General features: G+C 47.8%; 9 protein-coding genes and 1 long non-coding RNA gene across 47 annotated transcripts; 6 read left to right on the top strand and 4 right to left on the bottom strand.

The window, feature by feature from the left end:
* Positions 1 to 2,841: 2,841 nt before the first annotated feature.
* CYB561 (cytochrome b561) lies at positions 2,842 to 17,121 on the bottom strand. 7 transcript variants are annotated; one of them, XM_070227125.1, is made up of 6 exons: positions 16,970 to 17,121; positions 7,378 to 7,595; positions 6,175 to 6,273; positions 5,802 to 5,905; positions 5,163 to 5,320; positions 2,842 to 4,943 (listed from the first exon to the last, which is right to left on the bottom strand). In XM_070227125.1, exons 2-6 carry the CDS (start codon positions 7,580 to 7,582, stop codon positions 4,751 to 4,753), a joined length of 759 nt encoding a protein of 252 aa, XP_070083226.1. In that variant the 5' UTR covers positions 7,583 to 7,595; positions 16,970 to 17,121; the 3' UTR covers positions 2,842 to 4,750. The 7 variants fall into 7 exon arrangements, with proteins under 7 accessions (XP_070083226.1, XP_070083227.1, XP_023508016.1 ...); XM_070227126.1 differs by lacking the exon at positions 16,970 to 17,121 and adding an exon at positions 16,643 to 16,800; XM_023652248.2 differs by lacking the exon at positions 16,970 to 17,121 and adding an exon at positions 16,005 to 16,248.
* Positions 17,122 to 38,319: 21,198 nt separating this feature from the next.
* On the top strand, positions 38,320 to 59,804 carry ACE (angiotensin I converting enzyme). Of its 7 annotated transcripts, XM_070227095.1 has the most exons (26): positions 38,320 to 38,792; positions 39,412 to 39,579; positions 40,193 to 40,286; positions 40,973 to 41,116; positions 41,581 to 41,772; positions 42,350 to 42,447; positions 42,847 to 43,019; positions 43,351 to 43,574; positions 43,920 to 44,064; positions 44,367 to 44,465; positions 44,756 to 44,878; positions 45,243 to 45,454; positions 46,114 to 46,250; positions 47,334 to 47,492; positions 47,771 to 47,858; positions 49,955 to 50,098; positions 50,248 to 50,439; positions 52,154 to 52,251; positions 52,453 to 52,625; positions 54,564 to 54,787; positions 55,099 to 55,243; positions 55,578 to 55,676; positions 57,616 to 57,738; positions 58,099 to 58,286; positions 58,462 to 58,724; positions 58,937 to 59,804. In XM_070227095.1, exons 1-25 carry the CDS (start codon positions 38,523 to 38,525, stop codon positions 58,689 to 58,691), a joined length of 3,942 nt encoding a protein of 1,313 aa, XP_070083196.1. In that variant the 5' UTR covers positions 38,320 to 38,522; the 3' UTR covers positions 58,692 to 58,724; positions 58,937 to 59,804. The 7 variants fall into 7 exon arrangements, with proteins under 7 accessions (XP_070083196.1, XP_023508013.1, XP_070083197.1 ...); XM_023652245.2 differs by lacking the exon at positions 55,578 to 55,676 and having other exon boundaries at positions 38,353 to 38,792; positions 58,462 to 59,804; XM_070227096.1 differs by lacking the exon at positions 43,351 to 43,574 and having other exon boundaries at positions 38,461 to 38,792; positions 58,462 to 59,804.
* Positions 59,805 to 66,087: 6,283 nt separating this feature from the next.
* On the top strand, positions 66,088 to 78,245 carry LOC100064777 (angiotensin-converting enzyme-like protein Ace3). The gene is given in 17 exon segments (XM_014736698.3): positions 66,088 to 66,236; positions 66,335 to 66,471; positions 66,867 to 67,025; positions 67,285 to 67,320; positions 67,322 to 67,373; positions 67,558 to 67,701; positions 68,503 to 68,694; positions 68,815 to 68,912; positions 68,974 to 69,146; positions 69,471 to 69,694; positions 69,805 to 69,949; positions 71,822 to 71,920; positions 72,407 to 72,529; positions 75,360 to 75,544; positions 76,078 to 76,329; positions 76,332 to 76,468; positions 78,106 to 78,245. Coding segments are annotated over 16 exon segments (2,229 nt in total). The 5' UTR covers positions 66,088 to 66,148; the 3' UTR covers positions 76,454 to 76,468; positions 78,106 to 78,245.
* A 1,263-nt stretch (positions 78,246 to 79,508) lies between these two features.
* Positions 79,509 to 100,810, top strand: KCNH6 (potassium voltage-gated channel subfamily H member 6). 2 transcript variants are annotated; one of them, XM_070227076.1, is made up of 14 exons: positions 79,509 to 79,640; positions 80,426 to 80,656; positions 85,583 to 85,744; positions 85,847 to 86,052; positions 88,985 to 89,410; positions 90,875 to 91,274; positions 92,289 to 92,488; positions 92,669 to 92,921; positions 96,018 to 96,211; positions 97,980 to 98,064; positions 98,252 to 98,485; positions 98,602 to 98,770; positions 99,462 to 99,648; positions 99,971 to 100,810. In XM_070227076.1, the coding sequence occupies exons 1-14, from the start codon at positions 79,565 to 79,567 to the stop codon at positions 100,253 to 100,255; spliced, it is 3,108 nt and encodes a 1,035-aa protein (XP_070083177.1). In that variant the 5' UTR covers positions 79,509 to 79,564; the 3' UTR covers positions 100,256 to 100,810. The 2 variants fall into 2 exon arrangements, with proteins under 2 accessions (XP_070083177.1, XP_070083179.1); XM_070227078.1 differs by lacking the exon at positions 98,252 to 98,485.
* On the bottom strand, positions 91,950 to 102,695 carry LOC111775615 (uncharacterized). The gene is made up of 3 exons (XR_002811394.2): positions 102,274 to 102,695; positions 100,829 to 100,973; positions 91,950 to 93,291 (listed from the first exon to the last, which is right to left on the bottom strand). It is a non-coding gene; the product is annotated as an uncharacterized lncRNA (long non-coding RNA).
* A 155-nt stretch (positions 102,696 to 102,850) lies between these two features.
* DCAF7 (DDB1 and CUL4 associated factor 7) lies at positions 102,851 to 131,240 on the top strand. Of its 3 annotated transcripts, none has more exons than XM_023652242.2 (8): positions 103,053 to 103,461; positions 118,207 to 118,365; positions 119,108 to 119,219; positions 119,623 to 119,741; positions 122,621 to 122,830; positions 123,782 to 123,899; positions 126,219 to 126,421; positions 131,177 to 131,240. In XM_023652242.2, the coding sequence occupies exons 1-7, from the start codon at positions 103,324 to 103,326 to the stop codon at positions 126,389 to 126,391; spliced, it is 1,029 nt and encodes a 342-aa protein (XP_023508010.1). In that variant the 5' UTR covers positions 103,053 to 103,323; the 3' UTR covers positions 126,392 to 126,421; positions 131,177 to 131,240. The 3 variants fall into 3 exon arrangements, 2 of the variants coding, with proteins under 2 accessions (XP_023508009.2, XP_023508010.1); XR_002811393.2 differs by having other exon boundaries at positions 103,066 to 103,461; positions 126,219 to 126,456; XM_023652241.2 differs by having other exon boundaries at positions 102,851 to 103,461; positions 126,219 to 131,240.
* Positions 131,241 to 136,353: 5,113 nt separating this feature from the next.
* Positions 136,354 to 146,480, top strand: TACO1 (translational activator of cytochrome c oxidase I). 2 transcript variants are annotated; one of them, XM_001501153.5, is made up of 5 exons: positions 136,354 to 137,298; positions 138,800 to 138,906; positions 140,276 to 140,403; positions 141,433 to 141,610; positions 142,212 to 146,480. In XM_001501153.5, exons 1-5 carry the CDS (start codon positions 137,019 to 137,021, stop codon positions 142,410 to 142,412), a joined length of 894 nt encoding a protein of 297 aa, XP_001501203.1. In that variant the 5' UTR covers positions 136,354 to 137,018; the 3' UTR covers positions 142,413 to 146,480. The 2 variants fall into 2 exon arrangements, with proteins under 2 accessions (XP_001501203.1, XP_005597343.1); XM_005597286.4 differs by having other exon boundaries at positions 136,774 to 137,298; positions 138,803 to 138,906.
* Positions 146,481 to 151,427: 4,947 nt separating this feature from the next.
* On the top strand, positions 151,428 to 215,856 carry MAP3K3 (mitogen-activated protein kinase kinase kinase 3). Of its 6 annotated transcripts, none has more exons than XM_070227063.1 (17): positions 151,428 to 151,805; positions 160,220 to 160,341; positions 161,968 to 162,060; positions 171,677 to 171,717; positions 176,958 to 177,057; positions 185,697 to 185,810; positions 193,247 to 193,367; positions 202,724 to 202,857; positions 206,285 to 206,346; positions 208,191 to 208,258; positions 208,463 to 208,555; positions 209,174 to 209,365; positions 209,883 to 210,031; positions 210,690 to 210,821; positions 211,313 to 211,442; positions 211,794 to 211,930; positions 213,104 to 215,856. In XM_070227063.1, the coding sequence occupies exons 1-17, from the start codon at positions 151,802 to 151,804 to the stop codon at positions 213,161 to 213,163; spliced, it is 1,752 nt and encodes a 583-aa protein (XP_070083164.1). In that variant the 5' UTR covers positions 151,428 to 151,801; the 3' UTR covers positions 213,164 to 215,856. The 6 variants fall into 6 exon arrangements, with proteins under 6 accessions (XP_070083164.1, XP_023507996.2, XP_023507999.2 ...); XM_023652228.2 differs by having other exon boundaries at positions 211,794 to 211,971; XM_023652231.2 differs by having other exon boundaries at positions 206,285 to 206,358.
* Positions 215,857 to 217,273: 1,417 nt separating this feature from the next.
* LIMD2 (LIM domain containing 2) lies at positions 217,274 to 221,510 on the bottom strand. Of its 4 annotated transcripts, XM_070227074.1 has the most exons (7): positions 220,910 to 221,037; positions 220,429 to 220,496; positions 219,888 to 220,047; positions 218,717 to 218,811; positions 218,479 to 218,523; positions 218,257 to 218,396; positions 217,274 to 218,181 (listed from the first exon to the last, which is right to left on the bottom strand). In XM_070227074.1, exons 3-7 carry the CDS (start codon positions 219,922 to 219,924, stop codon positions 218,022 to 218,024), a joined length of 477 nt encoding a protein of 158 aa, XP_070083175.1. In that variant the 5' UTR covers positions 219,925 to 220,047; positions 220,429 to 220,496; positions 220,910 to 221,037; the 3' UTR covers positions 217,274 to 218,021. The 4 variants fall into 4 exon arrangements, with proteins under 4 accessions (XP_070083175.1, XP_070083176.1, XP_001501112.1 ...); XM_070227075.1 differs by lacking the exon at positions 219,888 to 220,047 and having other exon boundaries at positions 220,910 to 221,510; XM_001501062.6 differs by lacking the exons at positions 219,888 to 220,047; positions 220,910 to 221,037 and having other exon boundaries at positions 220,429 to 220,828.
* Positions 221,511 to 221,776: 266 nt separating this feature from the next.
* Positions 221,777 to 250,178, bottom strand: STRADA (STE20 related adaptor alpha). Of its 14 annotated transcripts, none has more exons than XM_023652232.2 (13): positions 249,823 to 250,139; positions 241,617 to 241,696; positions 239,914 to 239,971; positions 237,429 to 237,457; positions 231,352 to 231,454; positions 230,804 to 230,925; positions 229,209 to 229,317; positions 228,969 to 229,092; positions 227,155 to 227,326; positions 226,315 to 226,419; positions 223,993 to 224,234; positions 223,648 to 223,690; positions 221,777 to 223,514 (listed from the first exon to the last, which is right to left on the bottom strand). In XM_023652232.2, the coding sequence occupies exons 2-13, from the start codon at positions 241,650 to 241,652 to the stop codon at positions 223,245 to 223,247; spliced, it is 1,413 nt and encodes a 470-aa protein (XP_023508000.1). In that variant the 5' UTR covers positions 241,653 to 241,696; positions 249,823 to 250,139; the 3' UTR covers positions 221,777 to 223,244. The 14 variants fall into 14 exon arrangements, with proteins under 14 accessions (XP_023508000.1, XP_023508004.1, XP_070083168.1 ...); XM_023652236.2 differs by having other exon boundaries at positions 221,777 to 223,404; XM_070227067.1 differs by having other exon boundaries at positions 221,777 to 223,404; positions 241,641 to 241,696; positions 249,823 to 250,124.
* Between the last annotated feature and the right edge of the window lie 6,393 nt (positions 250,179 to 256,571).

Genomic DNA, 256,571 nt, shown 5'->3' with positions numbered 1-256,571 from the left:
AGGCTTTTTCTTCAGCGTCAGAGGTTTTCTCCAGCCGTAGCAAGGGAGCACAGAGCCCTGCTCCTTGTTTCATTTTAACAGTTGAGGCCACACCCCAATCCAGCTCCATACCAAAAGCCCAGGCTGACGGGGGCTGCCAGTTAGAGCTCTTCCGTTCAGAGACGGCATGCCGGAGGATGAGGGGACAGCCCTAGCTCTAGTTCCCGAGGCTAACTTGGTGAAAGCTTGAAGCCCACTGCTTCCAGTGACTTTGTTTTTCTTCAGAATTCTGGCTAGAAGTTTGAATCTTGGCCATATAGAGACCTAGGCAGCTGCATTGTGAATGGAGAGGTTGCAGATTTCCCGAAACTGGCGAGAGACTCGATACCTTTTTCTAAAAGTGGCCGGCACTGAGTCCGGCAGCCTTTCCTGCCTAGCTGCTACTTCCGTCTACTTGAGGGACAGGCAAGGAAGGAGACCACTTCCTCTAGACGCCAGATTGTGTTGAACAAACATCCCTGCTGTGTAACTACATCAGTTTCCCCCAAACAACCCAAGATGAGGAAGCAGGAAAACTCGAGGCATGCACCAGCACCCCGGCCTGGACACCAGAATTGCCTTTGAAGAGGAGAGGAGAGAACTCTGTAAGGAACCACCTGTTCGATCTGAAAAACATTCCTGGGCTGTTCCAGTTATTTCATTAAAACTCAAAAGTGGTGGGGCCGGCCCCATGGCCGAGTGGTTAAGTTCGTGTGCTCCGCTTCAGCGGCTCAGGGTTTCCCGGGTTCCAATCCTGGGCGCAGACATGGCACCGCTCATCAGGCCACGCTGAGGCGGCGTCCCACATGCCACAAGTAGAAGGACCCACAACTAGAATATACAACTATGTACTAGGGGGACTTGGGGAGAAAAAGCAGGAAAAAAAAAAAAAAGATTGGCAACAGTTGTTAGCTCAGGTGCCGATCTAAAAAAAACCAAAAAATCAAAAGTGGGTAAGTGGTTAGTTTCAGCTTTTTAAGGATTCCTGGGGCATTGGAAGAAAGGTGAAAGGTCGTGATTCCTAAAAAGCTAATTCTTAAAAGGAATTTGCCCTTAACCTGACTAAAAAGCCACTCAGAGCAGCAGCAAACAGTGAACCTATCAAGTTCTTTGTAGATTCTCAGAAGTCCAGAATCAAACTGCCTTCCCGTTGCTATTCTCAGGCCCTAACAGGCGCCCTTCAGCAGCTCTTTATAGCTTGATGCACCACGGTGCGCACGTGCACATGGTAAACTGGACCCCCCTTCAGTAGGCCAGGATGGGTAGGCAGAGATGGGGAGGGGAACACAGTGTCACCCTCTTTCAGCTTTAAAACAGAAGCTGGAGGAGCTTGGAGAAACTTGGAAACTGAGTCCTCCCATTCTCAGGAATAAAGATAGCACGTTCATAAGGGTGTCATGTCTGGAAGGCCCTATGGCAAAAAGAGAGGTAGTGCAGAGTCCATTGTAATGGGCCATTCTCTTGAGGTGCCCGTTATGTCCCAGATACTGTGATAGGGACTTTACGTGTGTTCTCTATTCCTCACACAGCCTCTGACAGACAACAGTGCTGTCTCCAAAACATAAGTGAGGAAGCAGATCCTGAGAGTTTAAATTGCTCAAGGTCATGGAGGCAGGGACAGGACTTGGAATCGGGTCTGCCCGGAAGCTTTTTCCTCTGTACCGTGCTGCCCCCTTCCTCAGGCGATCTAAGAAAACAAAGCAATCTGAATGACACCAGAAGCACAGGTAGCGGGTCAAGAAGGAAGCTTGGAGAAAGCTACTTTGTACTCCTTTGGAGAAAAAACTTTACGCCAAGGTCAAAAGGAATAACTTTGGGACTTCTAGGAGTTCCAAACCCAGTAAGAGGGTGAGGTCCCTCCTGAGGAGGTAAAGGAGTAACGCTCTGGAGGGAGAGGCATCATTTTCCTGGCTGGAACCATTTGAATATTCACAAGCACAGAGACCCTTCAAGTCCAGAAGCTAGCACAAAAACCGGAAGCGAGATGGCACATTAATGGGGTCAAAAGGCCTCTGCTCACCCAAGAGCTGGCCCTGATCTTGACTGAGCGATCAGCTTGTGCCATGTCTCAAGCCATGTGCTTTGCATGCTTTTAAGCAAATTAAGGTTCACATAGAAGGCTTGATGTAGGAGACACTACAGATGATGCATAAAGCAGAGACCTCTTGAGCTCTGGCTCACACACATTAGAAACCAGATACAACACGGAAAATAAAATAAATGTTACGAAGTAAGAATTCATGTTACCGAAGGATTTTTACCTTTGCAGAGGATTCGCTGTAGGGTCCCTTTAAATAGTGAGCCCCCTCAGTAAGTTCTGAAGTTGTTTTCAGTGATGGTGCTTTTCAGGACACACAGTACGTCCCAGGGGAGCCCCCACCCAACTTCACTATAACACATCTCCAGCCTGAGCCTTAGGAATCGATCTAAAGTGGAATCTCAGCTTGTTCTCAAAGCTTTGCTCCTCTTCTTATGGAACGAAGAGACACTTTTTAAAAGGAAAAAAGTTAATTGAATACTGAGGGGATTTTCTTGCCAAGGCCCTTATCAGGCTCTCTCAGCTCCACTCTCCAGGCCACTCTGGGTTGAGAAAAGGGTTTCTCTAACCACGCGGAAGAGCCTCCCCCTGGGTCCAGAGACTGGACAGCCACTGGGCCATTTCAGAGCCTGCGCCATGATAAATATCATTAATCACTTTCCCTTGTGTGCCCAGCCTGGAAAGTTCACTTTCTTCTCAACCCTAATAGAACTAACTTTATCTGACTCTGCTGGAAGCACTGGCTCCTTTTACTGCCACAGTAAATGAAGACAACAGGCGAGAGATCTGCTGTAGACATTTATTGAATCATCTGTTGCACCAACACTACATTGTACTTCACAGAAGACTGGCCACAGGCAAAACAAAATAAACTGCCACTGGTCAGCTTTCAGGGGGCTTTTTGGATCCTTAGTCATCCAACATACACTTTGGCAAACAGAACAGTTTACAGACTTTTATTGTAAATCTAAGGTTCCATTTCTGTACATGGCATTCTGTCAAGAGAGAGACACAATTGTCCTGTGGGAGTTGGTCTAAGGTGGAGTTTTCCCACATGTAAACATTTGACTATACAAGTGTGTGCCAGGTGATGAAAGAATTGATGGAGCCCCTGCCCTTGGAGAGCATACAGTCTAAATGGGGGGCGGGGCAGTGGAGGGACCCTGCAGCCCTGATGGGGAAGGCTCGCCAGGAGCCTGGCCTGCTGGGGAGGGCGCTGGGCCAGAGCCACCTACTCTGAGAAGCGGCACCACATGAGGCAGGACCCAAGGTGAAAGCTGAGCATCAGGAATCTGAGCAGTAATGGAAACTAGCCACTTTCTCCTAGGCAGCAGTTAGGTGTGAAAAAGGCAACCGTTAAAAGAACAGTAGTCTGATTTGGAAATTTTATTAATTTCTCCATTTAAGTAAACTGCATCCATCTCAAACAATGTCATGCTCCTCAAAGCCCAGAAAACAAGGAGAGAGCATTTGCCAAGTCCAGGAAACACAAGATCCATGCTCTAATCACATCATTCCTAGACCAAAGCCCAACAGTGACTCATCCAACAGCATAACACAGTTAGGGGGTTGGGGGAATTAATCAGATTCTGACTCAGTCCCAATTTCCTGCAAAGATGGGCCCCAGGTAAGAGAGGATGGGACTCTCCTCCCGAACAGAAGCAAGCAGCCTCTGCCTTCCCCATCAAAAGGGAAAGGGGGCAACAGCAGCAGCTTTTCATTTAAAAAAAAAAAGGCTTGTGCCCTCGGCCTCCGGTCAGAGCAGTGCCTGAGCTAGCTCATGAGGGTGGGGACAATGGGAGCTCGCTGGCGGAGGCGCAGGCCACTGTGGGGAGTGGAGCCCCTAGAGGAGTGAGCTGCAAGATAACCCACCACCCACAACAGCCTATGCAGGGGGCCATCTCCTTCCTTTTTCAACTGCTGTCAGCTGCCAATGGCAGGTTTGTCTGAAGTCCTGTGCCCCATCTCCTCTTCTAGCAAAGCCATCCTGGGGCTAAGGGTTAAAGAAAGGGAAGCCTCAAGACTCAGCTGGGCCAAAGCCACATCTCCAGAACTTCCCAGGGGCCAGTCCCTCCCGTCTCCTGGGGAGCCTTGCTCTGAACACCAACATATTTTACACATAATATCACTTGCTCCACTGCCAAAGACTGGGCCCATTCATACCACGTGTTATTCAGGCTAGCAAGACTCCTGGTTTGAATTCAGTGTTACACAAAGCAGGTCTTGGCTTTGCCAGCCCTGTCGCTGAGGCCCCGCAGTTTCTCCCACAGCCTTTTGCTCTCTGTAGCCACTGGACTCGGCCCAGCATCCGCTGCCTCGAGCGGGGAGCTGCTCTCCATCTCCTTCAGGGATCTGAGCTTCTGCGACCAGGACTAACCACCCAAAAGCCTACCCAAAGCTTCTCCATTTGAGGGGCTGACAGGGAAAACAAGGGCAGGGGGCTGTGCGTGACTAACAGGATGCTAAAGCAGCAGCAAGGAGGGGAAGCACAGGAGGCCAAGCCCTGAACCCCAGAAATCAGCGCCCAAAGAGGCACTCTGCCCATACTCCCCACCCACTAGGCCGAGCCCCTCCCGGGAGCCACTGATTCTGAAGACAGCCTCAGCGGGGCGTGGGAAAGACACCTAGCGGAAACCCCAGACCTGAGGAGGCCGGCCACAGCCAGGCCCCTCCCCGCAGGACAAGAGCAGGCTGTCACTGGGAGCTGGGGCTGTCACCCTCTGTCAGCGTCTTGAAGTCCATGGAGAGAGCTTGTTCCTCCGCCTGGGGTGGCCGCTTCCAGTCACCGCGAGTCAGAATGTAGAGCACAGCCACGCCGAAGCTGGCCAGCAGCAAGCCCAAAACATTGGCCAGCACCCCCTCTGGCTCAAACGTGCTGTACTTGGTCCTGCAGAGTTAGGGTGGAAGGGAGACACCACCCAAGGGGTCACTGTTACTCCAAATGCCATTCGCACCTGGGCCAGAAAGATGCCATGTCCGTGCCCCACCCAGAGAGAAAAACCACTGCTTGGCTAACTCCACCAAAAGCTGGCTCAGAAGGCAGATGTCCAGGGGAGCAGAGGACAGGGGTCATTCTCTGTAGGCAATCGTGGCACAGGACACTCACCCAAGTTTAAACAGCAGCGCCTCCTTCAGGCCCAGCAGGGCTGTGCCTAGAGACAGGAGGAAGATGGTGGCACCAAAGAAGATGTGCTGGGGGCGGTAGCGGCTCCGCAGAGAAAACGAAGCTCCAGGGAACAGGAAGAAGCTAAAGCCCACGAGCCACTAGAAGGAAAGGCAAGGCGGGCCAGAGACTGAGCTGGCCATCAGCCTAACCAACCCGAGGTGTCCCAAGCAGGCTGCTTCCACACAAGGACTGCGAACCCCTCCATCCGCCCATTTGGTTTCCTCCATCTTAAGAGTAGTGAGGGGAGCACTCAGCACTTATGGGAAAGGTCCGGGCCTCTGACTCTTGAGACCTGGTCTTGGTTCATCACACTTTACACTTAGAAGATGGGGCCTATGGCCAAACACATGTACCACGTCAGCTGGAAGGGTGCCTGGATCTAGGCACCCTCACCTGTAAAATCCTGGCTTTGTACCCATTTCAGAATCTGAAAGCAGCATCCAGTTGGACTAAAGCAACTCTTTCACCTTTGGGCACACACCCTGGAAAATGGAGCCTTGTATGGCACACACACTGCTTTAGGCCTGGTTCCCCTCCTTGCGTCCCCTCCCCCATGGCTGTGGGGCTGAAAGGACTCACCTGCACAAAGTAGAGGACAAAGACCAGGATGCCACACCAGCTGTGTAGGCTATACAGGTCAGCATAGCCATTCTTCCTGTGGTAGTCGAACACGGCCACCAGGCCTGGACCAAAGACAGGGGGTCATGTGAGGACAGGCGACGGGGAAGGGAGGGGTGAGGTGACCCAAGGGAAACTCGAGTAACCGGGACTTCTGGGCTCTAGTCCCAGCTCAATGGCTGCCAGCACCCAATGTCCCTGCCTGGGATGCTTAGAAGGAGGAGGAGGGAGGGGGGTGGACCATAACAGAACTGGAGTGGGAACTAGACACACAAAGCAGCTACTCCCCCAAGTCAGAAGATGGGAGGGAGGGAAGCTGTGCCCAGGAACTCACCCACCAGGGCGATGATGAAGGCGAAGACGTGGAGCAGCCCGTGCAAGACTTTGGTTGTACGTTTGGCCTCGTTCCTGAAGACCCGGTAAACCAGCAGGGCTTCCAGGAGTGAGATAGGGGAAGTCAGCACACTGACCAGAGCTCAAGGCCTCCTGCCCCGGGCAGCAAGGAGCTACACCTTGGCTGGAGAGGTTATCTGAGTGAAGGGCTTGTCGAGGTACCCCAGCACAGGAAATGGAAGAGAAAACAAGGCTCAATGGGGCCCAGCAGGGGCCCTGGGATAGGGCACCCTCAGGCTGCTCTGCCCTAACCCCCACCTCCTCCGGCCCACACTCCCCCCTCCCCCCACCCCACCACCTTCTTCTCAAGTGCCCTATATATTCCAGGCTGTTGTTTTAGGCTCATGGTGCAGTCACACCAAGGCGTCACCAAGCTTCTGAGTTCACCTTTTTAGCTATGATGATCCTCAAACAGTCCAATACTGAAGCCTGGTCAGATATTCACTACTTTTAGCAAGCAGGCTCCCCTGTTGGGAAACCTCTGGTTCCCAAAGCAGAAGCTGGTGATCCCAAGCCAATCCCCCCTCACCAGGCTGAGGCGGGCAGGGCCAGGCGGGGAATGCTTCCTAGGTTCTGCTGCTGAGGGAGTGGCTGTCACCAGGACCACCTCTAGGAAGACTGGGTCAAGCAGATATAGATCTGGCTTTCTTGTTACCAGAAGGAGAAGGCCACGGACCCCTGACCTCAAGGCAGAGTGGGGGCCAAGCACTACCTGGCTCCTACCCCGGAGAGAAGAGCTCTGGCACTGCCAAATCCAGCATCTACCCCCCGCCACACACACACACACACACAGAAGTGTGCGTGCACACACTCAGATTTGTCCCCCAACTTCAAACTGCCCCTGCAGAAGCCAGCCTCAGCTCACGGCCCAGCCCTGGGCCTCCACTCTATGAAGCACACGCATGCTTGCTGAAGCAGGAGGTGAAGGACCTGGGACAAGTGGGAAAGGAGTCACCACCCACCAACCTCAGGGCCTTTGAGTTGGATTCCCAGTGTCCCCAGGCTGTAAGCCAGCTTCCTTCTCTGGCTGTCTTTCCGGGAATCTAAGATTTGTCAAGCTGTGAGAGCCCTCGGGGGTTACAGAGTCCCTGCAAACTGCCTGTCTCAGGAAGAGTGGCTCCGGGGAGCACTGGGCGAGACTCACCGTCTCCCTGCAGGAAGACCAGGCCTATGACCATGCAGAGGGGATGCACATTAAACTGCAGGGCACTCTCCCAGGCGATGCCACCTCGGTAGAGACCCAGCCAAGCGCCAGTTGTGGCTACCACAGTCAGGCCCAGCAGCTGGGAGAAAGCCACGTAGTAAGGCAGTGCTCTGGGGGCGGGTGCCGCGCTGGCACGGCTCTCCATGCTGAGGCAGGCACTGCAGGAAAGATGGCAGAGCTCAGAGGAGCAACCACAACCTCCAGAAGATTCATTCCAGCCTCCCAATGCCAACCCCCTGCCACCTTCCTCTCTGCCCTACTCCCCAGGCCGCTGTGCTAAAGCAGCACTCACAGTGCCCTCTCCAAGACCCTCTACGCCCCCCATCCCAAGGCTCAGAAGAAGCTCGGCAGGAGGGGCACAGCCAGCCCCACCCCAGACCCAACATCGGGCTGTGAGCTGCCCGGAGTTCCACAGGCAACGGGGGCGCAAGTAGAGGGCCTCCAAATGCTGGCAAGAGCAGGAGGGCCCACGCCTGTGCTTTACTTGCTGGTCCTGAGGCCCTGGGGTTCTTCAAGTGGGGTTCACAGTAGAAGACAGAGAAGTGAGCAAGTTCCTCGAAGGGAGAGGATTAGTCACATGTTTCCCTCCAGATGGATCATAAAGTACATGTGGGGTGAGAAATAGAGAGCCTACCTGCCCCATGCCCGGTTTTTAAGCTGAGAAGGAGTCCTGCCCACCCCTGGGCCCGGGCCCAGCCCCCAGGGCAGGCCTCCACCAGGCTTGTGAAGAAACCTGAGCTGACCTGCTTTGCCTGACAGGACGTGGGGCATAGGAGCAGCCCTGTAGCCTGTTTCCCGTCCTGCCTCTCCTTCGTCCTCCACGACCAGGCGGGGTTGGACCTGCACTCCTCCCTCAGGCAAGCTTCCCAAAACCGCAGGCCCCAGAAATGAGACCTACAAGGTGAGCCTCACCTTTCGGAGCTCATGGGGCATTTCATACACAAACTTAACTCACAACCATCCCGTGAGAGGACAGTAAAGCAGGTATGTTACTGTACCCAGTCTAGAGGTAAGAAAAGGACGGCTTGAGGAGGTTTAGGAAAGCCTTGCTCAGGGGGCTGCACGGCGAGCGCATTTCCTGGCGAGCAGTGTTTCCATAGCCTCACCCAGGATGACCTTCATGCCAGCTCTTCACCCTGAGTTGGCGTTCTCCAGACCCCGGGGCCCAGCCCTGGCCCACACACCAGGTGGGAGAGGCAGCCGGGGAATGGGAGGAGAGGAGGCAGACGATGAACAGCATGGCCTCCACTTGTTTGCCTTGTTGCTGTCAGCAGCCTGTGCCCAGAGAAGGGCACTGCCACTGCTCACAGAGGGCAGAGCACTCAATATCCCGCCCCCTCAATGGCTGTCAACTCGCTGCTTCCCCACCGTCCCGGCCTCTCCCAGCAGCAGTGGGAACTCCTGCTTCTCCTTTGCTGTCAGCAGAGAATGACAGCTCAGCAGACATGTTCAACAGACTGACTTTGGGTCACCCTCTAACACCCAGCACATGCCTGCTACCCTGTAAGTGCTCAAGAATTAGTTTCCAGGCCGCCTGGCCTTGTCCCCCTGGCGACCAGGCTATCTTTACCCCCCAGTGCTCTCTGCCACATTTGACAAGTATTGGCAACTCTACCATTAAAAAAAAAAAGCAGAGGGGGTGGTGTTAATACACTCTCCCTCCAATAAAATACAGATAAGCCAAAAGAAAGAAATTACACATGATCAACATTTCATTTATGTCCTTACATGCTTTTCTTCCAGAAACATACATTCTTTTATAGAAACAGGATCATACCAATTTCTAACCTGCTTTAATTTAATGGTAGACCATTCATATCTTTCCAAGTCAATGAATATACATCTGTGTCATGATTTTAATAACCTCACAGTAATGCATTGTGTGGCTGTTCCATGCTTTACCCAATCCCGTTGTTAAGCATTTAGCTAGCTTTCAGTTTTTCACTAAATAAACGATACTATGTGATCATCTTTACACACTTGTCTAATTAATTCCTAAATGGAGAAATGGAATCCTACAGCAAGAACCATGTTCTTTTTTTAGGTTTTTGACACATTCTGTGAATTCGCCTTTCAGAAACACTCCCATGGCAGGTGGGAACACCTGTTTCCAGAAGCCCTGGGCACAGTGAACACTTATTTTGGGAACTCTTGCCTCTCTCCCTATCGGTCACTTCTATACCAGTGATTCCTAAATCTAGCAGTAGTTCTGTCCTCTTTCCCAAATATAAACCCCATTTCTGACTGTCCACTAACATGTCTACCTGGACATCCCTCACACATTTCCAACTGAGCACAGCCAAGTCAAAATCATCTCCCCATCGTCATAACCAGGTCCTCTCCTGACCTCACAGGTAGCTACCATGGCTGCCCTTCTCCTAGTCCCAGCACTGGTGCCTCCAGACAGGCCACCAAATCCTAGGAGCCCTCCCCCAGGGCTCTTGCCATCTTCACTGCCACCACCCAAGCCAGCATGGAGCTTCCGTGTGGTCTCTCTACTCTTCAATCTGCCTGACCCGCTAGGAATAGCGACAAAGCCAGCACCCCAAGTCATGTCACTCCACCCAGCACAAAGGGCTGCCCACTGCCTGCCAGGGAAATGCCAACTCTGTAACATGATCCTAACTCCTTTTCCATCTGGAGCCCCGCACTGTTTTCTTACCAAGTCCACTCAGAGGAGACCCTCCCTATTCACTGGCTCTAACACAACCCGCTGTCACTCCCTCCACCTCACTCCCCGGAGCCACTCCCTGCTCTCTGCAACAGCTGCAGCCTCTACTTCCCCACTCACCCTCTGCCCCTATCGATTTGCTCCAGAGCCCGAAATGGGCATTTTGTTCATCACTCTGTCCCCCTCCTCCGCATCCCCGAGGCTGGCCCGGGGTGTACTCACCCGCCTTGGTGTTCTGCCTCACGTCCAGCTCCTGTGTGCCTCTCTGCTAAAGAACCCTGTGAGCTCCTTGAAGGCAGGGAGTGCGTGCTACTCTTCCTGGGGGATCTAATCCCTTGCCCAACTCTAACACGAAAGATTTTCTGAACAGAGAAATGCAGCCCTCCCCTCCTTTATTAGATTCATCCCCAGAGAGCCCGGGGCACGGTCAGAATCTGATTAGCTCTGAATTAGGAAGAACAGAAGGAACATGCTCTGCTGCGGGTTGACCTGCCATAACTTCTTTCTGCCAAGGAGAATACAAAGGAGAGAGGTGGGAGCTCAGGGCAGCAAAGGAATTGTCACTCCACAATCTTGGAGCTACTGGGTGGTGAGGCTAGCCAGAGCTTGCTTTTTTCCCTCCCAACCAACCTCCTAATGAGACGGGCAGAAATCAGAGTGAGGTTCTCTTCATAGCTGTGATACCATGATTTATAACAAGTATATGGGAAGGAGCTCCTAAAACCATGGAATTTCCCTAGTGAAGAAAGTGATAAGGCGTCATTTGTTAAGTTATGTTAATGAAAGCCCCTAGGTAACCCAAGGATGGACCAGTTGCCAAAGGAACCGACCTTGTGATGAAGGTTGGAACTTTCGGTCGCACCCCTCGACCTCTGGGGATGGGAGAGGGGCTGGAGATTGAGTCCCATCTCCAGTGCCAATTTCATCAAGCATGCCTGTGTCATGAAGCCTCCATAAAAACCCAAAAAGGATGGCATTCGGAGAGCTTCTGGGGCAAGACGGCACACCCCATTTCCCTGGGAACAGATGCTCCCGCATTTGGGACCCTTCTGGACCTTGCCCTATGTACCTCTTCCATCTGGATGTCCTGAGTTATATCCTTTTATAATAAACCAGTAATCTAGTAAATAAAATGTTTCTGTGAGTTCTGTGAGCTGCTCTAGCAAATTAGCGTAACTTGAAGAGGGGGCCGCGGAAACCTCTTAACTACAGCCTGTTGTTAGAAGCACAACGGACAACCTGGATTTGGGATTGGCATCTGAAGAGTGGGGGTGGGCAGTCTTGTGGGACCGTACCCTTAACCTGTGGGATCTGATGCTATCTCCAGGTAGATAGTGTCATAATGGTGTTAAATTACAGGATACCCAGTCAGTGTCTGCTGAGAGATGGAGAAGTACTTAGTGGTGTTGAAAAGAAAACACACATTGGAAAGCACAATGGCAATGACTAAACGTGCGGCTTTAATGTTCTACACTGTAAATTCACATCCTGAGTTCCCTCAGAAGTCATAACCCTAATGCTGTTTGCACCCCACAGTGGTGGAGTGGAGACATGTGCCTGTGTGCATGGGAGGACAGGGGACCTCAGGGCTGGCTGGCGAGCCCCTACTCTGTACCCAGCACTTCCCAAATTCTCCCATTTAATCTTTGCAATAACCGTACGATAGGAGTATTATCCCAATTTGACAGATGAAGAAATTGAGGCCCAAAGAGGATAAATGACTTGCCCAAAATTATCAGCAGCAAACAGCTGCTCCACTCAGTTGTTCATTGAGTTCCCACTCTACGCTGGCCACACTTCTGGATGCTGGAGCTCTACAGAGAAGACACTGCATCTGTGTAATGAAGGTCCCTGCCTTCAAGGGGCTTGCAGACAAGTTGCAGAGCAGATGCAGATTTTTAAGTAAAGGGTAGTAAGAATTCAAGCCACGAGTTAAACTCAGGCCTCCAAGAACACCTTCCACTATACACACTGAAGGCAGTTTCCCCCCTCCTGCACACTGAAGTGGCACACTGAGCAGCTGGTTGTCTGTTGTTGGTATGGCTTTGCCCAGTAACTAGGGTAGAGCTGTCATGCTTTCCAAATATTGACGCCACTCGAGGATCTGAATGGCACTTGCCAAGGAAGCTGACTTGAAGCAGGCTCTCTCGCCCTCCAGTGCCAGTCCTCCTCACCCTTCGGGAGCCATGCTCCTAAGGCAGTTTAAACCCAGCAGAGCATGGAGCACTGACGTCCCCTGTGGGCTCTCCTGGGAGACAAGGCAGCAAGATGGGGCAGGTGGTTAAGAGAGAAGGGGTGACAAGAGGGCGAAGTAGCTCCAAGATCTTTAAGTCAGTTGCTCCAAAGGCAGCTCTCCTGGTCCATACGGCCTCAGTACCTAGGCATCCAGGAGGAAGCCAGAGACAGAGAATGGCCTTTGGAATTATGGAGGCCCAAGCTGTCTCCTCCATGCCCCCTTCCAATCTGAATGTGATTCTAAGTCCAGGTATGAAGGATGACAGGAAAACTCACACCAAGCAAGACTATCCTCCCTCGGGCAGGCCTGTGCCTTGTCTACAGACGACATCTAAGTGTGAAAAATCCAGATTTACCAAAAAGACAAAGTAGTGAGTGGTTTTGTGCTTTACAGAAAACTGAAAGATTCCGTCAGCAACAGCATCCCCCCATTGCTTACTTGGTTCAACATAAGTGACAACCTATCCTTGTGTAAGGAGGGGCTGCTTCCGCTACTGAGGAGAGGACACATTTCCACGACTCTGGCTGGAGTGACCTACCCACAAACACATTTATATCTTCAGACCTCGAAATCAGTGGAGATTCACTCCCTAGCAAGCACATGCCTTTGAATTACGCTCCCTCATTTCCCCATCTGGACATCGAGAACACTCTCGCCCTTCCTTCCTAACTGGGTTGGCCCCCCCAGAATGCCAGCTGTGCTGGGGCCTCCTGGGGTCCCAGGGCAGAAGTGTGGGCAGCAGTGTCAAGGGCCTGGAAGCAGCCACTCTACACCCCAAAGGTTTCCTCTGCCTAGGAGACCAGAGTCTTGGAACCAGAGGGGGCTAATGGGGCCCCTTATACAGCCACCCACCTCCTTCTGTCAGAGCACAGAATAGGGTTGACAGCTCTGGCAGCTTCTGGAACCTAGGGCTGAGACAGTTACCCCTTCCCTCCCACACACACTGGCAGTCAGACTCCACTTAATGCAATCAAACAGGGACAGGAGCTACCCGCAAGGCTCGAACGTGCTAAGCACCACTCTCCCTCCCATGCCCACTGTTTCATTAAAAGGCCACCAGGCCTAATCTCATTATAGGGACCAGACTCTGCACATGTCCTACAGCCTGGAGGCAGGGAGCCTGGCCTGGCCACAGCCCTCCTTATCCACAACAAGGTTTTAATTGGGTTAGAGAAGATTGTGTTGGGGGTGGGGGCTAGATCTTTTCTTGATGCATGAGGGAAGAAACGGCTCAATTGTCCTAGAATGTCCTAGAATGTGATGAAAGAGAAGGCAAAATGAGGGCTGAGCTGTCAAGCAGGGCACTCAAGTAGCTCCCAAGTAGAGCTTGAAGCCAGGCACTGAGCCCAGTTCTCCATTAGGTACAAGGGCTCGGTGCCAGGGTCCCCAATACTTGTGGGACTCACAATAAAATGTTACTATTTCTGCTAAAATCAGAAGAAAAAACAAACTTTTACGGTTGAAGAAAATATTTTAATTTTTAATCCAGCCTGGATTATATTTGTCTTTATAGCAACACAGTTGTAAAATATAATTTTCATTCTTTTTTTATGGAGAAAGGGGCCCACCAAGGCAAAAAGTGCCTAGGGCCCATGAAAGTCACCATGCAGCCCTGGTCAGAGAAGTGATTTTACAGCCAGTCCACTGTTGATGACTGTGTGCCCTTGGGCAAACCAAGTCCCCTCTCTGAGTCTGCTTCCTCATCCACAAGGCAGAGAGATACTGAGACCCACCTTACTGGCCTATAGCAAAGATTAAGTGAGATAAATATGTACCAGTGCCCAGCACAGTGCCTGCCATACTGTAGGCATTCAATCAAATAGCAATCTAACAAAAACTAAATCTGGTCCTAATAGCACCTTAGGAAGTCACACATCAGAAGCTGTTGACATAGGTTTGGGGCCACAGAGAGCCAGATGGCATCAGACAGCACGAACCCTTCTAATAAATCCATACTCCCCTTTGTCCACCACATCCCCCACTGGGCAGAAACCCCTGGATCTGGGGTGGACTCCTCCACCAAGACCTTCTAGTGCTGTGGAACCACTTCCAATTAGCAGAAGCCCAAGCTCTGCTGCAAGGGAAGGTGGCGAGGGCAGGGAAGCAGTGGGACAAGCAGAGTGATTCCACTGCGGGTGCAGGAGGCTGCCGGGCTGTAGCAGCCCTTTCTCTGTACGGGGCTCACCTTGGCATTTACAAATTTCCACCTCAAGCCAATTTCACAAAAGAAATCAAGGTAGGGGCCAGCCAGGTGGCGCAGCGGTTAAGTGCACACGGTCTGCTTCGGTGGCCCAGGGTTTGCCGGTTCGGATCCCAGATGCAGACATGGCACCGAATGGCAAGCCATCCTGTGGCAGGCGTCCCATATATAAAGTAGAGGAAAATGGACATGGATGTTAGCTCAGGGCCAGTCTTCCTCAGCAAAAAGAGGAGGATTGGCAGCAGATGTTAGCTCAGAGCTAATCTTCCTCAAAAAAAAAAAAAAGAAATCAAGGTATCTACGAGAAGGTGGCAAAGCTTTAGGTTTTTTCCATTTGCTATGAAAACGAAGGAACAGAATCCAGTTGTCCTAAGACGGAGCTTCATTTAGTAAGTCTTAGAAAATCCTCAAAGACTGCCAAGGTAGAGTGAATGAGAGGAGAGGTTCCGTGAGAAGGAGAAAGACTCAGGAGGGGCGCCAGCCTCTGAAGATGTGTCTGGAATTCCAGGGTCCCTGGGGGGAAGGGCAGGGAAAGAGAGGAGGTGGCCCTGCCACTACCCAGGTCTCAAAGGCAGCAGCAGATCCCTTCCTCAGCTCAGTTCTGCACCCACAGTTCAGGGCCCACCAAAGCCAACTCAATGAGTAGGGATTTCCCAAACGAGAAAGTCCTACTCTCACAGGGAGAGGCTGGGGAAGTACGAGGAGAAGGAAGGGATCCCAGCTAGACAGGTCAACCCAAGAGGAAAGAGGCAGGCGGAGTCTTGGTTTCAGGTTTCAAAAGAAGAGTCGTGGCAAATGTTGATTGATCCACTTCTACCCTACCTTGTTTCTAGAACATGGCAAAATACTAGCCGTGGGCCCAAGATAAACTTGGGGTCACCTGCCCCTCCATTCTAACTTCTGCAGAGCCGGCACAGAGGCCCAGCTGGGGCCCAAGGCTGACCGCTCCAGGAAGGAGCAGGACACACTCTGTAACCTCGGGCCTTGCTCGAGGGCCCAGAGCCTGGGGAAGCAGGTGAGGTGAGAGCCAGGGGTGGCGGCGGCCGAGGGAAGGAGAAACAGTCGCGGCGGCTCCGGGAGCCCAGCCTGTTCTGGCGCGGGTGCGGTGCCACCCAGTCCCGGCGCTGGGCCCACTGCCCTCACCCCACCCCCGTGACACACGCACCTGTGCCCGCCGTCCCCCACACACACCCCTGGGTGCTCCCCACACACACACACGCACCTGGGCCTGCAGTCCCCACACACCCACACGCGCACCTGGGCCCGCCGTCCCCCTCCCCCACGCACCTGGGCCCGCCGTCCCCCTCCCACGCACCTGGGCCCGCCGTCCCCCTCCCCCACGCACCTGGGCCCGCCGTCCCCCTCCCCCACGCACCTGGGCCCGCCGTCCCCCAACACACACCTAGGCCCCCTTCCCGGCTCCGGGGCTCGGCTTGCAACGCCCGGCCCGGGTCGCCTACCTGGCCAGGCGCCGGGCCCGGAGCTCGAGCCCACAGCGCAGCGCCACCGACCGGCCCGCCAGCTCCCGGCGCCGCGCCCCGGCTGCCCGGCCGGTTCCGCGAGCCGCGCCGGTCACTGCGCGGCGGCGTCGTCATGGCGACCGGGCGGTGGCGGGTTGGCGGCGAGGCGGGCGGGGGCCCGGAAGTAGCCCGGCGTGCCCCCGCTCTGGGGACAAGGCCTGGCCCCCGGTGGCCCCCGGGCTTCGGGACCGGGCCCCGCCAGAGCCCGGACCCGCACTGGACGCCGGCCTGGCGGGGGCTGCGGCGCAGGGCGCTGTGCGGCGAGAACCGCCGCCGCCGTTCACCTGGCCTTCCGGACCCGAGCTCGGGTAACCTTTGAAAGCCGGGCCTCGTGACCTGGCTTCCGGGGTCCCCCAGGTTCCGGGAGCCCGGGGGTGGGGGTGGGGGGCCCGCGGGTCTGCGTGGGTGGGGGTCCCTCCCGCCCCAGGCCTGACTCCGAGGCCGCGGGCGGGGCTGGGGGGATGGGCTGGGGGCTCGCCGGGGCTGGGGGAGGCCGGCCCGAGAACCCCCGCGCTGCCAGGGCCAAGTCTCTGCTTCCTGATCTCCTCCCTCCACGCCCCACCTTTCTTCCCTCCAACCTTCTTTCCTCCACTCCCCGGGCCCCGCCCTGGGCTCAGGTGGCCACTAGGTGTCAGATGCAGCCCGGGCCTTGGCCTACGCTGTAGCTCCTGCAGCCCTGGGGGGATGCGCTCCTCCCTCCCAGCCCCGAGGGAGGAGGTGTCACTACAGGAAAGCTGGACTTATCGCTTCCCCAATTCCACCGTCACGCGCGCGGGCGCGCACACACACACACTCACTCTAGGTGACGTTTTTGCCCCCTTTAACCAAGCCAGGGGGCAAAGCCCGAGACTGACTACCCACCTCCCCCCAAGCAAACCAGCCTAAGGATAAATACCAGTTCTCACCAGCCCCTCTCATGAAGGCCTCGACCTTGCTGTTGGCAACCTCCCCTGCTCCAACCACTAAGACAGGAGAGTGCCAAGGCTGAGGCTGGGGGTCAGCCCCTACTGCAGCCAGGTCCAGGCCCCCTATCCAGGAAATGCTGTGGGTACATAACAAGTCCAGCTCAGACTTCCTACAAGCTCAGAACAAAAGGTTCTTTCCCGTCAGATGCCTGGCAAGATTCACCAATGGCCTGGAGATAGGACGGTTTCCGCCCCTGGGGACATAAATGAGCTTTAGCAGAGGGCCGTCCCTCCCCCACCTGCCCCCCAGCACTGTGGGCTTCCCATGGCCTTGGGGACCCTGTACCCCATTACTAAGAGAACATACTCTCAAGGGCATAGCAAGGCACCCGAGGGTGCCCACTGCCCTGAGCACACCTTCCAACAGGACAAACCCAGCTGGGCCCACCCCGTCAGACTGACCAAACTTAAACCCTCCAGGAACATAAATTCTGTTGGGGTAGCTCTCCACTTGGAGGGAGTTAATGGACATTTTAAATTAAGAAACCTCCCTAGCGTGCCAACAGGCAAACAGCAGGCAACAAATGCCTTGTGAGTTGAATGTGGAACTGAGCCATTTCCCATTGTTTGGCCTGTATATTTGGGCTTGAAGGAGGAGGACTGGGGTGGGCAGTGCATCACAGAGGAGCAGAGCCTTGCTGGGAACCTGCTGTGCATGCTGAGCTTCCTGATGCAGGGCTATCGGCCCTTCCAAAGCCAGGAGAGAGACTCCTGCAGAGGAGCTACGGGACCCTTGAGGTCCTCCCCACCATGGCCCTGCAGCCCTTGGCTGCAGCATTTTCCCCTTAGGAGGGAGAGCCCATCCCAGCAGCGGTGCTCTCAGGGTCTGCTTAGAGGGGATGCAGGTGGCCTTCTGAGTGAGGTAGGGTGACTCCATGGGGACCAGCCTCCTGGGGACTTAGCTTTAAGGGCTCATGGCTCCACCAAACCATTTTAAAGAGCAAGTGATCCCGCCAAGCTGCAGTCCAGCACCAGGGCACCATGGCCTTGCCCCCTGCTGCCAGAATCCCCAACCCAGGATGGGCGGACCCTCACACTCCCTTCCTCCCCCTCCCTGCTGCTGAGACTCCTGCCTTGGAAGCCAAAGAAGTATCCACCCTACAGGTGGGGCCTGGGGGGGGTGGGGGGGGGGCAGGAAAAGAGAGCAGCCTTAAGGCCTTTTCTTGGGGACAGAGAATGTGACTCAGGGCGTTTTCCATGCAAACCTTTCTCTTCCCATGCTCACAAAGCTACATTAGCCTTCATGGTCCTTAGACCCGCCAAGCTCACTCCCACCTCTTCTTTGGAATGTTCTTCCCCATCATCACTTGGCTCATTCAACTCTCAACCTGAACACCTGTCTTCAGAAAGGCCTTCCCTGACCATCCCGTCCAGTGGCTGGGGTTAGGGTGGAGATGTAAGGAGATAACCTGGATTAAGTGTGCTGGTGACAGCTCTGGGAAACCACGCCTTGCGCTCATCCTGTTTTTTGGCCCAAAACATTTAAAGAGCAGGAAGATCAAAGACAGTGAGCAGAATGTACCTCATAAACAGGACCTCAGATCCCCTGATCACCTGGCTGATCACATCTGTTCTTACTAGGGTTACAAGATTTAGGAAAGGGGCAGGGGGAGGCCCTGTGTTTCTTTTTATTTTAAATTCAAAACTTCACGTTAAATTTAAATTTCATATTTTTTAGCATAAGAATGTCTCACATCCTACGTGTAATATACTAAAAATGTATTCTTTGTTTATCTGAAATTCACATCTAACTGGGTCTCCTGTATTTTATCTAGCAATCCTACCCTTGCTAGGAGAGGGGTGTCCTAGCCATTCTGACCCCTCCCAGCAAAGCTGCCCCACCCCCAGCTGGCTGAACACACACTTAACTCCTGTTCAGCACCTACTTCAGGCGGAAGCTGGGGCGGCAGAGGTGCTGAGGCACAGGAGGTCCCCCTGTCCTAATGATGAGGATTTTTAGGCTGCTTAATTTTAAAATGGCTTATGATGAGGATTTTTAGGCTGGTTAGTTTTAAAACTACAGATGAGATTCAGGCTCCAAGGAGTGGAATTTGTTTGCCCCTTTGTTGGGAAACATTTACATTTCTAAGGGAAACCTCTATCTGTGAAGATGCCTCCCTCTCTGTGCCAGGAAGAAGGGGGGATGGTCTTATCTCTAGAAGCTCTTAATCAATGCCAGAGGCAAGAACTTAAGTTGGTTACTGTCTGGCAACCTCATGTAACTGACCCCCACCCCCACCCCCACCCCCACCAATCCTCCTTTGTCTTTAGCCGAGGATAAAATTCAAGCGGTGACTTCTGCCATTTTCTCAATCCGGTTTGATTCTTATCTAAAAGTTGTGGGACCGCCAAATGGCCAGACCATACGGGCACTGATACCATTTTAACTTTTTTACATATTCTTTGTCTTGTAAAGAGATAACTCACATACCTATGCCTTAAATTTAGCCCTAACCCTCAACTCGGGGCAGCAGCAGGAGCTCTGACTGCCCGTGGGTTCTGTCCCCACGCACCAGCTCTGCCTGCCCATGGGTCCTGTCCCCATGCCAGCGGGGGCTGCAGCAGCGGCTCTGCCTGCCCATGGGCTCTGTCCCCATGCCAGTGGGGGCAGCAGCAGCGGCTCTGCCTGCCCATGGGCTCTGTCCCCATGCCAGCGGGGGCAGCAGAAGCTCTGACTGCCCATGGGTCCTGTCCCCATGCTATTCTATACTATTCTCTAAATAAAAGAGCACTACTGCCAGATCTTAAGAGTCTAAGAAATCTTTCTTTCGACTCCTCGGCTCACCGACCCCGCATCACTAACACACTGTAAGATGCAAACACACAAAGTTCATGAACTCTTCACAACAGTTTTTATCAAAGAGAGTCCCTTTGATGTGCCAGGTGCTGCGGACATTGGAGACGCAATGAACACGACAGGCACAACCCTGTTCTCTCAGGTCTTAACGCATAGAAAAGGCACTTCACCCACATGTGAGGCTCAGGGAAGGCTTCTCTGGTGTGTGACATAGACTCATAGAGCTACAGGATGAGCAGGAGTTAACCTGGCAAAAGGACGGCAGGGAGCGGGCAGGAGTGTTCCTGTGGAAGAAAGAGCCAAAGGAGCAAGAGCACTGTGCCAGAAGGTGGAGGAGGTCTAACCAGGACACTGTGGGGCTCCCGGGCCGCTGTCGGAATCCGCCGCTGTCGGAATCCGCATGCCTGAACCAAAGCCTGCGCTAGCCTGGGAGGAAAGCCTTGCCTTGGAAAGGCATTTACACAATGGGAAGACACACGCCCTGACCAGAGGGTGAGAGCAGCCTTCAGCTCAGGGTGGCATCCTTAGGCCCACTCCCTGAGGAACATGTTCCAACTTCCTTGAAAAGAAAACTAGTCTGAATCTGAAAGCACGTGGCTACTTTGGTGAGCTTAAAATGGAGCTATAATCACTCAGGGAGATAAACCTGTCTTCTAGCTTCAGGGACAGCAGAGGTGGCCAGAAAAGCAGCAGCCCCAGTGGGAGCAGCCAGAGCATCCAGCAGAGCAGCAGCGATGGTGGCAGGAGTGGCAGCAAGGCAGGGGAATGGCCGAAAAGCTTCTGCAGCCACCGATGGAGACAGTGAGTCACCTGGGACCTCCAAAATGTTAAGGGATTGGGCTGAGGGACATCACAGGCTGTGGGACCCAGGCTGACCCCAAGGCTGGTCCAGTCTGGGAAAACAAGACTGAGACAAACAAGAGTAACCTGCCCACAAGCCAAGATAACACCCCAGGAGGGATGGAGAAGCCATGAGAATCAGGACAATCAGGCCAGCTTTTACCTCTTCTGGGCCCCAAGGGAACAGGACGTGGGTTGGAAAAGCAGTGGTGGGAACCAGCCTGGTGCAGAAGGTGTGGGAACAAGCATTGTGCAGGAGGTGCCGTAAGTGATGAGGATCAAGGCTGCCCCAGGGGGAAAAGCCCAAGGCATCCTGGCCTACACACTGACCTGCATCATCCTCTGGGAAGCATAGGACGTCCTGACCTGATCCAATTTGATTCTTATCTAAAGTTATAGGACCACCCAATAACCAGACCCCAGCTGCACTGATACCATTTTAACAACGTTTTTACATAACCTTTCCTTTGTCTTGTAAAGAGATAACTCACACACTTATGCCTTATAAATTTAGCCCTACCTTCAACCCATGTTTGCAGCTCTTCACTGCCCGTGGGTCCTGTCTCCATGCTATTCTCTGAATAAAGGAGCACTACTACCAGACCTTGAGAGTCCGAGAAATCTTTCTTTTGACTCCTCGGCTCACTGAGCCTGCATCAATAGCACTAGGCACCCAAGGTGGGAGGCAACGAAAGGGGTAGGCTTTCCCAACCTCCCAGTGCATTTCTTTGCAGCCCTCTGGGGAGGCGGCTGTCAGGAGGAAGTCCGTTTTCTCTTCTCCTTCCTCCCTCTCTGCCTGCCTGCCTGTCTTCCTGCCTTCCTTCCTTTTTTTTTTTTTTTTTTGAGGAAGATCAGCTCTGAGCTAACATCTGCCAATCCTCCTCTTTTTGCTGAGGAAGACTGGCCCTGGCCCTGAGCTAACATCCGTGCCCATCTTCCTCTACTTTATATATGGGACACCTGCCACAGCATGGCTTGCCAAGTGGTGCCATGTCTGCACCCGGGATCCGAACCGGCGAACCGCGGGCCACGGAAGTGGAATGTGTGCGCTTAACTGCTGGGCCAACAGGCCAGCCCCCCTTCCTTCCTTTCTTTTAACAAAGACTTATTGGTGTCAATACGAATAATCCATAACCAATCTATAAATCAAAATTGGGGTGAGTTTATTATGAGCCAGCTCTGAGGACTAGCCCAGAGCCTTTCTTCCCCAAGTAAGAAAGGGTACCAAAGAAGTGGGGTGTATGGAATGGTTATATACAGTCTTGGAATGAAGAGCATATATCACATATGTCAGGAATGTCCCTTTTACAAGAGTCACAAGACTGCCCTGTCAGCACAGCGATTGATGGACACAGCAGGTAGCAGGTCTGTTGTCTTGAGCTGGATGATCATAAGGTGAGCGCAGCAATCAATTCCCAGCCTAGGGAGAGATGCTTATCCTTAAGGAAATGCCAATGCGGGGGAAGTTACATCTTCATCTTAAGGGCATTTGTCCTTCCCTTTGGGACAAGCAAATGCTTAAAGCAGATATACAATGCATGCTCAACAGCCACGTCAGCCCCTTTTGGAAAAACAACACCAAATGTCTTCCTCATATACTCCAGTATATCCTATTGCTTGCCATTTATTTATCATTGGGCAGCTACTTGGTTCAGGCACTGTTCTCGGCCCTGGAGAGAGAGAAATTGGTAAGGCAAAATCCTTGTTTTCCTGTAACTTATGTGAAGTGGGGGAGACGGATCATTAAAAAGTAAACTAACAAACACACAACATATAGACACACATACGTACGTATGTACACACACACGTACACACACACAAACCTAATTGCCTGCAGCAGCCAGTGCTATGAAGAACACAAGCAGGGGAAGGGGTGGGGTGGTTGGGGGGCTGGTGAGGACTGTGCTAGTGCCAGGGAAGGCTCTCCAAAGAGGGGCTGGGGGTGCAGGTCGCGAGAAGATCTAGGGACGGTAATTCCAGGAGTGAAGAGGAGGGAAGGGCAGAGGCCTGGAGGCAGGAATGTGCGTGGCCGCCTCCGTTCCGCCCTGCCCTCTGGCATTCCTCTGCCCCCAACAGAGGAGAAATTAGCTGTGTGTGCAGAGAAGAGAGCAACAGTGTAAACAGGTCATTAGAGAGGGCAGAGGTTGAAGATAAAAGGTCTGTAGCAAGGACCCCCACCCCCACCCCCACCCCCCCCACCCCCCCCACCCCCGCCACCCCGTGATTCTTGCGGCGTCTAAGAAGTGTCTGTAGGCCCGTGGTTGAAGTTGCATCTGGCCACTGACCACATCCATCACACACTTGAGAATCTGGACATTGGGCCACAGTCAGTAGGGCACTGCCAAGCTCCTCTCATCCAGCCCAGAAGATTTGCCCTGTGGCTGATGGCGTGGCCTGAGCAGGAGGCATCAGAACCCAGCCCCAGCATCTCATTTGTCTGGACCACTTTCTCTTTCAGGAAGGAAAGCATGAGGAGGCTTGCATCCCAGTCATGTCCTCAATCCCCACCTCCCTGCCCTGAGTCATCCAGTCAGTCAGTCAGTCAGTCAACAAACATCGAGGACCTGCTATGTAAGTGCTAGGGGCATTATGGAGAGCAAGGAAGACCCAGGGGAGCAAGAGAGTGAGGCCTGGGGTGCAGGGGTGGCCAGAACCTTGGGTGGTGTCAGCAGAGGCATGGAGGGCAGGAGGAGGAGCTGCTGATAATGATAGCCATCTACTCGCCTCCACAAACCCCCGTAAACCGCAGGACTGGGACTCCTGTACTTTGTTCAAAGCCTGTGACAGCTGAGTTCTCATCTTGGCTCCTAAAGTTATTCCAACTCTGGCTCCACGTCCCCTGGTTCTTGGCCAAGCTGCTCATGCCAGGAGTGCGGCAAGGATGTGGTGGCCACTCTGAGCCAAAAGTGCAGGGTGGCTAAGCCATGACCCAGAGGATGCCCTGAGTGGGAGATGGGCAAAGGCACAGGCTGCGTTCCTCAGGTATAGCTTTATGGCAACCCTCTCCCAGAGTGGGACCTCAGCTGCACCTGGAAAAGCAGAAAGAAGGGGGTGGTCTTGGGAGGCACTGTCTCCTATGAGGGCACTAAGCCTGGGTGACTCTTCCAAGGTCACAGCAAGTCAGTAGCACACTTGTCCTGAGTCAGAGGTTTCACTAAGCCCTGCTCCACCCCTCCCCTACCTCCATCCTTTATACTTCTCTTGACCTTGGCCATCTCCTCCTGCCTCCAGTGTGCCTGTCAGGCCAGCTGGTCCTTGTTGAGAGCAGAGGAGATTTGAAGGCACCTTGACCTTAGCTCAGAAACTCCTTCACCCAAGAAGCCACCCTCCTCTGATCCCCCCTGGCCAGTGGGAGATCCTAAGAGGTAGGCTGGTGCCAGAGAGAATCATGCCCCTCAGCTGACTGCCACGTTTGGGATCATCCTTAGTCTCTTGTCTCATTGCCCGCTCCAGGGCAGTCATGCCTCCTGCTCTTGCACAGATCCAAGGGGCCAGTTCCTGGAGCAGAGCCAGTGCTGGGCCCTCCTGCTCTTACAGCAACAGGTAGCTCAGGTCTTCTGAGTAGGCTTAGTTCAGGCCTCACTGCAAAGCTCCAGGGCCCAACAATTTTCCCCAAGGGGTGGCTTGTAGGTTCCAGCGCCTGAGGCTGTTGGAATGCAAGGATCCTACTTGGAGGCTGTAATAAGTCGTTATTCATCCCGACATCTCAACTGTCCCATTTTCCATCGTGAAGTGAGTAGCTCTTCACACCTTCAGGGGTAACGTCAAGTTCAAAGAGCATGACTGAGTGCTCTCATCTATCTTGAGGAGTTTGTCTCCCCTTCCATGGGCCTCTCTTCATCTGATAAAGCCAAGCACCCCGCCCCCACCCCCAGGGCTTATTTTGGCCCAAGGCTCAGTCCTGACTCCTTCACTTCACCACAGAGCCAGGACCCAGCTGCACTTGCTTGCCTGGGCAGCTGCACACCAGCAAATGCCATGGCCGCATACCATGGAGCCCAGCTCCTAAGCTCTATAGTGTCCCAGTGCTCTGTTTGATGGCCCCCAGGACATCCCCACAGTGCCCAGGCAGCCAGCTCAGCATCAGCCACATGCAGCCACCAGCACTAGCCCTCCCCTAGTCAACTGGGCGCGCTGCAGAGGCCGGCCCTATCCAGATTCCTCCATGGAGAGGTCTCTGCCCGGAATCCCCAGTGCCTTTCTTGCCAACTGACCATCAGAGAAGGTCTGCTAAGATGGAAGGTGTCATCTCAGATTCTTTCCTCCTCCTATGCACTCTGGTTGACCCACCCACCCTGCTCTCAAGGGGGGTGACATGAGGTGGCAAGGGCCCTTGGGGAGGGGTAGGGAGGCCAGCCAAGGGGCAGGATGCTACCAGGGCTGACAATGGGGCTGGAGGCCCCCCAGGAGTCCTGGGCATTCAGAGGGCCTTGCCAGGGCCCTAGACATTTAGAGGTAAGGGGTGGGTCCCAAGGATGCGTTTGCCTCCCATGCTCTAGGTCCCACAATAGAGACTATCTTAGAGGCCAACAGGAGGTGCCTCTCCCCCAGCCCAGAGGGAGGCTGGCCAGACCCCCAACTCCAGGCTCCTTACTAACCTAAACCAGACCCCTGCTAAGCAGGCTCCTTACTTTGTGCCTTGATTTCCTCCTCTGTAAAATGGGGACCAAAGAGTACCTGACTCCTAGGGTTGCTAAGAGGTTTAAATTGAGTAAGATATGTAAGGCACTTAAATGCCTGGCTCAATAGACGTTGCATGTATATTGTTATACATTGTCCTACCCAGCACACACAGCACCCAGAGCACAGGAGGGACCGTTAATGCTGGTGAAATGGAGGAAGGAGCCACAATCAGGGCAAATCCCACGAAGGGCCCGGGCTCTGAGCCCACCTTCCCGGGTCTTGGGTGGTATTTCCAGTGCTCCTTGATCGTCTTCAGGCAGCTCTCACCTGCCACGCCCACTCCCACACTCTCCCTGTGGAGATTGAGATGGAAAACTTGGTGAGCTTCTGAATAGGCTGGGCTTGGGGAGTTAAGGGGGGTCTCGACACCTCCTGAAGGTTCTCTGGGGTGGATGCACAGTCCATCAGCATCCTCCCCAGAGGGAGGAGGCAGGCAGACAAAAGGGACAAAGGGTCTTGAGGCTGCAGGATGCGGAATGCACCAGAGGACCCCCAGCGGCGGCGGGAGTGAGAAAAGCTGGCTCCTCAGTCACCTACCTCCTCACAGCGAAGGACCAGCACCCTCCAAAACTGAGTCTTCATCTCTTTGCCCTCCCACCACTCAAACTTGCTTCTAGAATGTTCCCCTTCTAGGAACATGTCTTTCAAGTCATCGTCATCCCCTCAACACCCTCCATCCAATCAGGGGCTGCCTCCTCTTGTCCCACCTCCCTCTGCACAGCCCGGAATCAACCACTCCCCTCAGTCTCTAGGAGAGCCCTAGGCCACTGTCTTCTCCCGAGGACTCTGGGCCTTCTGAGTTTGCTAATCTCTTATCTTCGCTGATCCCTCTGAAATACAAATGCAGTCATGGCACTGCCCAGCCTAAAACCTTACTTAGGAGGAAGTCTGACCGCCCACCTTGGCTTTGGCAGCCTCAGCCGGCTTTCCCAGCTTCCACTCACATCCTAGTGCCGACCAGTGGAAATTTCATTGTTTTCTCTGCTTGAAAAGTGAGTTTTCCAATGACTGGCCGTATCAACTCCTACCCCTCCTTTCAGGGCTCAGCGCAAGTGACACTCCTAGCCGGAGCTCAGGGCCCATCACCTCTTTGGGAATTTCTTGTTAAACATCCGGGGAATCTGTGGTGGTGAGACCATCTCCAGCACAAGCACCATTGTCTCAGGAGAAATGTGCAGAGGAATGAGGAGAGAAGGAAAAGGAGGGGGACCTTTCTAATGAAGACCAGGCAAGATTAGGCAATAGGACACAGAACAGATATAAGCAAAGATTACTCAGACGTTCCTGGCCTGGGCCACGGAGATGGATCAGCCCCGTCCGCAGCCGTGGCAAAGCTGGGCCTCACCTCACTCTGGGCCTGGAGTGAGGACATGCACCTTCCCCTGGGCCCTGCTTCCTGGGAGTTGGGGACCTGACACCCCAAAGGCAGAGCACGATAGATACAGGGTCCAAGAATGTTTAGTAGCCACAGGGCATTGTCCTTGTCAACGTTTTTTAAAAAACAGAATCTTTCTTATTAATTTATCTTTGATGTGAAGCTGGGGGGAGAGCTAAAAGGAGACATGAAAGTTAAGGAAACTTTCTCAAAAGATAGGAGCACTGAATCAAAGCAGTAAGATGAGCTCTGTAGATACTCTGCCTTTAGAGGGGAAATGAGACGCCCAGAAACAAACCGGTGAGGTTTCACATGAAAGAGATCTGAGGGTTTTCATCAACTCCCAGGTTCAGTATGAGCCACAGGGCTGAGGACGCTGCTGGAACAGCCACGACCCTCTTTGGCTGCACCAGTGGGTTCACATTAACTGGATCAGGGCTCCCTCTGCACGGGTTAGACCACCCCTTGGGCTTTCCTCAAACATGGGTGTGCAGTTTGGAGGGATATGGAGAATCTGCAGTTTATTCACAAGAGAATGACCAGGTGCAGAGGGATCTGGAAACTCTCTCTCCCCAGAAATCACTGAAGGTGATGTGTTTCTCCTGGAGAGAGGGAGACATGGATAGACGTGGATGCCACCTCTCATGTTGGAGGGTGTTCGTGTCAGACAAAAGACTCGCAAGTGTTTCTTTAGAGAGCAGAGCAAAGGACAATAAGCATAAATTATGAGGCAGGATCTCATCTCTCTGCCTCTCTCAGTTAGCACAGGAAAGCAGTTTCTAACAACTAGAGCGGTCCAGCCCACCAAGACAGTGAGCTTGCTGTCCCTGGAAATGTTCAGATGGAGGCAGAGTGATGTCAAGGATGTCGTAGACATCACTGGCCAATGAGCAATGGTTCCTAACCCTTTTTCCCCTTCCAAACATCCCATTGTGAAGGAATCTCATGTTTGAAATATTGTATCTCTTTGACAAATGGCACATAGTCAAAGTAAAAATTATCCCATTTTAATAGTTAAAAACTTGTGTATTATCAGTCGTCTGATGCTTAGCCAGGCCTGGGGCCCACTGAACAGAGAAAGAAGCGACTCAGCCTGGGGTCTGGAAATGCTTCGAAGAAAAGGAAGCTGTGCCTTTCAGCCAGGATCTCCATCTTCCAGTAACACCAAAATGACCAACACGAAGGGAAAGAGGAGAGGCACCTGCTTTGTGTTCTCTAGTCCTTTTTGAAAACGTGGAATTGTTCCTTTGACCAAATACATGGAAATCTATAAGAAAGGTGATATTGTCGACATCAAGGGAATGGGCACTATTCAAAAAGGAATGTCCCACAAATGTTCCCTGTAAGAGTCTACAGTGTTCTCCAGCGTGCTGTTGGCATTGTTGTAAACAAACAAGTTCAAGGCAAGATTCTTGCCAAGAGAATTAATGTTCATAGTGAGCACATTAAGCATGCCGAGAGCCAAGATAGCTTCCCGAAACGTGTGAAGGACAATGATCAGAAAAATAAAGAAGCCAAAGAGAAAGGTAGTTGGGTTTGACTGAAGTGCCAGCCTGCTCCATCCAGAGAAGCATACTTTGTGAGAACCAGTGGGTAGGAGCCTGAAGTACTGGAACCCATTCCCTATGAATTCATGGCTTAATGGGTGTAAAAACAATTAAAGACCTCTAGACTGTTAAAAAAAAAAGAGAGCGAGAGAGAGAGAAGAAAGAGGAGAAGAGCTGGGATTTGAAGAATGATCTGGAGTTCTATGAGCAGACAGATGGGGGTCTTTGTAGCAGGGAAGGACTTGGGTAAGAACATAAGCTCCAGAATAAACTACTGAATATACACGTGGGACTGAGATGAGGCTGGAGGCAGGAGGGTGCAGATTCAAAAGGGCTGTCCATGCTCTGCTCTGGAGCTTGTCAGTTCAATAGGGGCCAGGCAGGGCTCTGACCAGGAAAATAGCATGATCTGCAAGGAGGAAAAAGGAGCTAGCCAAAAAAGGAAAGAATAGATAAAATCCAACTACTTTAAAGGAAGACCTTCTGTTATCAAGAAACACCCCAAGAAAATTCAGACAAGTTGCGTACTGGGAATGATGGCTGCAACACAGTTAAATGACAAGGGATTAACATCCAGAATATATAAAGAACTGTCATGAATCAATAAGAAAAAGAAAAAAATAGGCAAAGGAAACAAACAGGAATAGCACAGAAGAGGAAGCACAAATGCCCCATAAATATATGAAAAAATGTTTGGCCTCATTAGCAACAAAGGAATGAAAATATGTCATACCCCCAAAATTGGCACAAATTTTAAAATTGGACAACGCTAAGTGTTGGTGAAGATGTCGAGCAGAGTGGGAACTCTTATCCCCTGCTGGCAGGAATGCAAATCAATACAACTATTTTAGAAAGCAGCTTGACATTTGGACACCCTTGAACTTCCACATACCTTTGAACAACTGCATACCCTTGACCCAGCAATTTTACTCTCAGTGTATTCCCTAGTGCAATATTTCTCAAACTGTGATGAGGGTCAGTTTTGTTTTTGTCTTAATTTTCAATCTGTTGTGGGAATAATAATTTTGTAAAATATAATAAAAACGAATTCCTAAAAAATGAAGTGAAAAAAAGACGTACAGTGTACAAGCCCTGATATTTTTCTACAAGATTCAACAGACATAAAGTTACTTATGTATGCCAAGGAGACATGGACAAGAATGCTACTGGCAAACTGTTTTGTAACAGTGAGAAACAAGAAGTAATTCACATGTCCAGTGACAGGATTGGCCATTGGAGAAATAAACTGTGGTGTGATCACACGATAGATTATGGACTGTTATGGAGTTGTGAAAATAAATGAACTCAGCTCTGTGCAACAACACCCATAAAGTCTCAGAAACATAATTGTCAGAGAAAAAACAAGGCTCCAAAGACTATAATATGATGCCTTTTTTTAAAAAGCTTCATCAAAGTATAATGTACATTTCCATATTGTAGCATATTCCACCCATTTTAAGTGTACAATTCAATGATTATTAGATCATTTAGAGAATTGTGCAACTATCGCACTACCTAATTTCAGTACATTTCCGCCACCCCCCCCAAAAATAACCCTCATGTCCATTTTCAGTCACTCCACGTCCCCACCCCCAGCCCCAGGCAACCTCTCATCTATATTCTGTCTCTATAGATTTGACTTTTCTGGACATTTCATATAAATGGAATTATACAATATGTAGTCTTTTGTGTCTGGTTTCTTTCACTTAGCATAACGTTTTGGGAGTTCATGTTGTAACATGAATCAGTGCTTCATTCCTTTTTTATTGCCAAATAGTATTCCCTTGTGCGGCTATCCCACATTTTGTTTACCTGCTCACCTGTTGATGGACATTTGGGTTGCTTGCACTTTTCGGCTACTTAAATAACACTGTTCTGCATGCAAGTCTTTGCACAGACATGTGTTTTCATTTCTCTTAAGTACATACCAAGGTGACAATGTTTTTATAAAGCTCTTAAACAAGCAGAACTAAACAGTGTGATGTTTAGAGGTATATACAAAGTATGGAGACTATTCTTTAAAAGAGAAAAGAATGATAAACAGCATTCAAGGGAGCTGGTCGGTCAGGGTACATGTAGGGGCAGGAAATGGAAAAGGGAAGGACAGGACTAAGCTAGACAAGAGTAATGCTGGGTATTGGGTTTATGGGAGTTCATTTTATTACGTTTCATAACTTACATATACATTAGATATCATATATACATACATATTTATATTATATGTATCACATAATAAGAAGACATTTAAAAAGATGAAAGCCTGTCTCTGGGATGGTACTAACAATTCCACTGGGTTTTCATCTCAGGATAACCAGGTCCCTATTCCAGCAACAAGAGTAAACATGCTTTGGGCACATGTCTGCACTCCTCGCTTACCCTGTTCCTGGCTCCCTCTGCTCCAGCCACAGTGGCCCCCTGGCTGTTTCTCAAAGGCAGGGAGCAGCTCCTGCAGGTGCTGGTGCCCCCACTGAAAAACCCCTCCCTGGATGTCCATAGGCTGCTCCCTGGCTCCCTTCAGAGCCGCTCTTCCCTAACTGCCCGAGATGGAATAGCACATCCCTTCACTCTAACCACCTCAGCCTCATTTACTTTTTGACACAGGGTTATCGTCCTCCTGACACATATTTATTTGTTGTGTCTGTTGCTACGCACAGACACGCATGCAGAACGTCAGCTCCATGGGAGCTGGGCTCTGTTTAGCTCACTGCCAAGTCCCCAGCACGTAAAAGTACCTGGCAGTAATGGGGGATCAGTAAATACTTGTTAAGTAAGCAGCCAAGCTTGGGGTCAGGTGGAGAGTACTGGTGTCATCCAACTGAGCTGCTCTCCTGTCAACCGAAACCACAAAGTAGGATGCTGTGGGTAACTATGCAGACTCGTCTCAGGGAAATGTATGATTTCTCTTAGATGGGTTGAGGTATTGAAAATGGTTATCAGACCCCTGCGATCACCTTCAAGGACACCTCAGGCTCCAGGATCCCAATTGGAAGCTACTGGGCTCGGCGAGCCTTACAGTACTTTGCAAAGCTAGGATTCCACATTTCCATGGTGGGGTGGCCTCTGGGGTAAAGAGGTCTTGTCATCAGGACCATGGTGATCCATACCCCAGACGGATACTTCCAGAAGGCAGTTGGCCATGAACCTAGAGCCCAAGGATGTCTGGACGAGGGATGTGGAGTTGTCCCCAGCTCCAGTCGTGCAATCTGCCCACATAATCTTAACTCCCGAGCTGTGCTAACCAACACAGAAACTACTGGCCATGTGCGCCTATTGAACATCTGAAACGTGGCCAGTGCAACTGGATTTTAATTATAATTAATTTTAATTAATTTAAAAATAGAAACAGCATAAGATATTTTTCCATTAAATACAACTTTATTGCTTTGGTAGGACTGCATTTCACTCTGTTGAAAATTTAGCATCCAAATTGAGATGTTAAAACACATACCAGATTTTAAGATTTAGCACACAAAAAACATAAAATATAATAATTATATTGGTTACACGTTGAAATACTATTTTGGATATATTGGTTTAAATAAAATGTTATTAAAATGAATGTTCCCGGGGCTGGCCCCGTGGCCGAGTGGTTAAGTTTGCGCGTTCCGCTGCAGCCGGTCCAGTGTTTCATTGGTTCGAATCCTGGGCGCGGACATGGCACTGCTCATCAAACTACGCTGAGGCAGCGTCCCACATGCCACAACTAGAAGAACCCACAACGAAGAATATACAACTATGTACCGGGGGGCTTTGAGGAGAAAAAGGAAAAAATAAAATCTTAAAAATAAATAAAATGAATGTTCCCTCTTTTTATTTTTTTAAATGTAGCTACTAGAAAACATAAAATTATATATGTGGCTCTCATCATATTTCTGTTGGACAGACATTTCCACCATCACAAGAATATTCCATTGGCTAGTGCTGGTCTAGAGTCTAAACAGACTGTCCTCACCTTGGCCTCCAAGCATCCTTGTCATTCCCACTTCCACGCCTGGCTCAGCTTTCTGCCTGGGGGGCCTGACCTTCTTTGATTCTCTGAGGCTAAACCCTGCCTTCCTCCAGCTGAAGCTGTCTTGCCTAATCCCTCCAGTCTGCAGGAGCCATCTTCCTCCCAACTCCTTAGCATCCACTATTTTACCAGCCTTAACCACTTAGCTTCGGAGAGCTAATTTTCTCCACCCAATTTTTATGTTAAAGGCAATAATGTTGTATTTCTCTCTTGGCCCAGTGCCTTGCATATAAGGAATGTTAGCCAATGATTTTGATAATATTAATAACATCTTGTTTTTGTGTGACAAGTGACAAAGGATCTGTCTTCATTTTCCCACAACTCTGAGGAGGAGGATGGGTAAAAATGTTTGCAGCCATTTTACACATGAGGAAACAGAGGCTCAAAGAAGTTATTTTGCTCAGGTCATAAGGCTTGTAAGTGTGGCCCAGATTTTTCTGACTCCTGATCCAGCCCTATTTCTCCTGCACCTTGCTTTTGGCGCCCACGTGAGTTAATCCTGAATAAATAGAGAAAAGAGAGATTCGCATGGGTTGAGGAAGCTAGAGCTGTTTATGTTAGAGGCAGGACTTGAGCTGGGCTTTGAGAGATGGGTAGGTTTGGCTAAGAAAAGAGAGTACTCAGTGAGAGAACCACAGCTCCTCTGAAAACCAATCAATAATCAGATTCTTTGATCAATGTAGAATGATGGAAGTAAACATTTGCGCATATTTTTAATAGTTTTATTGAGATTTAATTCATACTATAAAATTCCCCCTTTTTTTTAAACAATGTTTTATTTTTTCTGCTTTTTCTCCCCAAATCCCTCGGTACATAGTTGTATATTTTAGTTGTGGGTCCTTCCAGTTGTGGCATGTGGGATGCCACCTCAGCATGGCCTGATGAACGGCGCCATGTCCGCGCCCAGGATCCGAACTGTTGAATCCCCAGGCGGCGGAAGCGGAGGGTGCAAACATAACCACTTGGCCACGGGGCCGACCCCCATAAAATTCCCCCTTTTAAAGTATGAAATTCAGTGGTTTCTAGAGTTGTGCAATCATCACGAACAATTTCGTCAACCTATACAGAAACTTCATACCATTGGCAATCACTCCCATTCCCCCTCCCCCTGGCCCTGTCAACCACTGATCCACTTTCTGTCTCTTTGAATTTGCCTACTCTAGACATTTTGTATAAATGGATTTATACAGTACGTGGCTTTTTGTGACTGGCTTCTTTCACGTAGCGTAATGTTTTTAAGGTTCAGCCATGTTGTAACATATAATCACTACTTCATTTCTTTTTGTGGCTGAATAATATTCCCTTGTATGGATATACCACATTTTGCTTATTCATTCATCTGTTGATGGACATTTGGGTTGTTTCCAATTGGGGGCTATTATGAATAATATTCTGTTGCTTTGAACATTTGTGTAAAAGTTTTTGTGTGGACATGTTTTCAGTTCTCTTGGATGTATACCTAGGAATGGAGTTGCAAGATTACATAGTAACTCTATGTTTAACCTTTTGAGGAATGGAATTGCAAGATTACATAGTAACTCTGTGTTTAAACTGACAATCTGTTTTCCAAAGCGGCTATACTATTGTACAATCCCACTGGCAAGGTATAAGGGTTCCAATTTCTCCATATCCTTGACAGCATTTGTTATTGTCTGTCTTTTTTATTTTAGGCATCTTGATGTGTGTAAAGTGGTTTGATTTATATTTCCCTGATGAATAATGAAGTTGATCATCTTATCATGTGCTTATTGGTCATTTGTGTGTTTCTTTGGAGAATGTCTATTCAAATCCTCTGCCCGTTTTTTAATTGAGTTATTTGTCTTTTTATTGTTGAGTCATAAAAGTTCTTCATATATTTGGGACACAAGTCCCTTATCACACACATGCTGTGCAAATATTTTCTCCTGTTCCACAGGTTCTCCTTTCATCTTCTTGATGGTCTCCTTTGAAGCACAAAAGATTTTGGTTTCAATGAAGACCAATTTATCTAATTTTCCTTTTATCACTTGTGCTTTTGGTGTCACATCTAAGAAACCATTGCCTAATCCAAGGTCACAAAGATTTATACCTATGTTTCTTCTAAGATTTTTATGGTTTTAGCTCTTACATTAAGCCTATGAACTATTTTGGGTTAATTTTTGTAAATGGTATGAGGTAGGGATCCAACTTTATTCTTTTGCATGTGGAAATCCAGTTGTCCCAGCACCGGTTGTTAAAAAGACTTTCTTCCCTTTCCCCTACCCCATTTAATTGTCCTAGGACCCTTGTCAAAAATCAATTGGAAATAATTGTAGATGTTTATTTCTGGACTCTCAATTCTACTCCATTGTTGGGCATATTTTCTAAGGGATATTTTTCTCAAACTGTGGTACCTGGTGAGCCGTCCTTCCTTGGAAGAGAGATGGAGAGATGGAGCGATCTCCCAAGCAGACTGCACTTCCTCAGGTGGGTCAGGCCTCAAGGGCTCTTTGCACTGGCTCATGGTAATTACATCCTCCTGCAAGATTCAGAACCCCCTCCATTGTTTGGATGGCAGCTGGGAGGTAGCTGAACGAACAAAGGACCTTAACTCTCTCCTATCTCTCAAGGTTATTGTAAAGAACAAATTAGGGGCAGGCCCAGTTGCACAGTGGATAAATGCGCACATTCCACTTCGGCGGCCCGGGGTTCACTGGTTCGGATCCCGGGTGCGGGCATGGCACCACTTGGCATGCCATGCTGTGGTAGGCGTCCCACATATAAAGTAGAGGAAGATGGGCATGGATGTTAGCTCAGGGCCAGTCTTCCTCAGCAAAAAGGGGAGGATTGGCAGCAGTTAGTTCAGAGCTATTCTTCCTCAAAAAAAGATAACAAATTAGATAATTTACACGAAAGAATTTAGGAAGGTCTAACGTGCTATCCAAATGTAAGGTGTATTCTTATTATTTTCCCTCTCCCTTATGAATAAGACCTAAAAATAGAGAGAAGTTTTCTTTTTTTTTTTTTTTTTTGAGCAAAACCAGCCCTGAGCTAACATCTGCTGCCAATCCTCCTCTTTTTGCTGAGGAAGGCTGGCCCCAAGCTAACATCTATGCCCATCTTCCTCTACTCTATCTGTGAGATGCCTACGACAGCATGGTTAGCCAAGCGGTGTCACGTCAGCACCCGGGATCTGAACCGGTGAACCCCAGGCCGCCGAAGCGGAATGTGCGCACTTAACTGCTGTGCCACTGGCCAGCTCTGAGAAGTTTTCTTAAACTTTTACTCATTGGGTTCAAGGTTGCAGTGTCTGCATTATTGCAAAGTCCAAGTTAGTGAGGTTTGGCTCTTCACATTATCCTTGCAGGAGGCTGTGAACTTAACACGGGGAGAGTGAATATGAATGCTCATCATTCCTTGCGTCCACATGCCCTTCCTTGAATGAGGGCCTACTTTGGGCCAGGCACTGTGCTAAGCTCTGGGAAAACCAGGGAATAAGGTAGATACAGTCTTGGCCCTCCTGGAACTCACAGTTTAGAGGGGAAGTTGTATAATTCAACCAGCCATTATAGTAAAATATGACTGTGAGGGCGCTGCAGGATGACGCCTCCAACCAGCCTTGGTATCAGTTTGCTCCATGTAAACCAGAGGGATTAGACTATCTTCCAACCCCATTTAGCCTTTGCTTCTATGATTTTTCAATGAGGCAGAGGCTGTTCTATGCTGAACTGAGCCCCTAACCCAGGTGTTCTAGAGACTTTGTCACAATGCCACACAGTTAGACCTGAGAATGGACCAGCAGAGTGGACGCCTGCTCTGCCTCCTCCTAGCCACACGTCTCAGGAGCTCTTCAGAGGGAAGGCCCAGCTGAAACCTGCCTCCATCCTGCTGTCCATGTGGTTTCTTTCCTGATACGAGAGAAGGGCTCCCTGGTTACAAGCAAAGAGTCAGGCTCTTCTTCTCTACCCATCCTCCTCCACCAGGACCGCTCCTTCAGGGCCTGAAGGGGTGTCACTCTCAAAATCCCACGCCCCCTCCAAGCCTCCACCAGTGGAGAGACTGCTCCCTCGCAGAAGACAGCAGCTCACTTGCTCAAGGCCCATTGTTCTCAAAGCCTGGAAAACCAAGCTGACGGGACTACCTAAGAGCCGGGTGGCTCTGAGGAGGAGAGCCCAGGGCCACCGCATCAGCCTCAGCCTGGCCCCTTGCCCTCGCTAGGGCTGCTCTGGTCACAGGCATCCAGCTAGCCAGCCCTGCAGTGCACCGGTGTCCCTTGGTGTGAGGGAAAGCCACAGGGCCCCTACCTCTCCTCTCACCTCCCTCCTCTCCCCCCTCCACCATGCTTTTTTTTTTTTTTTATTGAGTTAATGATAGGTTACAATCTTGTGAAATTTCAGTTGTACATTAATGTTTGTCATTCGTGTTGTAGGTGCACCACTTCACCCTTTGTGCCCACCCCCCACCCCACCTTTCCCCTGGTATCCACTAAACTGTTCTTAGTCCATAATTTTAAATTCCTCATATAAGTGGAGTCATACACAGATTATCCTTCTCTAACTGGCTTATTTCACTTAACATAATTCCCTCAAGGTCCATCCATGTTATTGCAAATGGAATGATTTTGTTCTGTTTCACAGCTGAGTAGTATTCCATTGTATATATATATATCACATCTTCTTTATCCATTCGTCTGTTGATGGGCACTTAGGTTGCTTCCATGTCTTGGCTACTGTAAATAATGCTGCAATGAACATTCCCCCTCCACCAGGCTTAATGACAATACTGACAATGCCCGGCCTCCCCCTGCTCCTAGGGCTGAGGCAGCCACCTTTGTCCCCACCTCTACCCCCATCCTCCTCCACACTGCTCCCTGGCAGCATGTCATCTGACAACTCAGCACAATCACTGGGGTACTAAGCTCACACAGCCTCCTGCACACACTCCATACAGCAGGTGAGCCTGTGTGTCTCTCAGCTGCAGGCACCATCCCATGCACAGATACCCAAGAGTCCACTTGATTCCCAACTGGCCCCAAGCAGCTGAATGTGGGGGGGACTCCCTAGCAACTGTCACTGGCTCCTGCCCTGCTTCTTCTGCCCAGCTTCTTCCATCTGCTTCCTCCACTTCTTCCATTGTCCCCTTCCATACCCTTGTCAGGGTGTCTGCTAGGGTGTAGGGTTCTCCCACCTCTGGGGACAGACACCGTGGTGCTGAGGAGTTATGGGAGGACCCTCAGCCTCCACAACTACCTCAAGAGGATGCCACTCTCCTCCCTCCCCCGTGCTTGTCATTTGGAGGGACACACGGATGAGACAGGAAAAGACTGATGGAGAGTGTGGAGTCCTGCGGTGACTTGGGGCAAGCCTGTCTGAGTCTTTAATTTCATCTGTCAAATGAGGGGGCTGTTCTCCTCTCTAGGCTCATCTTTGTAGCTTTCAAAGGCTGCAAGCCCGTGTGGTTGTTTCTGCATGAGCGACTGACAGTTTGTGTCCCCAGTGGGAAGAGGGCAGGTGTGCCAGCGCTCCAGTGCCTCTATGCTCGCCCTCAACAGCCCCTCCATTCTTTCCCCCTTTCCTGGTAGCCCCCTACCCAGTCCTGAGGTGAGCCGAGGGCTCTGAGCATCTCTGCAGCACCTCCCCTGGGCGCCTGCCTGCCGAAGCCTAAACTCTGCCCCAACCCGCTGCCCCATCCCGCGCGCAGGCCACACTCCTCCCCCAAGGCCTAGTGAAGAAGCGGGACGGGTGACTGATCATTAACCCTATCCCAGCTGCACCAGCGGTGCTGTGGACAGCTCCCCACCTTGCCGCTCAGGAGTCGAGAGAGGCCTGGGGCGGTGAGGCCGGAAGACTGAGCGTCTGAGACTGCTGGGCTTCCAGATCCCTGCGCCGAGGCCGTGTGACAGCGAGGAGAGGGCACGATGGGCAGGCGTGGGTGTTCCAGAAAACTGTTGGGTCCCTCAGCTTCGGAGGTGGGTGTGTGTGTGGGGGGGGGGTCCCCCTTTCTAGCTTCCTCTGTGAGAGCCTGACCTAAGCCCCATCCGCCACCCCTGGGCTGCATGTCGCAGGGGGACACCTCAGCTCCTCCCCGGGCGGGCCGGGAAGCGTCGGTCCCCGCCCCGCTCCGTTAGGCCCGCGCTGCCGGGGGACTTTGCAGCCGAGAAGGAAGCGCGGCGGGGCGGGGAGGTGGGGGTGTGTCGGAAGGCGGCGGCGGCCGCCGGGTTTTATAATCCGCAGGGCGGACGCGGCGCGGGAGAAGGGGCAGCACCGCGCGCCGCGCACCGCGCCATGGGGGCCGCGTCGGGCCGCCGGGGGCCGGAGCCACCGCCGCCACCGCTGCCGCCGCTGCTGCTGCTGCTGCCGCTGCTGCTGCCACCGCCGCCGCCCACCCTGGCACTCGACCCCGCGCTGCAGCCCGGAAACTTTACCGCGGACGAGGCCGGGGCGCAGCTCTTCGCGCAGAGCTTCAACTCGAGCGCCGAGCAGGTGCTGTTCCAGAGCTCGGCCGCCAGCTGGGCGTACGTCACCAACATCACCCAGGAGAACGCGCGGCGCCAGGTGGGCGCGCGGGCCCGGGGCAGGGGCGGGGGCGGGGCCCGGGCGCCCAATCACAGGCCCGTGGCCGGGTGCTGGGGGGCGGGTAGTCACCGCTGGCCGCACGCCCCGGGCCCCTGAGCCGTGGGGACCCGGTGGAGCCAACGGGACTCCCCCCATCCCGCCCCATCAGACCGGCAGTAGGTGCCTTAGCACGGTGCTGGGCTCATGGTCTGTGCCCAATATAGGAACCGAAGGGATGAGGCTGGCTCCTCTGACACCGAGTGCCCCCAGGTGGCAGCGCCCAGGGATGACATCGGGCTAGGTCAGCGGCAGTCTTCGCTGAGGGTGCCCGGTCTGCTCTGGGCCCTCGTCCTCTCTGGCCGCTACCTACCCCTCTCTCACTGTTCCGGTCACCATTCATCACTATCTTTCCACTCTCTCCTCCCCCTGTCTCTTCTGGCTGCAGTTTCTGCTCCACCGCCCCCTGAGACAGATTCCCCCAGTTCCTGACCCCCAGTTCCCAGGAGGAGGGAGCAATTCTCCCACAATCCCCAGTTTCCAGGAGCCCTTGGCCTTTCTCCTCTCCCCCAGCGTCGTGACCCCCCCTACACACCCTCCCCTGCCCTCCTGGTGCCCACAGGAGGACGCAGCCTTGCTCAACCAGGAGTTTGCCGAGGTCTGGGGCCAGAAGTGCAAGGAGCTGTACGACCCAATCTGGCAGAACTTCACCGACCCGATATTGCGGAGGGTCATCAGTGGTGTGCGCATCCTGGGCCCTGCCAACCTGCCCCTGAAGAAGCGGCAGCAGGTGGGCCCGGTAGACCTGAGGGGTGGAGGCAGAAGTGGCCGGGGTGCCTCCTAGTACCCCACTGTGATGACGGTGGAGCCTGCCAGGGAGGGACCCTGGGATCTGTAGGGGTCCTGACTGTTGGGCAGGCATAGAATGGCTTCCTGAGCATTGATTTTGCTTGGAGATGGGGTGGGATGTTACTTTATATTAAAGCAAGTATTACGGAGTACAAAGAAAATTCAAGTAAACGGTAAAAGATGAAACAGGGGTTTTCAAAATTTCTCCATAGGCCAGTTTTGTTTGTGGGCTTCCTTAGAAAAATTGAGAAGGACTGAGAAGCCATCAAGGCCAGGGAATAAGAGGGATTTACCCTCACTGCCAGGTGGTGGCTGGGCTCAGACTTGAACCCTCATCCCTGACTCTCAGGACACTTGTTTCCATCTCCACTGGCTGCCTCCATCAGAGTGGAATCAGTGCATTAGTGATCAGAAGTGCTCTGAGTGCCACTGAGTGGCCTTGTCCAAGCCACATCCTCTCTCCTGGCCTCATTTTCCGCTCAGCAAAAAGAGGAGGGTGGCCAGATTCCCTCTGGGGGTTCATCGCTAACATTTTCTCGACTGTAACTCCCCAGTACAACTCTCTGCTAAGCAACATGAACAGGATCTACTCCACTGCCAAGGTCTGCTACCCCAACAAGACTGCCACCTGCTGGTCCCTGGACCCAGGTACTGCCCTGTCGCTACTGTCTGCTCGGGCTTCCTACCCTTCCCCATCGTGTTGCTGCACCCAGGAGGATGACATGTTTATCAGGAGGGACTGTGGAGGCAGTGGCAAAGCACTGACCTCCCACTGGGGCTGGACTATCAGATGCCCCCACGGCCCTGCTTCTCCTAGCAAACTGATTTCCAGAATCTCCAGCCCCTAGCCTCAGCCCCATGTGTGCTTTGGCCTCTCCCCTCACCACTAGCCTTTCTCCTGGCTGCTTAGTCTTCTGTTTCATGGGTCCTCATTCTCCCCAAGAGGCCTCCACAGGCCTTAGACCCCTCGTGGCTTCCCTTATACTTTCTTCCTCTCCCCCCACATCCCAAGCCCCATTTACCAGGCAGCCTTGAGGTCAGGCACTCCATCCAATGAGCCATGAAGGGTCAGTCTGGGTTTTGGTCTCTGGATGTCTTGTGTCGACCACCTTAGATCATCAGTCTCCTGGGGACAAGGACCCTGCCTGGGTGCTGGCTTTATATAGCTCTCCCAGCCCATCCTACCCAGCTTAAAGGTTGCCCTTGACTTTGGGGGTATCATGATGTTGAAGAAGCAGGTGGAGATGGTGAGGACCAGTGTGGGAGCTCTGGTGAAGGCTGTTATAACTTCAACAGAGAAGTCTCCTAACTGACCTTGCTCACCCGTGTCTCAGAGCTCACCAACATCCTGGCTGTCTCTCGAAGCTATGCCTTGCTGCTCTATGCCTGGGAAGGCTGGCACAACACTGTGGGCATCCCGCTGAAACCCCTGTACCAGGACTTCACTGCCCTCAGCAATGAGGCCTACAAGCTGGATGGTGAGCATGCCCTGCTCCTTCCCTTGTCTGGGTGCCGCCCTCACCAGCTACCAAGATGCTCTCCCATCCACTGTCTCCCCTGAGCCCCAACCCCTGAGGCTGACAGGGCAGCTGTTATGATGATCTCATACACTGGCCCAACGTCGCACAGTAGTGGATGGTGGAACTGGGCTTGAGCCCATCTGCCTTCCACCAGGCTACTGTCTTGCCCTCATACTGCCCCTCGTGGCACTCCTCCCAGCCCTAGCACTCATCTTTGCCTCTCGTGCTCTCCAGGATCTATTTAGCTGGAGATGGAGCAACCCTTAGTTAGAAAACTGTAGAGTGACAACCCCCAAGCCATCCTTTCCAGCTAGCTGGCATATCCACACACGCCGAGCCAGGAGAATGGCAAAGTAGCAGCCGGGAGGTGGAGGTGCCAGCGCCTTGGGCCTGAGCTGCACCCCAACACCACCCCCTGCTAGGCTTCTCAGACACAGGGGCCTACTGGCGCTCCTGGTATGAGTCGCCCACCTTCATGGAGGATCTGGAGCACCTCTACCATCAATTAGAGCCCCTCTACCTCAACCTGCATGCCTACGTCCGCCGCGCACTGCACCGCCGGTACGGGGACAGATACATCAACCTCAGGGGACCCATCCCTGCTCACTTGCTGGGTAAGGACCTGGCCTTGCCTCTGCATGTTTCCCAGGGATTGTCCTCACCATGTCGCACATTTCAGAGCCCTGCACTGTTCGCTTCCACACACATGAGCCCATGTAGCTCATCCACCACCACCATAAAACAGGCGATCCATCTCATCGTCATTGTTCCTATTCTTCAGATGGGTACCCTAAGGCTTAGGGAGTGGAATTGACTTGACAGAGAGCAAAGAACTAGTAAAAGGCGGAGCTAGAAGTCACGCTGAAGGACACATTGGAGGAGGAGTAATAATCCTCTCTTATGCCCCCAGGAAGCAAGCCCTGTCACCCAGCCTCAGGGTTGAGAGGCAGGGACCCCAGCACCATCCGAAAGGAGCCCTTGGGCTCACACTGGCCTCTGCCAGCCCTCGGGAACACAGAGCACTCAAGGGTGTGGATGGGACTGATGTGTGAGATTCCTGGTATCAGCCAGCCCAGCAGGCTGCTGCCCTAGAGTGCCTTGGGGCCAAAGGTGCTGTTCAGTGACAGGCATGGGGAACCAGGTGCTGGCTGGGCAGGGAGCCAAGCTGTCTGGCTCCCCTCCTCTGTCTAGGGGACATGTGGGCTCAGAGCTGGGACAACATCTACGACATGGTGGTGCCTTTCCCTGACAAGCCCAATCTCGACGTTACCAGTGCTATGGTGCAGAAGGTAAGCTCAGGATCAGGCCAAGGTGGGAGCAACAGGAGGGAGTCAGGCACGGGAGACGGGTGGGAAGAAGTCACGTAAGGGAGATGAGTCGGGTAGGGATCTCGGCCCCTCCCATTCTATAGAGCAGCAGCCTGGAGTGCATGTACAAGCAGTGAGCTGGGGTCTGAGTCCTTGGTGAGGTGTCAACCCCTCCCTTTAGGACCCCCTGGTGGGATGTGAGCAGCAGTCAACTTCTGTGGTCAGTAGGGGCCCTACCTCTGGGAAGGGAGGCCACAGAGCAGAGATGCCCTTCACAGGCAGGGAGCTAACCTGGGTGGGGGACCCCAAACCTGCCCCCAGGGCAGCCACAGTGAGCTCCCAGCAACTGGCCCCTGACCTGTACTCGCACCCCACCACCAGGGCTGGAATGCTACGCACATGTTCTGGGTGGCCGAGGAATTCTTCACTTCCCTGGGGCTCTTGCCCATGCCTCCTGAGTTTTGGGCAGAGTCTATGCTGGAGAAACCAAGCGACGGGCGTGAAGTGGTTTGCCACGCTTCTGCCTGGGACTTCTACAACAGAAAAGACTTCAGGTCTAGACACGGGAGGAGGAGGGTTCTGAGGCTCTGGGAAGAGTGGGCAGCCAGAGAGGCCAGTTCCCAGGCCTACCTCTACCCCAGCCCCGACACTGGCTGGGGGGCTGGGTCTATGCCAGGCCTGCCATTAGGTTGCCTTCCCTCGGGAACTTTGACAGGTAGTCAACTCCACCCGGGGAATGGAGCCTGAGTGTGGGCTGGGGCAGGGTAAAGGATTTATATGTTTCTTCCAGCTCCTTGCCCCTTTCCCTCAGGCACCAGCCTCCCCATGCTCTGGTCCCTGGCCTGCCTGTCCTTTACTCTCACCCTCACCCTCTACCCACCCCAGGATCAAGCAGTGCACACGGGTCACTCTAGAGCAGCTGTCCACGGTGCACCACGAGATGGGCCACGTGCAGTACTACTTGCAGTACAAGGACCAGCCCGTCTCCCTGCGCCAAGGCGCCAATCCTGGCTTCCACGAGGCCATCGGAGATGTGCTAGCACTGTCTGTCTCCACCCCTACACATCTGTACAAAATTGGCTTGCTGGACCGTGTCACCAATGACACGGGTATGGGATGTGGAGAGGACCCAGCCCAGTACCACCCAAACCCCACTCGATCCCACAGCAGGACTCCACTTACCTCTACTCCAATCTGCCTTTCTTGTTTCTGCCTCACTGCCCCAGGTCAGGCAGACTTGGGGACCCACCCGGATCCCAACAGCCCACCCTGAGTCCCAACTCAGCACTGCCCAAGGGCCCTGTTCCAACCAGGGCCCCATGGTCTCGAAGGCCAGCCTACCCTTCTCTGCATCTGCCCAGCCTCACCTCCTGCTGGATCCTCCCCAGGCCCACCCTATCCTAGCTGGACTCCCTTCTCCTTCTGACCTCTCTTCTCATCTCGTCTCCTGACAGAAAGCGACATCAATTACTTGTTAAAGATGGCACTGGAAAAAATTGCCTTCCTGCCGTTTGGCTACTTGGTGGACCAATGGCGTTGGGGGGTCTTTAGTGGGCGTACCCCCCCTTCCCGCTACAACTTTGACTGGTGGTATCTTCGGTGAGCAAAGAGGGATCAGGAAGGACCTAACCCCAATGACCCTCCCACCCTCCTGGGCAACCAGGAGCCTCCTGCCTCAATCAGTCCCAGTCCCCTCCTCTTTAATAATGCCTCCATCCTTTTACCCATCACATTCTTCTTTCTTGCCTAAAACTCCCTCCTCCAGGAAGTCTTCCCCAATTCACCAGCATGGAAAAGGGATGGCTGGGTGGGAATGCCTGCTTAGCAGCTTTTTCTGCAAAAGCTAAATCAGCCTGTGTGCAACCCTTAGGTCCTAAGACAATTTAACCATCCTCTTCTAGAACCAAATATCAGGGGATCTGTCCTCCAGTTCTCCGAAACGAAACCCACTTTGATGCTGGAGCAAAGTTTCATGTCCCAAATGTGACACCGTACATCAGGTACTATTGCTTCCTTCCTGCCCCTCAGTTCTGTCACACCTTTAGTCCCCTGCACCCTACTCTGATTGTGGTCCTCCCATTCCCAGGGCTTGTCTCCATACTCTTCTCGATGCCCCACCCCCCACCCACCCAGGGCCTGGAATTCCAGCGGGCCTCTCTCCTGAGCCGGGCTTGGTTCTCCCTTCTCTGCCGAGGCAGCCCCTGGTTGGGCTTCTGTCCCATGGGAAGCTGCATGGTGCCTGGGCAAGGGACCCCCACTATCCCCTCTAATGTCTGCTCTGTGCCTGCAGGTACTTTGTGAGTTTTATCCTGCAGTTCCAGTTCCATCAAGCCCTGTGCAAGGAGGCAGGCCACCAGGGCCCACTGCACCAGTGTGACATCTACCAGTCCACCCAGGCGGGGGCCAAGCTCCGGTGTGTGGGGGGAAGGGAGGGCAAGTGGAGGGTGAGGGGAAAGGCTGGAGAAGGCCATGTCTGGAAGACACCTGGCTGCTCCAGTGGGAGCACATGGGGCCAGATGGGGGAGAGTGATTTTCTTCCCTCCCGTCCTTTCTTTCTCTCATCAAATATTTATGGAATGGGACTTCTGGCTGTCATGGGGCAAGACAAATGTCCCCTGGCCCCTTCACAGGGATCCTAGGCCCCAGAGTCTTAATGCTGCTGCTCTTGCGTCCAGTGGGGGGAAGAAATGGCTGGAGGTAGGGCAAGTGGGCCGGGGGGCCAGTAGTGAACTCCAGCCTGAGACTCCTGTGCCCACAGTGACCACTCTGCCTGACAGGGAGTTGCTGCAGGCAGGCTCCTCACGGCCCTGGCAAGAGGTGCTGAAGGATATGATTGGCTCAGATGCCCTGGACGCTCAGCCACTGCTCAACTACTTCCAGCCGGTCAGCCAGTGGCTACAGGAGCAGAACCAGCAGAATGACGAGGTCCTAGGCTGGCCAGAGTATCAGTGGTACCCACCGATGCCCGACAATTACCCAGAGAGCATTGGTAAAGCCCTGAGGGAGGGTGGGTTGGGGCACTAAGGCGAGTTCTCAATTCTGGGCTCTGGACCCAGGTTCCCCATCAGCTCCTCCCAGCTGGGCCCTGGTACCCTGCCCTGGAGGGCCAGGCAGCCCTCTGAGCTCATCAGCAGGGCCCTGGGGGAGAGACGGGAATGTCTTTTCCCCAGCGTCCTAGAGAGGGTATGCCCAGATCTGAGGGCCCCAGGGACAGGCTGTCTGGCCACACTGCTTTATGAGGTCACACTGCAGGCTCCTCTTTTATTGGCCAGGGTGTGGTGGCTGCAGGGCTCTGCTCTCCTGCGGCCATGGGCCAAGGTCGGGCTGCTCCAGGACTGCCCAGCCTCCTCTTCCTCATGCTTTGCTGTGGGTACCCACTACTGGTCCCCAGCCAGGAGGCCACCAGCCAGGTGACGATCAACCAGGGAACAACCAGCCAGGCAACAATCAGCAGCCAGACAACAACCCATCAGACAACCACCAGCCAGGGAACAGCCAGTCGCCAGACAACCCAGAGCCCAAGTGGGACCAGCAGGGGCACGGCAGGGCCATAAGGGGGTGGGGAGGCAGGGGTGGCAGTGGGATTTGGGCCAAACCACAGGAGGGGGCAAGGGGGACCTGTCTGTTTCCCTCCTCTCTGTCCCACAGAGCTGGTGAGTGATGAGGCTGAGGCCAGCAAGTTTGTGGAGGAATATGACCGGAGATCCCAAGTGGTGTGGAACGAATATGCCGAGGCCAACTGGAACTACAACGTTAACATCACCACAGAGGCCAGCAAGATCCTGGTAGGGGCCCTCTCTGTACTCCACACCCGTGCACATGCACAAGCACACACCCAGCTCACACACGTGCTCCGCCCAGCAACCAGTCCTCCAAAACCCGAGGCAGAGCAGGCTGCCCCCCTCTTTCCCTCCTTCCCTTGGGGTTACCTCCGTGGGGGGAGGCTGTCGGAATTTGTGAAAAATCCAAATGGAATACTTAAAACAATATCTATTTCAGATTTGAGTGGGCATATACTCAATGCCTGAACAAGTTGTCTTTCATTAATAATCAATCTATTGTTAATAACGGAATAAATGGTACATAAATAAGTGATGCAGGGGCCGGCTCAAGGGTGCAGCGGTTGAGTGTGCACGTTCCGCTTCAGCGGCCCAGAGTTCACTGGTTCGGATCCCAGGTGCAGACATAGCACCGCTTGGCACACCATGCTGTGGTAGGCGTCCCACGTATAAAGTAGAGGAAGATCGGCACAGATGTTAGCTCAGGGCCAGTCTTCCTCAAAAAAAAAAAAAAAAGGGGATGCTAAAGTTGGTTTTGAAAAGGTTGAAAGCCCCCATTTGCCACCATAGCGAGAGTATACTTCCCCTTCAACCCCATTCCCCACCTGTGAGTGCAGATTATATCAAGAGGAGCCACAGAGAACTAACATTTCTTAAAGAGCACTGTGTGCTGGCCCCTGTTCCTTGGCCCTTTACATCTGTTGCCTCATTTATTCCTCAACAGCCTTGCAAAACTGGTGGTCTTACTCTCATTTACAGAGTGGACCATGAGGCTCAAAGAGGCACAGAGCTAATACCAAGATGCCTCCACCCTAACAGCCTTTAAGATACGGGATGGGCTTCCTGCTCTCTGTCCCTGCCAGGATATGACTTACTCTGCTGTGGGCATCTGTTGAGGGCCCTGTACTGCATTCAGAACATTACAGACATTTCAGGTTGAACAGGGTCTTTACAGGCAAAGACGGCAACTTGATAAATCTGCCCCCTGCACCACCACCCCTAGTCCCCTCAGCTCCCCATGGCACCTCCTCCTCAGAGGCCTCTCCAAAGCTCCTGGGCCTCATGACATGGTTTCCCCTGTGCCTTCAGCTGCAGCAGAACATACAGATGGCAAACCACACTGTCAAGTATGGCACCTGGGCCAGGCAGTTTGATGTGACCAACTTCCAGAATACCACCATGAAGCGGATGATAAAGAAGATTCAGGACCTAGAGCGGGCAGCGCTGCCTGTCAAGGAGCTGCAGGAGGTGTGTGGTTTGAGGGGAACAGGGAGTGGAGGATCCAAAATCAGGACCAGGTTGTAGCTCGAGTGAGCCCCGTATAGGGTCCGGCCTTCATGCTGCTTCCTCTTCCTCGATTTGTCAAGTCATGACATCTGCCATGCTGATATACACCTCCAGAATTACTGAGAAGGCAGCAGCTTTGGGAACATGCTCCCCCAAATCCACAGCCCTGCTCTGCAATGGTGCCTGGGTAGCAGGTGGCAAAGGGGTGCAGCCTGCTGCCTCTCTTCTTCCTCCTGCAGTACAACAAGATCCTGCTGGACATGGAAACTACTTACAGCGTGGCCTCTGTGTGCCTCGCCAATGGTACTTGTCTACAGCTAGAGCCTGGTGAGCGCACGAGGGCAATGAGAGGAGGGGCTGGGGTTGCCCAGCGTCAGGGGGGCTGGCCCATGCAAGGGGGGTCAGGCGGTCTTCACTCGTTCGGTCGGCATGCCCAGGAAACTCACTTCCCTGTTTTCCACCGGTGGGGCTTCTCTGCCACCACTTAGAAGCAGCCCCTGCTTCGTCGCTGCCCTAATCCACTGCCCCTCCTTTGGACCCGCCCATCTGCTCCCTCTCCGTGGCCTCTAGGCTCTCCCCTTCTCTTTTCCTCCCTGTGCCATACCCTGCAGAGCAGCAGGTATCTCAAATTTGTCTCTCAGATTTGTCTTTCAAGGGCTTGGAGTCCCAAATAAAGCTAGTAACTCTAGGCACCTCCCTTCCATGCTCCCTCCAATCCTGTCTTTCCCACCTTCTCTGGCCCCTTCATACCCCACCATAAATTGAAGCCACAGCCTACAGAAGCCACATCCATGCCATTCAGCTTCACTCCCTCCACCACCACTTCCTGCTGGAAGGAGGGACTGGCTCCTGCTTGTCCTCTCTCTCCCCACTGGCTGGGCCTTCTTACCTTCTCCCCTTTGAGAGAGCTCACCCTCAACACTCAAGTCCCTGCACACAGATACAGCCCCTCCTCCCTCCTGACCTGCCCTTCCCAGGCTTGGAGAGCCAGAGGCATAAACATTCTCCCTGAGGGATCTCTATCCAGAAACAGTCTCTTCCTGGCCCTGGGCCCAACTCCCACATTAGGACAATGACAAATAGAAGGGAAATGGAAAATAAACAGGAGAGAGAAAGTTTTCCTGGGACAGGGTTTGGCCTACGGGTTGTGGATGTGGGTAGGCACGCAAAGTGTTGGGGGGGCATTTGCTTGTGTATGTGTGTGTCTCTGCATGTGTGTGCCTGTGTGCAAGTGGTGTGCACATGCATGTGTGTGCGTATGTGTGTTAATGGATTAAGAGCATTAAAGGGAGTGTGGCTTTCAGCGCCCCTCAGTCAGTCCCTTAATCCAGGGCTGGGCCATCAGGTCACTTCCATTAGTGAAAATAAGAAGCACCCAGAAAAACAGAACACTCACATCAGCAAAGGACAGATACGAAATTCTCAAACTACATTGTTTTCTAAACAAAATTAATTTGAATGTACTTTCTCTATGAAAAGTAGATATTACGTGGCATGTTCCGAAATAAGGAGAGTGAGCACAGGTCACTGAGGTGTGCAGGGCCCAAAGCCATCAACAGTCTTCCTTCTCAGGCCGGGGCCAGACAGGAAGGAACGCCACCATTGGTCTGTGTGGAGCTTCAGAATCAAAACACGAGCTCACATCATCCTTATCCCAGCTCTGTGAGGTGGATGTCAGCTCCATACAGTCCATAATCGAGGAGGCCACTCACGTAGGCAGTGGCTCCTACAGGACGCAGACCCGGGCTTGCTGGCTCCCTGGCAATGCGTGGATGGTTCTCTGTACTTGGTTTTCACAGCTATTGTTTTATTCAGTCGGTTCGGTTGCAGGTTGTGAAAGATGCCCTGGGCCCTGTGGGAACACAGAGATGAACAAGGCACACTCCCCGCTCAGGCGCTTCATGCTCCTGTTCAATCTTCACCCCACTGTGAGGGTGGCATTTTCCCATTTTATAGACAGGGAAAGAGAAGTCCATGACTTGCAAGGTGATTTTGGTGTCAGTGGGAGACTAGAACAGGAACTCAGATCTTTTGCACTTCAGGCCCTTTCTCCCAGGGACGGGGCGAGGAGGGAATGAGTAGGGAGCAGCAGCTTTGGGGTCTGGCCTTTGGTTTGTGATCCAGTTCAGCCACTTCGTGGGGGACCCAGCCATGTCACCAAACTGCTCACAGGGAAACAATCACATCCCTCACAGGGCTGTTAAAATCCCATGATCGCCTGAGGTCACGTGCGTGCAGTGCTGAGCCCCCACCTGGCCTCCGGGCGCCCCTGTAGAAAGGGTCCCACCCTTTCTCCTATTTCAGCAGACTTGCTACCTGTACTGTCCCTTTTACGTGATCTCACCAGTTTTATTCCATCTCTGAAGGAGGTGGGAGGTGAGCCAAGGGCTGGCGGCTTAAGCCATTCAACCTCTGCCCCCCAGATCTGACGAATCTGATGGCCACATCCCGGAAATATGAAGAACTGTTGTGGGCATGGCAGGGCTGGCGAGACAATGTGGGGAGGTCCATCCTCCCTTTTTTTCCAAAATACGTGGAGCTCTTCAACAAGGCTGCCCGGCTCAATGGTGAGTCCCTCGGCTGGCATCACTGGCTCTGTGGTCCTAGCCCCACTGGGGCCCTCAGAGAGGTCCTTAGAGACCCTAAGCCTGGTGAGAGGGAGGTCCCTGAAGGAGGCAGAGGGTGTTCAGAGAGCCTGCTGTGTCCCCCTCTGCAGGCTATGTAGACGCAGGGGACTCGTGGAGATCTATGTACGAGATGCCGTCCCTGGAGCAAGACCTGGAGCAGCTCTACCAGGAGCTGCAGCCGCTCTACCTGAACCTGCACGCCTACGTGCGCCGGGCCCTGCACCGCCACTACGGGCCACAACACGTCAACCTGGAGGGCCCCATTCCAGCTCATCTCCTGGGTGAGGACAAGTGCTGGGCCTTGAGGAAGGGATGAAGGCAGACCCCAATATGAGGAGGATGGGGCCAGGGCTAGCCAGAGGGTGGAGAACAGGCTGGGAAGGCTCTGCGGATGGCACTTCCAGCTGGAATGCTGAGAAGACTTGAGCCTGGAGAGAATGTTGCCAAAGCTGGAGTGGGGTGGGGGATGGATGCTGGGAGATGAGCCTCCTGTTTGCATCTGGTGCCTCTTTTGCTACAGATCCACATTGTGCAAGTCATCATGGCTGGGGCAATGTGGGGGAAGTTCATAATCTTGTCACAGGGAGACCACATCATTCATCACAGCTCAAGGCAGCATGGTATAGGAGCGTGAGGAAGGGGCTGTGCATAGGAGGTGAGGCCTCCCCAAGAGGTGGCATGTAATCAGAGCCTTGAAAGATGAGAGGTTCTGACAGATGGAAAAAGTAGTGGCAGGGAAGCAGGGAATGGCAGACAGAATGTTCAGGCTATGGGAGTTAGGAGAACAGAGAATAGTCCTGAGAGTGTAGGTGCATCTCACCTTTTGGACCCTCGCTTTGCAGAAATTGTGAACTCCGGTGCCTTGAATACATGGAGTGGGCAGTGGAAGACAATAAGGGATGTAGGGGCTGGAGCAAAGTAGAGGCTACCAGGTCTCTGTCCCTGTCAGGCCATTGGGAACATATTCCTGGGGGGCTTGTCACTGTGAGCCGAGAGCCCAGATGGGGCCACAGAGCATTTACAAATCACTAGGGAGACCCCAGAAGCTGGTGCAGATTTGGGTCTAGTTCTCACACAGCCTGGAGGGTCTTTGCAGCCCAATTGACGAACCATCCTTGCTCCCTCTCTGGTGAGACTAAAGAACATCAGAGTGGCATCAGCTTGATGACTGAGAAACACAGACCCCAGGAGGGGAAGCAATGTGCCCAGGTGGCCCTGGAGCTGGGCCAGAGCTAGGCCTTAGAACTCAGCTGCTGGCGATGGGTGTGGCCAGGCACTGGCTCACTCATGCTTTCTTGCTCATTCATTCTTAACTCTCACTGGTTTCTACTTTAGACTGCACCTGATGTCAGCTCAAGCTTAATCTCCTTTGGCTATAAAAGACTCTCTACTCCAAATCTATTTCTAGACTTTTCCACTCACTCAGAATATCTTCTTTTTCTCCACTCCTGGGGAACTGGGCTCTCTTCTCTTACCCTAAATGGAGAAGCATCAACCTCTCCTGAAGGAGGGTAGTTCTTGCCAGGTGACCACATAAACCACTCTCAGGGATGTGGAGGGGACACAGTGGTAGCTGGTCAGGAGTGCAGCCTGCCTGCCTGCATTCAAACAACAGCCTCCTTGCTTAGGAGCCGTGGGCCCCCAGGTGGGTTACTTAATTCTCAATAAGTTGTGGCCATGTGTGCATAGATGTTCCAGGGACCTGAGGCTTACACAGATGCGAGTCATTTCAGTCTTCAATGCTCATGGACAGTGAGGACCACCTTGACTCCCTGATGGCCAGCAAAGTTCTCACCTGTGAGTCAGGACAGTAATGACCTTGTGGGCTGGATGTGCAGACTGATGACAGTGTATGTCAAATGCCCAGCACAATTTGCAAATAGTAGGTGCTCAAAAGACGCCATTGTGATTAGCAAGACTGGGATCTGGTTCCCTCACCCTGTGTTGTGGTGCTGAGCCTAAGTAGTAACATCTGTCTCTTCTACACACCTCCAGGGAACATGTGGGCGCAGACCTGGTCCAACATCTATGACTTGGTGGTGCCTTTCCCTTCAGCCCCCAAGATGGATGCCACAGAAGCCATGATAAAGCAGGTCCGTACCAGCCTCCTTGAACTCCTGCTCCTCCAGAGCGGCCCCAGGGCACAGGGGAGGAGAGGCCCCCGCCCTGGTGGCAGAGGGCCCTCTGATTCAGGAGTCCCTTCTAGCTTGGCCCTCTCCCAGTACTCTCCCCAGCTGTGCCGCACAATCTGTCCCCATTGTCCTCAGTTTTGGCAGACCTCCCTCTACTTGCAGGGCTGGACACCCAGAAGGATGTTTGAGGAAGCGGACAATTTCTTCACCTCCCTGGGACTGCTGCCTGTGCCCCCTGAGTTCTGGAACAAGTCCATGCTAGAGAAGCCAACTGATGGACGGGAGGTGGTATGCCATGCCTCTGCCTGGGACTTCTACAATGGCAAAGACTTCAGGTGTGTCCAGACTACAGCTAGGGGGTCTTATCCTGAGCCCAGTGGACAAGGAGATGAACCAAGTAGAGGCTCCACTGCCATCCCCTCAGCCAGAGTGAGCAGAAACAGGTGCAGGGGCCAGAGCTTGGGATGGAAGATCAAGAATGTTGGGCCTGGTCTCAGCTTGCCCATTGGATTCTCGCAGGGGAACTCCATCCACTAGGTGAGGGTTTCCTCGAGTGCTGACCAGCTCTGCCAGCTTGGTCAGTTGGTCAGCGCCCAAGGTCCCAGTCCTGGGTATGAGCTGCCCAGCCTTCCCTCACTCCAGGGTGCCTCCTGCATACAGCTGGTCCTCTCCCCACGTGCATGTGCCTTGACATAGGGAGGCATATGAGCATGTGGCGGGGGGTGCTTCACACAGATCCACCCTCACCAGTAACAGAGGCTCAGAAGCTGTCTTCATTGGAGGACTGTGTCAGTTATCTATTGCTGCATGACAAACCAGCCCCAAACTTAATGGTATAGAACAACCATTGATTATGCTCATGAGTGTAGGGGTCAGGAATTCAGGAATTACAGTGGAAAAGGCTTGTTCCTGCTCTGCATGTTGGAGACCTGAGCTGGGGTAGCTCTCCTGGCTGGAGATGGCTGAAACGGCTCAATGGGGCCATCCATCCGGGGCCTTGGTTCTGGCAACTGGTTGGGTTCTTCAGTTTTTCTCCATGTGGCATGCTGGGGTGGGAATGTTCAAGTTGACTTCTTCACTCACATGTTGGCTCCCTGGGCTGGGATGGCTGGAGCAGCTGGGGGTTGGTAGGACATCTCTTTCTCCAAGCTAGCTTGGGCTTCCTCACAGTATGGCAGTCAAGCAGTCAGATTTCTTACCTGGAAGTTGGCATCCCCCCTGGTGAAAGCAGAAGCAGCCAGTCTCTTAAAGGCTAAGTCTAAAACTGGCACAGAGTCACTTCTGCCACATTTTATTGGCTGAAGCAGGTCACGAGGCCAAGCTAGATTCAAGAGAAGGGAAAGGACACCCCAGCTCTTGGGAGAAGTGGCAAAGATGATCTGCCACAGCTGAGGAAATGTCTTTTTTGAGAAGAGTAGACACAGAAAGCCTGGAACAAACCAGACAGGGTTCACTGGATCACCTGGCCTTGGGCCCTTCCTTCAAAGGCATGGGACTGACTGCAGCTGTAGGGCTGGGCATTGACAGAATCCAGGGGTGAGAGCTCTTGTGGGCATCCTCCTTTGTATGTGGAGTCATAGGAGAAGGTGAACAGACCCCAATCTCATTGTAACCAGGATGCTGGGCCGCTCTTCCCCCTCCTAATAGAATGACAGAAAAATGGGGTCAACTGAACTAAAGGGCTCTGTTTAGATCCAAGGGAGAATTTCACTGGCTCACAAAAGAGAATGAAGAAATATGGAGAGGGAGGTAGACCCTCTGGCTTGGACAGCTCTGCAGATGTCATTTCAGTCCTGACCCTAAGAAATCCTGCAGTGAATATGCATGCTGGTGGTGGGCACATTGGATGCAGAATAGCTCAGTTGTTTCCTTCAGGAGGCCTAAGTTTGGGGAGAAACAAAATGTGTACACAAGAAACCATAGGACTCACGTCCTAGAAAGTCCTGCGCTGACCAAAAGTGAGTATCCCAATGCCTCGAGAGCAAGTACTTTGCAGTCAGAAAGCAACATGGCAGTGTGGGCTGGAGTTATTTAGGGAAGTTGGAGGCAGAAGAATGGCCTGAATGACCATACTTTAGGGGCTTCCAACCCCCAGATTCCCTCTTTCTCAGGCTCATTCCATTTCTCCTTTTGGGTTTCTTCCCATAATGCTGTGTTCCCTGCATATAGCAGTGATGGGGGTCTGCTCTTTATGCAGTAAGGACAGCAGTTCCCTTTGCCCAGGGCTGCTCACTGCCCTCTTCAACACCCTCTCCCTACCCCCATGTTCCCAGGATCAAGCAGTGCACTGCTGTGAATATGGAGGACCTGGTGGTGGCTCACCACGAAATAGGCCACATACAGTATTTCATGCAGTACAAGGACTTGCCTGTGACCTTCCGGGAGGGTGCCAACCCTGGCTTTCATGAGGCCATTGGGGACGTGCTGGCACTCTCAGTGTCTACCCCCAAGCACCTATACAACATCAACCTGCTGAGTAGCGAGGGTGGTGGCTACGGTGAGAGAAGAACGGGAAATCCTGCTGGGTGGAGGGATAAAGAAGGGGCAGTGATCTTGGGAGATGGGGAGAGGGGTCTTAATGGTGACCGGCAGAGGCTGGTACAGAGCAATGGTGAATAATGGGGCCACCAGCAGGGTGAGCTGGGAGGATGGAACCCACAGACCATCCTGAGAGGCAGGTCACAGGACCCAAAGGGGTTGAGCCCACTCCTCCCTTCCCCACCCTTCACACACCCATCATGGCCAAGCTGCTAGGACATGGCAGGAGGCAGGCGTAGATCTGACAACTGGGCTCCTTTCCCTTGACAGAGCAAGATATCAACTTTCTGATGAAGATGGCACTCGACAAGATTGCCTTTATCCCGTTCAGCTACCTTGTTGACCAGTGGCGCTGGAGAGTGTTTGACAAAAGCATTACTAAGGAGAATTACAACCAGGAATGGTGGAGCCTCAGGTTCTAGAATGCCCCTGTGGGGGTGTGGGTGGGGGAGTCTCTGTGGGTGTCTGTGTGAGTGTGCAGGTGCCTGTGTCTTTGTGCACGTGGTAGGTGTGTCTGTGTATATGACATCTAAATGTGTGTGTGTGTACATGCACATGGGTCTTAATGTGTGTGCATGTAAGTGACAGAGTATGTAGGGGGTGACTGTGCACAGAGGCACAGCACGCAGGGATCTGGAGTACCCAGTGTAGCCCCAGATGCAGGGACCATCCTTCAAGTCAAAAACACCAACTCTTCTTGGCTTGATTCTCCCCAAACCCTCCCTCCAATGTATCTTCCCCCTTGACAGGCTGAAGTACCAGGGCCTCTGCCCTCCAGTAGCCAGGTCTCAAGGTGACTTTGACCCAGGGGCCAAATTCCACATTCCTTCAAGTGTGCCTTATATCAGGTAACAACGGGAAAGGGAGGAGGATGCACCATGAGGGGCAGTGCCTGCTACTTAGTGTTCAAACTGCCATCGCTGTCCTGTCGGGAGCTCCCCGTCAGGGCGACCTGCAGGGCCCAGCTGCATGGCGCACTGTGCCTGGGCCAGTTGCCTGCAACCAAGGCTGACCATTGCTTCACTCTTTTGACATGACAAGAGCCTCCACCCTCCAGACAATTGAAAACAAAAACTCCACTATAATTGGCCAATGGTTACAAGGCTAATGGTTTGTTAACATTAACCATGTCCATGGCTAGGTCATGACCTGAGCACTGTTTGGTTTGGTTTTGTTTTTTAAACAATGTTGTGATTCCTGTACTACATATTGAACATATTGCCTGTGCTATAATTTGAGTTGTACCTGGAAGACCTTCTATACATCAAAACTAGGATTAGAGACCCAGCTGGACAGGGAGGCTGTGTTGTCAGGGGCATGAGGTCACAGAGAACTGGGCTCAAATCTGATCTCCACTACTTTGTTTCCTTGAGCAAATTCTTCAGTGTCTGTGAGCTTCAGTTTCCTCACCTGTGAAATCTCATTTCACAGGATTGTTGCAAGAGTTAACTTCTTAGCGTAGTTAGCGTACACAGTGTGCTTGGGAAATGGTGGCCATAACCCACCATTACTAAATTACTCTCTTAAATGGAATGTGTAAACACACTGATGCTGTGAGTCATGCAGCCATAGCATGAATGTACCCAGCCCAGTCCCTTTCCTTCTGTGTGCTGCAGGAGAGCACTTGCTGAGGGCTAGGAAGGGTAACTGTAGGATCTGGAGCCCTCCTAGGAGGTATGGGTCGGGGGAGACCTCAGGGTGGGGTTCCCATTGCTCCCAGGCTACAAATAGCCCAGGCCCTCTGTGACGAAGGCACAGAGGGCAGTGAGGGCTGCTCCAAGAGCTCGGTGGCCACCTCTAGCCCTTGTCTCGTGTGGTCCCTGGAAGCTCAGTGAGGGAGGGCTCATGCCCACCGTGGCCACCTTTCCACCCAGGCACCTGGCACAATGTCAGCACCTGGTCAAAATCTAATCAATAAGTGTGAGGTGGGTGAACTCTGTCCCCTAGAGTCCAGGAAGAGAGAGAAAGCCTGCTCAGATGCTCCAGAAAGCAGTAGTGGGCAGGGGACCAAGGAGACTCAAAGGCACCTTGGAACAGACCTGATTGGACAGTGCGCCAAGATGACCTGTAGGAAGGGCCTCCACCTGCCTTCTCGACTGGTTTCTGGGCTTCCAAGCTGACACTCACTTTCACACAGAAGCCAGGCCCATGTGATGGTTAGCTTCCAAGCTTAGCATAGATAATTCCCCAGGAAGGTGGGCAAAGGAGACACATTCCAAATTCTGACCAGCAGCCTTGGCAAAGCACTTTTAGGAAAAGCCAGGAAAGTCAGTGGCACTTGGCTTGTGCCCAACATTCAAAGTGGGACGCCTGTGCTGCTGGTTTGGGACATTCAAAATTTTCCAGACTTGGAGAGGTTGCTTTGGGCTTGACCGCCAGATTTCTACCAGAGAACTCCTGCTGCTTTGGGATGAAGGAGATCGTTTGGGCTGGCTTCCTTGCCCAGATCACCCTGCCACATACATGTGACTTTTTGGGCCTCTACTTGCATATACCCCAGGGACAGAGACCTCACTGCCTCCAAAGCAGCCTGCCAAATCTTTGAAGGGCTCTGCCCTGACCCTCCTCACCCACGAGTGACCCCCAGAGCTCCTCAGAGCAGGCCCTTCCAAGATGTGGAGGCAGCCTCGCAAGTGGGAGGCGTGGAAGGGACCTTGATGACTCTGAGGGCCAAGGGGGGCTCACCTTGACCTCCTGACTGTGGTAGGAGTTGAGGGGTGGCTGGGGCTCATTGGTACGGGCCCTCCAACCACCCCACTCTCATGCCACACCTTCCCACCACTGCAGGTACTTTGTCAGCTTTGTCATCCAGTTCCAATTCCACGAGGCACTGTGTCAGGCAGCTGGCCACAAGGGCCCCCTACACAAGTGTGACATCTACCAGTCCAAGGAGGCAGGGAAGCGCCTGGCGTGAGTCTTCTCTGGCCTTCCTTTGACCGTTTTCCACGCTCTGACCTACTCCCCTTAGCCTTGAGGAGCCCAATGGGTCTCTTCTGGGAACACCTGCCATTTGGGCGCTTAGGCTGGGAACTCCCAGGTGGAGCTTATGCTGCACCTTGATGTGCCATCTCCAGTGGGGAACTAGAGCCCTCTGGACCTGGGTCATCCCTCCCCCACCCCTACCCCCACCCCCAGACCCTTCCAATCCCAAAGGGAAGTTCAGGCTGGGAGACGGGGTGTGGAGGGTGGGTATTAGGTTGGGGCAGCAGAGACAGTAAGCTTCCTCGCCTGTCCTTCTGACTTGGTTTCCCTTCTCTGGTGCTCCCCCAGGGACGCCATGAAGCTGGGCTTCAGTAAGCCATGGCCCGAAGCCATGAAGCTAATCACGGGCCAGCCCAACATGTCAGCCTCAGCCATGATGAACTACTTCAAGCCGCTGCTGGACTGGCTCCTCACTGAGAACGGGCGGCACGGGGAGAAGCTGGGATGGCCACAGTACAACTGGACACCAAACTCTGGTACCATCACCCATCCCACCTCAGCCCCAGGCTGGTCCCCAGAGCCCACTCCCTCCCCAGTTCAGGCATGTTCAAGTCTGACCTCAGAGCAAGGAGAGGGAAGCTGGTCTAAATGACCCCCAGCCCTGCCCACCGCCCTGCCCACCACCCTGCTCTCCTTGCTTCCCCTGCCCAGCTCGCTCGGAAGCCTCCTTCCTGGGCACCGGCCGTGTCAACTTCCTGGGCTTGAACCTGGAGGAGCAGCAGGCCCGTGTGGGCCAGTGGATGCTGCTCTTCCTGGGCGTCGCCCTGCTGGTGGCCACCTTGGGTCTCACCCAGCGGCTCTTCAGCATCCGCCAGTACAGCCTCCGCCAGCCTCACCGTGGGCCCCAGTTCTGCTCCGAGGTGGAGCTGAGACGCTCCTGAGATGACCGGGCTGGGCCAGGCCTGCCGGGAAATGTCCACCACCGAGAGACTGGGATGGGGGCATGGGGTGGGCCGAGAACCCGGTGCTCCTCTCAGCTCACTCCCAGCCCTCCTGCCTCCTCCTCCTGCCCCGCCCCTCCTCCCCACTCCACCTCCAGTCCTGTGCTGCGAGTCCATCCTCCAGACCATGAGCCATGGCAGCTCCTGCTCACCAGTCCCTGGGCACCAGGCCACCTACTATGGAGCCCCCACCCAGTCTCTCTGTGAATACAATTAAAGGTCCTGTCCTCCCCATCTGAGTCTGTGTCCCTCACGGAGAAGCCAGGGACAGGGACAGGAACACTCTCCCACCTCCTGGCAGTCAAGTGGGTCACTTTACTGGGCATCTTTATCCTCCTTCAAGAAGAACCTGGGAAAATGCCCCAGAGCTCTGGCCCCAGCACCACCGAGCGCCTGCTCCTGTCTTCCCTCTAGGCCAGGCAGCCCGCCAGTGTCCTGCCACGGCTGGCAACCCCTGCCCTGCCTGGGCACCAACCCAGGAGGATTCTGGGAAGCAAAGTGGGAGCTGACCTTCTGGGCTTCCGGTCTTGCATTTCCATGTGCTTTGGGAGCCCTGCCCCATGCTGGCACCCTGCCCCATCTGTTCCCATAAATGGCCGGGTCCCCCAGATGGAAGGCTCCTGGCTGTCCTCTGGTTCCCTGCACAAGAGCACCTTGCAAGTGCCTGACTCACTGAGAGTGCAGAACCCACCCCATGGTCACCTGGGCTCCTGCCTCACCAGCTCTGCGTCCACTTGTGAAAGTGGACAGAGGCACTTGAATATTGCCCATGGGGCCCAGGGCCAGGTCCCTTCGCCCTAGCTGAAGAAGGGCCCTAAATGCTGGAGCATGACAGTAGCCAGTGCCCATGCAGGAATTAACTGCCAGAGGCCACCCCGCCCGTCCCTCAGCACATGCCCTCACCCTGAGTCTTCCCTCGGAAGGCCAATATAGGTTCGAGGGAGTATCATTTTGAGGGACATTTTTATAACTTTTATCTACATGTTTCTTGTAGAAAATTTGTAAAAAACTATAAATAAAATAAAAGTCCTTTATATCAACAACAAGAGATAAGCACTGTTGACATTCTGGTATCTATCTTTCCAGTCTTTTTTTTCTCTGCTCTTATTTTAAATGGGATCACACTGTATTTACAGAGGTGTATCCTTTTTCCAGTTAATATGACTAGATCTATTTTCCAGATATTTAAATGCCAAACCTAGAATCTGGCCAAACAGGAGTCAGTCAGTTTTCCAGGGCCAGAGGCTTCCACTGCCAGCCTGGCCCCCTCTGTCAGGACCCTGAGCCTCTTTCCGGCCTTGCTGGTACCTTCACCCCAGGCAGGCCCAGCCCCCAATCTGTGTCCCCCAATATCCTTTAGTCCACAGTTTTTGCCCCCCTAATCTCCAGCTGCTATGTGTGTCTGTGTCTCTATGTGTGTGTGCATGTGCCAGTGTCTGTCCATCTGTATGTCTGTGTATTTGTGTCTGTCTGTATCTGTGTGTGTGTGTGTATGCATGCGTGTGTCTGTGTGTACGTCTGCGTGTACGTGTGTTGCACGTAGACTTGGATGTACGGGCCTGTTCCATGGGGCAGGATGTGGAGTTGAGGTATTTGAGATATGCAAGAGGGTGGAAGTTTACAATTACTTAGGACAATGGAATTTATAAACATATTGTCTACATAGTTCCAAGCCTTCTACCACCAAAGACTTTTTTACTTACTCCCTCCGCAGCCTGATGTTTTGAAAGCTCTCTGTCTGCCAGACAAAGGTCATTGTCACATCACGCTCTTTCCTAGCCTTGTGAACTGGAAAGGTTCATGCTGCCGGTCAGAGCTTACGGGCAGCATGAGGGCACCAGCATTCAACACCCAGAGGTCAGAGCTGCAGAATGAGGGTGAAGAAACTTCACACTGTGGTCAGCCTGACCAGCCTTATCCAGTAGGCCTTTGGAAATATTAAAATTGTTCAGACTCCTGTTTCTGCCTCATTGGCTGAGCAGGGAGTGGCCTGGTCTACCTGGAAGATAGCAGAGGGAGAGGAGGTGGTGACAGTGGGAAGAGGGGCCATTCCAGCATTTTGTACCAGTGCCCCAAGGTCTGAGCCCTTCCCCAAGCTGTACCTGCCAGGCATCGGCTCCTGGCTGACCAGCTCTTACCTATGTGGGCCAAAGGTGGTTATGGTTGCTGGACAGCTTCTCTGCTGTCTCCACCTCCTCCTAAACACAACCGTTCCTCCAACTGCCCACCCTCCACCCCAGCCCACCCCCTCAAACATGAGTGAATTCAGTGGCTTTGGATTAGGCCTGAGTCACACCCCACCTCTGCACTTACTATCTATGTGACCTCGAGCAATTTACTTCCATTTTCTGAGCCTCCATTTTCACACCTATGAAATGGTTCTTATAAATCCTCTCATGATTGCTGAGAAGATTAAATGAGATAATATAGAAATTCCTAATAGTTTCCTCTCTTTATAATGAATGCATCATCTCCTGATAAAGATTGTTTTATATCTGTCTCACATTTCAAACATCCCCAGTCACAGACTGTGGGAGCTGGAAGGTCAAGCCGAGATCAGCCCCTCACTAGACAGATAGAGAAAGAGGTCCAGAGCAGTTCACTGAGAGTTGAATTGAACGCTCACCTCTCCTGACGTGCCTTCCAGAAACTTTCTCATGGTTCCTGCACCATCAACTGTTTTCTTCCTAGGAGTGCAATGAAGTTGTTCACCCCAGAGACTCCGCCTTCTCCAGTTCTGGAAACACTCAGCCATCGTCTCCTTGAATGTCACCTTTCCTCATCCTCTCCATCTCCTCTTCAGGGACTCATACAGACTATGCTTGGAGCTTTCTATTTTGTCTTCTGTGTCTCCTAATTCTTGCTCGTATTTCTCATCTCTTTCTGTGCTCTGTGCGCCAGGCAATTTCCCCAGCTGTGTCTTCTCAGGCTCTAATTCTGCCTTTCACCCTACTGCTTAACCCATCCATCGAGATTTTTGTTTTACCAATTTAATAACTGTAGTTTTCATTTCCATATCTCAATTTCTTTCAAACCTCCTGTGTTTTCAGAAAAGCCTATTCTTGCTTCACAATTTCTTGTTCCTTCTTTTATCACGCTAAAGACCTGTATTTTTTAAAAATTTTGGATAAAATATACATAACATAAAATGGACTATTTTAACCATTTTAAGTGTACAGTTCAGTGGTATTGAGTACTTTCATATTGCTGTGCAACCATCACCATCATATGTGTTCGAGTCCCTGCTTTCAATTCTTTTGAGTATATGCCCCAAATTGAAATTTCTGGATCACACGGTAATTCTATAGTTTTCTGAGGAACCACCATACTATTTTCCGCAGTGACTGCACCATTTTATATCCCCACCAGCAATGCACAAGGGTTTCAACTTCTCTACGTGTTGGCCAACGCTTGATGTTTTCTGGGGTTTTTTTTTATAATAGTCATCCAGTGGTATCTCATGGTTTTGATTTGCATTTCTCTATTAGTGATATCGAGTATCCTTCAAGTGCTTATTATTCATTTATATAACATCTTTAAAGAGATGTCTATTCAAATCCTTTGCCCATCTTTGAATTGGCTTGTTTGTTTTTTCATTGTTGAGTTTGGGGATTTCTTTATATAGTCTAGATATTAATCACTTATCAGATATATGATTTGCAAATATTTACTCCCATTCTGTGGGTTGCCTTTTTACTCTGTTGTTAGCATCCTTTGATGCACAAAAGTTTTTAATTTTGATTAAATCTAATTTGTCTAGTTTTTCTTTTGTTGTCTGTGTTTTTGGTGTCACATCTAAGAAATCATTGCCAAATCCAGTCTTAAAGCTTTTACACTCTGTTTTCTTTGAAGAATTTTATAGTCTTAGCTCTTAGGTTTAGGTCTTTAATGCATTTTGAGTTAATTTTTGTATATGGTATAAAGACCTGTATTTTAAGTCTCTTTCCAATTTCTCTAAGACCGCTCCCTCCTCAGGTGTGGTCTACTCCATTCATTGTGTCTGTAATTAGCACAGGCTCTGGAGCCAAACCGTGTGGATTTGAGTCCCACCTTCACTATTTTCTAGCTACATGACTGTGAGCAAGTTCCTTAACCTCTCTGTGCCTCCATTTCCTCATCTGCAAGGTGGGGGTGTCAATCACAGTACCTACCTCATGGGTTTGCTGTGAGGATTCATACACTGAAAACCCTCAAAGGGTCTCTAGCACCTGGAAGTGCTCAGTGGGGGCTAGTGATCATTGTTGATCCTCATGGCGTTGGACTTTCTCTTCTACTTGGTAACCTTGGTCAATGAGCCATCTTCAGTGGGAACAGCCTTCTGCATGGTCCCATACAAACCAGGTTGTGGAGATGTCCCTAAGGTAAGTTTCATGGTTGCTTCTTGCAGGCCCTCTTAGAAAGGAAACCATCCGCTGGCTCCTGGTTTGATGGAGCCATTACTTCCACCATGATCAGCTATCCCTACACAGGCACCAGTGCTGCATCCTTTTGGGCACGGATGCACTGTGATTTCCCACGAGGGCCCCCACTCACTGCTGCATCAGCCCTCTTTCTCTCTCCAGGATCTGAAGGGTCCCCTTTCCTACTTTCCAACTCAGCCTGTATTTTGCCTTTTAAAAAATACTACATTTGGACCCAAAATAGCCAAAGCAATCTTGAGAAAGAAGAACAAAGCTGGAGGCACCACACTCCCTGATTTCAAACTATGTTACAAAGTTGTAATAATCAGAATGGCATTGGCGGGGCTGGCCCCGTGGCCGAGTGGTTAAGTTCACGCGCTCCGCTGCAGATGGCCCAGTGTTTCGTTGGTTCGAATCCTGGGTGCGGACATGGCACTGCTCATCAGACCACGCTGAGGCAGTGTCCCACATGCCACAACTAGAAGGACCCACAACAAAGAATATACAACCATGTACCGGGGGGCTTTGGGGAGAATAAAGGAAAAAAAATAAAATCTTTAAAAAAAAAAAAAGAATGGCATTGGCATAAAAACAGACACATGGATCAATGGAACAGAATAGAAAGCCCAGAAATAAACCTATGCACATAAGGTCAATATATTTATGATAAAGGAGCCAAGAATATACAATGGGGGAAAGAACAGTCTCTTCAACAAAGGGTGTTGGGAAAGCTGGACAACCACAAGCAAAATAATGACACTAGACCCCTACATTACAGCATATACAAAAATCACCTCCAAATGGATTAAGGACTTGAACATAAGGCCTGAAACCATAAAACTTTTAAAAGAAAACATAGGGGTAAGCTCCTAGACATCAATCTTGGCAATGATCTTTTGGATTTGACACCAAAAGCAAAAGCTACAAAAGCAAAAATAAACAAGTGGGGGTACATCAAACTAAAAAGCGTCTGTACAGCAGAGGAAACCATCAACAAAGTTAAAAGACAACCTATGGAATTAGAGAAAACATTTGCAAATCATATATCAGATATCCAAAATATATAAAGAACTCATACAGCTCAATAACAAAAAAATAAACATTCCAATTTAAAAATGGACAGAGGATTTGAGTAGACATTTTTCCAAAGAAGACGTACAGATGGCAATTCCACTTCTGGATATTTACCTGAAGAAAATGAAATCAGTATCTTGAAAAGATATCTGCACCTCCATGTTCATTGTAGCATTATTTACGACAGCCAAGACATGGAAGCAACCTAAATGTCCATCGATGGATGGACGGATAAAAAAAAATGTGGTATATGTATACAGTGGAATACTATTCAGCCATAAAAAAGAAGGAAATCCTGACATTTGCAACAGCATGGATGGAGTTTGAGGGCATTATGCTAAGTGAATTGATAAATCAGAGAAAGACAAATACTATATGATATCACTTACATATGAATCTAAAAAACAAACAAACAAACTCCCAGAAACACAGAACAGATTGGTGGTTGCCAGAGGCGGGATGTTGGGTGGGTAAAATGGGTGAAGGTGGTTAGAAGGTACAAACTTCCAGTTATAAGTCCTTGGGATGTAATGTACAGGTGACCATAATTTAAAGAAAAGAAAAATACTACGTTTATCAAGTATGTCTATATGTTTGAAGCAGAAGGAAAGCCTTCCCTGAGAGTTCAGTGGGCCAGCTTAACCAGAAGTGTCACTGATTTTTTTTCTTTCCTCATGCTTTAAATAAATTGTGATCATAAGAGATCATATTTGGAGGGATATTTGGTCAGTTTCTCTGGTCATGACGTCAGCCCGTGTGAAGGGGTGGGGCATGTGTGAAGACGTGGGTACACCTGGGCTGAGGAGGGTGAGTGAAGGGGACACAGAGTGGAGGGAGTTTGGGTGTAGAGGAAAGTGAGTCTAGGAAAGAATCCCAAAGTGAGATCGATGGGCTAGTGTCCTCAGACTACATGTGTCAGGCTACTGGGGAATCACCAAAGACTAGCAGAGAGCTGGGGTCCTGCCATCTGGTGCCCAAACCAGATTCAGGTACTCAGGGACATGCACCCTGAATGGAAGGCACCAGCTACACCTCCCCACCCCCCTCGCAGCCCTTATCTTCTGTCTCTTGTCTTGACTGCAAACTCATAGACCAGGCTCTCCTGAAACAGGGAGGAAAGGCCCTGCACAGCCTTGGGGATGATCATACATCCCAAGGGCAAAAAGGTGAACATAGGAACTCAAATCAGAAGAACACAGAGAGGGGTCAGCCCAGTGGCGCAGAGGTTAAGGGCACATGTTCCATTTTGGCAGCCCGGGGTTCTCCGGTTCTGATCCCGGGTGCAGACATGGCACCACTTGGCAAGCCATGCTGTGGTAGGCGTCCCACATATAAAGTAGAGGAAGATGGGCACAGATGTTAGCTCAGGGCTAGTCTTCCTCAGAAAAAAGAGGAGGATTGGCAGCAGTTAGCTCAGGGCTAATGTTCCTCAAAAAAAAAAAAAGAAGAACACGGAGAGACAACCGTGCTCCTAGAGTCCAGAGACCCAGAGATGTCACTTCTACCCATCTATCCATCCATCCGTCCATCCATTCATCATCCCACCCACCTGCTCAGAGGTGATCCCAGCCTGTGGAGGGAGAGGTCTCATCAATCCCTGGCCAAGGCCCAAGCATGGCTACAATGCCAAGGAGAAATGACCAAGTAGAGTGGAACGAGTTCTAGCCTAAAAGTCAAGAACCCTCGTTTTCCTCTTGACTCTGCCACTAACTAGCCGGGTGAACCAGGTCGTATGATTTGACTGTTCCAGATCTCAGTCTCTTCACCTGTAAAATGGGGACAGTTGGACCAGAAGATGGGGGGCTTTCCAGTTGTGGCATTCCATGGCTGACCCTTTAGCCCGTGATGTCACAATATGGAACTGGATCGTGATTGGCCCATAGACTCACCCAGCTCTGCTGTTCTCTTGGTCATGGGTACAAGATGGACTTGCCCTGGACCTTCCCTACTTGTGCTCTTCTATATGGGCATCTTTTGCCATGGCTAAGGACCGAGGGTGATCAGAGCTCAGGTGGGGCTGAGACCTGAAGGAGCGTGGGATCAGACAAGGGGACCAGGCAAGGGTAGGCCCCTTGCAGGACAGCATGATGCCCACCTCCCTCTCCGCAGATGACTTCTACAATGAGACCATGGCAAAGATCTTCCTGCAGTATTATGAGAATACAACCAGGGTTGTGTGGAACCGGTTCATGGAGGCCTCCTGGAACTATGTCACCAATATCAACCAGCAAAATCTGGAGGAGATGGTGTGGTACCACCTCCGCTGCAGCCCCTTCCCACCTTGCTCTTCTCAGGGGTCTCGAGGGGATGGGGGAACCACACCTTCTGTTGTGTGTCCTCAGCTCGAGGAAAGAGGGAAGCCCCAAAGTACATGTCAAAGCAGGCTGCAAGCTCTGGGCTTCTTGGTGGCCCTAAACGCTCTCTGGGCAAGAATCTTTTACTTCTTTCCCCTTGTAAACATCACCTCCTTGCTTTTAGGGAACCAGGGTCCCTCCTTTCTCCCTCTTAGCAAATCTTCAGTGATTCTGAACGCTTAAAGTGGGCTTTAGGAGGAGGTTGGGGCCATGGTCCTGAAGTTCAATGTGGAGCCCTTATCCCCTCCCCCAATCTCCCACAACAAACATGGTGACCCTCCTTCCAGCTGCTCAAGGACATGGAGAGGTCCCAGCACATGCTGTTCTTTGGCACCCAAGCCCGCCTGTTTAAGATTGCCAGGTTCCAGGACCCGGTCGTGAAGCATATGCTGAGTAAGCTGCAGAACATAGACAAGGCGGCCCTCCCCAAGGACGAGCTCCAGGAGGTGATGGAGGGAGCCCCCAGGTCTCCAGGCACATGCTCCCCAGCCAGGGGTGGGTGGGTGAGCTGCTGGATGGGGAGCCGGAGTGTCTGGGGCAGGAGGGAGGTTGCTGGGGCAGGGCCAGAGCTTTCTCTGGGGGAGGGGGAAAGCGGAGACTGGTGGGAAGATGCCTCAGCCAGGCCCACCTCTCCCAGCTGGTGGGGCTGGCGCTGGGGGTGGGCCGATGGGCATGGGCCTGCCCTGGGTGACACCTGTCCCCCAGTACAACAAGCTTCTGGCCTACATTGAGACGATGTACAAGCACGGCCCAGGTGTGCATGAATGAGGGGCCATGCCTGCCCCTGCAACCTGGTGAGTACCCAAGCCTGCCCCCTGCCTGACTGGTCTCCAGCACCAGCCCCTTCCAGGAGTCTCCTAACTCCCATCCTCCTCCCTACCCCAACTGTGCTCTCATGTTGGAGGAGTGGGAGCAGCCTAGGGTTGTGAGGCCAGGTGGGAGTTGGGGGTCCCACCTTGGCTCCTTTTCTGGGCACAGACATCGAAGAGGTCATGGCCACCTCCCGGGACCAGAAGGAGCTACTATGGGCCTGGCAGGGCTGGCGGGATGCTGTGGGTCCCCAGGTCCGCATGACCTTCGAGCGCTATGTGCAGCTCAGCAACAAGGCTGCAAAGCTCAACGGTGAGACCCCCAACCCTAACCAGCCTGAGCATACGGCACACAGCAGCAATGTCTGAGAAGGGTGAAGCCAAGTCTGCAGAGGGAAGGGCAGGGGCAGGGCCTGGAGATGGGCACCTGAGCCCTGCAGCCAGTGAGGGTGAAAGTGGTCCATTCACTATGTTGTTCCACAAACACTGACTGAGCACCTATTATGCGCGGGTGCTGGGGAAGTTCTCAGGATGAATAGGTAAAGACAGAGCAGGTGCCTGCCCTCTTGGACTCACAGCCCTCTGGGAGACAGAAAGTATTCATGCACGCACACATCTCCAGCTACCACCCAGGATAAAGGCTGAGAAGGAAGGGGTTGCTGAGAGAGAAAAATCAGGAGAGACCTGCTTTGGATAAGTGGTCTGGGAAGGCCAGAAAGATGGGAAGGAGCCAAGCAAGCAGGAAGTGGAAAAGCATTCCAGGCTCAGCAATGGGGGTAGCCGGTGTTTGGGAGGATTTGGAAGAAGTCTGTGCAGTGAGGGCTTGGATGGGTGGGGCTCCAGGCAGGTGAGAGAGGACACAGGGCCTTATCCATGTCATTTCTAACCAGGCTCAGTGAAGAGCATGGATCAGGTACTTTGCTAAATGCTTTTCCACCCTGATCCCATCCTGTACTGACAGTGGCCTTAGGAGGTACTTTTCCCCTTTGGCAGATGAAGATCCTGAGGATCAGGGAGATCAAGTGGCTTCCCTAGATCGTGCCTGGGTCTCCCGCCTGCCAGACCAGGGCTGAAGGGTGGGGTGAGTGTTTCTGAGCCCCCTCTCCTGTCTTAGGTTACGAAGACATGGGGGCCTTGTGGCAGTCCATGTACGAGTCCGATACACTGGAGCAAGACCTGGAGCATCTCTACCAGGAGCTGCAGCCGCTCTACCTCAATCTGCATGCCTACGTGCGCCGGGCCCTGCACCGCCACTACGGGCCTGAGCTCATCGACCTGAGGGGGCCCATCCCTGCCCATCTTCTGGGTAAAGTGCCTGCTGGTCTGGCAGCAGAGGTGGGGCAGGCAGAGAAGGCCTCCAAGCAGATGCCCAGGAAAGGGAGAGGTGGTCTCCCGCTTCTTCTTAGCCCCTCCGCTCCCCTTGCAGGGAACATGTGGGCTCAATCCTGGGTCAACATCTTAGACTTGGTCCTGCCCTTCCCGAAGAAGCCCCTCGATGACATCACGAGGAACATGAAAGTCCAGGTCAGTGCCACTGCCTGCTCTTCCCCCTGAGCAGGGCCCAAGCACCCTCTCTTCCCCGCAGCACTGGAAGCCCGAGAAAATGTTCATAGAGGCTGAAAATTTCTACACGTCCCTGGGGCTGCTTTCCACTCCACCGGATTTCTGGAGAAAGTCAATGATGGAAAGGCCGGCCGATGGGAGGGAGGTGGAGTGCCACGCCTCTGCCTGGGACTTCTACAATGGCCAGGACTTCAGGTGCTCACCCTACACCCAGCACTGTTCTCCCGCCCCCTCTCGCTCTTCCTCTGCTCCTTCCGCTCTCCACCAGTCTGTCTGTCTGAGGAGGTGTGCACAAGGGGTGGGGAGGGCAGGAGCCAGGGCAACTTGGGAGAGGTGGGTGTTAGAGCAAGGGGCTTGGCCACTGGTTGGGCTATGGGGCCCAGAGTGAGAAAGGACAGCAACCAAGGCCCTGCTGGTCTCTAGCCAACCACCCCAGTCCCTTAACAGAGTCTGAAAGGAGAAATCTCCCCTTCTCCCAGGGCATCCCCATGCTCCTTGACCCCTGCCCTTTAACCCTAGGATAAAGAAGTGCACCGAGGTGACCATAGAAGACCTGCTCTCCATCTTCCACCAGATGGGCCATATCCAGTACTTCCTGCAGTACAAGAACCTCTCTGTGATCTTCTGTGCAGGCACCAACCCAGCCTTTGAAGAGGCCGTGGGGTTGGTGATCATCCTGTCGGTCTTCTCCCACAAACACCTGCTCAATAAAGGCCTGCTCAGCCACCAGCATCAGGACTCAGGTGATGGGGACCAAGGAGACCATAAGAGGGCAGCCCGTGCCTGGGCTTTCCAGGCAACGCTAAGGGAGGGAGAACCAGGAGCCATCTTCTGACTGCCCCACCTTCCCCAGAGGAGGAGGTCAACTTCCTGATGGGCATTGCCCTGGACAAGATTGCCTTCATCCCCTTCGCTTACCTGATGGACCTGTCTCGCTGGAAGGTCTTTGATGGCACCATCCAGAAGGACGTCTACAACCAGGAGTGGTGGAGCCTCAGGTGGGGAGGACCACTGCCCTGGACTCTCTGCCCCTTCCCACCCCGGTGTGGGCAGGGTTTTCAGGTCATCCTCAAGGGTACCACCCACTGCCATAGAGTGCTGCTTGTTCTCCCCTGAGGGCAGAGCTGGGTGTGTAGTGCTGGTGACCTGGGGGCCATGGGAGAGCCCCTGGGTGGTGTGGCAGTTTGCCGCCACCAGACAAAATCACCCCTGGTAAAGTAGATAGGGCCAGCGTGGGTATCATGAGGCCTCGTGTTGAATTGACCCCAGCACTGAGCAGACCTCTGACCTCTCCAGGGATCCCAGCGGTGGCCCTGTCTGACCTCTGGGTGGCTGGGAAGCTAACACAGCAGTTGCATCTGGGCTCCTTTAAGAACAGACCACTGACCACCAGCCAGGCCTCCTGCTCCTCCCCTCCCTTTCTGTTCCCACCAGAAAGGGGGTTGGGGGACCTGAGCTCTTTCCCTCCTGTGGAAACAATCTGCCTGAGAGAGAAGCAAGCCCACTGCTCCCTATCCTGCTGGCCCAACACACACGCCTGCCTCTGGCTTAGCATCCGGGGCACATCCAAGGTCAGAAATGGCTTCTGAAGGAGCCCACCAGCAGTCAGGCAGCATCATCTTGAGTGAGGGACACCCACACAGCATCCCACCACTGACCCCTGGCTGTTTGACTGGATAATAAATGCCTGTGGCCAGGGCTCCATCTCCACCAGGCCTCACACTAACCAACTCTAGTCTACTGGCCACAGAGTGGCTTGGGGTGACTGTGAAGAGCCTGCTAGCTCTGCACCAGGCCCTTACATTTATTTGAACCTTTACAACAACCAGTGGACATTCACAAAAGAAGAATGTGTGACCAGCCCATGGTCACAGAGCAACCCAGGGGTAGCAGAGGGGGACATTCCTCTCTTTGTCCTCTCACCCTCCCACCCACACCCTGAATTCAGGACCAGGTCTCACTGGTGGGACTGGCAGAGTTTTGACCTTGTGTCCCCCCAAGGGCACCCTCCACCAGCCATCTGAAGCACCTGCAGGGATCTTTCTCTTTCTTCTGTCCACCAGACCCACCCCCTCCAAATAATGGAAACCGGGGGCTGAGGGAGAGGGGTGGTGATTCCCTGGGCCTTGAACAGGCCCTGTCCACTGGGAGAGGAAGCTCCTGACTGTCTGTCAACCCAAGAGGACGGTTCAGAGGCTCCAGTGAGCCAGCAACAAAATGATGAGCCTTTTTACAGACTTTGTCTCATCCCAAAGATGGGTCATTTTACGCCCATTTTACAGACATTTTACAACAACAAGGCTCAGTGACAATCAGTAACTTTCCCACAGTCACACAGATCAGAGGGGTAAAACCAGACCTGACCTTGAAAGTTATTTGGCTCTGCCCAGTTCTGCATCCTGCCACCAGCTCCCTGATCTCTAAACCTTGGTTTCCTCATCTGTGAAATGGAATAATCGTGGTACTAGCCACAGGGATGTAACTCTATTTTCTTCTTGGCACTTCTTACTAGATGAAACAACCTTGGGGGTTGGTCTACAGCCATCCCCCACCCTTAGGATGCAAGCAGGGACCTTGCCTAGTTTGTCCCCTCCTGTGTCCCCAGAACCAGGATAGTGTCAAGTGAGCTATGTGAAAAGCTCAGCATGGTCCCCAGCACAGAGGAAGTGCTCAGTCAGTGTCAACAACTATTATTATTTCATTCTGATCCCCAATCCCATGAGTTTTCAACTCGTCTGTTTAATCAATAAAAGTTCAGTGTGTCCCCTGCACTCTGGGTGTGGTTGTGATCGCCGTGCAAATGCTCTGAAAGGAACGACTCTGAGACCCGCCCCGGGCAGCACTATCAAGGCCCCTGTTTTCCCCACCAGGTTGAAGTACCAGGGCCTGTGCCCCCCCATCCCTCGGACAGAGGAAGACTTTGATCCAGCTGCCAAGTTCCACATCTCAGCCAGCATGCCCTATCTACGGTAAAGGTCTGGGCCCTACCAGCAGAACCAGCTCTGGGAGTTGGGGGTTGGGGGTTGGGGGTTGGGAACCAGGCCAAGGATTTCCAGGAAGGCCCTAGATCAGAATGTCCTCCTGCAGGCCTGCCCACCTCTTCCCATTGGTGCACAGCCTTCTGAGGGCCAAGCCCTGGAATCCTTTGGGCCTTTACATCAGATCCCATGTGGAGGGCGGAGCTCATAGGAATATTCTAAAGCATCTCTGCTGTTCCTAAGAGGAGGGCAGGAAAGAAGGAGGCAAGGGTTGGTCCAGAGGCTAAGAAGGAGAGCCCCATAGTATTCTAGGGCCAGCCCATGGCGGGACCTTGCCGAAGGAGCTTCCACCCAGGCTGTGACTGCTGCCATGGGCCCTAGTGGCCCCTGCGTGTCAGAGCTGCCAGCTCCACATGGCTCTGGGCTTCCCATCCCTGACACCCACTCCCTAGCCTGCCCTCACGTTCCTCTACCCAGGTACTTCCTCAGCCTAGTGCTCCAGTTTCAGTTCCACGAAGCACTGTGCAAGGCCACAGGCCACATGGGTCTGCTGCACCGGTGTGACATCTATAACTCTAAGATGGCTGGAAAGCTCCTGGAGTGAGTGCCCTCTTCCCTCATTTGTTCTCAGTTTCCCGTCCTCCCTTGCTGGATGCCCGGCCCCAGGCCCCCTCTCCTCACCTGGCCACCCTCAGCACTCTGACTAGAGCCTCACTGAGCTTATATTCTAGTGGAAGTTCTTCCTTGTGTCAGACTGCAGTCTCTCCTACATTATTTAAAGCCTATGTCCTCTTGTGTAGCCCCTTGTGGTCAGAGAGACTGTTTAGCCCCTCCTGCTAACATATACACTCACACTCGCATACATGCACACATATACATTCATACTCACACACTCAATCTCTCTCACACACTCATTGACACACACCACACACACACTCACACCCACTTTCTTAACAAAGCAACGTAATTTAGTATCCTTTGCAAATTTAATGAGCATAGTATTTGCGATTCCACCATGCAGTTTGTCAGTAACCACTAGGCCAGATGGAGTTGCAGGACTGGTCCTCTAGCTTTGCTCCCAAAGAGGGCTATACCTTCCATACCTATTGTCTCCCGAGTCTACTTGCTTTTCCATCTTTTCAATCCACAGGGGTTTATTCTAGCTGACTGCCCAGGTTTGAGCTTTTCTGAATGTGTGGAACATAAGGAACCTCTCTATTCTCTGCATTCATGTCTCTGGCTGCCCATCATTTATTCATTCAGCAAACATTTACTTGTGCACATGCTGACCATCCAGCAGGGGACAATGGGCCACAGGATAAATCAATAACCGTAAGACAAGAAAGGTGCTGGTGCAGTAAGAAAGGGCAAAGAGGGTGAGGAGGTCCTGCCAGGGAAACAAGGAGGGAGCTCTGAGCCCAAAGGCGGGAGTGTAAGAAAGAGCAGAAGCTGTTTTCTAGATGTCAACTCACTCTGAACTCTGAGCCTTCTTCCCATTTGGTTGGTAGAACATTTGACCTCAGTCGTTCTCACCACTCCCCTCAGGGTGCACAAGGCTCCCAGGGCCTGACTTGGTGCCAAAGCATGGAGAGGCCTTGCACGTCATCACTGGTCATTGCTCACCAGTGCCCACGCATCATCATCCAGACCCCTGGCCAGGGAAGTCCCTGAGTTCCAGGTTTAGGACTTTGAATACCATTTTCTGGGCAGAGGGCAGAAGAGAGGTCTCTGAGAAAGGGGGATGTCATGAGCTCTGGGGAGGGAGATGGCAGCAGAGCAGATTATGAGCTATGGAGCAGAGAGGGATGGCGAGTGCTTGCAGGGGAGAATGGGAAGGGCAAGATTCTTGGCTGCTTTTTTGCCTAATATATCTTAAAGCTTGGTTTTGCTCCCTTTGACTCATCTTCCTAAATGTGATTGCCTGGGCTAGCCTCTGGGATGGTTCTGCTGGGAACGGGGGGCCAAAGTGGACTTGGTCCAAATTCCCAAAGTCCCCCTGTCTCACCCAGCCAGCCATGGTGGGCCTGACCTTGTCCATGGAGCCCGCTGCTGCCACCTTGGAGTTGAGGGCTCCGAGCAGCACCCAACTGTCACATTTGCAAGTCTTGTGTGCTGCCAACATGGACCATCAGCTGGGCTTCAGTCCAACCTCTTGTCCCACTGAGCCTGGGGACTCTTTCTAAATAGGCAGATTCTCAGTGGAGGAAACTTTTCCCCACTAGGTCCTTCCTTTTTCCCAAGACCTGGTATCTGATAAAATCCTCTTCCTAAAATTAGTTGTGGGTTTTTGTTTTTTTCTTTTGATCTTGATGACTTTTCTCCTCCATTTTTCTAGGATCTTAACTACATTCTCCCTCAGTGGTTTCTGCCAAGAATCCACTGACCTTTAGTCTCCTCCGCTCACTCTTTCCCAGTTGTTTGTTGAGTGATGTGTATCAAGTAAGTCTCTGCAGGCTGGAAAGCCCTCTTTTGCCGCCATTACATGACTTAATCCTCGCCGCAATGACAAGCGGGTAGTAACGGGGCCCATTTTACTGATGAGGAAACTGAGGCTAACAGAGGTTAAGTTGATTGCCTGAGGTTATGCAGCCCATAAATAGCACTGCTGGGTCTTGAACCTGGGTCCTGTTAGTGTAGACTCCACACTATGACTTCTGGGTCTCTAGGCCCCACCTCTCTCCTGGTCAGGTGGGGAAAGAGCAGGTGGAGAAGGATTGACATATGCCTACCACTGCCTCTGCAGGGGACTCTGGGGTGGAGGAGCCCAGAGCCCTGGCTTCAGCACACTCTGTCCCCCCACCATGAGTGTGCAGACCAAGCCTGAGGCTCCATCCCCTGCCACCATGCACTGGGTGTGCCTTGAAACAGAGTGATATTTGTGCAGCGCTGCAGGCAGTGACTAGAGCACATCCCACACTCACTCTCTCTAATCCTCCCAAACACTCCCTGTGAGACCAGGAAGGCTGAAGAGCTGCCTCTCCCTACTGACACCGAGCACCGCGTGGGAGACAGCGTCTCAAAACTTGATGCCTGTTTGAGCCCAGGGCATAATCATCGTCACAGTAGTGGTAATAATAATAATAATTAGCAGCTCACATTTATTGTCTGCCTACTATGCTCCCAGCGTTGTGTTTCTTTAATCATCACAACAACCTTGAGAGGTAGGTACTGTTATTATCTCCAGTTTATGAATACGGAAGCTGAGGCTCAGAAAGGTTAAGTTATTTGCCCAAAGCCCCACAGCTACTGAGTGACAGAGTCAGGATTCAAACCCAGGTTGGTCTTATTTCAAAGCTTTTATGTACTATGCTGAGCTCAGTGGGAAGAGTCTGACTAGCAAAGTCCTAGGGTCAGGTTTGGGCATCCTGAAGGGTCTTAGCAGCACCAGCTGATGCCCCCATGCAGCTCACAGCTGTATCCACATTCCCAGGGATGTCCTAAAGCTGGGCTCGAGCAAGCCCTGGCCAGAAGTCCTGGAGAAGATAACTGGGGAGACCAAGGTGCCTGCAAAGGCCATCATGACCTACTCCAAGCTCTTGCTGAACTGGCTGGTCACTGAGAATGTGCAGCAGGGGGAGATCCTGGGCTGGCCAGACTTCAGCTGTTACTTCGAAGGTTTGATAATCTGACCCTGGTCCTAGCTCTGGTCCAGCCCCAAACCCTACGCTAGACTTCCCCGGGCCAACCCCTATCCCAACCCAGCCTTAACTCCTAGCTCATCTATGACCTGCCTTGAACAAGCGCAGCACTGCTTCTGGGTGACCCTGTCTGCACTTGATGCAGCCTTGGCTAAGACTGGAGTCCATGCCCCAGCCGCTGGCTCAGTTGCTTCCTTGCACACTGTCCAGCTAGACTGCCAGGTTGGCATCTGAGCACAAGGTGGTCATCTTGCCTCCTGACCCTTGTACAGAGCCACTGCTGGGCACCATGTGGTGTGTAGCCCTCTCTGTGTCCATTTCCCCTTCTCTTCCTTCTACTCCTCTTTCTCACCCTTCTTCCAGGTAATGCCCTTATCTGTGGCTTGGAAGGTAGGTACCTGAGGCTGAAGGAGAAGGCGAGTGGCAGTCAGACCCTCTCTGATTGCCACAGGACACCCCAGGGTCCCTTCCCCAGTTCACTGCTCTACAAGATTCCCATGTCTTCCACAGAAAAAGAAACAGACAAGGTGACATTCCTGAGTCTGGAGCTGGACCCTAACCAGGTCAACTTTGGGCAGTGGGTGTTGCTGGCCCTGAGTTTTGTCATGTTCCTGGTGGCCCTACTCCTGGCCTGCAGGCTACACTCCCTGGAAAAAAGGTCACCGGCCCAGGACACCAGCGTTCAGGACATCAGCACACTTGAGATACCACCCAAAGCCTACTTTCTGGGCATAGCCATGGAGCCCCGCCAGGCTGTCAAAAGACGGTCCTGCTGGGCCTTTGCCTCATCCTGATGCTGTGCTCAATCGGCTTGACCATTTGGATTTTCACACAGAACAACAGGAAGCCTCTGTGGATGAAAGCTGAATGGTGGAGTTGGGACTAGACACCAGTGTGACTGGTGAGGCTGGGGAGCAGGAGGAGGGCAGTCAAGCCAGAGAGGGTTGGTGGGGGATGCTGAAGAGGGGGAAGCTTGCATGCATAGTGCCCAACTGCAACTGTGGCAGATCCAGGTACAATGTAGTGTTGTAATTGTGTGTTTATGAACTCATGTATGCAAGGTCATGTGCACAGGCAACTGACTCTGTGTGATTCCACATATGCCCTGGGTTCCAGGCCAACCTCCTTCCCCTAGGGACTCAGGAACCACAATTTTAGTGACCCAGTGACTGTGTCCCTCCAAACAGGTCCCCACCCCATTCACACTTAGAACGGGTTCATCACACAGCTCTGTTTTCTTCAGGACCCCAGCTGGGGCTGGTGGGGACTTCAGTGCCCAAGGAGTGTCTGCTCTGGTTAGAAAGAGAACATAGCTTTGTCCCCTTATAAAATGTATTCAAGTAGAACCAGACATTCCTACACAAATCCTTGGTGCCAGTTCATGAGCACTGTGCTCTGTATACTGGCCAGTACATCTTTCTGCTGATCCTCTGGCCTGCCTTATGTTGTTGGGCTGTATAATCCAGTTCCCGAAAGCTGCTCGTTGGCCGCCTGAGATGCAAGGTGCCTCATAAACTGGCCCCCAGCCCTCCCTGCCCCTTTCCAGGCCCTCCCAAATGGAGACAGTGGGTAGCTGGGCACCAAGCCAGGCTTGATTAATGATTGACTTCTTTAATATTTAAACAAAGCTCATCTCCAGCCACTCCGCTCTGGAGATGGCCTTATTCAACACACACACCTGCCGCCTGGTCTGTTGCCCTGGGGATCGAGCACAGGGCAAACCACACCTTTCCGGGCTCAATGGGGGAGGGTAAGATGTGTAGGGAGAGCTGTAGGAAGGACATTTGGGAAATTAGGACTCTAGAGACAAGCCTGAGAAGAGAGAGGGAAGGCTTCTGCTTCTACCCCTTCTAGCCCTTTCTTTCCAGCCTGGGTCTGCCTACCACGGGGCTGCTACACCCCATATACAGGGACTCATTGAGTTTGGACTGAGGCTCCTGGGGCTCCTGGGGAGGCTGAGAATCTGTGCCCATCAGAGATCAGGAGAGAACTGAGAGGAAGTAGCATCACAGCCAGTAACCACAGAGGGAGGCACCAGGGCTGCAATTGAGCCGGTGGGAGGGTGGCCAAAAGATGGGACCAGCTCTCTCTAGATTAAAGATCTGAGCCCAGAAGTCAGAGCTTCAGGGGACAGAGGGACTGGGCTAAGATCTCCGTGGACTCTACCTCTGTCCGGGTTTCAAGAGGTCTTCCTGAGTTCTGGCTGAGCCCAAGCACTTCCTGCTCCATTTGCAGGCTCCACACCACCCTCATTTGATGTCTCTGTCACTGTTCTTACTTTGCTGAGCTGTAATGTCCTTATTTGTCCCCATGGCTAGCTGTCGGTTCTGTAAGGGCAGGACACCCATCAGGAGTGTGCTTCCATGTAGCACCTGTAGCCAGCTAGCCAGCACTGGCCATGGCACACACGGGAACTTGGGAAATGTTTGAATGAGTGAGTATGTGAATGAATGAGTGTCCCACTGCCCAAGTCCCTCCTCAGAGCTCAGCTCCTCGCACACTGAGCCCATGAGAAACAGCCTCAGCTTTCCTCCACAGCCAACCTGCCCACCCAGACACAGGGGCAGCCAGGACAACTCTGCCCCCTCAGGAGGCCACACTTGCAGCCCTCCCATCTCCTAGCCACAGTGGCCAGTGAGGCCCCCATCAGGCATTGTGGCTCTGCGTGGCAAAGGCACACCCAGCCCAGGACTCCAAGTCTTCCTCCTGAACTCCAGCAAAAACCCCACGAGCCTCCTTGGCCATCCCTCTCCCCCCTTGCCATTGTAAAGTTTCTTTCACCAGAATATTTCCTTCATATCTAACTGATTAAGAACTTGGCTGTCTATCAATTAAATTCAGATGTTCAAAATGGCATGTGAGGGTATTTATCAATTCCCTTTTTGTCCAACCTTACCACTACCAACCCCCAGTTCAGCCCCTCTGCACTGATTTCACCATGGGCCTTTGCCTAAGGTGCATGCCCTATTCGAATGCTTGCCCTTCAAGGCCTGGCTCAAAATTGGTCATTGAACCCTCCGAAAAGCTCCAAGCCCACTGAGATGCTCAGTGAACAGTGATTCCCTTCTCTCCCTCTTCTCCAAGAAGCCTCTTTCAATAAACCTCACCCCATTCCCCTCTGCTTCTTCTAGAGTATTCATTTTCAATCAGTACCCTGGCACTTTTATCAGTGGTCAGTAGCTAATATAGGCAGTTTTAAATCCGTTCTCCTCTCAAGCAGCGCCTGAATGCTAAGAGCTCTCAGGCCTCTGACAAAAGCACCTAATTGTACGTTTCTTGTACACCTTCATGTGTACTCCTACTCCATTCTCCCAGGACCTGGATAGGCTTGCCACTAGGAGCTCTGCATGGGCGATGGGGCTCAGCTGGACCACAACTTGGCAAGGGCAGGCAAGAGGACTAACGGTACCATTGCCAGGGTCAGGTCCAGTGGTCAGATCCAGAAAGAAACCTTCAGCAAAAGACTACCTGAGCTCTCTAACGGTCCCTTCTGTCTGCCCCTCCCCTGCCTGTGAGACTCGCCCGGCAATGTCCAGACTGCCCTTCTGTACCAGGAGAGGGTCTGAGAGGAGCTGAGGCCACGGGCCATTTGGGCAAGAGCACAAGCTCCTCGGAGAAGCCTCGCCCGGCTCCTGGCGCGGGACTCCCGCCCAGCTCCGCTTCCTAGGAGTCAGAGCCCGGCCCCTACCCCGTCGGGTCCGGGAGAAGTTGCCCCCGCCCGGCGAACCCCGCCCGCCGCCACCGCGCGGCTTCTTTCAGCACCGCGGCGCGGACAGCTCCCGGGCGGGCGCGGAGGGGAGGAGGCGAGGCGAGCGGCCGGCGAGGGAGGGCCGGAGAGGGCGCCGAGGGTAGACGCAGGCGGCGGGCGGGGCACCGAGGCCAGCGGCCCTCCCCGAGGGCGGCGCCCACCCGGAGCCGGACGCCGCTGAGCCCGAGGAGAGGCGGAGACGCAGGGAGACGGGCACTGGTGGCTCTGGGCAGAGGCTGCGGCTGAAAGATGCCGGTCCGTAGGGGCCACGTCGCGCCCCAAAACACTTACCTGGACACCATCATCCGCAAGTTCGAGGGCCAGAGTGAGTGTGTGCGTTGGGGTGGGGGGACGATCTGGAGTCCTGGTTCGGTGGCAGGAGTGGCAGGACCCCTTCGTTAACTTCGAATGGAGCAGGGTGGGGGGTACCGGATGCTGAATGCAAAATCCTTCGCTTTCACGTCCCTAACACCTTCTCCAGCGGGCCCCACTTACCTCAAATGCCACCCTGTCTTCTGGAGCAAGAGGGGCAGAGCGCAGCCCCTTCTTCCTCCCCTGAGTTATTTTCTTGGGCCCCAAGCCCTGAACTCCCTTCTGTCACTGTCCTACTTCCTCCCCCCCTCCTTCCTCCAGTGGTTTCCTTGACTCCTTCGTTTTCACCACCTGACCCTAGCCACTCTGGTCTTTCTAGGAGCTCTCCCCAGGCCCAGCCCCAATCTGTTCACATCCCTGCTCCTTCTTGACCCCACTTTATAGCCTTCAGGAAGTCTTGGGCCTTCCTCGCACTTCACTGACCCCATTACTACCCTGGTCTTCCCACAATCTCACTGCCTGACTCCCCAGCCCCTACTTCTCTGGTAAAGTCCTGCTGCCCCCTCCTAGCCACCCCCTCAATACTCCCAGGAGTCCCATGAACTTCCCCCATGACTCTGGCCTCCTTGGTCTTCCCACCCTCCCCAGACCTGACCTCCCCCCTCCCTCATTCTGGTCACTGCTCTGCTCCCTCATCTAGTTCCACCCTCACTGCTGCCAGGAGTCCCTATGCTTTTTCCCTCCCTGCCACCCAATCCTGGTTGCCATGGGCTTCCCACCTCCCACCTCCCACCCCAGGTCGTAAGTTCCTGATTGCCAATGCTCAGATGGAGAACTGCGCCATCATTTACTGCAACGATGGCTTCTGTGAACTCTTCGGCTACTCCCGAGTGGAGGTGATGCAGCGACCGTGCACCTGCGACTTCCTCACAGGCCCAAACACCCCGCGCAGTGCCATGTCCCGCCTGGCGCAGGCCCTGCTGGGGGCCGAGGAGTGCAAGGTGGACATCCTCTACTACCGCAAGGATGGTGAGGTGCCCTTGGGCCACTGGTTCTGCAGGGCAGGCTTGGCCCCTCTCTTGTCCAGCTGAGTGGTCATGGGGAGGGCACTGACCCAGGGAACAAAGGGCCTAGATAAATCGTGTCTCCTGTCTGGGCCTCAGTTTCCTCATCTGTAGGGGGAAGTGATGGACATCAGATGCAATGCCTTCTGAGGTCCTTTTTAGAGGCTGGGGACCAGGCTGAGCCATGGATTGGTCCTGGCCCTTGGCAGGCCTCCTGCTCCACCATCCCTCCCCCATGTCCCCTGTCTCCTGGCTGTCCACTCTGTCACTGTCAGCCCCAGCTGTCAGGCAGCTGGGACGGAAATTAACCTTTCCTCATCTCCGTCTGCTATGGGGATTAGGGGAGGAGTCACCCCCTCAAGGCCTCTGTGGCCAGGCAAGGCATGGGGGCTGCTGGCTGGGAAAGAGGGGTGGGCCTGGCTCACCCAGCCCCAGCTTCTTGGGGAGATAGGGTCTGGAGTTTGCCCTGACCTGGAGGCTCATCCAGTTTGGGGTATTACTGCTGGCCCAAGTTTACTGCAAGCAGAACAGAAACATAGGGCAGGGGCTGAGGATAAAGAGTTCTACAGCTCTTTGAGACCCTCCCCGCAGGACCTCAGAGTCTCCACTGGACCTGTCAAGGGGAGGGGAGAGATGGATGGGAACTAGGATCCTAAAAGTCTCTTTGAAAACCCCTGGATCAATGGCCCCCTAATCTGGTTCTGCATCAGAATTACCTGGGGCATGTTTTCCAAAACACACCTTCCCTAGAGAAACTTTGACTCAGAGGTGTGAGGTGAGACCCAAGCAGGTGTATTTGGAAAAATGTCCCTGGCAGTTCCGATGTTCTCCCAAGTTTAGGAACCACTGGCTTAGATACATCCTTTCATTTCATGGTTGAAGAAACCGAGGTCCAAGAAAAAGAAGGGACTTGCTCGAGATCCTACTGCTGGGGTCCAACCTGGGACTGGACCCCAAGTCTCTGGATTCTTCCCTCAGAGATATCTGATCTGAGTAATCCCAAGAGGGGAGAAAGGACCCCAACTGCCCCTGTGCTCGGAGGTTGGATTTGGGGGGAAGGAAGCCCTGGAGGAGGGCCCTCACCAGGGATGACAGGCATGAGGGCCATCTGAGTGCAGATAAAGGGCAGGCACCTTTGGGTTGGGTCTGAGGAGTGCTGAGAGCCCCGGTTCCAGGGGCCTGGTGTGTGCTTGGAGCATGACTGCTAAGTGTGAATGCGAGCATGTGTGTGCGTGTGGGTATGTGTTTAAGGGCTTCCAGGGTGTTTCTTGGGCAGGTCCTGGCTGTCCCTCTGGCTGTTGCCTGCTGCTGCCACCCATGTGAATGTAGGGGTGGTGTTTAGGGAACTAGGGAGAATCTGCCTTAGTTTGACATCACTCACAGGGTTAACGAAGTCAGAATATTTTTAAAACCTGTGACCTCACTTCCTCATGTCATTTCAGGGAGGTGACAGTCAGGGGATTGAGAAGGGTCCTGGGGGAACAGAATGGGACAGCAGGAAATGTCCTTCTCTTTCCCTCTTCTTGACCCCAGAGCTCTACCTGGGCCCCAGAGTGGTGAGGGTTGATTCCAGACTCCTAGAGATATCAGATCACACTTTCAGGTCTCCTCACCACCCTGCATGTACATGGGCAGGGGGCAGAGGTCAAGGTCAGGCCTTGATCCTCTGAAATCAGGACACAGGTCTTCAGAACCCTGATGGAATCCTCTAGTTATCAGAAGGGATCCTAAGGACCTAATCTTGGAGGCCAGCCCTGGGTGAAAATGGAAGATTATCCACTTACCTGGTGCCCCATAAATTCTAGTCTACTACCACCCCTACCCTAAGCTCTTCTCTGTCATATAAGTCCAAGGCTTTTTGACCCCCTGGAGCTGCCTGAAATTGGCCTGAAAAGGGAGCTTCCTGGCCTACATTACCTTAAGGGAAGAATGTGGTACTCAGATAACTTATGTTCACCTTGTGGTCCACTCTGACCACATTATTATTATTTTTTTAATCATATTTACATATGTCTTATAGTCCTGCTGAGAGGCATCCTAATGTGATTTCTTCCCTCCTCAGGTCAATACCTCCTCTTCCCCACTCCCCCTGACTCCAGGGAGGTGGGAATGAGTCCTGAACAGAACTCCAGCTGATTTATAATCCTTTTTCCTCTAAAGGGGTAATCCACTGACTCCAAGTCAAAGTGGAAGGTCTGCGTCCCTGTATCTCCACACTGTGCAGCTGTGGAAAGTTGGGATCAAAGAGGCCAAGACACTTGGCAAAAATTACCCCACGAGTCAGGGCTCACAGATCCTTGAGAAACTGGCTCTTCCTCCATCTGCCTTTATTAGGAGAAATAAGAACCTAAAAGATAGGAGGAATGGTGATGGCCACAAGATTAGAACCAATGAGAGTCTAGAGGGAGGGGTGGAGAGCACTCAGACCTCCCCCACCCTACCACTGAGAACCCACCAGGGGGCCCAGACATGCCTGCCTTTGCTGGCTTCTCCTTTCTGATGACCCCAAACCAGAGAGTCCCCTAATCCTCAAGCCAGACTAGAGGGAGCCTAGGGCTCCTCCAGTCCTTAGCTCCAGATAAGCAGGACAGGGCAAGGGCTGAGGTCAGGGGCCCCATGGTTTTCTGCAAACTCACTCATGAATGCCAGAAACACCAAGCCGGGAGGCGGTATGGAGCAGCCACCCTCTTAGTGGCAGCTTTTTGTAACACCAGCTCCTCCCTGAGGGCTCCCTATGGTGCCTGATGGGGTGTGCATAAAGAGATGGGAGCAATGAGAAACTAAAGGAAGGAGCACATCCCAGAGGCAGAGACCAGCAGAGAGAAGTGTGGTGTCCCAAGGGACAAACCTGCTGGCCTTGGTCAGAGAGGGGGTGCCGGGAGGAGCCCCTGGAAGGGAGCATGAGGCAGAAATTGTGGCTCCCCCTCCAAGGATGGGGCAACGTCACAGGAACACTGCCCCTCCTGGGCATAACCTCAGTGACACACCACCCACTTCCGATCACCCAGACACAATTACTCGTGAGCAAGGACAGCCTGGGGAACCTGTCCAAACCCTCATAGCCTCCCATCTCTACCCACCCCAAAGGCAGCAAGCATGACACACACAGCCCCCCTCCAGCCCTCACTGCTATGATGGGCTGGTCTTCAGTCTGTTCCCAGCCTCAGTTTTCCAGAGACAGCATCAGTGGTTGGGTACAGCCACCTGAAGACTGGGCCTTGGCAGCAGCATAGAGAGCCTGGAGGCCCTGCCCCTCTGCCCAGCTCTGCCCTTTCCCTGCCCCCGCCAGACCAGATCTCTGCAGTGCCAGAGAGAACAAGGAGATGGCCTGGCCTTGGGGACAGTGTCTCAGGCCTCTGGCCCAGGAAGCTTCCCTGCTAGGTCCCAGTGTTCAACCCTTGCCGTGCCACTGACTGGCAAGAGTGCCAGGCTCTGGCCTGGGAGGCAGGCTTATAGCACTGTGGGCCCAGGAGTGGGTCACAGAAGCAGGTGGGTGGCCTCGCCTTGGTGTGGATGTCTCCCCCGGGGCCCAGTGCAGCAGCTGGCAGATGGCTGCCTGGTGCCTGGGAGTCCGGGAATCTGATCCAGGAGATTCCTGTTGGCAGGGAGGAAAGTGGGAGGGAGGATGGGGGTGGCCCAGCTGCACCCCAGTGCTGATGGTGTGAGGAGGTGCAAAGGGAAGTGAACAGTGAATGGAGAGTCAGGGCAAGAGTGACCCCAAAGTAGCAATACCTCTGCCAGCCAGTCTCCCACCATCTCACATTCTTTCATGCATTCAATCAACAAACAACACCCAGGACAGACAAATGAGACAGACACAAACGTGCCCATAGGGAGGGCAGCTCTGCTTCTGATCTGCATGTTTACCTAAAGCCCTGCCCCTTAGGATCCTGCTTTTTGGGCGAACACCAACAGACTGGGCCCTGGGGGGATGCACAGATTTAGCTTGTTTTGTTCCGCCCACAAACAAACATGGTGGGGGCAGGGGGGGCGGCGGTGAGACCCTTGAGCCAGAGAGAGGAACAATGGGCCCAATGGCTAGGTCCAGGCTGCCTGAGAGGTGGGGAGAGTGGCAGGAGGGGCCTGTCCTGCCCCCATACTGCTGTCTCTCTCCCTCTCCAGACCCCAGGCCACTACTTGCCCTCTTCCCAGTCCCAGTACCTCTGCTCAGTACCCTCCCCTTCCAGGCCTGGAGCAGCAGATGGGCCTTCACTCCAGCATCCTCACCCCAGACAAGCACCTTCTCCTTTCCAAGCAGTTGTGCATGGAGAGCCCAAGGACTCCATGTCCCCTCCCAGCCCCAGCAGTCACTTGCTCAGAACCCCAAGCTCTCATCGGCAAAATGGGTCTGTGCCTCCCCATAAGGATCCACTGGGCTCCACCATGGAGCTTGAGGCCTCATGTGCCCACTGGCTCAGTTCTGGGCACTTAGTGTGTTCTCAACAATGAGTTCCTTCCAGCATCAGGGGAGCAGGGCATCTTTGTGGGATGGGAATATGGGAACTGAACCCAAGGCCAACCAGAGCTACAAGGGGGTAGAATGCCCGACCTCACCTCCCACTTAATCCACCCCCATCTGCTCAGCTTTAATTACAGCAGAAGCAAGCCTCAAGGTTAAGCCCTGAGCTGAGGGCCGAGCGTGGACTTGGGCCCGATGCTACATTATCTCCTAATGAGCAGCTTAGCTGCTCTCCCCACCTCTGCCCTGTGGGTGGGGCACCTGCTGGGCAATGTCACCAACCCTCTGCCCAATAGCTCTGGTCACTGTCCAGGCCTCCTCACCCCAGTGACCGCCCTTAACTTGACCTTAACCCAGCCCCCTCCCTAGCTTCCCCTGGCCAGTTTCCTGCAGGAGAGGACTCCTTCAGTGACCTCCCAATGCTGTTTGCAGCCTCCAGCTTCCGCTGCCTGGTGGATGTGGTGCCCATAAAGAATGAGGACGGGGCTGTCATCATGTTCATCCTCAACTTTGAGGACCTGGCCCAGCTCCTGGCCAAGAGAGGGAGCCGCAGCCTGTCCCAGCGCCTGCTGTCCCAGAGCTTCCTGGGCTCTGGTGAGGAGGGGTGCAGATGGTGGTGGAAGGGGCGAGTGGGGGCACCAAATGGAGCAGCTGGTCCCTTGGCCCTGGCTGCTCTGACCCTGGCCCTGGTTTCAGAGGGCTCTCATGGCAGGCCGGGTGCACAGGGGCCTGGTGCGGGCAGGGTCAAGTACAGGACCGTCAGCCAGATCCCGCAGTTCACGCTCAACTTTGTGGAGTTCAACCTGGAGAAGCACCGCTCGGGCTCCACCACGGAGATTGAGATCATCGCACCCCACAAGGTGGTAGAGCGGACCCAGAATGTCACCGAGAAGGTCACCCAGGTGCGGCCTGCAGGGCAGGGCGGATGGGGCTGTGCCGGGCCTTGAGGATCCCTTCTCAGGCCCTGGGCCTGGGCTCCTCTGGGGCCTGGACAAGCAGAGAGAGCCTCCTAGTATCTGGTCTGAGCCCCAGGCCTCCTGTCCTGCTTGAGTCTGATTCTTTAGACCTGAAGACCTACCCTGAGTCCACCACCCTGATGCCCAGCTCCTGGAGCCAGCGGAGATTGGGGTCAACAGAGCCTGTGAATAGTGCCACCTCCTAGGCCTGGGAGTGAGGGAACATGCAGGCCACCAAGGGGGCCTACCCAAGGCTCTGCCAGCCACAGAAAAGGAGAAGCAGAGAGAGGAGGTGTCAGGGCCATATTGAGAAGAGGGATGGCCAGAGGCCCCCAGCCCTGCTCTTGCCCCTTACCATTGAGGTGACAGTTATCCCCCTCTACACAAACATAAACACACAACAGGATCCTCCTGCAATCTAGGCAGAGGGGAGGCAGTGCTGACATCTTCAGCATTGTCTGAGCAGCTTTCTGGGGATCAGGCTCTGAATGCCTTCCTCTCCCTCAGCTCCTTCTCAGCCAGCCCAAAGGAAAGCACCCTGGATCCAAACCATCTCTTCTCATGGGGCCTGATGTCCTGGTCCCCACGTGACCATTCTAGAGGGAAATGCAAACAGCCCTGCGGTGGGAATGGGGAGCAGCTCTTCTTCTTCCCTGCCCCTTTTGCACCTGAAGCACAGTCTGTGCTGGAGCAGATGGGGTGGAAACTCCCTGTGACTCAGCCCCACACGGAGCTCAAGAACCATGGGGAAGGAAGGACCCCAGGCTACAGGGATGGGCCCTCAGAGGTCAGGCAGGTGGCCCAATGGCCTGACTCTGGGAAGCCCACCTAGCTGCTCACCCCAGGGCCCTCAGGTTGGCAGCAGTGGTGATGGGGGCATTGAATTGGAGAGTGGTGGTCCCTACCCATACCCAACCTGCCTTCTCCTGTCCTGCTCCCTGTCCCAGCCCCTCTTGGCTTTATTAGCCCACTCCATGTGGGCCCTAAGGTGATGGAAGTGCCTGACAGGGCTCAGGGGAGGGGCTGGCATGGGCCCAGAGCAGGGAAGTCACACTAGTCTCAACCAGAACTTAAAGGACCTGAAGGTGTGATCCCACCCCTGAGTTCCTACATCCTGAGGGCCCTGCAGCTCCAGGTGACACTAGGAAGGGCTGGCTTTGCCAGGGAAAGGCCCCCATGCTGGCTTTGGAGGTGGTGGGAGACTATAGAGGTTTGTGTGGTGGGGGAGATGGTGCCCCTATCTGGGGCCCTGAGGAAGTAGACACTCTCACCTTACCCTCTCAAATTCCTGCTGCTTCCCTCCCACTCCCCAAGCTTTGCAATTTCATTTTGAGCAGCCCAGGAAGGAGGGGCAGTGGCTGTGACGGCTCCAGTTTTCAGAGCTCATTCGGTCCCCACGGGGACTAAGTGCTGGGCATACAAGATGGGCATGTTGGATGAGGGAGCTGCAGCTTAGAGTTCAGTGGAGAATAACCATGTGATTAGGGGTGTTTACAAGGGGCATGGAGAAAATAAAAAAAGACGGTCCAAGTCTTTGCGGGGTCAGAGGAGGCTTCCTGGGGAGGCAAAATAGGGACTGAGGCCTGAAGGCTGAGCAGGAGGTCACTGCAGGGTGGGGACATTGCAGTCCCTCTTAGGGGTTTGGATGGCAGATCAGGGACCCTATGGTTTACACCAGCCCTTTGGTGGATCTTCCTTATTGTGACCCCGTCTGTTAATGGATCTGGTTTGCAAGGTCAGAACTTTACATTGCAGATTTTCTTAAACTGGGACCATCTGGAGTGGTGGTGTGGTCAATGGGACACCTTTCAGGCTCCATCCTTGTTGGGGCAGTGTCTGATAGAGGATGAGCAGGGAGGAGGAATTATCATGTAGGGCAGAATGTGCCATCAAGATGCACCATCTCATTTAATCACAACAACTCCAGGGAATTTGTCATCCTTTGTGATCCCATTCTGCCAGTGAGGGAACTGAGGCTCATTGGTTACAAAACTTGCCCTGAGACAGACATATAGCAATGTCAGACCTGGGATCAACCTGGGAGGTCTGGCCTCAAAAAGAATGCCTTTCCTGATGCCCTGGCTCTTTCTTGTGTTGGGCAACTGAGCAGAGCCTGGGCATGTTGGGCTGGACCCTGGTGATCCTATGTTGGCCATAGTCTTGGAGGGAGGGGTGGGAGGGGCAGAGTGGAGGGGGCTCAGCTGAATGTAATGATCAAAACCCCCTTGAACATGATTGAAGCAGTCGAGGCTCCCTGGTGCCCAGGACCTTTTGAGGGCCCAGATCAGCTACACACTCCCAAATTTGACTTTTTCCATGGAAGGCTCTGAAAGTTGGCCCCAGGAGGGTCCTCACTGGTCTATGCTCCACAGGGCCCTCCTGAATGAAGAGGCTATTCTGGGGGTAACCTGTTCCCATCAGGAACCTGACCACTGAGAACCTCCCAAACCCACCAGAGAGGATTGACTCGCCCCCCAGCTACCCCATCAATCTGGGCTCTTCCCTGGAACATGCCCACAATGACCCTGAGCCTGGCTTTCCTCTGCCCTCCCCTCTCTCTCAGCCCTGTCTCCACCTACTCCAGGCTGGTCTGTTTCAGAGGGAATTTGTGAGCTTCAAACCGGGGGTCACTGTGGACAGAGCTGCACCCCACCTTCTCTCTGCACTTCCTCCTAATATACCTGTCACCTTGTGAACTTGCCTCCTTACACATGCCTCACCCCATCTTTGCCTCCTGCCCTCTGCCCTCCACAGCCCTTGTCACCCACCCTCTCCCACAGCTCCCTTCCCAAGCTTCACCCCTATGACCTCACCCCACCCAGACCCATCTCACCAGTGGTGGCCGCCCTGCTGACCAGCCTATGGCCCCCACCCCCAGGTCCTGTCCCTTGGTGCAGATGTGCTGCCGGAGTACAAGCTGCAGGCGCCACGCATCCACCGTGGGACCCTCCTGCACTACAGCCCCTTCAAGGCCGTGTGGGACTGGCTCATCCTGCTGCTGGTCATCTACACAGCCGTCTTCACACCCTACTCGGCTGCCTTTCTGCTCAGTGACCAGGACGAGTCTCAGCGTGGGGACTGCGGCTACACCTGCAGTCCACTCACTGTGGTGGATCTCATTGTGGACATCATGTTTGTTGTGGACATTGTCATCAACTTCCGCACCACCTATGTCAATACCAACGACGAAGTGGTCAGCCACCCCCGCCGCATTGCCGTCCACTACTTCAAGGGCTGGTTCCTCATTGACATGGTGGCCGCCATTCCCTTTGACCTGCTCATCTTCCACACTGGCTCTGATGAGGTGAGCAAGCCCCATTCAGGCCAGTTGTTGCGGCCGTCCCCTGTGCCCCACAGCTCTGGGTGCAGAGAGTACTTGGCATTGGGCACCTTTGCCAAAGCAAGTGGAGGTCATCTCCCAGCCCTGGAGAAGGAGCAGCTGAGGCCATGCCCCAGGCCTGGGTGCCCTCTCTGTGCTCCAGAATTCTGCCCCTTCTGGGATGGGCACTTCTGTGGTCTCAGCTCCTCATGCTGATTTCTAAACCACACTTACCCTAGACTTAGAAAGGGAATCTAGGGGCTGGTCCCATGGCCGTGGTTAAGTTCACGCACTGTGCTTTGGCAGCCCAGGATTTTGGTGGTTCGGATCCTGAGCATGGACATGGCACTGCTCATCAGGCCATGCTGAGGTGGAATACCACATGCCACAACTGGAAGGACCCACAACTAAAATATACAACTATGTACTGGGGGTATTTGGGGAGAAAAAGCAATAGTAAAAAAAAAAAAAAAGATTGGCAACAGTTGTTAGCTCAGGTGCCAATCTTTGGGAAAAAAAGAAAGGGAATCTACAAGGGACTCAGTGCAGCCTGTCCCCCTTTCCCCCACCCAGCCCCTCCACTGTGCCCACTCAGCTTCCCATGGCTGATGTGAGGGCATTTTCATGCTCTTCTCATAGCTTCTAGTCCCGCTATGTCCTTTTGTTCCACCCCCTTGGGATCAGCTTTCCACTCAAATCAGCTCTGCCTTCCGTCTTCCAGTCACCCTCAGTCACCCCAGCCTGTACAGCAGGGAGTGTCCATCCTGACTCCCTGCTCCCATGCCCACCCACTCCCAGCAAATCTATCCCCAAGTCCTTTCCCCCTCTCCACTCCCACTGCCCCTGCCTGGGCACTGAGTGGCCTTCTTACCCACCTCTGCCCAAGCCCCACACCTGCCAGCCTCACCCCCTTCACAGAGAACCACTTATCTGCCCCTGTCCTCAGAACCTTCAGTGGCTCCCCAATGGCTTGGAATAAAAGCCAAGCTCTTCATGGTCCCTGCGGCCCACAGGAGCCTGCCTGCCTTCAGGCTCATTTCTCACTGCTCCACTACCTTCTACTCTGTGCCCAGTCTGCAGCACCACAGGTGGTTTCCCTCTCCCTCTTGTCTGCCTGGAGACCCTGCCTTGTCTCTAAAGACTCAGCTCATGTGTCACCTCCTCTATGACGCCTCCTCTGCCCTGTCCCTGCACTCTTGACCTCCCCTTCCTCCATGCTCCCCCTGGACTTCTATGCCAGCAACCATAACACTGTTTTGAGCTTTAAGCTGAGAGCTCCTTAAGGTCCTACACTGCGCCCCACTGCCAAGAGCCTGGCTCAGAGCAGGTTTTCCACAAGTGTCTGTTGAATGACTGTGTGACCATATGCAGAAGTAGATAAATGTGGTCCTGAGCACAGCCTTTCAAGGGCTGACCCCCAGCCCTGTGGCCTCCTCCCTGCTTCTCTAGACGACAACCCTGATCGGGCTGCTGAAGACGGCACGGCTGCTGCGGCTGGTGCGGGTAGCCCGGAAGCTGGACCGCTACTCTGAGTATGGGGCAGCTGTGCTCTTCCTGCTCATGTGCACCTTTGCACTCATCGCGCACTGGCTGGCCTGCATCTGGTACGCCATCGGCAACGTGGAGCGGCCCTACCTGGAGCCCAAGATCGGCTGGCTGGACAGCCTGGGTGTGCAGCTTGGCAAGCGCTACAACGGCAGCGACCCAGCCTCAGGCCCCTCGGTGCAGGACAAGTATGTCACGGCCCTCTACTTCACCTTCAGCAGCCTCACCAGCGTGGGCTTCGGCAATGTCTCACCCAACACCAACTCTGAGAAGGTCTTCTCTATCTGCGTCATGCTCATCGGCTGTGAGTGCCACCTCATGTCTTGGGCCTTACCCAGGGAATTCGATTGTTAGTTTTGTAATGAGACATAACCTACCCAGTAACAATTTGTGTGATAGGAGGATCCTATGCATGCAGCACAAGCCAGTTTTGCATGTGTACACCAACTATACACAGAATTTAACACCGACACAGCCCTGGCTATGTGCCAGGCACCAGGACCAGCTACATCATTTGCATGGCCCAGAGCAAAACAAAAACGTGGAGCCCTTTGTTAAAAACATATTAAGAATTTCAAGATGGTAACAATAGAGCATTAAACCAAGCTCAGGGCCCTTCTTAGCACAAGTCACACACCCATGAAGCCGGCCCTGCCAGACACTTTTCTAAGTGCTTATCAGAGGCCCATATTTCATTTCCATCACTACCCCATAAAGGCCATTCTATGAGCCCAGTTTACAGACTAAGAAACTGAAGGTCCTCACTTGCCGGGGATTACACACAGAGATCCAGTTCCATCCCAGGGGTCTGGCTCCCAGGGCTCTCTGTGCTCTCAGGCCCTGCACTTGCTGCCTGCCTCCCGAGACACCTGTTCTAGGAACATAAGAGGCAGTGTGGATTTTACACGTCGACTGTCATGTTCAGAGTATTTAGAGATGTGAAAGCCCAGAAAAACAAAAACAACAGGAAAAAAATGGGTGAAAACAAGAGACCAAGAGTTTTCCCTTTATTATATTTTCACAACTTGAAGGGGAAAACAAATCTGAACTAAAAAAATCCATTGCCCTAGTTCTTTCTTCTCAGGAGTTTGGCCTCTGGGTCCCGGAGGATGCCAAGAGGCACAGGGCAGAGGGAGGAAGGCAGGAAGCCCAGGGACCTTTTTCTCCCATGTACCCTGGTGCTGTCCTGGGCGCTTCTGACTTTGCCCCAGACAGAGGGGTCCTTGACCAGGGGGCTCCCAGGGAGAGGGAGGCCTGGAGCAGGCCTGGTGAGGATGTGGAGGAGCTCACTCTCCGCACCTCTGCTCCCCCGCCCCAGCCCTCATGTACGCCAGCATCTTCGGCAACGTGTCCGCCATCATCCAGCGCCTGTACTCCGGCACCGCGCGCTACCACACGCAGATGCTGCGTGTCAAGGAATTCATCCGATTCCACCAGATCCCAAACCCGCTGCGACAGCGCCTCGAAGAGTACTTCCAGCACGCCTGGTCCTACACTAATGGCATCGACATGAACGCGGTGAGCCCCCGCCACCCTGCCCGGGGTAGGGTGTGCGACCCAGCTGAAGTCCCAGCTCTGGCTAACGCCCCGGGGAAGGCCAAGGTCCCGCGGGGCAGGGCGTCCCCAGAGCCCTTCCCACTTGCTCCCCCAGCCCCACCTCCGATCGTGCCCCGATGGATGCGGCCGCTTGCCTCGCAGGTGCTGAAGGGCTTCCCTGAGTGCCTGCAGGCCGATATCTGCCTGCACCTGCACCGCGCGTTGCTGCAGCACTGCCCGGCATTCCGCGGCGCCAGCAAGGGCTGCCTGCGCGCGCTCGCCGTCAAGTTCAAGACGACGCACGCTCCTCCAGGGGACACGCTGGTACACCTCGGGGACGTGCTCTCCACGCTCTACTTCATCTCCCGGGGCTCCATCGAGATCTTGCGCGACGACATGGTCGTGGCTATCCTAGGTGGGTCCGCCGGGGAGAGCCAAGCCCGTGTGGGTGGGTGCGGTGGGACTAGAGATGTCCTGCCTGGACCACTCCATTCCTAATGATTGATGGTGGCACCTTTTACTGACCTGCCATGTGCCGCGGACAGCTTCATACCCAGCTCACGCAATCCTTAGAACAAACCTCTGCCATAGGTCCCATTTTCCGGATAGGGAAGTTGAGGCTTACAGAGGTCATGCTGGCAAGTGGCCCAGCAGGGATTCCCGGGCTAGTGTCTGACTCAGAAGTTCAGGCAGGCTCCTAGCTTCTTCCACTCCTGAGGAGCTCAGGGTGAGATTCCGAGGGTTTGTCTCGGGTGGAGGGGGCTTCCGGGTCTCATTCAGTGCAGCTACAGGGACAACTGGACACTTTGGAGAAGGGATGTGAGCGCTGGGCAGGGGACAGATTTGGGGCACACGCAGCCTCTGTCACTTACCAGCCATGTGACCTGGTCACTTCACCTCTCTGAGATGATTCTCATCTTCTTTGCCTTCCCCCTGACTTTAGCCCATCCCAAGTTCCTGACCAGGACGTCAGCGTCGTCTTCCCTTGGTCTCCAAGGCCAGGCTTTCCTCCAACTGCTCTAGACAGGGCCCCTCAGACTCCTCTGCCCTGTCCTCCCCTCTTGCCCGCCCTCAGCCGGTGTCACCAAATGTGGTGCTCTGTTCTCTTCTCCTCACCCTACACCCTCAACTGAGCCAGTTCCTTGCCCCCACGATGTCAGCCTCACTTATGCCACAAGGACCCCCAGAGTGTTGTGCCAACTCCAATCTCTCCTTAGACTGCAATATTCTATTCCTTCCCGGGCATGGCCATCCTTATATTCCATAGCCAGACCAAACAACATATTTCAATCTGAAATCATCTTCCCTCAAAAGCAGCTCCTTTGGCATCCCCATCACTGTGAACCATCCATTGCCCAGGCCAGAGACCTGGAAGTCAACCAAGGGAACATCATTCTCCCTTCCTCTCCCCCTACCACCATCCAGGCAGGCACAGAGCCCTGTCTGTTCCCCTTGTTAATCCCTCTGTCTCCCACACCTGTCTCCTTGTCTCTGCCTTGGTCCAGCCCTCATCGTGTCCTTCCTACGCAGGTGTCAGGAGCTCCTTTCCCATGTCCCTGCGTCTGGCCTACTTCCATACTTCATCTTCCACCTTCTGCCAGTGACCTGAAATTCACATCTGTGCATACTCCTCTTCTCCTCAAAATCCTTTCATGGTTCCCCATGACCCATGAGACAAATGTAAGCCCGTGTGCGTGACATGCACAGTCCTCCTAAGTCTGGCCACCCTAAGTCCTGCCACCCTCCTCCTGGTATTTCATGCTCCAGCCGCACAAACTACTTATAGTTCTCTAAACCTGCTGGTCTCTGCCACACTTCTGTGCCTTTGCACATGCTGCCACTCTGCTTGGAGCACCTACTTTGCACCCCTGCCTGGCAGACCCCTGTCATCTTTCAAGGCTGAGCTCAAGCATAGGCTCCTCTATGAGACCTTCTCTCATTCCCAGCCTATCTTAGAAGTGCCATCCACGTGAGAAGGATAATAATCATTATTAATAATTAAGAAGCCAGTCCAATTTAAGTTTCAGTTAGAGACATGAAATCCTCTCATTTTGTCCTGAGTGGAACTGGACCTTAGATCATAATGCTTCATCTACTAGAAAACCATCACTTTATAATGTTGCCCAGGTTTCGAGCTTCTGGGTTTTATGTGTGATCCTAGCAAGTCTCTTCCCTCTCTAGGCCTCGGTCCCCTCCTCTGTGAATGACATGTGATCCTGTTCTCTTGGGGGACATGTCCTGGCCTCCATCCATCACTCTCTGTGCAAACCATTAGCACCCCTTGTGTGGTATCATTAGGCTGAGGGGGCTGGACTTTCCTGTGGGGAGTAGATGTCAGAACAGTCATGGTCCCTGGCACTCCTGCCCTGGGCTCTCCGCCCCCCAGCCCTGACCTGACCATGTAGCACTGACCACACACTGTTTCTTCTGTCTAGATTGCCTTTCCCCTAGAGGCCCCGTCCTCCTCAACTCTCACCACCTAGCTCCCACTTCACTTCCTCCGTAAGCCCCCCTCCTCCCTGCCCTCAACTCGCCCCTGGTGGAATAAGCCCCTCCCTTCTCCATGGCCCCATAGCTCTTGGTTCTCCCTTGTTCTAAGGCTCTGTAACTCGTTCTGTAAACTAGTTGGTTACGTATGTGCCTGTCTTGCGGGGACTTTGGGGGCTCCTTGTGGGCGGGACAGCATCTTATTCATGTTTACACTCTGTGGCCAGCACAGTGCCTGGCACCAGGAGGGCCCAATACCCTCACCACGTGCCCCGAGTACACAGCCCATGTTCCCCTGTGACATCCACCCCTTCCAATCCCTTGCATCAACCTGTCTGGTGCCTCTTGCTTTTCGAGGCACTTCTTCAAGCATTGTGTCTGCTCCCCTGGACAGCCCAGTGGGGTAAGCAAGGCAGATATGGTTATACCCATTTTAGAGATGGAAACACTGGGGTCCGGAGAAGGAATATGACTTCCCCAGGCTTTCTCTGCCAGGGCCACCCTGGTACCTGGCCCCACAATGGGGAGTTAGAACACAAAGAGACACACCTCAGGCTCTGCCCTGGGGGACCTGGGTGCTCCTGGCCCTGGGTTCCCTGAACTCTTACTCACGCACTGCAGCAGGCTAAGGAGAGAGGAAGAGGCTGAGCTGGGAGCCTTTAGTGTCTCTTACTGCCCACTGTCCCCTGGCGGGGGGTTGGGGAGGTAGGGGCAGTGCCAAAGCACATGGCAAATAGGAGGGGGGATTCTGATAGAGGCTGGTCCTGTGGGGCCATGGAGGACCCACATGCTGGGAGGGAGGGGGGTCTCTGCAGACTCAGAGAACCAGGGAAGGGCAGGTTTCCCACCCCACCCCCTCCCCGCCTCAGCCAGCACATCTAGCCTTGTCCCTGAGCATCAGGCGCCAGCCTGGCAGGATCTCTGAGGTGGTGGGGAGGTCATGCTCAAGGAGCCATCATGGAGGCTCCCCAGAAGAGAGCTTGCAGCCAGACCCTGGAGAGACTCCCACCCCTCTGGCTGGCAGGAAAGAACGACATCTTTGGGGAGCCTGTTAGCCTCCATGCCCGGCCAGGAAAGTCCAGTGCAGACGTGCGGGCCCTGACTTACTGCGACCTGCACAAGATCCAGCGGGCAGACCTGCTGGAGGTGCTGGACATGTACCCCACCTTCGCAGACAGCTTCTGGAGTAAGCTGGAAGTCACCTTCAACCTGCGGGACGTGAGTCTGGGCTGGGTGGGTTAGGGTGGGTGGTGGCCCTTGGCCAGCTGCTGGGGGCTTGGCCTGCCTGACCTGAGGGGACCCGTCTGACCACCTCCCTTCCTTTCAACCCCATCCTGCACCCTTTACTATAATTTCTTCTGTGCCTACCATGGCCAACATAATGCTATGTATGGTGAGAGCTACCTTTTATTAAGCAACAACTCATGCTAAGCACTAGACTTCTTTTACATTATCTCATTTAGTCTTCCCCCTGCAAATGGTGTTATTATCCCCATTTTCCAGATGAGGAAACTGAGGGTCAGAGAAGATAAATTGACCAAAGCCATACAGCCATACAGTAAGCTGTACAGTCAAGGGCAGAGCCAAATGTGGACTGAAGTTTGGGCAAATCCATAGCCCAGGCTTTTCCCACCACATCCTATCAAGCTGAAAGGGAGGGTTCTGCCATCCAGATCTCAGAGGTATAAAGAAGTGATAGAGGTGTCTCTTCTCTCAAGCTTATCACTCAGTGGTGGAGGTTATAGCAACTCAGGAAAAATAAAGAGCCACACAGTTAAATAACCAAGGAAGTCACAAGGGGGTGTGGGGGGACCAAATTTCTGTGGAGCCCAGTGTTGCCAAGGAGTGGGATGGCCAGTACGGACTGGAAGTACCCAGAAGGGGCTGCATGGAGGAGGGGGTCTGGAATCAGCCGGTGGGAAGGAGTGGGCAGGCGCCTGGCAGTGGCAAAGTGGCTAACACCCTGGCCCTGAGTGCCCCCATACCATAACCTTCCCCAAGCCTCAGAAGGAGGGTCTCTGCTGGCCCAGGCCCCACCCCAGCTTCTGGAGGGTGGTGCTGAAGCAGGTTTCCATGCTATGGACAGCCCTCCCCACCCTGTGCCCTCTGCCATTCTCCCTCTCCCTCAGTCTCTTCCCTTCCCACCTCATCTGTCCAGAAGACATCTTGTAAGAAGACTGTCCTGTGGGTCCCAGCTGCTAGGTGCCATCAGGTGCCCTGAGTGCTCAGTGACTGGACACCAGGCCAAGAGGGATATGGTCTCCATGGCCTGGGGCATCTTCAGCCCCCAGGTGCCCCCAAGTCTCATGGTGCCAGGAGGGTGGGCCACCAAGAGCACTGCTGAGGGCACCTCCTTTTTTTTTTCTTTTTGAGGAAGATTAGCCCTGAGCTAACTGCTGCCAATTCTCCTCTTTTTGCTGAGGAAGGCTGGCCCTGAGCTAACATCCATGCCCATCTTCCTCTACTTTATATGTGGGACGCTTACCACAGCATGGCTTGCCAAGTGGTGCCATGTCCGCACCCAGGATCTGAACCAGCAAACCCCAGGCCGCCGAAGCGGAACGTGCACACTTAACCACTGCGCCACTGGGCTGGCCCCTGAGGGATTGGGGTTCCAGATCCAGTCTCCTCAGAGGAAACTCCCCATTGGCCCATGCTGAGGGAGGGACCACCAGGGCTCAGGAAAGGGAGGACTGAAAGAACAGCTCCTCTGCCCCCACCCCCTCAAATCTTGCCTCTCAAGGCAGCCTCTCCCAAGACTCTTGGGCAGTCTGCACATCTCCAAGCCCCTGTTCTGCCCACCCACGCAGGAGAGAGCCTGCAGGAAGCTGCCTGGAGCATCATGGGAGAACCCAGACACCTATTACCACTTTCTCATCTAGTTGTTACAAGGGTCATGGCAGGGGGAGTACGGAGGGCATGGGAGAACAAAGAGGCCCTGTCCAAGCTTTGGTCCCTGTTGCTTGATGCTCTTGTTCCCCACAAGGCAGATGGGGGTCTCCAGTCATCACCCCAACAGGCTCCAGTCAGCCAGGACCACCGAGGCTTCTTCCTCAGTGATAAGCAGACAGGTGAGCAAAGCCAGCCCCCGCCCTGCAGTGTCTGTCCCACCCCAGCCCAAAGCCTCAGCCAGCCTCCTGTCCCTTCTCAGGTCCTTCCCTGGGAGAGGCCTCCCCAGCCCCTGGTTGAGTGGAGAGGGGCTCCCTCCCTAGGCTCCTTGCTAGAGGCCCTTCCCCCTTTTTCCCCCTATGTCCTCAGAGCCTGAGGGCTGCCCCCAGGGGTGGATACCAGCCAGCCCCCTGGGGCTCCACATCAAGGCACCAGGGGACCTGCTGGGCTGCAGCTCTCTGGACAGTGAGGCCAGGGCTGGAGGGCCCCACCCAGCCAGCCCCCCCAGGCTGGGTCCCCAGTCCCCATCTCAGGGCTACAGCCTTCTGGGTCCTGGAAGCCAGACCACACTGGGGGCAGGACCTCGTACTCCAGGTCACCCAGGTAAGGAGATCCCCTCCTCCCGCCCTGTGTTCCCATTGCAGGTATGGGGAGGGGCATGGGCTCAGGCCTGTGGAACCAGCTGAACTGAAGCTCAGGCTTTCCTTTCCCTACTGCAGGCGCAGCCCCGTCCCTGAGCATCTCAGATGCATCTGGCCTCTGGCCTGAGTTGTTGCAGCAAGTGCCCCCAAGGCCAAGGCACAGCCCCCCAAACCCTCAGGGAGACCCAGACTGTTGGCCTCGGGAGCTAGGCTCCAGGCTAGAGCAGCTGCAGGCCCAGATGAACAGGTGAGTGCCCCTGCAGGCTAGGGACAGGCACAGCAGGGTAGGCCCAGCCTTGGGCTAGGCACGGGTGCCCCCTCCTGGTGGCTCAGGGATGGCACTGGATATCCCATGAGTTTTAGAACGGCTGATCTCATTTATCTGCAAACCTTTCCATCCCTGTCACTAAGCACAATTCTTTGGATGGCTTGTCCCAGCAAATCCCAGAATATGCCAAGGAAGTCTTCTCGAGGGAGAGGCATAACCTCTTGCAGAAACAAATTCCTTGGGCCCTTGGGAAGGGAGTATGGCCTGTGGATGGCAGGGCTGTGGTGGCAGAGTGAGGGCTTAGGGGCAGTACAGTCCTGGGTTCAAATTTTGGCTCTGCAACTTACCATCAAGAATGTAGGCAAGTTACTTAACCACTCTGGGCCTCAGTTTGCCCTTTCGTGAAATGGGGATTATCAGAATACCCACGTCAAAGCTTCGTTATGAGGACTGAATGATGTGTGCACTATGCCTGGTCACTGTTATCAGAGACAAATATGTGCTAAGGGGACTTTGGATTGTGGTGGGGAAATAGCTTCAGGTAGGGCCCGGGCTGCCATTCCATCCAGAAGAAACAGCATGAAGGCAAAAAACTGAGAGCTGCCCTCAGGAGCTAAACTGCTCCCACCAATCCCGACCTTGACCCTGACTGTGGGGTTCTGTCTGGCAGGCTGGAGTCCCGCATGTCCTCAGACCTCAGTCGCATCCTTCAGCTCCTTCAGCAGCCACTGCCCCAAGGCCACACTGGCTACATTCTGGGAGCCCCTGCCTCCAATGACCTGGCCTTGTTTCCTGCGGCCTCAGTGACTCAGAGTCCAGAAACTAGGCTGTCCCAGGGCAGTCTGTCCCCTGCACAGGTGAGCAGGTGAGGGGATCCACAGGGGTTTGCCTGGAGGCAGCTGCAGGCCTTCCCCCACCCCCATCTTGGTCTCAGTGTGGCATCAGGCCCAGGGCCTCTGTGGTCTGAGAGCAGCTGAGGCTTCTACTGTTCTCCTTTATGGTCTGAGTCATGACACGGTAGCCTGGATGGGTGGTGGCAAAGCCCAGATTGTGACTGCAGACCCCACAGCTGGGGCAAGGGCAGCAGGACACAGTTCCTTCCACTTCCCATCCCTAAAGTCAGGGTGGCCTAGGGGAGCTCCACACACTGCATGGCTCCCCCTTTCTTGCCCTTCTTAGACCCAAAGCTCTGGTGACTTGGACAAATGTGGGCCGAAGCACAGGAACTCCTCCTCCAGGTTGCCTAACCTCATCACGGCAATGGACAAAACGCTGACACTGTCCTCGGAACAGGAGCAGCCTGAGGAGTTCCTGCCACCCCTGGCCTCTCCTCTCTGTCCCCTGGAGGTACAGGGACTCGTCTGTGGTGCCCGCTTCCCCTCCCTCCCTGAACATCTCAGCTCTGTCCCCAAGCAGCTGGAGTTCCAGAGACATGGCTCCGATCCTGGATTTGCAGGGAGTTAGAGCCACTGAACTGCAAGATAAAAGACACCACGAGGGGATTGAAGGTGGATGAGGTGAGAGTTAAGGATTTGGGGAAAGCAGGCAGCTGCCAAAATGGGCCTCTGAAAACCATTCTGCTAGAGTAGCTATAAAGTGCTAACCCAGGAGACCCAAGATGGCACGGGTGAAGAGGCTCCTCTGTTTAGACAGTGGGCCTGGTGGAGGGTGGGTGAGCCTTGGGAGTGGAGGAGGTAGCTTACAGGACAGAGGGGTCAATGAGGAAAAGAGAAGAAGTTTCTGATCTTTTGTGTGAGAACCTTGCTCTGGGTTGGGAGCAATCACCTCCTGGCTCAGAACTATCCACCACCTCGCAGCCCAGCACCCACGGTTGGTCAGACCTCCTGCCTGGGGCCTGTGACTCAGCTGGAGATGAAAGTGTCCTCTGTAGCGGACACATCAGGGCACAGAGCTCCAGCCCTCAGCTGCTCTGCCCCTGATGGTTCTGTGATGACCTTTGGGACTGTAGCAGGCAGTGGAGTGCCTCGCAGCTAATAAAGTCTGTACATTTCACTTTGAGCTGGGTGTATAACTTACCTGAGTGTTATTAGGTCCTTGATTGTGCCATGACCCCAACATCTGTTGTCTTCTCCAAGCCCCTCTCAAAGGAGCTGTGTGCTGGGGACATGAAGGTGGCTCTGCTGGGCCCAGGAGGCCCTGGACCATGGGGCTCTTAGCCAGGCTGGAGTGAAAGGAAGCAGAGAGGTGTTGACTTGGTGGCCATTGGGAATCACAACAACAGCCAATATTTCCATAGCACTCACCCTGTGCTGGGTACCATGCTGACTGCTCTGCAGATATTAGTTCTTCTAATCCTCACAACAACCTTGTGGTGTCGATATTATTATCCCCATTTTAGAGATGTGGGATTAGAAGCAGAGAGAGACTAAGGAACTCACCTAAGGATGAGGGGGACTTCTGGGTTACTGGTAGTGTTCTGTTTCCTGATGGTACTGGTTACATGAATATGTTTCAGGTTGTGAAAATATGTGCACTTCTATGTGTAAATTATACTTCGATTTAAAAAAACACAATCTTGTCCAACACTATAGGAAAAGGACGGTGTAATTTCAACCCAGATGGTCCGGCTTGAGAACATGTGCAGTTAACTACTCCACTGAAATTGGCTATTGTCCAAAAACTACCTGGTCATTGGTCTTCAGTCCTTTTTGCTCCAGCATGGCCTAAAAAAATTTTGAAAATGTACTTCCCCTCCCCTACATTTTTAAGTTGACATCTGAAGTATTTAACTGATAAGTTTAAATAGTTGCAAAGGATGTAATTTCCAGTGTGTGGTAAATATTGACACTTTATAAATGGTTTCATTTACATTGATCCATTTTGACCCAAATAGCCTAGAGATTTAAGAGCCAACATTATTCATTTTAAAAACACCAGAACAAGCTCTTCTTTAGCATTATTCCTTTTTCTTTTCTCATAATTCCACTCTATTCCTCCCACAGTTTACGCTCCATGTAACTTATTTCCATACTTTAAAGTCTATTATTGATAACCTTATCATATCTGTTTGCAACACAAATATATATATACACAAATTGAAATTTTAAAATCGATTTTTTTGTAAGCTTACTAAGGCTTTAATGGTTACACTTATTAGTACAGAGTTGTTCAAGACAACATAAATATATGTTCAAATTCTTATAAAAACAAATTTTATTGGAAATAGATCTCTTAGAAGAGGGTATTTTCCTCTCAATTCATGTGTGTGGATAAATATCATTTTTTTATTAGAGTAAGACAAGGTTCAGCAACATTTTTCTTTCCTTTTTTAAAAACTTAAGCACAGAGAAAACTTGTTTACATAAGTAAGTAGCTAGAATTCCAAGGGGTTTGTGTCACTCAATTTAAATTCTGAGTTGTCTGTTAACAATCTAACAATTCAATACAATCCTTCTCTCAATACTCCTTTAGTTTTACTGATAGCAAAGAATTGGAAACCATTTAAATTATAGAAATGTTACCTAGATTGGACCCTCCTCCACTTCAGACTCTGGTACAGGTATATTTAGGGCTTGAGTAGCGTTTGCCTTGGGACCCGGCGGGGAAGGGACGGGCAGGGAACTGCCAAAAACTTAGAGCCAAGCTGGTCGGGTCGCTGCCTATTGAATTCCAACCCTAGAATTCCGAGCGTTTCTAGAACGGCCAGGAAAGCGAGGAAAGGCCCGACGGAAGCTGGTTTTCAAACGGCGTGTCTGCGGCCTGCCCTTGGGGCACTGGGAGAACAACTCTCCGGCTTAAACGGGGCGTTGGCACGAGTGGGGAATTAAGGTGGTCGCCGTGTGGCGCGGGCCAGGCTGACAGGCCGCGGGGCTCAGTGCTGCGAAATACAGCAGGCCCTCCGGTAAGGTAGAATTTTAATTTTTTCTCGACAGCGTGGAGAAGCTGCTCGGAATAGCAACTGCAGAGGGAAGTCTGAGCAGGTCACACAAGAGGTTTGCCTCTCAGACCCTCGGCCTAGAACTTGAAGGCCTACTGCTCTGCACACTAGCCTCTCTGCCACCCACGCCCCCATTCACCTGCACTGCGCCGTTATCTGTCTGACTGACATCTTTGTCAGCCAATGATCTTCGGGGCTGCGAAAGCGCCTGCCCCCTGGGGTTGGGCGGGGCAAATAGTTGAAACGACAGACATTTATGCCAATAGCGAGAAGGTTTCAGAAGCTTCAGGTGCAATGGCCAATGAGGGGAAGTAATTGTTCGAAAGGACGTGTCAGGCAGCCAACGGCCGGCGCCGCTGCGGGTGTCGCGTGGCTTCCGTTCGAGAGGGCGGGGCGGCGTCTCAAACGGAAGGTGGTGGTTGTCCGAGCCGAAGGGGGTTTGAAAGTGGGGTCGGGCCCGTTCGTAGTTGTTTGTTGCCGCGGCCCTGCTTCCGGACTAGGCCGTTCCTGCCCGCCCCCGCCCCGCCTCCTTTCCGACCCCTCGGTCCCCGGCCCGGCTCCCCGCTCGACTCGTGCTCCGCCCGCCGCAGCCCGCTGCCGACCGGGCCCGCACTGCGGCCCCGCCGCCGCCACCATGTCCCTGCACGGCAAACGGAAGGAGATCTACAAGTATGAAGCGCCCTGGACCGTCTACGCCATGAACTGGAGTGTGCGGCCCGACAAGCGCTTTCGCCTGGCGCTGGGCAGCTTCGTGGAGGAGTACAACAACAAGGTGGGCCGGGCAAGGGCTCGGAACCCGGCTGGCGGGGAGCGGGCCCTGGGAGCGCCCTTTCCGGGCCGGAGCCCAGATCCCAGGACCCTCCTGTGAACTTGCCTTAGCGCCACGGAGCGGTTCCTCTGTGGCCGGCGCTGTGCAGAGGGTTTCTCATTCGTTGTCTCATTTAATCCTGGTAGCTTTCCTGTGCAGTCAGGAGTGTGGTTACCCCCATTTTACAGATGGGGAAACTGAGGCACAGTGTTGTGACTTAACCCGAGTCAGATGGCTATTTCATGGCGGAAACTGGTCTCAAAGCCGAGTTTACACCCGAAAGCTACGCGGTTTACCACTCCTGTCCCTCTCTTCTCCGGCCGCCTTGCTTCAGTTGGGGGGTGGAGGAGGGAAGACGGAGTGATGGCTGTGAAGGAAAATGCTGGCGCCTCACTTGGTAGTCATTCACTCCTGGCCACACCAGATTTCTGTTATGACTCTTCACTGCGCAGCTCCCCGCCACCACCACCCGTACGACTATTTATGCCCCCAGCCCTTCTGCCAGGATTGCTGTTGCTGCCTGACATCCGTCCTCTTCAGAGTGGTCTCTTTTTGGAAATCTGGCCTATGGCCGTGATCCAGTCATTGTTTTCTGAGTGGAGGAGGATGACACTTGCCGTATCTTTTGGCTTCTTTCATGCTAATACAGTTGTCTCACCTTGAGTAGTTTCTTTCTGGACATCCACAATTTGAGAACCCTTCATAGAAACACGGGTAGTAGGAGGAACTTTTTAAGCTGGCAGTGCAGCATAAATTTATTTTTGAAAGTTGTTGAATAAGTCACTTGGAAGAATTTTCTTTCCTTTACCCCTTTATCTTTTCCTTTTATTGTATTAAACATTGTGATTGATAGTGATCAGAGCAACTGAAAACCTTGGCTAGTAGTGGTTAAAGCCTGTAGTCCTGCTTGACGGCATGAACACCATGACTTAAGAAGAATAAAACTCTATGGACAGTGACAGGCATGGTGCAGGGAGAAAAAGCCAGATGACCTAGGGTTGGGTCTTGTCTGGTCCATTGACTAGCTGTGGGGCATTGCACAGGTCACTCTTATTTCTGACCCACAGTTTATTGTAGGAAAGGGGTTCTTTTTTTTTACACATAAAGGTCCTGTAAAAAACATTTGAACATAGTAAGTTCGTTTACAGTTTTTCAGGAGCACAGCTATTTCTCTAGAGTTAGATCTTGTCTCCTTTGTGATGGGCTTAGGAACTCTGCCTGGCACATAGTAAGCAATTTAGAAATGTTGGCTATTATTATAAAACCTACAATTGAATATAGTGCCTATAATTGAAATAAAATCAAGGAGAGTTATATGGGTGTTAGGTAAATTTGACTTTTGTATTTTCCAGAGAGAAATCAGGACCTTAGGTCAGAAAGCTGCTTCAAAAGGTTATTATGTTCATTCCTCTGCCTTTTAAAGACTCAGGGGAAAAAATTCCCTTGATTCCTTTCAACCAAACCCATTATGTGGTCTAGAAGCTTCTTGTAGTCATATTCCAAATACTATAATGTGCTGGTTTAAGCCCATTTTCTCTTGTTCTACCTGGCTTAGACACTAGCTCTGAGAGAAGAACTCTGGTATTTCTCCTGAGTTTTGGCAATGTCTGTGGTCTTTAGACATGTAGTATTTCCCCTGTTTTGTGGGGAAAGATGGGTGGCTGTTTCTGGGCTTCTGTTCTGCTTAGTTGCATGTTTCAGGGTTGGTTTTGAATAGAATTGGCAGTGTGATGGGATTTATTTTGCCCTAATATTTAACTAGCGGACCATTTGCGCTTTAAGATTTAACATCTAGAAGACATTTTTGAGGTTCTGAGAAGGGAAACTGTAGGTATCTCTGATGCTTTTTGAAGAATACTGGTGGTGAATCCGGGTAAGACCGACCACCTTGTACACATGGGATGAATGTTTCCCTTGGCATCCTGTGCTGATTCCCCTGAGATCTTTAATGCAGTTACTTTATCTGTTTGGCACCTAATGATTTTGACTGTATCATATAATTTTTCATTTCTCAGGATTTGTGGCAACCTTTTAGAATTCTCATTCATTTGCTCATCAATTCAACAAATAGTAGTGAACACATACACATGTGTTTTAGGCACAGTGATGATACCTAGTAACGTTCTGTAGCCTTTGTTAGTAGATGTGAGATTGGCAGCAATAAAGAGAAAGTCTTTTAGTACGCATAAGTATTTTTGATAGATCTTTGGAATTTTGCAGTGCTCCATCAGTCCCTGGCAAGACTGTCAGCAGGGGAATTTAAAATATAAAATTCTTCTGGTTTTAACTTCCTCCTTTCTTTTTTCTAGACAATGAGAGGACTAATTCCTCCATGAGACCACTGGATAAATTGCTGCTGCTTTTTGCTTTTTGCCCTAACCTGGTTCACACAGACTTATTGGAGATGCTGTGATTTGAACAAGGAATGAATCTGTGTTCTGTAGGTAGTCTGGCCTGCCTGAGACCACAATGCCAGAGCTGAGCGGTCAGCCTCTGTGCCAGGAGCCGAAGGGGTGCTATGCCAGAATTCATCTCAAAGTTTGACAAGGCAGGACCTCTCTGCAGACATTGATCAGCAATAATCAGTTAGGAAAAGGCTTGAAGGGAGGACAAATGGAAAAGACCAAGAAAAGCTGGTTTATTCCCTCAGAATTTTGCTTTAGCTGATTTTGGTTATGTTAGCAATTGTGGGAAAATGTTCTACAGAGTAGAGTGGTAAATTCATTTGGATAACTTGGGGGCTTTTTAAAAAATTCTAGATATACACACGCATTCACCTTCATGTTCTGATATTAGCACTGTGTGTAATAAAGTGGAATATACGGTTTCCTCCCTCAAGGAGCATATAATAATAAAGTAGACATGGCACTTTTTAAATTTTTTTAAAGTATAAGAGTAAGGTGAGCAGTAATTTATGTTATTGTTATGAAAGTCATGGAAAGTGAAGATGTGTTCATGCCTCCAAGGAGTAAATATTTTATGTTGCATATCTGCTCCTTAGGAGACATCTGACATAGTAATATCCACAGTTTAAAAATGAGTAAAAATGGGGCTGCCCCCGTGGCTGAGTGGTTAGGTTCATGCCCTCTGCTTTGGCGGGCTAGGGTTTCACTGGTTCGGATCCTGGGTACAGACCTAGCATGGCTCATCAAGCCATGCTGAGGTGGTGTCCCACACAGCAGAGCCAGAAGGACCTACAGTTAGAATATACAACTATGTACTGGGGGGCTTTGGGGAGAAAGGGGAAAAAAAAAAAAAGATTGACAACAGATGTTAGCTCAGGTGCCAATCTTTAAAGATAAAAGTAAAAACAATCTTGCTTCACAGCCTTTTCTTTTTAAGGGCATTTGTTTCACATGTTGAGGTAAGGTGTTGTGAAGCAATAGTTGCAGAAAGGCAGTGGAGGTGAGAGAGAGAAGTTTAGCAGGAGGACGGGGAAGACTATGGAGAAAAAGGCAGCAGGGTAACCTAAGCATTGCCAATGTGATGATTAAAGTCAGATAATTTTTCTTTATGCTCCACCCATAAGTGAGGAAGGATGGCAGTATGATGAAGATCGAATGGGTCTAGGAGATGCTGAGGAAAGATACCTGTGGCTGCAGGTTTCAAACTCAGAAGAGCGCAGTTCTCCACCATAGGATTTTAATGGGCAAAATTGACAGTCTTTTGCTTGGGACATTGAGAATGGTGCACAGGCTGGCAGGAGGAGCTTCTCCAGACCCTGTTTGACACCTTGGGTATGAGGGGAGCTAAGCTATACAAGGAGACACATAGACGTGCCGTCTTCTGTGGATCATTAGATGAGGCAACTCGGAAGAGAGATTGAATTGTGAGCAGCTTAACAGCTCCTCACCTCTGTTGACTGGGGAGCTGCAAAAACTTCAAGTGTTTCTGCTAACTTGGAACATGGCCTTGGCCTCTCTCCCTTAGGAATCTCCTTCAGATCATCTAGGAAGAACTTGCCTGTTCAAAAGGAACCAGCACAGTAGCTATAGAAAGATACTATAAGAAAGGAGGGGAAAAATGGGAAACAAGTGGCAGGTAAAGTACCCACACTAGAAAAATGTTTTTACCTCCATTGAAAACTAATGGCCAGTCCTGCCACCATAAATTCAAAGAACTTAAAATAAAGAACTCCAAGCAGAGATACAGGGGATCAGGTAAACTAAGGCATGGTAACAGGAGAAAATGGAACATCAGCAGGTAAAGCCCAGGAAAATAGTGGAAGAGAAAACAAAAATTATCACAGAATTAGAAGCCTCATTGGAAAGAGAATAAAAATGAAGGCAAACTGCTGAAAACACAGTGAAGGATAGGGAAGACAGACTGAGAAAATGAATAGAAATTAACTATTAGAATATAATAGATGCAGAAAATAAAGATGATCTAACTTAGGTATAATTGGTGTACCTGAAGAAGACCAAAGAAATGAAACAAAAACTCAAATACATAGTTGAAGAAGACTTTATAGAAATGAAGGTTTGAAATAATGAGTTCAAACTGTGTCAAGAAAAATTGATGCAGAACGTTTGGCACTGACATATTTCCTAGGAATGTTTCTACATTTTAAGGGTGAAGAAGGAATCTTCTGGACATCCAACCAAACAATTGAGGCCTCTCGAAGAGGAGAAGGAGGAATTAGGCTAGCCACATTTGATGATAGAAGATAAAGGAATAATGTGCAAATCTGCACCTATTACAGATTGTGCTATTATAAATACCTGAGAATAGACCTAAGAATATATAAATTTATATGGAAAAATAATGCACTTTTTAAAAAGATAATTTAAAAAATCGACCATGTATTTAGAAAAAAATGTTTTAAGTTAAGGGAAATGAACAGATTGGAAAAAATACTACATGTCAAAACTTATGGGAAGATGAGGAAACTAAAGCCCAGATAAGCTAAGTGACTTGCCCAAAGTGACATAGTAGGTAAAAACAGGGCCAGGACTGCAGTACTGTCTCCAGACTTAAATATATACTGATGTGAAAAAAAAATTATGGGAAAAAAAGAAGGCAAGTGTTGAAAAACAGAGGGGAACACTTGCCCTACCAGGTGTGAATAAACATACTGGAACTGGTACAGTTTTAGCCAGAGAGATTGGTGGAACCACGTAGAGTGGTCCAAAGCAGATCTAAGTATATATAAAAATATAATATGTGATAAGATAGAACTTTAATTCACTGAGGAAAAAATAAATTGTATGACATAAATTGGTTGTTCCTCTGGCAGAAAAATTTAGGACCCTGTAATTCACATCATATATGAAAACTAATTCTGGATCAAATATCTAAATGTAAAGAAAAGTCCCACAAACAATAGTAAAAGAAAATTGACCAGGAAATTTGTACTAGGGCAGTGAGGGTAAGCAGAGGAGAAGGCAGTCTTTAAGCCAATCATTAAATCCAGTGTCGACTAAGGAAAAGATGGACAATTTATAATACATACAAACAAAACATTTCTATGTGAAAAGATATCCTATGGACAAAGTCAAAAGGCAAGTAATAAGCCAGGGGAAAGTATTTTCAGAACATGACATGGGCCGGTCCGTGGCTGAGTGGTTAAGTTCGTGCACTCTGCTTCAGTGGCCCAGGGTTTTGCTGGTTCAGTTCCTGGGCACAGACCTGGCACCGCTCGTTAGGCCATGCTGAGGCGGCATCCCACATACCATAACTAGAAGGACCCACAACTAAAATATACAACTATGTACTGGGGGGATTTGGGGAGAAAAAGCAGGAAAAAAAAAAGATTGGCAACAGTTGTTAGCTCAGGTGCCAACCTTAAAAAAAAAACAAAACAAGAAAAACCAAACATGACAGACAGTAGGAGCTAATTTACTTCATGTGATAGAAAAATGGCCAAGAGTAGAAATAGTGAGTTCGTAGGAGAGGAAATGCAAGTGATTGGTAAATAGGAAAAGATACTCAACTTCACAGGTAGTTAAGGGAAATGAGAATTGACCTTGTGATGTTATTTTTCCCTTTCAAGTTTGTAAAAATTAAGTTATTGCTTCTAGTGTTGTTGACGATATAGAGAAATGAACACCTTTACATATTGCTGGTAGGAGTGTGAGTTGCCACAGTCTATTTAGAAAATAGAACAGCATCTATTAAAATTTATAATGCATATACCTTCTTATACAGCAGTCCCATTCTTGGAAGTTTGGTTTCTGGATATAAAGACAGCAGTACAGGGGCTGGCCCTGTGGCTGAGTGGTTAAGTTTGCGCACTCCGCTGCAGGTGGCCCAGTGTTTCGTTGGTTCGAATCCTGGGCGCGGACATGGCATTGCTCATCAGACCACGCTGACGCGGCGCCCCACATGCCACAAATAGAAGGACCCACAACGAAGAATATAATACAGCTGTGTACTGGGGGGGCTTTGGGGAAAAAAGGAAAAAAATAAAATCTTTAAAAAAAAAAGAGAGCAGTACATAAGCACATATGTACAAGACAGTAGTGGCAGAAAGGGGAAACAATGTACACCGTTAGGGGAATCGTTGAGACATATAGTATGGTACATTTATTCTATGAAATATTGTGCATCAATTAAAAGAATGAGTTAGATCTACATACATATTGACCTGAGGGATGCCCATTATTTTGTTTAATAAAAAATGAGGTTTACATTGGGGCCAGCCTGGTGGCGCAGTGGTTAAGTTCGCACATTCCGCTTCAGTGGCCCAGGGTTCGCCAGTTTGGATCCCGGGTGCGGACCTGGCACTCCTTGTCAAGCCATGCTGTGGTAGGCATCCCACATATAAAGTAGAGGAAGATGAGCACAGATGTTAGTTCGGGGCCAGTCTTCCTCAGCAAAAAGAGGAGGATTGGCAGCAGATGTTAGCTCAGGGTTAATCTTCCTCAAAAAAAAAAAAAAAGAAAAAAAGAATAAGGTTTATAGCATTGGATAGGATATAGTATCCCATTTTTCTAAAAGTTAGAGAAAACTTACACTTGTGTATGTATATGTTTGAGCATAGAGAAGAGTGTAAAAGCAATGCACACCAAATTAATAATGTGATATATTGGAGATGGGATGTGGGGAAGTTATTAACTTTTTTTTTTTATATACTTCTGTACTTTGATTTTATACACTGGTCATGCACTTTATAGTTGTCTTACAATTTAAAAGTACATTTAAAAAATAAAATAAACCCAATTGAAAGATCATTAAAGTAGATAAAACTTGTACGTCTGAGCAAGAAAATGGTAGAGAATATAATACTAAGGGGTTCAGGGTAGAATTTTGGTGTCTAAATTCTACCAGTCACCTTCTTTCCCCTTGGGGGCTTCTTATCAAGGAAGTTATATACAAATAGTAGCTAAAGGAGAAATCTAGACCCACTATTAAATGCTGAACAAGCGCCTCCAATGTGGTGCTACTGCCTGGTAAACTGACTTAGAAAAATGCAGCTTATTCTCAGTTTAAATGAGGCTTTCTGTTTTTCCACTTCTAATTCAAGGGCAGACCCAACCTCACCTCCTCCACTCAGTTGAAGGTGCTGAGAAGCTGGAGCAAAGGATAGCTAGACTCATTCTGCGCAGGCCAGTTTGCCTTTGCACAAGGGAGAAGGATGTGCAAGAGCAAGAGAGCTGTCATGCCTGTCTGCCATGGAGTGGTCAGGCCCACTAGTGAGACATGCCCACGTGCCTGACTTGGGCTTTAGCGAATCAGCTTAGCAATTGCTAGTTAAGCGTGAGGATGGAAGAGCAGAACCATCAGCCTCAGTATTCCTCCAAGAGGGAGCGGAGCAGAAATTCATCCTTCCTGTGGGCATGGGTGGACATATGGAATGGGGGAGAGGAGTGTAAAGAATGAGAGTGCTACAGTCAGAAATCTAGATGCAAATAAAAAATCTGTTTTAAGGGGAAACAAAATACCAAACTTTTCTTAAGAAGTAGAAAATCTGAATAAAAATTATGGAAGAATTGAAAATATAATCAAATATCTACCTCCAAAAAGGCACCCTCCCCCCCAGAGTTTTATGGGCTTACCAAAGGAAATGTATAACAAATAAAGGCACAGTCTCCATCTGTAAGAGTTTCTACAAATCAATAAGAAAAAGATATACACAACTTAGTAGAAAACTTGGCAGATGTTTTAAGTTGGTGTTTCTACATAATGGTGAAGAGCTTGGGTTGTAGAATGGGACTACTGATATTTAAAGTGTAAGATAGTTCACCTCTCTTTTACTCAGCATCTTCTGACACCGGGAAGAATAATAGTACCTACATCATGGAGATGTTGAGAGGATTAAGTGAGGTAATCCATGTAAAACTTTAAGTATAGTGCTTAAACTCAGTCCGTCATAAGCAATCAGATGTTAACAGTTGTTATTTAGAAATGAAAGTAGTCAGTAAACAGATATGCTCAGTCTCAATAGTAAAATGATGGCGAAATGCCATTTTTCATCAGATTAAAAAACTGTGAAAGATTGATTATTTTCAGTGTTTTTAAAGGTATGGGGAAATTGGCATTCATATACTGTTAATGAAAGCGTAAATGGAAGCAACCTCTTTGAAGACTGTTTGACAGAATCTATTAACATTTAAAATGTGATGCAACAATTACACTTCTAGCAATCTCTCCAATAAAAGAAAGCATCTGTACATGTGTACAAAGTATTGTTTATAATAGCAAGACAATAGATATAATAACTATGAATTGTTGAATCAGTTATGGTGTGCTTACCACACAGTCTGCTACAGAAGAATGAGGTAGAGCTACCTGTATTGACATGAGAAGATCTTCGAAGATACATTGTTAAAACTAAGTTGCAGAATGAATTTTATGGTCCAAACCTATTTATGTTTTTTTAAAAACCTACCATTTACACATGTATGTAAACGCACAGAGAACCATTTGGAAAGATACACAGCAAACAGTGTTTTGAGTGTCAGTGAGTAGAATTAGGAGTGGAGTTAATGGGAGACTTTACCACTTTCCTCTGTATTATATGAATCTTCACAGAGAACTTATATATTCTTTTCATCATTAAATTTTAAATGTCTGAGTATCTGAACAAAAAATTGAATAGCAGTGAGAGCCAGTTGTTATTCCTCTTGATACCTGGTTGGCAACTTGGAGTAGAAGAGCTCAAGTCAGGCTGAGGATAGAACTCTCGTCTGCAAACCCGAATTCTTTGGGAAGATCAAGAAAGATTAAATCCCAGCTGTTTTTTGACTTCTTCCTTGGGTTAGGTTCTGTTGCGCAGAAGTTGTCAAACCTTGCTGAATCAGGTCACCAGGGAGGTTCTTAAGAATATAGACTCCTGAGGCCCACTTGATGCTTGTTGAATCAGAATCCTGGGCTAGTGTTGGGGAACCCGGGAATGTGAAAGCACTCTGGGTAAATCTGATAGCCAAGTTTGGGAACCATTGCTGTCAGCAGTACAAGCAGAAGTAAGACACGCCCTGTTTTTAAGGCATTTATTAAGTGAAATAGCACAAGGCAGTAATGTAAGTACTTTCTTGAGGCAGGATGGCATAAGTCAACCCAATAGGTGGTATAGATAGGTACTGAAATATCCCTGCACCAGGAAGACTGCAGATGGTTACGAAGGAGGTGAGATGTAAGGATATGAAAAGCTCGTACAGTGAGTAAGGCACTCTCCTAAGCAATTTACATGCATCGGGTGTTACATAGAGCTCTGTGAGGTGGGTACTGTGAACATCCTCACTTGATACATTGGGAAACAGGTTTAGCAAAGTTAAGTAACATGTCCAAGGCCCGAGAGGTAGCAAATAAGGAGCCCTGGAAGCCTGATGCCACTGTGCTGTATTGTGGACAGGATTTGGATTGATGGAAAGGAGGTATGAGGGTTTTACAAGCATAGAGGGCAGTGTAAGGAAAGGGACGGGAAAGGGATGGGAAGCAGTGACTGGATAAATCAAAGTGGAAGATAAGGTAGGCTAGGGCCGGGTGGTGGAAAGCCTTGAATATCTACTTAAAGGGATCCCGAGTGGCAAGTGCTCACAAGAGCTGATATTTTGAGGTTTGGTGAGAAATCTCTGATACTTTGAAAGGCAACTTTTAGAAGTGAGTGTAGCATTTTCTCTTCTAGTTTAACCTCACAGTGTTATTTGCATGGTTAGAGAGAGGGATTGTGTCTTTTATGCCTGCTGCTGTATCCCCAGCACTTAGGTCCTGGGACCTAGTAGTCACTTGGTAAATATTCGTTGAATAAATGCATGAATGAAATATCTGGCTCAATCTGTATGAGAGGTTTATTCTTTATTCTGCCCAATGAGCCCCAAAATTTAGCCTCTTGTCTGTTTTCTCCCCCCACCCCAAGGCTGATGCTAATTTTCTCTGTTCCATCTGGAGTCTTTCTTCTTTACATATTATTTTCAGCAAAGGTCAGAATGTCAACTTTTTAATTTCCTAAGAACAGTTCATTCAGTCAAAATCCCTCTTGTGGCCCTCCCTGGTTATCCCTTGCCATTGTCACCAGCAGTCACCATAAGCCCTTAACCTTTCCCACCTCTTCCCCTGTGGATCTCTGGGCTGAGCTCCCTGCCTCTACCCTTTTCCTGGATCCAGTCAGTCCTGCTGGAAATTACCAGGCCTCATACTCATACCTCCAAGGCCTCATAGTCTTCTCCCTTCTCAGACACCCTCACTGGGAAAGTCCACCTCAATCCTCACTTTGCTTTCAGGGCTCTCCAGCCTGCCCTGGGCACACCTTCCCAGCCTCATCTGCACTGCTGTCTCAGATGGTTCCTCTCGAACAGATTTTCATTTTCTTTTTCTTTTTGAGGAAGATTAGCCCTGAGCTAACTGCTGCCAATCCTCCTTTTTTTCCTGAGGAAGACTGGCCCTGAGCTAACATCCATGCCCATCTTCCTCTACGTTATACATGGGATGCCTACCACAGCATGGCTTGCCAAGCGGTACCATGTCCGCACCTGAGATCCAAACCGGCAAACCGCGGGCCACCGGAGCAGAACGTGCGCACTTAACCGCTGCGCCACCAGGCCAGCCCCTCGAACAGATTTTCCTGCTGCCATCAAGTGGGTCATTAAGTTTGCCATCTTAGTACATTTGTTCCTTCTCTCTCATGTTCCTGGGATGCCTTCCCTTTCTACTTTGTCTCCCCAGAACCTTTCTGTACCCCTTTGTTTGCTCAGATCCTAACTCCGTTTTTCCTCACTTGCCCACTTTGAATGATTGCTCTTTCCTCTAAACTGTTACCAGTTTTTGTCTGTGTTTTAAATAAGCACCTAATTACATGTTACCTTGTGACATCACATTTATTGCTAGGCTAGGCAGTGTTATTGTGATTAGGGCAGTGGATTTTTTCTCCTTTTATATCTTCCTATGTTATCTCCCCCAACACATTATATGATTTTTGAAAGCCTTTAAGGTGCTCCATAAAAATGAATATTTATATTTGGTCATCATACAGATTTTTCAAAGTCAGACATGGATGGCAAGATCTATAAATATACATAGAAAAATCCTTAAGAATTTACAAAAAAAGCTACTAAAACTAATAACTAATTTAGCAGAGTTATAGGATTCAAGATTAATAGGCAAAAATTAATTATATATAGTAGCAATAAACAATTGGAAATGGAATTTTTAAAACTTCCATTTATAGTAGCATAAGAATACTTAGGAATAAAGTTATTAAAAGAAATCCAAGACTTGTACGTTGAAAACTTAAAACCATTGCTGAGAGAAATTAAAGAAAGCCTAAGTAAGTGGAGAAATATGCTGTGTTTATGGGTTGGAAGAGTCAATGTTGTTAAGACAGCAGTTTTTCCAAACTGATTTGTACGTTCAACATAATCCCAGTCAAGATCTTAGCAGGCTTTTTGTAGAATTTTACAAGCTGATTCTAAAATTTACACAGAAAAGCAAACGTATAGATGGCAAAACAATTTTGAAAAAGAACAACCAAGTTGGAGAACTCACTGTCACTTCAGGACTTCACTAGAAAGGTGCCCTCATTGACTGTGGTCCTAGGAAATGGATAGGCATATAGATCAGTGGGACAGAATTAAGAGTCTGGAGATAGATGCATAAATACATGGTCAATTGATTTTCAACGCAGGGGCCAAGGTAGTGCAAAGGAGGGGGGATAGTCTTTTCAACAAATGATGCTGGGACAGTCAGATATTTGTGTGTAAAAAAGTGAACTTTGATTCATACTTTGCATCATATAAAACAATTAATTTGAAGTGGATCATAGACCTACATGTAAAGCCTAAAACTACAAAATTTTAAGAAGAAAACGTAGGAGAAAATATTTGTGACCGGGAGTTGGGCAAAGCTTTCTTAGCTAGGACACAAAAAGCATGAGCTATAAAAGAAAAGAAATGATAAACTGACATTGCCAAAATTTTACAGTTCTGTTTTTCAAAAAACACTGAAAGAGAATGACAGAACAGCTCTTGATTGTGAGAAGTTTGCAAAACACGTAACTAGCGACTTGTATCCAGAATATACAAAGTCTGAAAACTTAATAAATAAGAAAACAACCCAGTGAAAAATGAAGTGAAACTCTTCTGTATGATACTATAATGGTGGATGCATATCATTATAGGTTTGTCAAAGCCTATAGTTTGTACAACACAAAGAGTGAACTCTATTATAAACTATGAACTTTGGGTAATATTGATGTATCACCGTAGATTCATCAGTTGTAACAAATGTACCACTTTGGTACAAGTGTTTTGATAGCAGAAGAGGCTGTGCATCTGTGAGGGCAGGAGATATATGGCTGTTCCCTGTGCTTTCTGCCCAATTTTTCTGTAAATCTAAAAATTAAACTCTATTGTCAAAAGAAAAAGGACAAAAATATTTGAACAGACTTCACCAGAGAGTAAATACAGATAGCAAACAAGCAAATGAAAAGATGCTCAGTATCATTAGTTACTAGGGAAATGCAAATTAAAATACTACTGCACACTTATTAGAATGACTTAGAAAAAAAAAAAGTTGGCAGTACCAAGTGCTGACAAGGATGTGGAACATGTGGAACTCTTGTGTATTGCTAATGGGAATGCAAAATGACACGGCCACTTTAGAAAATGGGGTGGCAGGTTTTTTTTAAATAAAATTAAACATATGCTTACAATATGACCCAGCAATTCCACTCTTAGTTGTCTACCCAAGAAAAATGAAAACTTGTCCAAGGAAAACTTATACATAAATGTTCATAGCAGCAATATTTATAATGGCCCCAAAATAGAAAGAACATAAAGGTTTATCATCTGGTGAATGGATAAATAAATTGCAGTGTTTCCATATAATACAATGTTATTAAAACACTACTGATATACACAACGTGGATGAATCTCCAGAGCAAGTAGCCAGTCACAAAAGACTCAATACTTTGATTCCGTTTATCTGGTATTACAGAAAAGACAAAACTATAGATCAGTGGTTGCTTGGGGCTAGGGGTAAGGGAATGACTGCCCAAGAGAACTTTTTGGGGTAATGGAAATGTTCTATTTCTTAATTATTGTGGGGGTTACACAACTGTATACATTTGCAAACGTGTACATTCCAAATCATTGAACTGTGCGCTTAAAGTGAGTAAATTTTATTGTATGCAACTGTACCTAAATCAAATTGTCACACACACAAAAAAGGAATATACTGGTGTCTAAGACTGAAGTCAGAAAGATAAGAGTAGGGGCTGGCCCGGGGGCGCAGTGGTTAAGTTCGTGTGTTCCGCTTCTTGGCAGCCTGGGGTTCACCAGTTCGGATCCCGGGTGCGGACGTGGTACCGCTTGGCAAACGCCATGCTGTGGTAGGTGTCCCACATGGAAAGTAGAGGAAGATGGGCATGGATGTTAGCTCAGGGCCAGTCTTCCTCAGCAAAAAGAAGAGGATTAGCAGTCGTTAGCTCAGGGCTAATCTTCCTTAAAAAAAAAAAGATGAGTAGAAGGAATTCTGTTTTTCTGCTGTATGGTTAGTCTTATCCTCTCAGTATGGATCTTTACCAAAAATTTCCTATTCTCTCTTGAAGTTCATAAGCAAATCTATACTGAGTGGGCATTTCCCATTGAGCGAAGTTTGACAGCAAAGGTTGGAAGTTAATATTGGTCTAAAATTGACTCTAAGGAAAAGTGGCCAGAACCAGGGAACTTTCTCATCAAGGGCACCCACTCATTTTGCCAGTTATAGTGCTTTGGGTTTTTGAATGCTCATTTGACCCACCCTTATGTCTAAGCATGTTACTAGCCAGTGTGTGTGTGTGGGGGGGCAGTTTGTGCACAATTGCCTTTTTAAGTGAGATGTTACTTTGTTGTATGGGACTGTACAAGAGTGTTTGATATTCCTGGCCCCTGGGCGCTAAATACCCACAGCACTTCCAATCACTGGAGTATCTAAAACCACCTATACATTGTCAAATGCCTCTGGGGTTGTGGGGGATGGTGTAACTGACTGGGAAGATAATGCAGTTCCATGTTGAGTCAAGAGTGCAGGAGTTGGAAGAAAACCTGTATTTAAATTTGTCTTTGCCTTTTACTAGTCTTGCAGGGTTGAATGTAACTCACCCCCTCCCAAGTTTGGGCTTCCTCGTCTGAGTAATGGGATGGTTGGACTAGATGCCCTCTCTCTATAATAGTTCCTGACTCTGCAGTTAAGTGTGATACAGCGTTGGGACTTCTTTCACTGACCAGAGATATGATGTATTTGATACTGCTCCAGAAAAACAAATGTTTATGTGGCTCAGTTCTGTTGTTACAGGTTCAGCTTGTTGGTTTAGATGAAGAGAGTTCGGAGTTTATTTGCCGAAACACCTTTGATCATCCATACCCCACCACAAAGCTCATGTGGATCCCTGACACAAAAGGCGTCTATCCAGACCTACTGGCAACAAGTGGTGACTATCTCCGTGTGTGGAGGGTAAGCAGATGCTTGATTAGCAGCTGGACCAATGGGCTTTCTCCGTGTCAGCTGTTATTAGCATGGAGGCACAGAGAACAGACTGGGGTTGGAGGGAGTGAGTGTCATTGCAGCCTGGGAGAAACAAATGGTAGCGTATCTGCAGTGACCTTGTTTGGCTCAACAGATTTCCTAGTAAATCTAGCCAAAATTCCTTGAAGTCCTGCTGCTGGCTGCCGTCAGCCCTGGAAACCCGAGGCCCAGTTAACCTGATGTAATGATGATCACCTTCTGTGGGGGTGGGCATTCTTGAGGCCTCTTATTTTGTTTACAGCCAAGATATTTTTGAGTAAATTAAACAAAATACCAGGCCATTGAGTCTAGTAAAGTGTGTGAATGGATTATGGAGCCTTACTTCCCCTCTTGGCTGAGCTCATTGTTAGCAGCATCTCCTACAGCCTGGAGGGATAGTGCCCAGCCAGGTGAGGTACAGAGATTTCGGGTTGGGCAAAGTGACCTGGGTACTTTGGGCAAAGACCTCTCCTGTAGAAAAATTTGGGATGAAAATTTGGAAAACAAAGCTGGGCAGCGAGAAAGCTTGGAAAGAGTAGCATTCAGGGAGTTCCTCTGGGTTTTATTGCTCTTTATGATAAAAACCTTCCTCCCCTATGTGTTACATTTCCTAAGATATTGTCTAAACGAGGCTTTAAAGATTTTTTGCGAAAGTAAGTCTGGCTGAGTTTTTAAATTATTGTTCCTTCAGGTTGGTGAAACAGAGACCAGGCTGGAATGTTTGCTAAACAATAACAAGAACTCGGATTTCTGTGCTCCTCTGACCTCCTTTGACTGGAATGAGGTGGATCCTTATCTTTTAGGTAAGGGAGTGAGGGAGTGCGTATTCCAGTTTGAGGAAGCAAAGATACATTTTCTCAGCTACATTATCACACTGGGCCAGTTTTTAACCAGGGACCTGAGGTACATGCATCATCCTGGAACAGGGCCAGGGAGGAAAGAGGCTATATACGGAATGTGGTTATTAATTCCTCATGTGGAGTTGAGCTTCCCATGTGTGTACATCTTGTGTCTGCAGTCAGGGTCTAAGGTACTAGGGTAAGGACTGAATACTTGACTCTCTGGCTCTCCTGCTACCCTCCCTGTGCTCAGGAAGTGTTTCTGGCACGTTGTCTCCTGGGCTGAACAGAGGAGTAGGCACAAGGAGAGAAGCTTGCCTGGAAACCTTATTCCTGTCAGCCACTGACTTGCACTGGTTGTTTCCAGGTACTTCCAGCATTGATACGACTTGTACCATCTGGGGGCTGGAGACTGGGCAGGTGCTGGGGCGAGTGAATCTTGTGTCTGGCCATGTGAAGACTCAACTGATTGCCCATGACAAAGAGGTAATGATGCTGTTCCTCTTCTCTTTTCCTCAGCTGCTTTCTGTGCCCTCAGTGAGAGGTCAGCTTATTCTCTCACTATTTTGCAAGTTACGTGGGTAAATCATGGTATAATGCTGACGTTTTCTTGTCTAAAGAGAAAATAGTAATGTGTCAAAGCAGTGGAGAACAACACTGTTGTAAATGAATGCGTTCTTTGGGTGATATAAACAACTTATTCTATAGTCTATCATTTTTCTTTTCATGCCAGAGATTGCTGTTTGTAATAACAAACTCTCTTATAGGCAACGTTAGACTTGATGTGATTAAAAAAATAATGTTAGAGTAACACTTATCTTGAAATATATTTACTTTTGAGGGGAGGGAAAGGAGGTGGGAGGGAGGCAGGGAGAGGGAAAATTTCCTGGCAGACAAACCTAATTCATCAGTTTTTCTCTAAACTTGTTTTATGAAATTCTAGTATGTTCACTTAATACTTATACTTTTAATACTGTTTGGAATTGGCTATATTTTATTTTGATGGTGATGTTTCTCCTCTGTTGATTGGAAAAGCCAAGGAGAGCTATTTGTGATCATGTTTTAATCAAAGCATTCTTCTGAGTGATTTTGGAAAATAGTCATCAGTCTTCTCCCAGAGCTGCTGCATGCTCCTGGTAGTCTGATTTCCTATGGGTAGTATTTCCTTTTCTTTTCTACCTTACCCTGCACAGCGAGGAGTATTAATGTCTGTACAGATAAAAAGGATGCCTTGACCTTAGGTCAGAAACTTGAGGTTGTCCGCAGAATGGGAAGCTGGTGATCAGTTTATCATTCTTAGTAAGGGGTTGTTCTTTGGCTTTCTGTGCTCCTAAGGGTAAGGTCTGTTACAAGGCTGCTGGACGTGGCTGCTGCTAAACCACGGGGCAAAGGAAGAATTTGTCCTGCAGAGAGGACCAGTAAGGAACTTCTGGAAACCCCTTGGCATCAAGTGGAACAGGTTGCTACATTTTAGTTATGTGACAACTTAGCCTGCTGTTCTCTGTCAGGGTCCAACCCAGAAAACTAGAACTACTCTAAATATTTAAACTGAGGGGATGTAATCCAGGGGATTGCTTACATAGACGATGGTAAACTGAGAAGTCACTAGAGAATAGGAGCAGCAGGAAGCTGCTACTGCCTGTAGGCTGGAGGGGCGAAGGGAGGAGGCAGGGTTCCTGGAGCCCAGGAGCTGCAGCTAGAACCCTGGAGGGAACACAGCCATTGCCAAAGACTCTTCAGGGAACAGAGAGAGGGAGGAGAAATGCCTTAGCTTCCCCCTCCCAGAGGGAAGGGCCAGGAATCGATCTTAACAGCAAACAGGCCCTGGCCCAGCACCCTGGCCCTGAAGAAATGAGCCTGAGGATGGTTGCTCTGAGGCAAACAGTGATCCCTCCTAGCACCTTTCATTTTTCTCAGTCTACATCTCTCTGTCACAGTACAGACTTGTTTGGAGGCTCTCATTGCTGCCTGGTGGATTGGTGTAGAGAAGGGTAGCATATATCTGGGAGTTGTCACCTTCCCTTGGTTCATGATGAAATACACTGGTGGAGCACAGATGAAGGAGCAGTCAGTTAAAGCTGAGAGAGCTTTACATACTCGGCCACCTTGCCCATGGGCATCTTATCACTTAGTGATGCTGCTGTGGTGTCCCTGTTCCTAGGAGTTACTAAGAGCTGGCCCTTGGGGTGCACATATTGATATAAACACGCCCCTGCCCTAGCATAGCTGGACAGAGCCTTGATCTGTCTGGCCTCCTTGTGATGACTGGCCCAGTTCCCTTTTGAATTACTCCTAATTCCTACCATAGAAAGAGAAGTGTAATTTCTTCATAGTCAGCCAGGGGAAAAGGAATTTATGAGGTTGAATAGAAATAGATGCTTGTTTGGCAGTGTACCTTAGTAGGCAGAACCTCAAGAAGGCTGGAGTCATGATATTTAGTGAGAGATTCTACTCATGTCTCCTCAGAAGTCAGCTATTATCCTTAACCCCAGAACATCGGTTTGGTTTGGCATTTGTTTTTCTTTTTCAGTTTTTCTCTCTCTGCTTGTCTGGCTCTGGCTTTGTCTGTCTCTCCATCCTTTTCTTTCTCTGAAGCTCTCCATTGCTCTCTGCCTCTTTTCTTCTCAGAGACGTTAGTGGTGTGCAATGTTTGCAGCAAGTAATAAATGCAGAAAATGATTCAAAACCTAAATGGATTCACTTATAGATACAAACCAACTAGGAGAAGAAACAGAGCATGTCCTAGGACAAAAGAGTGATACTGAACCTCTTTGTGAATATAGGAACATCTGAGCCTCCCATAATTCAACTGCTATTACCTCTTTCTTACAAATAAGTCTCAGGTCCAGGTTTCACAGCAGAACCATGTTGGCTGCTATTAAGTGGCTATAGGAGGGCTGCTTTCACCTTTCAGATCAGTGATCTTGGCCTTAATGTGGTCATAGATCTGCCTCTGATCACACACACATGAAAGCCATCAAGGTTCAGGAAATACATGTCTCAATCCTGGATCGTGGCAGAAGACAGCTACTGACTCTGGCTTCACTGAGTCTGTCCATGCATTCAGAATACCTGATCAGAGCTACTGTGCTCTTTTGGTTAGCAGAGTCTGTGCCCTTTGTTTTATCACAGGGGTTGGAGAAAGAAGACTTGGAAAGCAGGAATGTGGGAAGAAGCCAGCCAATTTTCATGGCAGAAGGATCTTCACTCTTTGGAAAGTCATTGATGTTAGAACTCTCACCTACACTTACCTCCTTCTGTGTCACTAGCAGGGGTTTAGATGCACTAGGGATAGCAAATTTTTCTGCTGCAGAAAAAGGAGGTAACGGATCTGAACCTGACTGGAGCTTCTTATTCACCAACAGGTCTATGATATTGCATTTAGCCGGGCTGGGGGTGGCAGGGACATGTTTGCCTCTGTGGGCGCTGATGGCTCGGTGCGGATGTTTGACCTTCGCCATCTAGAACACAGCACCATCATTTACGAAGACCCACAGCATCACCCACTGCTTCGCCTCTGCTGGAACAAGCAGGACCCTAACTACCTGGCCACTATGGCCATGGATGGAATGGAGGTGAGCATCCCACTTCAGGCTAACATAGGCTCTGCTACCTAACTCTATCTAGCACAGCTCAGTATATCTAGAAGAGTGGTTCTCAACTGGTGGCAGTTTTCTCCCCAGTGGATTTTTGGAACTGTCTAGAGACGTTTTTGGTTGTCCCAGCTCAGGGGAGGGGAGCAGTGCTACTGGTATCTAGTGGGTAGAGCCCAGGGATGCTGCTAAGCATCCTACAATGCACAGGACAGCTCCCACAACAAAGAATTATCTGACCCAAAATGTCAGTAGTGCCAAGATTGAGAAAACCTAATCTAGAATAAGGACTACATGTTAACAACTTTTAATATTTGGAGAGTTGGAGTCGGAGCCAAGAAGAGCAATATTTAAAAAGTAAACTCAATCATGCATGCTTATGGTGCTGTGAATAGAAGGAGTCAGCTTTCCCCTTCTGTCGTCTGGAGAGACTCTCAGCTTCAGCACGCAGATAGGGAAATGGCAGCTCTCTGTAGCCTGTTACGGGATAAAAGCAGTAGTGGAGATGATGCCGTGATTAACTTTGTTTTTGTGCAAACCGCACCTCATATTTCTTACATTCCAAATTCTGCTTTGGGGACAGGGGGTTCTCATTCTATCCAGCTGAGCGTGCACAGAATTCTTAATGCATGCACCTAACAGGACTTGGTGGATTATCCAAACTTATGTTATCTGTTCCTGCATCTCCCCTTCCTTGTCAGTCTGAAGGCCTTGTGTTGCTAAGATTCAGACTATAGATTACCTGTGTTGTCTTTTTTCTTTTTCCTCAATCCTGTAGCAACTTTTGGGACAGAGACCCTCTGTCTCTAATAGTCTTTAAATCCACAAATGAACTAGTTATGCTTGAAAAACATATTTTTTTCTTGTGTAGTGTCTTTTGTTTTTTCTGCCATACTGTGAAATTCCTGTATCTTTTACTTGTCATTTCTACAGGTAGTGATTCTGGACGTCCGAGTTCCCTGCACGCCTGTTGCTAGGTTAAACAACCACCGAGCATGTGTCAATGGCATTGCTTGGGCCCCACATTCATCCTGCCACATCTGTACTGCAGGTAATCCTGGTGGGGGAGGGAAGGCATGGGGAGGAAGAGTAAGGAGATCTTCCTCATGTCTCCTTAGAATTGTAATCCTTACTGTTTTCAAGGATAGCCTGAGAGATTTACACAAAGTAACTCAGTTGAGAACCTCCCACACGTGTGAAATTGGAGTAGTCCAAATTTCCAGATGATCTTGTACTCTCAGTGATATTACAGCATCTTCCATATACTATTTACATCATGCATTATAGGCTTGGGCCTCATACTGTCCCCATCTAAAATCTAGGTTGGCACAGGGGACTCAGATCCAGGAATATGGAGAAGAGGGGCAATCTCTCTTGGATGTAACAGAATTTTTGGGACCGACAAAATTGACATCTCCTTTGGGAGATATAACGAATCTGCAGTGGGCTCTCAGTGTGTTGAGGGACCCTGTGTAGCCTGGCCTGGTCAGTGGTGTGTGACTTATAATTCCCACTTCACCATTTGCCAGACCAAAAAGAGTACCCTTTAAAAATATGCTGGCCGTCAGTGTGCTTTTATTCTGGAAATACTATGTCTCTTATTAAAAATTAAAACACCACAGAAGTATATAAAATAGGAAAATGAAAGTCATTTTTCTCCTTCCTGTCCCATTTCCACCTCAATCCCACTCTCCACAGATGACCTCTAACAACAGTTAGTGTGTCTTCTTCCAGACCTTTGTATGTGGGTACGTATGTACACGTACCCCCCCATTATAAATCTCTAGCCCTTCATTGTACACAGACAGGACTCCTCCAGCCCCAGAGTGCTGTGCTCTTTAGGATCTTTTTCAATGCCTTGGGTTTCTTTCTAACATATTTTTTCTTCTCACTAATCAGTAGCGTCCTCATTTCCTTGTTTATTAAGGAGCAAAGGAGCAATGTAGTTTGCTGGTTTTCTGCCATTTTAGCATTAATTTGAAAGGCTTATGAAGCTATTCCTGTTTTTGGCCCTCTGCTCATGCTGGTATGTCTCACTGAGGAGCAGTTAGGGGCCTTCTGCCTTCCTCTGAACCTCAGGTTGTGATCTGACTTCTTCATGATTGCCCTCTTTTTCCCCAGGGATGTGGATACGGAGGGGTAGGATAAGGAATAAGGAAAGTTCATGGAGAACAATACCAGCCCCCCCAGCCCCAGCAGAAGTCCATCTTCTGCTCTTGGTGGCTGCCTCTGCCTGACTCACTGCTGTTGTATGTGAGACAGCTCACTACTGTCTCACGTCCTTTCAGTTGAAGGAGCTATTGCTGAAGAGTGTGCGGGTTGAGCATTGAGGAAAAGAACTTAGTGCTTTACAAGTGTTGCATGTTTAAAGCAATTCCCCAGATCTCTTGACAAAGATTGTCCCCTCCCACCTTCCCAACTTATGTGGTCTTCTCAAGAGGCCAGTGTTGCCTCCATGAGCCTGGCCTGTTAGGGTTTAGTTTATTCAAATCCCCTGTGTATCAGAGATGGGCTTTCACATCAGGGTGGGCTGATGGGATTGGGGGACACTGTGATATTGAAGGTCGTTGCCTTTTTTTCCTTCTCTTAAATTAAGAACTTATTATTTTGATTATAAAAGTAATATGACCACATTACAGATCACTTGGGAACTAGAAAAAGGTAAACATAACTCATAACCTTGCTATCCTAATAGTATCCCTGTACTCATTTTGATATATTTCCTTCCAGTCATTTGCATGTGTTTATATATTTTTTAAAGTGATTACCTTCTTTCTGGTATTTCCCAGGGCCATTTTCTTGGGGGAATTGTTTTTAATAGCACATGTCCATACAGTACTTTATCTCATTATCTATATAACATCTCAATGAAATATAAACATCCATAAAATGGGGAAAAATCCCATTAAATTGGATTATCATCCCATCATTGATAGGGCTCTTTAATCACTCAAGTACTTTACGTGGCTGAAAATGACATGTTTGCGGATCATTTTCATTCCATCCCATCATCCTTTCCTGATGCCTGCCCAGAGGAGAGGTGCCCATCTCAAGTCCCGCTCTACATCCTGACTCCGCTGCAATGAATGGAGCCTGGAGACACAGAGTTAGAGGCCTCGCTTTGAGTCCCGGCTCTGCCACTCACTAGCTGCACAGCCCTCTGGTTTGGGGCAAGTGCCTTAACATTTCTGAATCTCGGTCTTCTTGTCTATGGAATGAGGGCTTAAAATAAAACCTCCCTTGCTGGGGTTTTGGTGAGCAAATGCTTTGTAAACTGTGACACAACCCCCACCCACTCCCCCACCAAACGCAGGGATCATATCCTATTGCCTGAGTTGTGACCTTGCTTGCTGGCTTTCTCTGTCCCTAGCGGATGACCATCAGGCTCTCATCTGGGACATCCAGCAAATGCCTCGGGCCATCGAGGACCCTATCCTTGCCTACACCGCCGAAGGAGAGATCAACAATGTGCAGTGGGCATCGACTCAGCCTGACTGGATTGCCATCTGCTACAACAACTGCCTGGAGATACTCAGAGTGTAGTGTTGGTGCCGCTGTGCCCCCGAGGCAGAGGTTTGTGTGCTTCCCGCCTCTGCCCCACCCCCAAAGTAAGAAGAAACATGTTTCCGGTGGCCAGTATGTCTTTCATTGCTTTGCACCCACTGTTACCAGAACCTGCTCTAGGAGTTCCTGGCCAGTCACCCCATCGCGCTCTGTGCTGGACTCAATGCTGTGTGGCGCCTCCTCAGCCCAGGGCTGAGTTTTAAGATTTTCTTCCTTTCCTATTTTCCTTTGGTTCCTCAATTAAAATTTTCTGTATATTTGTTTCTCAGCCATTGTGTTAATGAACATTTCAGCCCACTGGCTATGTTTGTAGTCATCTGCCCTAGATGTCTCTGTCTGTCTGCTGCCCAAGGCAGCAATCTGTGTCCATGTCCACGATAGCACTTAAGTGGGAACAAATACCAATTTGAAGTTGTCTCTCCTCCTATTATCAATGTCTTTAACAAATTTCAACTTTGTATATTTTTTATCTATCAGGCTAATTTTTTTATGAAAAGAATTTTACTCTCTGGTTACTTCCTTCGTTTCATAGTCCTCCCTATTAGCACCTTCCTCTCTTCCCTCGGTGCCTGGATCTGGCACTGGGCCTTTGACCCCATGAGCAGTTTGCCTTCTTGAATCACTGCCTGAGCGGAACGTACCTGACCGGGAGTCCCAAACCGCCTTGGTGCTCTGAAGTCCGCCAACTCTCACACCTTTTCTCAGCCTGGCTCTTCTCAGGGGCATTCTGGGCTCCAAGACAGATGTGTGAAGCCTTCTGTTATTCCTTGAAGTACCTCTGTGCAACCCCACTGGGACCCATTGGGAACATGTTAGAGCTGAGATACACAGGCTGATTGGGGTGCCTGACTTGAGGGGAATCGTTTCAGGAAAGCCGAGCTTAGAGCATATTTCCAGTACATAGTTTCAGAGTCTGTTTTTCCCTACAAATATAAGCCCTAGGCCACTTCCTTTCATGTCTTGAATGATAGGCAAGAATGATCTCTAAGCAGAACTTTGGTATCTGTTTAGTTTACTGTGACTGGTGGTATGTTGGCCACTCTTTGGCTTGAGCGCGCTGAGGTTAGAGTCCTGCTTGAGAGGCATACAATCTGTGTGTCTAACCCTGAACAAGATCTCCTGTAGAGTGTGGGAGACCGTCAGCTCTTATAAGGGATGGGCTAATAGGCCGTGATGATCCCAGGCCGTCAAGTAAATAGATAGCTACAAAAGAATCCAAGACTCCAGGGGCAGCCAGTTAAGAGCTCTATGCATACCTGTCAACCGCCCCGCCCCCAGTTTGGGTTCTGAGCAGTATTGGACTTGTAGGCTGCAGATATCTGTTTCCGTTATGTGAATGAGTTCCAGGGAAGGGACTTGTGTGTGATTCTAATGGTAGATGATTCTTTGAGCAGGCAGAGTTTGGGACACACTCAGAATTTGGGGCGGGAGGGTTTGTCTGGTTCGTCATGCTCTGCCAAGTGCCCAAAGGTTTCTGAGACCCTCTGAGTTGTGCATCTGAGAGTAGGAGAGTAGCAGACCTAAAGGCTGATGGTTTTGTCCACTTAGGCTTTTACCTGCTCTTGAGAAACAAAACAGCTAGCTTTGTTCTTCTGGGCCCTTAGACTCTTTTAGTTGAGTCTTCCTTTTCAGAAGCGGATATATTTGTATCCCCAAAGTCATAGCTCTTTGCTTTACTGCACAGGGGCTTGTCCCAAAGGAAAAGGCTCCTTTTTTAGTAAGGGTATTTCTCCTACCTTTTTACTTCCTTATTCTGATTTTGGGACTCTTTGGCTGGCCATCTGCTTGACGTTGACTCTCCTGCATCTACCACCAGATTTCCACTGCATCATTTGGAGATATAAAGAAAGCAGTTGTTCTTGGTCAAAACCCTCCTCTGCTTGTAATTGTGTTTGATGGTTCCAAAGTCCTTCTCTCAAGGGTAGCAAGTCTGAGTTGATGATTGTTTGCTCCAGGAGGTCATCAGGTCCTTCCTGTGGAAAAGGGTCTGAAGTGGAGGTCAGAGTGGTAGGAGGGACTGGTCCTGCTGGGACAGGGCTTAACTACACTAAGTTCTGAGTTAAGATTCCTTTCCTGATCTGCACTTAAACCTGGTCTGAATGGTGAAAAGATTTGTCAATTGGAACTCAAAAACAACCTGAGGAGAAAAAATTGGTCAATAGTAAATAGCATATATTTGCATAAAGTTGCTGTCTACTCTGGAAACCAACAACTTTTGATGCCATTTTTTTTTTCCCTTGCCCTGTGGACTCCCAGCCCTGTCAGCTCTCCTTAGGCCCTGCGGTGTGATCCTTCCTCCTCCTGACATCCCACCTGGGGCCCAGGTGAGACTCCCCAGTCTCCCCAAGCAAACACACACGCACTCATGGTTGCTGGGATTCTAGTATTTTGAAGTCACTGCTCTCTTACCCTCCCTTTATGCCACAGGCCAGATGGCCTCATGGCTGAGGAGGAGATTTCTGTAGTCTCAGGATTTAGAAAGCCTCTTAGCCAGCCATGCTCTGGGAAGCAGAAATCTGTTGTAGTTTTCAAAGCAAGTGTCTGCTTAATTTGTTTAGGTTCTCAAATTGACAGCCAGACAGAATGGGTGGGAGGTTCTGGATCTGCTCTCTTCGAGTCTGAGCGAAGGGCTGCCAGGACGTCACTGGGAAGGCCACAGTGGCGCCTCTGGGCTCTGGCTCTACTGGCAGTGGCCCTTTGATTGCTCTTGGTGCCCTGGGCTGAAGCTGCCTTTGTTTTCCTTGTCTGCTCTGAAGGGCAAGGGAGGTGCTGAATAAATTAGGCCTCGGGTTCCACGTCAGAGAGCTGGTGAATGGGTACAAGTCCTTCAGGAGCTTGAATATTTATACTCAGGAGAGTTGGAACCCTGTCCTTCCAGGGAGGAACCACGCTGCAAGATGAGGACTTGAAGAGGGAAGATATTTGATAACTGGGTAAGAATTTCTTATCAGAACCAGGATTGGCTCTCAGAGAACTGGTTAAGAATTGGGAAGAAAGAAAAAAAAATTGAGACTCCTACAAGGTTTTGATGATAGTTTTGGCTGAAATTTTAGGAGGAGATTTAGGATGTGGGGGAAAATCAATGGTAAGTGTTTCTTTAGATCAAAGGAGAAAATATTAGAGGGCAGTAAAGGTGTGCGGTGGAAAGCATTCAGATTGTCTATTATGTGGCCATGGAGTAAGACTGTGTCCTCGGCCCTTGTCAGCCTTCCTGGACCATTCATCGGGTATCTGTGATGCTTGGTAACTGTGGGCAGAGGACAACAGCTCAGAGCAGAGGAGCCCCTCCCTGCAGCACTGCAACCATAGGTGATACTTTATGGTGGAAATCTGCAGGTGCTGGGAGTCGTATGACCATTCCAGACCTTGGTTGACCATTCCTCTTCTTGGTTGTAGGTTTGTAGAGAGCAGAAGAAGCAGACGTTGTAAACAGTCATGTTGACTTTTCTTCCCTCCCTTTTCTCTTCCTCTTATCTTCCCACTTCCTTTCTAGGATAGAACTTTCTCCCTGGTGCAACCTGGGCCTTGAATTCCTAGGCTGTAAGGACATGCAGGAGCTTCATGGGAGGGCCAGCCCAGTACCATGCCTCCACCTTCCCCAGTTTGCCAATATGGCAGCTCCTTTGACTGCCTGGCTTGGGATAAGGGAGACCATTGAAGTAGAAGCCTCAAAGCAGACTCCTCCCTTTTCTCTCTGCACTCCAGGATGAGGAAGGAGGGTCATGCTTGGCACTTAAATTGGGTCTTCTCTGGGAGGAAAGCTGAGCTGAGCAGTCACTGACCTCTGGGCCAGGCTCTCCAAGAATCACCTTTTCTCTACTGGCTAGGCCAGCTACTGAGAGTGTCTCATGTTGCAGAACCTTGCCCACCTCTCTTACCTGCATCCTCTTCTTCTCCCTCAGTTGTCATTGCTCCTAATGGTCAAAGTCAAATATATGGTCACACAGAATGGGCCAGGTCCTCTTAGGCTACTTTCTGGATGTTATTTTTTAAATATGGAAACATGCAGGTGCCTTCCCAAAGAAGCTTGGACTAGTGTATCAAACCAGAAACAAAATAAGCTAGTGAAAGTATGAACTCAAGAAGAAAGAGGTTGGCAGTCTGTGTAACAGGTGGAAATCTTACAAAGTTTTTGGGACAACCCAGTGAATATGAACTTGCAATATCTACTATTTAAAAGAAATGTTCTCACCTTGGGTTGGTTGTGGTATACAGTGTGTTCTGAAACTTGTTGAGCTAAAGCTTTGACTTGCTTGAGTCAAGTATGAATCATTTGCTTTGGTTCCTGTGTATTTTATGACCCTCTGTCAGTGACTTTCTGTCCCTCCTCCCCTGAGTGTGAATTTGTAGCATGATTGTACAAACCTCTATGTAGAAAATGGAGATTTCTTGTTCTCTGACATATTAAGCTCTAGCCAATTTCTGTCCCCTTTAGCCTAGTGTGTCCAAACTTACTTTCTTGTTATATGTTTAAACTTTTCCTCTATACTATAGGTTTTGTGGCATCCCATGGTCAGGTGGAGAGGAAGCTGCCCCTTGCAGAACTGTACTGTAACCATTTTTCTTTTTAAAATATTATTTTCACAGGACTGATTGTACACAGGGCTTGTAATAAAATTTTAACACTGTGCTGTGAAACCATGATGGTAAACTCCATTGAAGGCTACTTTAAAGGCACCTGAAAGTGGAATGTTATATCTATGACTTTATTTCTTGCTTCCTGAGTATATTAAACCTAATTTTCACCCTTTCATTCTGTTTCAGCCTCCTGTATAAGAAGTACCATATTTTCTGCCCATCATACTTTGTAATAAAACTTGAACATGTATAGATTGACTGAATTTCTTCTTGTGATGAATTCAGTTCTTCCCATTCTGTCAGCGTGGTCATGGCAGAATGGCTGCTATTCTGAGACACTGGCTGGGGGATTAGACTCTGCCCCATCCCATCATGCTATCTGACAGCCTGACTCATCACCTTTAACAAAATAAAGAGCACCTTCTCTATGCCAGGGGCCATGACGCTCAAGTTGCTCACAGTCTACTAGAGAAGACATCCACATAAACAAATATTGGCAGTGTTGTGCAATAATAGGTGTGTTCAGGCTTACTGGTGGCACTGAGGAGTTCGTGATGACCTATGACTGAGTGGGAGCCGGAGCGGGTTAGGGAAAACTTCACAAGATGAAGGATGCTTGAACTGGATTTTAAAGGCTGAGTAGGAGTTCTCTGCGAATAGGGAAAGACATTTAAGGCAGAGAGAACATCCATGTACAGATCTGTAGAGGTAGGAAAGAATGTGGTCCTATTTGGAGAATTATAAGTTGATGTGGGGTTTTGTATAGAGAATTTTGGGAAATGTGGCTAGAGAAATAAGCAGGAGCCAGATCAGGCAGAGTCTTTTGTGCTTTGCAGAAAGTTTAGACCTTACTCCCATTTGAGACTTTGGAAAATTTACATAGAGGGAAGTGATGCTCACAATTGCCTTTTAGGAGGCAATGAAGAAAGTGCTTCTGAGTAGCGGGTGAGACAGGGAGTCACTTCACCTATTAGAATAGTCAAAGTGAGAAAAAAACCAAAGCCTGAATTAAGCAGCAGCAGAGAAGAAGACAGGGCACAAGTGAAGAGACTTAAGAGACAGGATAATCAGGATTCAGTAGTCTATTGACTGTGAAGGATGACGAAGAAATAACTCCCAGATCCCATGGGTTTGGACACCAGGCTCTAATGGCTCTAGAATTTTGAAGTCCAAGCCAGTTCCCAAGCTTGTGCCCCTACGTGGTAGGATGGAGAAGGAGGTCCCATCCCCACTGCTACTCAAATGCTGTGAGTCCTGGATGAATACTCCCCCCAGTTATTTTTATTTTCATTCTTTGCTCATGTTGGGCCATTTCAAGGGAAGAGAAGAAAGGCAAATTGTGATTGGTTCAGTGAGCCAGGACTTAGTGAGTGCCTGCCATTGTGTTAGCAGACAGAGCTGGGGGTGGCAGTGGGTCTGTGAAGAGAAGTTTAAATTTTATGTGGCAAAAAGAGCACCTGCTGGCTCTGTTAGAACTGTTCTATATGCTCTGATGTGGGATATTTTATGGGAAATACATGATTCTTGCTCTTTGGTTTTTAAGGGGAAAGCTGGAGAGTAATACTGACTGTGTTCATCTTGATAAGACTGGGTTATACTGCAGTAACAAACCCCCAAATCTTGGAGACTGAACACAAAAAAAGTTTGGTGTTTTGCTTACATGAAGTCCTTTGGAGGTTGGTCAGCCCTCCTCCATTTGTAGCTATGTCGTCTAGAACATGTGGCTTCCAAGGTCACCTTGGAGGGAGGGAAATATGTTTTTCAGGATAGTCCTGGAAATGGCTTACTCACTTCTGCCCATATCTGCCCAATTTAGTCACATGGTTCCAACCTAACTTCAAGAAGGTCAAGTAATGTAGTCCGTGTGCCTAGGAAAAAGAAATAAATGGTAAATAAATCATAATGTCTCTGCCACACTGTCAAATAAGCAAAGTATCTGGAATAATAACCAGTGTGATCTCATTCATTGAGAGCTGTTAGTACTGGACAACACTTGTTCAAACCTAACAGAAGGATCCCTTCAGCCAGCCTCTAGTGTCCACGGTTCATTGTTAATGATTTCAATGATCTTGACAACGAGGCCTTTAGAGATGGTTCAGTCCCCTGTGAATTTATCATGAGACAGTAAATATTAGCTCAGACTGAGAAAGTAAAAATCCACCCTGCCATTCATCACAAACACACATAAAACCAGCTCCAAAGTTAACAGGAAACAATTTTTCTCCCAAGCACGCACTGCAACTTAAAGTGTCATAACAATTCCCTTCTCTGAGTGACCACAGTTTTTTTTTAATTCACTGGGAAACTTTGTTCTCTAAAATCATAGATATCAGAAAGTTTGCTGTTTGAAATTATATCAGTGAGAATGTAGCTTTACAGTCTTGCTTGGAGAATCTAAGTCACTTTGACAGGGAAGGAGCCTTGATTTCCAGCCCAGGTGTAGAGCTTCAGAGCAGGGGTTTCTGCACACAACATTCCACATTTATCTTAACTCTGTAGTTTCCAAGGAAACTGAACCCTGGGTCCACTTTGCAGTCCAGAGCTGATGTTGATCCTCTTCTTATACAGTTCTGTGTTCCTTTGAGCCTATCAAGCTCTATTTCACTGAAATTTCACCTAAGCTCCACCCTTCCCCATAATCCTGTAAGAACTGTCTTTTCCTTTGTCTGGTGACAACCCCCCCATTCCTCTGGTTTGCAGTCTCCCATGTTGGCAGCAAGTCAGCCTGCCTTCCTTGGACTACAGGTTTGCCCGGTGGACTTAGGCTGATTAGATGAGAGCAGTCTCAAACTTTGTTTTGGCCTCTATGCTTATTTGAAATTATAAGTTCCATTAATTTTATTTTTACTACTCAAAGTAACAAACTATGTTTCTGCAGTTTTATTGAGATATAATTGACATATAACATTGTATTAGTTTAAGGTGTACAATATAGTTTTAAATTACAAAACAATACTACGTATGAATAGCTAGTAAGCACAGGAAAAGATGCTCAACATCGTTAGTCATTAGAGAAATACAGATCTTCGACTTACAATGGGGTTACATCCTGATAAATGCATCATAAGTTGAAAATATTGAAAGTCAAAAATGCGTTTAATATACCTAACCTACTGAATGTCATAGCTTTGCCTAGTTTACCTTAAACATGCTCAGAACACTTATGTTAGCCTACACTTAGGCAAAATCGTCTAACACAAAGCCTATTCTATAATAAAGTGTTGACTATCATGTAATATTGTATTGAAAGTGAAAAACAGAATGGTTGTGGGGCCGGCCCCATGGCCAAGTGGTTAAGTTCGTGTGCTCAGCTTCAGTGGCCCAGGATTTCGCCGGTTCAGATCCTGGGCGCGGACATGGCACCGCTCATCAAGACATGCTGAGGTGGCATCCCATGTAGCACAACCAGAGGCACTCACAACTAGAATATACAACTATGTACCAGGGTGGGGGCTTTGGGGAGAAGCAGAAGAAGAAGAAGAAGACTGGCGACAGATGTTAGCGCAGGTGCCAATCTTTAAAACAAAACAAAACAAAAAAACAACGGTTGTATGGGTACAGAATGGTTGTGAGTGTATCGGTTGTTTACCCTTGTGATTGCGTGACTGACTGAGAGCTGTGGCTTGCTGCCACTGCCCAGCATCACAAGAGAATATCCTATTGCATATTGCCAGCCCAGGAAAAGATCAAATTTCAAAGTACCATTTCTACTGAATGTGCATTGCTTTTGCACCATCATAAAGTCGAAAAACTAAGTTGAACGATCGTAAGTCAGGGACCATCTGTACAAATGAAAACCACAATGACATACCACATCATGCCTACTGGGATGGCAACAACTATAGTCAAGAAGAGATGAAAAGTGTTGCAAGGATGTGGAGAAAATGGAAACCTTTTACATTGCTGATGGGAATGTAAAATGCAACCATTTTGGAAAACAGTCTGGTAGTTCCTCAAAAGTTTAAACATAGAGTTACTATATGACCAATCCATTCTACTACTAGGTATATACTCAGAAATGAAAACATATGTCCACATAAAAACTTGTACATGAATTCATAACAGTATTATTCATAATAGTCAAAAGGTAGAAAGAACTCAAATGTCCATCAACTGATGAATGGATAGATAAAATGTGGTATAATCATACAATGGAATATTATTTGGCAATAAAAAGGAATGAAATACTGATACATGCTAAATATGAATGAACCCGAAAACGTTATGCTAAGTGAAAAAAGCCAGTCATAAAGGACCACGTATTGTATGATTCCATTTACGTGAAATGTCAAGAATAGGCAAACCCATAGAGACAGAAGTAAACTGGTGGTTGCCAGCTGTGGTGATTGTGATGGCTGCACAAATCTGTGAATATACTAAAAATCATTGCATCCTTTAAATTGGTAACTTATATGTGAATTATATGTTAATAAAGTTATTTAAAAAAACGAACTGTGCTGGGCACAGGAATACAGCCCTGCTCTCAAAGAATTTAATATGGCAGAGACAAACATTTTGATATAAAAAAGGTAAGTGCTACGGAACAGACATGCATGAAGGATTATGTGAGCACACAGAGTAGGGCATCTGAGCCTAACTGGACAATTTAGAGATGTTTTCTTCTGGTGGGCAATGATGCCTGAGCTGAATCTGGAAGGAAAAACAAAAACAATCCAGGTGAAGTGAAGTAGAACACAGACCAGCAAGGACACAGGTTTGTGCTTAATACAGGAATTGGGAGAAGTACTAGGAGCAATCTGGGGTTTCTAACCCGCCAAATACAAGGAGGAGAGTGCCAAGCCCAAGTAGCTTGGATAATAAACAATAATAAAGGAACAATTCATAAGTGAACTATTAGTTACAGCTAAAAATTCAAAGGAGGACTTGTAAGAAGTCTTTGCCGAGGTGACAGCTGAGCTGGGTCTTGACACATGATAAAGATCTTACGAGGGAGACAGTGAAGAACCCTCCAAGCAGAGAGAAGCAAAGAAGTGATAAAGAATTTGTATTCAGAGTACAGTGAGTAACTCCCACCAACCAGAGTGTAGTGTCAGGACATAAGACAGGAAAAATGAGTAGATCTATTATGGAAGTTCCTATATAATAATAACTAACATAAAATCTATGCTTATGTAATTTGCATCCATTATCCCATTAAATCCTCGAAAGGCCGTTCTACAGATAGGGAAACTGAAATATAGGAAAATAAAAGAACTTGCCCAAGGTTACACTTGTAAGTGTAATAACCAGGGTTTGAACCCACCCAGTCTAACTCCAGAGGCCACAGGCTTAATTCTCACACAGTCCTGTCCTCTAACACACCAGATCCTTTGGATTTAGTCTCACCAGCATGGGGAGCCACTGAGAAGTTTTTCAGCAATTGCCACTTTGTTTCTTCTCTATCTTCTCCTCCTAACGGCCTTGGTTTGCTCTTTGGGGTAAGCAGAGAGAAAACGGAGAGGGAAATTTGATTCTCTCTCTCTGTGATTGGGCACATCATCTCTGGGCAGCGGTTAAATTATACATTTCTTTGCAACAATAAAACTTTTATCATTCTGGACCTGCTCAGAGTTGGGAAGCAATTCGGAGGCAAAATCAGTTTCATAACTCAGATGTATCTCTATCAGAACATTGTGGGAAATGAATACTGAGCTCCCCACGCAACCGGGAGGGATTGAGTATGGAATCGCTCCACCTCGGCCCCGGTTCTGCGCAGTTGCGGGAGAGGAGCGAGTACCGTGCGACGGCGGAACGGATTTTTCGGGCTCTGCGGACGTATTTTTGGAACGGACCGGGGAAAGGAAGTGTGCTACACTACCGAGAGTACCCACTCCCGGCTTCGGCGGAGACGGTGCGGGGTCGTTGACATTCGGACTACCCGGGGAGGGCCGGGGCCTTTGGGTCTCCGGTAACGGGTGGAAGCGACCGTAGGCTCCAGAACTGCTTGTTTCTGCGGTAGACGCAACGTACTGACCTTGGCCGCTGCTCTTTCGCTGCTCTTGCTGACCTTGGCCCAGGGTCGAAGCCGATGGCAGCTTGGGGCGCCCTCAGCTTGAGCAGGGCCGCTGCCCCTTGCTTGCGGACACGAGTCCCCGGGACCCGGGCGGCTCTTCCGCGCGCCCCACTGGCCTCCTGGCCTGAGACCTCGGGCTGCAGCCCCTCTCAGGGTAGGACGCTGCACCTCACCGCGGCGGTCCCCGCCGGGCATAACAAGTGGTCCAAAGTCCGGCATATCAAGGGTCCCAAGGACACTGAAAGAAGTCGCATCTTCTCCAAGCTCTGTTTGAGCATCCGCCTAGCGGTTAAAGGTAAGAACCTGACGATCACCTGCCCCTGCCGTCTCTGTGCCCAGGGCCTCGCTTGCCTCCCGGAGCTAAGTCAGGGCCTACTCCGATCCTTGGCTCTTCATTTTGTTTTCCTTCCCCAGTTCCCACCGTTGCCCACCTCATAAGCCCTCAAAACACCTACCTACATCCCGTGTCCCCGCTCACCTTTCCAGACGCCAAGCGTCTGTCACCTTGTCACGGAGCTGCTCTTAGGAAGATAAGATGGTAAAAGTGACTTCATCCTAGTCTGTAGCTGGGTTCTTCATAGAAACAGACCCTAAGAGTAAAGTCACGTGTGTATCTCTCCTGAAGAGACAAATCAAGCTGTCTGCAGTCCCCTCTGGTAGCACATAGGTTGTGGCAGGGCATTGAGTAAAGTTATTACTTGCCCAGGCCTCAGTTTGCTTCCTTAGGGTTTCCTGAGATACATTTTCTTGGAAGGTGGGTTTGCAACAATGTCTCTTCTCAGTTGTATAGCCACTGTAACAAGGCTTTTTTGTATTGAATATCAGATATATGTAGGAGTGGACAAGCCCTGTAAAAAGCATGGACTTTGGAGTCAGGAAAACTTGGTTTCTGTAACTTACTAACTGTATGACCTTGAGCAAATGGCTTAACCTCGTTGAATTTCAGTTCCCTTCTGTAAAACAGGATAGTGCTCACCTTGAAGTAGTTTCTGGCACATAATAGGCACTCAGTAAATATTTATTTACCTCTAGAACTCATGCCTGGTATTTCTCTTTGCTTCCTTTTCTTCTAAATTCTTGATGTTGAGTTCAACCAAGACTATTGAGTGTTTGTTATGTGCCATGCATTGATAATACAAGGATACTGACATATAGCTCCTACCTTCAGAGACAGCATGATTTCGATGTCATATGAGTATTTCAGTAATTATGCACAAAATAGTAGAGTCAGAGCAAGGGGTACTAATAAGTCCAGAAAATGTGGTACTATTTACATCCCTTCCCTCTTCATCTGATGCAAGGTGATGTTTGCTGAAACCTAGCAGAAAGATATCCATCCTTAAAGACAGAGTGAATTAGAAACTACTTTTCCAGGGGGCCAGCCCTGTGGCCGAGTGTTAAGTTCACGCACTCTGCTTCAGGGGCCCAGGGTTTCGCCTGTTTGGATCCAGGGCCCAGACATGGCACACTTAACAGGCCATGCTGAGGCAGCATCCCACATGCCACAACTAGAAGGACCCACAATGAAAATATACAACTATCTATTGGGGGAATTGGGGGAGAAAAAGCAAACAAAAAAAAGATTGGCACAGTTGTTAGGTGCTAATCTTTGAAAAAAAAAAAGAAACTACTTTTCCAAAATACTTCTCCTTCATATACCATTCAAACTCTGGATAAACTAACTGAGAGCTAAGTGGTGACATGGTACTCTTTTGGCTTGTGGGGTGGAGGGGGCAGAAATCCCTTTTTATTCCATGCTGTAATGAGATGTCTTTACTCTTTTCTGTCTGTCTCAGAAGGAGGCCCCAACCCTGAGCTCAACAGTAATCTGGCCAGCATCTTAGAGGTGTGTCGCAGCAAACACATGCCCAAGTCAACAATTGAGGCATCGCTGAAAATGGAGGTGTGTCCTCAGTTTGACATTCTTGTTATTGATCACAGCCCCTCTAGGGTCCATGTCTGAAAGGCCACCAAACATTCCTTAAATTATCAGAGAGAAGAGTAGCATTGTGGTTGACATCCTCAACCCAGAGCCTTCTAGTGGCTCTCTGTCCTTGGACATTGGTGATGGGAGCACAATCAGGAATAGGATGGGTAGATAATGTACAGAACCATACAGCCTAGGACTGCTTAGTCAAGTTGTGAGGAGATGGGGTAGAAGGAAAAGGCACAGTGTGGGGAAAGCCCTGGTGTTAAATTGAGGAAAGGTTTGTTTTTCTTTTTCAGATATGCCCTAAAGGAGAAAAGCCAGTAGAAAAGGGAAGACTGTGGGTGATAGTGATGGTGGGACGGCTAGGGATGTAGATCCCGGTGTGGGAATTACCTTTGAGCCAGGTGAGGGGACACCACTTCCTCTGGGGCAAGTAGGAAGGATCTGAAGAAGTCATAATCATCTTAAAAGCTAATAGTTATTGAGTGCTTACTCTAAGCCAAGCACTTTGGTAAGAATTCTGTATGCATTATCTCACTGAATCCTCAAAACAGTCTTAAGTGGAAACTGAGGCACAGAAAGATTAGGCGACCAAGTCACACAGAACATGACAGACTTGAAACCAGACAGTCAGACTGCAGAGCCTGTGCTCTCTCCATTATACATACTGCCTTCGTGAGGATTTTCCCCTGCCTGGTGGTCCTTTATTTCCCTTGTAAAAGAGGAAGAAGTCATCAGTTGAGAGTCGCTGGGAAGGCAGCAGGGCTTGGAGAGAGTGGTGAAGATCGGATGCATGGGCAAGGGATGAGCAGAGGCAACATGGGACATCCAGATGAGATTGGTCACTAAAGTTTTTGATTGATTGTTTAAATTTTGCGGCCACGCTATTGTCAGTTGCGCTTATGATAGGGCCCAGGTCTGTGCAATTTCCCACAGCAGTACTCAGCAGCGCAGGGGTAGGAGCATTGAGACTTCACAGGTGGGTTTAAGGCAGGATGGGGTATAAGAGGATGAGTCTTGGTGGGAGTGACTAGGGGACAGATGTGGGATTTAGCAGGGGGCAGAGGAGGGGAGGAAACAAAACTGGGAGATGGCTGATTGATTGTTCAGGGACCAGAAAAATAGACTCCCTTCCAAGGAAGGGGTGGTACCTCCAATTACCTCAAAAGTTGGTCCCAAGGACCTCCTCTCAGAGGGTGGGGACAAAAATAAAGACTTGAAAGCCTAGGCTCTAGCTGAGAGAGCTCATCCAATAGAGTCAACTTTGTGGTGTCTGTGGTTCTGGGCTGACATGTAGGAGGGAATTGGGAAATGGGAAAATGTGTAATGTTGTTTATTGCAGAAAACCAAGGATGTTTATTTGCTGTATGAGGGTCGAGGCCCTGGTGGCTCTTCTCTGCTCATTGAAGCATTATCTAACAGTGGCTCCAAGTGCCATTCCGACATCAAACATATCCTGAACAAGAATGGGTAGGTGTGTGTCTGGAGAGAGTAGAAGGGGATGGACCCTTGAGATTCCAATTCTTTGCAAGGAAAGTACTGTTGTTCCTGGTAGAGTTTCAAGTTTTAAGCACACTTCATATTTAACAGAATCCAAATGGGATCATTTATTCTTCTTTAATGTGTTCTGTACTAGGCAGGATCCAAAAGACTTGTTCATCAGGTGTAGAAAGGCCTCTTCATCCCATCATCCCATCTACAGCCATATAATGTCCAGGTCTTAAAATGTACCACCAGGACTGGAATTTTTTTTTTTTTTTAAATATTTTTTTTATTTTTTCCTTTTTCTCCCCAAAGCCCCCCGGTACATAGTTGTGTATTCTTCGTTGTGGGTTCCTCTAGTTGTGGCATGTGGGACGCTGCCTCAGCGTGGTCTGACGAGCAGTGCCATGTCCGCGCCCAGGATTCGAACCGACGAAACACTGGGCCGCCTGCAGCGGAGCGCGCGAACTTAACCACTTGGCCATGGGGCCAGCCCCTGGAATTTTTTTTTTGAGTGAGGAAGATTGTCCCTGAGCTAACGTCTTTTACTAATCTTCCTCTTTTTGCTTGAGGAATATTTGCCTTGAGCTAACATCCATGCCAATCTTCTTCTACTTTATATGTGGGATGCCGCCACAGCATGGCTTGATGAGTGGTGTGTAGGTCCTCGCCTGGGATCCGAACCCACAAACTCCGGGCTGCTGAAGCAGAGTGCACAAACTTAACCACTGTGCCACTGGGCCAGCCCACCAGGACTGGAATCTTAATGGCACAGGAACTGATGAGCAAAGTCTTTGCATCCTCTAAACTCCAATCAGGGCAGAAAATAGAGGGTGGGGATATGTTTGGATTGTTCCTTTGCCCAGCAGTAGCTGCATCTTCTCCTTCAGGAAAAGAGCTGCTCCACGTCTGTCTGTACTCCAGAGGCTGGGTGGGAAGTAGAGTGTTAGAACGCAGCGCTTCGTGGTGGCTGAGTGTCTAAAGACATTCACTCTGACTTGTTTCCTTTCCTACCAGGGGAATGATGGCTGAAGGAGCTCGTCACTCCTTTGACAAAAAGGGGGTGATTGTGGTTGGAATGGAGGACAGAGAGAAGAAAGCTGTGAACCTAGAGCGTGCCCTGGAGCTGGCAATCGAAGCAGGAGCTGAGGATGTCAAGGAAACTGAAGACGAAGAGGAAAAGAACATTTTTAAAGTGAGTATGGGGGCCAGCCTGGTGGCGCAGTGGTTAAGTTCACACATTCCGCTTCAGTGGCCCCGGGTTTGCCAGTTTGGATCTCAGGTGCGGACCTACATACCACTTGTCAAGCCGTGCTGTAGCAGGCGTCCCACATAAAATAGAGGAAGATAGGCATGGATGTTAGCTCAGGGCCAGTCTTCCTCAACAAAAAGAGGAGGATTGGCAGCAGATGTTAGCTCAGGGCTAATCCTCCTCAAAAATAAATAAATAAAATAAATAGAGTGAGTATGAAGCCTTAGTGTTTGGTGGACTTCTGAGAGGGTCCTAATAGATGCATTAAGGCATGCCTCTCAGTTTCCTCTTTCCTGCACCTGGGGTGCAGGTGACATAAAGAGTTCACATATTGCACAAACACTTATTAAGTGAATAATGGATAGGGCTCACTCTACTGAGGACTATGGGAAAGATTCAGAACGCTGAAAACTATTTCTCTGCCAGTGAAGAGCTCAGACCCAGTGATACATTATAATAGTTCCATTCAGGTCTTACAAAGTTCTCTCCAGCTTTGTCCTGTTATTTTCTGACTCCTCACCTCCTGACTTTCCTTTGTCCCTAGTTTATTTGTGATGCTTCTTCACTGCATCAAGTGAGGAAGAAGCTGGACTCCCTGGGCTTGTGTTCTGTGTCCTGTACGCTAGAGTTCATCCCCAACACAAAAGTGCGACTGGCTGACCCCGACCTGGAGCAGGCTGCTCATCTCATCCAGGCTCTCGGCAACCACGAGGACGTGATCCAGGTCTATGACAACATTGAGTAACCGGGCTCCTTCCAAGGCAACTGGCAGCCTATTCTGGAGCACAGGCTTCTGTAGCATCCTCTGAGACTGAAGCAGGTGGGGGGCCTAGCAGGTTAGGAGGCATAAGACCAAGACTGCAGCTCTGTGGCCAAGGGAATCACCACATCTCCGTGGGGCCTCTTTATCAGCCCTGCTGCTGTCTCAGAGCCCTCCTGGATGAGTGCCCCCACTCCCTCCTCAATGCGGGGTGGAGCCAGCTAGCTGATCAGACTCTGATCTCAGAAAGTTGGCCTTTGCGGGGATGGTAGGTGCCCGAAGGGCCCATGTACTAGAAACTGCTCGGAAATAATAAGAGTGATTGATCTGGTTTGCTGCATTGCTGTTGTATGACCCTTGAGTTTTCCTGGGTTTGTGTCCAGTTGTTGGGACCCTCTTAACTTCCTTTCAGGTCTATAGGCTTAGTTCCACTGCTTCATTCCTAGGACTGTTTTTTGATTGACCATAGAAATGTAGCTCTCCAGGCACTCTGCTCCACTGCTGGTCTAGTGGCCTAAACCTATCATTCGTTCATGCAACTGATATTTATTGAACACCTACTATGTACCAGAGACTGCACTTATCAGGAGCACAAGCTGTTTAATTGGTACCCTGTGTTAGATCCTGCTCTAGGACATAGGGCCTCAGAGGGAAGACACAGGACTGCTCTCCCCCGAGCTGTCCCAAGGCAATGTAAGCTGCTGCACATGCATCCTTGTTCTCTTCATGTGGCCTCTGTGCCCTGCTTCTGCCAGGGATCTTAAGGCTCTAACCCAGTAGGAAATCAAGTGCCAATGATAAGGGACTCCCAGGCCCTACTTTGCCCAGGCCCCTGTGTGTTCTGAGATTAGTCAGAGTGGACCTGTCAGCAGGTTGGACTGCTCTCAGAAAAGGCAATGCCAAACTAGTTTTGAAAGCTGCTTGGTCCCTAGAACGCCAACTCTAGCTCCTTTTCATCACTGATGCCAAATGATGGAGCACTGGGAACTGGAGAGGAAAGGAGAACAGAAGGAAGGGTGAAGGGCTGAGTCAGAAACCTAGCCAGGTGGGAAATAGGGTCCTTGCTGCCTTTTGCTCCTAAGAATTGCTCCTGGCTTTAGAGAGACCAGGAGTGCCAACCACTGGTGCTGTAGCCCATCAGACATGTTGGGCCTGGAGTAGCTGTTTGATCCTGTTATTCACCTACTTATAAGTTGTTTAAGGCAGTTCTGAGCTCAGAGTCATTTTCCTGAAGGAGTCAGGTAAATGAGGATGGAAAAGAACAAAAGCAAATTGGGTATAAATGATAACTTCAGCTTCTAGGTAAAACAGATTACTAACTCCACAATGACTTCAAAAACTGGAGAGCAAAGGCTGGGGGAAGGAAAATAATCCATGAAATAATCCATGATCATGCCAAAGCGTACGCTCTCATACCTCATTTCAGAATCCTGATACTACCTGAGATTCTTTAGATTTTATAAGACATAACTCATCCAAGGATCTGAATAGCACTTCATTAAAATAGGGCAACTTAAAGTTTAAATGCTGTTTTGTAATTTATAAGATACTTTCATATGTTATTTATTTGTTTTTCATATCAAACCTATAAAATAGACCAAGTATTTTATGCACAGTCTCATACCAAGCAGGTGAGAACAGGTCTAATAGTACATCTTATATTTATAGACCTTGGTTTATAAAATAGCTCTGTTTTGTAAATGTTGAATATAAATTAATTTAAATACTCCGATAATTTCTGATCTGAGAAATCTTCACTAAGGGAGCCTACTCTGGGAGGGAACTTGGCTACTCGTGTGAATAGTCCTCTAATCTAATAGATAGGATTTGTTAATATGGATTCTTGTGTAACCAATTTTCTTACATCAAGGCATCCTAGACGACTCGGTACTGACCCCTGGCGGTGCCCTGCAGTCTTCCCTGCAGTTAATACGGGAAAGGTGGAAATGAAACCTTACTCCAGATCTGGTAAAGAGACCTTTAGCCACATAAGTTAAACAGTTAAATAAGTATATAACTGAATAGTTAAATAGAGAGGGTATGAGTTATTCTGCCACTAAAAATTATTTTTCAAAGAATATGTCAGAGAAAATGTTTACAATATAATGTTAAGTGGAAAACAAAGAGGCAAAACTATGTGTATAGTATGGTCCAAATTTTTAAATATATATCATACTGTATATATGAACTTTTTTTTTTTTGAGGAAGATTAGCCCTGAGCTAACATCCACTGCCAGTCCTCTTTTTGCTGAGGAAGATTGGCTCTGAGCTAACATCTGTGCCCATCTTCCTCCATTTTATATGTGGGACACCTGCCACAGCATGGCTTGATAAGTGGTGCATAGGTCCGCACCTGGGATCCGAACCCATGAACCCAGGGCCACGAAAGCAGAGTGCGTGAACTTAACCACTATGCCACCAGGCTGGCCCCATATATGAACTTTCTGAAAAAGACAAGAAAACTTGTTATCTCTGGGTGGTGATATTATTACTGAGTTTTATTTTCTAAAATCATGTATTATTTTTATCAGGGAAGAAATTTTTAAAGAAAGAAAACATCACATTGTTGTCCAACTAGGGAGACTGCATGTGAGAGGCCAGGAGTCAGGCACACCTTAAAGTCAGAAGAATGGGGTCTGGTCCTGGGTCACCTTTGCCTTATCTTTGGTCATTGTCTTAGCAACACAAAACCATTCAGTGCCTTGCAGCTGGCTGGGACTCACTTTCAAGTGTCCTTTCAGTGGATGGAGGTATCTGTGACAGATTCTGTCCATAGCCTTGACTCTTACAAGAAGTGCTCATGGAGTACATAGCTGCCTGTCCCTGCCCCTCACTCATTGCCACCCTGCCACCCCCACCCCCGCCCCAGCCCTAATTGATTTGAACAGGAACAGTGAAGGCTCTGCCTCCAGCCAACTATGGAAATTCAACCATGTGGTCGAGTTTTTTTTTTCTCTCTGAAATTTAGAACATAGCAGTCAATAAAGCTTCAAACTCTAAGAGACCCCAACTTCTAGATTTTTATTTGAATCCCTGGGGACTCCTCTGGAGACATTCTATGAAGAGAAAATAAATGAGCCAACAGGTCTGGCAAAAGAGAGTGTTAAGATAGATACCACACTAGTCTTAACTGAAATCACTTTCTCTCTTATCTATCCCCAGACAGTGAATAGGATAGCAGTTTTCACTTTTCCTCTTTTTGTCTTTCTTTTGTCTAGGGTAAAAAGGTAACATTTATTGTTTATTTAAAAGTCAAACCTTACAGAAATATGTAACAACAACAAAAAAGTCCCATCTAATCCTATCTCTTAAGATACAACAACCATTAACAATCTACTCTATATTATTCTAGTCATTGGAACCAGTCTGCTGGAGAACAAATTCTGACTGCCAATTGCTAGCAACCTTGGATGAGAACTTAACCTCTGCACCTATTTCTTCATCTATAAAATGGGGATAATAGTACCTATTTCATAGGGCTGTTTTGAGAAAAAAGTTAATATATGTTAAGAATTTAAAACAGCGTCTAGTAATAGTAAGTGTTCAATAAATGTTGGCCTTTTTTCCCACTAAGTATGAATGAACATTTTTAAAAATTGAAATGTGATCACCCTTTACATTTCTGCTTTATAACCTGGGTTTTTTTTCTCACTTCCGAATATATCCTGGACACTTGTTGGTATTAGTATGGAGAAGTCTGCTTCATTCTTTTTGGGAGCTACATAATATTTTATTGTATTAATTAATGTGCCTTAATTTATTTAACTAGTCTCCTATCAATGGACATTTGGATTGCTATCTTACAAAAGATGCTTCAATAAACATTCTTTACCTTTGCCCACTTGCAAAGTATTAAATTTATAGACTAGAATTTCAAAATGAAAGAGATTTTCCTTTAGAATAAATGTCAATAATATATAAAACATCAGGGTTGTAAAAATTTTCCATGAGATGTACATCATTCCTTAACAATGCAGATAAACTAACTGGTTGAATTGGTAATCTGAATATATTCCACTTCACCTCTAAATTAAAAGAATTTTCATCAAATCAGGTGCAAAGTTAGTTGGCTTGTTTTCTTTTTTACACCAAATTCATTGAGAATTCACAAATTTGTATTTATTGTTCCCTATCATGTGTCCAGGTGTCCCTCTGCTCTTGAAATAAAAAAAGGAAAGTGTGGGGGCCAGCCCGGTTGTGCAGCAGTTAAGTTTGCACGTTCCACTTTGGTGGCCTGGGGTTCGCCATTTCAGATCCCTGGTGCAGACCTACGCACTGCTTGGCAAGCCATGCTGTGGCAGGTGTCCCACATATAAAGTAGAGGAAGATGGGCACGGATGTTAGCTCAGGGCCCATCTTCCTCAGCAAAAAGAGGAGGATTGGTAGCAGATTTTAGCTCAGGGCTAATCTTCCTCAAAAAAAAACAAAAAAACAAAGGAAAGTGTGCAGCTGGTGTATGATTGGGCTGCCCAATGGGACCAGCACTTTCTGAGGCCCTGAGCACTAAGGGTAGGTTGTGATTCTTGGGATCAGATATGGCCCAGGTGCTTAACCAGGGGCATCTAATCAGTATAAAACCAGGGCAACAGATTTGAGAAGGCATGGTCCAGCTGGGAGGCTTCACGTGGGGAAAATGAAGAGTGAGGGGAAAAACAACAAAGAAAGAGAAGATAAAATTTATAGCTAAAAGGGCACATTTGTGGAAATTACACTCAATTACTAACATCCCCATTTAAGATTCACTTACTCATTCAACAAATATTTGGTTTTTGAATGCGCTATAAAAGATGCCAGGTATACCAATTTGAATGACACATCTTCTGTCCCTATGTTTACTTTCTTAAAGGCAATCACAATAGACCAGGACAAGTGCTTTGATATGTGCTCTGGTACCCAGATTTGGGAGTATCTGTCTGGAAACATCACTCCTGGAGGGAGTCATGTTTAGGCTTAGTTCTTCCCTGACAGAATGGGGTGGGGACAAGAGTGGGAGAAAAAGAGTGTTTGAAACAGAGAAAATAGCACATGCAGAGATGTAGAGGCAGGAGAGAGTCATAATTGAGGAACTGCCAGTGGTTCTGTGCGGCCAGAACATAGAATTTGAATGACAGGGTCAGGGAGGTGGGAAAATGAAAAACGTGTGGCCAGAGAAGGAAAGGTCTGGGTCCTGAAGGGCCTTGTTGGCTACATTCCCATATTTGACTTATCCTAAGGGAGATGGGAAACTATAAAGTTTTTAAGTAGAGCATGACAGGATCAGGTGTCCATTTTAAAAAGATCACCCTGTGATGTGAGCACACACTGGGAGGCAGTTACACTAAGTAATCCAAGTAAGAGATTTTGGTGGTTTGAAATAGGATGGTGGAACTGGGATGGGAGAGGAGTGGACAGATTGGAGACATGGTCTTAGATTAGCCCTGGGGGAAGGGAAATGAAGAGGAAGCTTTTGTAGTTAGATAACTCGAAGGCATCCAACTTGGGGAACTGAACACAGGCAGAGGAAATACAGAACTATGGAGGAAAATGATTAATTCAGTTTGGACCTGTAGAACCAAGGTGCCTGTGGGATAGATACTCAAGGGGATGATACCTCTGGAATTGAGAAGAAAGTCCAGTATGGTAACTGCGCGTGGGAATGTTTGAGATGGCTGGTTAAGGGACAGACAATGGGATGAAGCCCTCAAAGAAAGTGGTTGCTAGGGGCTGGCCCTGTGGCCGAGTGGTTAAGTTCAGGCGCTCCGCTGCTGGCGGCCCAGTGTTTCCTTGGTTTGAATCCTGGGTGCAGACATGGCACTGCTCATCAACCCACGCTGAGGCAGCATCCCACATGCTACAACTAGAAGGACCCACAACGAAGAGTATATACAACTATGTACCGGGGGCCTTTGGGGAGAAAAAGGGAAAAAAAAAAATCTTTAAAAAAAAAAAAAAGTGGTTGCTAGAACAGTAGAAGGAAAATCAGAAGGCTCTTTTCAGCTAAAGACTTTAGTGGTATTGCAGTTCTCTGCTATGTATGAGGCTCTATTCTAAGTGCTGGTGATAGAGCAGTGAACAGGACAAAGTCCCTGCTCATACACGGCTTATGTTCATTGTAGTTGGAGGAAAGACAAGTAAATATATAATTACAGGCACTGTGAAGAAAAATAAGGCAGAATAGGGGGACACAGAATGATGGAGGAGAGAGAGATTTTGGATGGAGTGGTTAGGAACTCAAGAAGTTGACATTTGAGCAGAGACCTGAAAGAAATGTAGGAATTAGCCATGGGAACATCTTGAGGGAGAGCATTCCAGGCAGAACAAATGGCAAGTGCAAAGGACCTGAGGTGAAATGTCCTGAGCTTGTTAGGTTCAAAGTATGGTAAGAAGGCCAGTGGCAGAGATGAAGTAGGAGAGGATGGCAGGGGCCAGCTCCTGTTGGGCCTGGAAGACCATGACAAAGAGTTTGACTTTTATTCTAAGTGTGATGAGAAGCCTTTGGAGGCTTGACAGCAGGGGAGTGACATGATCTGAATTACATTTTACAAGGATCACTGGTTGCTCTGTGGAGAATCATTTGTTGGGTGGCCACAGAGGAAACGAGACCAAGTAACAGGCTAAGGTGGTCATCCAGGAGAGAGGATGGCGGCTTGGACTAGGGTGGTAGTGGTAACAAGTGGTCGGATTCAGATACATTTTGAAATGAGCTGAAAAGACTTGCTGAATGATTGGATATAGGGGTGTTACGGAAAGAGTGAAATCAAGGAATATTCCTCCTAGGTTTGTATTTTAACAGTTGGGAAAATAGAGGAGCAGGGTATTTTTGGGGGGAGCGGGGGAAAGAATCAAGAGTTCAGTGTAAAATATGTTAAATTAGAGGTGTGTTTTAGACATTCCAAGAGAAGCTGCTGAACATTGACTTTTGGATACAGGCAATGGAGTAGGCGCAAGATTTCCACTGGCATAAATGTGCCTTTTTAAAATATTTTTCTCACAGCTTAATAAAATTAAGGGTCAGATCTGAGCCTCACATTGGCAGACTGTGACCTCCAGCACTGGCCTATTACATGCATTCTCACCAGGGTGATATCCCAAAGGGTGAAAAATGATTCTTAAGGGGTGAAAGAAATCTTAGATAATACAATGGTATGTGGCCTTCAAAGCTCAACCCTACCTGACAAAATCTTATTCCTTAGCATTTAATTTCTCTCATTAGGGAGAATTTAAATTTAATTAAGTCATTTAAAATTTTCTCCTTGGGAGCTGATAATGAAAAAGTGGTCAAGAAACACTAGCCTAGTGCAAGAACATACATAGCCTTTGGGTGTCAGACAGACCTGGTATGAATCCTGGCTCTACCACTTGGACATCATACTTAACTTCTCTGAGCTTCACTTTCATCATTAAATGCCAACAGTATTACTTACGTCCTAGTTATTGCAAAGGTTAAATGAGATAATGTGCCTGGCATATAGTAAGTGACTGATAAGTATTAACTTTCTTTCCCCTTTACTCTATCTCCCCTTCCCAGAAAAGAGAGATTATTATAGTTAAGGAACTACAATAAACTGGGTAGGGATCTAATCAAGTGGGAAAATGATAGACTTAAAAGCTTGTTGGAGAAAAAAACAACCTAACAGGACAAGGGGCCTGATTAAATATTGGGGGACAGGGTGTAAAGAGGGGAGTCTAAGGTATTTCTTAAGAGATTTGACACCCAAGGCAAAGCCAGCACTAAATGTTCTTAGTTGACAGTTGAAAATGGCATCAGAGGAAGATTATTCTGGCATCTAATTTATATTACACTTGAACAGGGACCAGAGGAAGGGAGCCCATATTAATTGTGGTGAACTTGGAATCTGAAGATCTAGGTGTATAAAATGTTGAACAATGGGGGCTGGGGAAATTAATTATGTTCACTCTCTATTTTGAAATATCATGCAGCCAGTACAACTGTTTTGGAACAATAGTCAGTGGCACGGGAAAATACTTATAATAAAATGTAAGCGCACTACAAAACAATATGAAGCGATTTTTGTCAAATGTTGTGTATCCCGGTAGGAAAGAGAAAATTATCTCTGGGGTGGGATTTTTACTTAAGTATCTTTATCAATTTTAGTACAAAGAGCTTGTATTGCTTTTATAACCAGGAAGAAAAAGGCTTTTTCCAACAGAACCCCTCTGATTTTGCCACTTACTGGTTTCGGCCCAAGCCAGCGGCGGAACTCCCAGATTTCCAAGGACCCACATTCCAGCACTACCCCGGCCCCTCGAAGGGTGTGGCCTTCGAGGTATGAGACCCAGGAAAAGGCGGGCAGCGGTGAGGCCTCCCCTGCCTCTGGGCAAGTGCAGCGCCTGGACCGGAGCTCGGACTTGCCAGGGGATCCGGTGGCAGAGGTGGCCTCACGCCGGGAAGCGTTCAGAGCCAGAACCCTCCCCCCTCATTCCGCGCCCGGTGTGGGCACAGGGAGGGGCAGGACGCTAGCCTCAGGGACCGCCGAGAGCCTGGAGGGAGGGAGGCCGGGGGGCCCCTCCAGCCACCTTCCCAAACTCCAGCCCCAAAGTAGCGGGCGCGGAACCGCGCCAGCCCGCGCACCCGCCGAACCTTGGGTGACTGACGGGAGGTGGGAATGTGGGCGGGGCCTCACGCGTGAGCTGTGATTGGAGCAACCGATACCTCCCGGGGAGAGAGGGCGGGCAAGCCAGCGGGGGATGCGCAGAGGCGGGTGCTCAGAGCCCTCTACGTGATTGGCTAGCAGCTGAGTGAACCAGACGCTGTTCCTATGATTGGCAGGCGGTAGACAGCCCTCGGAAACCGCCGTGGCTTCGCCCATTGGCATCCTAAGAGAGTAGGCGGGAATGGTTCATCGTGTGGTGCTGATGATTAGCTGGCGGCTGAGAGTTAGCGAGTTGGGGAGAGAGCGGGGGCAGCGGCTTCCTGCTTGTTATTGGCTGGTGAAGTGAGTAGGGGTGGTACGAAGGTCCGGCGACTGCCTGGGATTGGCGAGCGCTGGGGTGAGTGACAGACAAGGGGGAGAGCTGCGCGACCAGCGGTTTGTTTTTCGGAGCGTTCCTGAGGTGGAGAACGGTGGCCGGACGGAGCGACTGCGGGACTAAGGGACTGGCGGGCGGGCGGGTTGAGCGGCGCCGCCGAAGCCGGGCTGGGCCGAGCCGAGGAGCGCCAGGGATGTAGCGGGCCACCCTGCCCATGCCACAGCGCCCGGCCGCGGGCGGAGCCGGAGCCGGAGCCTGGGGAGGCGGCGGGGGCCCCGAGCACAGCCCGCGCCCCCCGCGCGGAGCCAGGCCCGCTGCCGTCCCCGCCGCCCGGGCCCCCGGCATGCAGCCCCGGCTGCGCAGGTGACACTCGGGCCCAAGCCGCCGCCGCCGCCATCGCCACCATGGGTGAGTGTCGCCACCGCCCCGGCCTGTGCCCGCGCTGCTTCGCGTCGCCCCGCCCCGGGCTGAGGGGAGGAGGACCCTGGGCCGCCGCCTGACAGGCATGGACAGCCCGCCCGGCCGGGGCTGCAGACCGCCGGCGCCCGCCTCCCCGCTCGCGGCTCCGCGGCCCGGGCGGGGGTTCTGGCCCCCCCAGCCCGCCGGGGCGGTCCCGGCCGGCGGAGCCCCCTCGGCAGCCTCCTTCCGGGCCGCGCGGCGGGCGCATCCCGAGGAAGCGGCGGCCGGGTCGAGGGCCCGTGCTCGGCGGGGCAGCCCGCTCCAGCCCGAGCGAGCCGGCCCGCGAGCCCGAGGGCGGGGGAGCGAGAGCGCAGTGTGGGGCCCGGGCTGGAGGCTGGTGCAGGCCCAGCTGCTGTTGTGTCTTTTCCTTGATTTGCTTTTTTTTCCTGCCTGTGTCATTTCCTTCCCTTTGCTCACACTGGCCGGCCTGTGAGAGTTCCCGGGGCTTGCTCTCGAGCCCTCTGCGCGCCGCGGCGCAGGGGGCAGGGCGTGCGGGGAGACAGGCTGCGAGGAGATTAAAACGGCAATCACTGTTATCAACAGCACTGTTGAGAAATTTGAGCTGCACGCAGATTGCTGGAGGTTAGGAATTGGTCGGGGCTGCCACTTATAATTCACATCCTACTTTTTGAAAAATCCGGTTACAGTGTTTTACATCCATTATTTTTATCTTGCGGGATCCCTGAAATTATGTAACTTTTGAAAGGGAGCAGCTTTCGTTACACAAAAGAATCTCATGAAATAATTTCCTTTTTATCAATATTTGCAATTTCTGTTGTGAAGATGTGATCTAAGAAAAGCTTTTAATGTCTTCCACACTCAGCATTTGAACTGAATTGTATTTCGTGTCCTTTTTGGTAACTTAGCAAATGATCTATTTAATCTATTGGACTAGATTAAAAAGCGAATAAGCTTTTAGATGTACTTTGCTTCTCTCGTTGGATCAGTTATTGTGATTCACTTGTCCGCAATCACAAGTTTTGCAGAGTATTTGGTATTGTCCTAAATAATCAAGGGATAAAACTGCAGTGAAAGGATCCTGTGCAAAGCTATTCATCCCATCTGTGAAGTGCCCCATGTGAAGAGGGAACGTTAATGTTTGCTTTGCCCTATAGCAAGGTCAAGTCATTTTTGTAGGAGGTTAAGTGTATGCTGTGTCACATTGGGCAGATATTCTTTTGTGGCCTATGTCTACACTCTGGCTTTGAATGAACTGCCTTGTTCTATTCCATGCTGCCCCTCATTCGGTAAGGGATGGGTTTCTTCCTTTGCTAGGCTTACTATTTCCTTCCCATACTTTACTTCTGAAGTGCTTGCTCTTCTGGGGAAAGTCTCCTGTGACAGTAGGAAAAAAAGGAACCCAGTAAGGCTTTGTACTACATAATTCAACAAATACTTATTGAACATTTACTATAAATGTGGCATGTAATTCTTCTTGCCATCTCTAGGCTTCAAATGTTTATCTTGTGTTCTAGAATTTGATGATTGAACTAAATCTTTGATTTGTGAATCTATATTTGGGAGAGTCTTTCTAACAAGTCTTTCTTCTTTGTGCTGTGGGGGCAGTCTTAAGTCCCAAAGTGGGGGTGTGAAATACTTGAGGGTGTACAGACCTCCCACTCTCCACTTTCTTGACTGCTAAACCAGTTAGATTGCCCAGGTGTGTTGGCTATATTTCATTGTCTAACATGAAAATAGATGTCAGCCTGTTTTCAGATTTCAAGACATTTTCAAAAAATTTAAGTGTTGAGTATATGGAGAGACGGTGATGGGGAGGAAAGGAACTATACAGGTAGGGTTTAGAGCCCCAAAGTAAAAAGGACGAGGACTCAGTGTCTTCTCATTTGTCTTCATGTCAGTTTTGCATGAAGAAATTGAAACAGTGAGGGGAGAATTAACTTGCGTGGTAGCTGCAGTATATTAGGCAAGCTGGTTTAAGAACCACTGCCTGGCTTTCCTCAGCACCCCACCGCCCTATACCATTCTTTCTCTCTCTTTTTTGTAGATGACCTTGACATGCAATTAGAGCTAATACTGAATTCTCCCAGAATCTGGTTCTTTAATTTGTTTTGTGTAGGGCTCGCAAGGATAAATGCCGCCCCCCACCAAGTCTCTCTTAAATACTAGTTTCCATTTTGATGATATGAATGATGAAAATTCAAATTCCCAGGTTAGTTTGTTTTAGTTGCTGTAGTTCTAGATAAACTCAAGAGGTTGATAAGAGAGAAACATAGACTTATTCATATTTTCGTTACACTTGTTAAACTGCAGGCCACGGAGGAAAGAACTAAAGCTAATTTGAGTCCCTGCCCTGCAGGTTTTTTGGTTTAACAGTCAGATTTCCCTGAGTTGTTCTAAGCCCCAGACTCAAGACTGTTTGACAACTTGGGTTGGTAATAAAAACAGGTCAGATTTTATATTGGCTGTTAGCCCCAGTAAATCTCTAGTGGAAACTACACTTATCCTTGTAAATAATAGGAAATGTTCCCTTTTTTGGCTTTGATACCGTGTGGTTATAAAAAAAATAATTGGGATTGACTGGTCATTTTTTCTTGGTCACACTAGAATCCTTTCCTAGTTTTAGTAATTTTAGGCAAATGCTGCTAATAATACCTGAGACTAATTTACTCCTGTTTGTTTGGACTTTTTATAAATGCAATCTGAAAATTAGGGGGAAGTATTACTGAAAAGTATGTAGCAACTTGGAAGTGTTACAGGAAACTATAGTGAACTGAGTACAGGATTAAGGATGGTGTAGTTCTGGTTTATTAGCTTGAAGTCAGAATCATTGTGATTTACAGACTCCTCGTGTGTCTAGGGTTCTAAGGCTATTGGGAGCTCCTAGTTAGATCAGTCTCAATTCAGTTTGTCTAGAATCTGACCACCTGTGTAGACTCTGAATAGTTGGCAGTTGTTTTGATTGGAATTGGGATCACAATTTAATGAGTCAACATGGCTATGTCACAACTAGATTTCTGATATTTTCAAAAATGATAGTTGGATTTTAAAACTGAATTTTAGGCGTTTGTAAAAAGCACATATCTGTCCAACTGAGCGATACTTATGGGAATACAGAAAGGATAAGAAGCAGTTTTCTTGGTTCTACCTATGTAAGCTGTCCATTTATCCTTTACCCATTTACTGAATGTCTTTTATGTGTCAGGCGCAGTGTTAGGCCCTGTACCTGCGTTTATACTGTCCTTAAGCAGTTATAATTAGGTAAGGTGAACCAGAAACATGTAAACAAATAAGTGCAATGAGGTGTTGTAGGTGCTTTGTCAAAACTGTGTAAAGGTACACAGGAAGGAAGGATCAATTCTGTAGTTTGGGGAATGACATACATAACCCTATAGTCTCCAGGCCTTTACGTTAATTTCATTAAACATTAAAGTAAAATATAGTGGTGATATATTGATTCATAGGAGGAAGCAGTGGCTTACTTTGTAACATGTATTTTTATTTATTTATTTATTTGTTTGTTTTAGATTTTTAATTTTTTTTCCTTTTCTCCCCAAAGCCCCCAGGTACATAGTTGTATATTCTTAGTTGTGGGTCCTTCTAGTTGTGGCATGTGGGACGCCGCCTCAGCGTGGCTCGATGAGCTGTGCCATGTCCGTGCCCAGGATCCGAACTGACGAAACCCTGGGCTGCCTGCAGCAGAGCTGGCGAACCCAACCACTCAGCCACGGGGCTGGCCCCATAACGTGTATTTTTAAATTTTGAACCACCATCAATTAATATTGAAGGGCTGTTATATCCCAGAAACAGAAAAATAAACATCAGAATTTGCCTTTCAGATCTAGCAATGGTTCAACCGTGTCCTTGAAGGAAAAAAAGTTTCTTCTGAATTGAGGATTGAGCCTTTTTGCTTATATTTGCTATAAAATGATGTTGCCCAGGTATGGACTAGGTGGAGGCAGTGGGAGTATATGAAATATCTTGAAGAGTAAGATGATAAAATTTGACTCAGAGGCACTCTGAAGCACAGGCTCTCCTGGGTGAGCAGTGTGATCAGACCATCTGGCACAGCTGGGTAGAGCATTGGCAAGATGAAGAAGTAACGTTGTTAGCTAAGTGAAAACAAAGATGAAAATATTTCTTTGGGGATTTGTATATATGGAAAAGAGTGTCTGGCATAGTAAATAGACATCATGTAGGACAACAATGTTTGCTGAAGGATATGGTGCTTTGGAAACTTTTCTCGGTTTTTAGCCAAGGGAGTTCATAAATGGGAGGGCGTTAAGACACTGCTTTTAGATAGAAGTAATAGCTCAATCTGGAAGAGTGACTTCCTGCTGGAGCTAAAGAGAGGAGTGTGGCCTGGCAGCCCCATACCTTAGGTCAGGGTATGAGGAAAAGAAAAAGTACATGCTGCTGGATGATTATAGATAGCTGTCTGCTTAAGACTGTTTAAGAGCTTCTACTTTTTAAGCCTGACCTCTAATCCTTGTTTCATAGATCCCTTCTTTTGTATTTTCTATGAATACTCCTCCCCTCTAGATTCTTAACCTCTTAATCTCTAGATTTAACTTCGTCCTCTGTGCTTCTTCCTAGTAGCTTTTAAGTGGGTCAGACCACCGCCATCCTCAGGAAATCTTTTCAAGGTTATAGCACACTATTACCCCTGCCTCACCTTGTTCATGTGTAAAGTTCACAAATGAATTGTTGATTTCCAGTGCTTCAAATTTTCTTTTAATCTCCAGCTTCTTGATTCCGTTTAAAATTTTGTTTCTGCCTCTACCACTCTGTTGGATCTGCCTGGCCTACGCCTGCCACGGCCCTTCTTTGGTCTTGGTCTGTGATGTCACTCTTTTGTTTTTTCCAATCCTCGTAAAGGCTTCTTTGCCAGTGTACCTTCTTCCTACTTTGCTCAGTAAAGATTATTACTCACTGAGGATCAGTCCTTGACTTTCTTTTCATCCCCTCTACCCCTTGCTTACTTTCATGTCCTTTTTCTCCTCAGTTCATTTTTTAAGCTCTCCTGCATAGCTGGGACAGCTTGCTTTTCTGAAAGAATCTTTATTCTGTTAATTTTTGAAATCATCTGTACAACCTTTTGCTACTCACGTTGTGAAAATTTTTTTTTTTACACATGTGCGTTTATGTACTCTGGTTTGTATATTGTCTAATTAATTCTCTTTATTTGTATAACCTTGTATTGGTGTGCCATTTATCCTTTTACCCCTAGAGTTTGAATACCTTGAAATATCTTTTTTTTTGGGGGGGGGAGGAAGATTAGCCCTGAGCTACCTGATGCCAATCCTCCTCTTTTTGCTGAGGAAGACTGGCCCTGAGCTAACATCCGTGCCCATCTTCCTCTACTTTCTATGTGGGATGCCTACCACAGCATGGCTTTTGCCAAGCGGTGCCATGTCCACACCCAGGATCCAAACCAGTGAACCCTGGGGCACCGAAGTGGAATGTGCACACTTAACCGCTGTGCCACCAGGCCGGCCCCAACCTTAAAATATCTTTCAAAACTATCTAATGTATAATACATGATAGGTACTGAGTAAATGGTTATTGTTAATATTAATAAAAATTCAGGAATAAAATTAAGTATTAGGATAGATTAAGTGGATTCCAGTCTTTTCCTATTGACCTTTTTCCATTGATGATAATGATAGCCAGCATTTTTTTTTTTAGCATTACTAAGTGTTAGGTATCATGAGGAATGATTTGTGAGTTTTTTTTCCTTTTAACGCTTAAAGAAGCTCTGTGAAATGATACTTTTATTCTCTCCACTTTACAGATGAGGAAATGGAGGTTTAGGGAAAATAAGTGATTTATTCAAGGTCTCCTTAAATCCAGGTCTTTCTGACTCCAAAGTCCATATAACTGACTGCTGCACACTAAGAAAGCTGCTATTTGTTTTTTAAAAGTTTTGTTTGTTTGTTTTTATTTTTTAAGGAATGCCATACTGGAGTGCTGATAATTCAGTTAAAAATCTCAATCCAGGAAGAAATGCCTAAAAGAGCCACTTGATTTACTTCCTGTCTTTATCCATGTCCTCAGTTTGAAGTATCAGTTTAAGAACCTGTCTCCCTCTAGCAATGTGTTCGGCGCAAAATCAGATTCTATAACCCTGTTTCACTTGTGTCACTTGTGCCGGATTTCAAGAGATAGTGCCAAACCATTCCTCTAGTGTGTTCTCAGCACTGGAACTACCAAACAAGTTTATCCATTAAGTAATGCCAGGAATTGGTTAGCTTCCTGGAAACAGAATTTGTCAACCTGATAAACCAGCTCTTATAATAGCATCATCGTCTACAGAATTAGAAACGATTTCTCCAGTCATACTTGTTGTAGATTTGACTTGAAAAGTGTGTGTGTGTGTGTTCACATCCATCTTGTTTCAATATCTCAGTTGAGACAACAACTGAAATTCTCAATTCTAAGGGTGGTTACCTTGATACTGAAAACTCCATGCATTCTGCAGTTAGGGATATCGCTAGATGCTTCTCAGTAAACACCTACCTAGTCATAATCCTCCTTAAAATGACCCCAATTTACTGTTATAGTTGCCTAATAATTTCATAATACATATTATATTTAATAATATATAAGCCAATTTAATATGTAAGGCTATATATATTATATATATAAGCCAATCTTCCTAATTTAGATGTAATGCTCTCATTTTTAAACCTTGTTTGGGAGGTTTTGTTTTTGTTTTTGTTTTTTGAGGAAGATCAGCCCTGAGCTAACATCTGCCAATCCTCCTCTTTTTGCTGAGGAAGACTGGCCCTGAGCTAACATCCGTGCCCATCTTCCTCCACTTTATATGTGGGATGCCTACCACAGCATGGCGTGCCAAGCAGTGCCATGTCCGCACCTGGAAGCCAGACAGGCAAACCCCGGGCCACCGAAGCGGAATGTGCACACTTAACCACTGTGCCACTGGGCTGGCCCCTGTTTGGGAGGTTAAAAAACAGAAAACCAAGCAAGTTCCCTTTGTTTAAGGAGCTTATAGGGAAATTGCTAGAAAATATAAAGTAATTGATGGGATGTATATGTTTTAATTTTGACACATGTCTTTCTGTAGATACCTACTTCCTCATTTGTCTTCACCATTTACGTCATTCTTTCAGTACAACTCTCACTCTCACATGTACTTTTGTATATGTTTTGAAATGGAATTAGATGGGAAGCTACTCTACTGATGTTTCTCCTGCAAGTTGTAAGTCTAATTTTACTTTTCTGAGCAGGCAGAAACCTCTTCGTGGGCACCCTTCTTCCTTTCCTGCACCTCCTCAGAGGGCATGTAGGGCACCTGAGCACATTTGGTCTAGGAAGAGGGGAGAGGCAAATAGCACAGTTTTACTTCCTATACTTCATTCTGTTCTTTCCTTTCCACGGGGTTATTAGAATATTTCCAAGGGAGAATGATAAAGGGCAGAAGATAGGTACTCTACTCTTTGGGTAGAGTCTTTTGCACTTGCTTCTGTTAATGTGTGTCCCGAGTGACTCACTTGTCACCAAAGCAAGTGTAACAACTCATCCCTCATGTTCCTCTTTAGACCAAGAGATTTATTTATTTTCAACTCTTAAATGCAGTTTGAGTGGGCAAGGATCTCTGGAAGGACCTGGGGGAATTTTGCAAAACATGGAATTGGGCTGATTTGGGTTCTGGGTTTTGGCCAGTTGTCTTCAATGCATGAGAACTGTAGTACTCTATGCTATTTCAAGAAAAGGGGATTCAAAGTAATGCCATTAAGGTAGAGACAATGCGCTGCTTGGTCAATTAGAGAAGAAAAACAATAGAACTGCCTTTTGACTTCCCTGTGGGAAGCAGAAGGCCTATAAACTTATAAAGAGGTGGGAGGGACACATTCAAAGGCTAGGCTTTTAAAACAACTTCTGTTCAAAGCAGCTACCTGAGGTCCTTGTTTGGTACCTTTTTAAATGTCTTCTCCTACATATGATGCTTTATGAATAAATCTGTGACTGACTCTGTCCCATAATAAACTCTCCATGAATTCATCTTTTCACTCAGTGCCCTCCTATACTGTGCTGTGTTGTTTTTCACTTTACTCCAGCTTTTCATCTGTTTTTGCCTGGTTGAGTTTCTCTGGCACTGGAAGAATTGCGGTGTTTGAGCACCTCACTTGCCCCTGAATTGGTAAATATTACTGCCAGAAATCTGATTCCAGAGCTGTTAAGAATCCATTAAAATTCAAGTTGCCATAGTCTGACCTCAGTTATCTATCTGTTTTTCGAGACATCAAATGCATGTGATTATAGTTACAAGGTCTGTCATTTTATCTGGGCAGAGCTCCCTAAGTATTAGTCATATAATTTGTGAAAATACTTTGCTGGTCTGTATTAAAGTATCTCGGCCCATGTGCTCTCTTTCCTTGCAGACGAACAGGAGGCATTGAACTCAATCATGAAGGATCTGGTGGCCCTGCAGATGAGCCGACGTTCCCGAGCGCCTGGATATGAGACCATGAAGAACAAAGACCCGGGTCACCCAAATAAGCAGGTGTGTGTGGTTCTGGAAGACTTAACTAAATCTGTTGGGGAGGGCTTTTCAAAGGGGGAATATGTGAGAAGCAGAGGATGCTCTAATCCAGGCTTGAATGCTAGCGGCCCCTTCTTTTTAGTCTTAAATGGTAAATGATGTATACCAACCAGGTGTGAGTCATCACCTGAAGTCCCAAAGCCTTGTGCATCTGACCTTGTGCATAGTGTTTCATCTGTGGAGAATAAGAATAATTCTTTTGCTTATTAGGGGGACACTATTTGTGTAATTTTACCTTTACTGATTATTTGGCAAATATTTTATCCAGATTCACAACCCCTAATTCAGAAGGTTTTTAGCTACCTTACCGTATATACTCAGGAGAAATTAATTTTAGTTATTTATGTGAAGTATAATTAGGTAGGGAAACAATAAAATGTCATATAATAGATTCTAAAGGTAACAATGAATGATTTTGGTATTATTGTTGTTTACAGTTGCTTCCCCATATTAACTCAGGTAGTCAAGAATGCCTGTTTTATTGAGAGTTGTGTGCTTCTTTAGGAAGACAGTTCCTATTTTTGTTAACATTTAAACTTGTGTGCTGTTGAGAACCTTCTCACCTCCAGTGTCATTTAACCTCCCTGTTTCCTGGGTACTTTGGCATGCAGAGAGAAGTGAATGATGGGGGGTTTTCCTCCCTAGTGGGTATCTGGGGCTATATTAGATAGTTATAGTGTGTTTGATGAAAATTTGTCCATGACATCCTCCCTTGTTGTTCTCTTCATTGTCAGCTAACCTTCTCTCTCCTCATTTGCACCTTGTCTACCAATTCTTCAGAAGTACCCTTGGCTACTATAGAAAGTAGCCCTAGAACTTTTTCGGTCTAAAGTTTCTGGATGTAGCCTCCCAGAGTATTTCCTGCCTTTAGGAAAAATAGGCACCCTCAGTTCTTTTGTTTTATGTTATAACAGAAGGATTAGTTTAAAAAGCTGCTTTTATTTTTGTGATCACCTTACAGAACTGGGGGAACAACAGAATAGGGCCCATTCTTGTACTATTTTCACACATTATTCTAATTGTGTGGGTTCTCCCTTGCTATAACTCATTTCTATTCAAAGCTGCTTTTGGAAGGAGCATTTTACCAGAAGTGAGTCCCCTCCCCCAGGCTTGAGCCTAATGACCTCACTTTCCTTCCTGTCTTCCTATGTGGAGTGTGCTTGTAACGCTCCAGTCAGCTGATCTTTCTCCAAATGGGACTGTTAGCATGGATATCAGTTAGTAGGTGAAAAGGGGAAACTTTCTAAAGTTAGAAGGCCCAAAGGGACCAGACTGGGAAGAGGATGGGTGGAGTGGTCCCTGATCATTCCTTGAAGGGAGATGACTTTTTAGGAATCCTTCTGCTTAAAGCCTAAAAGCTATTATAAGAAAAATCCTGATCTTTGACTGTGCCTGTTGCTGTGTTATTAGAGTCAAGTGAGTGGTTATGAAGGTAGAAAGTTGTGAAAAGGATTGACTGCCTGTTAGAAAGTAATCTTAACAAGAGGTACTGGTTCTTTGGACCCACAATTTTCTTGAATATCGTCAAATTTTTTCTGTTGCATGGAGGATACAGATTATTAACCTCAGTTTTTTTGTTTTTTAAAGAAAAAACACAACAGCAGCAGCTCAGCCCTTCTGAACAGCCCCACAGTAACAACAGGCTCATGTGCAGGGGCCAGTGAGAAAAAGAAATTTTTGGTAAGGAACCAAATTACCTATTAAAGCTAAAATGTGCTGTTAAATCTGATACTAGTGCTGGAAGAGTGTGGAGTACATTTCCTGGACAAGTCATTTTAGTGGATTTGTAGGGAGCACTGGTTACTCATTACCTATATTCTATGCTTTTAGTCACCATTTCCCATAACAATAGTATTCTTAAGCAGCCTCTATCAGTGCTGTCCAATAAACTTTCTGCGATGATGGAAATGTTCTTTATTTGTGTTGTCCAATGTAGTAGCCACTAGCCACATGTAGCTATTGAGCAACTGAGGAACTGGATTTTAAATTTTACTTAATTTAAATTTAAATAGCCTCATGTGGCTAGCAGCTATTGTCTTGGACAACACAACTTTGTATACTATATAAGGGACTTTTGTTGGGAAAGAAATTAAGTATGTTATATGCTTGGAGATGTTTAGTGATTCACTTGTACATTCAGTCCTTCACACAGGTCATGAGTTTCTATGTATTGTGATAAGCTCATCCGTGGGAATCCTATCTAAGATTCTGTTGCAGCGGGCATGGGGATCTGGGGAGAGTGTGAAGCTACAGAACTAGCATGGCTATTTAGAAATTGAAGCTCAAAGGTATATGCTGATATTGTGTAAAAGGGTGATGAAAATGTCGATAGCTTTTTCCCTTAATAAAGTCAAGGTTATAGTCTCTTCTGGGAAGTGTACAGATGCTCATCTTCTGACCAGGAAAAGTATTCTTCAGCAAAATCATGAAAGCAGAAAGAGAGACTCAGTGAATGCATTTCTAGGAAAGATAGGGTGAGGTGGGAGTGAGGGGAACATTTCAGCGGGGAGGTGTTTACAGCTTAGCATAATGAAGAGAGTCTGGAGATGTTAATAATCTATTAATGTAGGACTTTACAATTTACAGAGTGAATTCACATTATTATTCTTGTTTTTGTTCGCTTGGGCCTGGGATAGGATTAAGCAGTTTTCTTCATTACTGGTTCTGCCAGAAGGTCTTTGCTTAGGAGGAGAGAGGAATGAAAGATCAAAACCTAATTTAAATAGCTAAGAGATGCTAAATTGGGCTAAAGATTCAAATTGCAGGGTCCTGGTTGAAAGTAACTAAGTATTTTGGCCAGCAAGAGAGGTTGTTTATTCAGGGATGGGATGGTACTGGCAGAGGCAAACATCACTTTGGTGTGAGAATGGCAGTGCTGGCTACAGGCAGAGCTGAGATTGACATAGCCTCATGGGGCTCAAGTTTGGCACAGCAAGGAAAGCCAGAGGAGCTGTGGGTTCATTGACACAATTGTTTGGGGGCTGAGGCCTGGAAGAACTGGAAAACCTAATATAATAACTCAGCTTGGCAGGACTTCAAACATCCTCTTCCCTAAGTAAACAAGCTAGGTAACTAATTGAAAAAGAGAATGCATTTGAGAACAGCTAAGCATTCTGAGCAGCTGTGGAAGTACATGGGCAGTGAGGTGCACTGCTATGAACTATTTGTTGGGAGGTAGGATCTGTGTTCTCTGTATTTTCCCTCCTCTACATTAGGTCCTTGAAAGCCTATAGCCTGGCTGGAGCTGGCTGAACATTCTTAGATGTATGGCACATGCTAGGTGTGGCTGGGGCCTGTGGATGGTTTTGCAGGTCCTGATGTGCAACATCCCTTTATCAGTCATCAACCTATTTCTTTATCAATAGGTGCTATTTCTCTGTGAGGCTGAAAAAAAAAAGTTTATGTTCAGTAGCAGCAGAAAGCAAACACTAATCTTCTGACTCCTGGTCAAAGTAATTTTACCATGTGTAAGTCTAATAACTTTTGTAAGCCTCAGTTTTTCCATCTGAAATATAGACATAATACACTCACATGCTGCATAACGATTTTTGGTCAACAACGGGCCACACGTATGATGGTGGTCCCATAAGATTAGTACCATATAGCCTAGGTATATAGTAGGCTATACCATCTAGGTTTCTATAAGTGCACTCCATGATGTTTGCACAGTAACAAATTTGCCTATTGATGCATTTCTCAGAAGGTGTCTCCATTGTTAAGTGACGCATGGCTGTATTAGCTACTGTGTCTACCTCTTAAAGTCGTTTAAGATCATAGAATGTAAAACAAATCTACAAATGTGAAGCAATAGTGATTACATCACTTCTATTATGTTCTGGCATTGTGGGTATGAGCTCTAGTGAAAACTTTAAACTAGAACTATGTATACTGTCATGGAACTGAAAGGGTTCAGGTTTTCTATCTTTATTGGACTGTCATTACTGTTTATCAGATGGTTTACAAACTTCTAAAGCTAGCCTAATTTCTGAAGAAATAGAATCCCTATTTCCACAGATTCCTATTTCCCTTGATTCTTATCAAAATGGTAGGTAGAGTCTTAAACAGAGGCCAGGGTCTAAATATGACCCTGCTGAGGTTCACTAGTGGGTGCTTCAGAATGGAAAAGTTGATTTCTTCATGGCAGGCACTAGCAAGACAGGGCTCTTGGTTATCAGTTCTAGAGGAGGAGAATTCTAGGAGCTGTTTCTCCAGCAGGGTCAATGATTGAGCAGACTGTCTTTTGCTTTTACTTTGATAGATCTGGCTCTTCAGGACTTCCTTTCTCTTTCAAGGATTGTTGATAAGATAGGCTGTCTAGTTTGAAAATAAAACATAAAGCAATATACAAGCCTGGTATTCTATTTTGTAAGAAGGTTGCTGTGTGTGTGTGTGTGTGTATGTGTGGTAGTTCATTAAGCAGCAATAGATAACTAATACAACATTCAATCACTGATTCATTCCAACGCTCACTGAGCCCCCACTGCAAGCCAGGCATAATGCTGGGACTGGGGATACAGAAAGAACTAGGGCAGAGAAGAAGGTTGCTGTATAATTATCTCTTTCACTGATCTCTTAGGGTTTTCCTAAGTCACACAAATAAAATTATTTTTGTTGCCCTTTTCTTTTTCTTCTCATTTATTATTTTGGCAAAATAAGGACTCCAGTGCCAAAGATGTGGGAGCCATCAAAGGTGTATAGCAAATTCAGGGAGAGGGAGCGCTAGAGAATCAGAGAAATTAGTTCACAAACCTTTGTTTAGTAAGCATTGTTTGATTTTTTTGGATTCTTGGGAGCCCTCTTGGGTTACATGTTCAGTTGTTGAGTTCATCCTTTGAAAAGGTCGTTTCTGCTTAAGTTTGGTATCATCGTTGGTTACTCTTGTTGCCCCCACTAAGTTCCCAAATTTGTTGCTCATCCTGGGGGTCTGCACTGTCCTTCTCCTGGGCATGGCTGTCGCTATTTCTTTCACCAGATTGGCTCTGGTGGGCAGGGGACTTGAACCTGCCTAGACCTGAATTTTTGTACTGGAACTTCTTTCTCAGCAGCTGTGGCACCTCTCTATTCAGTTCAACATGTGCCTATGGTCAATCTTCTTGGACCTACAAAAGAAATGTAAGTTAGGTTGCCTATACTCTAGGAATCATGGGGTCTTATTGAGAAATGAGAAAGACGTGAGAAAAAGAAACTAAGGTAGGATGGGACTATGCCTAAATACATGGTTTAGATAGTGAGTGCTATAGAAGGTCAGGAAAGTGAAAGATGAACTTGGGCCGAAGGAGTTATAGCGTCATTTCTGGAGGAGTTGGCACTTGAACTACGCTGTGAAGGATGTGTAAGAGTTTAGTTAGGTGGAAAGGAGGAGTGGTGGCACTCCGAGTGTGAAAACTGAATGATTAAAGGCCTAGGGGAAGGAATGAATATGGCATATTTCAGGAAATAGGGTGGGCATTGATTTGGCTGAAGAGAGGACTCCTGTTGAGAACAGTGTAAGACGGTTAGGTAAACTGAGTGAGCTTAAATTCGAGAGGGCTTTGAATGATAGCTGAGAATTTAGACTTTATTCTATAGGTCATGGGTAGCACTGATTACTTTGTGAACAAGGGAGGGACATGGTGAAAGCGATAGTTAAGATGATTGAAGCTGTAGAGGAATGTAGAATGTGTTGGAAGAGGGGAGCCGAGAAGTACAGAGGCTGCTTTAGGAATCCTGGAGTGAGAGGAAAGGGGCTCACCGAGAGGAAAGATGGAGAGAGTGGCAAGCAGAGTCTTATACTGAGGGCCTTTGAAGGGAGAATTGGAACTTGCTGTTTGGCTGTGAGGAGGGGAAGAGAAGGAAAGAATCCAGCATAACTCAGAGATTCGAGCCTGTAGCCAAGAGAGCAGTAGGACCAATGTTAGAAATGGCAACACTGAGAAGGGAGACTAACTTAGGATAATTGATGCAGACACATGGATAGATTGAGTTTGTGATACAGTGAAAAAACTGTGAGAGTGTGTGCATATATGTGTGTGTGGTTTTTGCAGGTCCACAATCCCTTATCTGCAATTCTGAAATCCAAAGAGTACTACAGACTGAAAGGCTTTCTTTTTACTTTTGTAAGTTTGTGGCAAACTCATTTGGGCAGAAAACCTGACCTGAACAGACACAGGCTATTTATAGTCTTTATTTATTCCACTTATTGTGAGTATTCATACTTTTCACTACAAAAACTAGCTTGTGCTGTGTTAACAGATAAAACCCTAAGTCTTAGAGACTTAACACGTGTCCAGTACAGGGAAGGGGAGGACCCTGACTGAGGGTGGCTCCACTGACCTGAAACATGTGGCTGCCAGGGAAGAGAGTGTAGAACTCAATTCTGTTTCCAGATTTTGGTCAGAACTAGTCACAAAACCCCAAAATAACTTCACAAGAGGCTAAGAAACGCAGAGGAGCACATGGAATACCTGTGAGCATTCTGCCTCTGCCATGGGAGTGTTGCCCCACATACCCTCCCCCTGTGGGGAGGCATCCCATAATATATAGAATGTGTACCATTACCACCTCTCTAAACCCAAAAAGTGCATTCTGAAACACTTTCGGCCCCAAGGGTTTTGGCTAATGGATAATGGGCCTGTATTATCATTTATTGAGCACTTATATGTCGGGTATTGTTCTCATATCTTTACCCAATTATTTCATTTAATTCTTTTGATAACTCCATGAGATAGATGCTATCACTATTCTTACTTTACACATGAGGAGACTGAGTCACAGAGCAATTAGTAACAAGTTCAAGGTCACATAGCTAAGAGATTGTAGAATCAGGATTTGAAGTCAGACTGTTTAACTCTAGCACTACATTCTTAACGACTTATCTACCTCAAATAGGTGGCAGACAGATGAACTTTTGCTTGAGATAGGGGCTGGACACAGAGATTTGGGAATCTTCTATTTAGTGGCTGCCTGATTTTTTATTCCTACTGAGGAAAAGCTGTGAGGAGAAGGGGAGAAATCCAGAGGCCAAAAGTCCAGACGTCAAGGACCAGTCACATGTAGGGGAAGGGGTAGGAGAAGGCATGAGGAACAGGAACCAGCAATGAAGCAGAAGTGGTTAGAGTAGTGGCAGGTTTCCTGGGCTGGAACAGAGTCACAGAAGGCCGGGGAGGAGAAAACCTCGTAGAAGAGGACTTGGCCACCAGTGTGAAATGCCTCAGAGAAGCAAGAAGAATGGTTGGCAGGAAGGAATTGAATCCAGTTATCTTTATCCGAACTTTCCTTATCCATGGCTTATTCTGGTCAGCCTGACACGAAACCCAGATTTAGGAATTTGGCAGATTTGGGCACACGGTGTGGTACATGGAAGCCAGTCCTGGGCCTGCATCCTACCCTAGAAAGGCTGTCACCACATCAGAGAAGGGATTCAGAGTGCTAGGCATCTTTGTTTACAGTGCTTACTAATCACAGGCTTGGTTAGTCTTGAGTAGGAGTGATTTGTGGTTTGAGGCAAAAGTTTAATTCCCTTCTTACTAAATTCACATAGAATAGTGCTCAGATTATGGCCCATCATGAAATAAATTTAGTTCCTTCAGTTGCACATAGAGACAGAGGGGATTCCTTTATAGGTGCATCTAAATATATTGTCCTAATTTAAGAATGAGAGGAGCTGGCCTGGTGGTGCAGCGGTGAAGTTCGCACATTCCGCTTAGGTTCGCTCGTTCGGATCCCGGGTGCGCACATGGCACCGCTTGGCAAAAGCCATGCTGTGGTAGGCGTCCCACATATAAAGTAGAGGAAGATGGGCACAGATGTTAGCTCAGGGCCAGTCTTCCTCAGCAAAAAAGAGGAGGATTGGCAGCAGTTAGCTCAGGGCTAATCTTCGCCCCCCCCCCACCAAAAAAAAGAATGAGAGCTATTGTGTGTTTTTATTACTATAAAAAAAAGATAATCAACATCATCATCATCATAATAATGAAAGCTACACCAGAGTGTGCTGGGCTGTGAGCAGGAGGAGGTGAAAGGATGTGGTAAATCACCTTCAAGGACAGACAGGACTGCAAACTGCGGTGAGCACTTGGGCTACTCCAGAGTCTCTTGGGGAACTAGAGAGTATAGGAAGCTAGAGATGGCGTGTCAGGCACCATGCTTTGGAAGGCCCTTGCCTTGGTAACTGCTTAGTGTTTCTGGGGAAGGAGAAAAAGAAGACAGTGAAAAAACTGCTGTCACTCATATAAACATTGAATCCACATGATAACTTCCTCTGCACCACTCCCCTACCTTTGCTTGCACACACACACCTAGAATGCAGACCAGATGGGGTACTCTGCCTTCCCATTCTACCTCCTCCATCCCCATCCACTCACAACCTCAGCCAAAGCCTCCTCTACTGGTTCCCCAGGCCCCATTAACTTGCTGCGTGATTGGTACCCCTGTCCCCTGGTTCTGACTCCATTCTTATTCCATCTCCTCCATGGGTTCCAAAAGAATCACAAAAGATCCTGTGTAGTTTTCTTCTTTCGGTGCTCCCATTGCAGCCCTGCCTCTGTGAGTAAAATAAACCTCCTTTGCTTGTGTGATGCTTAATTTGTAGCATAGCATGGTGGTTAAGAGCTAGGCTTCCAGAGTTTGAATCCTGGCTCTTCTTTTAAAGCATTGTGACCTTGAGGGAACTTATTTAACTTCATTATAACTCAGTTTCTCCTGTAAAATAGGGATAATAATAGTACCTTTTATGAGGATTAGTTTAATTGGTATATGTAACACGCTTAGAACAAGGCTTAGTACATTGTAAATGCTCAATAAATGTTAGCTATTGTCATATATTATCAATGGATAAACGGGCCCCCATGTTACATGAAAAGGATGAGAGGGCTATATCAGGGCTGTAGTTTGAAGAGTTGTCACATCACAGGCCTCTTTCTTCAGGGGAGCTTTGCTGTCCGCTGTTTAGTATGTGAACTTTTCAGGTACATGAAGCTCTTTGATTCCCAATTTCCTTGACTTTAAAATAATGAGTTAGAGGATGGCGTTCTTATATTTTAATTCAGTGATTCTCAAGGTGTGGTCTAGGGACTCCTAGCAGGTTCCCAAGAAACTTTCAGGGGGTCTATGCGGTCAAAACTGTTTTTGTAATAATACTAAGATATTACTTGCCCTTTTCACCCTCATTCACTTAAGAATATACAGTAGCGTTTTCCAGAGGCTACATGATATATGTTATCACAGCAGATTGAAAGAGGCTGAAATGAGAATCCAGCTGTCTCCTGTTAAGCCATGCATTAAAGAGATTTGCATTCTCTCACTAAACTTTTTTGAAAACAGTTATTTTTCAGGGCCGGCCTCATAGCCGAGTGGTTAAGTTCACGCACTCCAGCTTTGGCAGCCCAGGCTTTCGCTGGTTTGGATCCTGGGTGTGGACCTAGCACCACTCATCAAGCCATGCTGAGGCCGCATCCCACATAGCACAACTAGAAGGACCTGCAACTAACAAATACAACCATGTACTGGGGGGCTTAGGGAAGAAAAAAAAAAAGATTGGCAACAGATGTTAGCTCAGGTGCTAATCCTAAAAAAAAAGTTATTTTTTATAAAAGTGTATTTATTTAAACATATAACACATCAGCTGGGGGTTTTTTGAGTATTTTAGCATGTAATGGTTTAAAAATGAATAAAATAAACCTGAATTTTCTCAGTTTTAATTTTTTTTTTTTAAGATTGGCACCTGAGCTAACAACTGTTGCCAATCTTCTTTTTTATTTTTCTTTTATTTTTTTCCTGCTTTTTTCTCCCCAAATCCTCCCCAGCACATAGTTGTGTATTTTAAGTTGTGGGTCCTTCCAGCCGTGGCATGTGGGATGCCGCCTCAGCGTGGCCTGAGGAGTGGTGCCATGTCCTCGCCCAGGATCCGAGCCAGCAAAACCCTGGGCCGCCGAAGCGGAGCGCGAGAACTTAACCACTCGGCCACGAGGCCAGCCCCTCAGTTTTAATTTCTAATATGGCAGATATCAATAGATGTAATCTACATAAACAAAAGTTCTTGGGGTCATCACTAATTTTTAGAGTGTAAATTAAAACCACTGGTCCAGTACAGTGGACTGGAAGAGAATTCTAGCCTTCTGATCTCTTAGGAAAAGGAAGTCCTTTATGCATCCACTCTACCTTTCAGACACTCTCCCTTTTCTGACATCTTCTCTGTCTGCGTTGTGTTCCTCATCTTCAGATACTCTGAGACCCTCTGTTTTCTTCCAAACCACAGTCTATTGATTTGTCTTTCTCAGTATAATTTTTATTCTCTATGAATTCTTTCTCTCCTCCATCTATTATTTCTTGGTTTCCTGACAATCTTACTTTTCTTTTTCCTCTCTACCTGTTCTTCTGTAATATCTCTTCCCTTTTCCTGTCATATTTAACTCCCTCAAGTTGTTTGTTTGCCCTTTACAGTATCTCTTCCTCCTTGATTTATTCCTTAACATTCTAACACTTCTACTTCCTCTTATTTCTGATATTTACACTCAACTCTGATCTTCAGTAAATTAAACCATTTAACAAATATTATTAAGCAGAAATATTATATAACATTCCCTTTGTTTGTCACTGGGGGTACAGAAACAAGATAGACGTGATTCCTGTCGTCCCTGAGCTTCTAGGTTACCCATGTTGGTCATTTAAGATAAAATAGGGCACAATTATAAGGTAATTTGTCCAGGGTCCCACATTACCCCCACTCGGAGTAGACTTGATAGGATTATGCAAATCACTAGTAGCAGCAGCAAACATTTATTGCATGTCTACTATGTATCAGGTATTTTAATTATATTATCTTGTTTAGTTCTCATAGCAGCTCTGCAAAATAGGTATGATTAGCCCCACTCTACAGATGGAAAAACTAAGACACAGAAAGGATAAGTAACTTGCTTGTGGTCCCATAGGTAGGAAGTATCAGTACCAAAATTTCTTTTTCTGTTCAGTCACATCAGCCAAGAAGGAAGAGTATCCTTACTAGGAGGTAATATGGTAGAGAAACGCCAGAGCCAGTTGTAGAAATAGAGAGTGTATGAACTTAGAAATGACTTGTCAGAGCCTAGTAGCTGAGCTGGGGCAGCCACCTAGGGATCTTGTCCAAGAGTTTTCTTGCCCCTGAGGTTAGAACTGGAAGGCTACAATTCACTGGGAAGGAATGCCTATCCAGGTAGAGAAGCTCCAACAGGAGCAAGCAGGGATGTTTGCCCAGTTTTGCTAAAGGACTGCCTGAGGCTTACCTGGGAATGGCAGGAGTAACATATCAGAGAACCCGCTAACCTGTCTGTCATTCCTTTGGCAGAGTGACGTCAGAATCAAGTTTGAGCACAACGGGGAGAGGCGGTAAGTCTGCCGTCTGATCAGCGGTTGTGTTCATGTGTGCTGCAGTTCTCAGAAAGCATCCAGCTTGTGGAAGCCACTTCCTTGGAGGGATCCCTGTGGGGTCACTGGCTGGGTAATGGGGTTGATTGGGCATAAAGGGGAAAGTTTTGCCCTTGGCTTGTCCTACCAATTGAACCTTGTTTCTAGTCTTAGAATTGGAAGCCATTTCAAATGCTGATGTTTTACTTTTCTGCTCTTTTTCTGCTACTGTGAGGTCTACCATTTTGCTAGGGGAGGAAGTCAGGACTTTAGCTCTACTCAGAGTCATGGCTTTCAGACACACTGACACTGTGCCACCTGTGGGGCATCAGAGGGAGATCAGGATTCTCCTGTAGCATAGTGTCATTCTCATCCCCCTGGCTTTGTCCACATCAGGGGTCAGGTTGGTGAATTGGGAGTTTCTTTATAAGTTTCTAGGTCATGGGAAGCTGCTTCAAGTCCCTCAGTTGTGAAAGATTTCTGATCATTTGAGGACAGAAAGAGGGAGTTTTTCAGTCTATATTCTTTATCTTACCTTGTTAGGGAAGTGAAAGTAATGTTACAAAATCTTTCTGTCCTTTTCTCCGTTGTTGGTGTTTATTTTTTTATAGGAAGTCAAAGTAGAAGTTCTCAGTGGAGAAAAATATGACTCCACTTAATTTCACAAGTTAAGGAAAAAGTTAAAAATCATACAGAACTCTGGTCATACAGAACTTTGGTCATAGGATATTGGAGACGATGTGTGTGCATATGTGTGGTGTGTATGTGCATTAGTGTGCTTTTCAGCATCTGTTTCCCGCTCTTTGCCTTTATCTCCCATTGATACCCCCTTTTTCCTTTGCTTTGAGCATTTGGAGAGGCAAAGAGCATATCCATGAGGATAAGATCCTCCTACTTTACAAGTCCCACCAGAGGACCTTAGTACCTGCAACCATTCTTAGTACTGGTAGTTCTCTGCTACTGGCATCTTTCAGCCCACTTTGGAGCTAGCTCCAGAGAAGACCTATGACTGCAGTTCTCTCTTAAAAAGATACATTCATAGGGGCCAGCCCGGTGGCATAGCAGTTAAGTTTGCACGTTCCGCTTCGGCTGAGGGTTCGCCAATTTAGATCCTGGATATGGACCTACACACTGCTCATCAAGCTATGCTATGGTGGCATCCCACATATAAAACAGAAGAAGACCAGCACAGATGTTAGCTCAGCGACAATCTTCCTCAAGCAGAAAGAGGAAGATTGGCAACAGATGTTGGCTCGGGGCCAATCTTCTTCACACACACACACAAATTCACAAGCTTGCAAGGTTGTCAGAGGTTTCCTGGTGGAAACATTATGCGAAAAGTGGTCTCCAGAGCCAGAGTCCCACTTCTGCCATGTGGGTTCTAGGGTTCTTCCAGGCCTGAAGGGAGGAAGGTCTTCTGAGCCCTGTCACCAGCTGCTTGTCCTGTGTCCTGCCAGTAGCAAGGAAGCTAAATTGTCACTTCATTGTTGCTGCTTTTCACACCTCTGACCTGACTGGGTTTTGGAGGGATTGCCAAACTCAGAGCAGCAGAGAGTTTTCAGAAGTAGATATGAAATCAAAAGCTCAATTGTGTTGGAGTCTAATTATGCAGTTACGCTCTCCTGAATTCCTGTTCCCAAAGTGGTATGCAGTTACAGTGAGCAGACTTACACTGAGAAAGTGTATGTGTTTCGTTTCAGAGAAGCTGCCAGATCGAAACCACAAATATTTAAGGTGGTCAGGCAGGAATGGCCTTTTGAAGCCCTGAGCGGCAGAATGTTGGTATCAAGGTTTTGAAAACTGTGCATTCTCTTTTTACGGAGCTGTTTTCAGGAGCCTTGGCATTTCACTGTTTGTGTACTGTGTGTGGAACGGAGGACTCTGTAAAGTTGGTACATGGAAGCCAAGTTCAAGCTGCTCTCTGCCAGGCAGCTCTGGTTTCATGTATTTCATGTCTTAGAATTTTGTAGAGAATGTTATTGTGGGCTTGCTTTACTTTTTACAGGGAATATGGATAGTATCTGTCTAAATAATGTAAGCCCTTATAGAATTAGAATTTACGGAAAAGAGGAAAGAACAGTGACTCTTCCCATTCACCTATGCCAAGTATCCATTTTGGTGGGCTGACTCTCCCTTTGCTTTGGAAGAGTGGGGACCAGACACCTAACCCTCTTCCCTCTTACTTCCAGGAGGGCAAAAGAAGAGAACTGTAGATTAGAATCTACTTCCCTTTGAAAACCTTCATGTATGGATGCTGGTGGGGATGAGTATCACCCTAAAAATGCCTATGATTCCATATGACGGCAGCAGCTTAGGTCTTACCAACCTGGAGGTCCTGGTTTCTGATCTTGACCAGTCTTTTGGACTGCTTTTGGGGCTTTTGAGTGGCATACCACGAGGCCACATACAGAATTTACTTCTGAGCCTGATCCTTTTCTAACAGTGTGCTAGGGACATCTGAGTGGTTTCCTGGTATTTTATTGAGAAAGGCTGGCCCCTTTTGAACTGTTGCTGAGGTCCTGATGAAGGGGGTATGATTTGCTCTTAGAAATTAATGGAAAGCCATTCTCTCAAAAGGCTCCAGGAAACACCCATATCTGGATATCACCAAACATTATCACTGCTTGGGACAGTTGACTTGAGGGAAAAAATATAGGGATTATAATATGGATGGATTTCCTGGTGGATATAAACTAATATATTTAGCAATATAATTTCCAAAAATAGGGGCTGGCCCCGTGGCCAAGTGGTTAAGTTCGCGCGCTCCGCTGCAGGCAGCCCAGTGTTTTGTTGGTTCGAATCTTGGGCGCGGACATGGCACTGCTCATCAAACCATGCTGAGGTGGCATCCCGCATGCCACAACTAGAAGGACCCACAACAAAGAATATACAACTATGTACCGGGGGACTTTGGAGAGAAAAAGGAAAAAAATAAAATCTTAAAAAAAAACAAAAACAAAAATGAATGATGGTGATGGATGAAGGAAAAATTATGGACAAATTATTTTCCTGAGATGTTAGGCTTTGTGTGAAGAATAGATTATGGTTTATAGTAATATTCTATCAATTTTGTCCAATAGAACTTTCTGCTGTAATGGAAATCTTCTATACCTCTATTGTATAATGCAGTAACTGCTAGCCACATGTGGTTAGTGAGCACTTGCAATGTGGCTAGTAGGACTTAGGAATTAATTTTTAATTTCATTTTATTTGAATTAATTCAAATTTAAATAGCCACGTGTAGCTAGTGGCGACCATATTGAATAGTGCAGTTCTAGATGATGAGTGCTTTTATGCTGCCCACTGATTTGAGCCAGCCTGGCACAGAAGAACATTAAAGAAATTATCTGGTCAGATTCCATTAAAATCCAATGGCTTAGATCCCTCTTTCCTGTGGCTTATTGCTTCTTCCTCTGGTTATACCACTTCCCACTCAAGGAGTAGGGAAGATGTGAAAGACCCACCCACTCTTCCTCTCAGCATGGAGGAGGGCAAGAACTGTAGAGGCTCCATGGCTGAGTGCTGCTACTCCACCACTCACTAGTCAGATTTTGTCCAACCTATCCATACTCAGAGATGAAGGTGGTTTTAATACGCATTTTTCCCCATCACATTAAGCATCTTTTCATGTGTTTATTAGCCATTCATAACCCATCTGTGAATTTTCTTCTATCATATCCTTTGCCTGTGTTGCTATTGAGTTGTCTTTTTCTTATTGATTTTTCCAAGTATTTTCTCCAAGTTTGAGATTTGTTTTTTACTTTGCTGATAGTTTATTTTGCCATCAGAAGTTTAAATTTTTGTTGACAAATTTGTCTTCTTTCTTTTTTGTCTTCTGTATTTTATGTAATGCTTAGGAAGACCTTCCCCAGTCCAATATATATTTTTAAATCCTATATTTTCTTCTGTATATATATATATCCTATATATATATATATATATATATAGGATATATATATGAGTTTCTGATAATCTCTTGTGTTTTGTCTATCTCTTTGCTTATTTTTGTTTTAATTATTTAAGTTGTAGAGTATTGGGTTGGACCCATATGAAATTGCCACTTTTGTACAAAAATTGTTGACTATCAGCAGTAGCATATTGTTCAACTCAATACATTCATTAAAACTTTTTATTATGATAATTTCGCACACACACAAAAGTGGAGAGAATATTATACCCATGGACCTGTCACCCAGCTTCAACATTATCAACATTTTGCCAGTCTTGGTCATCTATCCCCACTTTTGTTTTTTTTATTTTTTAATTTTTTTGAGGAAGATTAGCCCTGAGCTAACATCTGCTGCCAATCCTCCTCTTTTTGCTGAGGAAGACCGGCCCTGAGCTAACATCCATGCCCATCTTCCTCTACTTTTTTTTTTTTTTTTTTATATGTGGGATGCCTACCACAGCATGGCTTGCCAAGCAGTGCTATGTCCACAGCTGGGATCCGAACTGGCGAACCCTGGGCCGCCAAAGCGGAACATGCACACTTAACCGCTGTGCCACCAGGCTGGCCCCATGCCCACTTTTAAATTTTGCCGTGACATTTAATGACAAATCATTTTAGCGCCTCTTTGAATAAGTTCCAACTCTACCCTCTGTAGAAATTGTTCTTTGAACTGACCTAATAAGTCTCGCTAGAAAAGCATCAATATCAACACTGCTTACATGCCCACATCTGTCACTGCTCATGAAAACTGATCAGGCATATAACCAACTCAAGGGGAATTCCTGTGCTTCTCAATTTTGAGGGTAATCAGTATTGAGATTCCTGTGGCATCTCAAAAATGAACAGTGGAAAAGACTTTTCAAGTCCTGGAGTTGAGTCATTTAGGAGTTAAGGCCATGTTTTCAGGACTGCTGCTCTAATCTCTAGGTTTTCTTCCTACAGAGAGTATTTGGAATGTATTTTTTAAATCCAGGTGTTCTGTTAATGGTACTGAACTGTCATTGACAGAAAGATCCGAGATGAAGTGGTAGAACAATGGTTGGGATTGAGCAATGCTTGTGGGTACTGTTAGCAAACCTGAGATATGCTCAAAAGAAAGGTGAAAAGGTAGAGAAGAGAAGAAAAAGAAACAATAGAGAGAAAGGCAAACTATGTGAAAGAGAAAAAGAGAATCCTATGTTGAGAAGAGAAGGAAGATATCACTCAGAAGCCATAGCTTTCTAAACCCTACATTTGAAATATACAATTAACCACACTTCCTATTCCTTTTCAGAATTATAGCGTTCAGCCGGCCTGTGCGATATGAAGATGTGGAGCACAAGGTGACAATAGTGTTTGGGCAGCCTCTTGATCTACATTACATGAACAATGAGGTAAGAAATTAGATGATGTGGAAACAAGGCGGGGACAACTGCCTACCTTTTTTCTCTCTGCTTAACTAAGGATTTCCTAGTTTGTTCTTCTAATGTCATATGCAGGTTTTCATTTTCTGCAGCCTCTTTTCTTAATTCCAATAACTCTGAGATTTCTGTTACTAGGTGGGAGATTACATACTATTTCCCTTCCTCCTGCTCACTCAGTGCTGGTAGCTGTAATAGTCCGTGGTGGAATCAAGTATGGTATCAGGGCCAGGGCTTATATTGTCTCCTTTATATTTTGTAGGTTATCTTTTTCTTTCCAGCATAGCCTTAGCAAGAAGTGTAGGGTTCAGCAGGGGGTGAGGAGGTGTGGAAAACTGGTGGGTAGATCATTTATTGACAATCATAAATGCTGGATTCTCCTCTTAGAGTTTAACTCCTGATTGTACCTTGTTTCAAAAGTTAGCACCTACTTCAATGATTTCTTTTCTTTTCTTTTTTTTTTTTGAGGAAGATTAGCCCTGAGCTAACTGCTGCCAATCCTCCTCTTTTTACTGAGGAAGACTGGCCCTGAGCTAACATCCATGCCCATCTTCCTCTACTCTATATGTGGGATGCCTACCACAGCGTGGCTTGCTAAGCGGTGCCATGTCCACACCCAGGATCCAAACAGGCGAACCTGCGAACCCTGGGCCTCCGAAGCAGAATGTGTGAACTCAACCACTGCACCACCGGGCCACCCCCCCAATGATTTCTTTAACTCTTCCTCCTCCTACCCCCCACCCCAACAGTCCTTATTTATTCATACTTTGAACATCACCCAGGAAGGAATTCGTTTGAATGTCAGTCACTTGGCCACTTTCCCAGCTCCAGGAAAGGTACTAGAGGCTACAGTCTGCTTAGGCTGGTGCTTTGCATTTGTCTGCAAGGCAATGTTTTGGTACTTAGTAAAGAGCGTGTATCATGAGGGAGTGGAGTTGGGGAGCAAAACAAGAGAACTGGGCAGTATCATGGCTCTTTGAGAGTCAGGTCCTTATTGTGTAGTTTAATTTTATTGTTTGAAAAGTTAAGAATTTCGTCCATAGTTTGGAGCTGAAATCTGTAGGGACTGAGATTTATTGGCTAAAAACTGGCTGTCCCCTTCATACAAAATGCACAACTGCAGTTAGATATACTGCCAAATAACTAACAAAAATAAGACCATCTGATCTTTTGTTTTTTGGACAAATTTTAGAAATATAGCAAATTTGGAAAATAAACACTAACTCTATAGTTAATAAATAATACAGATAGAAGTAAAGTATGTTAACTAACACATTTTAAATACAGGGTAGGGGAACCCCCAAAATATAAATGCCAAATCCATAGAACTTTTAAAAATTGCAGCTTAAGCTTTAGTAACTACAGAAGAAAGTGAAGCTAGGGGCCGAGTGGTTAAGTTCACATGCTCTGCTTCAGCGGCCCAGGATTTCACCGGTTCGAATCCGGGGAACAGACATGGCACTGCTCATCAAGCCATGCTGAGGCGGCATGCCACAACTAGAAGGACCCACAACTAAAAACATACAACTATGTACTGGGGAACTTTGGGAGAAAAAGGAAAAAATAAAATCTTAAAAAAAAAAAAAGAAAGTGGAGCTAAAGTCAGCTAGCTAATCAGCATTAAAGAAAAGGTGTTCTTTAGTTACTAAAGACTTTTCTGGGTGATTTAGTACTCATTTCTATTTCCATTAATATTTCCGTTAAGAATTCCAAATGTCCCAAAATCCATTTTCAAGCTCTTCTATCAACAAAATGATTGCCCAGAATGTTGGGCATTCCTTTATGCCAATGTTAGTGCAGATATTAATTCTAAAGCCAAATATGAATAATTTTTATTAATTATTTTAGATCATGCATGTCTTTCCGTACCCTGCTAATGTTGATGCCCAAGAATTGACTAATTTATATTTTATTTAAAATCTCTCAACCCCTTTTTCTTTTCTTTGCCCTCTAAACCCTGCCCTGTCAGGATTTGAAAAACACAAATGAAAAATCTGTTAAGATTTTATTTTATTTATGTTTATATTTTTGTAATAATAGCTTTGTTGAGATGTAATTCACCTACCATAAAATTTACACTTTTAAACTGTACAATTTGTGGTTTTTAGTATATTCACTGAGTTGTGTAACCAACACCACTGTCTAATTCCAGAACTTTTGCATTACCCCAAGGAGAAACCCTGTACCCATTTGCAGTCACTTTTCATCCCACCCTATCCCCAGCCCCTGGCAACTGTTTATCTACTTTCTTTCTCTCTGGATTTGCCTATTCTGAACATTTCATATAAATACAGTCATACAATATGTGGTCTTTTGTGTGTGGCTTCTTTACTAAGCATAATGTTTTCAAGGTTCATTATATTGTAGTATGTATCAGTACTTCTTTCCTTTTTTTTTTTTAATTTTTTATTGAGTTAATGATAGGTTACAATCTTGTGAAATTTCAGTTGTATACTATTGTCTGTCAGTCGTGTTGTAGGTGCAACCCTTTACCCTTTGTGTCCACCCTCCACCCCCCCCCCCCCTTTCCCCTGGTAGCCACTAATCTGTTCTCTTTGTCCACAGGTTTAAATTCCTCATATGAGTGGAGTCATATAGAGATTGTCCTTTTCTATCTGGCTTATTTCACTTAACATAATTCCCTCAAGGTCCATCCATGTTGTTGCAAATGGGACGATTTTGTTCTTTTTTACGGCTGAGTAGTGTTCCCTTGTATATATATACCACATCTTCTTTATCCAGTCATCTGTTGATGGGCACTTAGGTTGCTTCCACATCTTGGCGATTGTAAATAATGCTGCAATAGACATTGGGGTGCATAGGACTTTTGGAATTGCTGACTTCAAGCTCTCTGGATAGATGCCCAGTAGTGGAATAGCTGGATCATATGGTAGTTCTATTTTTAATTTTTTGAGGAATCTCCATACTGTTCTTCATAGTGGCTGCACCAGTTTGCATTCCCACCGGCAGTGTATGAGGGTTCCTTTTTCTCCACAACCTCTCCAACATTTGTTGCTATTTGTTTTAGTTATTTTTGTCATTCTAATGTGTGTAAGGTGATATCTTAGTGTAGTTTTGATTTGTATTTCCCTGATGATCAGCGATGATGAACATCTTTTCATGTGCCTATTGGCCATCCATATATCGTCTTTGGAGAAATGTCCATGTCCCCTGCCCATTTTTTGATCAGGTTGTTTAATTTTTTGTTGTTGAGTTGTGTGAGTTCTTTATATATTATGGATATTAAGCCTTTGTCAGATGTATTACTTGCAAATATTTTTTCCCAGTTAGTGGGTTGTTTTTTGTTTCAATCCTGTTTTCCCTTGCCTTGAAGAAGCTCTGTAGTCTGATGAAATCCCATTTGTTTATTCTTTCTATTGTTTCCTTTGTCTGAGAAGACATGGTGTCCAAAAAGATCCTTTTAATACTGATGTCAAAGAGTGTACTGCCTACATTTTCTTCCAGAAGGCTTATGGTTTCAGGTCTCACCTTTAGGTCTTTGATCCATTTTGAGTTTATTTTGGTGAATGGTGAAAAAGAATGGTCAATTTTCATTCTTTTACATGTGGCTTTCCAGTTTTCCCAGCACCATTTGTTGAAAAGACTTTCTTTTCTCCATTGTATGCCCTCAGCTCCTTTGTCGAAGATTAGCTGTCCATAGATGTGTGGTTTTATTTCTGGGCTTTCAATTCTGTTCCATTGATCTGTGCACCTGTTTTTGTACCAGTACCATGCTGTTTTGATTACTGTAGCTTTGTAGTATGTTTTGAAGTCAGGGATTGTGATGCCTCCAGCTGTGTTCTTTTTTGCTCAGGATTGCTTTAGCAATTTGGGGTCTTTTGTTGGCCCATATGAATTTTAGGATTCTTTGTTCTATTTCTGTAAAGAATGTCATTGGGATTCTGATTGGGATGGCGTTGAATCTGTAGATTGCTTTAGGTAGAATGGACATTTTAACTATGTTTATTCTTCCAATCCATGTGCATGGAATGTCTTTCCATCTCTTTCGTCATCCAATTCTTTCAGAAAAGCCTTGTAATTTTCATTGTATAGGTCTTTCACTTCCTTAGTTAAATTCACCCCAAGGTATTTTATTCTTTTTGTTGCGATTGTAAATGGTATTGTGTTCTTGAGTTCTTTTTCTCTTAGTTCGTTATTAGAGTATAGAAATGCTACTGATTTATGTAAATTGATTTTATATCCTGCAACTTTGCTGTAGTTGTTGATTACTTCTAAAAGTTTTCCAATGGATTCTTTGGGGTTTTCTATATATAAGATCATGTCATCTGCAAACAGCGAGAGTTTCACTTCTTCCCCCGCATTTGGATTCCTTTTATTCCTTTTTCTTGCCTGATTGCTCTGGCCAGGACCTCCAGAACTATGTTGAATAAGAGTGGTGATAGAGGGCATCCTTGTCTCGTTCCTGTTCTTAGGGGGATGACACTCAGTTTTTGCCCATTGAGAATGATGTTGGCTGTGGGTTTGTCATATATGGCCTTTATTATGTTGAGGTAGTTCCCTTCTATCCCCATTTTGTTCAGAGTTTTTATCATAAATGGCTGTTGGATCTTGTCAAATGCTTTCTCTGCATCTATTGAGATGATCATGTGGTTTTTATTCCTCAGTTTGTTGATGTGGTGTATCATGTTGATTGATTTGCGGATGTTGAACCATCCCTGTGTTCCTGGTATGAATCCCACTTGATCATGATGTATGATCCTTTTGATGAATGCTGAATTCTGGTTGCCAAAATTTTGTTGAGAATTTTTGCATCTATGTTCATCAGTGATATTGGCTTGTAGTTCTCCTTTTTCGTGCTGTCCTTGTCAGGTTTTGGTATCAGCGTGATGTTGGCCTCGTAGAATGTGTTAGGAAGTGTTCCATCCTCCCTAATTTTTTGGAATAGCTTGAAAAGGATAGGTATTAAATCCTCTCTGGAAGTTTGGTAGAATTCCCCAGGAAAGCCATCTGGTCCTGGGGTTTTATTCTTTGGAATGCTTTTGATGGCTGTTTCAATCTCTTTCCTTGTGATTGGTCTGTTCAAATGCTCTGCTTCTTCTTGAGTGAGCTTTGGGAGATTGTAGGAGTCCAAGAATTTATCCATTTCCACTAGGTTATCCATTTTGCGGGTGTATAGTTTTTTGTAGTATTCTCGTATAATCCATTGTACTTCTGCGGAGTCTGTTGTTATTTCTCCTCTTCCATTTCTGATTTTGTTTATTTGAGCTTTCTCTCTTTTTTTCTTTTTAAGTCTGGCTAGGGGTTTGTCAATTTTATTTATCTTCTCAAAAAACCAGCTCTTTGTTTCATTGATCCTTTCTATTGCCTTTTTTGTTTCAATAGCATTTATTTCTGCTCTGATTTTTATTATTTCTCTCCTTCTGCTGACTTTGGGCTTTGTTTTTCTTTCTCTAATTCAGTTAGGTGTAGTTTAAGATTGCTGATTTGGGATTTTTCTTGTTTGTTAAGATGTGCCTGAATTGTGATGAATTTTCCTCTTAATACAGCTTTTGCTGCATCCCATATGAGTTGGTATGGCATGTTATAATTTTCATTTGCCTCCAGGTATTTTTTGATTTCTTCCTTAATTTCTTCACTGATCCATTGCTTGTTCAATAGCGTATTGTTTAGTCTCCACATCCTTGTGCCTTTCTCAGCTTTTTTCTTGTAATTAATTTCAAGCTTTACAGCATTATGATCGGAGAAGATGCTTGTTATTATTTCAATTTTTTTAAATTTGTAGAGGCTTGCCTTGTTTCCCAACATATGGTCTATCCTTGAGAATGTCCCATGCGCGCTTGAGAAGAATGTGTGTTCTGCTATTTTTGGATGAAGTGTTCTATATATGTCTATTAAGTCCAACTGTTTAACTTTTTGTTTAGCTCCACTGTTTCTTTGTTGATTTTCTGTCCGGATGATCTGTCCATTGATGTGAGTGGGGTGTTGAGGTCCCCTACTATTATTGTGTTATTTTTGATATCTCCTTTTAGGTTTGTTAATAGTTGCTTTATGAACTTGGGTGCTCCTGTGTTCGGTGCATAGATACTTATAAGCATTATTTCTTCTTGATGTAGTGTCCCTTTGACCATTATATATTGGCCCTCTGGGTCTCTCTTTACCTGCCTTATCTTGAAGTCTGTTTTGTCTGATATAAGTATTGCGACACCTGCTTTCTTTTGTTTGCTATTAGCTTGGAGTATTGTCTTCCACCCCTTCACTCTGAGAGTATTTCTTTCCTTTTTGTGGCTAAATAGTATTCCATTATATGGATATACCACATTTTGTGTATCCATTCATCTATTGATGGACACTTGCATTGTTTTCACTTTTTGGCTATTATGAATAATGCTACTATGAACACTTGTATACAGATTTTTATATAAACATATTTTCAGTTCTCTAGAGTATGTATCTAGGAGTGGAATTGTGGGTCTTATGGTAGGTGTATGTTTAACTTTTTGAGGAACTGCCCAACTTTCCCATACTGGCTGCACCATTTTACATTACTACCAGCAATGTCTGAGGGTTGCAATTTCTCCGCATCCTCAGCAATACTTATTTTCTGGGTTTTTTGTTCGTTTTTTAAATTATAGCCGTCCTAGTAGGTGTGAAATGGTATCTCATTCTGGTTTTGATTTGCATTTCCCTAATGACTAGTCATGTTGAGCATCTTTTCATGTGCTTATTAGCCATTTGTATAGCTTCTTTGGACAAGTGTCTATTCAAATCCTTTGCCCATTTTAAAAATTGGATTATTTGTCCTTTTATTGTTGAACTGTAGTGTTCTTTATATATTCTGGATAGTAGACCCTTATCATACGTATACAAAATTGTAGCTTGTTTTTTTTAAGTTAAAACTTGCTCCAGTAATTTCTTTATCTCCCCCCACCCCCCGCCATCTCACGCAATAGTCCTTATTTATTCCTACTTTAAATGTTACCCAGGGGCCAGCCCCGTTGCTGAGTGGTTAAATTCATGCACTCCACTTCGGTGGCCCAGGGTTTTGCCAGTTTGGATCCTGGGTGTGACCATGGCACCGCTCATCAAGCCATGTTGAGGCGGTGTCCCACATAGCACATCCAGAAGGACCTAAAGCTAGAATATACAGCCACATACTGGGGGGCTTTGGGGCAAAGAAGAAGGAAAAAAAAAAAAGAAGATTGGCAACAGATGTTAACTCAGGAGCCAATCTGTAAAAAAAAAGTGTTACCCAGGAGGGAATTCTTTTACAATATTATATGATTTGCAAAATTTTCTCCCATTCCATGGGTTGTCTTGAAATTTTATTTTAAATACTGTGCTTACTGTTTGTTTTCTCCTGGCCTAGGATTTAGAGTTCTCATCTCCTTGTATTATAAATTGGGAACTGAAGAAATTAATTGTACTTTTGCTTGATTTTGTGTTGGCCACAAATGTATAAGATCTGACATTTGCTAGGTCCTAGGCATAGCATACTTTTGCTTCTTTTAATACTAAGTACTCATACTGTCCTCTGCTTTTAACAGCAAGTGAGACTTATCCATACCCTCAAGGACCTTCTCTTTAATACTTCAGTGGAATGAAAATGGAGGAGGTAGTTTTTGGGTTCTGGTCACTGATTTTTACCTTTAAACGTTAAGATATTAAACCCTATTATGCAGTCTAAATTGGTGTTCTTGAGCCAGCCCCAATGGCCTGGTGGTTAAATTTGGGCACTCTCACTGCTTTGGCGGCCTGGTTTGGCTTCCTGGTCGCAGAACTACACCACCTGTCCATCAGTTGCCATGCTGTGGTGACAGCTCTCATAGAGAAACTAGAAGGACTTACAACTAGGATATACAATCATTCGCTGGGACTTTGGGGAGAAAAAAAAAAAGGAAGATTGGCAACAGATGTTAGCTCAGGGAAAATCTTTCCCTGCAAATAAATAAATAAGTAAATAAATTCGTGTTCTTATTTGAGTAGCAGTTTTCATCTTCTGCCTGCCCCCTTCCTCATTCTGTGCATTTTTCCGCTTCTTCTGTTAATGTCAGCACAGGTGGGACATGATTTTACTTCTTAATTTGGGAAGAAATGTGGGGGCTATAACTGGGATTTGATGCTTTGAGGTAAAGGGTATTTTTAGAGAGGAAGGTCCTCTCAGAAAACGTCTTAACACAAAGTATTGGTATATGCTATAGCATGGATGAACTCAAAAATTTTAAGCTAACTGAAAGAAGCTAGATGCAAGGACTGTGAATTGAATTGAATATGTATTGTATGATTCCTTTTATACGAAATGTCTAGGAAAGGCAAATCTATAGAGACAGTAAGTACATTAGTGTTTGCTGGGGCCTAGAGGTGGGAAGGGGGAATGACTATAAAGGGGCACAAGAGATCTTTTTGGAGCCATGGAAATGTTTTAAAATTGGATTGTGGTGATGGTGGCACAACTCTGTAAATTTACTAAAAATTATTGAATTGTACACTTGAAAGAAAAAGAAAATATCTCTGTGGTTTCAATTAGATCTTTTAAGACCCCGTGGTTTCCATTGGGATTGTTTTCCTGCCACCTTATTTTGATTTTTTATTTTGCTTATTTTTGCAAACTAAAGACTTATATGATTTCCTTTTTTCTGTGTGCTGTGTCACAGCTCTCCATCCTGCTAAAGAACCAAGATGATCTTGATAAAGCAATTGACATTTTGGATAGAAGCTCAAGCATGAAAAGCCTTAGGATATTGTTGCTATCCCAGGACAGAAACCATGTAAGTAGTCCCTGTCATGGCCTGGCAGCTGAAGACAAAGCTTGCTGTTCTTCAGGAGTTCGCCTTGCTTCCTTGACACAGTTTTGTGTTCCTCAGTCACTGCTAAAGCGGGAGCATAATTGCGGCTCAGCCCACTGTGTCAGTGGCCAGCTGGCCTTCTGCATTTGATTTCACTGTGAAGCCAGATCATCAGTGTTAAAGTTGAAAATAAAGGTTACTTGGCTCGTGGTGTGGGAGGAAGGAAAATATTTTATGATAAAGAAGAAAATGCTTTTTCTCTACATTTAGATTTGGACCTGAATGAAAGATTTGATTAGTGTAGAGGTGCTGATTAGCAAAGGCTGTCAAGGATTTGAGACTACCATGCTTTGTAAACCCAGATCCCACAACTCCTCAGCAACTGTGCCCTTCCCTTGGGACACATGTAGGAAACAAACTTTTCCTTCTGTCCAATGGAAAATAGGCCACGGGCTGGAGGGCCTCTTGTAACTTATCAGCTGTTGCCTTTCCAAATAGCAGGCAATCTACCATCAGAAGTGAGGAATTATCCCTTATGCAATTTCCTCTCCTAAAGGGTTCCTGGGGGCCTACATTTCACAAGAATGCTTGTAATCTGGGTCTGTCTTCTAATCACTGATTCCTCTACCACTTTTCTTCAGAAGCATGTTCCTAAAGGTTTCTTGACACTCTTTCCTTTCCTTATGCTTGAGAACAGCCAACTGTGGACAGCTGTCATTGCTGCATGAGAACTATGGACGCACCATACCAGGACAGAGTTTAGATGGAATGGTGCTCATGCTGACCATTTATTTTTAAAGAGACTTATGGCGTTGGGCTGTCCTATTGATCGGGGGAGGCACAGGAGAATGCAGTTAGGAAGCCTTGGAATAACGAAGACATTTTCTAATATTATAGAAATGTCCTGTGCATGAAGATTGGTCTTCTGTTTCCCAAATGTCTTTTTTCTGGATGTGTTTTGGGAAGTAAAGTGTATACTTTGTAAAGTTTTCTGAAGTAAAGTGTATACTTTATTATTTCCTTTCTCTGTTCAAGTTACTCAGCTGCTCCTTATAGTCCTTCTTTATCGCCTATCATATAAGATCTAAATTTAGCCTAGCATCCAGGGTTTTTCACCAACTACCCTTGCTTTCAACTCCCTAGTCTCCTCTTTCCACTTCCTTCAGCATACTCCCCCCATTCTGCAGTTCTTCCTCCTTCCTCTGCCAGAGTATGGTTATCGTCTTTTTTTTTTTTTTTAGGATCTAGCTAGATTTATTTACCTACTACAATTTGGTCAGTATTTTTGACTGAGGCCATTTTGATTATTCCCTATCCCGTTAGTCATTGGATATATTTTGCACACTAGTTTATAGGTTGCTTGGTAATTATCCTGTAGTTGTTGCCTATTTGTAAGTTTTATGCCTAAAGATTAAAAGCTCCTTGAGAGCAGGAGCCGTGTCTTATTGTTTTGGAACCCTTCCCCACCCATCCTCTTAAGAAAACATAGTGAATGCTTCTTAAATTGTTAGCAAGAGTCAAGCACAGATCATAGTCAGCAGACCCCTTCCTTACTGAAGAAGCTAGAACTGGGGTTTGGTTTAATAATATGATTGCTTGACTGAGAGCTAGCATCCCTAATTGTGATCCCTCCACTCCCCTGATGAGAAAGTATAGAAAACTGCTTCTTTACATCTGCTTTCCTATCCATTAAAGGGTGCACGTGGCTGCAGATACTGCTGCAAAACCCAGAGCTGTTTGAAAGGTGTCTGAGCTTTGATATTGATGGTATTGCTTTAGATGTTGCATAAAATAAATGCCACATTGATGCCTCTTTCTAAGGACCTATATATATATATATTTTTTTTTTTTTCTTTTTTTTGGTGAGTAAGATTGGCCCTGAGCTAACATTTGTGCTAGTCTTCCTCCATTTTGTGTGTGGGACACTGCCACAGCATGGCTTGATGAGTGGTGTGTAGGTCTGCACCCGGGATCCAAACCCGTGAACCTCAGGCTGCCAAAGCACAGTATGCGAACTTAACCATTACACCACCAGGCTGGCCTGTCTCAGGACCTATATTTCGAAAAATTGTCCCATGGCCAAGTGGTTAAGTTTGTGTGCTCCTCTTTAACGGCCTGGGGTTTCACTGGTTCAGATCCTGGGCGCGGACATGGCACTGCTCATCAGGCCTCGCTGAAGTGGTGTCCCACATACTACAACTAGAAGGACCCACAACTAAAATATACAGTTATGTACTGGGGGGGTTTCGGGAGAAAAAGCAGGAAAAAAAAAAAAAGATTGCCAACAGTTGTAATAAAGTCAATATAACTTTTTATAAAGTTTTTTAAAAAAAAAAAGGACTACCTTATATAATCTTATCACCATAACACATTTATTGATTGATTTAATTTTTGCATATGTCATTCTAGTCTTTGGCCGTATGAATACAAACTTTAAGTGTTGTTATGGTATTCATACAATTTTCTAATTTATTTTTTCGCTTAACACTGTCATGCACATTTTTCTATGTTATTGTATAATCTTCATAATTGTAATTTATAAGGATGCTTAATTCCCTTGAGTTGGATATACCATAATTAACCATTTTTGCTACTGTTGGGACACAAACTGCTCCTGTTTTTTGCATTTATAAAAATTTACATTTAAGGCTAACATTGGTAATAGCGGTGATGAAATATTTCCTTGGGAACTTCCTCTGTTAGACTTCAGACTTCTTAATAAACAGAAGTATCATGATCCAAAATTGCTATTGTACTTAGGAACACCACCTCTAGAACAGTGCTTCTCTAACTGTCTATGATGAAATATTAGTTTTGTTCTTCTAATTTCCAATCTGTCATGGGCCAATTTTTTTTTTAAACACAAAAACTGAAAAAGAAGTGGAAAAGTAAACTAGGCACATACAAAGTACGAATCCACAGTTTTTATTGTTAGATTCAATAGACCTAAAGTCACTCTGCCAAATTCCTGTAAAAGTTTTTAAAGAGTTACTCTCCATTTCTGTGTTTGCCTTGTTGAGGACTAGTCCACCACAGATTGTGGCCTGGCATCAGCCCACAAATCACACTTTAAGTATACTGCTCCAGGGTACCATATCGCCCTGGTCTTCATCCCCTCCTGCTGATAACTGTCAGCCACTTCGTTTCTCTACTTAGTTGCCTCCATTTTCAGTGACCTATTGCCTGATCCACCTTTTGTTACTACCTATACCTTTATTTCCCTTCTTATTCCTCTTTTTCAATGTGCTATCTCTTTCTTCTCTCTGGATTCCTTTTCTACTGATCCTTCTATGACAGCTTCTGATCTTTCCTCTGTTTCGTCTCTTACCAGGGTATGAAGTCATACCCCTCCAACTTCACCTAGCCACAGCCATGTCTTAGGCCTCAATATTGTTCTTCCCTGAGAAGTCCTGGATTTTGGTAATCACAGTACTTCTTCTTAGTCTGAAGAGCCTGTCTCTAACCTTGCTTTCTACTGCCATTTTAAGACACTTCATTGTCTCCTTCAGTAGTTCTTGCTGCCCTAGGCCTCTGCCTTTGGACCATCAACTCTTAGCTTATTCCTTCTGAAGACCTCCTCTCTAAACAGGTGCGTCTGGCTCTTAAATTTATCTTTCTGCTCTTGACCTTCTTATAACTTTCTAGATCCAGATCTTCCCTTATCATAAAGTAATCTCAAGCTTAACATTCTTTTGTTACTTGTATCTGAATATGATAAAAACTAAATACCCAGCCACCTTAAACTGAGTATGGCATTTTGTTCTACCTCAGATTCTCTCTGACAAAAGTTAACTTCTAATCTTCTCATCCAAGTTGCCTGCTTCCCAAATTTCCCATCAATGAGTTTGACACTATCTTGTGTACTATTTAAGTTAGAAATATCAAGCATAATCTAAAGGATAATTCTTTTCGTTCTTCCTAAAATAATGAGGCAAGTGCAGGAAGATAGAAAAAAACTTTTTGGGCAGAATAGCTTCAGTCTGGCCCCTATTTAAAAATAATACCTTACATGTATAAGTTGCTTTCATCTCTCATTCGATTCTTGCAACTTTGAGGGGTCCAGGGCAAGCATGTGTTATTGCCAGTCTACACTTGAGGAAACCGATACTTAGAATGACTTGCCTAAAATGAGGCAGTAAATTATGACAGAGCTGGTCCAGAATCCAGATGTTCTGACATGTAGTTCAGTACCTATCAGTTACCATTGAGGAAAAGAATCTTTAATTGTTGTAGTCCTTTGAAAACCTCACCCAAGTTCCTCCACAGTTCATTAGAAGCAGAACAGAAAGTATAATGTTGCCCGTGAGGAAAACTTATGAGATGTTGTGTCATTCTGTTTCCCGCAGCTCAGAAGATAACTGAGCTAGGAAAGGTCCAAGAGAAGACTTAGTTTTCAAGGAGTTGGGGTCACTTTTATATGTGAATAACCTAAAAAACCTGGAACTCTTTAGTCAGGAGGGGCAGCCTATCTATATTAAAATCAAAGTCTATGAAGAACTGAAGAGTAGGAATAATGAAAACAGAGATTTATTCACCTAATCTCAATTTGGATGAACCCCATGAATATTGGAGGTTATCTTAAAGGAAAAAGGAAATGAGAATTTGTATAAGTGTTGTAACCGTGGCATCCATTATTCTGAAGTTGTATAGTTTCAAAACAGGGTTTTTTAAAAGTTTTTAAATAACTTCATGGATGTTAAAGCTGTACATTTATTAAATAACCTGGATGCTTTCACAACTATCATAACTATCCTGGTCTTCCTTGCAAATATCTCTTGGTGCCACCATAGAAGCAGAGGACTGGTGAGATCCAGGGTGCCGTTTTATGTTCTCACTTTATGTTCACATGAACCGAACTAAAATAAACACACACACACACACACACCCCTTCTTTTTCCCTACTGCATAGTTGATCCACTTGTTCCTTTTGTCTCATACCACCAAATCTTTTATCAAGATAATTTGTGAGTTGGTTCATAATCTCTTTTTCTGCTGATCTAGCCTCTTCTCTCTTTAGGCACGTAGTTCCCTGATAATTTTTCATGTTTGTGTTGGCCACACACACTGCTGCCCACACAGTCCTTCAGTGAGGTTTTCATTGAATGGTCAACCACCACCTTTCTGCTATCTTTAGAGTATTCTAGTTACACACTTCACACATGTTAGCTCTCCTTTCACTCCATTACAGTCCCTTTTTATTTTTCCTAGTCCTGCCTTCCTCCTTCCTGTCTTTCCTACTTCTAGTCTTGTTCAGGGTTCCCTGAATACTTGCATCAGCCTCATTTTTGTTTACCATTCCATTCTCTTTTATTCCCTTAAATCGGGGTTTTCAAACTTGACTGACTATTATAAACACTTGGGGAGATTTAAAAAAATACCAATCCTTGAGCCCCATCCCCAGAGATTCTGCTGTAGTTGGTTTGAGGTGTCAAAAAGCCCGATAGGCAGTTCTAATAGGGCTGGGGTTGAGAACCATTGCCTTAAATCGAAGCGTAACTCACCTCCTAAGACCTCGCTGCTCAAAGTGTGGTTCATGTACCAGCAGCATCAGTATCACCTGGAAGCTTGTTAGAAATGCAGATTCTCAACCCCATCCCAGAGCTACTGAATTTGAATCTTTGTTTTAACAAGGTCCCAGGTGATTTGTGTGCACATTAAAGTGTGAGAAGCCCTGCTTTGAAACCTTCACTGGTTCCAGAATCTTTGTCTGTTTTCCAACCTGTTGCCACAACTTCAGCTTTTCCTTTTACAAATCTTGTAAACAACAGCTTGTGCTGGCTGTTGAACCTACTTTCCTGTCTCAGCTTTAGATTTTAAAATTGTTAGTTCAGAGCGTGTGTTCTCTTTGGTGCATTTCAAATTCACGTTGCCAAGATTTATTGAATTCCCACTATGTGCAAAGCCCTGTGTCCAAGCGGGTGTGCTTGGCCCCATCTCCTTGCAGTGCTCATCACGCAGCTCTTCTCTTTCTGACTGCAGGGCTGTGGCCTCTCCTTGCCCTTCACTGGCCTGCTCCCCAGTATGTGGCTTTGACTGTTTTTTCCTTTCTGACTCTCAGCAGAAAGCTATTGCACATCGGAGGCTTCAGCAAGAACATTCACTTCCCCTTGGTTCTGACTTCCTGTTAGAGTAAGACAGTTTGTCAAGACGGCTCTGCATATGATAAAGTCTGGCATAGGGAAACTAGAGGAGGCTGCTTGGCAGCTGAACTCACCCCTGAGAGTGGGAAGCCTTTTTCCTGAGGACAGGGTTTAGTTTGTTTAGGCCGGACTTTTTTTTCTTATGGGAGGTAAAAAAGAGAAGCAAGTAGAATCTTTGACCGGAATTATTTACAAATCCCGACCTCCCACTCTCAGTAGTGCTCTGCGTAATTTGTAATCACATCCTGACTTCACTTGCCCACCTCCAAGCTTCAGTTTTCAGCTTTCTCAGTGCAAGGGCCTCCCTTTGTTGCTTTGTTTTCTCTCTAAGGCTCACCTAGTGGCTCGACTGGGTCAGTTGAAAAGTGAGGGTGGATGTGGTAAGGCTGCTAACCCTGTTCTGAGGTCCTAGACCTCTGGCAGAATGGTACCTATAATAGCCTTTCCCAGATAACAGAGCCTTGAGATGGTTCACATGTAAACCCTGGTAATATAAAGCAACTGAGATCCTCTTACCTTAATTTTCAGAGAGTGATTATGGTTGGAGAAGAAGCAGCATGTCAAGCTACTTTTAAAAATACGTTTTGGGGTCGGCCCCGTGGCCAAGTGGTTAAGTTTGCGCACTCATCTTTGGCAGCCCAGGGTTTTGCCGGTTTGAATCCTGGGTGCAGACATGGTACCACTCATCAGGCTGTGCTGAGGTGGCATCCCACATGCCACAACTAGAAGGACCCACAACTAAAAAAATATATACAACTATGTACCAGGGGGCTTTGGGGAGAAAAAGGAAAAATAAAATCTTTAAAAAAAAAAAAAGTTTTTATCAACTAGAATTTTGCTGGGCAGAGTGGTTGCCATCATCCTCTACTCTGACCCCCACTCTGTAGGTGATCTCGCTACTGAAATAATTTCCTCCTTTTCCTGCTATTCTTCCCAAGCTCTCTGGAGAATTTTATGAGAGGGTATTTACAACTCTCTTTTCTGTTTGGCGGATTATTACAGGAATGCCTGTTATTCCTCCATGTCTGGGTCATCACTTATTAAGCTGGGGCAATGGGTCTCAGAGCTCATATGTCAATGAAGCTGTAAAACTACCTCAAGAAAGTAGGGATTTGCCAAGACAGGTTGAGGAGTGAGATTTAGGGGGAAAGCTGGGTAGCTTGTGTATTGAAAGCCTGAAGGCGGCTGAGATCCTGGGGAGTCTTAGGGAAGGATGAGGGTTCCTTTCTCAGCCTGCCTGCTTACGGATAGCTCAGCCTTTTTCCTCTTTTCTTGCAGACCAGTTCCTCTCCCCACTCTGGGGTGTCCAGACAGGTGCGGATCAAAGCTTCCCAGTCTGCAGGAGATATAAACACCATCTACCAGCCCCCTGAGCCCAGAAGCAGGCATCTCTCTGTCAGTGAGTATTTCACTCCTTTTTTCCTCTCATCTAATTTATCTGCCCATGTTTTTTTAAAAAATCAAATAATTATTAATTAAAAAATAATCATCAAAAATTATTGTCTGTCACTCTATGTAGAATAATCCTCTATGACTTTATTTGGGGAAAAGGGGTAAAGAAATGACTGGAATGGTGTCCTGACCGTCAGGGAGCTTACACTACAATGATGTGATGGTGTAATCAGATTCCTCTGAAATATCCCTAAAAGAGTGGTATCCTCAAACATCTGCTTGAAGATCTCCAGCAGCAATCTACCCTCATTTCTGACCATTCTTTCACCAAGGGACCGGGGACTTGTGAAGTTACGAATCAAGTTCAAGTTTGAGTTTTGACCTCAAACTTCTTGGTTATGATTCCTGAGGAGTCCTTATGCTTCAAGGAAGACGCTGACCAGTGAAACTCTTGGAGAGTCAAACCAAGTTGTCTAGGAAGGACAGGAGACTGTTGATATAGTATATACAATTGGCTAACTAGGAAGAAAGCTATGTAGCTGCTGCCAGGCCTCTCCAGGAAGGGAATCTAAATCAGGTCTTTACGTTATACCAGGTAATCCAATATTGCTCTGGATCCCATTTCCCAGAGTCTGAGGTGAAAGCCTATTTCTTGAATTGTGGAACTTGTATCGAGGGAAATCTGACTTTATTAAACATTTGTGATGAGCCTACTGCCCTAATGTTGCTGGATCCCTGCTGCTACTAGGAAGCCAAGTTCTATCCAGACCGGTGGAATTGCATCAAACCAAACTGCTCTCTGAAGATCTTGAGCTGAGCTTGGGGAGGTCTGAGCATCAGTCCTGTTGCTAAGCTTGTCTGTGAGTGATAAACCTCCTGAGGTAGTAGCAGGAAGAGTATGTTGCTGAGGCACTGACTTTGCCTCACTGAGTAATTTCTGGAACCCAAGCAAGCACTGGTAGTAAGTGTTGCCAAGCTGAAAGTCTGTATATGAGTTTTATATTTCTCTAACATTGTGAATAATTGGTGGCTATATTTTCAATAAACTGGTTGAGGAGAGAGAGCCAGCATCCTAGCAAGGAGACCCTGTCCAGAGCATCTCTGGCCCTAGAATCCAGATGCCCTGGAGCCTGGGAAATTCTGCCGGCTTGGCCTCTGTTCCAGAGCCCCGGTAGAGGTTGAAGGCCTGGAGGAGGGCAACATTGTTCATTTGTGTAGTAAGCAGTGAAGATTGATGTGGGGCAGCGATTGGGCCTCCTGCTTCTAAGCAAGTCCCTGTGATTTGTATGTGGATGCAGGGGCTGAATGCTGGGCCATTGTTGTAGAGAGTCATATATGGAATTTCCTTGTCTGAGAATGTTGAGGAGTAAAATTTCTATGAAGTAGTTCCTGTTTACCTAGAGAATGGGCAACACAGCCTCCCAGTACACACCAATCCTGGGTTTCTTCATTTGGCAAACATTATCTACCAGCCATTGGGCTGGGATAAATGCAACAGTGGAGGCATGTGGGAGGCTGAGGGTGGTGTGGGAGTATAGAGAAGGCAATAACCAACTCTGCCCAGGACTTTGGAGAATGGCTTTCACAGAAGAGGGAACATCAGAGCTGACACATAAAGGAAGATTTACTGAACTTAAAGTAGAGACAGATATTCCAGGCACAGGAAAGAGTACCTGCCAGGTGCAATCACAAAAGAAGGTGCTGGGTTCCGAGAACCCTAGGTGGTTTGGAGTGGTGGCTGTGATGAGAGAAATGGGCAGAGCGTGCCTGCCTTTCTATAGAGCCCAGAAATGGCAGCGATTATTTCTAACTGGAATGACCCGGGAAATGCATTCTGGGGAGGGGCTGTTTGAGCTTGATATTTAGAGATAATGCAGGCATTCCATAGGCCAGGGTGAGGGGAGAGAGGTTTTCAACTATTTGCCCCTGAGATCTCACTTATCCTTCTGATTGGCTAATGTATTTGGAGGAGAAATAGGGAAGGCCCAGAAAGGATGCCTGGGCCACTGTCTGAGGAGCCTTGACTGTACTTGAGCTTGTTTGGTAAGCAGTGGGAAGCCACTGAAAATGTTAATTCCTTATGGCCGTCTCTATTGTAATCCTTATCACATTATCTTGTTATTTCTCTCCCTATCAAACTGCATTTTTATTCATTCAAGAAATAATTACCGGGGGCCAGCCCGGTGGCGCAGCGGTTAAGAAATAATTACCAAAGTGTCTACTGTGTGCCAGAAACATGGGAAGCAAAAAGACATGCTTCCTGTCCCTATGGCCCTTATACACCTGTAGGAAGATAGACATTTACTTGTCATGAGGTGATTAATGTATGAGTACAGGCTGTGACTAAAAGGTGTGTGGTGCTGTGAGCATGTATAACAGAGGGATGTGACCTGATTTGGGGGCCAGGAAAGCCTTAGGCAGAGCATGAATGGGAGTTACGCAAAGGGGATACAGGGAAGAGAGTTCCAAGTAGGGAGAGCTACGTGTGCCGAGGCCTGATGGCAGAGGAAGTATGGTGTGTTTGAGAAACAGAAAGAAGCCCTGAGGGCTGGAGAGCTGAGAACAAGCCAAAGGAGGCTAGGCTGAGGCTGGGGAGGGAGACAGAGCCTTGTGGACCTTGATGAAGATTTTGATCCTTATGTTGAAAGCAGTGAAAATCCACTTTAGGATTTTTAAGTAAAGAGGAATGTGTGGCATGATGTATTCAAATTGTATTTTGAAAAGATTGCTCCAGCTACAGTGTGGAGAACAGATTGGAATGGGGCAAGAATGCATCCAAGGGAACCATATTAGACTAATGGAGAGATCCAGGTGAAAGAAGACAGACGCTTCAATTAGGCTAATGACAGTAGTGGAGACAGGAAGGAGCTGGTGGATCTGAGGCATTTAGAAGGTAAAACCAATAGAACATGGCATTGTCGTGGTTCTCAAAGTGTGGTCTGGGGACTTGGGGCAGAGGGTCCCTGAGATCCTTTCAGGGAGTTGGTGAGGTCAAATAATATTTTCATAATAATACTAAGACATGATTTGCCTTTTCACTCATTCTTTCACGAGTATGCAGTGAGTTTTCCAGAAGTTATGTGCCTGAGGTGATGTCATTGCTCTGATGGCTAATGGAATGTATGTCTGTGTATTGTTTTAAAATTTTCTGATCTTTAATTTCTAATACAGTGAACATCAATTGATACAACCCACACAAATAAAAGCTCTTTAGTGTCCTCAATTTTTAAAAAAGCTCTTTAGCGTCCTCAATTTGTAAAGTATAAAGGGGTTCTAAGATCAAAGGTTAGGAACTACTATGGTATTGGATTGACTTTGCAGGTGTTGAGAGAGCAGGAGATAAGTTACTGGTTTATGGATCTAGATAAATGGCACTGCCTTTTGCCAAGACAGGAACGCTAGAAGAAAGACTGATTTCACGTGCTGAGAAGGGCAGGCCTCATGTTTTACACAGGTTGTTGAATTGGAGATGCCTTTGCGACAGCCAAGAGGAGACATCAAATGGGCAGCTAGATAGACGGGTTTGTAGCTCTGAAGGGAGAAAATCAGGGGTAGAGAAATTGTAAATTGTCATGTTGAAGCCATGGGCTCAGCTGAGAGTGCCTAAGCAGACTATAGAGTGAGAAGAGGAGAGGGCCTAGGACTGAGCCTTAGGAACCTAGACACTTAATAGCCAATTAGAAGAGGATGCGCCTTCAAAGGACACAGGAAAGGAGTGACCAGGGAAGTAGGAGGGAAAGTAGGAGAAGCTGGGGAGGAGGTCTTACCTGGTACCAGTCAGGTGGGAAAGGACAGACCAAGGATAAGAGACATATGCTTGTGATTTTCATCCACAAATGTCTGAGTGCTTGCTGTGCATATGCTGGTACACAGAAAGACCTTCTGGAAGTAGAAGAAAATGGGAAGAGAGGAATCAGGGTTGAAGCATGAGGGACTGGGAGAAGTCCTAGCCGTAGAAATGGGGTCAAAGGTGGGGGCCAGCCCCATGCCCTCGTGGTTAAGTTTGGTGCGCTCCACTTCAGCCACCTGGGTTCAGTTCCCAAGCATGGACCACACCACTTGTAGGTGGCTGTGCTGTGGCAGCAACCCACATACAAAATAGAGGAAGATTGGCAACGGTTGTTAGCTCAGGACAAATCCACATCAGCAAAAAAAAAAAAAAAAGAAAGAAATGGGGTCAAAGGAGAAGCCTTAGAGATTCAAACCCCCACCAACAGGAAGAAGAGTTCTTTGCCTTCCTCCCCCACCAACATTAATGTACCTGTGAGTATAGTGAAAGACTGAGCCTGCAGATCATTCAGCTCCCACTGCAACATTTTCAGTGATGGAGAAGTACAAGATAGGCCAATCCAGTTTTAGATAGCTCTGTTTATTTGAAGTTCTTCTTTATTTTGAATTGAAAATCTACCTTCTCTCACTTTACCCATTGACTCCAGTACTGCTTCTTGAGCAATAGAGATAACACAGATAACATGTTTCTTGTGACAGTTTTTCAAATATTTGAAACCAGCTGTCATGTTCACCTTTAGCTTTTTCTATCATAATATACATACTTTGAATTCCAATTTTTTTCAAGCCAGTTAATGTTAAACTAGTTCATGCTAAAAAACAAAAACAAGCAAGCAAGTCAACAAACTACTAGGAAATGAGTTAACCCAAAGGAGAGACCCTTGTGGGGAGATCTCCAGACAAGGCAGATGGAATTTCCCTACGTGAAGATGCCCTTCCTCGCATCTTTATGTATAGAAATTCTACCCACCTTTGAAACTGAGCTCAAACACCATTTCTTCCGTAACATGTGCCCTTAAGCCAAGTAGCCAAACCTCAACTAAAGGACTTGTCCCTGCCACATTTGGACTCCCGTTTGGTCTAGTGCATCTTGATAAATGCCTATGCCTCTGTGCTTACTGCATCTTGTTCCTTGTCTTGCCGCCACACCCCACAGTGAGGCAAGCCAGATTGCAACCCCTAAGGAATGGGTAGCCAATGAGTGGAGGCAATCGGTTCTTTCAAGGAGTTTGATTGTGAAAGAAAAAACGAGGTGGGCTAGTGATTTAAGGGAGTGGCAGAAATAAGGTCAGGATATTTTTAGGCTTGAGATCTGAGCATGTTTATGAAGGAAGGCTCAAAGACAGAGGAGATTGAAGGTGATGAAGAAGGGACCATGGGAGAGCTGACTCCTGCCGGGGATGAACTGGAGAGTCCAGATAGAGGGCTTATAATGCCTTGGCAAGGAGGAGGAGAGCCCTCTTCCTCTGAGAGGAGAGGAGGAAGAATTCAGGCAGAGGGAAAAAAGCAATGTTGAAAAGATGAGATGACTTATAGTGAGTTTGAGAGCTGTGTTCAGTGTAAACCCCCAATCCTGATACAGATTTGGAAGATTGGAAACTGGGACTGCAGCAGTAGTGACCATACACACAGAGACAAAATGCTCAGCTCCCTTCACTGCCACAGGATTTTTCTCCTCCTTGCTGTAAATTCTGTGATACTGGATGAGACCAGAAACTGTTTAATGGGAGTAGCAACTTCAAAATGAAATGGGAATTTTGAAAGTTGAAACACACAGGACGTTTTCAGGGTCTTATGGGATGAGAATGTTGAGAAGGTCTGTTCTGCTCAGCCTAGTCCAGTGTGAACATATTGGGAAATATTGATTAAGATTTTCCTTTGAAGAAGAAAAAGAGATTTGATTCCTCTCCACATCTCATCTGCCCCCTAAGAGAGAACAAGGTTTAGAGAAAATAGTTGATGGCCAAAAAAAGCTATCTCTTTGTACTTGCGATGACCTGCACATTAACAGTGACCCAAAGCCCTAGAGCTCCCTGCGGAGGCAGCTTCCTGACTGCATCAGCTTCCTGACAGGGGTCTCCTGTGAGAAGGGCTACAATCTGAGAGCCTGTCTTTTAGCTTTGAGTCGGAGTACAGAGCAAAAGAATCAACTATATCCCAGGGTAAGAATTTTGCTCTGACTCTGCCATTCTGGGTTAAGGAGGCTAGTAGAGAGCTAACATGCCCCAGGAGGAATGTAGACAGCTGGCAGCTTAAACGCCTGGCTTTCTCCTTATGTATAGAATGCCTTCATGGGAAGTTGTGGGCCACTCTGAACACGGGACTACTACTCTGCTCTTTGGCTTCAGGTGGTACTGAGATGGGGCCCGTTGGCGCAAATGGCTGGATGAGACTAGAGCAAGATCAGGGTAGAATGCCGGGGACGGATGTCCCAGAGAACTTGCCACCTTTGCTGTGCCTGCCTTCTGAGACCTAGAATGAGCTGTGTCTTGGATAGCACTGTGCATTTTGCCGTCTGGCTCACTGCTGTCCCTGCTGGTAAATATGTGAGCATCAGTGAGTCTTACAGTTCAGTGTCCTGTCCTCTTCAGCTCCCTGTCTCACTTGTTCTGAACTGCTGTTGTGCATCTCATTGGCCCCCAGTTTCTGAAATAAAGATAAAAACAAAACTGAAAATGCTCTGGAGCAGTTCTGCCAACTCCTGGTTTTTCCATTCGCTTCCTCTGATAGCCATTGGTTTGGGGAGACTTCCCTTTCCTGCCCCAAGCTGTGGGCCTGTGCACAATAGCCCCTGGCCCATTGCCCATCAGATAACAAGGCTGGCTCTCTGCAGGCAGCAATGTGTATTGGAAAAAGTGAAAGTCTCTGGCTGGAAATAAAAGCTCAGAAAACCTTTGCTATTTTCCCCCAGCCCCTCCTGGTAGTATTGGCCTCATGTGAGCTAGTCCCATCCAACCTGTAGAACCAGGGGAGAGTTCAGTGGCAGCTGGTAAAGGAGAGAATGGGTGGCAAGGGGCCATGGATATTTTATCCCAGGGAGGTCTCACTCTAGACACTCATGCAACAGACTGAGGGAAGTTCATCCTGTCTAGGGATAGTTTGGACCAATGTCTGGGATTTCATCAGTAAGTAAGAGTTTTTCTTACTCTCTAACCAGTCCCTTACAAGAGACATTTTTTGTTTGTTCTAGGTCAAATATGTGATACCTTTTCACTCCAGACTGTATTGGTCAAGGTCTAGTTGCACATAACAGAATCCACTTTACCTAGTTTCAGGAAGAAGAGATTTAGTGCATGTTCTGGCTTATAGAATCATTGGGAAAGTGAGAAATAGATTCTAGGTTAAGACAGACCACAGAGTTCCTCCCTCTTCTATAATCATGAAGCCACCAGATTCAGAAGCTGGGGCCCCTCTGCTCTGGTCCACACCACTTACACAGGGTACCTGCACCTGTGTTTGACATCGGGAAAACTGGAGACCAGATGTGGGGCCTCTGCTAATGCTGTGGCAGAAAAACCAAGGCTTCCGTGACTGCCCAGGAACAGCAGGAAGCCATCTGTACCTCACACAAGCGCATCTGAGTGGCTGAACCTAAAGAGGGTCTTAGAAATAATAACTTTTAGCTGATTAACTTGTGAAATGCAAGAAGGCATACTAGAAGGGTGGAATGGATCTAACCCACAATATATCTGCCACGTAGAGTGAAGGAAATGAATGGAATTCTCCTGAGTTCCTACCATGTAGATGTGTACCTGTGCACATTTATAACTTCCAAAAAGGGTTACGAGTTAGATGTCCTTCCCATTTTTGCCAGTGAGGGAATTTAGACAAGAGTTTAAATCATTCAGCTAATGAAAGGCACAGCCTGATTTGAACCCCTGTTCATCTGATTCCCATGCTTAAGCTTTTCTCACTACAGCTTGCTGGCCTCTTTAGGTTACTTCTGCTGATGACAAATGTTGCCAACATATGGATTGAATTTCCATAGAACTTGTGGGCTACTAAAATGTTGTCCAAAGCCAGAAGTGGGAAGCGGGCACTAGGCTAATGTTTATGAGCCAAGCGTTAAGTAACACTTCATGTTTTGAGCATGATAGGGCTAAAGAAATCCTTTTTTCACAATTGTACTCGAATTTTATGCACAGTGGCAAGGGAAATGGCCAGCTACATAGGTCTTTGCCATCTGGGCCTCTGAAAAGTGGAGTAGCCTTCTTCTTCTTGGTTCAGATTCCCCCTTACCTCTATCTTGTCATTGTCTCTGAGCCCTCTGTTGGCCAGATGCCATCTTGCATCCGTAGCCTCCAACTCACAAGTGACCACGGACAGAACAACTCTGAATTTGAGCTGCATGAAACATGGCACTATGTTTCCCTTGTGCTGTCAAGAAATCCCCACATTAGCCTTCTTTCTGCTCCTGGCAGAAAGGCTGTCACATTTCCCATGCGTGGGGATCCCCATCTTCTGTTTGGATTGCTCCTGAGGAACATGTGATGCAGCCAGTTCAGAGATGTGTTGACTCCTGCCACTGTGTTGAGCAGCATGCCTGCCCTTTTTGGAAATAAATTATGGTCTCAAAATTGCCTTGGCTGAACTGCACTGGGAGTTACAAACCCTATTTCCTAGCTACAGCCTCACCATTAAGTCGCTCTACAGCTTTGGGGCTCGGCTTCCCCTTCGGCTCAGTGTGGATAATAATGCACTCCACTGCAGGGGCGTTGTGAAGAATAAATGAGAGGTAGCAGAGTGTAAAAAAGAAAAGACAAATTGCCTTGGGCGATTTCATTGCTATAGTTCAGGCACAATATCCCTTATACACTCAGAGCAGTGTCAGGGCTTAGAAAACTTCCACAGACATACTCTTTCCTCCATGTGCTGTTTGAGATCATTTGAAAGGCATGGCTCAGGTACCTCTTTACCTCGGAAGTGGTAGCCTCTGCCCTGTGAATGAGGTGTTGAGACTGGAAATCTTGCAAAATTCTGTGCCTGTTTTCAGAGCAATTGTGTGTCTAGCCTCTGCTCTGGAGTCAGGTGGGGAAGCCGGGTTACTGAGAGCCCACGGTTAGCCTTCTTGTCCGGGACACCTAATTGTCAGTGGTCCTTAGAGAGAGGCTGAGTTGATGCCTCCAACAAGAGATTGGAAGTGTTCTTGGTGGTGAATTCATTAAAACGTCTTCTGTACAACTGAATGAGCCATATATTCTGAATGATAACTTCAGTGGAAGAATGAAGGAGTCAGTTTCTTGAAGGACATTAAAAATAATAGTTTAAACTCCTTAGAGACTATCTTTCAAAGAGCAAAACTCCCCACTATTCTTTGAATTTTCTAATAAGTATTTTTCTTTCTTCTTGGGTGTCCTTGGATTAGGGGGAGAAGGCATCTGGTTCAGGAAGTTTCACTGAGTCTCAGCACTTTGTTCGGAAGACTGCCCTGTCTTCCAGGATGTTCAAAGAGCCACAACCTGGCCCTCCATCAGCCTCTGCAACAGATGCTTGGTCTGAGCTAGCCCCTTGTCTGCTTCTCTCAGGCTGCACATCCTGGGCTCTGTGGTCAAAAGTCTTGTTTCTGTGCTCTAGGCTCCCAGAACCCTGGCCGAAGCTCACCTCCCCCTGGCTATGTGCCTGAGCGGCAGCAGCGCATTGCCCGACAGGGGTCCTATACCAGCATCAACAGTGAGGGAGAGTTCATCCCGGAGACCAGCGAGCAGTGCGTGAGTATGGGGGGCCTGGGTGTGCTTTGGGGTGTGTCAGACCAAGGTTATAATGGGGGGTCTCAGTGGGCTTGGTGCTGAAGGACTTGAACCCCATCTAATAGCTCTTTTGTAAACTAGGCCTGCCCAAATATGGATTATTCCTTTCTAGGGGCCAAATATCAATTTCTAACAAAAGACAGTATCTAAATTATGTAGCCTTCCCTGTGTTGGATGGAAATTTGACACATTTTTTTCTCTTCTGTGGTCCTCTCACTGGTCTCCCTGCAGAGTACCACTATGTTATTTGTATTCTTCCTTACAACCACCTGTCATTTCAGCAGTTTTAATATATGACCATCTTAAACTGACAGATTTTGGTTTTCATTGGCTATATTTTAGTTTTGCTATTTCCTGATGGAAGGTGGGGAGTATACCATATCCAAATTACACTGTAGGATTGGTTGCTTTGGGTGAACTTTTATGGTGCTAGACAGCTATGTTAGTTATCTATTGCTGTGTAACAAATTACCACAAATTTAGCAGCTTAAAACAGCATACATTTATTATTTTACAGTTTCCTTGGGCCAGGAATCCAGGTATGACTTAGCTGGGTCCTCTGCTCAGAGTCACACAAGGCTGCAATCAACTGTTGGCCCGGCTGCATTCCTTTCTGGAGCTTGGGATTCCCTTCCAAGCTCACATAGTTGTTGGCAGAATTCATTTCCTTGTGGTCCCTCTTTTCTCCCTGGCTTTCAGCCAGGGGGCCACTCTGAACTCCTAGGAGCCACCTGCAGTTCCTTGCCACATGGTCTTCTCACAATTTGGCAGCTTCCTGAGGCCAGTAGGAAAATCTCTTGCTCCAATCTGCAAAGATGGAGTCTTATGTAAACTAACATAGTCATGGGAATGGATGTCCCATGCTCTTTGCCATGGTCTATTGACTATAGAAGCCAGTTATGAGTTCTACCTGTACTCAAGGAGAGGGGATTATACAAGGCTGTGACTCACTGGGAGGTGGGGGGGTCCCCTTAAAGTGTGTCCACCACAGTGGCTCACCCATTTTATTGGATAGCTTTTTAACTAGTGGCTCATTTGATGAAAATGGTGTTTTGGCTTAGTGGACTCACCAGGAGTGAGATCTCTAGCTTCATTCTGAAGTCTTTTCAGTGAGCTGGCTTTGGATGCATGGAGAAAGCTCTGCTCTTATAAATTTTTGAGATTTGGTCTGGGAAGGGGAAATTTCTTAAGGGTAAAGCATCCAATAGAAGGGTACATGGGGGATTTTACAAAGAACTGATTCTTGTAACTTTTTTTTCCACCTAAAACTGATTCTTATAACTTTTCTTTCCCCTCAATAGCTAATCTCTGTACAGTGTTATTCAAACTTTATAGACTATAAGAAGCCCTTTACATTGCTGCTTCTCTCTTCTATACTCTTGCCTTCCAGATAAGTTTATGTTTAGAACAGTGACCTGGAGTGCTTTTAGCTGAAGATTCCCTTCTTGGCTATTTTACCGACCATCCTTTCTGTTTTCTCTAACCAGAGCACTTCTGGACATCAGCTGTACTGGGGTGACATGGGTGTAAAATCTCAGAGATTGCAAATGAGTTTGATTGCCTTTGGTTTCTATCCCTCTCCGTGATCCTCTATCCTGATCCTTTTACTTCTTTAATTTACCTGCCTGGCCCTGGAAGGCATGGGATATTAGACTCCTAGTGAAGACAGTCTTTTAGAAAGAGGCCAAGGCAGCCTGGTGGCATAGTGGTTAAGTCTGTGTGCTCCGCTTCAGCGGCTTGGGGTTTGCAGGCTTGGGTCCTGGGTGCAGACCTACACACTGCTCATCAAACCATGCTGTGGGGGCATCCCACATACAAAATAGAGGAAGATTGGCATGGATGTTAGCTCAGTGCCAATCTTCTTCACCAAAAAAACGAAAAAAATAAAACAAAACAGAAAGGCCAAGGAAGGTGGCGGCTAGGGAATGCCTGAGTGCTTCCCCAGTGCTTGCCCCTTTAGCTAGAGAGAATTGCTCCTGGTAATGGCCATTCAAGATAAATCCACTTAACAGAGACCAAAACAGGGTAGTATATAGTGAAAGAATATTTAATTTGGACTTTCTTGAAACATGAAACTAAGATAAGTTCTGTTTTTTCTTTAATCAGATTTAGGTAATAGTTGCATCTATTTGCTAATTTCTAGAATGAACAAAAGCATGATTCATGTTAATTTTTTTGGCTTAATTTTTCTAACACATATTTTGCTAGCACAACATAACTTTCTTCACTTCTGCTTTGACTTCTACAACACTGTCATAAAGAGGTCCTTTTTTACAGAAGCCTTTGCGGCATTCTGTGGGTTTTCCAAAGGCCTTTCTTGAACCTTTGGTATTCTTCCTGCTTCATCACCCCTGTCATGTTGTTATACTTGCCTCTTTACTCTTCGTCTGTTAACTGGCCTAACTTTGCCACATATGCGCTTGCTGGATTGGGAGCAAATCTTTCCCATATTGGTTTTATCCACTTTGGGAAATCCTATATCTTTAGCAAGATTTGCAGTTTTACTTTGCAGTTAATTTGCCTTGATTTGCAGTGGGTTGTTTTTAATCCTATATGACAGTATGACTGAAAGCATTTGAAATTATGGATGAGATGAACCCTAGTATTAAATGGGAAGAGATCATTTGAATTGGAAACTAATTTTATGAAGGTTGTTAGTGAATTTTCATAATTCTGATACTCTGCTTTCGTATGTAATGTTGAACTTTGGATCTTAGATAATGAGTACTCGGGTAGTGAATACCTTTTATAGGCAAAATGAAGGGGCGATTAGTTGGAGAAAAGCTAATCTGAAGGCTTTTTGTAACTGCATTTGACCAAGGGCCAGAGAAACATTTAAAATTATATAGATACCTATTGCCTCTGCATGAGAACCAGGACCTAGGAAATTTTTGTACTGTATCAGCTGCACACTTGTTGTTTCATGACTTTAGGCAGTTCTCCTAACCTTTCTAGACCTGCAGTGGCTCATCTGTGGAATGAGGGCAATACTTGTCTTTGTCAATTATAAATTATGGAGTGTAAACAGAAGCATTATGGTCCCACCCAAACACACTGGAAACCTCTGCAGGGTATTACCATCTCCAGCACCAGGCTCCAACATTCATGAGGCAAGAAAATGCCAATGAGAGAAGCAGCATCTCTGCTTCGTGCTCCTGGCAGACCTTGGGATGCCAGCCAGGCATTTTTCTACCTCCTGGAAATTTGCCTTTCAAACTACAGGGGAGAATGGTACCTTCCTAACCCTTCTTCCCATTGCAGAGAAAGGGCACTTTCGTATTTTGACAAAAAGGACCATTTGCTGGCCCTGGTTGGGCCATAAAGCCCTGAGTCATGTGGCTGGGATTTGGGCTAGGGCTGGGGTTTTATTGTATGACTTGCCTTGCAGATGCTGGATCCCCTGAGCAGTGCTGAAAATTCCTTGTCGGGAAGCTGCCAGTCTTTGGACAGGTCAGCAGACAGGTATGGGACTGTGGCTGGTTTGGGGGATTAGTGTGTAGATGTTTTTGGAACTGATGGGCTAAGGAAATAAGAGTTAGCTAGTGTGTGTGTCTCTGACCTAGACACTGGTTAAAACGTCATGCTTCTGGGAAAGAAGCCTCTCGCTGGGATTCCTAGCTCTCTCGTTAATTTTCCCAACACCATGAGAATGTTACATTTGTATAGTTAGATGAATGTAATAGCAGCTCATAACAGTAGCTCACTGTATTAAATGCTTCTCTCTCGTTCCGTGTGCTCTACATGTTTTGACTTTGCACATGGTGCATGCTGCTCTTGGACTCTTGGTCTCATTGCTGTGATCTGAACTGAGAAGCAGTAGACCTTCAGTGTTTTGGGGACAAAATTGAATTGTCACCTGTGGGTTTACTTTCATTATTTTTCTCTAAGTGTTTCTGGTAGAATAAGAAACTGGGATATAAAAACCAGAAAACAAAGTATCCAGACTTCCTGGCTTACCACACTGCCTGCTTGGTGTGTAATCTTGTCCTTATGCTTTGGGAGGGAACAAGTGCTGTCCTTTATGTGCCAAGTGATTCTGCAGAGCTGGTTTGCAAGTCAGCGGGGGTATCTTTGGAGTTGGCTTTGGCACTGATCCAGCCTGTCTCTCACTTTGACCTCATTCTGCCCCAGGGCTCATTTGATCACGTTTAATCATGTCTCCCCTAGGCTTAGGGCTATGGTCAGAGGCTATGGAGCAGGTTTGGGGATTATTTTTCCTTTGTGTTACTGATTCACGTGGGTACTGACCTTGTGACCATGACCAAATCCGGACTGTCTTTCCTAACAGACCTGAGCACTGATGAGGGCTGTGTTCCCATAGAATACAGTTGTAGTCACTTGTTGGTACCCAATTTGTAGCGTTGTTTTGGGCTTCCTGTCCAACCAGGAGAGCAAGAGGGCACAGGTAAAAGTGCCAGAAGTTGCTACCACAAACTAGGACTCTGCTAGGACAGGGACTGACTGTGGCTTTGGACCATCTGATAAGTTTTCCGGCCAAGTAGGGGGTAAGGTAGGACAGGACTACAGAAGGTCTAGTAGTTGGGAAGTAGGGGACAGCCCTGTGTCACTGCCTTGAGAATTTCTGACCTGTGGCCCCCTCAAAAGGCACTTGCATGTCAGAGAAAGGACCAATTTAGGTGAATCCTGGGAAAGATAGCTAAATTTACGCACTTGATTCTTGGGTTTTTCCTCCGTGGCTCTAATGCTTTGTTTTCTTCTCCTTGGGCGTGAAACCCAGTGACCTGGACTTACTTCCTTGAGCCTAGCCTAACTTGAGCTCAAGGCTTCCATTTTCCCTTCATGGATCTGGAGCCTGATAGACCCCAGCTCCACCAAATATTAGTCGAGTAGTTTTGGACAAGCCTGTTAACCTCTCTGTTCCTCAGTTTCCCCATTTCCAAAGTGGGATGGTAGTGATTAGTCTGAAAGGAAGATGCTTGGTGGTGTTGCTATTTTTATTACTCCCTGGGCAAGGGATTTTCTGTAGCTCTTCCCTTGTTACCAAGGTGGGAGGAAAGAGCAAGAAGGGGAAGTGCAGCCAGGGTGGAGTTTGGTACAACTGGAGGGGTTCATTATGGAGGGTCCTGTCAGATTTGCACCTCAGACTAGTAAAGAGAAAGTAGGAGGCTGAGCTCAGAAAAAGGCTGTTTCTCTTGAATTCTGTTTCCCACCGTGTAATAACGTGAGAGGGTGTTAGAAGAGGGAGTCCATCTGGATATCCTGCCTTCTGCCCTGGTGAGCTGCTTTGGAAGTATGCCGAAGTCTACTTTGTGATTTTGTTTTGTTTTTTCCAGTCCGTCCTTCCGGAAATCTCGAATGTCCCGAGCCCAGAGCTTCCCAGACAACAGACAGGAGTTCTCGGGTGAGTTCCCCAGAGCCTAGGTGAGCGCTGCAGGGTGTCTGGGTCGGGCTGCAGGCTTTCTTCTTTAGATAACCAAGTTGGGAAGCCAGGACTATTTTAATTCTCCTTGGGCCTGCTCCTCTGAGGTCTCAGGTGACCCAGGGCTTTAAATGGATCACTTACGTTGACCTACCCAGAAGCTACTAATTTATCTCTCTTACTCAGATCGGGAAACTCAACTCTATGACAAAGGGGTCAAAGGTGGAACCTACCCCCGGCGCTACCACGTGTCTGTGCACCACAAGGACTACAACGATGGTGAGTGCACCTCCATCCTGCCCCCTGCTGGCTGCCTCAGAGAGGATGTGGTTAGAGCTCCACCATGGAAAAGCCACTGCAGTGCTGGGGGCCGGGCCCTCCAGATCTTGGTTTTCCTTTATTCCTGGGTAACTATGCCCAGACATGAAGCACTAGAGACGGGGGGAAATAAAAGGGGGGGAATGGTATTTATAGACCAAAATGCTGCCATTAGGAACTCTGTCCTTTGAATGTACAGCATGCCCCGGGGTGCTACTCTCCAGCACACTCTAAAGCCCCATGGCAGCGAACAGAATGGAGCTTCCACAGCCGTTTAGGATTAGAATGCCAAGGAAAACAGAGACTTCAGCCATGGATTGGCTTTGCGAGTGATGTGGGGCCTGAGGGCCAGCCCTGTGCCTTCCCTTTGGCCAGGGCTTCTGAACCATCTGTGCCTGCTTCCTAATTCCTGCTTTTGTCCTGATTCTCAGGGTGCTTGGGGCATTAACCATTCTGGCATGAGTCAGGTGGGAGGGCAGATAGCCGATGGATTGGAGCTGGTGTTGTGCCCTGGTTTGCACATTCAGCCTTGTGGCCAGGAGTCTGACTTGCTCTACTCTGGCTCCTGTACCCCTTCAGGCAGAAGAACGTTTCCTCGAATACGACGTCATCAAGGTAACCTGTTCACCCTGGTGCCCTCCAGCCGCTCCCTGAGTACAAATGGCGAGAACATGGGTCTAGCAGTGCAATACCTGGACCCCCGTGGGCGCCTGCGGAGTGCGGACAGCGAGAATGCCCTCTCTGTGCAGGAGAGGAGTGTGCCAACTAAGTGTGAGGAGTGGGCCCTGGCTAGGAGGGAGGCCAGTGGGTCCACTGGGGCTATTTAGCTCAGCAGTAGGCTGCCCCGGCCCATCCTCACCACACTGGAAGAGCTTGTGGGTGGGCAGCAGACCCTCTGACCTTAGTCCTCGTTCCACTATTGTGTAACAAGCCACTTCGCCTCTCTGGTCTTTAGTTTTTCCCTGTTTAAAATGAAGAGCAGTCTCCTTAATCCCTGACATATTAAGATATTTAGGGGCTTTGGAAGTATAGATATTTGTTCTGTGCAGAAGTGCATTAAACCATGACTACAGCCAATCCTCTGCTTCCTGGGACTCAGGGCTTAAGCCTGAGACTCAGCACTAGGCCTGCTCCAGAGGGGAGTGGAGATACTGTGCTGAGAGATGTGATGGTGCCAGACGAGGGGGGAGCTCAAGCCAGAGATCCCATCATAGAGCCTCTGGAGAATGAGCAGATACCAATAAATAATGTGCACGAACTAATGCTCTTTCCTTCTGTTCTCCTGTAGCTCCTAGTGCCCCCATCAATTGGCGCCGGGGGAAGCTCCTGGGCCAGGGTGCCTTCGGCAGGGTCTATTTATGCTATGATGTGGACACAGGACGCGAACTTGCTTCCAAGCAGGTCCAGTTTGACCCAGACAGTCCTGAGACAAGCAAGGTACTACCTTCCCCATGGTCTGACTTCCAGGTCCTCCCTCTCAACAAAAATGCCTGTCTCGTTGCACAGACTAATTGCTTGAGATGCTATAGGTTGTCTCCCCCATTATTCTTCCTCCCAAGCTCCCTTGCTGTCCACCCTGGCTCTGGCCACAGGATGAAGGCACTGTGGGCCAAAGAGCACCAAGCACCTGGGGGTGGGATTGGGTATGAGGAATGAGTTGATGCCAAAGTACAAAGTAACCCAAAGTAAGAGGTGATGACCAGTGGCACAAAGAGAAGTCCCTGCCCTACCCTCAACAGACACTTCTCTCAACCCTCAGGCCAGGAAGGAGCCTGTCTTCGGAGTTCAGCTTTGAGTATCACCTACATTCCAATTTGAGTCAACAAATACAGCAGTTACGTCAACTAAGCACACACAACCCCTTCTTCCACCCCACTCTCTGCCTTCTTCCAGCATGGGGGGTGCCACCATCCCAAGGGTTGCCCAGCATTGTGCCCAAGGGCCAGATAGTTGAGAGAGTCCCCCTTTTCTCCAACTGAAGTTCCCAAAGCAGACAGACCCCTCTGAGGCCACTGACTAGGGCAAGCTGAGCTGATCCCAGGCAGGCAGAACTGGGGCCCTGAGAGCCGAGGTGACCACTGGGCCCCTCCTCTAGGAGGTGAGTGCTCTGGAATGTGAGATCCAGTTGCTGAAGAACTTGCAGCACGAGCGCATTGTGCAGTACTATGGCTGTCTGCGGGACCGTGCCGAGAAGACTCTGACCATCTTCATGGAGTACATGCCAGGGGTATGTGCCCCTTGATATGTGTAAGACACACACAAGAGATGGCCTGACCTGCGGTTGGGGGCTGCAGGGAAGGGATCCCTTTGACATGAGTCTCATCACCTGAGAATCCAGAGGCTCAGGGGGGAGAAGGCGAGGTGATGGCAGGACTTGGAGTCAGGAGGGCCCTGCCTCTGGCTGTAGTGATGGTGTGGGTGAGAAATGTTGCGGGCCATCATAACCTGAGGCTCACAGGGCAGCTGCACCGTGCAGTGAGTACCTCCTTTACATGAAACAAAGAGGCCTCTCTTCTAGATTTCTGTCGCGTGTTGCTTGAGGGAAAGACTGTCATACTTTTCTCCCAGCTGCTCAGTAGCCCCCAGCAAAGTGCCTGGCACATCGCAAATGGCGATTGGCTGAAGCACTCCTTTGCTGCAATGCTGGGGGCTGGAACTATCCTTGCACCCTCCCCGCCGCCTTCCTGTGGTGACTCCCTCTGCCTCCTATGGCTGTAGGGCTCAGTGAAAGACCAGTTGAAGGCCTACGGAGCTCTGACAGAGAGTGTGACCCGAAAATACACCCGGCAGATCCTGGAGGGAATGTCCTACCTGCACAGCAACATGATTGTTCACCGGGACATCAAGGGTGAGCAGGGGCAGGCTGTGGGTCCCCAAGACCTGGTCACTTAACCATTCCAAACTTTCTGAAAAGTGGGACCTTAATTGTTTCCAGGGGAGATTCATGTGAAGATTGGTTGAGCAATTTGGGAAAATACTGTGAAGTGCTCTGCAGCTGTTGGCCATGGTGTAGGACAATTTGTGCTGTAGAGCTGAGGCTTCCTGTCACTAGCCTCTTTGCTATGTGCAGTTCATGTCTAATTCATGGTAGCCCCCATCCTCCCCAGCAGCCCTGTGACCTGGGAGGGAGGGAAAGGGGGAGGATGGTAGGAAATGCCCAGAGGGTCTAGGCTGCATCCTCTGCCCTTTCATGCCTTAGGAGCCAACATCCTCCGAGACTCTGCTGGGAATGTGAAGCTGGGGGACTTTGGGGCCAGCAAGCGCCTGCAGACCATCTGCATGTCGGGCACCGGCATGCGCTCAGTCACCGGCACACCCTACTGGATGAGCCCTGAGGTGATCAGCGGTGAGGGCTACGGAAGGAAGGCAGATGTGTGGTGAGCGCTGGGGATGTGCTGGGACCTCACCTCAGGGGTGAGGTGTCTGGGCTGTAGTGGCTCCAATTTAGAAATAAGCCTTGGGGGCTTTGCAGTGTGGCAGAAGGGAGTGAGAACACGCCGCTTGCCAGCTAGGCCAGGATGCAGGCTCCATGTGTACAGAGGTGGTAGTGCCTGCAGCAGCACATCGAGTAGACGTGTTGTGTTTTCACTCTAAATAGCAACTGTAGAACGCAGGCCATGGAAAACATCCCTGATGTTTGCTGCATCCCTGAAAGAAGTGGGATCCACTCTGAAGGCCTGAATCAGTCTCTAAGCAGTAGCAGGCTTCCATTCCCTCTCCCAGCACTCAGATGGCTTGTATTTGCTCTGCATGACTTCATGTTCTGATATCTCCCTGAAGATATCTATGTGCTAATGTCTTTTACCTGTAGATGTTACCTTATATGGCAGAAGGGCCTTTGCAAATGTGATTAGTTTAAGAATTTTGAGATGGGGAGATTATCCTGAATTAGCCAGGGGGACCTGGTATAACAAGGGTCCTTATAAAGGGAAGGCAGGAGATCGGAGTGGGTAGTAGGGAATGTGACAATGGAAGCAAGAGGTTGGAGTGATGCAAGGAGGGGGCCATGAGCCAAGGAATGCAGGCTGCCTCTAGAAGCTGGAAAAGGCAAGGAAATGAATTCATCCCAGAGCCTCCAGAACAAACCATCCCCACTGACACATTGACGTTAGCCCAGTGAGGCCAATATTAGACTTCTGAATCCTAGAACGATAAGATAATAAATTTATATTGTTTTTTCTGCCACTAGGCTCATGATAATTTGTTACAGCAGCAATAGGAAACTAACACAGTTATCTTAGAGCTCTTTCTGTCCATGCTAAGTGGTTCTCTTTCCCAATCTCAAAAAGCACCGGGTGAATGTAGGTTGATGAAGCCCACGTAGACGAGGCCAATAGTGCTTTGAAGCCTCTTCTGACCTTAGGAACCCTCTGCAGGGGTATCAGCCCTCAGTTTGGCCCATCTTGCCTCCGTGTGTTCTGAGAAGGGCACCTCCTTTCACAATGGTGGGCAGGGCAGCTTGGGAGCCTGGGGCTGGCCAAGGGGTGACATGGGGTTCTCTTTCTCCAGGAGCCTGGGCTGTACTGTGGTGGAGATGCTGACAGAGAAGCCACCTTGGGCAGAGTATGAAGCCATGGCCGCCATTTTCAAGATTGCCACCCAGCCCACCAATCCTCAGCTGCCCTCTCACATCTCTGAGCATGGCCGGGACTTCCTGAGGCGCATTTTTGTGGAGGCCCGCCAGAGACCTTCAGCCGAGGAGCTGCTCACACACCACTTTGCACAGCTCGTGTACTGAGCTCTCAAGGCCACGCTGCTGCCAGCTGCCCTCTGCTGCATGGGCAAGGGGCTGCTGTGGGGCTCAGCAAAGTTGCTGCTTCTCCCAGGCAAGGCTGTGGACCATGTGGAGCTGCAGTCCAGCCAGCGTTTGTCTGTGTCCCTTCCATCGCTGGGGCTCAAAGCCAGGGTGGGGTGGCTACAGCCTCAAGACTGGGAGCCCCCAGCCTGCCAGACCCAAGAGCTCCAGCGTCCTAAGCTTGGCGTGGAGGGGAAGGGGCTAGGAACAGTGTGCGAGGCACCATGGGCCTGACCCTCGGGGCTGTGTCCTGACACTGCAATCAGCACCAGAGCCCGGAAGGTCTGGGAGCAAAGGACGGACAGGAGGGTCTGAATAGTGTTACTTTCATTCAGAGTGTTACTCTGTTTCTCCTCCTCATGTCTGGAGACTACCAGGGCATCTCTGGGCTGGAGGAGCCCACCCAAGCCTGAGGTAAAAGCCCAGCATCCCACAGCCAATGGAAGGGAGAGGCCTGGGCCATGCCCTCCCTGGATCCCCAGGTCAGCTTTGCCAGTCCCTGTCCTTTACCAAAGATGAATGAAGCAAATGTTATGCTGCCTTATTCAGGGAAGGAGGAGCCTGTCCTGCCTGCCCCCGTGACCCTGCCCCCCCAAGTCAGGGGCCTGAGATGTGGAACTGCCCCCACTGAGGGGGGAGACCCAGTTTTGTCAATGCAATTGTCTCTGTTTTACAAGTTGGAGTCACTCTTATGCTGTACCCAGTTTCTAAACTGGAGACTTTGTGTGCTCTCTGGGCTCTGAGTACCCCTGCTGTGGGCTTAGGCCTTGGGCTGGATTGGAAAGAGCTGAAGGTGATGGCCCTTGTGCTCCTGGCCTGGCACCTGTTCCCCAGCTGGAGCAGAAAGATGAACAGAACCGTGAGGGCATCTGAGCCGGCTGGCTGCCCTGAGAGGGCTGTTCAGGAGAGCCAGGGGAATTGTAGCAGACTGGCTATGAGTCGTGACCCTGCTAGGCCAGGGCCCTCTCCACCTGGTAGAAGGGAGAGCCCATTATGATGCCACCAACTGTGTCCAAAACCACCAGCTCTCTTCCTCCTTGGCCAGCCTTGCCTATCCCCATGAGGTCTCAGCCTCTCCCTTCTTGCTCCTCCCCTGCGGAGGGACGGCAGCAGGGGCAGGGGGAGCCAGTATCTCCAAGCAGCTTAGAGTTGGCCTTATTTACCTCAGCCTGGGCGCTGGTCCTTTCTTCCGGCCCCTCCCCTCCAAAATGTGCCTATTGCCAGAGCTCCTCCCTCTCAACACCCAGTTTCCTTGGGAGTTGTCATTAAAGGAAAAAAAAAGCCAGTGCCCAGGGATGGGCATCTCCAGGGAGCTGGGGATTAGCGCCAGGCAGCTCATTGCCAGCCATGCCCATCTACCCACGGGCACCAGAACAAGCCAAAGCCTTCGTTGTATGTTGACGATGCACTTTTATGAATGTAGTTTCTATCGCTGTTTTTAGCCTTTTCACATCATGTAATGTGAGGCCTTGTACTTGTTAATTTATATCTCAGATCATATTTGATGGTTTTTATATATATCAATTCTAGACTGTTACAGGTGATGGACGCCTCAAGAGAGAGAAGAGAAAATGAAAGCAGCTGGTTTTGCAGGGATGTGTGTTGCACGGTGCCAGTTGGGCCTGGGCCCCTCTGTTTCCATCCTGTTCCCCAGGGGCCTCTGTCAGGCACCCCCAGCCCGGCCCTCTGAAGACAGTGAGCATGTTCTCCTGCCTCCACCTCGGCCCTTGCCCAGGGTGGGGACCGGTCCCCCATCTTGACCAAAGCTGCCAGGTGGCAGCTCGGCCTCTCCATGACCCTGTCCTGATGGCTGTAGCACTCTTCTTGGGCCCACACCCCAGTCCCCCTTCCCCAAGAGGAAACAGAGCGTGGTGCCGGCGCTGACAAGATGAGACGACTCTGTGTGTTCCAGGTTCAGGCTCTCGCAGAGCCCCACCCCCAGGGTCTGACCTCACAGGGAATGTGTTTTAAAAATGAATTTGCAAAACCAACCAACCCTGCACTCCAAAAAGACAAAAGACCCTGGGTTTTTTGTGCCAAAAACTGTGGACTTGCTGGCTCAGCATCCTCAGGACCAAGCTGTTGCTTAATTTTAATTTATTATTTTTTTTAATTAAATAATCCAAATGAAAACTTGTGGGCCTAGGATGGCCTGGGTCCAAAGGTTCTGAAGGGCAGTCTCCTAGCAGCCCCAGGCTTGCTGTGGGAAGGGCCGTGCCGCCATTTGCTCATCATTCCATGGGGTATGTCGGCCACGGCCAACCCAACACAGGCCAGGGCTGAGGACAGTCCGCTCTCCACCACCTCCTGCCCCTCCCGACCACGCCAGCTCTGTGTCTGTGTCTGAATTGTGGATCGTGCAGAAGAACCTGCAGCCATAGTTATTTGACTATATCTTGACCGAGGGCTTGCAGTGCAAAGCCAGGCCAGTGTCGTGCATTACTTACAATAAAAGGGATCATTTATACCCAAGGGGTCCTGTGGCAGTGCTTCTGGTTGGGGGATGGAGGGAGTAGGTGTTTGCCTGGGAGGAGCCAGGTATGGTGCCTGGCAACAAGCTTGGGTCCCTCAGCAAAGGAGAGCTTAAAATGACTCCAAGGGGTCCTGGGATGGGATGACTTAGCTGGTACCACTGCCATCTCAGAGGTGGCACCCCCTCTTCACACTCCCAGGAGCTGCACTGTGTGGGTCTGTCAGTGCTGATTTACTGAGGTGGCAGTCTGCCCCCATGACCCGAGCTCACCAGTGGCTGGGTTCCCAGGATCTTCTTGGCATCTAGTACAGACTTCCTGGCCCAGGGAAGGACTCCTTAGTCCCATCCTTGCAGGGCAGGAATCAGGTGCCTCCAGGAGCCAGCTCTCTGGTATCTCTCCCCTTTGTCTATCTGCCACTGTTGCTTAGGTCTGAGCAGAGGCCATTCTTGCCCCAATCTGAGGCCTCTGGTGCAGAAGTCTGGCCTGCCCTGAGTGAGGTTCTCAGCAGCCCTCCTCATGCTCTGAGGACCCAGGCCTAGAGTGTCATCTCTGCTCACTGAGTGTTAGCTCTGCTGCTTCAGGGGGCAGTGTCTGCCTCAACACAGCACAGTGGCCACAGCCCCCAGAGCTTGATGCCCAGTTCCCTATCCTGTCCTATGGGCATGAAGTCACTTAGAGACTTAAGGAGTTTATGGCGCGGTGGCAGCAAATCCCCCAGGAGTCTGCTCCACCAACTCAGGTAGCCCACGGGCAGTTTGGGGCAATCAGAATAGTTGGGTCTGGGGCAGGAGAACCCAGACTTCCTGTGTTTTGCTGGAGGTGAGGTCTCAGGTCCTCCACGCTTGCCTTGTTGCTCTGATGGAAATTGTTGTTCCTCAGAGGAGCAGGCAGGCTGTGTTTCCTTGGACTACCTGCGACAGTGAACCATGGCTGCCCCACTCCCCAGAGCTTGAAAAAATGGGGGGAAGCTGACAGATGGAGAAAGGGCACAGAGACTAGGAAACTTTCGACAGCACTTTCTGGGGCTGCTGGTTCCAACCTTCGCTGGTTTCCAGAGCAAAGGGAGTCCAGACAAGGACTCAGCAGAAGGGTTCTGCCTTGCGCCCCAACGTGCTGAAGTGTGAGGCTAGGCACCATCACTCACTGATGGCCTGATCCTTTCTTACCCAACACAAGGCCAAGGGGCCAAGTGGCTTCAGTTCTAAGCACACTCTGGGTTTGACAGCACGGAGACCTGGCTGGGAAGAGGAGCATCCCCTTTTCTCAGGCTGGCTGGTATTTCCTTGACACCCACCACCATCAAGGCCAGGCGTGCTCTGGGCTGACCCTGTCCCCTTTCACCTCTGATGGTCAGTCTGTGTCCTTCCTGCCACAAAGCCCCCCATCAGGCCACATAATACAGAGTCAGGATCTGTTGAAACATGTTTAAAATAGGGTTGATCACAACAGTCAGAACCCGCAGAAACAGGAGAGAAGAGGAGGGGAGCATGGCCGCCACCAGCCCCACCAGTCTCTGTGGCTCTCAGCCTGGCGGGTGATTTAGCTTCTGCTTCTTGACTCAGGTGGTGTGAGCTGGTCCCAAGCCCCGCTGGGGCCTGCTCTGCCTTGCCTTGCCTTGCAGGGGGCAGGGCTGCTCCACTTCCCCCTTGCCCCCACAGCGAGCACTGGTGGGCATCCTGTGAGGCCCAGCAGGGGCCACTCTGTCTCTCCTTCCTCCAGTCTCCATGGCTCAGGACCAGGCTAAGGGCAGAGGTAGATGGGGAGATGTGGGGGCCGCACAGGGCCCCAGTGGCAGTGAGGAGCTTGGGACCCTGAGGGGAGCATGCTGACTCCTTGCTGGAGAAAAGGCACCTAGATAGGGAAGCTAGGCCTGGGGGCCTCCCAGGGGGGCCATGGGGTGAGGTGGGGTAGGCTGAAAGAAGCAGGAAGCAGGGTGGTAAGCAAACCCCAATCCTGGTTCCCAAACCCCCACCCACTGAGGGAGAATGAAGGAATCCTGGAGCAGAGCCCTGCCCAGTAACCCTCTGCCTGAGCAAGATGGCCTCCTCCTCTTCCCACCCTTCCCCCCACCCAAGCCCAGGTTCAATCTCTTTCCCACCCTTCCCACGGCCCTGCTTAGGCCCTCTACGGAGGGAGAGAGTGGACAGTCAGAGGGGCCTCAGGCTGTCTTGGTGCCGGGGTCCACCTCCTTGTGGGCCCAGAGCTCCTTGTGCTGCTTCCGGCCGAAGCCCTCATCGTAGTTGCCTTTGCTCTTAAACAGCTGCTGAAAGTGGGGTTTGCAGTAAAATTCCCCATGCAGCGCCGCATAGCTGCCCAGGCTGCAGAAGCAGAACAACTGTGGTCAGGTCAGGTCAGGGCTGGAAGGTGAGGGCAGGGGCAGGGCAAGGGCGCACCTGAGCTTGGTGTGACAATGCTTGCAGCAGAAGCAAGAGTTGTGGAAAATGAGCTTGTCGGCCACCAGCCGCTCCATGGGGTACACAGTCTTCTGACAGGCAGAACAAGTCTCCTTCACCTGGGCCCGAAGACTGAAGGACTGTTTGGGGGAGAGACTCAGCCAGGGGCCCAAAGTGCACCCATCCCTTCCTTTCCCCCACACCCCACCCTCAGGGTCCTACCTTGGAACGCTGAACAGCGCTGCTGCTACCGCCGCCTTTGGCTTCCTGAGGGAGAGGGCCAGTCAGGGCAGGGTGAGCTGAGGGATGCCCCCGACTGCAGCTGAGGTCACCAGCCCAGATCCCACGGGCACTCAAGCGGGCGGGGGCAAAGGGTGGCAGGCAAACACTCTGCTCCTTACCCCTTTACCCCCAGGCCAGACCCCTGCCCAGGGACCCTCCCACCGGGCTGATCACCTACATGAGAGGGGGTGGCCTGGGCGGCTCCTGCAGCCTGGAACATGGCTCCTTGGAGGTGATGGAGGCCCCGGGTGGAGACGCGGCACCCGCTGGGTTCTGCAAGGGGAAGTCGGTCGGGAGGGCCCCACAAGCCCTTCCCCAGCCTGCAGGGTGGGGGTGGGGATGTTTACAGGCAAGGGGCTGGGGGGCTGTGGTTGGGACTTTCCCTAAGTCATTTCCTGTTGCTCTTGGTCTTGCCACTTCCGCCCTTCACCCACCTCCCCCTTCGCTCGCCCGCCCCCCACGCTGCTCCCCAAGGGGCAGAGGTCCCTGAGTGGAACCACGTGTCGGAGGAAGAACAGAGCGGGCTGCAGGGAGAGGCTGGGGCTGGGGAAGGGGCTCGGCGCAGTCGCCGTGAGCGCCCCACGGACCCGAACGCCTCCTGGGGTGAAGGGAGGTCAGGAGAGGGCGGGCCCGGCGGGACCGCGGCGAGAACCCGCTGCCCCTGCCTGACCCCGGCCCGACGCTGCCCAGCGAGGAGCCGAGGCACAGAGGCCGCGGGCGCCCCCAGCTCGGCCCCCCCAGCCCCTGGACAGCGCTCGCGCGCCGGGCCGCCCGCCCCGCGCGAATGGCCCGCTCCTCGGCCCCGGGACCCGCAGGGACCGGACCCCCGTGGGTCCAGCCCAGGGGGCGCAGCCCCGCCTCCGCCCGGAGGCTTGTCCCGGAGGGCGGCCGCTGGGCTCGGGGCCCCGGGCGGGAACGACGGGCCTCGGCGCTCGGCGTCGGGACCCCACGGGCGGCGGCCTCACGCCTGCAGCCCCCGCCTCGCGCTCGGGCTTGCAAGCCGGATGCAGGCCCCTCCCCCCGGCCCGCCCGCGGGTCTCACCGGGCCCCGGCCTGGGCCTCGGGGCGGGGGTCGGTCTCCGGGGGTGGCCTCGGGTGCGAGGAGGGCGCGGGCACGAGCTGCCGCCGCTGCCACTGGTCCCCGAGCGGCCGCCGCCACCGCCGCCTTATCTCGGCACCGCCCCCGCCGGCCCCCGCCTCGCGCCCGCCCATTGGCTCCGCCGCGCCCGGAGCCGCCTCCGGGGCTCGGCCGCCGCCGCCGCCCCCCTCTGCGCTTTGTCTTTCCCTCGCCCGTCGTCCCCCCGCCTTTGTCTGCCCCCCGCCCCGACCCGCGCTCCGGCGCTCCGTACCGCCCCTCGGGCCCCGCGCTCGTCGGCCTCCGGACATCGGCCGCCCCGTCGGCCCGCCCGGGACCGGAGCCGGAGGGCCCCGCACCGCATGCCTCGGGGCTGGGACAAGTTCAAGTTGAGACGCCGGGGTCGCAGGACAAATGATGCTCCCGGCGAGGCACTGCGGCAGAAAAGGATAACCGCGGTGTGCCTGGGTCTTTCGCTGCCTCAGTTTCCCCCGGTTGGCCCTCGCGGGCGAAGGCCCGACAAACGCCGTCCCCGCGCGGTGCTCCAGGGGCCCTGCAGCCTAATAGACCCCGCAGGGGCGGCCGCAGAGGCCGCCGGGGGTCCGCTCCCGGCCCCTACGCCCCCTACGCTCCCTCGGGCCGCGGACTCCTCCCGCCGCCAGGGGCCGCCTCGGCGCGCCCGCACGGCCGGCGGAGAAGGGCTGCGGCGGCCGGGCACGCGGTCCCGCCACGCCGGACGCTAGGCTGCGAGGCTCGGCCCGCGCTGCAGGGACCCCGGGGGCCCCGTGTTCAGCCAACTTCAGGCGCACGCTCACCTCGGGGCCGGCCTGCACGAGGGCTCTGGCGGAACCACCACCGCTCAGCTCCAGTCTCCTGCGACTCCCTGGACAAGGCCGGGGAAGCTGCTGCTCTTGGTGTCCCAGAGCACCTGCCCTCCCAGGGCCCGCGGTCCTAAGGCGTTGCTGTGGCCGGACTGTGTGAAATTAGTCATCCCCAAGCCCTGCAGGCACCGTTGCTTGCGAGCAGTTGAGGACACCCCCTTCAGGGCAAGAGGTTTCCACCCTTCAAACCAGCAAACCTCAGTGCCCTCACATCTATTTAACCCAAGGGAGCCAGGCCCGAAGATGTGAAGTGACTTGTTACAAGTAACCGCTAGGGCAGCGAGGCTGGAAGGAGAAGCCGGACCTCCTGCCCCAGCTCTTGACTCCCCGCCCCTCAGGCCAAGCCGGTTGCCAAGGCTCCAGAGCAATGCATGACAGGTCTGAGGCACACAGCAGGCAAGGGACCATCACTCACTGTGGGGCCAGAGCCTCAGCCGTTCAGGAACACAGGCGCAGCCTCCTGGACTGGCATCTGCTGGAAGGCTGGGGGCCCGATGGGCACCAGAGTCTGCATGGCTCTGCCTGACATCAGACTGGAAGCTGTCTTACAAAGAAGAGCCCTAAACATAGCTTGTTCCCACACTGTGGCAGGAATAGAACTTGTGGCTCCAGAGCACAGCCCACATGCTTGTCAGGGAACAGAGCAGCCCAGCGCCTCCAGGTCTGGCGGCGGAGGGAGGGAGGCAGCAGGCTCCCCAGCCTCCCGCTGCTCCTTGGCTCACTGAGCACACCCACGCTGCGCTTCACTTTCCTCCTCAGCCTCTTGTCTTAGAGAAAGATCTGTGTTTGGGTTGAGCTGTAGGCCTGAGGACTCCCTGGATGGGAGAAACTTCTAGAACTGTTTATATGCATCTTTCTGGGCAGTTTCCACACCTGTCATCAGATTCTCAAAGGGGGTTGCTATGGGGCAAAAAAAGTGAAGGCCTCAGGGGCACTAGGAGCAGGGCTGGGTCGGCAGCTGGGCACTGCCTGGCTGGCCGGGGGGCCCTGCCCAGGGTGGATCTGCCGGCTGAGGTGCAGGTAGCCACCCAGAACCAGCAGCAAGGGTGTTGACGATGAGCTGACAGCAAGGTGAAGAAAGCAGTTCAAAAGGAAAGAAAACAGGCTGATACGGTGTTAAGAAAAAGGAACTTGAGGTTTAAAGAAAAAAAATGAACCGGGCAGAGGGAAGGAGGAGGGCTGGAAATAAATGTGACCTGGACTTCTCACTCACTCCGACATTTCAGGTCTCCACTCCCCACCTCATGGTTGGTGTCTTTCCCTTTAACTCAGCCCCAAAGCGCCCAAAGGAAGGTTTTTTATTATTCTTTTTTAAACTGGTGTTACAATTTCTGAGACATAGGAAAGTAACGGCATTTGATGGTTCAAAGCAGCTTCAGGGAAGGAGGGGCACTTCCTTAATCTGACAGGCGAAGTGCCTGAGCAGGAGGCCCCTCACCCCTGAGGGACCAGCAGCGGGAGGGGCCGGGCTGGTGCCCGCGCAGGCCGAGAAGCACCTTGGAGGCGGCGAGGTTAGAGTCACCACCTGGCCAGGACTCACTGGCCGCCAGCCAGGAATGACAGCGGAGGGGGCAGGTCTGGTTCTTCGGTTGCTTGCTCTTTGGGTATTAGTGCCAATGGTAAGGGGACACCGCATGCCATGTTACTAAACAAAACCCTCCCCACTCCTGTCCTGCCAAAGGTGAGCCTCTTCTGCCTGGATTCCTAGTGGCCCAGAAGTGGTCCTGGCAGACCCAGGGGCTGGTCTCTGGCATCTAGACCTTTGCAGCCCCAAAGCAGTTTGATGGCCATAGGCTAAAATTAAGTTAAAATTTTTGATAGTTGAGACAAGTCTATTATGGGTTTTAAAAGAAATCGGTGTGTGGTGAGGCTATCTAATGAAAGAGGTCACTGCTGCGCTTCCACAGGTACTCCTGGGACCACTCTTGGATGGCGGAACCAGGGTGGAATGACTCATGTCTGAGCATATATGGCCAACACACAACAATGCCACTCTCCAATGGATTCTCTGAAAATTTTAACTTGTTCTGGCAATGAAACTAAGGACTTAAGCCCACAGGCTGGGCAAGACATTATGGCCCTTGGAGAAAGCACCAGAGCAGCTGGCAGGAGGCAGTAAGATGGACCCTCAGTGGGAAAGGAATGAGCTACAGCGATGACCTATGGGAAGGTTTCAGGTGTCAGGGCCCAAGCGCTAAGAAGGATCAGGATGGACTGCCTCAGCCTGAACCTGGTGCTTAAAAAGAAAAAATACCCTTGTCTTCAATTATTAGGGGAGGTCTGAGGGGAGGAGGGACAGGTTGCTTATTGCCTGCCCCTCGATGGAACTATAGGATCTGAGAGCAGAGGGAAAGAATGGGATTACGCTGCTAGGAGAGCAAGAGTGGGAAGAGGAAGTCACACAGTTCCCTGGGCTGAGGAGTCAAACCCTGGGCTTGGACTTCAGCCCCCAGGGCCAGAACAGCATCTCTTCCTTCTGAAGAGGTCACCTGAGCTGCAGAATTGGGAATGTCAGCTTTCTGGCCCCTCCCGATCCAGGGTTGTTGGGATTCCCTTTGTGTCTCAACAGCCTTGGAGTAGTAAAGAAAAGTTTCTCTCCAGAATTTCTTTTCCAGTCAGTAAGCAGGTAACTCTCTTGGCAGAAATGTCCTTTCTTCCCAGTCTGCACCCAGGAGGGTGGGAATGTGGCCAGCCCTCAGGCAGGGCCCCTGGAGACTCATATAGCCCGGGATGGAGAAGGTGCACACTCTTCAGAGGTCAGAACTCCCAGTCGTCCACCTCCAGCTCTTCCAGGTTTGATACCAGGCCAAAGATTCCACTGTGATCCTGAGACTGGCTGCCCTCAAAACTGGTGATGGGGGTGACAGGACGAAGTAACTCAGGCAAAGCCTCTGAGGCACGTCGCTTGATCTGGAGGAGGAGAGAGAGTTGGGGGTGGATCCTGTTGTTCTGGGTCCCAGGACACCATGGGGCAAGGAACCATGGTGCCACGACAGATGGGCTGTTGGAGCCAAGAGTCTCTACGATAGGAAGGAGCAGCACCTTTAAGTGGCTTCAGAAACATGGTCATGTCTCTAATTTCAAAGGGAGAAGGAGAGAATATCCAAAAACCCCAAGAGAAAAACAGGGAGGCTCAGGAAAGTGCTACTGTACCTGCTTGAAGAAAGAATGGTTCAGGAGGGTGCTGGCACTTGGTCTGTAGAGAAGGGGAGAAGAGAACAGCATGATTCCCATGCCTCAGATTTCCAAAATTCTGCTGCTTCTACCTTACCCTCTACACCCCTCTACTTCCTCCCTCAGCTCACCAAGAAACAGCAGCCAGAGCTACTCAGGCTGGCTTCTTAGCAAACCCTTGTGCTGATCCCTCTTGCTGTGGGGCTCCAGACTCCTCCAGGGAACTGAGGCTTTTACAGGGCAGAGGCAGCCTCTCAAACCCTGCCCTAAATTCCAAGCCCCTCCTGCTCTCCGGGAAGCCTACTCCAAGCCCAGTGGAAATACCTGACTTCCGGGTTGCGCTGCAGGCACTGCTCCACAAAGTGGTGGAAGTGGGGGGAAAAGGTGCGGTGATAGGGGTGGGATGGCGAGTCACCATTGGAGGTCCTGGGGGTGCTGGTGGCCAGGCTCTCACTCAGGCCAGAGTTGGCCACCGAGCGTGAGGTGCTCATGGTCAGCTCCTCAGCGGGGATGGTGCTGGTGTCCAACAGGCAGGGCACCGTGCCATTCAGTTTCTCCAGCAGCATCTGGGAGGACAGAGCAGCCAGGACCTTGGCTGGAGGGGCCCCTGGAAGGCCTACAGAGCTTCCTCATAAATACACTTTTCCCAACATACAAATGTGACTTGGGGGGGAAGAGAGAAGAGATGGACGTGGAATAAGTCTAACTTTTCCAAAGGAATGCTGGCCACTGGCTTGGCAGCCACACCCTAGCTAGGCCAAATTGAAGAGGAGGAGAGGGACTACAGAACCGTAGCCCCTTCACCACAGCCGGAAGGAAGAGGCTCGCAGTCCCCCTTTATAAGCATCAGATCCTTTTAACTGTAGAGCCCTCACCCTGGGTGAAGGCAGCAGCCAGGTCATTTTCTTTGAAGTCCAGCCCGTTTGCCATGCCCAGGTGGGTCCACTGGGGTCCATTCCACAGTGCCTGTAGTGCCACGTCCTGGGTTGTTGCTGTAGCGGCCGGGCAGGAGCAGTGCACCCAGGGGCAGGCCAAGCTTGGGCAGCTCTTCCAAAGTCCTCAGACTCAGCTCAGGTAAAACCAGCCCCACCTTGGGGACCGCTGTCCTCATGAACATGAGCTGTCCGTGCCAGGGACCTGGAAACCTCTCTAAAGCTGCGCTGTCTAATATGGTAGCTACTAGCCACATGTAGCTAGTCATATTTAAATTAATTTAAATTTGGTTTGAAATTCAATTCCTCAGTCTCACTGGCCACATTTTAAATGCTCAATAGCCACAGGTGGCTAGCGGCTACAATATTGGACATCGCAGACACAGAACATTTCCATCATCTCAGAAAGGTCTATCGAACAGTGCTGTTTCTGGATCTGTACCTCTTGTTCACCTTAAATAGCCTTTTAACTCTTCCCCGAGCATCTTTCTGTTACTGTCTCACTTAGATTTTCTAGATTCTCTACCGACATTTTCACACCCTTCTAACCAGTCTCCTAGATCTAACCCATCTGCTTGAGTGATCCTTCTAAAACATCTAGCTGTTGCTATCACTCCTGTGCTTAAATGCCTTCAGCAATTCTCCACATGCTTTGGGACAGGAACCAAAGCATACACATGGCATACAAAGTCCCTCATGATCTGCCCTTGCTTCCTTCTCCAGCCTACCACCCAGAAGCACCAGTACTTCAGCCATTTACAACTACTTGCTGTTCCCCGGATCCTGTTCTTTCTTGACTTTGGGTCTTTTCACATGCTATTCCTTCTGCCTAAAAGTTTTCTTCTAGTCCCCATTCTTCACAGTTAATTCCTATTTGCCTTCAAGACTTAAGTGTCACCTCCTGCCAGCAGCCTCCCTGGGCCTCCTGCTCTACAGAGCTCTCCTTTGCCTATTCTCTGGCTGCCCCTCTCCCCACAGGGCAAGCAGTCTTTGGGTTCAAGGGAGAGGCTCACTCAGAGCCTATACCCCCGCATGCCCCCACCTCCCAATTCTAGATCATGCTCCAGGTACTTGGGACCCAGGTAATCCTTGCCTAAATGACCTAAATCTACTTCCTGGACTTGAGAAGGCCTGGATAAGCCTCTTCCCTGGGTCTGTCTCCCAAGGGTAGACTATCCCACCGGCTGTGTATGCCTAGAAGTGGCCAAAGGGCAGTCATCGTAAGGGGCGTGAACAGCAGTTGAACTTGCAGGCTGGAGCTTCCAAAGGTATTAACTGGAACGTGGTAGCACAGAACCTGAGAAGTCTGAGAATTCTAAATTAGAATGCTTCCAGGTATATTTATCAAGGTAGGAGGATAGAATTGTTTTTATAAATTTATAAAAATATGTTAGCTTGAGGTACATGTTTTCTATAGACACAGTGTATGCAGCCCTCCGTGTGCACTCCTGCCCTGGACTGTGCAATTGTTAGCAGTGGGCCTGCTCCTGAGTTCCCCTCCCCTGGGCTCCATGACCACAGTAGTTATGACACAGAGAAGTAACAGAGTTACACAACTATCTCCCCCACGGGGTGGGGCTCTTGAAGGAAAGGACTGTGTCTTTCATCTTAGCATCCCTGGCTGGTGTCCTGAGTGTGGCAAGTACTCAACAAGCATTTGTGGAAAGCAGATAGGCAGGCATGCACGAAGGAAACCACTGAGCTGCAGGCTCACCTGGGTGGCAGGCATATCCTTAAAGGGGACGTGGCCATTGGCCAGCTCACAGGCTGTGATTCCCACACTGTAGATGTCAGATTTGGCATCATAACCCTGAAGATTCTAAGTCAGGAGAGAAAAGTCACAGATCACTCCATTTGTAGCCTTGGTTGTGGTTCTTAGAAAAAGGAGGTAGAGCAAAAACTGAGAGGAAAAGAATGCCTGTCCCCAAATCAGGACCAGCTGCTAAGACTTTCCTTGCCCATGCTACTGAAAAGCAGCTGCTATATTAAAAGGAATGAATGTTTGGTGATGCTATGTACAAGCAGGATGAAGTGCAGGGCCCCGTGCTCCTGCTTAGCATGTGCTGCAAAACAATGTTTCAGTCAATGATGGACTGCATGTACAACAGAGGTCCCATAAGATTAGTACCATACAGCCTAGGTGTGTAGTAGGCTGTACCATCTAGGTTTGTGTAAGTGCACTCCGATGTTTACACAACAAGGAAATCGCCTAATGATGCATTTCTCAGAACGTATCCCTGTCATTCAGTGATGCGTGACTGCACAGGGATGCAGAGAGCACCAATGTTTCCAAAATGCTTGCTCTTCCCATAAGATGGGAAGATCTCTGAAGGCATCAGGTACAGTTTGGGACCCACAGAGAGGAAACTACATCATCTGTAAAGGGCACATAATGCTCGTGCCAAAAGGCCTCTCAGGTCTACCTGACAACAGGGAACCCCTCCCTCCACTCAGAAGCAAAGAGCACCTCCCATCCCGGGAAATTCCTCAAGGCTTCCCTGGGAAATCATGAGTTGGTGGGGGATGGGGGTTCTTCGGGACTCAGTACACAGACCTGCTGGAGGACTTCCGGGCTGAGCCAAGGCAGAACCTTGATACTGTATTTGGGAAAATCGTGCACCACACGCTGCCGCTGCCCATGGCTGATCATGCTGAGGTTGCTGCGTAGACCAGACAGGTAGACCTTCCCATCCGCGGAGATCAGAATGTGGCTTGCTTTGACACTCCTGTGGGGGAAGGTGGGCAGGGGATGGGTGTCATGGGGCAGCAGAAACCCCTCACACCACAAACCTGTGGCCTTCACACACTAGATCCAGTCAGCTCTGTCCCTGTCAGCGTGTTTGTGTGTGTGTGTGTATTATGTTTGTATATATACATACTATACATAAACACATATTTTTATGAAAAATTTCAAACATACACAAAAGAGAAGACAGCATGACTTCATTTACATATCACCAGATTTTAAAACTTATTTACATTTTGTTCAAGTTCTCTTTTATGCTCAGACACCACTGCTTCCCCCACCATCCACTGCTTTGACTCTGCACTTTTTGTTGGCAGGTGTTCTTGTAATGTGCATCACTGTTTGTATGCAGATCTTTTCAGTTCACCTAACGGTACTGTGCTATGTGCCCCATTCTTCCTTTTTCTCTCAGTGCTGTATTTTCGAGATCCACCTATGTTGCCATCTGTACACATCTAACCTTTGCTTCTAAATGCCACCTGTACTCTGGGGTGGCATCTAACAGCTACTCATCCACTCACACTGCCTCCAACCATGACGAATATGAACAACGACATCCATATACATGTGCCCTGATGTGCCCGTGTGAGGGTCTCCGGGGTGTACATCCAGACGCAGCATTGACGGTCCCGGTTCCGAGTGACCCTGGCCTGAGTCAAGCCACCTTCCACCACTGGGACTGGAGATCTCACCTCCTCACCACACTGGGCCTCACCCAACCTCCGAATTACATCAGTCTTAGGTGTATAAAGTGACATCCTCCTGTTTTAATTTGCTTTTCTAATCATTGCTAGATTTGAGTGTCTGTTTACACACTTGTTAATCTTTTGGGTTTCCTCTTTTATAAACTTCAAATCCTTTGCTCATTTTTCTATTGCTTTGCTATCCTTTTCTTGTTGAATCACAAGATTACCTTCTTACTAATTTCCTGTGTGTTTTAGACAAAGCTAACATCTTCCACACTGTCACCCACTCCTTGTTCATGGTGTCCTTTATTGGAGAGAAATCTTTAATCTTGATATAATAAAATCCATCAATTCTTTGTCTTATGTTTTGTGCTTTTAAAACATTTAGAAGTTCTTCTGTGCCTCAGGTCACAAAAATATTTCCTCGCCTCTCCTTCTATCTCAGCCTGTAGTTTTACATCTGACATGTGGGCCTGCAGTCCATCTGAAGTGCTCCTTTGTATGTGGAGTTAGGCAGGGATTCGCTTTTATCATCTTCCCTACAGTGAGTGGGTTGCTTTTCCTGACAGCAACTGCTAAGGAATCTGTCTTTTCCCAGCCTCTCAGTATAGGGTTGACTCTGGGGCACACAGCGTTTGGGTGTGTGCCAGTTTGGGTGCCCCAAGGAAGGAGAGAAGGGTGGGGGTACAGAAAGGCCCATGTTAGATGTTCCTCTCACACAACACTCAGGACCAAGCTGCTCAATAAAGAGAAAGTCAGCAGCTTCAGCACTGACAGGCTAAATGCTCTGCCTACCACGTGAGAGACCAGGGCAGAGTCCCGAGCCTGGATTGGAACTCTGGCTTCACTAACTTCCGTGAACCTTCAACTGTTTACTTGAGGGCTCATGGGCACGGATCCCCACTCTTGTAAGCGGTAACGCGCCTAAGAATGCACCTGTGTACATATCCCATGTGGTGGATGTAGTCTAGGGCCTTGAGGACCCCCTGCAGGATGTAAGCAATCGCCAGTTCGTTCATGCCATCCATGAAGTGAGTACAGATGAGATCCTTTGCAGAACCTGAAGAAAAGAATCGTGGGGAGATAGGGAAGGGTAACAGAGAAGGAAAACAGCACATAAGCCAGCTGACAAGAGTTCTTAGAATCCCTCTCTGCCAGTACCCGTTTCCCACTCACCATAAGCCATGAATGGTGTGACAACCCACAGCTCGTTGTCTGCAATGAAGGTGGCTCGATATGGCAGGATATTGGGATGACTGAAGAGTTTAGAGACATGAAGCTCCCCCTAAAAGCAATGGTAAGCTGAAGTCAGAATAAAGGGGCACGGAAGAATGATGCTCAACATGAAGGTGGCAGCAGGAATAACATGGGAACCTAGCACTTTCTGGGTGCTCTTCTCCGATTCCTGGGAGCAGCCTAAGCAGGAGCCTTCCAATACGAGAGAAACTAGGCTCTGCTGTCTCTGCAGGGAAGCCATCACTGCTTTGCCAGCTTCCGCCTGTTGGGCTCTGCCAGCCAATCCTGAAGAGCCTCAAGAAACAATTCCCCGCCGACAGGGAAACTGCTAACAACACAGCAGAGGGTCCCAGTTCGCTACCTCAGAGATGATGAAAACAAACTGTTGACCGAAGACTTAGGAAGTTGTAAGCTTAGCTCAACTTCAAGGGCCAAGGCACAGAACTCCTCTTTAACATAAGAAAACAAAAACTGTTTTCCTATTACACAGGAGATTGTTGTAGTCAATAGAAACAAGGAAAGAAAGTATTAAAGAACAAATGATAACTTTTCAACATTAGAAGATATTTCTCCTGAAACCTCAGATTGAGAGACCCCTTCCTCAGGAACAGCTATGGAAAGTATAAGACCTATGAAATTTGAAAATAAATTTGGACAAAAGATGTGAAGAAAAAATTGGACAAAAGAACTGCAGAAACTCCAGGATCCCGGCCTCCAGGACATGAGCTAAGGCCAAGTAGGCAGTACCTTCTACCTGTCCGACGGTCTAGAGAATAGAGAAAAGAATCATCAAGTCCAAGATGCTCTAGAACAAACTCAGATATGTTTTTTCTCAAATAACTAAGCTGGGACTGACTTTCTGTTCCATCTTCAGACCCACAAAACTACTCCAAACACATGAACTGGTATTAGAGCACCAGTGGATGAGCATGAATTCAGAACAACACCATAAATGAAGAAGGGGGAGGGTCCAACTAACTATACTGAAAACACACTGACCCACGCCCTAACTCTAAGGAGTTCCCAGCACAAGCTTTCAACAGTGAAGGAGAATTCAGTCCCCAGTCAGTTACTAGACCCGTGCTCGCTCCATTTAACGAGAGGGCAGCCACCTGCTTCTCCAGCAGAAAGGAACCTCAGGCAAACAGGACACTAAGAGCTGGAAGATGGCCGCCCATGGCAGGGCAGGCTGCCTGCATCTGGAACAGGACAGCCTGAGTCTGAATCCTGCCTCTGCAGGACCATGTGTGACCACCAGCAAGTCACTTAGCCTCTCTGAATAATAAATAAATGAATAAATGAGCCACGAAGGAGTCTTTGGAGAAGGAGAGGGGAATACAAATTGGGCTGAGCAGCATTATAGAACTCTTAGTGCCAAATGCCCGAGATTCTTCACTGGGAGCTGCCATAATTTCTTGGTTTGGTCTACCTTCATTTCCTGCCAGCTACTTTCAGAAGACAGATCTAAGAGGTGCCTGTAATTACTACTGGAACTAAGAGCCCACCCTGCAAGTGTCGCATTCACATTTTATTACCTGCAAATACATCACCATCTCATTGGAACAAGCTTCTAGGTTAATCCTTCGTACCGTCACATACTCTCCCATTGGTTTGTACCTTGCCAGATTCACTGTCATCAGATCCTCAAATCCTTTGCCTAAAAGAAAAGAGGGATGCTATAAACAAGGACAGTAGCAACAAAGGTTTTCATTTTCCTTAAAGAGACTTGATTTAAAAAGAAAGTTCAAATTAAAACTTTCACTACTGTTACTTTTATGGCTGACAATTCTTGATTTTTCTCTTATCAGTGCCTTCTCAGTCAACCACTCTGACTGACTGTGGCTCAGGACACCAGAAATATACAGCCCAAAAGAAAAAATTGCAAAGGAGCTTCTCTCCTGGTAACATGATCTCTTTTCCCATACTTGAAAAAAGAAAACCAAACAGGACCCGCAAAACCCAGTTTTGTCACCACGAATTCTGCTAACTGGCTGAGAGCCTCTGGCACACATTTATCTAGGGATGCTGAGAAGGCTGCAGCAGTCCCCTGAAACATGAAAGCAATGACAGTTCTGGACATTACCTATAACGGTGAGTAGCTCATAACACCCTCCCTCTGGCAGAAAGCTACTCATGATCTCCTGTTTAGAGAAGGATGCTATCGACTCTGAGCTCGCCTCATTGGTCTAAAGAAAAAGAAAAATACGTTAATAAGAAAAATTGGAGGTGGGACAGGAGTGGGGAGGTGGTAATTCACACCCACAAGGAGACTGGTCTCTAAACAAATATACAAATTCTGACTCTGGGGCAAAGTAGTAGTGCCAGAACGACTTGATGAGAAATGCAAAGTAAAACACCAGATGTCCAATGTAGTAAGCAGCACTAATATCAGAGCAAGTGTTAGAGCTATCTACCAATGGGAATGCGGGACAAGGGCCAGTTCCAGTCAACTGCTGATCTGCTTGTCCTTTCTAACAACCGATTCATTTGCTAAAAATTATGAAATTCTTAGTTGGGGAAAGGATGTCTGGAGAAAAGTAAGTTTAGAAAAGAGAAGGGGGATGGAGAGCGGGGGGTGCGGGGAGTGTCTCTTGAATCTCCTACTACATTAGGGTCCTATTTTTAAGGTCCTAACTACAAGACCCCAAAGGTCAAATGCTGAATCTTGCTATAGGGAAAATATGGCTATAAGAAGCCCCTCTTTAGCAAACTAAGAACTCAGAGCAATCATTCCTTGACATTTCCAAGTGAAGCAAGAATACAGCCAACACACTAGATTGCAGGCAAGGAACAGAGCTGTCACATCTCAGCCATCATCCCAGGCAGCAGAAGTAACCTGCTCCCTCATTCCTGCCCACTCATGCTGCAAACGAAGCTGGACCCCAGTCATTTAGGATGTGAGCATCACCCCTCCGGCCTTTGAGGTCCTGAAGGAAAGTGCCCAGCAAAATACATGGCAGACCAACAGCTCTTCCTTCAGCTCACTAGGCTCAGTTTCCTTCTTCCAGACCCAAATGCATCTGTATGATTTAGAGACTGTGAGTGTTCTTCTTTCCTTTGGATCCTCTTTAGATGTGTGTCTAACTGAAATAGAAAACCCTAGGCTAGTGCGTATTTCATATGCTGCGTTCATAAACCAGACCTCTAGTCAGGAAAAGGTCCTTGTGAATGGATCAAAGGCTCTTGGCTCAGCACCAGCCAGAGAGCGTGAGTTGAGAATGTTCTGATGGTGGTACGACCTTGTTGGGGGTCCCTGACCTTTCAAGCACATCTGATTTCAAGAGCTGATGCTGTCAATGGGGAAAGAAACCAAGTGGGGTTCTGTCTTCCACACCACTTACACTGACAATAAGAGAAACCCAGTCAAGCAAAATTGAGCCCTGCCAGCAAATTACATTTCTAATTTAATCAATTGTTATATGTCTAAGATTCATCATATCGTTGTATTTAGTCATGTTGTATAATATTCATCTGTTCTCGTTGATCCATCTTTTCCCCAACACTTGGTATATTCAGACTTAATTTTTGCCAACCTCATTGTGGGTTTCACTTACACTTCCTTGGCTACCAATGAAGATGAGCATCTTTTCATGTATTTACTGGCCATGGGGCTTTTCTCCAAGGTGAAAATGCCTCTTTCTGTCTCTTGTCCATTTTTCTACTGGGTTGTTTTCTACTGAGTTGTCTTTTTTTTTTTTTAAGAAGATGCCTTTTTTTTTTTTTTTAAGATTTTATTTTTTTCCTTTTTCTCCCCAAAGCCCCCTGGTACATAGTTGTATATTCTTCGTTGTGGGTCCTTCTAGTTGTGGCATGTGGGATGCTGCCTCAGCGTGGTTTGATGAGCAGTGCCATGTCCGCGCCCAGGATTCAAACCAACGAAACACTGGGCCGCCTGCAGCAGGGCACGCGAACCTAACCACTCGGCCACTGGGCCAGCCCCTACTGAGTTGTTTTAATGCAGGATTTTCCCAAACTAGGCCCCATGGAACATTAATCCTGGCAGTTCATGCATGAAAAAACTTTACACATCCAATTAAGTTAGAAAATGCAGCATACTCTCTTTCATGGAGAATCATAAGGTGTACTCACATATTAAAGGCTTTAGGAAGTTCTGTAGTAAGGAAACTTGTTTAACTTTGTTTAACCTAGCATTTCCCAAAGATACTAGTCCAGGGAACCCTTTTGCGCCTAATATCCATTAAATTTTGGGGAAGATAATTTGGGAAAGGCTATTTTAAGTAAAACATGATATCATGCAAAGACTATGGGCTTAGGGGCCAGTGAGAGGCAGAATTTTTTTTTTTTTGGTGAGGAAGAGTGTCACTGAGCCAATCTTCCTCTTTTTCCTTGAGGAAGATGGTTGCTGAGCTAACATCTGTGCCAATCTTCCTCTATTTTTTTTGTATGTGGGACACTGCCACAGCATGGCTTGATGAGTGGTGTGTAGGTCCGTGCCCAGGATCCAAAGCCACAAATGCTGGACCACCAAAGTGGAGTGCACGAACTTAACCACTACACCACTGGGCCAGCCCGAGAGGCAGAACTTGAACTCAGGTCTATCACTTGTTCTGTGACCCTGGGCAAATCAGTCTAATCTCTTGGGATTTCCATTATCTCAGCAGTGGAATAATTCTCACTTCACAGGGCTGTTGTGACAAATAAGAGAAAAACACCACGTAAAGAGCTGAACGCTCCCTGGTGTACCACAGGTATTTCCCTCTTTTGCTATCTACTTTTTGGTCACTCTCCTGCTCAATAAAGATAGAACAGAGAAAATGCAGAAAACAGAGAATCCTCGGTAGAGCTCGATCGATAGTTAAGGTTGGTTTGATTTTGTTTGTTTACACTTATCTGTGTTTTCAAATGCTCTGAAAACAAATTCTAGGATCATTTAATAGCCACTGTAGCTTCTTGAAACTCTCTTGTCTTCAGAACAATCTTAAGATACTGGTGACTACATGCCAGGTACCTCACACAGGTGAGACAGAGACACAACCAAAGGACAAAATGGAGTAGCAATTCGAGCAAAATGCTCAAACCAAGAGCTCTGACATGGTGTCTCCCCATTTGTTTAGAACTTACAAGCTGCGGGCTAAGTTAATCTTGAGGAGTCCCATTTTCTTAACCTTATACCTCTAACTCCCTGCATATTCTTTTTTTTTTTTTTAAAGATTTTATTTTTTCCTTTTTCTCCCCAAAGCCCCCTGGTACATAGTTGTGTATTCTTCGTTGTGGGTTCTTCTAGCTGTGGCATGTGGGACACTGCCTCAGCGTGGTCTGATGAGCAGTGCCATGTCCGCGCCCAGGATTCGAACCAACGAAACACTGGGCCACCTGCAGTGGAGCGCGCGAACTTAACCACTCGGCCACGGGGCCAGCCCCACTCCCTGCATATTCTTGCTCTGTGCATCCTGTTTTCCCAGGTATCAATCTGCTCCTAAATAAAATCAGTGTTACCAGTTAACACAAAACTCAGAGGTTTGCTTGCAGCCCCAAGTCCCTCCTCGGGCCTGTGAGTACCCACCTGCTTCAGCCCCTGCCTCCTCCTGTGATTCCGTCCCACACTACACTCCCCTGACTCGCTCCCTGACCCACACAAACAAGCGTGCTCCAGGCTGAGGAAACCCACCTTAGCGGTTCCTTTGTTTGGAACACCCCTGCCCTCCTCCTTCCCTGCCCCTGCCATTTTCTCATCGCTGCCTCCTCCTTATCACTGAGGTCTCAGCGTAAATGTCATCTATTCATTGAAGACTGTCTAGAAAGGAAAATAGGCTCCTAGTCACTTAATTATATCATCTTGCTTTCCTTTATTCCCAGTAGTTATCACTGCTGTTTATTTATTTATTGCCTGTCTCCTGTACCAGAAGGCAAGTTCCATGAGGGCAGGGACCTTATCTGTCTTGCTCACTGATGTATTCCCCAATGCCTGCAACAATGCTGGCACATACTTAAAGAAAAATCATTAAAGCAAAGTTTGATCTGGGGAGGTTTTCTGTCTATGACTTTGTCATTCCCACGGGCTGAAGAGAAGAGTAGGGTAAATGGACCAGCCAGTTCCACTGGAGACAGGGTTCAATATAGTATAATGACCTATACTGGAAATGCCAGCCTTCACACAACACATTCATTAGATCCCCTGTTACTGGGGGCCCTTTGTAGATCAGACTGATACCCACATGTGAGAAAGTACTGCATTTTTTAGCAGGTAACAATATGGCCCCAATGACAACAAATCTAGAACTACTTTGCATTTGAAGGTTTTCTTGCCTCTGATCTCCAGGCAAATTCCTTAACATTTCTCTCATTTGAAAAAGAGGAGGACTATGAAGGATAACTGAGTCCTGAGATGAAAAACATTTATTATATGCACTTTAAATAATTCCCTTTGGAAAAACTACAGATAGATACCTTTTAAATTACCCATCTCCCTCTTCCTTGCTAGGAGTGCATGTGAGACATATTGTCTACAAGGCTACATGGTAAAGACACACTCTTGTTGAGCCTAGGCAGGGAATGACTCATTAACCTACTGACGTGAGTAGTTAGTAACTTGAAAATATTCCTACTATCTTTGTTGACTACAGAAAACTACTCAAAAGTGTTAGTTTTAGAAAATAAAGCTCTTTAGGTAACTGGGAATATGAGTTCCTGGGTGGTCTGGAATTCACGAGATGAACTAGCTTAGTGGTTGCCCTGCGTCCTCTACTCCCTGTCCCCAGCTTACTGGAAATGCTCCGCAAATGGAGGCTTTCTCCTTTGTGGACAATCTATAGGTCTGAACTCAGAGGGAAACTGACCTTTATTGAGGAAAACAAACAAACAAACAAAGGCAATATTTTAAAAGGAAGAGGTCTGGTCTGGTATTACCACCGGGAAGGCAGGTTAGTTCATTATGTTGTTTCAGATTTAGAAAAGGTCAAATTCAGATGAAAAGGATGAAATATTCAGTCCATTCTCTTTAAACACAGCATCACATAGTTTTATTAGTATCATGTATAATCTCAAATTGCCTAGAGAAAGAAACTAATTCTATCAAAGTCTTTTCGTAGTTTCCCCTACCATGAAAAGCATTTTATTCATTTTGAAGCATTTGTAGCATTCATAAGCTACTGATATCCAGAAATCACTATAAAATAACTTTGTTTAAAGAGTTCATAAAACAAAATACAATAAAGCACACAAAGACAAAATTTATGAAATGCTACCAAATAAACACATTCAACCTGGCACAGGTTTCACACAGGATAACTTTTGGTATAACACTGGCAGCTGTAAAAATATAGAAATTATATATAATAGGCATTGTATTCTGGAAAAATACCTAACTGATCCTATAGGAAACATTTTTGGTCTCCCGACTGGAAAATATTTGGATCTGATAGACAGGTGCTCCGGACTAGCAGACCAAATAAGCATAGCCAAAACTTTACTGAAAGAGGAATTCTGCATCAACATCACCATCTTTCACTCAGCCTTGGGGCTGCCTGCAAAACGTGCAGACATCTGTCATCTGAAGGGTAAGAAGTCTATTTGGAAAAGAGCTCTTATCCGCTTGCTTTCTGAGATACTGATTCATACTATCAAAAATAGCTTGGTACACTGTGCACATCTGGTATTATTTACTCAGGTAAAATAAACTAGAAGAGTAGGAAGCAGGGCAAGAATCTTACAACTTTTGCCAATAAAAATACATTTTCTGTTTTGTACTTTGTAGTTTTGGGTTTTGTTTTTTAAGGTAGGAGATTTGAGATCCTGCCTTATAATCTAGACAGAGATCTCTATTATCTCTGTGGACTGAAATCTATTATGAATAGACTAAGGATGGAAAATTTAGTACCACTAGACACTAAAAGACAACCACATTTAGACTGTTGACACCTTCTTTTTTTGGAGGGGGTGGTGGGTGATTGGTGGGGTTGGAGAGGTGAGAAGACTTTAATCTTGGAGAGAGAAACAAAAGTCTTGAGATGTTTTCAAAGTACACATCAGAAGCTTTCCAGGGTGAAACCTGAATCTCCACACTAAAAGAATTACACTACAAATAAAGCTCAATGACAGATAAACAGAAGCACAAATGAAAAGCCAACAAAACACACAAACTTCCACAAGAAGTCATCTCCATGCAACAGCCATAGTGCTAAAGCCTAGAAAGTCACTTACTTTTCTCCGAGTGTCACCCGGAGGCTGCTCTGGAGTAGAGAAATTGATTGTTGGCATTTTGTTTTTTAGCAGAAGACATACCCACATTCAGGACAGCAATTACTGCACTTAGGACTACATTTATTAATAGAAACCACTTAAGAGTCATTACAGCAAAAAGTGACTGCAGTGCTACACATAAACACACACACACAGATCCACAGTAGAAATGCTGCAGCTAGATGAGGTTTTAAACATGAATCTATGGCTCTTCAAAACTTGGCAAGGCCAATATTCTATGGCTACTGTCTACTGAATATGATTCAACTGGTATAATTCTGGTCATACATTTACTTTTCATCAGCACACAATGTTATTTTCAATAGGCTGCTTTCAGAGTCTTACGTTGTGAACAAAAAACTCATTATAAAGTTATAGAGATGGCTGGCTATTTCCCGGGGAGTGCAGAGACTAGAAAAGAGGATTTTTAAAAAAAAGGGCCAAAAATGTTTTAATACAGCAACTTGCATATGTGGGACCATTACCCAATTTGATTCTCCAGTCAGATACATTCTATTCTGAATACAAATAAAGCAAGGGCTTTTTTGGCCCTCTGCTACTCTTGGTGAAAACAAATAAAGCCAAGGACAACTAAAATAACTTTCTGCTCTTAAATCAGACAAATTCTGTATCTGTGCTTTTGATTTTCTCCATTCTGTAAAAGTCACAAAAAATCATCAAAGTAGATCTTTAACCGTAAAGTATTGGAATGATCACACATTCCCAAATATGTTAAATTAGAAATTAGAGCATCCAACTGTATTGCTGGAGAAGACTGGCTACAGGGTAAATTAGCCATAATTTATCAAAATAAGATTTCTTTTTGTTTGCCTTGGACATCAGTTCTCTGGTACACAAATGGCAGGAGCAGTTGCTTAAGACAGTCTGTCGAGGTAAGAAGCCAGGTGAATGGATTAAAGGAAATCAAACCCAATCTTCCAGAGTAGAAGGCAAATTCCAAGTTGTATAGAACTTGATAACATACACTTCATCAAGCTGTTGAACAGTGTACAGAACAAGCTCTTCACCCCCCTCAGATCAGAGACTAGGGAACTGTCAAAAGACAGCCAGTGATCCTATCCTCAAGACACTGAAACCAAAATCCATTAATTCAATTCACAGATATCAGAAGATTTCTAATTAATTAACTGTAAACTGGACTTCCAACTCAATTTCCATCAATGCCAACGTTGAAACCATTGTATTCCCCTCAATGATGGGAAGAAAGTAAGAAGAGGGCCAGGATATAGTCCTTTTTTATTCCATTAGCCTTTGCTTTACCGTGAAGCTAACTTTTATTCTTTATAATGTTTTAACTCATCATTTTTCTAAACTCACATTTGTCTAGTCTAAAACACAATACTTTGACAAAATTCATGAATACTACTACTCCAGACGTTCTTTGAGAGGCATTAGGGAAAATAAATGAATAGGTACTACCTAGTAACTAACAAGTTTGAGCTTTCACTTTCTTAAGCCTATTTGGGGGTATTGTAGATCAGCCAAGCAATACACTCAAACTGATAACCTGTTTCTTTAGCTATAGGAGTTGAAGAGAGTATCTTGGTGTTCAGACACAAAGAATGGGGTTCGACTACTATTATTTTTATAGAAAGGAATTTTCTTTGCCTTAAGATCACAGCTCCCCAAAAGGCTCAATTTGAAATTACCTAAAGGGGAACACCTGAGCCTGTTAAATCTCAACGTTGCAAACCTACTTCACTTCTGAAATCAACATTTAGATCTTACAATAGAAAGTTAATATTTTTGTCCTGGCAGATTTTTCCTTAGTTCTCTTCTCTTTAAGTCTCATAATTTCTACCATAAAAAGATGAGTCAACTAGATTGATCAGTTAAACCAGAATTTTTATATCATTACTACCTTTGTTCTGATATTATTTTATTTTATTATTTTAATTTTCTTCTTCTTCTTCTTCCCCAAAGTTCCCCAGTACATAGTTGTATATTCTAGTTGTAGGTCCTTCTGGCTCTGCTATGTGGGATGCCACTTCAGCATGGCTTGATGAGCGGTGCCAGGTCCGTGCCTAGGATCCGAACCAGCAAAATCCTGGGCCTCTAAAGTGGAGCCACTTGGCCACAGGGCCAGACCCAGATATAATTTTCTTTTTAAAATCCTCAAGGCTAGAGACTTTTACACATTTATTTTCCTTTAAGAATACGTATCTCAACTGGACAAATACTTAGAAGAAACACATATGCCTTTAAGTAAATACTAGCTTTCTAACAATCAAGACAGGCCAAAGACAACTGCCAGATCAGTTCTCAAATCTCTGGCAAACCATGGATTCAAAAAGGAGCCAAATAAATACAACAGCTGTAGTTTACACTTGCCCTAAGAATTACTAATTTCTATAAATTTATTTAGTCAACAAATGGGTGATGACATTTAGTCTGAAGCGATGGCTAAATGCCATACTGTACTTACCTCCAAATAGTTCCAAATCTCTTAAGCCCTCAACAATGAACTTTTCCGAGACCCACCGCTAAAGAGAAAAGCCCCAAAGAGAATTAGTATTTCCTCCAAGGCACAAAAAATTAGCTATCAGCCATTAGACAGACAAACAAAAACAGAATCGTGCAATATAGTTAAGATACATTTCTACGGAAAAGTTTTGAAAAGAATCTTGGATTTAAATCAACTGAAAACAATAGATTAATTCCTTTCTCTGTTCCTCTTTGCCTAATTTGACGAATAATTCCTAAATCTGACAAATGACAAACACATAATATTGGCCTTATTGATAAAGAATGTTTTTGTCCTTCCTATATATAAAACTACATTGTGGTTCTATCTTATTCATTCCATGGCTGTCTATTACAGATGCTTTGGATCATTAATGACAATTTGAAAAATATTATTGGAATTCACAACACAGAAAACAGGGATGAAACAGTAGTTTTTCACAAGCCTCTATTAGTTTATAAAAGGAAACAGCAAGCTGCATATTCTTTCATCCACTAGGGTTTCTAAAGACATCACCAATTTTCTACCAAGTTTACAAGGACCAAACTAGCATGACCAATCTGTGGCCACTTTCCTGGCCTATTTCAAACAAGTATTGGATTTCGATCATAGTGATCAGTGGTCTAGTTTCACCTGAACCAGGCTAGGTTGAAATAGAAAAGAAGCTCATATTTAAAAGCAATGGAATCAAGACTGTATTTCACTTCAGGACTGGTGTTAAAGTTGGGCTTGAGGGCATTCTTTCCACTGGGCAGAGTTGAGGCTAAGGAGAGATTCAGTTTTTCCTCTTAACAGTGGAAGTTTACCCTTTCCAATATACATTTTTCTTATATAAATAAACATAAGAAAAAAGAAGATTAGGTAACATTCAGAAATAAGTTGCACTATATGGATTATGAATTGGAACTACAATATCATTTTCTGTCCTCTATATCAATTTTTTCAAATTAAAAAAAAGAAGACTCTAAACAAAAAACTTGATATAAAAAAATCATATGCACTATACCACAAAACATAATTTACACTTTAACATTTAAAGAAAGTGGTACATTCATAATGTCTCATAGCACACATTGTTACAAGATTTTAAAATAATTACTACTTTATTTAGAAATTAACTACGTGTTAATAAATAAAATAAAATACTTTTATGAAATCATGGAAGCTTGTAAAGAAGCTAAATCCAGTATTTGTTCTTGAGGTCACTTTAGTTGGTAAAGTTTTCAGCTGTAATAAAATTTTTCATGTTCAAAAAGTCTTCAGTTAAAACCCATAATTATACTTAGAAAAAAAGTGTTCCAATGATTACAATTTGATACTGATTTTTAAAACACACAAATTCATTGAACATACAGAGGAAACTGGCAGATCATATCTAGACTGAAAAGAGCCATCAACTCATTTAATGTTGAATGATCGATATTCATAAAATACGCCATCTTGTTTGTTCTCTATCAAACTGATGGGTGTGTTCTGTGTCTCTGGTCAGCCTCTGCCTGTAGCTCTTCTCTCAGGAGTGAAGGCTGCAATACCTGCTTCACTTCCTACATCCATCACTTCTGCATGATCCTGAGCATCACATAAAAAACCACCTACAGTATCTGCCCAAACACATCGCTTTTCAGAAATAAAAATAGTAAAGCCAGAAGAAGAGAAACACTCACCCTGATTCGCTCTGGTTTACTTACAAGAAAAGACATGAGTTCCTAACGTGTAGACCTACTTCAATTGCAAAAATTTAAACCTAAAGGGAAAATAGAAACAGGGTGAGTTAGTCGAATCTCCTTTTTACAGAAATACCTTTTGATTAACAAAACTCACTATGAGTCTACCATTCAAAGCACTGTACTAGATCTATACATTGCTAGATTCTCAAGATTTGTTTAGAGAAACTTCCAGTGACAATAAACTGGGATGTACTTTGGCCAAGTACATTCTGAAATACTGTAATCTCTATAAGAAAAGAGAAGTTTGTTATTATACGGTTTCCTTCTTTAAATTAATTTTTAAATTTTTCTTGACTGAACCCCCGACTAACTCCTTCCCAGCAGTAACTAACTTCAATTCTTTTGGCTGTTTATCCTTTTTATCATCATTCTTAAATAATGTTTATATGGCCATGACCTATCCATTTTAGACATTTATCTACTAACTTCCTACCATGGTAGATGAGGTCTAAGCTCTCCTATATCACCTCCCTGCACTCTGTTTTCCTGCATTCACTCCGCCAACCTAGTTCTGGCATAATTTTTGGTTAAACCAATAGCTGACATTTATACTACTATGATTATACAAACATGGTTCATAGCTGAGGTAAATAGTTAGAAATACCTGTATTCTTCCTTCTGTATACCCATTTTCCCCTTAGAGTTAATAATTGCCTAATTTTTTTACTTGCTTGGTTTCCCATGTAGCTATTATTAACTTTTTCTAAATACTTCAACATCTCTGCTATTTGTCTTATCAATATATTTTTTCATACACTCAAACTCATCCATTCCAATTTCTCCTTAGAGATCGCCTTTCCAGGGCCTTCCATCCTCCTACTGTAATCTGGACTAGTTGCTTTCTAGGCCAGCTGCACTTAGTCAGCCTTTTTACTATGACGGTTTGGATCTCCCAATTCAAGGAAATATTCTTCTATTGTTTCTTTGATAATTTGTCTCCTGTATTCTCATGTTACAGAATTCCTAATAGTTAAAGATGTACTTCTAGAGTTATCCTTTAACATTACACTTGTTTCATTCCTATTTTACAACTCTCTACTTTCCAGGAGATTTCTTCACCTTTATTTCCAACCATTCTACTAAGCTTTAAATTTTGGTTACACATTTCCAAGAGTTTCTGCCATTTCTCAAATGTATCTTTCTTCATATCATCCTGACCTTGTTTTATGTGCTATTTATAATTAGGAATTTATATCTAGAATGGCTAAAAGCATAATATATTATGACCCAGTGGGGTTTATCCCAGGATTGAAAGATTGGTTTAACATTTAAAAATGAATAAATGTATACAAAATTGTGTTTGTTCGAAGTTGTTTGCAAATAAAGAACCAATTTTAAGGAATTTTAAAAAATGAATCAATGTAATTTTACCTTATTAAATGAGTAAACAAGAAAAAAATATACAATCATACCAACAGATGAAGAAAAAGCATCTGACAAAATTCAACACCAACTCATGACTTAAAAAAACTCTCAGTCAACCAGGAATAGTCAAATAGAAATAGAACAGAAATAGAATTTTACCAAGTCAACTTGGTAAAAGATAGACATGAAAAATTTATAGCTAATATCATACTTAATGGTAAAAAAGAATGAATGAGTTTCCTCTAAGAACAGAAGTAAAGCAAGGATGTCTGTTCTCATCACTTCTATTCACCATTGTACTAGTGGTCTTGGCCAACGCAAAAAGACGAGAAGAAATAAAAGGCATACAGATTGGAAAAGAAGGTGTAAAACCTTTTTTTTTTTTTAAAGATTTTATTTTTTCCTCTTTCTCCCCAAAGCCCCCCGGCACATAGTTGTATATTCTTCATTGTGGGTCCTTCTAGTTGTGGCATGTGGGACGCTGCCTCAGCGTGGTTTGATGAGCAGTGCCATGTCTGCGCCCAGGATTCGAACCAACGAAACACTGAGCCGCCTGCCGCGGAGTGCGCGAACTTAACCACTCAGCCACGGGGCCAGCCCACAAAACTCTTTATTCATAGACAACATGATTGTGTACCTAGAAAGTGTTAAGTATTCCACAAAAAAATCATTAGACCTAAGAAAATGAATTTAGAGAGGTCAATTACAAAACCCAATTGTATTTCTATATACTAGCAATGAATAACAACAAAATGAAATTTTTTAAAAATCACCGTTTATAATACCAACAAAAACATAAAATAATTAGGAATAATTGTAATAAATTATAGATAAGAACTGTTTGTTTAAAATTATAAAACATTGCTAAGAGGGATTAAGGATGATCTAAATAAGAGATATGCCATCTTCACAGTTTGGAAGACTCAATATTGTCAAGATGTCAATTCCTTCCAAATTGATCTATAGATTCAGTGCAATGCCAGCAGACTTTTAAAAAGAAATTGAAGTGGATCACAGAACTAAACAAAAAGTTAAAACTACTAAAGAAAACAGAGCAGGAAATCTTTATGATCTTGGGATAGGTAAAGATTCAAAATAAGAACATCAAGAGCATGAAATGTAAAAAAAAATGTGATAAAGTAACTTTATCAAAATCAAAAACTTGAAAGACACCACTAAAAAAATGAAAAGACTGGGAGAAAACATTGTGTGTGTGTGTGTGTGTGTGTGTCTACAAAGGGCTTTATATACAAAATATATAAAGAACTTCTACAAGTCAATAATAAGACAACTCAATGTAAATAATAGGCAACAGATTTGAACAGAAGATATATGAATGTCCACTAAAGCATATGAAATGATGCTCAGCATCATTTGTCATTAGGGAAACATACATAAAGCCACAATGAGATACCTCTACACACCCACCAAAATGGCTGACAATACCAAGTGTTGACCAGCTGGAATTCTCATATGTTGCTGGTGGGAATGCAAACTATACAGCCATTTTAGGAAATGGGTTAGTAGGTTCTCATGACCCAATAATTCTGCTCCTAGGTAATCTACTCAAGAGAAATGAAAACATATGTTCACACAGACTTGCGCATGAATGTTCATAACAGCATTATTCACAATAGCTTCAAACTGAAAACAATCCAAATCTCTACCAACTGGTAAATGGATAAACAAAATGTCATATGTACACCAACGGAATACTACTTGGCAATAAAAAGGAACAACTATTGATACAAGCAACGATATCATGTTAAGTGAAAGAAGTCAGACAAAAATCTACACGTTGTGTCCATTTACACGAAATTCTAGAAAAAGTAAAAATACTATGACAGAAAGCAAATCATCGACTGCCTGGAACCAAGAGTGAAATGAGGGACCAACTTCAAAGAGACACACGAGAACTTCTTGGGCTGATGGAAATGTTCTCTATCTTGATTATGTGGTGGTTACATGAGTGTGTCTGTCAAAATTCAACAAACCATACACTTAATGTAGGTGTATTTTATTGGAGGCAAATTAAATCTCAGCCAAGTTGATTTAAAAAGTAAAATGACTAAAATAAATAATCAGAAACGCTTTTGAAGAATCTAGAAAAAAACCCTGCCACATTACCTCTTTTTTTCCTTAAGGTAGGCTGGGGTTTTGAGGGGTTGTGGTAGTGGTATAGCAATGGGAGTGGGGAATTCATCTGGTACAGAGTTTTAGGAATCCTTAAAATTGCTTCAGAGAAATCAAAGCAATGGTTTTCAACCTAGGGGAGAGAGGAGGCCTTTCAAAATCATCTATAGATTTTTATCAAATTGCTTTTGTTCTCACCCCTACCCTGATATTTTTTTTTTTTTTTTTTTGGAGGAAGATTAGCTCCGAGCGAACATCTGCTGACAATCCTCCTCTTTTTGCTGAGGAAGACTGGCCCTGAGCTAACATCCGTGCCCATCTTCCTCTACTTCATATGTGGGACACCTACCACAGCATGGCTTGCCAAGCAGTGCCATGTCCGTACCTGGGATCCGAACCCGCAAACCCCGAGCCACTGAAGTGGAACATGTGGACTTAACCGCTGAGCCACCAGGCCAGCCCCTACCCTGATCTTCTTACAGAAGCCCCCCTACCATGTCGAGAATCATTTATCCTGCCATGAAACAGTAAAAATACAGATTGAATTTGAAAAAAAGATCACTAGAATGCACATTGTTTAATAACATTAAACACAAAGCACATGCAAAAGAAATTTAAGAGGAAACAAAGTCTACATCCATCTGTAGTGTACAACAGAAAGAAAAGAGAATATTAACATAGAGATGTAGATGTTTTTATCCACAGAAAAGAACTGTATATGCTCTGGAAAAATATTGGAAATAGAAAATAAAGTTCCAAAATTCCAAAACACTGTATAAACTAACGTAACTGCCTATTTGGAGAGACCTAAGAATCGGTTCTAGACTGCCATATCAACAGCTTCATCAATGATCTGAACCACTGGTTCCCAAACCAGCATGTGTTTCAAATTAACCTGTGTATTTACAAAAACCTAAGGATGCTCAAACTGCCGCCTTCAAAAATTTTAATTCAGCAGGTCTGGGGAATGCACAAGCAGAAATAGGCAACTCTTCATGGAGTTCAGCAAAGGGAAAGATTACTATGAGCTGGGGTGGACCTGGATAATTTTATTGAGGGGTGAGGCTTGAATGTCAAATAGAACTTAAAGAAAATGGGAATTCCAAGCATGAAATAGTATTAGCTACTGATTATTTAGTGTTTATTTGCCTTGTCCACAGGTGTACCTTTCGGTTTCTAGCATAGTGCCCACCACACAGCAGGCACTCGGTAATACTGAATGACTGCTCAAACGTGCTGAGAAGTGTGTCAGCACTTGGCACATACTCTCGGATTAATATGAGGGCAGTTACAGAAGCAGAACTCTACACGTATGAGAACAATGAATAGGCCTTAATGAATAGGCGTGCTAGAGTATGGATTTTATTCAGCAGGCAGTAGAAGGCCACTGCAGGTTTTGAACAAAAGGTGACAAACACAAAACAGTGGTCTAAGATAGTGTCTCTCAAACTTTACCAGGCATGCAAATCACTTGAGGATCTTGTTCAAATGCAAATTTTGATTCAGAAGGTCTAGAGCGGGGGCCTGGTAATTCTAACAAGCTCCCAGATGATGGCAATGCTACTGATCTGTGGACTATTGTATTGACTAACGTTTGAGAAGCCTTGTTCTAAGGAACATTCTAAGGAATATTAATCTGCAAAGGGATGGGAGAGGAGGAGGTGAAAATAACCCAGAGAAAGAAATGCAAGTTAGAATAAAAGTATAGTGGACCATATTTGTGGTGTCATAGATGGATAGGGGAGAAGGAAAAATAAAGAAATTATATTTAGTAAGGACACCATAAGTCATCCAGCCCATCCTCCACCCTTTGGAGGAATAGCTTTTACAAATTTCTGGATATAGGATTATCCAATCTCTGCTTGAAAACTTCCCACGCCAGAGACTCACTACTTTATCAGGAAGCCCATTCTACCTGTGGACAATTCTGATGACTCCAATTTTTTTTATGCCCAAGTAACTGGGAAAAGAGTAGCGTCTCAACGAGAGAAATAGGAAAGCTCAGAGGTGGAAGTGGTTTCAGTGGAGAGAGGAGTTCGAGTTTTTTGTTTTTTTTTTTTTTTGAGGAAGATTAGCCCTGAGCTAACTACTGCCAGTCTTCCGCTTTTTTGCTGAGGAAGCCTGGCTCTGAGCTAACATCGTGCACATCTTCCTCTACTTTATACGTGGGACGCCTATCACAGCACGGCGTGCCAAGCAGTGCCATGTCCACACCCGGGATCCGAACCGGAGAACGCTGGGCCGCCGAGAAGCGCAACGTGCGAACTTAACCGCTGCGCCACCGGGCTGGCCCCATCGAGTTTTTAAATCATATTGAGGTTGAGAAAACAGTTATATATCCCAAGTGGAAATATATCGTATCCAGTTAGAAAAGTAAGACTGATATTTAAAAGACAGGTTAGAGACGCCTATGTGGACTTGGGAGTTAGCAGCTAAAGCTATATGAATGACAGAAATTCACTCAAGGAGAAAATGGTGAGAGAAGAGCAGGCGGCTGGGAAGCAAGCCTCAGGATAGGCCCATATTTAGGACATGGCTCTTGAAAGGCAGGTAGGAAATGAAACTCAAAGAAAAAACTTTAAAGATCCTTTTTCCCCTCCCGGACCCCTTCCCTCCCCCAACCTGATTAATTTTGACCTGTCCCTCACTACTCATTTCAGGTGTCCTGTGCTACAGAAGTCCTCCCTTCCCCCGCCCCTCCCCTGACCTATGTTACCTGTTCAGCCTCTGTATTCAACCCTTTCGGCTACCACACTCTTAATCGCCTATTTTTTGGTCTCCTCTCCTAGACTAGAGATTCTTTGAGGTCAGGGAATGCATCTTGTTCACTGTTGCATTCCCTGAGGATACTGAGCCCCACACACAATACGGGCATTCCCATATCTGTTAAATTAATAATAGTAAAAATAATAAAAGCAGCAAGCATTTACGTGAACTACGTGCAGGATCTGCACTAAATGCTTCACAGAAATCAGCTCACAATAAGTATTATCATCCACGTTTTACAGATCAGGAAATTAAGGCTCTGAGAGGTTAAATGCCAAGGTTACATAAGCAAGTGGTAGAGGACTGATTAGATCTGTTGCAGGCCTGCGCTCCAGAAACCAGTGATAATAGAGAAGGCTGGGGAGAAGTGTCAAGGCTGTGTGTGCAAAGATACATGACTGAGAAGGTATTACCTGATTTGACAATGCTGCTGACCAGGTGCCAAATGGTATAGAAAGGAAAATTCATTTAACTTAATTTTTTTCTTTTTTTTCTTATTTTTGTCACTGGTTTTCTAACCTTCCTCCATGTCTGTGGTTACAACCATAAACACTGCATTTGAACCACAATACATCTAATAACCCTGGTTAACAGGTTGGGTAACAGATTCAACCAGTTCAGCACTGCAACTAATGGCTGAATAGGCTCCTGGCCTGAGGCAGGTGATCAGAGGAACCTCAGTTTCTTTAACTTTCAGGGACAAGAAACAGTCTTGGGTGTCTCTAGAAAGTATGAATCAGTCAGTGAAGAACTGTCTCAATGCTGCAAATACATAATGGAACATAGTTCTTCGTCAACAGATACTAGAATAAGAAAAGGACCAATTCCAACACTTTTCCTCTTTGGAGGAAATGAAGTTATAACATGCTAGGACATCTTAGAATAGCCCTGGTGGTCTAATGGTTAAGACTGGGGGCTCTCACCAATGCAGCCCAAGGTTCCAGTCCCCTTAGGGAACCACACCACCCATCTGTCAGTTGTCATGCTGTGGTGGTTGCATGCTGCTGTTGTGCTGAAAGCTATATGGTACAGGAGGGTAACCCACGGTGGACAGGTTTCAGCGGAGCTTCCAGACTAAGACAGACTAGGAAAAAGGACCTGGCCACCCACTTCTGAAAAAACAGACCATGAAAAGCCTATGAATATCAACAGAGCACTGTCTGAGACAGCGCAGGGAGAGAGAGAGGATGGCACAAAAGACCGAGCAGGCTTCCGCTCTGCTGTACACAGGGTCGCTAGGAGTCTAACGGACTTGACGGCATTCACAACAAAGGATATTTTAGCACAGGGCAGAGAAGTTAGTTGCCCATTTCCTGAAAATTTTTATTTAACTACTCCCTCTCCCTCGCGCTCATTTCTCTACCCCTACCCCCCACCTTCACCCCAAATCTACTGTCGGCACTTCAACATTCTTGGAAACCAAGAAGACAATTAGAAGCTCTGTGTTTTGGCTGATTCCGGGAGTCACCTGGATCTCTGTCCTTAACGGGGGCTTGACCCGCTGCCTGCTCAGCCCGGGGTGACACGGGGATGTGGTGGGAGGAGAGGTGAGCACTAGGATCTGCCGTCTCTTTGCTTGAGCAGGACAAACCGACACCTGGGCCCCAGGTTCCCCACCTAGAAGTCGGGGGAAAGAGGGCAAGCAGGCGCTCGCCTCTCCCGCCCGGCAACTCCGCTCCGGGGTCTCCCGGCCAGGCCCGAGCCTATTCTGCTCTCGGGCTGCAGCCTCTCACTGCGAGAACCGAGAACTCGGGTGAAAAGGAGCCCGGGAGGGCGAGGGGGGACTCGCGAAGGCCCGCCCCTGAGGAGATGAAATCGGCGCCAGGGCAAGAAGGGACCGACCCCCGGAAGACACCAGGCGGCCCCGCCAGCCCGGTACCTGGTCCTGGAGTCAGCACGCAGACCCGACCCGGTCACAGCTCCGCCTCTTTAGTTTATGGCCGCGCCGCCACCAGGCCAGTGGCTGGGAGGGAAGTACGCAACGTGCCATGCGCAGTAGAGGAACCAAAGGCGGGCGGGTAGGGAGCTCCGCCCCGCCCCGCCGCGGCCCGAGCGGTGGAGTAAGCTCCGCCCCGCCCCGCCGCGGCCCGAGCTGGTGAGGAAGCTCCGCCCAGCCCCGCCCCGAGCGAGGGAGTAAGCTCCGCCCCGCCCCGCCGCGGCCCGAGCCGCTGAGGAAGCTCCGCCCCACCCGGCCGCGGCCCGAGCGAGGGAGGAAGCTCCGCCCCGCCCAGCCCCGCCCCGCCCCGCCCCGAGCGAGGGAGTAAGCTCCGCCCCGCCCAGCCCCGCCCCGAGCGAGGGAGTAAGCTCCGCCCCGCCCCGCCGCGGCCCGAGCGGCTGAGGAAGCTCCGCCCTGCCCGGCCGCGGCCCGAGCGAGGGAGTAAGCTCCGCCCCGCCCCGCCGCGGCCCGAGCCGCTGAGGAAGCTCCGCCCCACCCGGCCGCGGCCCGAGCGAGGGAGGAAGCTCCGCCCCGCCCAGCCCCGCCCCGAGCGAGGGAGTAAGCTCCGCCCCGCCCCGCCGCGGCCCGAGCGGCTGAGGAAGCTCCGCCCCGCCCGGCCGCGGCCCGAGCGAGGGAGTAAGCTCCGCCCCGCCCCGCCCCGCCGCGGCCCGAGCTGGTGAGGAAGCTCCGCCCCACCCCGCCCCGCCCGAGCGCGTGAGGAAGCTCCGCCCGGTTTCTGCGTCGCCGCGGTGCGGCAAGCCCTCAGCAGCGGCCTAGCGGAGAGCTGTTCACGGTTGAGTTCTGTCACCGCGTCCCGCGCTACCTGAGGGCATTCCGTCTCCAACACGAAGTTTCACCAAGTCTGGGGGCCAAAGACCTAGCTTGTCGTGGGTGCGGTCTGCCGGTCCAGAGCGGGCTCCCGGGAGCCTCCGCCCCTGCAGCAGGCGGGAAGCAGGAAGATCTCAATAACGAGGAGTCGGGGACCAGAGAAAGGCAAACCAACGCTGGCTGCTGACTTGGCTACCTTGAGGAATTTGTGTTTGTTTTCATTTCGTGTGGCAGGACTTCAATGGGAAAACCTGCCTCGCATTTTTCTTGAAGACAGCTCAAATTCTCCTCATTTTGGCCTCTTGGGCACCAGACGGACAAGCTGCAAAGGGGAAACCCACCCTTTCTCTGTGCCTCAATTTCCTTATCTGTAAAAGGAGGAAAATAGCTCACCTAATGGGAACTACCATATTTTCCCTTCTGGATCTTTTTGTCCCTGGACCCTTCCTCATCCACAACTCCTGAGTTTTTTTTTTAGGACGATTAGCCCTGAGCTAACATCTGCCGCCAATCCTCCTCTTTTTGCTGAGGAAGACTGGCCCTGAGCTAACACCTGTGCCTATCTTCCTCTATTTTATATGTGGGATGCCTGCCACAGCATGGCTTGACAAGCAGTGCAGTATGTCCACACCCGGGATCCGGGCTGGGGAACCCAGGCCGGCAAAGCAGAACATGCAAACAACTGCTTAACTCCTGGCTCCTCTTGAGATGTTCTGTTTGCAGAAACCTATAAGGTTTGCTTTGATGGAGAAGCTAGCCTAAACCAAGGCATGCAGGGCTTGAGGAATGATGAAGAAATTAAGGAGCAAGACTCTCTTCGGTGAGACTGCGTTTCTTCAGTAACTTACTCTGCCCATGGTGGGGGGTGGGGGGTGTATCCAAAATTGGATAAATAATCAAGTAATGAATATCGCTCTTCTCAGCTCTGACCCTTGACGCTGATTTATACTGGTCTAACTTCCAAGATGGGGAAGAGGTTCAGCTACATCCAAACAGGGACTGATGGAAATAAGAGATCGAAGCGGAACGTGAACTTTGCCAGTGCACTGATATGCACCTCCAGGTCTCATTCAGTTTTACAGATATCACTTTGATCTTATCTAGTGCTTTAACGTTCCAGAACACTACCCTCACTATTCTCTCATCCTCAAAATAACATGCCTCTCTCAGGAGCAAACTTAATAAATATACGAAGCAAGATAGTAGCAGAAACTGAAGCAAAATTCTTGGCGGTGTTCTTTCAAAAAGACCTTCACAGATGGTCTTTGGAATTGAGGGTACTAGAGAAGATAGTCCCTGAAAAGATGCCAAACTTCATGCAGTCATCGCAATGTGGAATTTAATTATGGAGGTACTTCCCATCTATTTTAATACCTAGCCCTAGCCCAGTCGCTATGCCGTTTTCTACTTGGATGTCAGTCGGCCAGGGGGCCAAAAGATCTCACCATCTTCATGACTGCCCACAAAAGCTGGCCAGAGAACCTTTTGGCCTAGATTCTGTTGTGACTTTCAAGGAGCAAATGTTCATTAGCTTTAGTTTTCCTTGCAAGAGGGCCTCCTAAATCCAGATAACCTGGAAAACTGGTGTAATGAAAGGTCAACTTTCAGAGTTTACAAAGTCAATCTTTGCTGGCTTTACTTTTGACTTGTTATGAGCCCTGGAATCCACAAGCTCCCTAATGCTTTTCACTTACTTACAATAAGGGTTGGGACTCTCCAAGATTTCTGGAGCTTTCCAAAACTGGCTTGAAGCCTGGAGGAAGGGAGATGAACTGAAGATCCTGGCCATTTTGTTTTTAACTCTGAGCATCCAGTTTAGACTAAGTGCTGCCCTCTTCAAGATACTGCATAAATTAACTGTGAGGAAGGTAAAACTAATTGCCTATGAATGGATAAATAAGATATGGTGTATATATACAATGGAATACTATTCAGCCGTGAGAAAAGATGAAATTTTGCCATTTGTGACAACATGGATGGACCTTGAGGGTATCATGCTAAGTGAAATAAGTCAGATAGAGAAAGAAAAATACTGTATGATTTCACTCATGTGGAATATAAAAAACAAAACAAACAAACAAAAAATAAAAACAAACTCATAGAAGCAGACAACAGATCGGTGGTTACCAGAGGGGAAAGGAGTTCAGGGTACGGCAAATGGGGTAAAGGTGTCAATTATACGGTCACAGATGGAAACTACACTTTTGGTGGTGAGCATGCTGTAGTATATACAGATGTCGAATTATAATGTTGTACACCTGAACCCTATGCAATGTTATAGTCAATGTTACCTCAAATATATACACATATAAATTCTGTTCGCCATAATGCCATAGAGTGCAAAGACAAACCACAGAATGGGAGAAGATACTCACCAAACATAAATCTCACAGAGGATTTGGATCCATAATATATATATTTTAGAACCTCCTACAGCTCAATAACAAAGAAACCACCCAATAAAAAAAATGAGCAAAAGACTTGGTTATACATTCCACAAAGAGGAAGTTCTAATGGCTGCAAAACCTATTACAAGATACTCAACATCCTTAGTCACTGGGAAAATGCAGAGGAAAACCACAATGAGATCCCACTGCACACCCATCAGAATGACTAAAATTAAAAAGGCTGATACTATCAAATGTTGTCAAAACTGTGGAACAACCAGAACCCACATTCTTTGTTGGCAGCAAGGCAAAAAGCTATTTGAAAAATTGTTTCCATGAAAGCCCTTTGCAATTCTACTCCTAGGTGCATTCTCAGCAGACATGCGTCCACCAAGACACAGAATACTGAACAGCAATGAAAATGAACCAGCTGAAATTATACACAAATGTGCCTCTCATATGATGTTGAGTGAAAGAAGCCAGATGCAAAGGACTATATAGTATGACTCCATTTATGTAAAGTACAAAACCATGCAAAACTAATCTATGCTGATGGAAGTAAAGACAGAGGTTGGGGGTGAGGACCTAACGACTGAGACGGAGCATGAGGGATCATTCTGGGGCACTGGAGATGTTTTCAATCTTCATCTCCATGGTTGGCACAGAGGTGTTTAAGAATGTAAAACTTCAACGAGTGTGCAGCTGTGTGCCCTTTACTTTATGTAACTATACCTTAATAAAAAGTAAAAAAAAAAAAAGACGAATTGCCTAGAATACTTCAGTGAGAGATAAAAATGCTTATGATGTATAGTAACAAATTGAGCAGGATTTTTAATTTTAGAGCATTTTATGTGTCAAAGCACTACTTTACACATGTTATCTAATATGGTCCTCTAAACAGCCATTTTAGAAAGGGGAGGGAAGACAGATGAGGCAACAGACTTATCAAAGCACTAGGACAGCTCCAGGGGCCCTGCCCACAAATCCAGGGCCCTTTTCTGAAGCAGAAACCTGGCTTCAATTCTAACTCTGCTACAATCTTGCTAAGTGATAGTTACATGCAAGAAGACTATGCAGAAGGGCTATTTAAGCACTCAAGTTTAAAATATGATAGGAAAGCAGTTAAGAGTTCTCCCTCAAACAAAGTTGATACAATAAATAACCTAGGCAGATGTAACATTATCTGATTTCCAAATAACTCCGTGGAACTAAATACTTAAAAAGGCCTGGATGTCTTTTAAATAAATAAAAGTTACACTATTTGGATAAAACCAAATAGGTGAAATTAAAGAGGACAGTTAATTTTAAAAGATGGAAATAAGGATGAATAATATCCATTAAAAGTAGTATAGTAGTAGACACAAAGTTTTCCCTTTCAGAAAAAAAAATTAGGGGCCGGCCTGGTGGTGCAGAGGTTAAGTTTGCACATTCCGCTTCGGCGGCTTGGGGTTCACTGGTTCAGATCCCCGGTGTGGACCTATGCACGGCTTGTGAAGCCATGCTGTGGCAGGCATCCCACATAAAACAGAGGAAGATGGGCACCGATGTTAGCTCAGGGCCAGTCTCCTTCAGCAAAAAGAGGAGGATTAGAGGCAGATGTTAGCCCAGGGCTAATCTTCCACAAAAAGAAAAAAAAAAGAAAAAAATAGTTTACTTCTGAAATTAGTATTACTTCTCAGGTCACAGAGCTGAATTGGCATTCAACTTGTGCAAAAATAAAAACAATACACCTTCTTCCACATGCAAATAAGTCTTTTGCTCATCACTAAACTCCAGAAACTGAGAAAAGTAATACTTTTTGCGATTGTTTTAGCAGTCTGTAATAGAAGTCACACCTATGTGTATAAGTGTCTCCTCCCTCTTACATCCTTTTAAATCATTCAAAATGAGTGGAGGTAGGAACAGTAAGAAGAGAATCTGAGATGATAAAGTATAGTATTTCAGCCCTCCCACCAAAACCAAAGGATCGTTATACAACACAGCTCTAAATAATTTTCACATTGCCCATTCGTATTGGATGGGTGGAATGAGAACACCAATCACTGTTTTCCTTTGGTCTAAGTCCCATCTAAAGAAAAGAGTTTCACATCTGGTGCTTGGCAGGGAAAGGTTTTCTATTACCAAGGAAACAGAATAGTAAACTATGCCCCCACCCATACCATCAAACTTTGCAGATAAAGTTAGAGAACTCTGAAAGGATCTGCCTCGTTTCCATTGGGAGAAAGAAAAGCAAAAGAGAGTAAAGCAAAAACACACCACTTGGAGAACAGTCCTAGATAATACCTTACATTTTTAAAGTGCTATAGTTTACAACAGAATTTTACATATATTATCTCTTGGTGTTGTAGGTAGGTAGAAGGTTGTCTCTTCCTACCCTGTGAGGTAGGTAGAGAAAATAATTACTTTCCTCACTTTGTGGAAGGGAAAACAGAAAGAACAGAACAGAGACTCGAAGAGATTAGTGACTTGGCCAAAGTCAAAGGATTAGTAATTGGTTTTGCTAGCACTAAATAAAAGCCAGGTTTTATCTTCCAGTCCAGTGCTTGCTTCAGCATTCCTAAGTGCCCCGGCAATGCAGACAAGATTCAAGGGCTTAGTGGTTTTCCAGTGTGTGACAGTCAACACTATTCTCCTCTCTTTGTCCTTTCATTCATAGGAGAGATAACGGTGTCTTAACTTAAGAGGGGGACTTGGGGGAGAAGCCCATGAATAACACATGGGGCTCTGAAAATATAAAACATTCTAAAAATGACAACTGGTAACAACTAAGGGAAAAGCATTTCAGTGCTGACTTTTATTGAACAGAAAGAACATTCCCATGGGCTTATACTCTTGTAGAGCAACTCCAGAAAAGTAAAGGCGGCACTCTGAGATTTTTGTCAATGAGTTTTAATACGTGTCCATAGGTAGTTCATATGAATGCTTAAATTACAAATTAGCTGCCATGGTCCAAATATGTGGGACTTTAAGAAAGCTTTTATTAATCAAAAGATAGCTAAGCATATCAACTTTGATTTCTAAAATGTATTTTAAAGGTTTGTAAAACAAGACTAATTCTAGAATTATATAGCATTAAAGTAAGTAAATTTTATTTTTTAATTTTAATAACTTAATTTCATTAATGGTTAAAAAAATAATACATTTGCAGTTTACACATTTCTGCATTAACCTAGAGAAAAAAACTATGTGAAAAGTTTGCATGCAGTTACAAGGGCAGCAGCACATGCTGTTTTCACAGCAACTTGTTATTGCCTCAGAGCACACCTGCACATAAAGCATCCACAAAAATACCCGCCCACCCCTCTCCCACCAAAAAACCCAACCCTTTCCCATCCCCAGCAAAAATTACCTAGTACAAGCAGTGACTTAAAAAATGCTTTCTTAGTAGGAAGCATTTATAAAATGCAGAGATCTGAACAAGCTAAATGCTTGTGCAGATTGATGGGCCTCTCCTAAGAGTTCCTTCCTCAAGAGACA

This window comes from Equus caballus, chromosome 11 (genome assembly GCF_041296265.1).
Source record: "Equus caballus isolate H_3958 breed thoroughbred chromosome 11, TB-T2T, whole genome shotgun sequence".
In the NCBI taxonomy this organism is placed as follows: domain Eukaryota; kingdom Metazoa; phylum Chordata; class Mammalia; order Perissodactyla; family Equidae; genus Equus; species Equus caballus.
The sequence above is the reverse complement of the archived record's forward strand: the minus strand, read 5'-3'. Positions and strand labels throughout refer to the sequence as shown.

Excerpts from the sequence above, each read along its gene's own strand:
- CYB561 (XM_070227121.1), bottom strand. Across the intron at positions 6,274-7,377 it reads GGTCTTCCTGCAGGGAGACG|CCCTGCTGGTTTACCGGGTC; the intron begins GTGAGTCTCGCC and ends CACTCCTGGAAG. Across the intron at positions 5,906-6,174 it reads CTTCATCATCGCCCTGGTGG|GCCTGGTGGCCGTGTTCGAC; the intron begins GTGAGTTCCTGG and ends TCTTTGGTCCAG.
- ACE (XM_070227095.1), top strand. The coding sequence starts at position 38,523 with ATGGGGGCCGCGTCGGGCCGCCGGGGGCCGGAGCCACCGCCGCCACCG. Across the intron at positions 44,466-44,755 it reads AATGTGACACCGTACATCAG|GTACTTTGTGAGTTTTATCC; the intron begins GTACTATTGCTT and ends CTGTGCCTGCAG. Across the intron at positions 50,099-50,247 it reads CAAGGCTGCCCGGCTCAATG|GCTATGTAGACGCAGGGGAC; the intron begins GTGAGTCCCTCG and ends CCCCCTCTGCAG.
- KCNH6 (XM_070227076.1), top strand. The coding sequence starts at position 79,565 with ATGCCGGTCCGTAGGGGCCACGTCGCGCCCCAAAACACTTACCTGGAC. Across the intron at positions 89,411-90,874 it reads TCCACACTGGCTCTGATGAG|ACGACAACCCTGATCGGGCT; the intron begins GTGAGCAAGCCC and ends CTGCTTCTCTAG. Across the intron at positions 91,275-92,288 it reads CTGCGTCATGCTCATCGGCT|CCCTCATGTACGCCAGCATC; the intron begins GTGAGTGCCACC and ends CCCCCGCCCCAG.
- DCAF7 (XM_023652241.2), top strand. The coding sequence starts at position 102,946 with ATGCCAATAGCGAGAAGGTTTCAGAAGCTTCAGGTGCAATGGCCAATG. Across the intron at positions 119,220-119,622 it reads GGTGGATCCTTATCTTTTAG|GTACTTCCAGCATTGATACG; the intron begins GTAAGGGAGTGA and ends GGTTGTTTCCAG. Across the intron at positions 123,900-126,218 it reads CTGCCACATCTGTACTGCAG|CGGATGACCATCAGGCTCTC; the intron begins GTAATCCTGGTG and ends CTCTGTCCCTAG.
- TACO1 (XM_001501153.5), top strand. The coding sequence starts at position 137,019 with ATGGCAGCTTGGGGCGCCCTCAGCTTGAGCAGGGCCGCTGCCCCTTGC. Across the intron at positions 138,907-140,275 it reads AGGCATCGCTGAAAATGGAG|AAAACCAAGGATGTTTATTT; the intron begins GTGTGTCCTCAG and ends TGTTTATTGCAG. Across the intron at positions 141,611-142,211 it reads AGGAAAAGAACATTTTTAAA|TTTATTTGTGATGCTTCTTC; the intron begins GTGAGTATGGGG and ends CTTTGTCCCTAG.
- MAP3K3 (XM_023652227.2), top strand. Across the intron at positions 208,259-208,462 it reads CAACAGACAGGAGTTCTCGG|ATCGGGAAACTCAACTCTAT; the intron begins GTGAGTTCCCCA and ends TCTCTTACTCAG. Across the intron at positions 211,972-213,103 it reads GGAAGGAAGGCAGATGTGTG|GAGCCTGGGCTGTACTGTGG; the intron begins GTGAGCGCTGGG and ends CTCTTTCTCCAG.
- LIMD2 (XM_070227074.1), bottom strand. The coding sequence starts at position 219,924 with ATGTCCGGAGGCCGACGAGCGCGGGGCCCGAGGGGCG. Across the intron at positions 218,524-218,716 it reads CCCAGGCCACCCCCTCTCAT|GAAGCCAAAGGCGGCGGTAG; the intron begins GTAGGTGATCAG and ends CCTCTCCCTCAG. Across the intron at positions 218,397-218,478 it reads GCGCTGTTCAGCGTTCCAAG|TCCTTCAGTCTTCGGGCCCA; the intron begins GTAGGACCCTGA and ends TCCCCCAAACAG.
- STRADA (XM_023652232.2), bottom strand. The coding sequence starts at position 241,652 with ATGTCTTTTCTTGTAAGTAAACCAGAGCGAATCAGG. Across the intron at positions 239,972-241,616 it reads GTAAACCAGAGCGAATCAGG|CGGTGGGTCTCGGAAAAGTT; the intron begins GTGAGTGTTTCT and ends TTTTCTCTTTAG. Across the intron at positions 223,691-223,992 it reads CAGCGCAACCCGGAAGTCAG|ACCAAGTGCCAGCACCCTCC; the intron begins GTATTTCCACTG and ends CCTTCTCTACAG.